Source organism: Oryzias latipes, chromosome 2 (genome assembly GCF_053564925.1).
Source record: "Oryzias latipes strain Hd-rR chromosome 2, Olatipes_Hd-rR_3.1".
In the NCBI taxonomy this organism is placed as follows: Eukaryota; Metazoa; Chordata; class Actinopteri; order Beloniformes; family Adrianichthyidae; genus Oryzias; species Oryzias latipes.
This window is the reverse complement of record NC_136238.1, coordinates 44,646,555-44,890,347: the sequence shown is the minus strand read 5'-3', so window position 1 is coordinate 44,890,347 and position 243,793 is coordinate 44,646,555. Positions and strand designations below refer to the sequence as shown.

At 42.1% G+C, this 243,793-nt stretch overlaps 6 protein-coding genes and 4 long non-coding RNA genes across 17 annotated transcripts; 3 read left to right on the top strand and 7 right to left on the bottom strand.

Annotated features, from left to right (window-relative positions):
• Positions 1–610: 610 nt before the first annotated feature.
• LOC144989280 (uncharacterized) lies at positions 611–161,591 on the bottom strand. 2 transcript variants are annotated; one of them, XM_078941432.1, is made up of 14 exons: positions 161,158–161,591; positions 144,087–144,638; positions 140,215–140,673; positions 15,665–15,794; positions 15,101–15,256; positions 14,627–14,917; positions 14,272–14,347; positions 13,826–14,173; positions 13,610–13,732; positions 12,035–12,152; positions 11,555–11,949; positions 2,383–11,473; positions 1,303–1,612; positions 611–1,163 (listed from the first exon to the last, which is right to left on the bottom strand). In XM_078941432.1, exons 1-4 carry the CDS (start codon positions 161,327–161,329, stop codon positions 15,745–15,747), a joined length of 1,233 nt encoding a protein of 410 aa, XP_078797558.1. In that variant the 5' UTR covers positions 161,330–161,591; the 3' UTR covers positions 611–1,163; positions 1,303–1,612; positions 2,383–11,473; positions 11,555–11,949; positions 12,035–12,152; positions 13,610–13,732; positions 13,826–14,173; positions 14,272–14,347; positions 14,627–14,917; positions 15,101–15,256; positions 15,665–15,744. The 2 variants fall into 2 exon arrangements, with proteins under 2 accessions (XP_078797558.1, XP_078797567.1); XM_078941441.1 differs by lacking the exons at positions 611–1,163; positions 1,303–1,612; positions 2,383–11,473; ... (6 more) ...; positions 15,101–15,256; positions 15,665–15,794 and adding an exon at positions 131,943–134,576.
• LOC144989024 (NACHT, LRR and PYD domains-containing protein 12-like) lies at positions 25,100–191,886 on the top strand. Of its 6 annotated transcripts, none has more exons than XM_078940688.1 (14): positions 25,100–25,237; positions 69,985–70,170; positions 72,121–72,262; positions 76,337–76,470; positions 76,553–76,669; positions 77,206–77,325; positions 77,761–77,816; positions 77,907–79,737; positions 83,010–83,183; positions 95,553–95,729; positions 99,450–99,626; positions 101,674–101,847; positions 102,890–103,063; positions 103,380–106,355. In XM_078940688.1, the coding sequence occupies exons 4-14, from the start codon at positions 76,382–76,384 to the stop codon at positions 103,390–103,392; spliced, it is 3,102 nt and encodes a 1,033-aa protein (XP_078796814.1). In that variant the 5' UTR covers positions 25,100–25,237; positions 69,985–70,170; positions 72,121–72,262; positions 76,337–76,381; the 3' UTR covers positions 103,393–106,355. The 6 variants fall into 6 exon arrangements, with proteins under 6 accessions (XP_078796814.1, XP_078796811.1, XP_078796816.1 ...); XM_078940685.1 differs by having other exon boundaries at positions 77,904–79,737; XM_078940690.1 differs by lacking the exons at positions 25,100–25,237; positions 69,985–70,170; positions 72,121–72,262; ... (1 more) ...; positions 102,890–103,063; positions 103,380–106,355 and adding exons at positions 190,435–190,608; positions 190,925–191,886 and having other exon boundaries at positions 76,323–76,470; positions 77,904–79,737.
• On the bottom strand, positions 35,546–46,363 carry LOC110013576 (uncharacterized). Its single transcript, XM_078941132.1, has 9 exons — positions 46,298–46,363; positions 45,563–45,608; positions 44,291–44,331; positions 42,272–42,421; positions 39,953–41,885; positions 39,293–39,364; positions 39,057–39,113; positions 38,733–38,786; positions 35,546–36,717 (listed from the first exon to the last, which is right to left on the bottom strand). The coding sequence occupies exons 1-9, from the start codon at positions 46,298–46,300 to the stop codon at positions 36,506–36,508; spliced, it is 2,568 nt and encodes an 855-aa protein (XP_078797258.1). The 5' UTR covers positions 46,301–46,363; the 3' UTR covers positions 35,546–36,505.
• Positions 55,062–65,079, top strand: LOC144989172 (uncharacterized). The gene is made up of 2 exons (XM_078941331.1): positions 55,062–60,997; positions 61,176–65,079. The coding sequence occupies exons 1-2, from the start codon at positions 60,784–60,786 to the stop codon at positions 62,402–62,404; spliced, it is 1,443 nt and encodes a 480-aa protein (XP_078797457.1). The 5' UTR covers positions 55,062–60,783; the 3' UTR covers positions 62,405–65,079.
• LOC144989594 (uncharacterized) lies at positions 71,737–72,517 on the bottom strand. Its single transcript, XR_013653857.1, has 2 exons — positions 72,387–72,517; positions 71,737–72,310 (listed from the first exon to the last, which is right to left on the bottom strand). It is a non-coding gene; the product is annotated as an uncharacterized LOC144989594 (long non-coding RNA).
• Positions 125,706–127,703, bottom strand: LOC144989587 (uncharacterized). Its single transcript, XR_013653849.1, has 2 exons — positions 127,066–127,703; positions 125,706–126,118 (listed from the first exon to the last, which is right to left on the bottom strand). It is a non-coding gene; the product is annotated as an uncharacterized LOC144989587 (long non-coding RNA).
• Positions 151,908–158,889, bottom strand: LOC144989519 (uncharacterized). The gene is made up of 3 exons (XR_013653763.1): positions 152,609–158,889; positions 152,383–152,479; positions 151,908–152,223 (listed from the first exon to the last, which is right to left on the bottom strand). It is a non-coding gene; the product is annotated as an uncharacterized LOC144989519 (long non-coding RNA).
• Positions 163,563–165,863, bottom strand: LOC144989335 (uncharacterized). 2 transcript variants are annotated; one of them, XM_078941583.1, is made up of 8 exons: positions 165,163–165,863; positions 164,678–164,748; positions 164,379–164,555; positions 164,204–164,262; positions 164,081–164,128; positions 163,914–163,994; positions 163,693–163,824; positions 163,563–163,610 (listed from the first exon to the last, which is right to left on the bottom strand). In XM_078941583.1, exons 1-8 carry the CDS (start codon positions 165,363–165,365, stop codon positions 163,590–163,592), a joined length of 792 nt encoding a protein of 263 aa, XP_078797709.1. In that variant the 5' UTR covers positions 165,366–165,863; the 3' UTR covers positions 163,563–163,589. The 2 variants fall into 2 exon arrangements, with proteins under 2 accessions (XP_078797709.1, XP_078797703.1); XM_078941577.1 differs by lacking the exon at positions 163,563–163,610 and having other exon boundaries at positions 163,639–163,824; positions 165,163–165,562.
• Positions 168,588–182,078, bottom strand: LOC144989186 (uncharacterized). Its single transcript, XM_078941367.1, has 3 exons — positions 181,937–182,078; positions 177,970–178,201; positions 168,588–172,558 (listed from the first exon to the last, which is right to left on the bottom strand). The coding sequence occupies exons 2-3, from the start codon at positions 178,139–178,141 to the stop codon at positions 171,327–171,329; spliced, it is 1,404 nt and encodes a 467-aa protein (XP_078797493.1). The 5' UTR covers positions 178,142–178,201; positions 181,937–182,078; the 3' UTR covers positions 168,588–171,326.
• A 24,851-nt stretch (positions 191,887–216,737) lies between the features above and the next one.
• Positions 216,738–218,708, top strand: LOC144989502 (uncharacterized). The gene is made up of 3 exons (XR_013653738.1): positions 216,738–217,193; positions 218,444–218,511; positions 218,594–218,708. It is a non-coding gene; the product is annotated as an uncharacterized LOC144989502 (long non-coding RNA).
• The last annotated feature ends 25,085 nt before the right edge of the window (positions 218,709–243,793 follow it).

The window sequence follows — 243,793 nt, the reverse complement described above, 5'->3', positions numbered from 1 at the left end:
TGGGTGGGAGATTATCTTTGATGTGTTTTGCTATCAGTCTTTCAAAACACTTCATGACTACAGGCGTGAGGGCGACTGGCCTGTAGTCGTTGAGGCTGTCTGCTGCTGGCTTTTTGAGAACCGGAATTATGGTGGAGGTTTTGAGGCAGGCTGGGATGCTGCACTGTTGTAGGGACTGATTAAAGATTCTGGTGAAAACGTCTGCTAACTGGTCGGCGCATGCGCTGAGTACTTTGCCTGGTACTCCATCTGGTCCCGTTGCCTTCCTGGGGTTGGCTGATTTAAGCACCCGTCGTACTTCCTGCTCCTGGAGTACTAGGGTACTGTTGGTGTGGGGTGGTGATGATTGTGGCGTGTCTGCTGGGGGCCTCTGAGTGTCAAACCTGGCAAAGAAATGGTTTGCAATGCAGTTGGTGTTGTTGCAGCAGCTGCATCAAAGTGATTCTCTGCATCCAAAGGCTGTCATTCCTCACTAAGATCCACTCTGTTCATTCATGTCCTCTGGAGAAAACAGGCTTTATGCTCAGAAAGTTTCTACTAGTTTAGACATTCTAGAAAATGAGGAGATTCTACTGGATTTAGATGAAACTTCTTTAAAACTGCAGCTGAAAATGCTGTCAGCATGAAAAAGAACAGAGTTTTACCCACAAAACACCAAAGAAAAAGGAAGTTCAGTCAGAAAACTGTGGAAAACATCAATCAAAGCAAAACTCAGTCTTTCAAACTGCATGAGTCAATATTTGATCATCAACAGAACAGAGATGATAGAAAAATGATTCAACTGATGATCTAGAAAAGAATCTGTTTGTCTGCAGGTCTGTTTTTCTCCAGACCCTGGAGCTGCTGAACATCTGAATCCAACCCATGTTTCAGATCAACACTCCAAGTTAGAATGAGAAGAGGAAGTGCAGTTCTCCATCAGTCCACCGGGGGAGCTGCAGCACAATAACTGTCCACTTGATGCTGAGAGAGACAGTGGAGCTGATCTCAGATCAGTTCCTGCTGCAGCTCTGACACTCATCTCCACTTCCTCTGATTCCTCCATCACTCTGCTCTCCACCTCCCAGGAACACCGTCCAGTCACAACATCTCTGCAGACCAGCTGCTGCTGCTGCTCCTCTCTGCTCCTCCAGGAGGAACATCAGATTGACCAGTCCTCCCACCTGCAGAGAGAAAGTGTAGAGACAGAGATGAAGGAGTGTCTCCTGGTCCTGGTCTGTCAGTCAGTGATGCAGCACAGCAGCAGAAAGAGCAGCAGGAGCTTCAGTCCTGTTCAGAGCAGCAGCTTCCTGTCATCTTCACCTGTTGGAGCTTCTGCTGCTCTGATTGGCTGACTGTTGTCCTGAAGCCTGTCATCATTCTCCTCAGAGCTTCACTGAGAAGCTGCAGCTTCACAGGAAACTCTGCATCTTTGCTCGTGGATGAAAAGGTGAGGATGTTTGTTGAGGATGTGTCTGTCAGAGCAGCATCCAGCTGCAGCAGGACTCTGTCACTGTCTGCTCACAAACATCAGCCGCTGGACTCTCAGCTGAATCTGCTGAGGCACAGCAGCAGGACTCAGAGTGCATGTGAGCGTGCACGGCTGCTTCTTCTGCACGCGCTTTAAAGGAGTCTGTTGGAGCAAAGACACAAAGAAGAGCTGATGGCTGCAAGCAGAACTTTGTGGAGCACAAATGTCAGCAGAAAGTTTTGAAACAAGAAAAGAAGAAGTTCTTCTGCAGATCTTTGAACACTGAAAAAGTGTCATTTATAAAAAAACTGGCAGAACGCACTAACTTTAAACTTAGGGCCACAAAATATCATCTTGGGGGCTGCAAAGAGCCTGCAGGCCGCAAAAGCGTCTGCCAGTCCAAAGACAAAGCTAGTCTAGAGGGAGGTTACGATAAACCGCGGTGCTTCCAAGTGATGGATGTGAAAATAAAAATGCAATCCCCTCTTTGCATTTTCGCTTTAATTACGACATAGAATAAGCGTTTTTTAAGTAGAAAATGAAAAATGCATATTGAGGTATTGAAGTTTCATTTTCATTTCGAGTCCTTTGATGCAGCTACATTTTGAGCTACGTGTTGTAGTTATAGCTTTAACATCAAAGGATGGTCATTTTTTTCTGATGCTAGCTACCAAACGCAGCTGTTTTAATCGTTGCATGAAGAGAAGCAGAAGGTGAACAGAAGGTGAGGCAGCAGCAGAAAGTGTTATTACTCAAGCAGACTCTGGTTTGTTTGTTTGTGGGATTATTTTGCCAGCTCTTCGTCCCTGACTTCCCGCCTCGTCTCACTACAGACATTTCTTCAATAAGACTTCAACAGGATGGCGGTGGATGTAGATTATCGTCTGTGGGAATGGTTCACAAACTTGCACTCTGCTGCAGGTATTAAGTACCTGTCTGTTGCTGAGCACTTCAACTTGGACGACTTGTCGCTGTGGGCCCGCGATGGGGTTGGTTGATGGTTCTGGTTGTTTTGATGCAGACAGCTTTTCTCAGTACGATAAGTACAACCATATCTATATAAGCAAATCTTGGGGGGGGAGGTCTCTCAAGTCCACCTGAGTGACGATGGAGGGATGGTCCTTCTGGCTTCCCTGCTGTGGAACTACTCTGCTCTGCAGCTGGTGGAGCCAGAGGTCCAGGCGCCTCCTCCTGCGTCGCCCCGCCTGCCGTGCGGTGAGTCGCTCCTAAGGTGGTTGTGAGGGAGCACCCTGTGTCCCCTCCTCCAACCAACCCTTTTGAGTGGGCTTGCAAGGTAGGGAAGGCAAAGGTAAGCGTCAGCTCATTTCATACAAATGAAATTATTTTTCCTCTTTTAAACTTGTCCATGTGTTCAAGGTGAATCCAGCTTCCTGAAAGCCAGACCAGAAGTGGCGTGTGCAGAGCAGGTCTGTGGTCCATGGAAGGGACTACATCAAGTGTCTACATAGTTCTCTTTTTTTCTTCTTATCCATAGAAAGCAGGTCAGTTTTAGGAAAAATAAAACTGCAGTGTGTGTGTGTTGTGTCCACATGATAACATTTCTGTGTTTTCTATTCCACAGGCTGCTCCTCTCCCGGTGTCGCCCGTGCGCTTCAGCCCTGCTATTCTGGATCTGATGGACAAATTCTACCCGTCAGATCTGGACTGTGCTGGAGCTGCTGCGCCTGTTCCCGCTGGGAACAAGGTAACTGTTTTGTCTTGATGCTCAGAGTTCAGAATAGCTTTATAACTGCTCCTAAATACTTTTTTCTGGTGTTTGTCATTATTCCTCAGACGTCTCATGCTAGGCATTGCCGGAGGGCTGTGGCTGCATCCCAGAGGGCTGCCCCCAGGCGCCAAGTAAGAAGAGGACACATTACAGTGTAGATTGTTGTAGAAACAGATTTATAAATTAGATGTTTTTCATAAACATTTAATGCTGTGTATTTCTGTGTTCTTTTGTTTTTCACTAAGGCGGAGGTCCCCGAGCACGTGGAGGTGAAACCCCGGCCTTCACCTGGCAGGCGTGCCAGGAAGGAGAGGGTGCCGGCCCAGGTATAATGACTTTGTAGTTTTTTTCTGTCAGAATGCTGCAGCACCTAGTTCATGGTAAAAGTCTGACATTAAATACATTACATGTTTGTATGCAGGACCGCGTGGGGGTGACACCTAGGTCTCCTACCAAGGACGTGACGGTGGAGCGGCCTGTGGACCAGGTGAGAGGAGAAAAGGGAAAAGCTCAATATTGATGATGGTTTTTATTTATGGTCATTTTAAGTTTGACATGTTTGTTTGTGTTCCTACTTAAGCTTTTGTTGTGTGCTCCTTTATTAACAGACATGATTCTTGGGCAAATATGATCAAATTTATGAATTTGATTTTAGGTGTTCAGGTTCGATTTATGATTTAACACAGAAAAAGAACATTTATGTTTTTTTCCTTGAAAGTAATGTTTTTTTTTCCTATTTTCCTAAAGGACCAGCAGCAGCGTGGACGGCCTGCTGCAGGAGGTAAGAAGAGCAGCAAAGGTAAGAGCTGTTCTCCTTCCTGCATCTGCTGTGTGGTTCAGCCACGTTCAGACCCTGTAATCTTGTTTGGTTCCTCTGAAAACTTAAGTGAAGTGGTTCCTGCTCCTGCCAGTTCTAGTGTTGAGGCTGTGTCAGACTCTAGTTCAGTTGACATGGAGGTTGGTGTGACGTTTGGCTCCTCAGATGATGAGCTGGTAACCTCTGAGGTCCAGGAGCCTGGTCCTGTTCCTGCTGCTGGTACGTTAAAGTTCCCCAGCATCAGAGGATCGTTCCACCAGGGCAGTGAGCTGTTTGGGAGCAACAGTGGGCGGCAGTGCATGGCCATCTCTTTGGTGGCTGCTGCCAAGCACACTGTTAAAAGTGTGTTTCAGTGGGACAGTTGTGAGTTGGATTCTGTGCTGCTTGCTGGAGATCAGGTTTACTCGGACCTGCAGAGACAGAACAAAATCACTGAATCTGCAGGTTTTCTGAGAGTGACTGATCTTCCAGGTCAAGTAGTGGTAGATGGGGTTGAACTGTCCTGTGTTTTTGGGGAAGTTGTTAGTGGGGATGCTAGGATAGATTCAGGCGAGTTCATTGATGTTGGTGTGTTGGTTCCCCTGAAGGAGGGGTTGGCTAGGATGACGGCACAGTACAACACGTGTCTGCTGACGATGTGTGAGAACGCGTGTGCCGTCATTGCTGAGAATGGATGCTGGGCTATTGTAGACTCCCATTCTCGCAGTCCTGAGTGAACAGGTGTATTATTTTGACTCTGTGGGTGAAGTTCATGACTACCTGCAGAGGTCATTCGAGGGCATTGTGTTGACTCAGTCTGAAATAGTTGGTGTGGTTCTCTTTTCTGCTTCAGAAACATTTGACCCTTTCTTAGGAAGTCCTGCAGAAAGTAACTCCCTGAACCTCTGCAAAGAGAGCCTCTTCCATGACACTTCATTAGATGTCACAGTAGAAGCTAAACAGACAGCAACAAAACGAAAAATTGAATTAAAAAGTGATAATGCAGACCCTTCAGGTGAAAGCCTGAAGAAAGTCAAATTGGATGATGTTGCTGTGGAGGATCAGGATGTCATTTTTAGTGAGCCTGAGCAGGAAATTTTCTATTTTAACCCTTTAAATCTGGATGTCTGCCAGGCTCTGTGCTCAATGTTAAATATTGAGTTCCAAAATTTTAATGCCCCACCTGCTCCTCCCATTGGTTTGTTAGGGCCCCCCTGTACCAACGAAAGAATCATAGGAGATGGAAATTGTTACTTTAGGGCCATCTCTCAGGCTGTGAGCGGATCCCAAAACAGCCACAGAAAAATTCAGTTAGCCGTCGTGAAACAATTAGAAGCAAACCCACATCTGTACAGCTGGGTAATTGGGCGAGAGTTCTCCTCTGTGGCTGAGTACATCATTAAATCTAGAATGTGTTTCATTAGAGTTTGGGCCACAGACGTAGAAATTCAAGCCACGGCTGATTTATTACAGTAGGAGGAAACGTTTTTGTATTGTTTGATGGCAGGTGGCTTCAGCACCAGAGCAGCGGTCGACAATTATGTAAAAACGCAATTTATATAGAAAATTGTGGTGGAACACATTTAGACTGTTGTGTGCGTTAAAGATCCACAACAGGACCGCTGTGCTGGTTGTTGTGCCTCTGCCAACAAACAACCAAAAACATATCACACGCGTTCACATGAAAAAGATGACATTTGTTCTACAGACATAAAGACAACTTCCAGAATTGACAACCAGAGCAAATGCATAAAAGTTGCTTCTAAATACTTGGTATACCAAAAATAAACAGCAAAAGAAGTTTAAAGGAAAAATCTACAGAGAAAATGAGAGGGAACGGTTAAAGCACGTTATTCGGAAAAAATACATGAAAGATGCAAGTTACAGATGGAAAGTCAAGTTAATAAAAAGGAGGCAACTAAAAGTATCATATTTAAAAAATGAGGATTACAGAGAAATGTTTAAGTCAAAAGAGAAAACAAAATATAGACGATTCCGCTCACAGGACCAAGGTGAAAGCTCAGAGCATTGGCAAATATAAAAAAGATAAAACACAAAAACTTAAATTAAAGACTCCAAACAAAAAGCGACACAGGGAGAATCCTGCATTCAGAAAGAGTGTCATAAGTAATGTTCAACAGAAGAGGCAGTTGTTAAGAAAGAAGGCAGAGAGTTTTCAGGAAGTCATGCAGGACTTTCTAAAAAAGGTGGAAAAAGGTCCAGAGTTTGTTTGCTGTGTGTGCAACAGACATCTGCTTCATCACCAGGTTTTGCTGTGCGTCAGGGAGACGTACAGCAAATCTGCAAAGATGGCAGAGATTGCAGATGTGTGCATTAGTGAGGACTACCTGCACCGCTGCAACATGGACTGTGAGAGCCCGTGTTTGTTTTTAGAGACGGCGAGGAGCGCTCTGTGGATTTGCCACTGCTGTGACTCTAAGTTAAAAAGAGGTCTGACCCCGCCCGAGTGGGTCGGTAACAATTTGGAGGTGTGTCCTGTCCCACCTGAGTTGGCTTGTTTAAATAGCTTGGAGCAGCATCTGATTGCACTGCATATACCTTTCATGAAGATGCTTGCTCTGCCTAAAGGTGGGCAGAATGGTGTTCACGGCCCAATCACGTGTGTTCCTGCCAACGTGGTGCAAACGACCAATGTGCTGCCTCGGTCTGACATGGAAGGGTCTCTGCTGCGCGTCAAATTAAAGCGTAAACTGACTTACAAAGGTCATTATGAGTATCAGTTTGTGGATACCATGCACATTAGGCGAGCCTTGCAATATTTGAAACGCAACAATAAATATTACAAAGACAGACTTTAATGAAGCTTGGCTCAATGACTTTTGTAAAGAAGAATTGGAAGAAGAAAATCGAAACGAACCAGAAAATCAGGCGGACAAAAAAAAGAGGATGAGGCCGATGATGGAGAAGATGAGCTTCTCCATGACAGACAGAATCACTGCATGTTCCAAGATTCTGCTCTGTTCCCAGTGGACATCGGCCAAGAAGTCCTGGATCAGTATTTTGAAGACATTTTGAATTTGGCCCCGGCGGAAGGAAATAATCCGGTCCGATTATTGACTAATCGAGAAAATGAAGCTAAATGTTTTCCTGTCATCTTTCCCGATGGTAAAAACGTTTACCACGAAAACAGAAAGTTCAAATTAACTCTCTCGCGTTAACAACAGGATCCTCCATGCTGACGGCAGGTTTGCACAGAACGTCGAGTACATCTTCTTTGCACAGTACATGTCAGAGGTGGAGAAGGTTGTTTCTAGTGTATCTGTGGCTCTCAGAAAAGAAAAATCAGGAAGTGCATCTGAAGGTGTAAGTGCCGATGCACGTTCTGAGAAAACCCTGAAGAAGCTGCTGGAAGCAGATCAGGGCTTTTGTTTCCTCCGGCCTATTCGAGGCACTCCGGCATTCTGGCAGGCAACACAGAAGGACCTGTTGGCCTGTGTTCGTCAGCTGGGTATTCCAACGTGGTTCTGTTCGTTCTCTGCAGCCGACATGCGTTGGAAAAATCTCCTCGACACTGTGTTAAGACAGGAGGGGAGAACCCAGACAGCTGACCAGTTGGATTGGGCTGAACTTTTGAAGGAAATTGTTCTGGCTGTCCAGCAGCACTCTAGGAACCACACAAAGTCGTGTAAGAAGGGGGGGACCAAATGTCACTTCAACTTTCTTAAAACAGCATCCGGCCGAACATTTGTTATCAATGACAAAAAGATTCAGAAATGCCCCAAATGTACAACCCCAAGGTCAAGGCTGGCCAAGAATCCAAATTACAATTCATCCGCGGCATAGTCACCCACATTGAATTCTGTAAAGAGGGGGTTCAAATACATTTAAGTGAAATTTGATGATGAGGAAATTGGAAAAATAGCTCGGAGAAGGTATGCCAAAGCTGACCAGCCCTGTTCCCCTGCTATAGAGTCAGAGGAAGAGCGGGTGAGCCAAAAGGGGGGCATGAGGAGACAGTTCCCACTCAAGCTGGCATGGGCTTGTACCGTCCACAAGGTACAAGGCCTGACCGTGGACAAGGCTGTGGTCTCCTTCAATAAGATCTTTGCTGCTGGACAGGTGTATGTTGCTGTGAGTCGGGTCAGGACCATTGAGGGGTTAATCATTTGGGATTTTAAGGAAAAGGCGATTTACTGCAATAAACATGCGAAGGCTGCTCTGGAGAAGATGCCCCCCCTCCTGAGTGATGAAAGAAGATGTGACCCGTCTTCTTTCAGAGTTTTCCTGCTAAATGTTCAGGGATTGTGCAGACATGTCTCCTATCTGGCCCACTGTACACAGCAGCTGCAGCCTAACTGCATTGCCGTGACAGAGACATGGCTGACCCCTAGCTCTGCCTTAGAAGCTGTCCAAATGGACGGCTTCAGCTTTCCTACAGTGGAACCAACCCAGCATTAGTTGGCCTGAAGAGCCAGCAACATGGTGGGGTTGGGATCTACTGTACGGACGGAGGGAGACTACCAGATTCTGGAGAAGCCAGACCTTAATTTGGAATGTGTTGTTTACAGGAGTCTGGCTCTAAATTAAGTGTTAGCTGTAGTGTATCGCCCCCCAAGCATGTGACACAAAAACATGTTATATGCAATAGTTTTTAGAGATAATAGATTAACAATTAGTTTGATCGGCTTGGAGAAGCTTACAGGGGAAGCTTTCTACTTTCGTTTAGCGGTGTCATCTTTCCATCCATGTTCAGCGGATTACAATGAAAAGCTGTTCATCTTCCGCTCATACAGCAGTAAAAAGATCGCAGACAAACACCTCCAGCCCAGCTGAATCACCAACATGGACAAAGTGCTGCTCACTTCTAACCTCCTGGTGAGTCTCAATGTGGAGAACGGGAGCAGCGCGGTAGGATACGTACAAAGGGCCAGGAAGAGTCTGATTGGTATTGTTATGGAAGGCAGCGCAGGGCGAGTTACGCCACAGTTAGTGAGCAGCAGCAGCAACGACACAGACTGACTGATGAAAGGGAACCTGATGTGTTTGTTAGAAATGTAGTCCGGCTGTTCATTTCAGATACAGAAGATGAGGACTTTGAAGAATTTTTATGTTAGTTTTAAGTTTTATGACTATTTAAGTTTTATGACTTTTATGACTTATGAAGTAAAAATAAATTTTTAAAACCAACTCAGATTTGCTTGCGCTGTTTTTTTTTAAACAGAGTGTTTGTTTGTGTGTGTTTGCTTAAGCCAGGGTTTTCACTAGTGCATATGTAGGAAAGTAGAGACACACGGCGCAAGCCTGTGTGTGTGTGTTTGTTTGTGCTAAAGGCAGCGCTGTCTTTGCCAGCACGTGTGCAAAAAGAAGGAAGGGAGACGCCACACTGGCTCATCTGACTGGTGGGGGCTGCCACCACCTTCCACCATTCCTGGGGGTACCTCATGACAGTGCACCCCCCATGATTCAAGTGACTTAGTGATGTTTAGGTTTACCACTGGATAATTGTAACTTTATACAAATGGGGCTAAAATAGCAAATCAGCATCATGCACCATCTCAGAACATATTGCCAAACATGCCAACAATGGTAGTTATGCTAATCTGGCTAAAAGTGCTAGCATTGCAATCAGCATCAACAAGTGACTCAGAAAAACACAATTTAAGACGATCATAATGGTAAGAGAATGTGATAAGTCGATAGAAAATCCATTTTTCTGTTGATTTTATCCAATTTTATCAAAGCAACAAAGCAACGATTTCATCTTTTGGTCACCTATGGATAATAAATTGACGTCAGCTTCAGACAAATGGGAACAAGTTTTTTCTATCTATGTCAACGATTTAGCTCAAGAAATTAAGAAAACTAACTTGGGTATTGATATCAATAATTGGAACTTGAGCATATTACTTTATGCTGATGATATTGTTTTGATAGCGGATGAGGAAATAAAATTACAAGGAATGTTAAATACAATGAATGACTGGTGTAACAAATGGAGACTCACTATCAATAGTGATAAAACACAAATCGTTCATTTTAGAAAGCCTTTAGTACCTCAAAGTAATTTTCTGTTTTATTTTGGTAAAACTACTCTTATGTATACTGATACCTATAAATATCTTGCTCTTGTTTTTCATAAAAATATGATGTTCTCAGAAGGGAAGCAGCGGTTATCAGATTCTGCTGGGAGGGCACTTGGTGCAGTGATAAATAAGATGAAGGTTTGTCCTGAGTTGAGTTTTGACACGTTTGGTAAATTGTACGATGCCATGGTGGGATCTGTGTTATTTTATTCTGCAGGAGTCTGGGGTTATGAAGATGCTCCTGAGTGTGATAAGGTTCAATACAGGGCAATGAGATATTTTCTGGGTGTACACAGGTTCACCACTAAAGCCGCCATAGAGGGGGACATGGGGTGGGAACCTTGTGTGATCAGACAAAGAGCAGAAGTTCTCAGATTATGGAACCGGCTGGTGACTTTACCTGCAGAGAGACTTGCACATAAAGTATTTGATTGGGATAGAGCTCATATTTATCCCTGGTGTAATGATGTATTTAACATTCTGTCCTCTGTGAACCTACAATCATTATTTTTCAATTGTTTGAAATGTAAGATAGATAATGTTAAGGAAACTTTAGTTGGTTATTATGAAAAAGACTGGAAAATGAAACTGCTTCAAAAACCAAAATTATGAACTTATTTGCAAATTAAGGACACATTTTCTGCTGAACCATATGTTATATATAACTTAAAAAGAGGACAAAGATCCTTGTGTGCTCAACTGAGAGCAGGAGTGCTCCCCCTACAGGTGGAAGTAGGGCGCTTTAAAGGTATTCCTGAGGAGGAAAGACTCTGTGAGGTCTGTGAGCTGCGAGTGGTGGAGGATGAATTTCATTTTTTGTTTTATTGTCCTTTGTATGAGAAACAGAGACTTTGTATGTATGACGTTATAGAAAAGAAATGTCCTGATTTGTTTTGGTTATCTGAAGACAAAATTTTACGTTGGCTTTTTGAAAATGAAATCTTTTGTTAGGCAAATTTTGTGTCAAAAGCATGGACAATAAGAATGGACACTATGCATTCTGTTAGACTCTGAGTAGGGGGGTTATTGGTTATGGGATTCTTTTTTTCTTTTTGTGATGGGGATGTATCTTTATGTATTGTGTATTTTGTTTTGTTTTTTAGTGTCATATAAGCCCGTGTGGGCTGGGCACATTAGTGCATGATACTTAAATAAATAAATCAAATCAAATCAAAAGTAGACTTTTTGATCTTGGAGCAACGGAGGTTTTTCTGCTAACCACGCCCACATTCCCTACATGTTCATATCCAATGTGAAGAGGATCCACTCCATGGGTCATGGAGTGAACCCACACACAAAGGAAAAGAAGATGGCACTTCCCTCAATGCGTCGTTCCGGATTAGTTCTGGACCGGACCGTTTTCTCCTCCTGTCAGCTACGGACGCATGCAGAAGAAGATCCTCCAATGTGGGCCTGGTCCCTGGGAAAGGAGCCAAACACTTTTCCATGAGGTCCTGTGTAGAAGAAGAGAAAAAGGATGAAGCTGACAGATGCAGGGATCCATCCAGTCATCCAAGTGAAGAAGGTTTTCTTACCTCCAGAGAGCTCACAAAAACAAAAACAGCTCCAATCAAATGGGCTTGTTCGGAAAGGACGTCCTTGGAGAAGTTCCGCTTGGCGTAGGGAGGCCAAACTCCCCAAACTGCACCAAAAGGAGAAGCTAAGCAAAGATACCGTCATACCGGACCTATACAGGCCATCGGCCGGTGCCCCCACAAAACCTCCCCACCAGGTATGAAGTCCACATACAGAAGATTTCTTCTTTAGATCTTCTTTTTTTTCTATAAATATTTGAATTTTTTTCTTCATGGCTCCAGTTTTCAAGGATGGATGGTGTCATCCTTGCAGCCATGGATGGAGAAGAAGCTCCTCCACTGTGGCCCTGACATGGGGGTGCAAACTCAGCATTTTCCCAGGAATTCTTGGCAATCTGTGAAGAAGAGGAGAAAAAGGATGAAGCTGACAGATGCAGGGATCCTTGCTCTCAGTTAAGTCGAGACGGTTTTCTTTTTTACCTCTAGACAGGTCCTGGTTAATTTGCAATGTCCCCAAAAAAACCCATTAGTATGGAATGGATCGTGATGGAGGTCAAATGGTCACATATCGTGGGACGCCATAAACGAGGGAACAAACCTAACGGGGGAAACTGGAGAAGTAAATAAGTAAAACAAGTTCAATAAGGCTGGTGTGTAAAAGAACGCTTCTGATCTTTTTCCATTTTCTTCTCTACTAGGTGTTATTTATGTATCAACACCAAAGAAAATCCCCAATTCTTTGAAACGGAGGTGAAAGTAAGCTGGTTATTCTGTCCTATTTTTATAATAATGTAGGACATATAGAAAGAAAATTAAGCTTAAAAGGACATTTCTCACTATTTCTTTATTTTAATCGTTGTGAATCAGGAGCAGACAAGAAAACAGTTTCACCAAGTCCTATAAAGTGATTGGTGTTTGATTTAGGCTCAAAATGGCACGATTCCAATTAAAAGACCACTTGGAATGCTCTTAAAATGGATCAGAAGATGATCTGATTGGGTCTTAAACTCTACTCATTTTTGGTGTCTACGGTGATCTTTTAAACCTAGTAAACTGTTCTGTGCTACAGTTTCATTTGATCCTAGTTTTTATTTTTCCCCGTAAGAGAGAACTGGCCTACCTTTTTTTGACTTTCGTGATGGAGAAGTACGGACAGTAGAGCCCTGCGCACAACTTTTTTCTAAAGCCCGCTCCCGCCCGCAGAATTTCTGACCAATCCCCCCCCGCTCCCGCAACGAATGCATTACATACCCGCCCGCACCCGCAAAACTCCCAGAGATGCATTGATTTTGTATCGTCTTCAGTCCCGCAGGGAAAAAAAAAACACGTATTTGTGTTGATATTAAAGAGATTCATGTCCCTCCTCCAGCCTCATCTTTTCATGCATTCCTCTTATGTGTAATGTGCAACTTAATTATTAAATCTATTTTCACAAATCCTGTTGTTCACTGAAGCTCACACGTTCCCAGATGTTTTTGCCATGGGGAAAGTGGGTGGTCCTCGGCTCAGGGAAGTTCTGATAGAGTGATGTTTAGCTTCTCTGGTTCTGAAGGTTTTGGAGGAGGTTCTGCCTTCGGTTAAAAGTTTGCTTGTGTCCGTGCGCAGACAGACGGCCTGAAGCGCGCTGAACCAGCTGGTAAAGACGCAGGTCAAACAGGTTAGATGACAGTGGCGTTCACGGAGCTTCAGTACATAACACTCCAACAGCCTTAAACAGCCTAACGTAGTCCGGTATTATATATTCATGAGATATTCATGGCAACACTGATCCCGCGGGGGGGGGGGGGGGGGGGGGGGGTGGTTGCTGCCCGCAGCACAATTCAAACAACCCAATCCCGCGAGATTTGCGTTCAATCCCAATGCAGGCCTCACGGACAGTGTTCTTGAGTAATGGACTACATGCCGACCTGGCACGCTAATGCAAGTCAAACTTCTTTACCTCCATTTCATTAGGAAGAATACATTATTTGCCCCACTGTCAGGTATTGGTTCAATTCTTCATTCTTCCTTTTTTTTAATACTCCTGAAGAACAGAGCTGCCAGGTCCCGACAAACCTGCTGTTTGCTGCGGTTCTGGGCTGGATTGTACATCTGTAGGACCAGGGCTGAGCACTTCTGCTGTAAAAGGGCTTTAAAGTCCCACTCTGATCATCTGTTGATCTATTTTAAAAGCCTTCTCTGTGGAGGAGCAGAAAAAACAAATGGGCGAACTTGAGACAGAGACGAACGAGTTGGTACCCAAGAATGGAAATCTGCAGTTTGCAAACGGACCTCTTGATGAAGTCCTTTGCACAAATTCTTAAGACAACGATGAATAAAAACTGCAATAAAAGTGGTCTATATTTCGGTTTAGATTATGTTAGGAAAACCAGGAGCTCAAGAAAAAAGTGGAAGAGCTTGAAGAAGAAAAGCAAACACTGTCAACTCCGGTAAAACTGCATCTCAAAATTTTAAAAGCATATCAAGCCATCTTTCATCTGAATCCTTTAGGAAACTTCTGGGTCCTCCTTTGATTCCCCGGCTGCTCAGACCAGCACTGCCAGGGACTGTTCTCTAAGGTCCGGACATCACGGACATCTGCAGGGTTACGGGGAACTTCATCGACGGGCTGGAGAGATCCTGCAAACCAACCATCAATGAATAAAACCTTAATAATTGTAAATCAAACTAATGAGCTTCCAGACATTTGGAACGTTATCAAGAAACATTCAGCTCACCTGTTCAACAAGGTTCAGTCGGTCTGCTCTGCTGCGTTCACTTGCTGCTGCACTGTATGCTCACTTCCACTTTAACCTTGTAAATTTACAAGGTTTTTTAGTGTAAATTTAAGAGACTTTTTCTTGTAAATTTACGACTTAAAATCGCATATTTTTTTATTTTATTTTTTGTGGCCCTAAAACGACGTCGTAGTTAAAGACTTACTTCCATTATATTCATTTATTATTTGTTCCCCACCAGCTTTTTGGGTAACATGGATTCCATCAACTAAACACACAGATGTAATACCCATCCCATGTCACTAGAGGACTATCCACACACACAGTTAAGCGTCGGGAAAAAAAAGTTCCTTACAGTGAAGAAAAGGGTTTAGTCTTTTTTTTTCCAGGCCTGATCGATGCTCGGCTGCGTTGTGGCAAAAAACCAAAGAGGGCCTTTTCACCTGTTAAGCAAGCAAGAAAGAAACCGTGCACGTCCTCACGTAGCTGATGGTTAGAAACTGTTGGCGGGAGAAAATCTCTGCAGGCAAACTCAGCGGTATCCGACTGCAGCGGGACAGAGGAGGCGGGAATCTCTGAGGCCTGGGGGTTGGAATCAGCTCAGCTCAGGTGTGCTCGGTCTCCCACAGGGTCCAGATAGACTAGTCTATGGTCAAATGCAGAAAAGTCCCCTTTAGAACTTTGGACATTTGCTTTGGGTCGTTTTTACCTAGCATAGACTAACCAACACGTTACAGCATGCTAACGCTAGTCGCAGTTAGCATTTTTAGCTGCATATTGTAATGAATAAAACGAGCGGTTAAACACATTTAAGAAAATTATTACTTACATAACAACAGTTTCCACATTTCTAAACAGAAAGTTGACTCTGAAAAACATCGTAGCTCCAAGAATTAAGCTCCGCTCCTCACCAACGTCTGACTCTCTCTGCCCGGCAGTGAAACGATTTTTCAGATCGTTCTCCTTAGGACACACCCACTTATCTCTGATTGGATGGATCATTATACAGACAGATTACACAGCAAATCACATCTCGGAATGACAAAAAATACATACATGTTAGGTTGTGGGGCAAACTAAAACTTTTACAACATACTAGACCAACAAACTTGATTTCCAATGAAACTTTAAACAAAAAACAACTTGTTAACCAAACCAACAAGTGGCCATTGAACATTTTTAATAAATAATACATTTTTATCTTTTAATAGTAGCTTAGTCTGTTTTATTTTTTTATTTTGACTGGGCTACACAGAGAAAAGAACTTAAGCAAATTAAAAAGGGAATCAACTAAACAAGGATTGGACAATAGACTAATTTCAGCAATTTAAGCAATATTTATTTTACAGGTTCATATCCTTAAAAATAATTATTTGATTATAATAATTCTTACGTGCTTGGCCTCTGAGTCCAGCCTTAGCCGTTTACTGGATGGACTCTGAATAGACGACGATGTCTTGAGAATCAGATGAATCAAGGGATGATTGATGATTGCTCAGAAGATTGTAGCATAGGAACAGAATCTGAAAGAAGACATCAAACAAGTTCTTTTATCAAAAAAATTAAAAATGTGATTCACACAAACCAGTGGCATATTTGGTGGTTAACACTCCGACAGAAGGATCCTTAACTACATCCTGAAACACATGATCATCTAACTCAGACCCAAAGCTGTCAACAAGCTTTCCACCTTTGGTCACAGCAAGGACAACACATTTTGCAAATGGTGCAAGGAAAAAAACAATATTATGTAAACCAGATTCATGAAATAATATTCTTCAAACACCAACATATCTAAGAAGTCAAGGACAAAAAAACATCCATAAAGCAATGTGTGGATTAGAAATAAGGAAAAAAATACTATCAATTATAGTTAGGACTCAAAGCTTTCAATTAAAGGCTAATTTGTAATATCAATCTGTTTCCTGCAATCCTAAACTCTTTTAGATCAAGCTCCGTTGTTCTCACATCACCAGTCTGGTCTTCATCAACATGGTTCCTGCAGCTCATCAGTTCTCAAAATCTTAAAAAGGTTCAATGTTACGGCAATGACACAAAGAGCAAACATGTCCTTTACAATAGAGCATATCAGATGTTCATTATATATATATTCATTCATTTTCTTGACCGTTTTTCCCTTTCGGGGTCACGGGGCTGCTGGAGCCTATCCCGGCCACTTATGGGCGAAGTCAGGGGACAACTATTATATATATATAATTGAAGACCAGTTTGAGGGAGTTGGTGGTATTTTAAGCTAGGTTTTCACTCGACCATGTTAGCCGTCTAGTGATTGAAATACTGAAGATAAAATACTGCAGGGAACAACCAACAACCCTGTTTATTTGACATAATATATTTTTGAAATAGGAATATAAAAAAGTTATTACACAATAAATATTCCTCGCCGTAGTTTTGGGTGGTAAATGACATTTTGACCAAAATCTCCAGGAATGGTTTGATTCAAATGTGAAGAGGTGGGCGGAGCTTCGTCTCCCCAGCATGTCCTGGGTTTTCACCGGGGGCCTCCACCCTGAGGGGACATGCCAGAGCCCCTCCCAATGGATGTGTCCAGGAGAAATCTGAACCATTCATCTTTCTGTCCGTTTGCTTTGAGGCCCAGATCCTCACCTGCTGCTGGCTTTGGTTCAGCAGCTGCTGACTGGAACGCTGAAGCTCAGAGCGTCCGGCGCTTTCATCTTCTGCACATTCAAGTGTGGAACAGATGCAGAGAAAAGCTCCAAAGTTCTCAGAGGAGCATTGATTCAGCAGATCTTTAGTTTCTGGAGACCACTTCAATGGAAGAATGAAAACCACATGGATTCAAGCTGAAACTCTGTCAGAGTCAATAAAGGTTTTTCAAAGACAAAGCTCTCCTTCACTGTCAACACACACAGATGATCAGAACAGTTCTACATGTGTCTGCATGTTCTGGGAAGTTCTCCGGTTCCTCTGATCACGGCTCCAGCAGCGTGTTTCAGGAACACGGATGATCCAGAACATGGGATCAGACTGAAGTCAGCAGCTTTCAGCTCCTTTTGGGCTTCAAGCCCAGAGAGAAGACAGAAATGTGAGGAAGGCAGAGAACATGAAGGCTTCCTGACAGCAAAGAGAAGTTGGAGCCAGAAAGACTGGAACCGGATCAGGACCGACTCTGGACAGTCCTTTTAGTGGTGGATCCAGACAGAAGCAGCAGAGACGTGAGCTTTGAGGAGCCACTCTGCAGCTTGACCCTCTCAGATGTCAGCAGCTGTTTGTGTCCTCAGATCCAGTCAGACACCAACATGTTCCTCAGAGAACAGCATGTCAGCACACACTGCACACGCTTGGATCCATGCAGACGTGTTGGAAGCCAGAGCTTCAGGCCTTCAGGCCTTCAGTGGATCTGTCCGTTCATGCTGAATGGGAGCAGAAGAACGTCTGTTTCAGCTCTGCTGCTTCAGCTCCACTCAAACTGCTGGGAACTCCAAACTCTCTCAGAGGAGAAAAACAGCAGAAAGCTTTCTGCAGCTGCTCTCACAGTGGATCTTCCTCTGTCTTCTTCAGCAGCAGATGATGAAGAGTCACTTTCTTCAGGTTCCTCTCAGTCCTGACCTTCATTCCTGATGGACCAAAGCAGACTGACAGCAGCTCTTTAGCTCCACAAAGAAAACTCTGCAGTTTCCCAGAAACCTTCTGAAGCAGAAAAACCAGGAGACTTCCTGTCTGTCTGTCTGTCAGTGTTGGAGTCTTCCTCCATCTTCAAAGGATGAAGCTTTCTGCTTTGGAACCTTCCAGAAAGCCTTTTGAAAGCCTCCTGATGATGCTGGAGGACAGGGAGGAGTCAGGAGGATGCAGGAGCTCCCAGAGGAGGAGAGGCAGGAGGAGCAGAGGGAGCGGCTGCTGGAGCAGAAGCGGCTGCAGACGCACTTTTGGCTCTGGGCTTCAAACTTTGATCAGGAGGAAGAGGAGGAGCTAAAGAGGAGCAGGAATGCTGGGAGTGGGACTGGAATTCACACTGAATCCAACATTTAGGGACAAAAATGGCGTCTTCCAGAAATAAATCAGAATCCTTTATTGTCATTGAACGTTGACGTTATAGAATAACTGTATTTACATCTCTAACAAAAAATGAACAATATGTGCAGAAACTGCATAGCATAGTAGATATTGTGTTGTTGCACAGAAGTCAAGATATTGCACACATGTGTAGTCAGAGATTTAGCATTTGTATAAAGTCAGAGTGGGTGTGGTTGGTGGAAGTGTGTGTATTCCGTGTGGTGATTTCCTGTGGAAAAAAGCTGTTTCTTAGTCTGTTTGTCCTGGTTCTGATGGACCTGAACCTCCTTCCAGAGGGCAGCAGTTCAAACAGAGAGAAAGCAGGATGGGTGGAGTTAGTGATGATGTCAGTCACTCTGCTGAGGCAGCGAGACTGGTAAATGTCCTTCAGTGAGGGGAGGGGGCAGACGATGATCCTCTGTGCTGTCTTTACCACTCTCTGGAGACTCTGCCGTTCTGCTTCAGTGCAGTGAGAGAACCACACTGTGATGCAGGAGGACAGGATGCCATATTTACAACACCCCTTGTGGGCCCTCTTTTTTCCCCGGGGTTCCCCCCTTCTGGGCGGGGGCGGCGGGCCCCTGCCTCGCTCCTCCCTGGACCAACCGTTGGCCGGGCGGATGGCTGCCTGGAGTGCGGAGTGGGTCTCCCTTGGGGGGTCCTGGCCCGTACCTGGGGTTGGGGCGGGGGGATGCCCGGAACTCCTGGGTGGTGGTGGGGTGCTCGTCTGGGGCTGTGGGCGTCCTTCTCCGGTGGGGCCCTGCGTTGGGTTCTCCCGGCGCGGCGGGGGGGCTGCTCTCCTGGTTGGGCTGGGGCGGCGCCCTCTTTCCCTCCGTGCCTCCCTGCTCTCTGGCTCTGGGGGCCTTGCGGCGGCCCTGCTGGCCCTGGCCTGGGTGGCGGGCTTGGTCGCCCGGGCGGCGGTTGTTCCCTGCCGGTTCCCGTGTGGTGTTGGGGGGAATCCGGCTGCCGCTGCTGGTGCGGTGGGGGTCTTGGGGTGGGGATGGCTGGGCACTCTCCCTCCTTCTTTTCACGTTCCACCATCCATTTTAGAAGAACATAAACACTCACCTGAGCACAGGTGTCAGCTCAACAGACTGAATGACTGAAATATTTCACACTAGTTGGTTTTAAGGCATAAGTATGCGTGTGAACACTATCTGTTTTGTGTACATGTCGACAGGTGGACATTTTTGCAACTAACAGGTGTGTTTATAACATTTGAGTGTGTGTGTGGACAGGCTCCGCCCTTTTTTTTTTTTTTTTTTTTTTACATTTGAACCTTACCATAATGATTAACAACCAGTAAACTTGTTGCTTTATGCTGCTTCATGGTCTTATCCCCCTTCCCCTCCTATTATCACCCCCTACCCCCCCCTCTCTCTATCGTCCCTCTCTCTTCTTCCCCTCTTTCCTTTTCCGTCCGGTCCAACACCAAAGATTTTCAGACATGTTTGAAATTAATAAAGTTTGGCCTCAATTACAAAAGGGGTTTATTCAGACATACCTTTGGTTTGTCTGAAGATTAATAACCCCTCTTGTTAAAGTAAAATATGTCCAACCCAAGAGGCCCTCAGCTCTCATCTGTCTGCCTAGCTGTTGGACAGGACAAGTTAAAAAAAAAAAAAAAAAAAAAAAAAAAAAAAAAAGAAGAGCCTGCCTCTTCCAAACATAGAATGTTCAACAACTAGAGCTAAAAATGTCTGTTGGTAGATTTCTGGATGTTGGCCGTATCCCAGCGAGCAAGGCCAAGTCAGCCCCAGATGGTTTCAAAGTGGACAGAAAAGGTTTTTAGGAGTTTCTAGAATGTTCAACAACTAGAGCTAAATGAAACTAGTGCATGAAATGACAAAGAACTTCCTGTTTGAAAGGAATCTCATGATGGCTTCCACCTGTCTCTTTGCTTTTCCTTTCTTTTTTGGGTTTCTCCTCTTTGGGAGGTTACACAAAACTGCACTTTAACCCAGAAGGAAACAACAACCGCTCCACAATCCCTGAATCCCCTACAGCCTTTATCGAAACATTTACATTGACCATTATCACACATTTGATTGACTTTTCTCAGAGAAACAAGCACAACTTCCCGTTTGTTTGTGTGTGAAATGATTCCAAAAAGCCATGTGTCATCCTGGAGGGACTGGTTTCTCATCAATGCAGACCACCAAGTTTCTCTGCTTTCTGACCATTTGGTGGCTGGTCGGCCTTTTGGGGTTTTTGTCAGGGGAAGAAGTGAACCTGGGCTCCAAATATTGGAAGACACTGATCTAAAAGTACTAGGACATCTGGAGAAAGCTCTAGTTCTGCTCCAACTCAGTCCAAAGCCCTGAAGATAGAGCTCATTCAGATGAAGAAAGAACAAGTCAACAGATGAAGAAGATTTCAGGAAGTTTCCATTCAACAAGTTCAAGTTTCCACAGAGCTAGCTTAGCATCCGTGTTCTGGACCAAACCACTGTCCCTCTGAAGGTCCAGACACAGAAAGGCCCAGAGTGACCCCCATTTCTCCAGTGGCTGACTCCGCCCCTTAGGACGTCCCCCTGTGTGGATCAGTGGAACCTGCTGCAAATGCAGGCTCTGGTTCTAACTGCTGGATCAGAAGTGGAATGGGAGCTGTAGTGGTGTGTCTGCAGCTGGATGTGGAACACATGAGGGAGGGGTCAAAGGTCAATGTTGTCAGTCTATTCTCCAACAATGCTCCAACATCTTCAAAGGTTTCTGGTCCCAAATCCAGAGTGGAGCTGGTAGGACGTGATCATTTCAGCCTCAGATTTGGGATCTGTCATCTCTCTGCCACCGTGACACCGAGTGATGAGTTCAGGCTCCAAAGCGGCCCCATCGCTGGCTTTAGGGACTATTCCAAAAGCTTTCAATGATGGCGGGGAATGAACATTAGGAACAGATGACGGCTTGAAATGTCTGCTGTTGGTTTCTGATCCAGACAGAAATTCAATCAAATGTCTGTGAATCCAGGATTTCCTTAGAATCTTTGACTCTAGATTCAGATCCATCTGCTTCAAAGGATGAAACTGCAGCTAAAAGTCTTTCAAAAGTCCAAATCCTCAAAGATGAAACAGAAAGTTCCTAGAAAGTCAAATGAAAAACAATCAGATTGTCTTAGATAAACCCGTTTGGAAGTTAAAGCATAGAAACAAAGAAAGTTCCAGAAGCTAAAAGCCTGAAATCAAGAAAAGTCCAAAGAAAAACAGAAATCCCACATTTGGATCAGTAAAGACATGAATTCTCCAGAAAGATCCAGAAACAGCTCTGAGCAGCAGCCATGAAGGGACTGAGAACAGACGGACATCAAAGCAGAATCCAAGCAGCACCTTCATCCTGATGAAGCTCCGCCCTCTGACCTTCAGCAGTCATCTCCAGGCTCCGCCCCCAGTCTGTGACGGCTGGATGATGCTGTCCTCCACCTGCAGCTGGACCTGGATGTTCTCTCAGACCATGTGGCCTCATGGATCAGAAGGTTGAGGGTTCAAGTCCCTTCATGGTTGAAGTCAGACAGAAAGTGAAGAAGAGGGAACATTCAGAGCAGTTTCTGTGCTGTTTGCTTCCTCATGAGTCCCGTCTAGATCAGGTCTGGATCCCAGTCAGAAAGGGATCAGGAAATCTGCAGATCAAACCTTCATTTACTGAAATGGAAAACATCAACTGACTTTCTACACATTCTACTTCCATTCATCAAACTCCAACAGGAAGAAGATTTACAATCAATCAAATCTGTTGATTTCCTGACAAACCTTGTTTTCTCTTCCTGTTTGAATGTTTGATTGTTTCCAAACATGAAGAGAGTTTTTTTTTCCTGTTTTTAGCTTGAAATTTCTGTTGAAATGTAAAGGTTCATTCAGAATTCCCCAGTGGCCTCATGTGGGAGGAGGGGCTTCATGAGATGGGGGCGGAGCTTGAACATACACCGCTTCCTGGAAGCCAAACTCAGGCTAAGTGGAGGAAAAGTTGGGATTTGTGGTGTTTGTAAAGATCTGGAATGGTTTCCTCCCACAAAAAGGCCTTTTTCTAGTTTCCTGCAGATGAATTCTTTTCCTGCTGGGAGTTCTCATCTGGGTTTGCAGATTCTTAGTTGGAGGAAAACTTGGAGCAAATTCTTCCCAGAAAAAGGATTTTCTCTGGAGTGAATTGACATGAACAGAGTGAGTTTGGACTGAAAGCAGCAACAGGGAGGAGATGTTAGAGCTTCATCAGAAAACAGCTTTCTGGAGGAGTTGGAAGACGTCAACAGTCACAGTGATGGTGAGGAGGAGGAGCTAAAGATGGAGGAGCAGCAGGAGGAGGTTCTTCACTGAAGGACAGCACAAGTCCAGCTTGTCAGTGCTTTGCTGATTGGCTAGTTGGATGTGTTCTTTGATGAGCTTTTCAATCTGACGTCTGCTTGGAGGACTGTTTTCATCCTTTTGGATGATTCCACTATTTGAACCAGACCTGGAACTAGAAGAGACTCAATGAGAACAGAAAGACAAGAAAGGATCCAAACCAAACTCTTCTTCTGTCTGACTTCAACCATGAAGGGACTTGAACCCTCAACCTTCTGATCCATGAGGCCACATGGTCTGAGAGAACATCCAGGTCCAGCTGCAGGTGGAGGACAGCATCATCCAGCTGAAGAAGAGGAGGAGCTTCTGCTGCCTCCCTCAAAGAGGAATGATAATAAGTCAACAATAAGTCCAAAAGTCAAAACAGACCCCACTGATTCATGTGAGTGATCAATTAGTGTAACACAGATGTTATGGTGTCGGGTTTCAAGCAAACAGTCTGGCCTCTTATCAAAATCTGTTTCCACAAATTCTTTTGAACATAGTCAGACTGTATTGCTAGTTGGTACCACAGTGATCCATCTGGGTTAGCTCTTTTTATTGCTAGGGTCCACTTTTTCCTGAAGTCTGAGTCCATTGGAAACCTGCAAGAAAAGTTCAGTCACTGAGTCAGAAATGTATAAATCTATATTACTATATTAGCCTAGTCGTAGTATAGTGTATATAGGTCTAACTAAATAAAGTTTACATTCATGTCGACAGCAAATTATACATACATCATGCAGCATGTTGATAATAGCCCTGCAGCATCATGCATGGAAACATGTGTTCTATTAATAAAGCTCCTGCAGCAGTAAGAGAAAAAATTATAGTTCTTACCTGTGAAATGTTCTGCCTTCCTCCTTTTTAGACTGATTTTGGCAGTGGAAACTTGCACAATGAACTGGCATTTTGCAAAAAATGAGTTCACATGCATGCACTGCACACTCAAAAAACGTTCACTTTGAATGAACATAAAAAAATTATGGAAAGGATTTCCACATGATTAGATTGCGTTACTTGAACAAAAATGAATCATGTTGGTCCTACTTAATTTATTTACGTTGGCTCAACTTAATATATTTAGGTTGGATCAACTTAATGTATTTAGGTTCAAACTAATAAATTTAAGTTGATTCAATTTAAATAGAGCAGTTGCACCCAACTTTAAATTGATATTGTTGCTCACTCTAAAAAGAAAAAAGTTGATCCAATTTAATTGAATCACTTCAATTGGTCACACATAAGAAAATTAAGTTTATTTAACTTAAATTTCTATTTTTTTCTTTAATTTTATTTACACATCTGTAATTGGTATGTTGTTCCAAAGTTACAACCAATGGGTCTTTTAATTTTCACATCAATGACATGAATTACCCAGCAAAGTCCCACATCACAAGCCAGGAGCTCAATTACCACGAACTTTGTGTTAAGTATTGGAACATTAACATTTTACCACACAAGGGGGTTGGTCATCATCCTCTACCAAACTTTAACTCATGGTGCAAAAAAAAAATAAACATAACAGTTTAAATCACTAGTTAAAACAGAGTAAAACAGCTAGACAATAAAACCCATGGACAAAAACTCACACTTAAACCCCAATCTGCCCAGATAGACAAAGAAAGTGGTATCCCACAATTCCTTGCGATTATTAATGCATCCAATTTAATGGTATCACGTTGGATCAACATGATTGAAATTAGTAACTTTTAAATGGATTATTTTTATGTACAATCGACATGATTCATTCACGTAAGATTTACAAACATAAAATTTTCTGGTTGAAATGACAAGTTACTTTTTCGTTAACTTAATTGGCTGGTAATTTCCTTTTTTTGAGTGCAGCAGTAACTTGACCTCACCAAGATGGCGGTGCTCTTTTCCCATGAGGAACCACGTGATGTCTCCTCTAGTGAAATAACTCATTGGCCGGAACCGGAAGTCTCGCCCCGTTCACCCTTCTCCAGTTTGGTTGCTCTTTTTCTGGTCGAAAAAGATTAGTCACACCATAATTTTGTTAATGAAAACTGTCACTTTCTCTTTTATTTAACAGTAAAGTTGAAAAAAGCGATTTTATGCCGCCATCGACATCCTTATGTGAGCGACAGACAACACTCCACACCAGCTGGTGGCGCTAAAGCACCATGACGCTGTTAGCCAAACAAAGAAGAAGAACAGCACGAGGCGCTAGCAGCGTTAGCTTGTTAGCAGGCTAGCAGCGTTAGCTTGTGTTCAGAGGTCGGTGGTGTTTTGTTGGGACGTTTGTGAGGTTTTTGGACAGAAAGGACGATACGTGGTTCGTGTGGGAACTCTCAGCATTTTCCAAAGTGTCGTAAATGAGTGAAGAAGTGTTGAACGGAAAGACAACGTGGATTGCTGTGATTGTGAGACTAGCAGATGATCGATCGGAGCTGCAGTGAAGAGGACGGCGGTGTTTGTGGGAGTTGGAGCTGAAGATCGGAGCAGGAACCATGTCTTCAGAACCTCAGGAAGGTTCTGTCAGAGAACAACTTTCTGCTGCTGAAGGAACCATCGTCCAGAACCAGGAGGAGCTCTGTCGTCAGCGCAGACTGCTGGATTATAGCAGCTGGAACCCGCAGCTGCAGCTCCACCGCGTAGGTATGTCACCTTCATCACACAGAGAAGACCTTTGAGCTTCATGCTTTTCTTGTGTTTGGGGAACCGTCTGTCACTCAGTGGCGGTTCTACACTAACATACTTTGGGGGGGGGGGGGGGGGGGGGTGTATTCTATGTGGGTGAAAACCAGTGCTAGCTCGATGCGGGTGGGTTGAGGTTGTGTGTGTACTGAAACCGCTTTGTCTTATATATATTGTGGCGTTTCAAAGAATGCAGACGCTGGTTTCACCATAAACCCCTCATTTATTTCGAACATTCGGTTACTGTCGGCCGTAACCACGCCGTATAAAACAGGGTCAGCCTTCCCAACTAAAAAAACGAGCTTCCCTCCTAGTCTCGCGGCTTTTTCTCCCGTCTCCCGCCACGCTCACTGTTCTCCGTAATCAACAGAGCAATTTAGCATCTATGGCGGGCGGGCGGGGGGGGGGGGGGGGGGGGGGGGGATCGGTGGTGTGGGCTCTGTCTGCCAGGTGAATCGGGGCACGCGGACCACTGCTACCGCTGCCTGTTGCCCAACACCAGGATCACCACGTGCCTTTAGATTCCTCAGCTCATGCTAATAATGTCATTCTTTATGAACTGTTGTAGACATTTTGATGACGTGTCTTTATTTTCCATCAATGTTTTCTTTGTCTGCCTGTGGTTTAGTTGGTGTCAGACAGACAGAAAGACAGCAGTAATTCAGGAAAACAGCTGCACTTTATGAGATCAGAAATAAACAATCCATCATTTAGAGAAAAAAAATCAGCACGTTTTTACCTATTTCTTCAGACTAATAACATTAAATCTATTGGTGCTGCTGTGTTAATGTTTCAGATCAATTTAGATTTAATATTATTTATTGATTGAAATATTTTTTTCAGCATCAAATGGTTCAATTGGTCAAAATGTTGCTAGTTTAAAGAAGGAATGACAGATTTTTTTTTATTTCAGGCACTTTCAGCTTCTTTTCTGTTTTAGACTAGAACAGGGTTTCTGTGGCTAAATAAAGATAATATTTGTTAAAGTGGATTTATTTTGCTTTTTTCTTTTGTGAATGTTAAAAGATACAATTTTAGGCATACGTACACAAATTTTATAGATACTAACCTAATATATTGTGACCGTGCGAGTGTGTGTGTGTGGGGGGGGGGTCAGGGGAGGTGCGAAACATTTTCTTTTTCCTGGGGGGGGCTGCGGTTAACCGCGACACCGCGCCCCCTGGTGGTTCATCACCGCGGTGATCGAAAATTTGACACCATCACAACTTTAGTGGAACGATACACTAAAATCTCATTTCGGTTCGATACAGAGTTTCTTAGGGCTCGGTTCGATACGTTTTGGTTCGGTACGGCTGTTTAACAAACCTGCCTGATATGAACTGCTATTTTATAAACCTATATCTTATTGTTATTTATTGTGTGTGTTTTGCTGTCGGACGCCTGAATTTCTCCCTTGGCAGATTAATAAAGCTTTAATCTATCTATTTTCTGTATTTTTTCTGTACAAAAAGCCAGAAAATAATTACTTGCAAAATGCATGTATTGGTTTTATATAAAAATAAATAAAATTGACCTCTGTAGGTGATCTGCTTAGTAAAAAAAGAAAAACTATTAGCTGCCAGGAACTAAAAACTTTGGATGATTAACACTGGCCTGAAAATTTAACTTGCACATTTATTTTCTTGTAGACCCGATTGTTCCAGTCGGGTCATGCCGTTTTAAGAGCTTTAACAGATCTTTTCTGTGGCATACACTATTTTTGTGTAACGATGTCAACACAACAGCATTCCCCACACAGGAGAGCGTAAGCTAAGCATTAGCCATGCTGGTCCTGTGGACATGCGCGCTGTCACCTCCATCACGTGACAGCTGTTGAAGCTGAACTGCAATGATGTTTCTGACCGTGGAAGATGGATCTTTCTTCGGGGTTCACTTCCCTGTTTGGAGTTATTGCCGTTCTCCATAACTGAGCTACACAAACTGAACACGCGCTCACACACACATACACACACACACGCTCCCCCCCCCCCTTCCTACAGGCACGTGAGTGCAGAAACCGGTGAGTCTCAGCGGAATACAGCGAGTAACATTAGTTCCGCCTCGACGCAAAGTTAATACATTTGCGGGGGGAAAATAAACGAACCGAAAACCGAAACGGTACCAGGGCTCCAGACTGCGAGCAATTGGTCGCATTTTGCGACCAAAATTTGAGAGTGTGCGACTGAATTTTACATCCAGTCGCACATGCGCGACCAGTAAATTTGCTTCCCCCACCCTTCGTATTTTTTATACATTAAACGTGGAAGGGGCACGTCAATGATCAATGAAATAATTAATGAGACGCAAGTCCACACGGACGCAGGCAGACACACACACTCGCGCACATACTCATGAAACGCGAGCACGTACACTCGCGTGATGCCTGTGTGCGAGGCGGCCACTGCGTGTGAGAAGAATAGGGAATGCCACTGTGAGTGGCTAAAATGCGTGTAGGGGGAGGGGCCTAGAGATAATCGAGTGCGCGTAAACATCTGTGGGAAGGAAACTGAGACAAATATCAAAACCTGATATGTGCGTCTGAACTATGAGCAAGCGAACTATTGATTCGTTCTTCCGACCTGCAGCTAGTGTACCAGTGCCAGAGTGTACAGCAGGGGTCTCAAACTCGCGGCCCGCAGGCTATTTGCGGCCCCCAAGATGATATTTAGCGGTCCCCGCCTTAATATGAAGGTTTAATGTTACTGCAGCCCGCCAGTTTGTATGAATGACACTTTTTCATTGTCGTGCGCGAAGCTGACCAACCAATCACAGTGGGGTAAATGACTCTTGGGGGCGGGACAATGACAGGGCTTGAAAGCAGGAAACCTGACAGCCCCCTCCCCGGACCACATTAAGGAGTTCCTTACTTTCCTTTGTAACGTATTTATTCGCTCGTAATTTTCTAAATACATGCAGTCCGTGCTGAACTTTTCTCTGGGCCGCACAGAACCGGAGGAAGGTTTAGGTTTTGGTTACGGTTACGGCGGCGCAGAAAACGGTCCTGCGCGGTTGTTACGGCAGCTCACCGCTCCCGCGGGAGTCGGGTCAGCTGAGGAGCATAAATGTCCCACACCTACATGCGTGACAGCAAACGGGGCTTGAACTTTAAACACGCTCGATCAAAAACAACATTAGTTTTAGACACACTGAAAATACGTGGGGAAAATGCAACGATAGACGTGCTTGACATGAACCAGCGGCTCGCCTAGATCGTTGGGGAGACCGGGGGGGGGGGGTGGGGGGGGGGCTGTGAGATGAAAGCGAATCTGCAGCAAGACTGAAGGAGGACAGGAAATTGGAATTGTCCTTAACATTCAATTTAGTTTTAATATTCTTCTCCCCCTTAGTATGATCTGTGTTATTATATATGTTATGATTATTTTAATGTTTTGTGATGTATGTAGCCTTTTTTTAATGAATTGGTATTTTAAATTATTTTAATTAATCACTCCACTACAAAAACCATCAGGACACATGTCCCATAATGCATTGTTTTGTAGTCTGTAGAGCAGCTTTCAGTCAGTTCAGTTTCCAGCTGTGTCCGGGTAGGTTTGCCCCTTGCTCCCACCCCTTTCTCGATTGACAGTTGATGTTGGAGCAAAAACAAAAATATATGTCACACACCAGGGGCCTGTTTCACAAAGGAGGTTCAACCAACTCTGAGGTCAAACCTGAACTCTGAGTTGGTCAATCGAGAGATTGACAACTCTGAGTTTTCAGTTTCAGAGCAGCTGATCCGCGTTAGATCAATCAACTCTGAGTGGACTGATTCGGAGGTGAGCGTGCGCACCGCGTCTATAAGAAGCCATTATCAATGGAGCGCAGATATCACGAGTCACCATGGCAACCGTGAAAACAAAGAGGTCTGCATATTTTTCGCCAGCTGAACTTGACGTGCTGCTGCAGAGTTGCAGTGAATATGAGCACATATTCCAGAAGAAAAGCAACACCGCTGCATCTACAAAACAGAGACAGTTAGCGTGGAAAACATAGCTGCTCAGGTTAATGCCTAAGTTTGCATTTAAATCATTGTTATAAATATTGACTGTAATAACTTTTTAAATAGCGTAAGGTGTGAAATAAAAAATGGTGATATTTAGGTGTACTTTTGAAGTGTTATTCCTGGTGTAATTGCATGAAATGCTGCATAGTGTACAGAACCAATCTGGGGGGGGGGATGCATTTAACGTCGGTAATGTTTAGAGGACTTTTTTGTTAACCTTCCCCTCTAGCAAACGTTGGTCATTTTAATATTAATACATGCAATTGTGTTTTTAAAAGTGAACTTTTGTCTACTGTTGAACCTTTCGCTGCGCAAAGACTTCCTTCTTTTCTCTCGTCTTTCCGACCGTGCGTGGTCAAAAGCGCAGGGGAGATTTCCTTCAGGGCTGAAGGGAATTCTCCTTCGGGGTTCACTTCCCGTTGGAAACCCTCAACCTCCAGAGCGGAATAAGAATGACTCCAAAACAGTTATTCTGGGAATGACACCTTCTCCGTCCTCCTCATCCGTGCTCACCCCACCCCCCCCATCTGCACCTGCAATCGCCCCTCCCCTTGTCTCTCGTGGATTGCACCCCGCTCAGCACACACACACTGCAACACTACCCCTGTATTGATCAAGTGGTATAGGTTTATATGGGATTAAGAAAGTAAGCAGTGCTAGAAAATTGTGTTTCCAAAAAGTAATTGTTACATTAATCTAATTCAATGTCCCTGATTTCATTTTCATGTAGATGCAATCCTGCAGGAATTAAAAGAAACATGGCAGCAGCTAAAAATGAAGTATAAATATATTTGACATATGAAACATCTACATAGCAAGACCTAATGTTGTTTTCATTTTATATATGTGATTGACTGCAACGAAAAACGGTGACGCTCAAACAAAAACGTATGGGGAAATGACAAAACATCGAGTCGAGGTCTCAAAATCCTCGTACGACGTAAATGTAATTCTCTACGAATTAATGCAGCCTCCTCGTCTACTGGGTCCTCCAAAAAAGGACAAGCCATTCTTGTCACTTAGATCGCGTGACGGAAATGTGGGCAATGAAGGTTGAAGCGAAATATAGTGCTTCGTCTTTAAAAAGGGGAGGGGACCGGCAAAAACTTCGAGTTTGGAGAATAAAACCTGCTCCCGACCAGGTTAGGTTCACAGCATAAGTAACCATGGACACTGACTCCGAGTAAAAGTTAACTCTCCTTCAGAAACGGGTTTGACTTACTCTGCTTTCTCTGGTTTGACAAACCTCCGATTCTGAAACGGAAAACCCAGGGTTTCCCTGATTTCCGGGTTTATGAACTCAGAGTTTACACTTAACCTCCTTTGTGAAACAGGCCCCAGGTGATCTGCGCAGCGTTGAGTTCACCTGGGTGATCTCAAACACGCTTATTGTGCATCTTGGCTGCACCTATTTGGTGTCACAAAGATAAATTTGTACTGTCATGACAGCGATGCTTTTGTTTTGTTGCATCTTCAAAAGTGCAGAATAAAATGTGACACTGAATTTGAAACAGCTCATTGTAATTTCTGCATCTATTATTAAAGCACTTATTAGTAATACAGTGGAAATTAGTAGATTTGGTTAGAATGTTGATTTACGGTATGCGCCCCTAAATTTTCTGGTTGCGCCCCTAAAATTTTCAGTTAGGGGCCACTGTGCTCCTAGTGAAAAAAGTTAGTCTGGAGCCCTGGGTACGAACGTGAGCCGAACCGAAAGTGCTGTACCGAAACGGTTCGGTCCAACTACGTGTACCGTTACACCCCTAATCATTACCATGCAGAACTCTTGAAAATAATAAACCTGATCTCACAACAATCTCTGTGTATTCCATGCACTGTATGTGAGATGTACACTGACACCGCTCCATGTAGCGATGAAACAATGACTTTAACTGGTAGCTCCTCCCACACATGGCTGCAGTGTTGAGCTTTAAAGAACACAATTTCCAATAGGTGGGGCGTCACACCTCTAACTACAGGTTATATGACAGATCACTTCTGTATCGTTTTGGTACATAACCTGAAGTGTATTTTTACTGCTATCCTTTCATACACATTTATTTAACTGGACAAATCAACTATAACGTCACCCATAGACCTCTACAGACTGTTACCTAAATTGTCAGCTAACATTTAACTCCGCCATACTGGATTAAGTAGTTTTTTACCCTCTTGTTTTTGTTAACACCCGTGGTTTAGTAAATGTTAATAAATAAACGAGTAAAAAGTTTTATTGTCTAATGTTAATGAAGCTGTTAGCCTATCATCACATATAATGTTGTGATTACATTGTTAGAGCTTTTCTGTTTTTCCCTGTCACCCGCAAACTTAAGGATGTTCTTAGGTCCATGCATGGCATTACCATTGCAACAACACATCATCAGTAGGGTAAAGCTAACCGGTCTCATGACGGTCTAATCCCAGCTCACGTTCCCTATTAGTGGGTGAACAATCCAACGCTTGGTGAATTCTGCTTCACAATGATAGGAAGAGCCGACATCGAAGGATCAATGGGTTTGCAGTTTTGATTGATGATAGAGAGAAAGGGGCTCAACACAGCCCTGTGGCAGGCCAGTGCTGAAGATGATGATGGGGTTAGAAGATGCTGGGCAGAGGGAGCTGGTGTTGAGTTAGCCTTGGCTTAGCTCTGACACCTCACACCATCTTCACCCACTTCCTCCCAACCAGGTGGAGTTATCAGCCTCAGTTATTCTAGTTTTTTTCAGGGACTGTTCGAATACTTTCAATAAAACCTTTAAAGATGAAAAAAAAGAAATTGTTGAAGATATTGGGTCTGGGTCAATGTCTACATCCATTGTTGTGTATTTTTTCATTTTTGGTAAGGATGTGTGCGCGGCTGACTTAAATATTATTTTCTATTAAAATTTGTGCAGTTCTTCACTTTCTTTGATTGTGATGACTTTTGCCGGTTCAGGTGGGACGTTTGATTTAATGAAGACTTTGCAGTGTGTTGTCCACATCAATTTTCTTTTTTTTTCTTTTCTGAGAAACTGTGCTTTCTGTGCGATTTCCATTCAGGTAGACTTGATGCTGGCTCTATTAGGCTGACTTTCTGTTTTGTTTCTTTTCTGTTAAAGCTGCTGTGTACATTCGATAGTTTAACCAGCGTTTGGATTGGTTCTTTGTAGGACCTGTCTCTCATCTATGGACGTTTTACTTGTCATTTTTATGCAGCATCTTTGGCTCCTTTTCTCATTTTGATTCGCCGGTCCAAAAACGGCGATCCTCGTGTCGTCTCCACCGCATGCTGAGCTGTCTGGTTCTGCTCCACCCTTCCTCCCTTGGTGCCAGCTGGTGTTTGGACGGCCATCCCCCTCTGTGTTCCCCAGAGAGTCCAGCCCTAAGCTTCGGGGAACTAACATCAGCACCCTTGTGTATGTGTCGGCTTCGTACGCGGCCTCGTCTTTTTTGGTTTTGGTTTGGTTTGGTTGGTTTGGGGGTTTATGGCTTGTTTGTGGGGACTTGGTGGTGGGCTATTTCCAGGGCACCATTTTTTTTTTTTTACGTTTCCGAGTGGTCACTCGGACGTTTTCATGTTTGACGCAGTTGCATTTGGACAAAATTGTTGGTAACCCTCAGTTAAAGAAAGAAAGTCCACGATGCTCACTGAAATGACTTGAAGCGTTCAAAAGTAACAATAAATTAAAATGTATTGAAAATTTAATCTTCAAAATCAGCCATTACTTTTGAGTTGTTGATTAACAGAATTATATAAAAAAACTAAATGAATAGGGCTGGACAAAAATGATGGTACCAATAACTTAATATTTTGTTGCACAACCTTTTGAGGCAATCACTGCAGTGAAACACTTTCTGTATTTGTCAATGAGCCTTCTGCACCTGTCCACAGGTATTTTGGCCCACTTCTCATGAGCAAACTGCTCCACTTGTTTCAGCTCCTTCCACAGATGTTCAATGGGATTCAGACCTGGGCTCATAGAATCCACTTCAGAATAGTCCAACGCTTTTCTCTTAGCCATTCTTGGGGTTTTTTGGCTGTGTGTATTGGATCCTTGTCCTGTTGGAAGACCCATGACCTGCGACTGAGACCAAGCTTTCTGACACTAGGCAGCACATTTCTATCCAGAATGCCTTGATAATCTGGAGATTTCATTTGAGCTTCACAACTTCAAGACACAGTGTGGCAGATGCAGCAAAGCAGCCCCAAAACAGAACTGAGCCTCCTCCATGTTTCACAGTAGGGACAGTGTTCTTTTGGTTGGATGTTTCATTTTTGAGTCTACCAACATAGAGCTGATGTGCCTTACCAAAAAGCTCCAGTTTGGTCTCATCTGTCCAAAGAACATTTTCCCAGAAGCTTTGTGGCTTGTCAACATGCATTTTTGCAAATTCCAGTCTGGCTTTTGTATGATTTCCTTTCAACAGTGGTGTCCTCTCCTTGGTCGTCTCCCATGAAGTCCACTCTGGCTCAAACAACCACGAATGGTGCAACTGACACTGATGTACCTTGATCTAGGAGTTCACCTTTAATGTCTTTGGAGGTTGTTCTGGTTTCTTTGGATACAGTTCCAACTATCCGTCTCCTCAATTTGTCATCAATGTTCCTCTTCCATCGTCCAGGGAGGTTGACTACTGTCCCGTGGGTCTTAAACCTCTGAATAATATGTGCCACTGTGGTCACAGGAATTTCAAGCTGCTTAGAGATGGTTTTCTAGCCTTTACCTTTACCATGTTTGTCTATAATTTTGTTTCTAATTTCCTGGAACAATTTGCTCCTCTTTCTGTTGTCCATGTTCAGTGTTGGTCACACCTTTTCACCAAACAGCTACGTGACTATTTGTCTCCCTTCAAATCGGCAGACTGACTGATTATGGGTTTGAAAACGGCTGTGATGTCAATTAAAGGACATACCCTAGTTCATCATGAAGTTTTGCATATGGTGCGTGATTGGAACTATAATAAACACCAGCCAATGTCTTCTTGGGCTTATTTAACCGAAAGAAAGCAAAGAGTAATATATTTCCCGGACAACTATAATAAACACATTATTCAAATTCAAATTAATTTTATTTATATAGCACCTTTCATGACAGCAAGGACAGCTCAAGGTGCTGTACATAAAAACAAAATCAAATGCAATAAAATACAATAAGATACATTAAATTAGCCCCACACAATAAAATACACAAAGACAAACACCAGTGGAAAAAAAATAAATAAAGATAAACCAGAGAAACCAGAAGGCGCCGTCTGCCCTGTCCTCCTATTGGCAGGGGTGTCAGTATAGACCCAAACACCCCAGCCAAGGGTGAGAAAACACTCGTAAACAGTCTAATAAAATAAATATGTGTTAAAATATCATAAAAAGTATACAAGTAAAATTCTAGATATGTAGATGATAAAATGTCAAAAATACAAGAATAAAAATTCTAGATTAAGCAAATAAAATGATAAAATGATGTGATAAAACAGAAAAAGATTGAAGAATAAATATTTATAATAAAATATCATAAAATATAAAAGTAATATATATATATATATATATATATATATATATATATATATATATATATATATATATATATATATAAAAATTAAACAAGTAAAATGTTAAAATTATGTATTAAAACATCATAAAACATAAAAAGACATAAAATCTAATTAAAAGCTAATTTAAAAAGGTGTGTCTTTAATTTCTTTTTAAAAACCCTCACATCCTCAGGCAGACTATTCCACAGACGAGGCCCGTAGTATCTAAATGAGGCCTCGCCGTGGTTTTTTGTTCTGACCATGGGGACCTTCAGCAAGCCTGCACCTGAGGACCTAAGGACTCTAGGTGGTTCATACGGTAAAAGCAAGTCTGATATAAAAGAAGGACTAAGACCATGGACACTCTTAAAAACTATTAAAAGAATTTTCAAATCAACCCTGAAGCTGACGGGGAGCCAGTGCAAAGATTTTAAGATTGGTGTAATGTGCTCCCTCTTCCTGGTTCTCGTTAAAAGGCGAGCAGCAGAGTTCTGGACTAGCTGCACGCGATTGATAGTGGTTTTCTTTACCCCAGAAAGGAGGGCATTACAGTAATCTAATCTTGATGAAATAAATGCATGAATTAAGATTTCAGCACTGGCTCTAGAGAGAAAGGGTCTCACTCGGGCGATATTTCTGAGATGGTAAAATGCAGTCTTAGTTACTTGATTGACGTGTTATTCAAGGCTAAGATCTGCATCTAAAATCACACCGAGGTTCCTTACTGTATCACATATTTTCATAAAGTGGGTTGACGGATAAAATTGGACCCTATCTCTCTCAGCTTCAGAACCGATAACCAATACATCAGTCTTGTCCTGATTGAGCCGCAAAAAGTTCTCTCCCATCCACATTTTAATATCTAAAATACAGTTTAAAAGGTTATCCAGGGGTCCAGTGTCATCACGTTCATCTTTGCTGATAATTTCCTTTTTCTGCTAGTCCTGTGTTCAGACTTTCCTTCTTTCTTTCAGACTGTTCTCTCCTTCTCTCCCACCGCGCCTGTCACCGTCTCTCCTGGGCGGGCTCGCACTGCCTCTGCTGCACGTGGCTCCCTTTACACACACACACACACACACACACACACACACACACACACACCTACTTGTTTTTACAGACCCATGATACATGGTGACTGAGTGGGGAAAGGTGGGGACACCATTTTCTAAATGAAATAAAATTATTGTTTTTAGTTTAACACATTCTGTGGAATTAATTGTTGATTATTGACAAATAAAATATAAAAATATATTAAATTTTCATTGTTCAAATTTTGTCTCAATTTCCTAACCTGCTGAGGACATTGCTATTTTGTAATATCACAAATCACCACAAGGGGTTGCTCTTACTGAATTGTGTTTGAGAGAGAAAAACTAATAAAAATCATCCCCAGATTAGAAACAATATTTAGACATTGCATGCAATTTCTAATAATATTTAAAAATATATTCACAGAGTCAAAATTGCTTTTAGCCAGGCCAATAACTTCTTTATTTTTGCTGTTAAACATGAAAAATCCATCAGCCTTAATATGTCTGCTCATCTCAAAGCAAGGAACAAAACAGAAAACATGCAACTTTAAAAGGTTTTTAACAGCATGACTGCTAAAATTTAAATAAAAAAGCGCTGATGCATAATTTGGTCAAATAAAAACAAAAAAACAACAGCAAATTTAAACAACAGCCTGTCATTTAATTCTTTCAGATAAGTCCAGCTTACCTTTCCTTTCTTTTCAAGGCATCAATTCTATTTTTGACATAATATTTGATACCTTCCCATGTTCTGTTGCTTAATGCTGTAGGTGAGGTCTGGATACAGAACTGACACTGTTTTTTTCCAGGGACTTTCCTCATTGTGATGAACTCCATTAAAGTTTTTTCCACAGCTTCCACTTCCTCGTCACTCCATTTCCGTTTCCTGGATAAACCTGAATAAAAAACAATATTCACATAAACTTTTTCAAATAAACGATAGATAAGGAGAGACAGGTATATATATAGTGCAGTGCTATTGTTATGATAATGTAAAATTAAAAGGAAGCAACAGGAACATGAAACTGTTTTTTTTAAATGGAGCCTGGCAAAAGGAAAAAAACAAAAACAAAAAATTGAGTCTGGCAGGTCACAAACCCCAGGAGAGCATTTCAAACCATAGTGATGGCAATGTAATGTGTCCACAAAGAGGGACAATGTTTTCATGTGCAGACACCAAAATCAGATAAATACAGAAAGTTGTGTCAGTAACTGATCACCAGATCAGTGATCATCCACAGAGTGGGTTGTTCACTGATTACTACTTTGAATGTACTGACTTAAACAGTGAAAAATAGAGTTGACTATCATGATGGAAAGAAGAATAGTGGATATCCTGTGGGCTTTTAGACAAGGTAGCTGTTGTGGAGCAGAAAATAAGAGTAAGGATAAAGTGAGGAAAAAGTTGAAAGGCAGCTGGTCCTGTTAACAGAGTTTCTGATTGGACTGTTGAACAGAATCCTAAAGAGAAGGAAGATGTTTGAAGAATGGAGGAGAAACGTTCTGGTTACATTTTTAAGAAGAGGGTAGATGTGCACAGTTGCGGAAAATACAGAGGAATAAATCTGGTGAGTTACAAAGAAATTAAGAAAAGAGTAGTGGAAGCTAGACTGAGGTCAGAGGTGAAAATGTATGAGCAACAGTATGCTCTCCTCTACAGAGGACAGCATCTGCTGTCATGTTTCAGGAGAACAGAGAATGTCAGAAGGAGCTGCTTTGTGTCTTTGTATATCCAGACAAAGTCTATGACAGGATCCAGCTGTGGTTTGGAGGAGGAAGTCTGGAGCAGCTTAGAATAACATTTGAGATGTTCAGGACATGTATGAGGGCTGGAAGACAGTAGAAAGATGATCTGTAGGTAGGACAAATAAGTTCAAGGTTGGGGTGGGACTGCACCAAGGATAAGCATTGAGGTTCTTCTGGTTTCTGTGATGATGGACAGACTGACAGATGAGGTTAGACAGGAATCTCTGTGGATCAATAAGTTTGCAGATGGCGCTGATCTGTAGTGAGCAGGGAGCAGGTGGAGGAACATCTAGAGAGGTGGAGATGTGCTCTGGAAAGGAAAAGGAATAAAGGACAGCTGCAAACAGCCAGAGTATCAGTGTGTAAACGAGAGGAACTCAAGAGGAGCAATGAGGATACAGGGAGCTAAGGTGGAGACGGTGGATGACTAAGTGCTTTGGGTCAACAGTCCAGAGAACAAAGTCTGAGAAAGTAATGGAGAGGCAAGCAGGTTGGATTGGGTGGAGGAAGGTTTCAGGTGTGGTATGTGACAAAAGAATGAAAGGAACTGTGAAGAAGACTGTGGTGAGAGCAGCCATGTTGTTGGCCAACCCTGCTCCTCAAGATCCACAATTCTGCCTGGTTTCCAGCTCTCCTTCACCATATTTCTGCTGATTGGCTGAATCAAGTGATTATACAACCTGATAGACTGAGCACACCTGGTTTAGGTTGTCAGCACTTATGCAGGGAGAGCTGGATACCAGGCAGGGTTGAGGGTCTTGAGGACCAGGGTTGGCCCCTGGTTTAGAGTCTCTGAGAAAGGGACAGAAGGCAGAGCTGGAGGTGTTATTTGATGATAGTATTTCCAGCGTCTAATTATCTTAAGGTATATTCTATAGAATTAGTCTGACCTCCATGAAGAAGGAAGACGATAAGGATGACAAAACTTCCTTTTAACAGGAAAACATTTATTAAACCCAAAAAGCTTTCAGTAGCAGCAAAGGTTTTGTAAGAGAGACAAAGAGTTAGAAAGTGGAAAAAAGAGAAATGGGGGGTAAAATGAATGTCTTGAGTAATCATCTGGATGATGACTGAGCAGATTCTACTTTTTGATCTAAACTAAATTTGGCTTCTAGCAAAAAGGACTAGGGGGGACACAGTTTAATAAAGAAACATAGGAACATACCATGTCCAAGAGGTGATATTCCTGAGGGCTCCACTGGCACTGGCATCTCTTCATCTGACACATAAAAACAAGACAATTGACAATTCAGTCAAATTTGAGAATTCCACTAAATTCATTTTGATCAACTACTGCATATGGAAACCAAGGCAGTGTTTCCTTGTTGGCATGGAGTTAGGAATTGTGACATCTCATAAAAATGGCAGTAAGGTAAAAAATAAAAAAATAAAAATTGGTGCTTCACAGTGTGAACCCTTAACAATATTTGATCAAGTCTGGATTATTGGTAAATATTGTTTATTTACACACAGGAAATACTACCAATACCTTTTTCCAGCACAGTGCATTCTTGAGGGTCTGTTGAAATTTTTTCTTTCCCTGAACCTGAAGAAAAAACACATTTCTTAGAAAAGGTTGTTTTGTTGTGACATACATTTATCTACAGTGGTTACAAGAACATCAACATCACTGCTTTGTGAAAATTACTAGCAATAAAAATCCCCCACTGTAGGTCTTAGATAATCCTATTCTTTCTACAGGCTATCAGAAACCAACAGCAGTACCTGGTGGTGTACTTTGCTGGACAGTTATGTTGGCTTCGTCTTCACTGTCAGAGGGGTCCAGAGTTATTTCCTCTGAAAAAGATACAACATTTAATAGCTGGAGTTCCATGTGTAAAATGTCTTTGTTTAGATCAATGATCGGATTAGAATTGAACTGTGTTCATGGGCCCCGAAAAACGTTATAAAGTTATATGACACACTTATTACTCTCTTAAGTACATGAAACAGCCGTAGAAGAAGAAATAGCGACTTCTGTTGTAAACAAAGCTGCAGCATAGAGCAAGATGATCATCTAAATATGCTTTTATTATTGTTATGGTTTTTATTATGGCCTGTTTGCTCATAATTTTCTAAATATGTGCGGTCAGTGCTTTATTCTTGGCTGAACAGACACAGAAGGAGGGTTATGGTCAGGCTAATACATTCTAACAACATTGAGCTGTGGATTAATTTAAAATCCATGCGATCAATGCCGCAATCTGCATCTTGACTGAACGTAATTCCAAACGGTGTGTTTACATGAAATATTTTTAGTCTGATCAGGGGTTTAATCCGATTTCTTCTGTCAACGTAACCGCAGCTAATGAAAGTAAAAATTACACAAATAGAAGAAGAAAAGTATGACTGCTTGTACAGGCAGATTTAAAAACAGTCATTTACCTTCAGGATCAATTTGAATCTCATCCAGATTTTTTCCTTTAAAGTCTGACAGATTTCCTTGCTCCAGTGCCAGCAGGACCTTACTTATCTTTGCCATTTGTAATGTCCCTTCTGGCAACCTGTAATACTGGCGGTGGACTCTGATGTCATGGCCCAAGAAGTCAGCAAGGTCGTCCATTTCATTATCTTTCAGGTTCAGGACCTTAGACATGGTTGCAACATGTTTCCTCAATTTTGTAGAAGAAAGTGCCTCTGGGTGTTTGGCTCCACAGCTTCGGGCAGTGTGACGAATGACATCTGACCCCCTGAAATAAGTGACTGCATCTGGTCTCCCAAAAAATAAAGGGTTGTCATCAGGCACTCCACACTTGAATCGAGTCTTTACAAGAATCTCCATTGATGTCACTACTTCAGGTGTGAGGAGGATGGGTACTTTTCGCCCTCGCTTGCCCCTGATTTCAATCCGCTGGAAATGGTTGCAGAGCTTTTTTTCCAGGTCTGTTAAAGCAAGCTCCAAATCCGGGTGACTCTGGGAAGTATCCCGAAGTGTAAAGCTATGGAGGTACATTTTGGAAACCTCTCCTTCTCTTCTGCGATTGAAAATGATCACTTCACACAAAGTGATTTTGGCAAGATCTGCCCAGTGCTTCTTACTTGGTTCAGCTTCCAGGTTTGCCTGGCACTCCTTCCTTTGTTTGGCAATATAATCATGCATTTGTTTAACATCTTCTGCAAAGGGAAGCAGATGAGGAGCATTCCATTTAGCCTCACTCATATTCCTGAGGGCTTGTGAAGATACAAGTTCACTCCATTTTGTCTCACAGATTTGCTTAAACATGTGAATGTTGTTAATAGTTTCTTCATCTCCTGCAACCATGGCTTCATATTCGACTATATTTGCCATTTTCTTCAAGTTGTGTCCTAACTTAAGTGCCAAAGATGGTTTTTTGAAAGTGCTGGTTTCCTGATTGAAGCCCGCCACCATGTGAACTGCTTTAATGACATGAGGAAAATTAGATGGTAGAAAGAAGTCTGACATCCTCTTCAGCTTGCCACATCTCTTTGCCTGTAGAACAAGGCGTCCTGTCTCACGAAGTTTTTGTCTGATGTATTCATGTTTTGTTGTGTCGTGTCCATGTTTACCATAGAGGTGTTCCCCAAACTTCAATATCACAGGCTCTTTCCGGACAGCTTCAGATACTTCATCGCTATGCATTTCAAGTACCATCTTCCAAAACTGTGCACTGACATTGTCAGGAACAGGCTGAGCATAACCACAAAGGGCCTGAACTCGTGTTTTTCCAGGCTTTAAGCCTTTGACTTCCTTACTGAGATGACATCTCTTCATGTGCTTCCATAAGGACTTTCTCTTCAGATAGGCTTCACAGTTCACACAGTGCATGTAATCGCTGGTTTTTACTGGTCCACTGGTTTGCTGACGAGGGATCACCATTCCTTTTCCTTCCTTAAGGACCTTGTTGTTGTGAATACGGTTTCCCTTGTTTCTCAGTAAACTCAGCTGAATTTTTCTTTCTTTTGAACCTTTTGGACACAGGAAGGCCTTTGAAACTTCTGGCTTATCTTTATGCTTTGATTGTAAATGGCGAGAGATTTTTTTGAAAGGTTTAGAACAAAAAACACAGTAGAAGGTCTTGTCATAGAGACGTCTGCCATCTTCTTTTTTCTTCAGTGTCATGACCACAACAGAGGCATCATCTGAGGAGGCTTCCTGCTCTTTTTCAGCCAGTGGCCCAGACTGGGACATACCTCTTTTCTCTGTTTCTTTCCTTTTCTTTCTTTGTGGCTGTCTGGTGGGCTGTACAGCCGTTTCTTCATCTGTGGATCCTTCACTCTCTGTTCGAGGGATATATTCTTCCCCACTGCCAGAGGAGGATGGAGACTCCTCTGACAGACCCGGCATTTCTCTGGTAACCTAAATTAAAAAAATGTAAGATATTAGCATTTTTCTCAAACATTTAAATGAGGCTACACCAGGGGTCGGGAACCTATGGCTCACGAGCCATATATGGCTCTTTTGATGGTCACATGTGGCTCGCAGACAAATCTTTAATTATACTTTTTTTTTCCATTAGACCAGTCCTTCTCGGGCGCGATGCGATGCCAGAGGCACGCGGTAGTAGCGGTGCTTGGAGAGAAAAATCTGTGCAAGCATTATCAGTTTACTATTATCTATTATTTCGCAGAGTTTCTACCAGCCTTAAGTATTACAATTTTTCTCTGATAACAAGAACATTTGCAAATAAATAATCAAAAATCTGGGCTCTGTGTGAGTCTGTAAAAATGGGAGGTGAAACTTACTGGTTTAGGGCAACTCTGAAGACACAAAGTCCTTTCCCTTTCTCTGTCTGCCAGCTTCATCTGGGCTTTATTGTACTGTTTCTCACACTTTCTGTGATGTCTTTTTAGCTTCTGGAGCCGCTTCCTGAGCCTCTTTTGTTGACTTAAAGTCTGTAATGTAAAGGTTTAAAACAACTTAGAAGTTCTTAAATCATGAACAAATTTAAATATGTAAAGTACTGATGAAGCCATTAGTTTTACAATGTATAAATCTATAAATATCTGTTCATTTTACATAAGTAATGAAGGTAATAAAACCCTCTAATCCCCCGCCAGTAAAAGACCAGCGTTGGTCGAATGACTGGTCTTTTCTGCTAACAGCAAGCAACTTTCTTTTATAGCATATATAGATTATTTAAAACGGAGAAGAACCAACTTGAAAAAAAAATCGTGTTTTGGGCTTTTTCAATGCATACTTCATCAAATAAGGGGGTGCATTACTTTCACCCCCCCCCCCCATGACAACAGCTGTAAGCATGGTCCTTAGCTACTTTGATTTGTTGTTTCTCTTTCATCACTTAGCTCCACCATCAGAACCAATATCACAGAGTTGTGAAGTGCAGAGAATCAAGTAAAGAGAAAGAGAATAGCAGCAGAAGATCCAGATATTACCGTATTTTCAAGACTATAAGGCGCACCTAAAAGTCTTACATTTTCTCCAAACTGTGGGGGGGGGGCGCCCTATGAGGCAGTGCGCCTAATGTGTTGTTGTGGGGCGTAGAAGAAGACGGCATGAAAACAGGGCATGAACATTATTTACAACATGGCTGAAGCACAGTTTTAACTGCAGCAATATGGAGGAACATGGGAGCAACTGCAGAAAATTCATGATGAATGAATCCATGGTTCACAAGCGAAGGAAGCTGCAAAATGAACTCCGACAGTCATGATGACGCAGCTGAGTTTCTGTGGAAAAATGGTGACTGACCGATGGATTAACAATCAGCTTGGAGAAGGTTCTCTGCAGTCAGACTGAGGGCAGTAACACTTACAGGAAGCTTTTTGCTTTAGTTTTATGAAACGGCGTCATCTTTCCATCTGGGGGAGGATTATGGTGCAGCAGTAACTTCAAGTGGATTACAATGAAAAGCTGTTTATCTTCCACTCATACTGCACTAAAAATTGCAGACAAACACATCCTGCCCAGCTGAATCACCGACATGGACGATGCGCCGCTAACTTCAGACATCCCGGTTAGCCTCAATGTCGAGAAGAACGGGAGCAGCGCAGTAGCAATACGTACAACGGGGCAGCTAAAGTCTGCTTTTATTGTTTTGGGAGGCAGTGCCAGGCGAGTTACGCCACAGTTTGTGAATGGATTGTAGAAGCTTCGGGTAACGTGTCTGCTTGAACCACTTTCAAAGTGCCAAAAAGCCGGCATTATTCAAGAGGAGCCGCACGGACACGAGACGGAGTCTGACAATGACGAAAGAGAAGCTGGCGTGTTTGATAGAAATTTAGCTGGGCTGTGCATTTCAAATATCGAAGATGAGGACTTTGATGGATTTTTGGATGCTGTTTTATGACTGAAAAAAATAAATTACAACCATCTCAGTTTTGCTCCCATTTCCTTTTTTAAACACACACTAGCATGCAAGTTTTACCTGTATGTGTTCACGTGCCCGCGCCTTCAAACCTAGTGTGCCTTTTTTATGTGTTAAATACAGAAAAATCACCCATAACTGAGACCGCGCCCGATAAAATATGGTTTTAAAGAACTAGAAACTACTGTATTTCAAAACAAGCTTTGTACATTTTCTTTAGAAACCAGAACTGCAGTAATTTGATACCTAAACCTTTAGTTGATATCCATAAAACAGAGAGTTGTCTGAGCTGCTGGTGTAGAAAGTTTCTGCATGAAAAATACAGATTTAATTCAACTAAACTTAAATTATTGAACAATTTCCAACATTTCAAATGTGAAGACCTGCTTTTGAGTTGTAAGAATAGATCTTTTACAAATTATATAAAGCTACCTACCTCTTTCTTCTTTTTGGCGATGGGTCTGCCAGTCACCTCAGCTGGACAAAAATAGAGCATCAGTGTTAATTAGACCAAACATTAGCAGAATCGTGAATTTATGGTTTTCTCTAACATTATTAAAAGACCACTGTATAAAGAAATGTCAAAGGTGTATGTGTTTACATCCCTCAGATCATGACATATAGTATGTTGTCCTTAGTAAATTCAAGACAGCTCTGCACCATAACTTTTTATGTATGTGTTTGACCTCTACCTAATATCAAATTATGGAGGAGTAAATGCTACGTTACAATCAAAAAGTATGACTGACCAGTGAATGATGGACATACATTGTAACAGTCTGGAAAAGCACAGAAAAAATCAAACCTGTCATCATCCTTAGCATTATTATTACCACTAAATGCGGGCTCAGGAGAAACTGGTTATGTCCGAACTCCTTCCCTAGTCATTATGTAGTGCACTTTATAGAGCGTTCGCCATTTTGTAGTGCTGTCTGAATTTACAATTCCAAAATCAACTGCCCTAGAAATTTCACAGACGTCTATTCGAAAAGCCAGTGTGCATCAATGCTCTCTAAGGTTGCGTTTCTACATTTTCTATGAAATTAAAATAAAAAAATTATACTTTTTAATTAATACAAATTTGTTTACATGTATTTATAAATCCTAGTTTGTATCATCAGAACAAAGTAGATTCATAAAAAGCTTTAGTAAAATGCTCGTATTTATTGGGTTTTTTACTTTATGAAATCTGTGACAGCATATTGCTGTTTAGCAAAAAATGTATTGAGCATTGTATTAGACATACTTTTAAAATTCAGGTCACCAGATAGTCCTGCACTAGTTAGGGGATAGGGAGGCAATTCTGACATAGCCTTTGTCAAACGTTTCGAACAGTTGAGCTGGGGGCCACTGGGCACCACATGCTTTTATTGAGGCATCTAATTGTTCCATTTCTATTTTGAATCATTTGAAGGACAGGAAAAATATCATGAAACAAGTGTTAACCCATGTTTAAAAAGAGGCATCAGAGCAAGAATAGTCTGACTGCACCTTATCTTATTTTGACTTTGGTATTTTAGCAGATTAAAATGCTGAATAAAATAAAATAAACAGCCTGGTGTGAAGGGCATTAAGTTTACTATGGATGTATTTTCACTCATTACTGACTGAAGCAACAGATCATTGTACCTGCAGTCTGTGCATTCCAATACAAATGGTCAGCTATAAGAATAATTGAATAATGGACAGCGTTTTTTAATGTACTCACCCCTCCTGTCAGGACTATTTCCTCTCAAAGGTTCATCTGGTTCATCCTGTGGGCAAAAGTCATTTACGTTTTGTAAATAAATCAATAAAAATACAGCATTCATCAGTGCTCAATGAACAACGAAATGACGTGTAAAATTAAGCATTTTAATAGAGAAAAACCTTTGAGAGTAGCAACCCCTCCCCCACATTAACCCATCTGCATTATAACACAATAAGTAAAATGGCTGCCGAGTCAGTAAAAAATTAGGAAAAGCAACTGAAGCTTTTCTTGACTCCCAGAACAGCTTTAGGTATTTTCCGTCTCTAAGTTCTGGAAATTTGATACAAAATTATATTTCTTTACTACACAGTATTGGGCGTTTTTTATATTTTGCTATATTACAGCGGGACCGTGGGGACCTGCAGCCTAGCTAAGCTAGCCCAGGCTTCATCATGCAGCCTCAGCCTGGGCTATTTCATTAACAAAACCCCAGTTTTGATGGGGGGGAAAAAATCTGTTCTACCTCTACATTAAAAAAAATATTTTTTTTATCATAAGATTCCACCCTTCAAAGTACCTGGACTCCTCCAAGCTACTGTAATGCTAACCATGCATGCATTTCCAGACTGTTGCTAACACCACATGTGCCTGCTAGCCATCATGGAGGAAATTGCTAACAGTCTTCGGTTTTTAAACTGAAAAATCTACTCTTACCTCCACATCTTTAATATATTAAAATAAATAACAACTTACCATTATCTTTTGGTTAAAGTGAGGATTCTGCTTCACATGTGACGGAGAAAAATGTGGTGTGCTCAGTCAGAGTTCTGCTGAAAAAGAAACTGTTTTCTAGGGTACGTTTGATTTATTCTACAGGTCACACAGGTGATCACCACCTTTGTCTGAGTGACACGAAAAGACAGACTATAATTAAGAGGTAGAGAGAAGACAAATAATTAAGAGGTAGAGAGAAGAAACACAGCTGTTGAACATAAATAAAGACTCTTAAACTGTTAAGTAAGGAGTAAAAAAAACATGAATATTTGGGGTACGTTTGATTTAGTCTACAGCTCACACAGGTGAGCACTGTCTTGGATGTTCAGAAAGAACTGTTAAATAGTAAACAAACTGCAAAAAAGAGATAAACAAAACAAACTAACAAATTGGTGGTACAGAGAAGTAATCCAGCTGTTAAACATATGCAAAAATGATTAACCAATTAGTTAAGAAACGTTTTTTTAAAACAGAATAAAGTGGCGGTCCGCTACACCCAAATGTGTCTCTGAGCCCCTTATTTTACACATGGAACCCTGCATTACGAACACCGAAATCTGGAAATCTGGCTACACTAATGATAATTTGGTTTTGAGTCGCTAAAAGGTTCAGCATTTCACTGTTTGTGAAATCCATCCTGAATTAAAGCTTAACAAAACGCTCCACATCTGTCATCTTCAAGCATGGCTCAGATAAACAGACAACCTAGGTATTTTTTCTTATTAATGTATGACTTTTTCGTCGTCAATTTAAGTCAGGGGTGTCAAACTCAAATGCACAGTGGGCCAAAAACTCAAAACACACATAGGTTGTGGGCCGAACAGGATAAACATTTATTGAACCAACTAAAACAAAACTTTTTTTGAACGTGAACATGAATCCAAACAGACAGTATACAATAGAGGCCTATCATTCAAAAAATAATTAAACTTAAAATATCTTGCTCTCCATTCAAATAGCCTCTCCTGTCATTAAAACTGAACATTTGAACATGCTGGAGAGAAATCTGAAAATAAAAATGGTTCTTTAAGTAAAAATTAAAATCTTAACAAATCAAAACATTCCATTTTTTTGCACTTATGCCAGTTTGTTAGAGGTTGATGCTTGGCCTCTTTTCTTGGCAACAAGTTCATTTATGTTTGGGCTTAGGTTCTGTGCTGTGGAGATTCTCAGGATGGACTTCAGGTCTTCATCTGTGAGACGACTCCTGTGTGACGTTTTGTTCATTTTCATCACAGAGAACAGCTGCTCACACATATATGTGCTGCCAAACATGCACAGGGTTCGAGCTACATGTTGACGGAGCTCGGTCATTGCCTCAGGAATGAAGTGAATAAACTGTGCGGGCCCCACAGTGTCGTACTTTGCCTTTAACGTCGCGTTACATTGCAGCTCTATCAGCTCCATCTGCATCTCTACAGGTGCAGTTTCCACGTCGACAGTGAACGAGTTCCGAAGCAAATCGAAATTACTTTTCTGTGCGTCAAAGTCGCCAAAGCGCCGGACGAACTCAGTGCGAAGTGCGCTCAATTTATCAGCAAAGTGGTCATTTGGGAACACCGTAGTAGCGCTAAGCTGCTTCAAGATTACTTGGCAACAGGGAAAGTGAGGCAAGTTGCATTGCTGCATTTGCGCACCAGACAATTGCCCGGCCGCTCCCGCGGTAGTCAGAGTTGCCGTGGCAGCTGCTGTCTCTCTATTGGCGCTTCATATCGCCGGGCCATTAAAAAAGACATATAAAATGATCTCGTGGGCCGGATATAATTGTTGGCCGGGCCGGATGTTGCCCGCGGGCCACCAGTCTGACACATGTGATTTAAGTGTTTTAAAGTAATACATTTACTACTTTAAAATGTGTACATTTATGAGATAAAAGTAAAAAAATTCAGCCGATGAGTTTTTATTGTAGTGAGGAAGTAGGGAGACAATTCAGACACAGCTAGCGAGTGTGGGTGGGGGAGGGTATAGTCCTAATGGGGACATAAAATATCAGGGTCTGTGTGTGAAGTAAAAGTGACAATAGAAAAAGGGAGGGAAACGATCCATCGGTATATTGCTTAAGCTAGTAACATTAAAACTTTTTTTGTATATTCCAGAAATACATTTATAATGCAGTTTAGTCGTTTTTTACTAAAAGAATTCTTAGTCTACTTGACAATTACTGAGATATTTGAGATAAAGTAAAAACTATAGCCTCAATGGGGACTCAAAGTGGTAGGATCTGTGCACTAACTTCAGCCTGTAGAAAAGCGGGGACAATAAGGAGTGTCTTTGTTGCACAATCTATAGACAGAAAAAAATATCTAAACAAAGTTAAACAATTGTCAATATGATAAAATCAAATGTGTCAAAAACCAAGGTAGAATTGCGCAAATCTTAGGACAGTTTTAACTGAAAGAGTAAAATATTCATGATATAAACACACAAAAATAGAAACTATCAACACTCTTAACCCTGACTTCTTTAACCTAGTCACATTTCCTCGCTACCATACTCAAAAATTAACCTACTGGATTCACTAAATTCCCTACCATACTTTTACTATAATGTGGTAGTTGATTGGGCCAAATCTAATTCTTTAAGATAAAACCAAAAATTCTGTGGCCACTTACTTGAGATATTGCCCATCATCAAACTCTATAAGCTCTTATATTGACGGTCATTAAAGAACAGGAGTGGAGACCAAGGGTCACATTACTGCCTGTATTCCAATTAACACTGCTCTAACTGGCTGGACACACATGATCTAGGTGTCAGAATCAGAATCTTTATTGTCATTGTACATGGGGATACAATGAAATTGCAGCAGCCTTGAAGTGGTGAAATTAAATAAAATAAAATAAAAATAGAAATAGAAATATTGTATTTACATCTCTACCAAAAAATAAACAATATGTACAGAAACTGTTAAATATTAAATATGTATGGACAAAATAGAATGGAATGAGATGAGTTGGGTAGTGGTGAGTGATTTAGTATTTGTAAAAAATCAGAGTACGGTGTGGTTGGTGGAGGTATATGTATTCCGTATGGTAATTGCCTGTGGATAAAAGCTGTTCCTTAGTCTATTTGTCCTGGTTCGGATGGACCTGTACCTCCTTCCAGAGGGCAGGAGGTTGAATAGAGGGAAAGCAGGATGGGTGGAGTCAATGATGATGCTAGTCACCCTGCTAAGGCAGCGTGACTCTGGAGGGTGACTGCCATTCTGCTTCAGTGCAGTGGGAGAACCACACTGTGATGCCATAGGACAGAATGCTCTCGATGGTTGAGCGGTAGAAGGTTACCAGCAGCTCCTGGCTCTTCTTCCTAAGTATTCTCAGGAAGTGCAGGCGCTGCTGAGCCTTCCTGCTCACGGCCATGGTGTTGTCAGACCATGTGAGGTCGGCCGAGATGGTGGTGCCCAGGAGGGTGAAGCTGTGGACCCTCTCCACACAGTTTCCATTGATGTAGAGTGGGGGTGGATCTGCTCTGTTCTTCCTGAAGTCCAGGTTGATCTCCTTGGTCTTGGTGGTGTTCAGGATGAGGTTATTAGCCTGACACCACCTTGACAGTTTCAGGACTTCATCTCTGTAGGCCGTCCCGTCGTCTCCAGAGATCAGCCCCACCACAGTAGTGTCGTCTGCAAACTTCACTATGGTGTTGGTGGTGTGGGGTTTGTCTGCAGTCTGCTGTGTACAGTGTGTACAACAGAGGACTCAGCACACATCCCTGTGGGGAGCCTGTGCTCAGCATCCGGTTGGAGGAGAAGTGGGGACCAAGTTTGACTGTCTGTGGTCTGTTTGTGAGGAAGTCCTTGATCCAGGAGCAGGTGAGTGGGTGGAGTCCTAGGTCAGACAGTTTGCTGACCAGAATGTCAGGAATGATTGTGTTGAAGGCTGAGCTATAGTCCACAAAGAGCACCCTGGCGTAGGTGTCTCTGTGTTCCAGGTGGCTCAGCGCAGTGTGGATGGTGATGGATAAAGTATCGTCCGTTGATCTGTTTGCTTTCTAAGCAAACTGGTGGGGGTCGAAGGTTGGAGGAAGGGAGTCTTTGATGTGTCCCAGGAGCAGCCGTTCCAGACACTTGGTGATGAATAATAACTGTTAGTAGGCAAGGATATCTGAAAAACGCAGCGTTCCCCATTCACAGATTCATCCTTTTACACCAGGGCTTTAGCTCCAAACAGTTTATATTTTTTTGACTACCGTAACTCTTCAACCGTTGACGCAGTTAGTGTAATTCTAGTGGGTTCTGGAGTGGGAAAAAGAAGTCTTGCGCTGATATGCAGCTCTTCACAGTAGTGAAGTGCTTATGGGATCTAGGTAAATTAGCTGATTCAGTTGTAGAGAAAAGCACCTTTGCGCTGTGACAAAACACTTTACAAATGGTGCAAAGCTGGTATGAAAAGCCGATTTTCCCCACACCAGATTCAGTTGATTCATGGTGATCGCATAAACAATAAAATATTACAGTATGTCAAAAGAAATTTTATTGAGGTGTGACCAACGACATCTCTGGTGTTAAGGGGTTGAAGCAACCTGTGTTGAAGAAGAGTCATATTGAAAACATGCAGGACTGACTACCCTACAGACTAGGGCTGGAACTAGTGTCAACCTTCATCCATCCAGTTGTAGCTGCACTTGATATTCTAACATTTGCTTTATTCAATTTATCTCTGCACACTTTTGTTTTTAGTCTGGCTACATAAATAATAGAGACAGTACATCAAAACTGTTCTACTCTGAAACTTATTACAAATGTGCTGCACAACTGCACAACGCTGTTCTGTTTCCAGCAATCCAGCATTTTTAAAGTATTGAAAAAATAACCTGTATTGAATTAAATTGCATGAAAGCATATTAAGTTGCTTATAAAGAGCCCTTCTTTAAAGTAACACACAATTAAACATCACAGTACAAACAATAAAACAGAACCATATCTTAAAGGTTGACATGGTAGTTTGAGTTCGAGAAGTAGACACAAAATGCTAGGGTCTGTGTATTCACCATGTGTAGCTATTTAGAAAAGGAGGGAAAAACTGATTAGCTACAGCGCTTAAAATAGACAGATTAAGGCTTTATCAAATTCATGAAATCTGAATGTAACTCATATTTAAGCAAGTTATTTAAAGTTCCATTTTTGGAAAGATGTCTATGTGGGGCAAAAACTTGGATTGGTGCACAAAATTAAAAGTGGTATAGTCTTAGTGGGGACACTAAATGTCAGGGTCTGTGTATGCACCAGAACTGACTACTGAGAAAAGGAGGGAAAAATGGATTAGCCACAATGCTTAAATTAGCCAGATTATTGCTTGTAAATTAGCTAAATCTGGATGCAACACATATTTAGGTAGGTTATTGAAGTTCCACTCATGAAAAAACAATATGTGGGACAAAAACTACAATAGGTCTGCAAAGTTAAAAGTGGTATAGTCTTAGTGGGGACACAAAATGTCAGGGTCTGTGTATGCATCCGAACTGACTCCTCAGAAAAGGAGGGAAAACCCTATTAGCTACAATGCTTAAGATGGCCAAGTTAATGTGGATGTAATAAAGATGTAAGTAAGTTATATGATGTGTGGGACAAAAACTCAAATAGGTTTTGGATGTGGTTATGTCCAAGTGGGGACATAGAATGTCAGGGTTTGGGTGTGCATCAGGAATGAATCTTGAAAAAGGAGGGAAAAAAACAATAAGCTAAAGGTAGCCAAATAAACCAACTAATTTAAATTTAAAAAATGTAAACAAAGCAAACCTTATTCTGCTTACTTAATGAGAAAACAAGGACACAATTTGGAGGGGTGCTAAAAAACGTGGGGACATGCAAAGCTCAACTGAGATGGATAGTGCCGTGTGAAGGGAAAAAAATCTAATGTAATTGTAAAAATAATATAAGATTCAATGTGGTTTAACAGTTTATCAGACATAATTTTTAAATATTGCAGAAAGCAATGAAGTTCAACAAATGACTAGTTCTGACATCAATGTCACTAAGGTCCTTCAACTTAAATCCCAAGTGCACGGAGAAGACTCGGAGGCTAATTAGGCAAGGCAAGGCAAGTTTATTTGTATAGCACAATTCGTACACAAAGTAATTCAAGGTGCTTCACAAAACAGAAAAATGCATTAAAATCACAATACATCATAGAAATAATCAACGTAAAATTTACTTTAAAAGAAAAAAAAAAATATTGAAAATTGATTTAAAAATAAAGGAAGGAAAGGAAAGAAAAGTGCAGGTAGGACCTTTCAGTCATATACGGCTAAACAGAAATGTTTTAAGTCTAGATTTGAACATGAACACAGAAGAGGCCTGTCTTACGACTTCAGGGAGGCTGTTCCAGATTTTAGCTGCAGAATATTGAAACGCTGATTCCCCTTGTTTAGTTCTGACTCTGGGAATCAACAGGAGGCCGGCCCCTGAGGTCCTCAGAGTACGAGATGGTTCATATGGCACTAACATGTCAGAGATGTACTTTGGTGCTCGGCCATGGAGAGACTTGTACACAAGCAGAGCTGCTTTGAAGTCTATTCTTTGAGGTACAGGGAGCCAGTGCAGAGACCTGAGCACAGGACTAATGTGATCATACTTCCTGGTTCTGGTCAGGACTCGAGCAGCAGCATTCTGGATGTACTGAAGCTGTTTTACAGCTCGTTTGGAGAGGCCGGTGAGCAGGCCGTTACAGTAGTCTAACCTACTGGAGACAAATGCATGAATAAGTATCTCCAGGTCTGGCTTTGACACTATGTTTTTGATTTTGGCAATGTTTTTCAGATGATAAAATGCCGCTGATGTTACTGACTTGATATGGCTGCTAAAGTTCAGGTCAGAGTCCATGATTACCCCTAGATTTCTGACTTGATTTGAGGGTTTAAGAGACAGAGAATGAAGGTAGCTGCTGACACTTTCTCTTTGTTTCTGTGGGCCAAAAATAATAACTTCGGTCTTGTTTGAGTTTAGCTGGAGAAAGTTGTTCTGCATCCACGCACTGATCTGTTGGAGGCAGTGGCTGAGTGAATCCACCGGCCCATATTCACCTGTTGTCAGTGACACATAGATCTGAGTATCATCTGCATAGTTGTGATAAGATATGTTATTGCTGCGTATTAACTGCCCTAGTGGCAGCATGTAAAGGTTGAACAGAAGGGGTCCCAGGATCGATCCCTGGGGCACACCACAAGTCAAGGCCATGTAGTCTGAGACACAACTCTCAATTTCAACAAAGTATTTCCTGTCTTCCAGATAAGACTTGAGCCAACTTAGGGCAGATCCAGAGATGCCAACCCAGTCTTGGAGTCTGTGCAAAAGGATCCCATGATCAACAGTATCAAAGGCAGCGCTCAGGTCTAGCAGGATTAAGACAGTGACTTTGCCATCATCAGTGTTCAGGCGGATGTCGTTGGTTACCTTGATAAGAGCAGTTTCTGTGCTATGATGGGGTCTAAAACCTGACTGGAAAACATCAAATGTTAATTAAACATCTTGAAAATCTGTTGAAGAAGCTGTTGAATGAAATTGGCAATCAGCCTGCTGGTTCCTGCCTGGAGAATACAATCTTTTCAGGTTAGACAGATGCTACAGATTTCCTCAAGAGAAAAGAGATGGATATCAGTTGTGTTTCCATCTGGTCTCACAATGTGTTCAACAGTGTTGCTGTAGTCTCTGTTACCACACCACAGTAATGAACCTCTCAGAATGACCTTGATGCTTCATCTGCAGAAAATGTATATGATGTGTTCTACAATTCTGCCTCAGCTCAATTTTTTCTGCTTGTATTCTGGACCTAAAATTTTTGGTCATGACTCAGAACTAGTGACTATAGGTGGGTACTGGAATGAAGATTTGAAGATTGACTGCTAAAATGAGAGCTTTGCTTTCTGGCTCAGCTCTCTCTTCACCACAACAAACCACATAGCTGACCTACTGCCAGCTATGTGAACAAAGCTCCTGCTCTGGTTATACTGAGGCCGGACAGCCCTCAGGAAGGTTCCCTGGACCCCATAATTACAGAGTAACCTCCACAGAACACCACTGAGGATGCAGTCAGGCGCCTTCTCCAAATCCACCAAGCATGCATGAGTGAACTCCCACAAAACCTCCAGCACTTTATGGAGGAACGAACAGGAAAGAAACCACTATCGACCAAACTATCCTATCCAGTGACCTGGCATAGGCTTTCCCAGGGAGGCTGAGGCATATAATTCCCCGGTAGTTTGAACTATCCTTTTTAGAAGGGAGAATCTTTACCCCTTATTTTTTCACTCCAGTGGTACTGTGGTGCCTGCAGAACACTGCTTTCCTCTCCTGAGGCGCCGGATGGTTTGCCAGAAACTCATTGAGGCATTCTCCATGGCCTCACCAAACTCTTACAAGGATTGGTTTTTGCTTCCACAACAGCCCGGGCCGCAGCTCACTTAGACTGCCGGCACCTGTCAGCTGCTTTTGGACTTCCACAAGCCAGCCAGGCTTGGTAGGACTCATTCTTCAGATTCACGGCATCCCTTACTTCCAGTGTCCACCAACTGGTTCAGGGATTGGTGCCACAACAGACACCAGAGACATTGTGACCACAGCTCTAAACAACAGCAGAGACAACAGAGGTGGAGAAAATGATTCAAGTAGACTTTATGTTCCCACCTCCATTGGTATTTGTTTAAAGGTCACCCACAAGTGAGAGTTACAGACCTCCCTGATGGCTTATGAGGCCTAACGCAATCAAATAGTATACAGACCTAATAAAGATGTTGAAGCTATGAAACAATGTGGAGTTATAGGTCAGCTTGATCAAAAGTCCATAGCCCACTTAGTTGCTTTGACCCCATGTTTGTGTCATGACTGTACTGGATATGTTGCTGCTAAACCATACTTTCCATGTCTTGAAAATTAGTCATGGCATCTTGTCTCGCGTCTTCTATTTTAAAAGTTTCACATCTCTTACAAACTGCTTAATGCATTTAATGAAGCCACTTCAGATGGGGTCACAGGGATGCTTCAGCCTATTCCAGCGGGATGTGCAAGATTTAGCTTACACAACGCTATGGCTAACAAACCGTGCCCTGTGATGTTTTTACAGGACAATTCACCACCTTTAACCCTCCAACACTTGAGTTGTTGCCGGCAAAATCTAAAAAATCAAACGCTTTTTGACATGCAGTAAATCTTTGAACGTTCATGTGAGCTGATGCGGAGAAATGCAGCTTTGCACACACTTCATAATTTGCTAGAATTATGTTATTTGCGTCATCGGTTGAAGAGTTATGGTAGTCAAAAGAATGTAAAAGCTTGAGGTAAAGCTCTGGTGTTAGAGGGTTATAAGCAATTTATCTTTCAAAAACCCCAAGGTCAAAGTTGTTAGCAGATCAACCTTGTGAAGTTGTCAAAAATTTAAAGGTTACAGCAACTTTTGTGAAAGGTTTTGTAGGTCACTCAATCCTATCTGTGAATTTACAAGATGGCAGAACTTTAACAAATGTCAACATTAAAGAAAAGTAAGTTTCCTTAGACCTCATAAGAATATTTTATGCAAGATATTCTGTGTTGGTAGAGGCCATTTTGAATTTTTATATAACATTTGAAAACCTGTGATGTCATACTTTGCCACAAGTTGCTCCATTCCTGGAGGTCACTGATAAACTCCACAAAAAGATTAAATCTTTTTTAGGATATGCCTGGCATCGTTCTGTGGATTTTACAATAAGTTTTTAAAAAATGGAGGCCAAAAGAAGATAACATTACAGATTTGACATTTGGTAGTGCTGTACAGTCATCATTAACAGTATGCTGTTTTCTTTTAGATAAAACACTGTACTTTTCAATTGGCCAAAGCTTTAAAAGCATTTTCAGTAAATAAGGAAATGGTCAAATAAAAGGCTGTGCCAGGAAGGGCGTAATAACTATAAATATTGGTCTAAATTTAGTCTATATTTTGTCCAACCTTTGAAGCAATATTATTTCAAATGAAGAGTTTGAGACTTTAAATTTTCAACTGACTCTAAAATATAAGCTTTACTGTATGATTTTGTAGTATTAATGAATGCATATACATCGCATTACAAAGAAACAAGATTTGTATTTATGTGATATCACAGATGATCTATGCAACATCTATGCACCTGAGTCATTACAAAGATGCAATTAAGGGAGCAACAAATCACAAAATGATGATCATTTTTTGATCAGTAAAAAGGGGGAAAAAACACGACAAAATAAGATGAAAACGTATGATTTAGTTTTTGAAGAGCAATCTGCAGCCAAACCGTGGCTCGTGATCCATGCAGATCACTGACCTAATGCACCTGTAGATACAATTCCATTCATTTTCCTCAAATTAGTTTTTAAAGCTTGTTTTAAATGAATACAAAATAAATATGTTGATGTAAATTGAGGGTTTTGCAATACCACTTTTGACCACTAGTGGGGGTTAGTGATGGAGCGATAAGTGATACACGCTTCCCGCGCATAAGTCTTCTAAGGGACTGCAGTACCACAGTGTATCCTGAAGGGGCGCATGAAAACACACAAACACAGATTTAGTCCCAAAAAGTCTCTCCCTGGGGACATAAGAGAAAATGATAGGGGAGGGGTTGTGGGTCATTCTGAAGCTAGTGGTAAGATCCTCCCCGTGGGGACCTACATTTTTGTCCCCACGGTAAACTTGGTCCCCATAAGTCTGTGTGTATTCAAGTTCAGGTCCTCATCGGAATAGAAGTACAAACACACACACACACACACACACACACACACACACACACACACACACACAGGCTTTCAGAAATACACATCCTCCTTCTAAAACAGAAGTTTCTGTCTCGCGAGGAAATGCGACAAATTTACTGCCTACTAATTATACATTTCCATTACAAGCTGCATGTGTTCTTGAGTGCGCGACATGCTGCCCGCCGGAGGATTTTGATTTGATTTTGTGTCGCCTGGTGCCACTGCTGTCCGGAAAGGCGTTGGAGGCCTACGCACGGCAATTGATGAGCAGCAAGCCCACATCTACAAAGACCTGAAACACGCACTCCTGGTGAAATTTACATCTCGCCAAAGACTTATCGCCAGCAGTTCCGGTCCGTTGTGGTGCCATATGGGGAGAATCCAAATCCAACTCAGACGTACCACAGACTGAAGGGCCTCTACCGTCGCTGGATCCACCCAGAGCAACACACGAAGGAGCAGATCGGGGAGATCGTCATCCTGGAGCAGCTGCTGCGTGTGCTTCCAGCTGACATGAGGACGTGGGTGAAGGAGCACAAACCAGAGGATGGGCTCACTGCTGCCCGGCTTGCGCTGCAGTACGTTAATGCTCGACGAGGGGCATCTATAAGGCTGTCGGGTGGGGTTCAGCCTCATCCCATTCAAAATGCTCCATCGAGACCTGCACGGAGAGACTTCAATCATCCAACGCAAGGTACCAACCCAGCACCTGACCAGCGAGCAGTGGGTAAGGGCCTTGTGTGTTACTATTGCTAGCAAATTGGTCACAAAGCCTCCGTATGCCCAATCCGCAAGACTAAATTCACAGGTGCTTGCTATGCACCCAGGCCAGAGACTATCGAAGGAGCAGGGCCTGTTCACACGGACAAAGGCATTTTCCAGCCACTTAAATCGGCGACTGTTCATAGACAGCAGGTTACTGCTATGTTGGACACTGGTAGTTTTGTTTCTTTGGTCAGAGTTTAATCCCTTTTGGTGGACTTGATTATGGCAGGCAAACAAATGTTGTGTGTGTACATGGGGACAAAAATTTGTACACAAAAGCGGATGTATCTGTGACCATAAATGAACAATCATGTCTTTTGACTGCTGGAGTGGTAGAGAACCGGCCTTGTTGATTTGATTTTGGGGTGTGATTTACCTATGTTGATGTTGAGGGACTTATTAAATGAGGCTACTGAAACAGCTAAAGCTAAGCTGAGCTAGCAGTTAGTGTGTTTACTAGAGCTCAGGCTAAAGCTGGGATGCAAAGTCTGCCACATATGGATGACAGTTTCTTTGATGGGAGCAAAGAAATGCCAAAAAAGTCCAGAGACGGTTTGAAAAACAAATTGAGTTGCCGGATCCTGAGACCCCAACCACAGCAGAAATGTTTGAAATACCAGCTGACATTTAGCTTTACAAAATGAAGGCCAAACTTTAAATCCTTTGTTGGCCAAAGTGATGACGGAAAGTGACAAATGTTTGGAAAATGTGCCGTTTTTTGTTGTTGATGATGTTCTGTGTGCAGCTAAAGGTGAACACCTATGGTTAGTTGTTCCAACCACCTGCAGGCCACTCATCATGCACTTAGCACACACACTCCCATGGGCGGGTCACCTCGATCGTCACAAAACATATCTTTGTGTTAGTTCACGGGGGGGCAGAGAGTGCAGCTCAAGCTCAACCAGGAGAGCAGCCCCCCACCACGCAGCGAGGGCCCAACGCAGGGTCCCGCCCCAGAAGAGTGCCGACAGCCCCAGAAGGGCACGTCATGATCACCCCAAGAGTTCTGGGCATCCCCCCGCCCGAACTCCAGGTACGAGCCAGGGCCCCGTTTTAGGAAGCAGCCGTTAGTTTGTTGCGGGTCTGGAACATAAGCGGTGGGTCTGACAGCGCAACATACGTAGCAGCAAGGTGAGAGGATGGTAGGGGCTCCTTGACGCAAACTTCATTAATTTTACATGGAAATGGGTGTTCTTAGAGTATAGGGGGATAAAAGGATTTTTTTCGGGGGCACTCATGTGTCCCCTACAAAACCACCACTGACTGTGTGTGCGCTGCCTTGCCTTGTGTGCGTGCGCGCGCGGCACGTACTGTCTGAACAGCCCCGCCCCCCGTGCACACACATAGGCAGACAGACCTCTCCTGTTCAGCAAAAGCAAATTGACATTATCATTATTTAAAGGAAAATTGACTGACTCGATGAGTTAAATATGCCAGATAACGTTTTTATTTTGTGGGACACAAAAAATAAAGCGACTTCTCCAGTACCGATAGCAGAACCGTTTAGGTCAGATCTTAACGATACTGCGGTCTTGAAGAATCTGGCCCCGGGGCTCGTATAAAACCGCGGCTCGGTACCCATCCCTCCTATGCGTGTGTGTTTATGTTGGAATGTATATTTGGGGGTGTATATATGGGGATGTAGTTAAAATTGGCGGGTAGGGCACTGAGGGTACATCTCCTGATTACTCACAGTGATGTCCCATCACTCTCCCCATCAACGACTGGGCTGGGCGATATTTCCTAAAAATAATCCCCCTCCCCCCCACCCTACTTAAGGAAAGCAATAAGTACAAACGGCAGACAACTTAAAAGCAAATTTTGTTTTATTTAATCAAACACAAGACAAATGTAACCCCCATTTCTGGGATGAATAATAAATAAATGAACACATTCTTGGAATCAAAGTTAAGCATAAGATTTTTCTTCTTCTCACTCCCTTTTGGACTTGTGTTGTTTATATAATTTTGTTTTATATAATCTTCTCGTTTTACATACATTTTTTTCTTGTTTTTGTCTTATTTCGTTATTCTACACTTCACTTGTCCAAAATAAAAAGGTTACTTACTTACTTAAAGTCCCAGCTGTGTTTTAAGTCCCACTTTGTAGTCTAGACTAAAAGGAGACAAACATTCACCTTGACAGTAGCACCATTTTCTAAAGGATTAACAAAACAGCTCATATCTGGGGTCTAAGGTTTTAATTAAATCAATAAACCCCGTTTTCTCCACGGAGGGGATTATGAAGCAGCAGGAGTCGCGGTCAAACCCCCCCCAAAATCCCGCACACCTCCGGATCGCAAACTAATACGGATAGAGGTAATAATTACAACGCAGTATTCTTTATTAAGAAATAACAGTAACAACTAACTATCTAACTAATGAACTAACCCTATAGGCCTTGTAGAATGGGTATGTGTGCGTGTGTGTGTGTGTGTGTGTTCGGGCGCTGTCTATGTAAGACGGGACTGAGCGCAAGCCACGCTAGCGAGTGAAAGCTTCGACTCTGTGATGCGCTTTAGGCAAAAGTTGCAGCGTGGGGTCTCTTCCTCCATGTCTGTGGCAATAAACCCATACCAGCTCAAAAGATGATATGATTCCTTTCTTGGGAACACACTCTCACCGGTAGCCATGCTGTCGCTTGCTGTTTCCTGTGTGCTATGATGTTGTTTGTTGCTTGCCATACCGCCGTGTGAAACTAGCGCTATGGAAGCGGGAGCCAAAAATGCGCCATTACACCAAAACTCGATATAGTTATTTTTGAAATCGCCTGGAACAAAAAATTTGAATTAATTCATTTAATCTATTTATCCCCCCGGCATAAGTGTAGCCCAGGGGCCCCAGCCCAGGGGCCCAATCCCACGAGGCGCCGCCACCACCCACCCCACACAGAGAGAGAGAAGTCAGAAAGCGCCGCCCCCTGGAGCAAGTCCAGGTCCCCGAACTCTGGTCAGGCCTCTACGGGACCTAGGCAGCCACAACCAGCCGGGGCGACCGCCGATTGCATGAGTGGAAACCCCGACCCGTCAAACCTCAAAGGTCCCGTACCGATAGTGGGCCCTCCCCCTCCTCCAGACAGCCCCCTTACAGGACAGGGCCAACAAAGCCCCCCACCCCTGACCCCGCAGACCTGGTGGATGTCAGCCAAAGTGACCGTGGGCCCCAAGAGGGTTGCCCCGCCCCGTCCCAGAGCCAGGGAAGGAGTGATCCCAGCCCCAGGTGCGGATGGGCAGCCCATCTAGCGCCACTGGAATAAACAGTTTTTCATATTTTACATTTAAAAATGTCAACTATAAGATTCCTGACTGAGCAGATTTTGACTTTTATTGGTGTTTGTCAATACACAAACCCATTTAAAAGTATAAAAGAGTTTTTTCTTGTGTTTGTATTCCTGCAGTTCTCCCCCAGCATTGGATGACTGAAGAGGAAGACCTCTGCAACCAGCAGAGAAACTTCAGAGTGGAACAAAAGGAACCAGATACTTCACTGATCAAAGAGGAACCAGGGGAACTCTGCATCAGTCAGGATGAAGATCAACTTGATCTGAAGCAGGAGACTGATACCTTGATGGAGATTCCTACTTATGAGGAAGATGAGAACAGTGAAGCAGATCTAAACAATCAGCAGAGCTTAAATGTAACTGATAGTCAGGATGAAGAAGGAAACCAACATGAAGAATCAACATCAACTACAGATGGAGAGACAGACCCACAGAACAGAGATCAGAGGAAGAGGAGGGACAGAAGTCATGTCCAAAATGGGTCTGATAAAAAATATTGTGCATCTAAAAAATGTGGTAAAAGGTTTAGTGGGCAGCCTCAGTTGAAATTTCACATGAAAACTCATACAGGAAAGAAGACATGTTCTTGTAAAAACTGTGAAAAATGTTTTAGTTATAAATCTAATCTAAAAAAACACATGACAACTCATACAGGGGAGAAGCCCTTTACGTGTAAAGAATGTGATTCAAGTTTTAGTCGCAGATCTTATCTCAAAACACACATGAGAATTCACACAGGAGAAAAAACTTTCATTTGTAAAGAATGTGATAAAAGTTTTAGTTTTAAATCAAAACTCAAAACACACATGAGAATTCACACAGGAGAAAAGCCTTTTACTTGTAAAGAATGTGATTCAAGTTTTAGTCGAATATCTACCCTCAAAATACACATGAGAACTCACACAGGAGAAAAGCCTTTTTCTTGTAAAGAATGTAAAAAAAATTTTAATCAAAAATCAAAACTCAAATTACACATGAGAACTCACACAGGAGAAAAACCTTTTACTTGTAAAGAATGTGATACAAGTTTTAGTGATTCATCTACTCTCAAAAATCACATGAGAATTCACACAGGAGAAAAGCCTTTTTCTTGTAAAGAATGTGATAAAAGTTTTAATCAAATAAATAATCTCAAAACACACATGACAATTCACACAGGAGAAAAGCCTTTCCCTTGCAATAAATGTGATGCCAGTTTTAGTCAAATATCTATTCTAAAAAATCACATGAGAACTCACACAGGAGAAGAGCCTTTTTCTTGTAAAGAATGTGGAAAAGGTTTTTTTGACGTATCTAGTCTCAAAAGACATGAGAACTCACACAGGAGAAAAGCCTTTTTCTTGTAAAGAATGTGATAAAAGTTTTAGTCAAATAAATAATCTCAAAACGCACATGAGAATTCACACAGGAGAAAAGCCTTTCCCTTGTAATAAATGTGATGCCAGTTTTAGTCGAAAAACTATTCTAAATAATCACATGAGAACTCACACAGGAGAAAAGCCTTTTTTTTGTAAAGAATGTGATAAAAGTTTTCGTCATAAATCAAATCTCGAAGTACATATGAGAACTCACACAGGAGAAAAGCCTTTCCCTTGCAATAAATGTGATGCCAGTTTTAGTCGAAAATCTATTCTGAAAAATCACATGAAGACTCATACAGGTGAGAGATAGTTTTTATGGCTTATAAATGGCTCAGTGATAAATGTAATTTAGTGAAATACATTAGAACACACACAGGTGAGAAGCTTTTCTTTTGAATCGAAAACATTTTTTTAATAAAGGATTTAGAGAAAAATCTCAACTTCGAAAAGAAAAACTTAGTGCAGAAAACTTGTACAGTATATGGGAAAATATTGTGAAAATGCCATTTAGTCGTTTTTTTTCTTTGGTTTTTAAAAGAGAACTTTTTTTTGTATACAAAAAAGGAAATTGTTGGAATATTTCAAGCCTTAGTTTAATTTAGTAAATTTATTGTATAGGTATAAATAAAACGATGTTCTTTGTCCAGGAAAAAAAAAGAACATTCTAACAAATGTTTATGTCAAAAACATTTAGTGATCATGTTTAACCCGTGTGCTATCCTAGGCACATCAACATTGGGAGTTGGGTCATCTAGACCCACTAGACAGTGCTCTGAACCTTTTTCCTTCAATGATTTTGTGATCTTCACTGGTGTCCATGGATTACATGAAATCTTTCCACTTTTGTCATGGTAGGGAGAACACGTCAATGGAAGGGTGGGGTCATCTATGATAGCACAAGGGTTACAAAGTGTGTTGTGTCCTTCCTGCCAGAGACTGCTTTGGTATTGGAGGGGTAAATTATCTCAGTCAGACTGGTGGACTGGTTGTATTTTGCACCATCCCACATTGCTAAAATTGCCTAAATCTTTTTCAATGACTATGATGTTACTGTTTGATCAACCAGTAAAGTTCCCTGAGCTGAATCCAATAAATAAAATCTATGATCTGTTAACAAGAGTGAAATGAAACACCAGGCCTAATGATAAAGATGACTTGAAGTCTGCTGTTTAATCAGCCTGAGCTTTCATTACATGTGCACCCTCCCCCCAATCTGGTGGCCTCAATGACACAGAGCCTTGATGTAGTAATTCAGTTCAAAGGACGCATTAACTACATTTTGTCCTGCCATTATTTTTATTATTTTAGAAAAAACGTATTTAGTTGACCATTGTTGTAGTTTATGTTGTCAAAGTGTGCACATTATTATGATGTTTTATAAACACCTTTGATTTTTTTTGTCATAATTTCCTTATTGTTTTAGATTAAAGGAGGGACTGCAGTTTTTTTCACCATGAATCAGCAAATTCTGCAGTGCAGCAAAGCGGTTCCCTGTTTGAAGCCGGTTTAGCTCGTGCTGGTTTGCGGCGCCTTCCGTCCGTGAAACCAGGGTTCGAAGGCTGCTCCCGCTTCCCTTCTCTACTTCTGTGCCGGTCCCAAGCCCGGTTGCTTTGAGAGGGTTGCGTCAGGAAGGGCATCCGGTGTAAAACAATGCCAAGTTTACCATGTGACTTGTTCGCTGTGGCGACTTGTTTGCTGTGGCGACCCCCTGATGGGTAAAAGCCGAAAGAGAAAGAAGAAGCAAAGCGGCTTCAATATGCAATGTTTTAAAACAAAGTGTTGCAGAACTTTGAGGATGGAAAAACTGTGGAGAACATTTTCATGTGATTCCTCTTCTAAGCTGTTTGTTCCCTTTTGGGGTCATGAAGGCAGGGGACATCCTGCATCCAATTTGTCACAGGGTCCACGCACTCTCACATTCACATCTAGGGACAATTAGACCGACCAATCGATCTATGAAGCATGTTTTGGGATGGAAGCTGGAGTCCCCAGAGGAAACCCACACATGCACAGGGACAACATGCAAACTCTACTGTTTTCAGATCCTCCAACCAGGACTTGAACTGAGGGCCTTAAGCCAAGAGTGCTAACCACTGCACCACCGTGCAACCCGCCAACACTGAGGTTTATGTTTTTGTTGTTTATGTCACTGCTGAACTTAACCAGAATGTTGACGGAAACTTGTTTAAAGTAACAAACCCCATTTCTTTCTTTCTATATAACTCTTTGTGTTTGTATCACTTTTGTTGATTTTGATCTTTGGTTCTAAATTATGCTAATTTAATTCATATAATGTAAACTTTTTTTATACATCCAGTAAAAATACATACCTATAGCAACTGTACAAACATTCTGTTAAAAAGCAAGAATCGTGGTTCAATCTGTGAGCCATTGAGCTTGATTCATGAATTGAATCGGATCGCCACCTAAGGAACGATCCATAGTCTTAGTAGAACCGCATTCCTACCATTTAGTGAGGAAAAGATTTTCCTAAAAATGTATTCAGGAAGAGGCGGATAAAGAACCAGACTGGTGTTTGTGTCTGGTGTTCTTGTGATTCCTGTTTTCTAGTAGACATTAGAACTGTTCCTCTGTTCTTTTTGGTTCTCAGTGTTCTGTTCCAATCCTTACTGTGAAGAATAAAGTGGGCGTGAACATCAGTCAGAAGTGTGGAGTCTTTCCCACAGTCTGGGTTTCTGCTCTTTGTTGCTTCTCTGCAAGTTCCAAAGCTGGGGGGTATTCCAGAAAGCAGGTTATGCTAGCTCCCACGGTAAGTTTGAGGCTAAGGAAGTTGATAACCTCAGCTTTCGGTTCCAAAAATGGAGGTATGTTTCAGGGTAGGTCAAGTTACCATGGCAACTCTTGCTCTGAACATAACCTGGTCTGGAGCAGGTTTAGTTGAAGGTTAGTTTTTTTTACAGAGAGGTGAAGCAGCATGGCGTGTCCATTTGAAGATGATTTAGTGGATGAAAAAGCTCAGATAATACTTTTTCCACCATGAGAGGGTGATAAGACCACATATGGATGTTGGAAAGAGAAACTTTTTACTTTGATCTAACTTAATTATTTGCTTCAGTTAAGATAAATTATTTTCTTTGTTAGGTCAGCTTAAAAATAAAACGTAGTTTTCAGACAGTTATTTTACTTTCATTCAAATTAATTCAATTAAGTAGGTGGAACTTTGGTGCTGCTGTTAGATCGGCACCGCGAGGGATTGTGGGATATCATTCCCTTTGCCTGTCTGGACGGATTTGGGTTTAAGTGTGGGTTTTTGACCAAATGTGTTTAGTTGTATAACTGTTTTAGCTGTTTTACTGTGTTTTGCGGAGTTATTTTGTCCTACTATGCTTACGTCTCTGCACCATGAGTGAGAGTGAGAGGATGATGAGTTTATATAGCACCCCCTACCTCTTTAATGTAATGACAATGATGGAAAATTCTTTAATGAATTATTGCACTCCGTGCATTTCTTTCCGTCCTTTTTATTATAAAAATAAGAATATCTGCCGGCTCAAACTTAGACATAAAAGTTCAAGAAATATAATTAATTAAAATAGAAAAAAGATTAATGGAGTAATGTGACATTTAGTTAAATAAATATGTAAATTTGAGTTGTATAAACAATTACTGAGTTTTATAGACGTAAGAAATTAGGTTGAATAAATCTAACTCAACTACTTGTTACCAATAGAAGTAATTAATTTACGGTAAATTGGCAAAATTGGAAAAGTTATAAATATATATGCGTCACAAGGAAAATGCAGCCGTATTACTTTTTTGATGGACGTATAATCTTCATACGCCGTCATTAAAATCTCCGTCTCACTGAAGTATAGCGCTCTCTTTTTTTCTCTCCACGCGTTTCCATGGTGACTCCGGAAATCGGCGATCCATTGAGAATGTGTTCATGTCCATAGATGATCAGATTTCAGAAGATTTGAAGGATCAAAGACAAAGATGTGAGAAGAAAGTCCAGAATGAATCCACTCTGACTTGTCCTCATGTCTCTGAAGCTTGTGTCTTCATGTCTTCACCTCAGAGTTTCTTCTGGATTCCATGTGGATCAATAATATTGATCATGTTCTGTTGTCATCAGAACTTCAGGCTTTTCTCTGCTGATGATCTCTGAGCTGAACTTCTTGGAGGAATTCCTGAATCTGGGATTTGGAGCAAACAGTCAGAACAAAGGAGGTTTCCATTTCTTCTAAGCTCTGCCAGAAGAAAAGAGCTGAAGCTTGAAGCTGAAGCAGCATTTGCTCCCAGAATCTGTCCTCCAGACCAACAAGTCCCACCACAGCCTTGAAGACGTTTCCAGAAGCAGCAGCAGACTGTGTTCCCATGACGACGCTGAAGTCAGCTGCTGCTCTGCAGGAGAAAGTCTGCAGCTCCTCAGTCAGGAAGCTCTTTCAAGCTCGTGCACATCTGTCAGTGCAGCAGCAGAAAGCCTGTTTCCCTGCAGGAAGTCTGAGACTTTTCAAAGTAAGAGCCTCATGTTGGCAGAGATGGGTTGGATTCTTTGATGCTCCAGTGTCTTTTGGATTCAGGATGAGTTCATGCAGATCTAGAAATCCCACCATGATGATCATCCTTGAGGAATTTCAAAATAAAAGACTTACAATCACTGCTGGATGAGAAATACATTTACTCTTTATTTTCTGTCAATAAATCCTATTTATCAATAAATCCTTGATTGTAAATGATGGATCCAAAGTAGAAAAGAAGTCAAAGTGCTGACTCAGCACAGATCAAAGGAGACACAGATGATTTCCTGGAATGAAGAAAACATCAAACATCATGATGTGATCTGGAACTGAGCTGTTCTTCAGAAGATCCTCCCAAACATGGAAACTGTTGCTGCAACACGTGAAGCTTTGCTTCTGTTGCTAGGTAGATCTGATGGATCAGAAGCAGACTTCTGTCAGCTGGAACTGGGGCTTCTTCCAGACCATGTGACCTCATGGACAAAGTTCCAACATGGTTTCAATGAAATGTGGAGGTTTTCCAGGAAACGTTGCTGCAGTTCCTCCGTCTCATCAAATGAGAGATTTCTCTGCACTAAAGAAGAAAATCAGCTTCAAGCTGCAGAAAAACTGTTTCCATCATTCTGAGGACATTTCTTTAGGCTTCATTTGAAGAAAACAAACTGTTGGAAAAGATGAAAACAGAAACAAAGACGTTTCTTTTTTTTTTTTTTTTTTTTTTTCTAACTTGTCCTGTCCAACAGCTAGGCAGACAGATGAGAGCTGAGGGCCTCTTGGGTTGGACATATTTTACTTTAACAAGAGGGGTTATTCATCTTCAGACAAACCAAAGGTATGTCTGAATAAACCCCTTTTGTAATTGAGGCCAAACTTTATTAATTTCAAACATGTCTGAAAATCTTTGGTGTTGGATCGGACGGAAAAGGAAAGAGGGGAAGAAGAGAGAGGGACGTTAGAGAGAGGGGGGGTAGTGGGTGATAATAGGAGGGGAAGGGGGATAAGACCATGAAGCAGCATAAAGCAACAAGTTTACTGGTTGTTAATCATTATGGTAAGGTTCAAATGTAAAAAAAAAACAAAAAAAAAGGGCGGAGCCTGTCCACACACACACTCAAATGTTATAAACACACCTGTTAGTTGCAAAAATGTCCACCTGTCGACATGTACACAAAACAGATAGTGTTCACACGCATACTTATTCCTTAAAACCAACTAGTGTGAAATATTTCAGTCATTCAGTCTGTTGAGCTAACACCTGTGCACAGGTGAGTGTTTATGTTCTTCTAAAATGGATGGTGGAACGTGAAAAGAACGAGGGAGAGTGCCCAGCCATCCCCAACCCCAAGACCCCCACCGCACCAGCAGCGGCAGCCGGAATCCCCCCAACGCCACACGGGAACCGGCAGGGAACAACCGCCGCCCGGGCGACCAAGCCCGCCACCCAGGCCAGGGCCAGCAGGGCCGCCGCAAGGCCCCCAGAGCCAGAGAGCAGGGAGGCACGGAGGGAAAGAGGGCGCCGCCCCAGCCCAACCAGGAGAGCAGCCCCCCCGCCGCGCCGGGAGAACCCAACGCAGGGCCCCACCGGAGAAGGACGCCCACAGCCCCAGACGAGCACCCCACCACCACCCAGGAGTTCCGGGCATCCCCCCGCCCCAACCCCAGGTACGAGCCAGGACCCCCCAAGGGAGACCCACTCCGCACTCCAGGCAGCCATCCGCCCGGCCCACGGTTGGTCCAGGGAGGAGCGAGGCAGGGGCCCGCCGCCCCCGCCCAGAAGGGGGGAACCCCGGGGAAAAAAGAGGGCCCACAAGGGGTGTTGTAAATATGGCCCGACCAGGCTCGGCCACAGTTGGAAATTTGGCGGGGCCCAGCACTCAGGAGCAAGGACCAGAACCCACCCCCCAGGGACACGAACACCCCCGGCTCAGATGTAATGTGAACCCCCCCACCGCGCGGAGAGAGCACCGCCGGGCCCAGGAAGCCGGCACCCCGGGGACACAGCCGCCGTTGCAAAGGGGCCCGTACCCCCCACCAGGGAAGAGGCAGGGGACAGATGGTCCTAGGTCCCACCTTCCTTGTAAAATGTGTGTGCGTGTATGTGTGTTTGAGAGAGTGTGTGTGTGCATGTGTGTGTGTTTATGTTGGGATGTATATATTGAGGGGGGAGGGGTGTGTGTACTAAGGGGGGTGCGGTTAAAATTGGCGGGTAGGGCACTAAGGGGACGTCTCCTGACTACTCACAGTGACGTCCCCTCACCCTCCCCACCAAGGGGCCCTAAATGTCTAAGGTGCGGTTAAAATTGGCGGGTAGGGTGCTAGGAGGACATCCGCTGCTTGCTGGCAGTGATGTCCAAGCACCCCCCCTACCAAGGGCCCTACATGTCTAAGGTGCAAATAAAACCGAAAGGCTTCATGTGAAGAAAACAAACTGTTGGAAAAGATGAAAACAGAAACAAAGACGTTTCTAGAAGCTGCAGTTACAAAGAACAGCCAGCAGGTGTCTCAGTGTGGGAGTCTATGGAGGTAAAAAATGACTTTTCTTTGGTGAAATTCAGTATTTGGATGAAAGACAAACAGGAAGACAAATCCTTGTTCTTCTAATATTGGATCCAAATGTTGGTAGAAAGTAAAGCAGCAACAATCAAATGAGCAGCAGCTCTTTTTAGTTCATCTCTCACTAGAATGAGATCCAGACTGAAGCTTCTGGAAACTTGGATCATTCCAGCTGAAACTCACTTGGATCACATTAATAATAATAATAATAATAATAATAATAATAATAATTTTACACGCCCATATTTTCAGGGGTTTTTTGTTAAAAAAGTTTGAATATACAATAAATTTCATTCCACTTCATGATTGTGTTCCACTTGTTGATTATTCTTCACAGATTTTACAGTTTTTTATCTATTCTTGCTTGTTTTTATGTACAGCACCTTGAGCTGTTTTCTTTACATCAAAGGTGCTGTAGAAATAAATTTGAATGTGAATCTTTATGTTTGCAGCCTGAAATGTGGCAAAAGGCTGAAAAGTTGGAAAGGAACTTCCAGAAATATTACTGTCTTATCGTTCTACTCCACACAGAGCGTCAGGAGAATCACCAGCCGTGTTCATGTTTGGAACAGACATCTGCACTAAATGTCCAAATCCTGAAAAGAAGATGGAGCTCTGACAGAAAAGGAGAAAACCACAGATGTGAGAAAGCATCAGGAGGAAACCAAACCAGAATGAAACAGATGCTGAGCAGACCAGCAGAAGGAACATCTGAAAGTAAGTGACATAGTTTCCATTGGGAGTCTGGATTTAGTTTGAGAACAATATGAGGAAAATATTTTTGGAAGAAAGGTTTTGTTCTGAACAAGGATGGAAAATGTAGAATAGTCAATGTCCCTGAATGATCACCAGAGAGAGAGAGAGCGGGAAAGATCAGGAGACGAGCTGCTGGAAGATTGAAGGATATGTGTGTCAATCAAAGCAAGATGAACTAAAGGTCTGTTTATTTGAACGAGAAAACCTTTAAGATTTCTGTCTGAACTAATATTTAATTTTCATCAATAACTGATGAAATATGAGGAGAAAATAAAAGGAAAGGAAATCCAATTTTTTTTTCTGATTCTTCTGAAACTGACGTCCATCTGTTCGTTATCCCCAGGCGATAAAAAGATAAAATGGTTGCTATATAGATAAAAATGAATAGAAAAACTGCCAATTTGAAAAAAAAAAAGTATTTTCCATCAATGTATCTCTTGTAGTTCTTAACAATACGATCATCTGAATCAGTGTGTGTTTCTGAGTCAGCTGTTGATGCTGATCGCTCACACAGAGCAGGACTGCGGTCCAAAGTCTCAGCTCAGAGACACGGTTCTCTGTGGAGCAGCAGCGTCATTCTAACAGCCACTGATCTTTTTACAAAGTAGGTTGTAGTAAAATCTCTCTATAAACATTAGAATAATTTCAGACACAACTTATGAGGAAAAGAACTTTATGTTACAAAAGGAAACATGAAATGAAAACACATAGAGCCCCAGCAGATCTCCACAGATCTGTCCAAGTGGGGTTAGTGCACAATTGAGTATCAGTACAAACACAATTGATCAGTCAGTGTGCATGGTTCATCAGATTTTTTTAACCACTGGTACCTGGGGGCTCCGTATATTTCTGAAACTCTTACTCTTTAGGACCCAGCAGCATATTGGCTGCTGCAGCTGCAGTCACGTGATTTCTTGTAACTGCAGAGAAGTGAGTCACACCTATGCAAATACACACACACACGCCCCACAAATACACACACACACCATCCTGATCCTCTGACTGTGGTGCAGTGGCTGTTCACTTGGAGGACAACAGGCAGGTTGAGGGTTTGATTCCAGGAAGGCTCACAGCCTGAATCTGACATCAAATTTATAAAAATGTTGTAAAAATGATCTTTGATTTTGAAAGTCTTGCTGATGACTTGTGGGGTGAAATGAGTGTCTGTGGATGGAACGTGAGCTCGCTGTGTGCATGAGAGGACAACTGGATTTTTCTAAAACTCTTGTTCAATCACCTTGTCATGAACGCTTGGAGGAAATGCAGAACCACAGCTGACATGTAGATTGTCCAGAACTGTTTGAAGGCTCTTCCTTCTTCGTTTCAGCTTTCCGTGCTAAAAATAGTCCAACCATAAAGGTTCATTGTTCACTGATGCTGCTGCTGTTCTAGAAACAAATGAGCAGCTCAGGTTACTTTTGCATAAAAACTGACAAACAAATGTGAAGGCAAAAGCAGAATTTTCAGAATCAGCACCATATTTAGAAAAACCAAACATCATAACAACAAAAGAACTGATACCAACTGTTGAACAAGGGAGAGGGGGGACCATGGTATGGGGTCCTTTTTAACTCAATTTTCACAGAGTTAACAAAAAAAACTCGTCTTTTTGTGATTCAGAACTTCTTTTGTCCACTTTCACTCAGTGAACTAGAACATTTCAGTACATGAACATCTTTGTCTGGATTTTTTTAGACCTGATTTGGTTTTCCCTCAGGTGAACCACAAGGTCTTTCAGAATGATCCAAATTCAGAAATGTTGAAATCAATGTTTTATAATAAAGGATGAAGTCCATGTTGTCCTGGGGAGACAGGTTATCTGTAGAGAAAGTCTCTTTCTGTTTAATGTTTGGCCTCACTTCAGTCTGTAAAGTTTTAATTTCCTGTGGAGTGAAACAGAGTCTCTCTCAGGTTTCAGGGAGGAGCCTAACACAAACAGACACATAAGGGGGCGGAGCTCTTCTCAGGTGTTCCTGAATCAGGAAATGAGGAAGTAGAGAGTTTTCCTCCGTGTCAGAGCAGACAGAGCAGGACTTTCTCCTTCTTCTTGACGGTGAGTCTTTGTGTTTCTGTTGTCTTCTCCACTCATGATGAAGGCCATCTGTGAGGAAGAGGAGCAGCAGAGGAAGAGCTCAGACTGAAGTTTGTCTTCTTCCAAAAAGGTCACTGCAGGTCACCTTTCTGCCAGAAACAGAGCAGAATGCAGCTGAAGGCCAAACTCTGAGTTCTGCTGCTTCTTCCAAACAGTTGGTGACTCTGCTCCAGCCTTCCTCTCAGCTCACATTCTAATGACATTCCAGAGAGGCTGTGGAAGCTCCTCAGTGCTCTGATCTCTGCTGAAGAAGGTTGGGAGGCTCTCAGGTCCTCAGTGCTGAACAACTGCATGTTTCCAATCCTCTCAGTACTGACATCTCCTTCATTTCTGAACTTCTGACAGGATTCTGATGGAACACAGCTGGGAGCTCCTCTCTGATTGGTTCATTTCTTCATCATCTGCTCTGATGATTTGTTTATGTGTTCAACATTTAACAGCAGCAAAGTCAGAGTTGGTAACATTTACGGACAGTTTCACCTCTTTCTCTGAGTTGATGTTGTGGAGGTCAAAGGTCAGACGGAGCAGCTTTCTGCCCTAGAAACTAAGAGGAAGGTTTCAATGCTGAAGAACTCAACCAGACTGTAGGAGCCCTATGGAGCAACATGTCCTGTGGGCGTTGCTGTTTTCATGTTTAGCTGTCCATTATAAATTGATGATGACCTGACTTCAGACAGGTGAGCATGAGCCAAAGGGAGAAATGGTTTTGACGGGAAATGAAGCAAAAGAGTAGTCCAATCCGTTCAGTAGTGTAAATAATAAAAGAAACAAAGTAATGCGGAGTCCATCGGAGTGAAACACTCATTTTTCTTCGTCGTATAGGGAAACGACAGCCATCTTGGCGCGTCAGTCAACTCTGGCGTCGCACATGTCAGAGTATCAAAGGAGCTAGAACTTAGCTTAACAGTTCAGAGGCCTTTAGCTCCTACAGAGACAGCAGCAGGAGAACAATCAGAACAATCTAAAATATCCATCAGAGGTTGAAAGTGTTCCTCAGTACTCGAGTACTTTAGTTCAGCAGCTCCTCTTTTCCTCTCCAATAATATGCTGGACTTGATGCTCTCTTCTGAGCATGTGCAGATGCCAGTGCAATGGTGACTCCTCCATGTGTTTCACAGCTTTTCTTCGTCATGGTTTTTTTCCAGACTCTATGATAGCTGTAATGTTAGAACCAGTGATTAAAAACAAAGCTGGAAAAGTTTGTTTCTCTGAAAACTACAGACTGATCGCTCTGGACAGGATTCTGTGAAAACTGGGAGAATCCTGCTAGACAGGTTTACAGAGTTTGTCAGAATGACTCACACTCAGTCTGGGTTTAAAGAAAATCTTGGTCCTGACGTGTAAATATGCTCCTAAAGGAATGATTTATAAATATAGGAGCTTTAATTCATTTGTTTTTCTGTGTTTTCTAGATGCTTTTAACAGAGAAAATCAACAAATGATTGATGAAACTTTAAAGAGAGGTGTACCTAAATGTGTTGTGTGTATTCTGCATAGTGGAATGCTCAACAGACAATGCAGGTTAAATGGGGAAACCAGCTGTCAGGACCTTTAAATCCACCAATATTCTGTTTGATTTCTATCTGCATGAATTGTCTCTCACACTTAAAGCCTGTCACTCTGGTTGTGTGGCTGGAGATCTCATCATCAACTATTTGACGACACAGTTGTGTTGAGTCCCAGAACTGCTGCTTAACATCTGTTCAACTTATGGTCTGATTAGGATTTCTCAGACAAAAACCAAAAATGTCATTTGCACCTATCAATGCTGTGCTGGTGTGTAATCAGATCAAGTTTGTTGGGCGTGTCATTTCAGCAGACGTGTCAGATGACTCAGACATCTACAGACAGTGTGGAATGTGGCCAAGCCAACACTCTTTCTCAGAAGCTAGAATGTGTGCAGAAGGAGTCATGGTGGTGTTATTTAAAGCAATGGTTTCAACCGGTACCATGACAGATGGTCAGGTGCACTGTGGGAAATTAATTTAACTGATCTAAAAACATTTTCATCTCCAGGATTTCAGCTCTGTGTTCATCCAAACATCCTGATAAAACACTGAGTAGTTATGAATATGAAAGATCATAAAATACTTTTTCTTTGTGTTTATTTGATTCTATTAAAGACATTTTGATAAGATTGACGGTACCGTGATTTAGCCGTAGCTTCAGATCTGTTTTAGGAAAAGTCCCGCCCCTTTAACTGTCTCCACCAATCATTCTTGGAGGCTTAATCACATGTCATCAGTCTGACCAATCAGAAGTGCTTAAAGTCTTCACTTCCTTGTTCTGTTCTGATTCTGCTCATAAAGTCTCTCAGTTCCAACAGAAATACCAGCTAAAGCTCGTCTTTAGCGGTGGAGCTTTCCACAGAATCCGGTGTCAGACCGTGGAACAAGAGAACAAAACAATGAAGCTCAGAGAAGAGAGTCTGTCTGCCATCACTACATCTCCCAGGATGCATTGGGTGACAGCATCTCTGCAAGACAGTGCCTCTTTAGCAGAGAGCAGAACGTTGATCTGATCTGTTGGAAGCCACTCCATCCTGAAGCTGCACTGCTGAGTTCCTGTCCACCAGGGGGCAGCACTCCTTCCATCCAGCTGCAGGAAACCTTGATGTTCTGCAGAATCAGACACGCCCTGTTACTGGGGAACACAGACTCATTCAGGAATGTGGTTCACCGTTGGCTTTGGGATCAAATCTCTGCTTGTTCTGACTTGTTCCCACTCTGACTTCAATCTGCTCCTTTCTCAGCTTCTGCTTCACTTTTAGGATCTTGTGGATTTGAAAGGTTGTGATTCTAACAGACATGGAAAGAAAAGCTTCTCAGCTTGACTGTCAGCCATTTTCCTGAGCTGCATGTGAACAAACTCTCTGTTCCTCTGAGTCTGACTGATGATCAGAAGGAGCTGTTTCCAGGAAATAGTCAGGCCCCTCCCTTCAGCTCCATCAGAGTTTCTGCTTCAGTGTCAGTAGATGAAAGATGAGGGGGGGTCATGCACGTCTGGAAGCAGAAGGTCACATGACCTCACCTTTCTCAGTCACTGAGATCAACAACCTGTCAATCAGCTTGAAGCTCCGCCCCTCCTCTCAGCTGCTGTCAGGTGGTGTCAGGTTTCTTCTTGAACCTGTTCTCTGTGTTCATGAGAGTCAAATAAAAAGACAGAAGATCTTCTTCTTTCTCTGCAAACTCTCATCATTCTGCTGTTTCCAAAGCTTCTTCATTGTTGGATCAACAACATGGAGGACTTTTTTTTTTTTTTTATACACTGTATTTATCCCACGAAGGGAAATTCTTTCTCCACATTTGACCCATCCCCTGGGGGAGCGGTGAGCTGCAGCCGAAACTGCGCTCGGGAGGCGGTAGTGTTAAGGGTCTTGCCTAAGGACCCTCACTGGGTGATGTTAAGTGCTCGCCATTGATATGGTAATTGCCCACAGTACCATTGTTCATTCCCCTCCGGGAATCGAACCCTGGTTTCCTGCATGGTAACCTTACCAACCGAGCTACCCAGCCGCGACTCTTCTTCATCACCTCAACAACAATCAGATGATGCTTGTTGGCTTTTGTTCGAAACATTTCCTGGAATCAAACTGTGGTCTTCAGCATCAAAGTGGTTCAGATCAGCTGACTGCTGCTTCCTGTCAGAACTTTCCAGAACCAGACAGAAGAAAGAGTTTCTGTCAGAAACACAAACCATCATGAAGCTCTGGAGGTCAAAGGTTTCAGTTCTGACTCCAAACCTTCCTGTTCTCCTGTGTGGAGGTCAAAGGTCATGAGAAAGTCTCTGTTGGAGCTTTGAGAGGAAGAATTCATGTCTTTCTTTCTTTTCTCCTCATTCTTTGATTTCTGTCTGTTTTTCTTGATGCTTCTTTTTTCCTGAAGTGTAGAAACAGGAAGTTTGTTGTTTCTGTGTCAAAGTGACTGAATGGAAATGTTGCTGCTGCAGCTCCATGTCTCCCCCTGGTGGAGGAAGAGCAGAAGTGCAGCAGCTGATGGCAGCTTCCTCTGATGATGAGGAGGGTTTCCTCTGCAGGTGAAGGTGTGTGTGAGCTGATGTGGATCCAGTCAATCCAGCAGCATGGATCAGTGGGAGGAACCACAGGAGGAAGCCCCTCCCCCTAAAAGAAGGAGAGATGGTAACCATGACAACCAGAGCAAAGCTCAGAGGTGAGATGAACATCTCCAACTGTCCATGATCTTCTCCATGTCAGAGCTCAGGACTCACACCAGCAACCTTCATTCTTCACAGGAACCAACCTGGACCAGGACCTGGATCTGGATCTGGATCCGGCTTGGGGTCCTTCAGGAGTGACAGATCAAAGAATTATAATCCTAACTTCAAGAACATCCATTCAGGAGTGGACCAGTGAGTGTTTGTCAGAGTTTTTGGAGGCTGGATTCTAGTTCAGATGATCAACAGTTTTCAGATGAAGGACTTGAGGTCTGGTTCAGTTCTGGATCTCTCTGATCAGACTCACTTGGAGCATCATGTGTGTGATGAGATCTTTTCAGTTGAGTCTTCTGAGAGTCTCTGAGAGACATCAGAGATGTTGGAGAAGAAAACATGTTGACTGCTGACTCTGACTGACAGCAGCTCCAGTCTAATGAGAAGAATCACTGCAGACTCCTAGGATTCCGATTTTCATGCTTTCCAAACATCACATTGTTCTAGTTGGACTTTCTGCTCTCAGAATTTCTCCATTTCTACATGGAGAATTGGAATCAGCTTTTCTAGAAAAAAGTCTGGATTGACTGACAGAAAATGCTGAAAGCTGGAAACTGTTGATCCAAACATGTCATGTTATTCCAGACTAAACAGCTCAGTCTGTGTTCATGTCAAAGTCCATCAGCTGTTCATGAAGAAGCAGATCCTCCAACACTCTGATGCTTTGGTGTTTGCAGAGGTCAACAGGTCACACAGAGAGTCCAGTCTGCAGCCTCCAGCTGTGGATCCATGAAGAGTGACCGGTCCAAAGGTGAACCTCCAGACTTCAGAAGTGAACCAGGACCTTCAGACTCACAGTAAGAAGCAGTTTCTAGTGAACAAAGCAGAGTTCAGCTCTCAGCAGGAACAACAATGTTCTCATCAAGAACATCAGCTGATCCATCCAGGAAGGTCAACCATCTGCTGTGAGCGCTTTAGGTCTGAGAGGAAAGAAAAGAGTTGGACAACTCTGGAGGACACAAAGCTCAGTCTGTGAGGATGAAGCAAACAGCTGAACTTTTCTCTGAGCTCAGTCCAGACATGAGCTCCAAACACAGCTAAGGCATCATTTAGACCTTCAGATGGACTAGATCTGCTCTGGTTTCACCTGGAAACACATTTGCTCACATTCAGCACAGTCTGGATCCCAATATCTGAGTCTGAAGATCAGAGAGGATCTGCTCCATGATCAGAGTCAGTCTGGAACTTCCCACTGACTGCTTTGATTGTTGTTCACTAACGTTTCTCCTTAGTGTCCACAGAGAGAAGAAGAGGAGCGGACCCCAGTCTGCAGAAAGAGCCAGAGCTGGTGAGTCAGAGCCTGATCATCTGCTGATGGATTCTTCTGGAAACATGTGGAACACTCATGAAGGAGCTTTCTTCTCTGCTCTGTCAGCAGATGTTGGTCTGCAGGAGATGTTTGGAGAACATCAGATCAGTCTGAGGAGCAGAAGTCAACATGTGGCTGAAGGAACTGAAGAAGCAGGAAGAGAAACGCTCCTCAACAGGGTCTACACTGAGCTCTACATCACAGAGGGACTGAGACCAGAGGCTCACACCCAACATGAGGTGATGCAGCTGGAGACCACCACCAAGACCAACCAGCTCCATGACACTGCAATCAAGAACCCAGACATCTTCAAAGTCCTCCCTGACCAACACAGATCCATCAGAGTGGTTCTGACCAGCGGAGTTGCTGGAGCTGGAAAAAGCTTCTCAGTGCAGAAGTTCACTCTGGACTGGGCCGAGGGCTTGGGAAACCAAGACATCAGTGCTGTGGTTCCTCTGTCCTTCAGGGAGATGAACTTGATCAGAGATGAGCAGCACAGTCTTCTCACTCTGATCCAGCTGTTCCATCCAACACTCCAGAAGATCCCAGCAGAACAGCTGTCTGTCTGCAAACTTCTGTTCATCTTTGATGGTCTGGATGAAAGCAGACTTTCTCTGGACTTCAACAACAGTCCGGTGGTGTCTAAAGTCACACACAAGTCCTCAGTCAACGTGCTGCTCACTAACCTCATCCAGGGACGTCTGCTGCCCTCAGCTCTGGTCTGGATCACTTCCAGACCTGCAGCAGCCAATCAGATCCCTCCTTCATGTGTGGACAGACTGACAGAAGTCCGAGGCTTCAATGATGCTCAGAAGGAGGAGTACTTCAGGAGGAGGTTCCCAGATGGAGAGCTGTCCAGCAGAATCATCTCCCACATCAAGGGCTCCATGTCCCTCTACATCATGTGTGAAGTTCCAGTCTTCTGCTGGATCACTGCTGTGGTTCTGGAGAACCTGCTGACCACAGAGCAGAGAGGAGAGCTGCCCACCACCCTGACTGACATGTACTCCCACTTCCTGATGGTCCAGACCAAGAGGAAGAAGAACAAGTACCAGCAGGAACATCAGACAAGTCCACAAGAGCTGACAGAGACTGACAGGGAAGTTCTTCTGAAGCTGGGGAGGCTGGCATTTGAACATCTGGAGAAAGGAAACATCATGTTCTACCAAGAAGACCTGCAGCAGTGTGGTCTGGATGTCACAGAGGCCTCAGTGTACTCTGGAGTTTGTACTGAGATCTTCAGAAGAGAGTGTGAGATCTTCCAGAAAGCGGTCTACAGCTTTGTTCATCTGAGCGTTCAGGAGTTTCTGGCTGCAGTCTACGTGTTCCACTGTTACTCCAACAGGAAGGTAAAGGTCATTAAGGACTTCCTGAAGGACAACATGGAGAACCTATCCCTAGATGAGTTTCTGAGTAGAGTCATGAAGAAATCCCTGAAGAGTAGAACTGGACACCTGGACCTGCTGGTTCGCTTCCTTCATGGTCTCTCTGTGGAGTCCAACCAGAGACTCTTAGGAGGCCTGCTGGGTCAGACAGAGAAGAATCCAGAAACCATTCAGAGAGCCATCAACAACCTGAAGGAGATCAACAGTGAAGGAGTTTCTCCTGACAGAAGCATCAACATTAAAGGAGTTTCTCCTGACAGAAGCATCAACATCTATCACTGTCTGATGGAGATGAAGGACCTCTCAGTTCATCAGGAGATCCAAGAGTTCCTGAAGTCAAAGAACAAATCAGAGAAGAAACTCTCAGAGATCCACTGCTCAGCTCTGGCCTACACTCTGCAGATGTCAGAGGAGGTTCTGGATGAGCTGAACCTGAACCAGTACAAGTACAACACATCATCAGATGAGGGTAAACGGAGACTGATCCCAGCTGTGAGGAACTGCAGAAAGTTCAGGTGAGTCCAGAAGTGACTGTGATGATAAATCAGATAGGTGTTCAGATCGTCTGTTGGGTTGAATGGGTCTTGACCCAGAAGCAGGGCAGAAGCTGAAAGTGGATGAAATTATAGTATTTTATTTCGTCCCAGTGGTGGTGGAGGGTTCTGGCTTGGAAGATTTGTGGCTTGGACGGATGACTGAATGGAGACCTGCCAGTCTGGTGGGAGTAGTGACGACTGATGAATGGAGCTTTGCTTGGTGTCCTGATGTATGGCAATCAGTGACCAATGGTGGAGGTGAAGCTCGTAGCAATTCCTGAAGAGGCAAAACATAGAATGGATAAGCTTGCAGGTAGAATGTGGCACTTTGCAAAGAGCTTGGCTTAAGGCTTGGCTTAGAGCTTAGCATGAGTCTGTACTCTACCGCATGAAGCAGAGGGACTGACGTCGGCTGAAGGGTGAGGAACCCAGATGATTCCCAGGTAGGAGTGGAAATAGACCAGGATCCTAACATCTTCAACATTCATGTAGCATTGTGGTCACACATTTCATTCAAACACCACCATTAGAAGAATCAACACATACCAGCATTTAGGTTTGATTTCTAGAATTCCGTCAAACTCTCCAGACCTTCCTGCTGTAATAATAATAATCTATAGCTGCAACTATGATCACAGATTCTGTTTAGTTTTCCATTTAGACTTCCTTCTAATCAGATTACAAATAATGAAATGTTTGTAAATGATTAGAAGAAAAAAACATGAAAGAAAATCACTTTGTTTTAACACACATACGTTCTTTTTAGCTAAAGAGCAAAGAAGGATTACATTTCAGAATCAGGTTTACTGTCACATGCACAGCTTTTTCACTTGCATACAAAATGCTGTTCCAGTTCAGCCTGAACAAGATCAGACGTACAACAGAAATACACACAAACAGTTCAAAGTTGGATGAGGCGCAGCCATGTTAGGCGCGCCTTGCTTAGCATGGGCATGGATGGATTACCACATGGGGTGGGGGCATCGGTGACCAGAAAAAAGTCGTATCTTAATACTGCTTAACACTGTGGAGCCCTCTAGTTGCCAGTGGTAAAAAAAATCTGATAATCCGTGTGCACAGTCTACTAATCTGTGCGCACGGATTAATCAATTGTGGTTGTACTGTTGCGCAATCGTGCATGCACAGATTGCATAATAATTGAATAAATTCCTGGTCTTTTAACAGAGACGTATTAAACCACCAGGTTGTACTTGAGGATGAGGATGTTCCCATAGAAATATTTATAGAAACTGGTGCATGATCACTGATAATAATTGGATGGATATTGGAGCTTTGAATATTTTTTAAAAGGGAGTTACTGATTAATAAATAGTCTAAATGGGAGTGTGAATGATGAACTGGAGAGAAAAAGGTGAACCCCTTAGTGTTTGGATGACATGAGCGCCAAGCGTCGCAGAGACCCAGATCATTCATGTACTGCTGTAGGATACATGCAGACCGCCATGTACGCTGGTTTGCTGCTGTGCTGAGTCTGTCAAGTTCAGGGTCCAAAACAAGGTTGACGTCTCCTCCTATAATGATTGTGACACCAGATCACCAGATCATTCATGTACTGCTGTAGGATATTAACACTTGAGTTAACACTGTCATTCTCTTTGGCCCAGAGCAGAGTCCACGCACATTCCAGGTAACGATGTTAAGACTGTTCATAGCTGTTCTAACCGGGAGAGTGCAAGGCTAAATAGTGCGTGTGCCCGTCCGTGTGCGCGTGCCCGCTGTGCGTTCCTGCTACACTGACAAGCGCTGTGCGTTGTGGGTGAACGTGTCTTGGCTGTGGGCTGCATGTTACGTGCGTCCTGTGTGAGCCTAAGTGAGGTTTTTGCAGTTTATCAACGTGTGTGTGCGGGATCGCGTGTGCATGCTCTTATGCGCGCTAGTATGCGCGCGCGCCCGTTCCGTGCATAAATAAATACTCACCGTGGTTGCGTTGACTTTACCTGATTCACATATGAGAACATGGGAAGGGGGGGGGGACAAGAGAAAAGAGAGAGGGAAAGAGAAAAAACAAAAACAACAAAACAACAAAACAACAACAGAAACATGAATGTGAGAGAAAGAAAAAACAGTTTTCCTGAGAGGTGTGGATGATTGATGATCCGATTATTTCCTATTCAATTAAATAAGTTTGCGGGTTTCTTCTGGGCGGCGCAGATGTCAGTGCGCCTCTGAAAGCCTTCAGCACAGCCAGGGTGTTACCTCTGGGTCCCGGAACAGCTTGCCGTTCACAAAAAGTTTATCAACGGCAACCACCGCGCGGGCTCCAGCAGACAGGTGCTTCCTCCTCAGCGGGAAGAGGATTTTCCGCCGGCGGAGGATCTCGACCGGAAACTGGTCATTCACGCTCAAGTTCGTTCCCTTCAGCTCCTGGTCTCGGCCCTTCACCAGCTCCTTTTGTTTATAATGCTCAAATTTGGCAACAATTGGACACATGTTAGTCAGTGACTGCGCTCATGTTCACAGCCATGCTCCAGCTGGTCCTGAAGGAGACGTTGTCATGGCAACAGGTTTCTCATAGCTGGAAGAAGCTCGTCTTCAGGATCAGACAGGAAAAGATGCAGATGTTGTTCTGGAAAATGCAGAGAACAACAATGCTGAGTCGTGGTTCCACAGAGTTCAGAGGAGCAGAACCCAGAATGTGCTGTTTCCATGACAACATCAACAGCTTCCAGAAAGGATCAAGTCCAGATTTAGAAAAGCTCTTTGAGAACAGAAACAGTCACTTTAGCCTCTTTCTACCAAGAAGAGCTTCTGGAAAGTTCTGCCTGAAGGTTGGTGCTGCTGTGGTTCTGTTCATGACGGGAGACGTGGACCTGAGGAGGAAACTGGATCAAAGTTCTGCAACAGAACAGGAAGATGAACTGTTGTTGTTTACAGCTTCAGAGCTGAAAATATCAGTTTGGAAATGGAAACCAACATTTGAAAACATTCAATTATCCTCATCATCATGGTCAGAGTGACAGCTGTCAGTCTCTGTGATCCAGATGTTCTACTGGTAACTTTGGGGTTCAGACCTCAGATCACTGACAGACTGAGGGCAGCATGAAGCTCCATGGAGCTCCACCTTCTCTCCTCCAGCTGCAGATGAAAGAAAGATCTGAGAGAGACTGATGAGGAGGACTGTTTCATGATGAAGATGAAGCTCTGATGAAGAGAGAAATGTCCAACTGGAACTTCATCACAGCCTGAATTCATCATAGATCACCTGTTTCTGTCTTTCTTTCTCTTCACAGACTTCCATATTGTGAACTCTCAGAGACTGACTGGGAAATTGTGGCCTCAGCTCTGAAGTCCAACCCGTCCCACCTGACAGAACTGGACCTGAGCGACAACAGCCTGGAGGATTCATCCATGAAGGTTCTGTGTTCTGGACTGGAGAGTCCAAACTGCAGACTGCAGACTCTGAGGTCAGAACATTGAAGCTGCTGGTTGGTTCATTTCTACATTTGTTGTTCTTCACTGAAGCGGAAAGGTTTGGATTCAAAGATTTTCTGGATTTTCCACAAATTGAACATCTTTGGTTCTTTGAAGAGTCTGCAGTGGAAGAAAACAGCTGCTTAGATTTTCTGTAGAACAAAGATGTTTCCATGGCAACAGAAGGTTCAGCTGTTGGAACTTTTGACAGATTTCTGAGTTTAAAGAATCAGAAAACAAACAAGAACTGAAACAGAAATCAAAGCTGCCTGAAAGCTGACCGAGGTCAAAGTTCAGATCAGACACAGCAGAGCACGTGAGCGTGCACGTGCACAAACACACACAGACACACACAAGTGTCAGTCAGACTAGAGAGGAAAATCAGAGAAAGGAGAGTTCTGGTGCAGAAATGAAAGAATTGAGTAAACCTGCAGAGGCAGATCTGTAGCTGCACATCAGTTTAATGTCAGACAATATTTTCAAGGACCAGAGTCTACCAGGTTCAAGTTATAAGATTAACAATATTTGATAAAGGATTAAATGAGTTAGCGTCAGCACGCTGCACCACAGCAGCACTTCTGTCAGAGATCAGTGGTCCAGAGTGTCAGAATCTCTCAGTCTTCTGTTCTCTCCAATGGTTAACTAGACTCCTTCTGAGGGGGTTCCTCTGTGTGGATCAGTTTCCATGGAAACCAGAGTCTGGGAGTCAGAAACTGGACTTTATTGTTGAAATGAAACATTTATTGTTCACATTTAGATTTGATATTTACATTTAGATCAACAGATGATGTTCATTTGTCATTGTCACTGGTACAGAACATTATAGAAACTGATCTTTGGTCAGAGCTTCATTTACTGGGTTCTGGGAATCTGGGTAGTAATCTGATACTAAATATTTACAGGGTTAATATCACAAATATTGACACTTTTTTCTTGAAATTTGAATCTAGAATAATGTTAGAAATACAAATTTGTGTAAATTAATTGTATAATGAAACAGGACAGAGACTTTGACCAAATAACCATGTTTATTAAGTAGTTACAATAATCTGAACTGAACAACCATCACATATAAAACATGTATATTAATAATGGCAGAATAAGAAGAAAACAGTAACTATAGTGTAAAATGTAAAAGAGCAGAAATGTAACAGAAATGTGAGAACAGCAACACAAACGTAGATTAGTAAACATAAAGGCAGTGATAAAATAGAAAAGTCATTAGTGGAAAAGTAAACCAAAGTAACACTGTCATAAATATGATCTATGATAGGTTTGGTGCAAATATGTGGCTCTTTAGTGACTCTGTCCACTCTCCCATGAATCAGGGAGGGGAGGGGCAAGGTGTGGGCAGTGGGGGGGGGGGGCAAGGTGGGGGCAGTGGGGGTTAATGGTCTGGTGGAAGTGTTGATATCTTCCACCACAATAAACTCAGTTTGACAGCAGCTTCACTGTCAGGAAACATTCCAGCTACGGTCACAGAGAAAACTGTGTGATGGGGGGGCATCAGCATCATGAGGGTTTCAGACCAGGAAGCCTAAAGTTCTGGACTTTTCATTGGAAGTGGCCGCTTGAAACGTAAGTCGACTCAGCTGGTGTGCAGTGCAGGGGGAGGGGAAGGGGCTTGGTCACAGTGGTCTTTGTGTGCATGCATAGACACATGGAATATTAGAGGGAACATTCCTGCCACCAGAGTGCCACTGAGCAACCTCCAAATGTGCCAGGGTGGTGGCTGACCAATGGCAAACAACTGTCCATCACTGTTGAATTCTAACTTTATTTAAACTTTAGCAGACGGGTGTAAAATAGTGACTGCTGCCGCCCCATTCCAAGTTCCACTGGGTGACCAAACTGTCCTTTAGGTCTCTGCTCGGTGGCATTTTGGTAAATGTGACCATAGCTTCACTCAGACTTTCATTGGTGGCATTTTGGTAAATGTGACCATAGCTTCACTCAGACTCTCATTGGTGGCATTTTGGTAAATGTGACCATAGCTTCACTCAGACTCTAGTTGGGGGCATTTTGGTAAATGTGACCATAGCTTCACTCAGACTCTAGTTGGGGGCATTTTGGTAAATGTGACCATAGCTTCACTCAGACTCTCATTGGTGGCATTTTGGTAAATGTGACCATAGCTTCACTCAGACTCTCATTGGTGGCATTTTGGTAAATGTGACCATAGCTTCACTCAGACTCTAGTTGGGGGCATTTTGGTAAATGTGACCATAGCTTCACTCAGACTCTAGTTGGTGGCATTTTGGTAAATGTGACCATAGCTTCACTCAGACTCTCATTGGTGGCATTTTGGTAAATGTGACCATAGCTTCACTCAGACTCTAGTTGGTGGCATTTTGGTAAATGTGACCATAGCTTCACTCAGACTCTAGTTGGTAGCATTTTGGTAAATGTGACCATAGCTTCACTCAGACTCTAGTTGGTGGCATTTTGGTAAATGTGACCATAGCTTCACTCAGACTCTCATTGGTGGCATTTTGGTAAATGTGACCATAGCTTCACTCAGACTCTAGTTGGTGGCATTTTGGTAAATGTGACCATAGCTTCACTCAGACTCTAGTTGGTAGCATTTTGGTAAATGTGACCATAGCTTCACTCAGACTCTAGTTGGTAGCATTTTGGTAAATGTGACCATAGCTTCACTCAGACTCTAGTTGGTGGCATTTTGGTAAATGTGACCATAGCTTCACTCAGACTCTCATTGGTTTTTAGAGACTGTTTCCAGAATCCACTGTTCTCTTCAGCACCATGAGGACTAGCTCCACAGTAACCTGCAGCATCATCAGCTAGACTTGATTGAAACTGTTCAGTAAAACAGCTGAACTGCTGCATTATGGGATCTGTAGTTACTTTGTTACCAGCGCTCCTTTAATAACAATAATATAAAATGATCTCACAGACCAGATGTGGTGGACCGAGCAGTAGAAGACAAGGACAGCAAACAGTTTTATCAAAAGTTTTCACATTTATTGTTCAAAATGTTTAAAACTAAATACTAAATGCTGATGGTCTAGTCTGGTTGATCTGTGGTGAGTTTCAGCTTCATGCAGGCGCTGAGACTTCCATCCGTTAACGTGATGGTAGGTCTGAATGTTCTGTAGATGTGAGACAGACTGCTCACATGCAGACGTGAAGACAAACATGGTCAGTACAGCAATCCTCACGCTGCAGTGTGGTATGTGACGGGCAGTGTGTTCTCATCAGAGCGCTTTTCACCTTGCTGCCTGAGCCCACTACCCCTCCCCTTTTCAAAGATGGGGGGGCGCATCTGCTGGGACGGCCAATCACAGGTTTCAGGCCGTTACAGATTTGGGGTTTTGATGCACAATACATTAGGCGCTGAATTAACACCATACTTTACAAACTGGCATGGCATCGTGCCTGAGAAAGACTGGTCTAATGAAACTTTTTGTTTTTTAAATAAAGATTTGTCTGTGAGCCAGATGTGGTCGTCAACAGAGCCAGATATAGCTGGCGATCCATAGGTTCCCGACCCCTGATGTAGGGTGTGGTGCAGTAGGTTACTGCCCTGATGGGGTGGCAGCATAGGCAGCCATCACACCAGATTAGCCTGGACAATATGACCAAGACATGAACCAGAATGGTTCATTTTAGCCACACTGACATGACAACATGACAAAAATCCAAGAATCCTCACAAATGAGTACCGTATTTTCACGACCAGAAGGCGCTTAAAAGGCTTCAATTTTCTCCAAAAGGTACAGAATGATCAGTTATTGAAAATATATGCAGATTATGTTACTTAGAAAAGTCATTGATATGATTAAAAAAATACTATATCAGTAAAATAGACAACACTGTTTCAGACATTTTCATAGAAAAATTTGATCAAGTATCCAAAGTTAAAAATATGTGCAAAATTATGTTACATTAGAAAATCATCAATCAATTTATCAATTTTTGGAGCAAGTGAAGTATTCATTCATCTTCTTGACCGTTTATTCCCTTTCAGGGTCACGGGGTTGCCGGTGTAGGTACCGGATGTTCTCGGGTTGCCGGATGTTCTCGGGGTCCTTCAGGGTCCTTCCAATGAGTTATATCACTAGAGGAGACATCACGTGGTTCCTCATAGGAGGAGAGCACCGCCATCTTGGTGAGGTCAAGTTTTGAAGACCAAACCACTTTTATAAAATTTAAAAAAGAGCTCTGTTTTTGCTTTCAATTACTTCATTATATGAAAAAGAAGAATGGCTTGAAATTACTTAGTTTTTTTCAGAAATACAAACTTCACGAGTACCCCTAACTTAACTAGTATTAGACTACTTAGATTTTTTCTATGTTCCTTTATTTTATTTTACTTATGTTTTTATTTATTTGTGTGTTATGTTCATTGTTTTTTTTTTCCCCTCTATTCTTTATTTGCTATGTCAATATGTTATATTTGGCGATGGTGACTGATCTTCGAGGCAATATTGATTACATCGTTATTGTTCGTTGTTAACGTTAACGTCATTGTTAATGTATGATACCGCAATTGTCAAAGTTTTTAAAAAAACTTAGCGACGTTAACTCATTGGTCGTGGCAACTTACAGCCAATCAAATAGTGTGACGTCATCATTGGTCCAAGGACCCCGAGAACATCCGGTACCCACACCGGAGCCTATCCTGGCCACTTGGGCGTAGGCAAGGGATGCCCTGGACTGGTCGCCAGTCTGTCGCAGGGTAGTGAAGTAATATAATTGAAAGTCAATCAATGTAACCATTTTCAATAATTGATTAATCATTTGTTTTATTATTTTTTTTTGTATTTTTATTTTTTAATTTTATAATAAGGTAATGCTGTGAAATAAAATTAAACATAAGGGTCCATAATCTGTCGATTGTAAAGGTTGGCATTTCTTCTTCTGCTGATTAACAGCCGATCTTCTGGGTTTAAACAGAGTTTCTAGTTCTCTTTCATGTTATGTCTGCAGACATTAGATTCAGGTCCATATCCTTCTTCAGCTGATATCAGCGGCGCTGAAAGTTGAGGTCAAGTTGTCTGCAGGTCAGAACTCTGCTGAGAATCAGGTTATGTTAGACTTTTGGAGAAAGTGATGAATCCAGGCGTCATATTTCTAGAAATGATTTGGCTCTTTGATTTATTACTGCATGTTGGTTCAGACGACCGTGATCAAACACTTCTCAAAGTCCTTCATGGTGTTCACAACCAGAACCTTCAAAGTCCAGTCAAAGTCAAAGTCAGCTTTATTGTCAAACATGCTGCATCCACGAGACATACAGCACAGATGACGTTGATTTTCTCTCACCCCACCACAGTGCAAGCAGCTTATAAAATAATAAATAAACAACATAAATGAAATAGATAAAATGACGGTAATAATGAGAATAACGATGACCAGGCCCCCCCACCCCCTAAGTTATGGAGTTAGCTATGGGAGACCAGAGAGACTGAATTCTTTCAAAGTTACTTGAACTTTGGGCTGACATTTTTTCCAAGCTAATATGATCAAGCAGCAGATTTCTGTGTTGACTTATATTTATATTTTTCTTGTTTTTCCAATTTATTAAAATAGTTTTTTTAGCAATGCAAAGAGTTATGAAAATGATAGAGCCTAATCCTCCTTCTACATCGATGGCACCCATGTCACCAAGCACACAAAGTGACGGTGAGGCCGTGATTGAAACCTTAAGCCAGACTGATAAATTGGCACATACCTGCTGCCAGAGAGCCTGGACAGGCGTGCAGAACCATAGTGCATGCATGTAATTATCGGGTAGATTACTGTCACAGTGCTGACAAATGTCTGAGTTGCTGAGACCCATCTTGAACATCCTCTGTCCAGTGTAGTAAATTCTGTGAAGAGTTTTAAAATGGATTAGCTGCAGATTTGGACTTTTTGTCAGTTTAAAGGTGTTTAGACAAAGTTCTGACCAATAGTTTTCATCTGTGCTGATGCTCAAATCTGCATCCCATTTTGTTGTCGGAAGTGAAATATTGTTATCTAAATTACATAAAAGTTTGTATATTTTGGAGAGAGTTTTATGTGACATCTGGTAGCTTTAAATCGTTGTCTCTGTATTTAAACTTTTTAGTAATAATTGATTTAAGTTGCTGATATTCCAAGAAGTTATTTATTCCATTTCTAATTAGTTATTAGTTATTTCTAATTAGTTATTTATTCTACATTTCTAATGGGTTTTATTTTGAAATTCCACATCAGATCCATCTGAAACTTATTTTGTGACATCACCAGATGGAATACTATCAGTGAGAAGTGAAATGAGTCTGTGGAAACTAGCAGTTTTTTTCTAAACATAAGTGAACATTATAGTAAATCCTCTTCAACATATGAATTTAATTTGGTCTTTAATTGATAATTCACCTGAAACATATAATTAAATATAAATATATAGTTATATACGGGGAGGGGGGCGTATGTGTAAATAGTATATACATATGAGAATAATGACAGTTCTTACTCTTTGCATTTACCTGAATGAAGGCCTTCTTGCTGTTACTACAATGTATGTAAAAAAGCAGCACACCGTATTAGAGAGAGGGCTCACTTGACAGCCGTTCGACGAGAGAGGCCTGGCTTGACACCAGTGAAACTATGCTGGACAAAAAGTCAGTGGATACATTCAAACTGTGCCTCTGTCTAATGACACCGTTTGCCTCAGAATAGATCCCATGGGCACAGACATTATGGAACAAGTTGTGGGGAAACTTGGCGACTCATTTTCACTGCAGCTGGATGAATCCAGATGTGAGTGGACATGCGCAACTTGTTGCATTTGTGAGATACATTGACACGGACAACATCTGTGAACACATTCTATTCTGCAAAGAAATGGAGGGGCGAACAACTGGAGAGGAGATTTTTAATGTGGTTAACGTTAATTATTATTTGTGAGCAAGTCTTTATTTATGAAGTTAATTTATTTATTTATAATGAAGTTATAGATTTATTTCTGTGATCAGATTTTTGTTATTCATATATATTTTTATTTTATCTATTATTAGCAGCATTTAGCACATTTGAGTTTTGACTGGTTTTCTGCCTTCTGGTGGTCAACGTCTTCTGTTTGTCTTTTTTGTTTGTCCATGCAATGTTTGCCATATGAATGTTTTTGTCAGCTTCACTGTTGTTTGGCTTGAATTAATCTGACTTTACAGCACTGTACCTCTTTTTTCTTCCAAAAATGTTTTGCCCGTGTCAGGGGTACTTGACTAAAAATGGATTTCTAAGGGGGGACATGACTGAAGAAAGTTAGAGAACCACTGCTATAGAGGACAAAATAGCTGGTCTGAACAACAAGATGGAAGCTGTTTATCTGGAGGACAACATTTCCTGATAAAGGGAGTTTACATGGAGGAATGAAAGCAGATCAAGACAATCCTGTTTAGACTTTAGTCTTCTTTCAAAGGATGTAGACAAAGAGAATGTTTGTGCAGACATTTGAACAACACACTAACTGAACACAAAGCTTTAACCATCAACATAGGATTATTTCCTGGTGATAATGAAATATCTGTTACTGGAAACTGAACAGCACATTATTAAACATGAATGTGTTCAATCAGTGATTCAGAGACTCATTCAACTTTACTGGATAAAGATCAACAGGAAAAGGCTGACAGCTCCAACTGGGAAGTCTGAAAATGGGAAGTTTCTGCATATTTGTGAAGATATGGCAGCATCCAGGCTAAATCTAGACGTAGATTAGAAGAAGAAATGATCTCTGACATCACTGAACTCTCTAGTTTCACTTTCATCAGCAGGTTTTCCTGACGTGGACTCTGATCTACAAACATCATTTTTCTCCTCAGAGCTACTAGATTTGGAATAATGCAGATATTCTACACAGAAACCAGAGTAGTATTCTAGAAAGTGTTTCTCTAGAGACACAACTGATGGATCCACAAGGTAACCTGATGTCATCCGTTGAGTTTCTGTCCACCTATAGTCTGCATGTCTCACCTGCAGAGTTTGCATTGGTTACTGGAGCATCCCAATGCTGTTAGACTTCTGTGGAGCAGTTCTCCTTCAAATCCTCCATGTTCTCCTCCAAAGGAACAGAATTGTGGTGGAAACAGATGTTTTTCAGCTGACAGGAAGAACCCAACTATCCGTTCTCTGTTTCAGAATGAGACAGCCACTAAAGCCCACGTTATCTCTGACTGGAACAGGTTTGATGGAAAAGGTTTGGTTCCTGCCCCAAAAGTATTTCATCACCAAGAAATTTAAAGACATTTCTTTCAGAATTCTACATACATTTTACCCTCAGAAACACTTTTTTACCAAATGTAAACAGATCTGGACAGAAACTGTTCATTTTTTTCGTTCCTCACCAGAAACTGAGCCTCATCTTTTCTGGTTTTGCTCTTTCACTCCAACATTTTGGAAAGATTTGACTCATTTTACTTATTTCACTGGTGTCCATGTAATCCATGGACACCAGTGAAGATCACAAATCATTGAAGAGAAAAGGATTAGAGCTCTGTCTAGTGGGTCTAGATGACCCAACTCCCAATGTTAAAGTGCCTAGGATAGAACAAGGGTCAATCCAGAGAACATTTATGTTGTTAAATTAATAATAGTTATGGCTAAATATTTCATTCATAAGTGTAAAAATACGGACAAAAACAGTTCTTGATGTTCTTCGGAAAGAAATGATTCTGTATTTAAATAGTCTTAAATCCTGCACTAACAGAAAACTGTTAGAACAGCGGAAACTATGGAGCCCTATTCTGTTAATGATTAAATAAATATGACCGAGTGAAATCACACAATCAACCAATAAATCTCTCATAAATATATAAAAAGATCATGAAACTGTGAAAAACCTGCACACAGATTTTAAATTAGCCATTATATAATATATATATATATATAATGTTATATCATATATATATAATATATATATGATATATGTAAAAACCATCCCAATATGTGCAATACCATCTCATCATGTGCAATACATTAAGTGCAATATATCTCTGCATTCATGGACACAGCAGGTTTCTTCTGTGTCTGTCATAACTACCTCTCTGCAGAAATTTCTATTGTAAATTTTGTTCTTTTGTAGTTTGTAATTTGTAAATTTTGCCCTTCATTTTGAGAAATTATTTTATTTTATTATTATATTATTCTGCGAGTTCTTTTTCTCTTGCATGTTTGCACTGAATAGTGAGCGGCTTTAATTTCACTGCATGTGTGTGTGATGTGAATTGTACATGTGTACAGTCACAATAAAGGCATTCTATTCTATTCTATATTATTGAATATATTTCATTTTGCTCTAAAAACTTGTTCATTATTTAAAACAGCATTTTAAAATATTCATTTTTAATCATGTTGAATGTTATTATAATTCTATTGTTTTTTTCAGAAGCTCAGATTTCTAAATCAATATTTTCCAAAGTGTTTTTATTTCATGTTGCTGTTTTTCAGAATGACTTATTTATTTCATGAAGAGCTTTTCCAGCAGAATGAGTCTGTCTGTCAATCAAACCAGACCAGGCGGAGTTACTTTTCTGATTGGCTCCTCCTTTACTCAGACATGAGGAGCAGCACCCTGACTACATCCATCAGAATGTTGAGAAAGCAGGTTTATTTATTTTGAAGAGTTCTACATGGTAACAATGTTTCCATGTTTGAGTTCACAACATCATCCCAGCTTCAGCTCCCTGGATGACAGTCGCTGTAGCATCAAGTTAATGCTTGCTGTCCTGCGTTGATACGTTAGGGACAAATAAAACCAGAGAACCTGTCTCCATCAAGATCAAACCTCTCATCAGGTTCAGGAGTCCCTAGCAGGCTGGTTCCGCTCTCTGCAGCGGGTCTTTCTGGCCGGCAGCTTGCCTTCCTGGAGCCTCCACAGTGATGGCGTGTGAGGGAAACAGACTGGATCTGTGAGCACAGACAAACAGAGCAGAGAAGAGCTCTGGGAGAAGGGTCAGGCATCTTTTTGTTGGGTCTGACACTTTTCAGATGAAAAATGGGACACTATCTAGCAATCCTGCACAGAGAAAGAGAGTCTGGAGTATTTCAACAGGAACTTCAAGACGTGGACGACCGGCGCTAAAAGGAAGCTCCTCTGTGGTCCACAGGAACCCTCTAACTACAAAAACAGAGTCGTCCATGTTTGCATTTTCGGCAGCAGACAGATTGTTTGTCTCCATTTGATCCTCTAATGTCAGCAGAAATATGTTGTCTCTCTGACTGAAACACCACAGAGCAGGTATCCAGGAACACGAGTGGATCTCCAGGAATCAGCCAATGAGCGTTTAGATCCCACCCACTTTCCCTGATTGACAGACAGACTCATTCTGCTGGAAAAGCTCTTCATGAAATAAATGTCATTCTAAAAAAAAGCAACATGAAATAAAAACAAAGATACTTTGGAAAATATTAATCCAGAAATCCAAGGTTCTGAAAATAAGACATATAATTATAATATTCAACATGATTAAAAATGAATATTTAAAAATTCTGTTTTACAATAATGAACAGGCTTTTAAAGCAAAATGAAATGCATTTGATAATATAATGGCTAATTTAAAATCTGTGTGCAGGTTTTTCACCATTTCATGATCTTTTGATATATTTATGAGTTGATTTATTGGTTGATCGTGTGATTGCACACGGTCATATTTATTTATTTAATTATGAACGGTATAGGACTCCATATATTAGTGATTGAGTTTGTTTCATTTTGTTAAATAGGACAAGAAAAAAAAGAGGGGGGGTGATGTAATTTAGTTTATTACTTTCTCTGATTCTATTTATTGGTTCATTTGTAAGTCCCTCTATCTAAAACATTGTGATTGGTTCCTGATCTATATAAGGGGGGAACAGGTGAGGAAGAAAGGAGAGATGGACAGTTGGAGACAGAGCACATGGGGACTTTTCCCTCCAGAGAGACAGACGGCTTCCAGTGTGTTTGTAGAGACATTTGGACACATTTGGATCAGAACATTGGTTGGTGAGTGGAGGAACTGTTTTCTGGATGGGAGTGAGAGTGGAGGCTGTGGTGTAACGTCCATCACGCTGGTCACATGGAAGCGGAGTCGTGGTCTTTCTGTTCTCTCTGGATCTGACTGGATTATTGCAACAAACTCCATGTTTTCCTAGAGCAACAACAGGCCTGCAAGGCTTTTTCTTGGCTTTAAGGTGCCGGTACCGGGACTAAACTGGACTGTGTGTGTGAGAAAAGCTCTGAAACGGTTTGAATGTTCTACGGTTTGGACTTCTGTGCTTTACTTTGTTAGAAACTAAAGGTGGTGATACGTGGGAAACTTTGATGGAGACATTGATTTGTCATTTGGATGGAAACCAGAGTTTTCTTTAGTTTAGATAGAGACTAAAAGGAGACATTTATGTTTTAGGAGAACTGCTGTCATTTATGATACATTTACACTAAATTGGAGGGTTTTATATTATTGGTTGTGGAATTATTCACATTTTAGCCAAAAAAATAAGTATTTAAATGTATTTTTACATAAACCATCCATGTTTTTACCTTCTGAACTCAGTGAATTCATAAATGATCATCACTAAACACTCTGATCAATTAGATTTTCACTTTGTGAAATCGATGACGTCATATTCACCGTTTAAATAAAAAGTAGTGATCATGATGTTAGAATTACTTCTAGAATCCAGGACACTAGATATTCCTGCACTAAAGCAGATTGAATTCTATTTAGCATATTATAGGAGTTTATGTTCATAATGACAGACTCAGTTTTATTGTTTTATGGACTTTATTTGATTGACAGCAGGTCAGTTTGTGCTGTTTGTGTAGTGATGAGAGGATCTTTAGTTGTTTGCAGACTGACTTGGAATATGAATCAGCAACAGAATAAATGTGGAACATCTGCCAAGTGGAGTCACATCTCTGTCTCCTCCTCCCTGTGTCCTGACCGACCCCCCCCCCCCCCCATCCTGTTTCCAGTTAAACTCCTCCCCCGAATCAGAGACAAAGTCCTCCATCCTCACAGTCCTCCATCCTCACAGTCCTCCCTAACAAGAAGTTAGGGAGCCTGTGTGTCTTTATTTAGTTTTTGAAATCAGACATTTTAGAAATGGAAGCTTTAAATCTATTGGATTGTAAATATTTAGTCATGAATAATTCCTGATAATCAATGACATTTCAATTCCTCGTCTGTTTAAACTTCATTTCAAGTCATTTCTAATCTATGTCATTTTCATTCCTGATCATGTTTTTGGGTCCAAATCCAACAGAAATGAGCAAACAGTGAAAATGTCATCTGTCAGTCTGTCATCTGGGCGGGTCCCACCTGACTGAATGGACCAAGTTCCTGGACCTCCAGCTGCATCACTGCTCCTGAACACACTTTTCTGTCTGATTGCAGGTTGAGGAACTGCAGTTTGTCAAAGATCAACTGTGAAGTTCTGGTCTCAGCTCTGAAGAAAAACCCGTCTAATCTGACAGAACTGGACCTGAGCCTGAACCAGAACCTGCAGGATCCAGGAGTTCTTCATCTGTGTGGTTTTCTGGAGAGTCCAGACTGCAGACTGCAGACTCTGAGGTCAGTAAAGAAGCTGAACTCCCTGAAGGATGAGAAGAACGGATCAGGTGAAGAACTTTCTGATGTTTCACTGGAAGATTTTCTGTCTACAGCCGTGTTTGAAACAAACTGATGATTGGTTCAGATTTTCTTCATCCATTGAATTGATTGTTCTGATGATTGATGGAAACTGATCTGTTTCAATCAGGATCTTGTAGATCAGGATCTCCAACCTATTTTAGAACACGGATCCATTTCATGTCAGAAAAATGTTCACAGATCGGCCTGTAGAAAGTTCAAGTTGGCGTCCAAATTAGTTTCAGCTTCCAGTTTTCAGAAAACCATTCAAAGGATTCTACATCAAATCTATTTGAGGAAAATAGTTTGAAAAGATCTTTAAATATTGAATCTAGAACAGACACTTCCTTTGAATGTCACTAGAACAACAAAAACACACAAAGTGTTCTTTGGTCAGAGCATCATTCAGTCACTGAAACCAGAAATGACTGCAGATTCATTTACCACTAGAAATGAAAAACTGTCACTTAGTTATTAAAAACAATTAATTATATGTGTTTAATTTACAGCTAAACAAAAATGCTTTAGTCATGAAGAAAAAAACTCTTCAAAGGGTTCAGACCAGAATAAATCCCAACAAATATGCCAAAAAAACATGTCAGAACCACAATCCAGCCAGTCTTCAAAGCACTGAACAGAACCAGCAGCTGCAGATGATATTCTGTTGGACTAAAATCAGGAGGGACTCTAGACTTTCTCAGTCCGTCTGTGGTAGAGGGAAGATCTTAAGCCCGAGTCAGAACCCCACCCGACCCGAATTTCTCTGACTTTTTTAACAAATATATTGTAATGTCTGCAAAGAAGCTCCTTAAGTGGACGGTTATCAAACAGCTCTTTATTAATCCTGGATGTCAGAACGGTTACCGCAGGAACCCAAAGTCACAGCCAGCTTCTGCTTACTCAGAGGGAGAACGTTCACCGAACACACACACACACACACACACACACGTAGACCCCGCCCCCTCCCACCACTCACCAGCCCACCGTTGATTGACAGACAATGTGGTCCAGCAACTGGCAGAAAGAGGGGGGCGCCGGCCACCTGCAGCTCTGCACACGTGTCATGAATGTAATCTTCCCTCCATAAGTCTGCATCTATTTTGTTTAGGTATCCCTGATATGGAGCAGCTAGAAGTCGAGGATAAACTCCAGACAGGGGAACTGAAAAGGCAAACATGCACCACAGCTGCAGTATTTCTCTGTGTAATGAAGCGAGTGCTTATCATCAAGATCTGTCTTTCACTCTCTGTGTCTGGCCTCTTATTCTGTGTTCCAGTGTTATTTTGTTGTGCAAATGCATTTATCATGATCATAGAAATATGTAGATTATTTTAACCTTAAGAAATCTGGTGTTTTTTTCTGCCAAAAATACTATGGGATACATTAAAATGCCTGATACTCAGTCAAGGAGTTTTTCAAAATCTCAAATGACACGTGAAGACCGTCTTTTTTCCCCATTTATGCTCCACGCGATGGCATGAGCGTCTGAGCGCACGAGTGTGTTCGTTGATCCAAGGCTCAGAGTTTACAGCGTTTAACCTTAAAGGAACAGTAACGTCTGAAATGCCCACAAACATGGTTCAAATCCTGCAGGACCTCATCAACGTTTCCACACTGGACGTCCACGGAGGAAACCTCAGAAGCTGAGAAAGCCGCTGAGAACTGCAGCGCCGTCTGCGCAGGAGTCAGGCGGCAGCGGTAAAAGATCAAATTCAAATGGAAAAGGAATGCTGAAATCTCCAAACACGCCAGGCTTCTCAGGAAGCGTTAGCAGATTGAGAACTCTTGGGTTAAAGGCTGCAGGATCTACGTCAAACCACTCGGTCCACCGGTTAAAGTTAACAATAATGTTGGGGGAAGAATTAGGGAAAAAATAAGAGTTTAGGGTAACAGGTTAAGCTAAGGGTAAAGTTAAAGGGTGGAGTTAAGGTTAATTTTAAGGGTAATGTCAATGTAAAAAAAAGGTTTAGGTAAATATGTATAGCTAAGGGTAAAAGTAAGGGGTAAAGTTAAGGGTAATGCTAAGTTTAAAAAAAGAATGGGTAAATATGCTGAGGCTAAGGGTAAAGTTAAGGAAGATTAAGTTAATGTTAACTTAAGGGTAAAATTAAGGGCTTAGGTTAAGGTGAATTGATTTTTTTTCAATGAACATTCATAAAACTTCACAGTGATGATTTAATTTTGAAATTATTTTATTTTAGTAAACACATTATATAAATAAATGTTTTGTTAATCTTCCAATTATTTTATTAGAAACTTTAGTTCCACACTGTTACCTGTTGCACAGGGAAGGTAATTAGTGCGACACCTGCCTTCACCACGTGGTCACTGCCCCTCCCTGTTCAGGTGGAGTGAGCAGTCTGTTTTCTGCAGTCTCCTCAATATTGTAAGTTAGCTGTTGAAAAACGGGTATTAGCTTCTTAAATATGTTTAAATAACTGACATGAAACTGCTGTAGAATCATGTACATTTATTTTTAACTATCTTTTTATGTTTTTGGAGCCACTTTTGATCACGCTTCTTTTTGCCTTTGCATGTAGGGAGCTGCACTTGTGCTTTCCACTAATGCCGTGTTCTTTTGTGCTGTTTTAAAGGCATTAAAGATGCAGTGACCAGAGTAGTCTCGTCCTCCTTATTGTGCATCGGCGACCAAACTGAATCCGTTATAAAGGGTAATGTTAAGGGAAAAAAGGAGGGGGTAATTATAGATAGATAGATGGACAGCAGTGGCCATTTCTAGACAGCAATGTCACAAAATGAATGGTCAAATATCTACTATTGTATTAACATTTTATTGTCTAAAAATGCGTTAAAACGTCCATCTTCAATGGGGCTGCTTGGAACGTTTTTTTTCAGCGCTTTGAAACTAGACGGTCATTGGATAAACGCTGCGATTATGTCCCGCCCACGGACGCTCAGCGTCTCTGGGGTGAATGGGGAGTGGGCTGTCTTTCTGTTCCTGTTGATGTCTGAGGACTAGACGACAGTGACGATGGATGGATTTACGCAGATCAATAAGCAAAAAATAGTCCTGCAGAATTTACTTTCAAATAAATAGACAATTTTATGAAAATGAGCTTCCCCTCTCTGACAGACCAGTAGCTGCCACTGATAGGCAGGCTGAGAGCTGAGAAATAAAATCCAGATTTTCCCAAAAATGATCTTCTAAACAACAAATTGAACTGAATCAATAAAACAGAAATTGATCTATTGACCGGCCCTATATCCAGATATGATCACACAACAGGCCAGATGTGGCCCCCCAGCCTTGAGCTTGACCCAAATGTCCTGAAGGATTTCTGGGTGATAAAAATGATTTTCACATTTTAGGATTCAAGATGAAGAAATACAATTTAATCTGACATTTTTGAAATGGAAGCTTTAAATCTAATGGATTGTAAATCTGTAGTCATGAATAATTCCTGATGATCAATGACATTTCAATTCCTCGTCTGTTTTAACTTCATTTCAAGTCATTTCTAGTCTATGTCATTTTCATTCCTGATCATGTTTTTGGGTCCAAATCCAAAAGAAATGAGCAAACAGTGAAAATGTCATCTGTCAGTCTGTCATCTGGGCGGGTCCCACCTGACTGAATGGACCAAGTTCCTGGACCTCCAGCTGCATCACTGCTCCTGAACACACTTTTCTGTCTCATTGCAGGTTGTGGAACTGCAGTTTGTCAGAGATCAACTGTGAAGTTCTGGTCTCAGCTCTGAAGAAAAACCCGTCTAATCTGACAGAACTGGACCTGAGCGGGAACCAGAACCTGCAGGATCCAGGAGTTGTTCATCTGTGTGGTTTTCTGGAGAGTCCAGACTGCAGACTGCAGACTCTGAGGTCAGTAAAGAAGCTGAACTCCCTGAAGGATGAGAAGAACGGATCAGGTGAAGAACGTTCTGATGTTTCACTGGAAGATTTTCTGTCTACAGCCGTGTTTGAAACAAACTGATGATTGGTTCAGATTTTCTTCATCAATTGAATTGATTGTTCTGATGATTGATAGAAACTGATCTGTTTCAATCAGGATCTTGTAGATCAGGATCTCCAACCTATTTTAGAACACGGATCCATTTCATGTCAGAAAAATGTTCACAGATCGGCCTGTAGAAAGTTCAAGTTGGCGTCCAAATTAGTTTCAGCTTCCAGTTTTCAGAAAACCATTCAAAGGATTCTACATCAAATCTATTTGAGGAAAATAGTTTGAAAAGATCTTTAAATATTGAATCTAGAACAGACACTTCCTTTGAATGTCACTAGAACAACAAAAACACACAAAGTGTTCTTTGGTCAGAGCATCATTCAGTCACTGAAACCAGAAATGACTGCAGATTCATTTACCACTAGAAATGAAAAACTGTCACTTAGTTATTAAAAACAATTAATTATATGTGTTTAATTTACAGCTAAACAAAAATGCTTTAGTCATGAAGAAAAAAACGGTTAAAAGGGTTCAGACCAGAATAAATCCCAACAAATATTCCTAGAAAACATGTCAGAACCACAATCCAGCCAGTCTTCAAAGCACTGAACAGAACCAGCAGCTGCAGATGATATTTTGTTGGACTGAAATCAGGAGGGACTCTAGACTTTCTCAGTCTGTCTGTGGTAGAGGTAAGATCTTCAGCCCGAGTCAGAACCTGACCCGACCAAAATTTCGCTGACTTTTTTATTAAATATATTGTAATGTCTGCAAAGAAGCTCCTTAAGTGGACGGTTATCAAACAGCTCTTTATTAATCCTGGATGTCAGAACGGTTACCGCAGGAACCCAAAGGCACAGCCAGCTTCTGCTTACTCAGAGGGAGAACGTTCACCGAACGCACACACACACACACACACACACACGCACACACACACACACGTAGACCCCGCCCCCTCCCACCACTCACCAGCTCACCGTTGATTGACAGACACTGTGGTCCAGCAACTGGCAGAAAGAGGGGGGCGCCGGCCACCCGCAGCTCTGCACACGTGTCGTGAATGTAATCTTCTTTCCATAAGTCAGCATCTATTTTGTTTAGGAAACCCTGATAGACGTCCATTGACTTCAATGGGGCTGCTTGGAACGTTTTTTTTCAGCGCTTTGAAACTAGACGGTCATTGGATAAACGCTGCCATTATGTCCCGCCCACGGACGCTCGGCGACTCTGGGGTGAATGGGGAGTGGGCTGTCTTTCTGTTCCTGTTGATGTCTGAGGACTAGACGACAGTGACGACGGATGGATTTACGCAGATCAATAAGAAAAAAATAGTCCTGCAGAATTTACTTTCAAATAAATAGACAATTTTATGAAAATGAGCTTCCCCTCTCTGACAGACCAGTAGCTGCCACTGATAGGCAGGCTGAGAGCTGAGAAATAAAATCCAGATTTTCCCAAAAATGATCTTCTAAACAACAAATTGAACTGAATCAATAAAACAGAAATTGATCTATTGACCGGCCCTATATCCAGATATGATCACACAACAGGCCAGATGTGGCCCCCCAGCCTTGAGCTTCACCCAAATGTCCTGAAGGATTTCTGGGTGATAAAAATGATTTTCACATCTTAGGATTCAAGATGAAGAAATACAATTTAATCTGACATTTTTGAAATGGAAGCTTTAAATCTATTGGATTGTAAATATGTAGTCCTGAATAATTCCTGATGATCAATGACATTTCAATTCCTCGTCTGTTTGAACTTTATTTCAAGTCATTTCTAATCTATGTCATTTTCATTCCTGATCATGTTTTTGGGTCCAAATCCAAAAGAAATGAGCAAAAGTGAAAATGTCATCTGTCAGTCTGTCATCAGGGCGGGTCCCACCTGACTGAATGGACCAAGTTCCTGGACCTCCAGCTGCATCACTGCTCCTGAACACACTTTTCTGTCTCATTGCAGGTTGATGTACTGCAGTTTGTCAGAGATCAGCTGTGAAGTTCTGGGCTCAGCTCTGAAGAAAAACCCGTCTAATCTGATAGAACTGGACCTGACCTGGAACGACCTGCAGGATTCAGGAGTTCTTAATCTGTGTGGTTTTCTGGAGAGTCCAGACTGCAGACTGCAGACTCTGAGGTCAGACTCCATGTTTCAGTTGTGTTCAGATCAATATGATGACAAAGTTGTGTTGACCCACAGTGAGCAGAAATGTCCAGATTCTGATCTGCAGCAGCATCTTCCTGCAGCTGCTTGTTCTCTTCAAAGATCTGCAGAAGAACTTCTTCTTTTCTTCCTGCAGCTGCTTGTTTCAAAGCTGTCTGCTGACATTTGTGCTCCACAAAGTTCTGCTTGCAGCCATCAGCTCTTCTTTGTGTCTTTGCTCCAACAGACTCCTTTAAAGCGTGTGCAGAAGCAGCAGCCGTGCACGCTCACATGCACTCTGAGTCCTGCTGCTGTGTTTCAGCAGATGCAGCTGAGAGTCCAGCGGCTGATGTTTGTGAGCAGACAGTGACAGAGTCCTGCTGCAGCTGGATGCTGCTCTGACAGACACATCCTCCACAAACATCCTCACCTTTTCATCCACAAACATCATCACATCATCCATCAAAGCTCCCAGCAGCTTCTGACTCTTCATTCAGAGCTGAAGTCATGCTTGATCAGGGATCAATGTCCAACATTTGCTGCTGACTCTTCCTCATCACTTCCTTCTTCTCTCTGCTTTGATCTGTTGGAGCTGAAAGTCTCTGCTTGAAGGGCTGCAGCAGAGAAGGACTGGAAGATCATCTCCTGAAAACTGGGAGGAAGACTTTCCAGCATCCTGCTGCTGAAATTCTCCCATGATTCAGTGCTGTTTGGAGAAGAGCTGAGCAGAAAGAGGAAGTGGACTTTTTCTGCTGTTGCTGCAGAAACATCAGTTGGTTTGGATGCAGCCACAGGCTGATGTTTGACTTTCACACATCTGGACTTCTTTCCTGAAGCAGCTGCATGTTGTCCTGAATGTTCCTGAATGTTCTTCTTCTCTGCTTCTGCTGGACTCTTCTGATCTGCTGCTGTTGCTTCACATCTTTGGACTTTTTCTAAACTTTCTGATCTTCTTCAGCTCTGAACTCTTTAGAAGACGTGAAGGATGAAAAACATGAACTTTGTCTTTAAACTCAACTCTTTCTTCTGGATTCAGGTTGTTTAACTGCAGATTGTCAAAGACCAGCTGTGCTGCTCTGGTCTCAGCTCTGAAGTCCAACCCGTCCCACCTGACAGAACTGGACCTGATGTTCAACTACCTTCAGTCTTCAGATGTTCAGAAGCTCCAGGATCTGGTGGAGAGTCCAAACTCCAAACTGCAGACTCTGAGGTCAGTAGAGGGTTGGAGTCAGTCCAGCTGCTTCCAGATGTTTGGTCCTAAAGTTAGTCTGAGAGCAAAGATGCAGAGTTTCCTGTGAAGCTGCAGCTTCTCAGTGAAGCTCTGAGGAGAATGATGACAGGCTTCAGGACAACAGTCAGCCAATCAGAGCAGCAGAAGCTCCAACAGGTGAAGATGACAGGAAGCTGCTGCTCTGAACAGGACTGAAGCTCCTGCTGCTCTTTCTGCTGCTGTGCTGCATCACTGACTGACAGACCAGGATCAGGAGACACTCCTTCATCTCTGGCTCTACACTTTCTCTCTGCAGGTGGTGGCCCTAAAGAGTCTGATGTTCCTCCTGGAGGAGCAGAGAGGAGCAGCAGCAGCAGCTGGTCTGCAGAGATGTTGTGACTGGACGGTGTTCCTGGGAGGTGGGGAGCAGAGTGATGGAGGAATCAGAGGAAGTGGAGATGAGTGTCAGAGCTGCAGCAGGAACTGATCTGAGATCAGCTCCACTGTCTCTCAGCATCAAGTGGACAGTTATTGTGCTGCAGCTCCCCCGGTGGACTGATGGAGAACTGCACTTCCTCTTCTCATTCTAACTTGGAGTTGAGAAATCTGATTCTCTTCTGTCTTGTGTTGCCATAGTAACTGATTTCAATCTTCCTGTCAGCTGACGTCTGTGTTTCCCTGTTCATGAAGCTGTGTTACATTATTATGACATTGTCTCCTGCTTGTTCTAATAGTTTGAATATTCTTTTTTGTTCAGTTTGTAAAAGTCTTTCCTCTGAAAGAGTTCATGTAGGATTCAGCCTCTAGGCTCACATTTTTCAATGTGAAATCCATCATTTCCACTTTGATACTCTTTGAAATTAGGATTGAAACATCTGATGCTGACTCAGCAGTAACTTTTCTGCTGCACTAAACAGTCAGTTAATGAATTGAATTTTCTTGAAAAATAATGGAGTACAGAGAAAAGAAAAAAAATGGAAAAAATAGCGGAAACGTCACATGTCACCAAAGTGTTTAACAAACTTTTTTATAAAGTGAAAAGGTCAAATGTTTGTGTGTTGGAAGTCCCAACCTGACAGATGAGCAGAATAATAAGGCAGGCAAAGCCGTAACACTGCCCCCTGGTGGACAGGAACTCAGCAGTGCAGCTTCAGGATGGAGTGGCTTCCAACAGATCAGATCAACGTTCTGCTCTCTGCTAAAGAGGCAGAACGTCTCCTTCTAAGAAGAATCCAGAGTTCCTGATCACAAACATCAACTGAAGCCCAAATCAGAGCTGATCAGACTGCATGGAGCCCAAGCTCCAGAAAAGAGGAGAGAAGAAGAAGAAGTCCACATGAAGCTTCACCTTAGAGGAAAAGAGGAGCTGCTGAATTCAATTCAATTCAATTCAATTTTATTTGTATAGCCCAAAATCACAACAACAGTCGTCTCGATGGGCTTCGAAGTAAAACATGAACTCAAAAGGATCACGAATACAAAGAGTTCAATAGGAAAATACTAAAATGAACTAACAAACTGACTAAGCTATACTGGCATCCCTGCCCTTAGACCCCCCTTCGCGGTAAGGAAAAACTCCCAAAAAAAACGGATTCCGGAAAAAACGAAGAAACCTCAGGGGTGTCCACATGGAGGGATCCTCCCCCAGGACGGACAGGCGATTTACCAGAACTCTTAGAGAAGAATTAACTTATCTAATGCTACAACTACATATATAAAAGTCCAGCAGACGAGCTTCATCCAGCCGTGGTTGTGGGGACAGTCAAAGGCGCGAGTCGAGCCGGAGACAGGATCCACAGCCAGGTGTAGGAGCAGGAGCAAAGGCGAGGTAAACGGTCAGGAACTGGAGCACGGATGAGCCAACTGGAGTCTGGAAGCACTCCCACTCCCCAGGAGGGGAGAGGAAAAGAGGGACAATACATGAATCGCACTGCACCAAACAGAGGCATGGAGAACTAAATGATAAATTATGATCAAGAATAGGGGAGAGGAAGGGTAGAAGTAGAAAAGAAAAGAGGACAGAACCCCAGTGCACCATAGTTATCCCAGCTTCAACTTCTAGCAGCCTTTTAAAAGAAATAGTTATTATTAAGTTTAATTTAAACAAACTAACATTAAGTTAAATAATCCCTGAATACTAACTAGTCTGACAATAAGCCTGTCCAAAGAGGAATGTTTTCAGTCTAACTTTGAATGTAGAAACTGAGTCGGCCTCTCTTACATGAGCTGGGAGTTTATTCCATAAAACAGGGGCTTGGTGGCTAAACGCTCTACCTCCAACCGTACTTTTACTAATTCTAGGAACCACAAGCAGTCCGAACTAAAGTACTCGAGTACTGAGGAAGACTTTCAAGCTCTGATGGATTCTGTAGAACATCTGGAACTAGAATGTAGAAAGTGCTTCAGTTCCATCAGCTGTCAGTCTGCAGCAGCTTCATCTGCTGCCTCCATCCTCTCTCTGTGAGTCTCTGCAGAGTTTTTCTGCAGCTGCTGGTTTTTCTGCAGCAGCAGCAGCAGCATCAGAGCCAGAGAGCCAAAGAAAGTGGAAAGTCTGAGAAGGAAGCAGCTCTGAAGCTCTGCAGCTGACGGTGCAGCTTCAGGACTCATGAGGAGGAGCACATGCACGGCTCTGATGCTGCTGAACGTCTGACTGAGATGATCCACATTCAGAAGAGAGTTTCAGAGTGAAAGACGTGTGGAAGAAGAGAATCCTGAAGGTTTCTGTGCAGACATGAACTCAGTCAGAGAGCGTCTGAATGTTGGAGGATCCAGAAGAAACCAGGAGCTCATGAAGGTGGTTCTGTTGGAGCAGAGAGCAGAACTCTGATCCCAGTTTCAGGAACAATGCAGGCTCATGTTCTGGACTGAAGAGTTCTCCTGAAATGTTCTGTTCAGACTTCTTCAGGATCACATCTGTGTGTGAATGTGGAGCTTTGTCTGAACCAAGCTGCAGCTAGTTCACTTTGAAGCTCCTTCAGGCTCACACAGCAACAATGACAAAGACTGAAGCTGCTGTGCTGCCCTCTAGTGGCAGACATGGCATCTGCAGCACACATTTCTGCATTTCTCAACATTTTTGAAGCTCATCCAGAGAATGCCAAAAGTCTGCAAGCAGTAATCAAAGCTAAAGGTGGCTACTATGAAGAACCTACAATATGACATATTCTCAGTTGTTTCACACTTTTTTGTTATGGATAGAATTCCACATGTGTTCATTCATAGTTTTGATGCCTTCAGTGTGAATCTACAATTTTCATAGTCATGAAAATAAAGAAAACTCTTTGAATGAGAACGTGTGTCCAAACTTTTGGTCTGTACTGTAAATAAACATGTTAAGTGTTTTTTTGTCTTAACCTGAAAAAAAATTGTGAATTTATTTAAATCTTTCAGAAACAGGAAACAACTTTAAAATCTTTGCAGATTGTCGGTGAAAAATGTTTGCATTCCAAAGATCTTTAATACTTTAACTTTTCTTTTATTATGTTACATCTCAGGTATAATCTATACCTTGAGAGGTATAAATTTGTTAATCTAATTTTAATTAAATTAAGTAAATTTCTCTATTGTTTTTTTCACTCTTATAATAAATTCAAAACTATTGCTTGTCTTTGTTATTAACTATACAGTTTAATGTTTATTTATAGTCGTAATTATTCTCTTTAGAAACAGATTTTTAGCATCTTTTTACTTGAAATTTTCTTTTTTTAATTTTTTTTCTTTGTTTACTTAATAAATGTCTTTATTCACGACTTCTTCTTCTTTCTCTTTCGGCTTTTCCCATCAGGGGTCGCCACAGCGAATCATCCTTTTCCACCTCACTCTATCATGAACATCTTCTACCCTAACGTTAGCCAACTTCATGTCCTCTGTTAAGACATCCATATATCTCCTCTTTGGCCGTCCTCTTGCCCTCCTGCCAGGCAGCTCCATCTCCAACATCCTTCAGATTCAAGTTTTATTGCCGTTTGCACATGCGGTACATCGGAATTTTTCTTTGGCATCTCTCATGTCAGGATAAGTTAAAAAAGGACAATAGAAAAATTTGAAGAAGAAATAATAAAGAAAATAAAAATAAATAGAATAAAGTTAAAAGTCAAAATTAGACAACAAATTTACATGGTGTATAAAAAAATATAAATATCAGTAAAATATGATAATGAATATTGCAGAGACCCAATCTGTACAGTAGCATTATTGCACATAGAATTATTGCACATATTATTGTTTATTGCACTTAGTAATTTAGTCCAGTCTTCCCTCTCTGATGTCCTTTGCTAGCATTCTGATTGCTGTTGGGAAGAAGCTGTTGTGGAAGCGTGTGGTGTGTGCTCGGATGCTTTCAGGCCTGCGACGCCTGAGGTTGTGGCCTGAGTCCACACATTGGATCAGTCCATGAGCAGGGTGGTGTCTGTCTCTGATGATCTTAGTCACTCTCCTCCTGCAGCGCTGTTTGTAGATGGTGTCCATGGATGGTAGGTTGCAACCTATAATTTTTCCAGCTGTATTAATGACCCTCTGCAGCATCTTCTTCTCTTTTAAGGTGGTGTTACCGAACCAGGCTGTTAGTCCGCTTGTGAGGATGCTTTCCACAAGCCCCCTGTAGGCTTGGGTGAGGGTCCGGCGCTTGAGACCGGCCTTCTTCAGCAGCCTGATGAAGTACAGCCTCTGCTGGGCTTTCTTCACTGTGGCAGCAGTGTTTTTGTCCCAGCTGAGGCTGTTTGTGATCTGCAGACCAAGGAACCGGTGGCAGTCGGTCCGCTCCACCACAGTCCCGTTGATGATGAGCGGTTGATGTGGCGGTGCTTTCCTTCTGTAGTCCACGATTATCTCTTTTGTTTTCTCTATGTTGAGAACAAGGTCGTTGTCCTCTCCGTAGATGGTGATCCTGTGCACGAGGTCTCTGTATGCAGACTCGTCCCCTACTCTGATGAGGCCGAGGACGGTTGTGTCGTCTGCATACTTAATGATGATGTTGTTGGAGTGGGGGGAGGTGCAGTCGTAGGTGTAAAGTTAGGAGAGCTTTGGACTGAGGCAGCACCCCTGTGGTGTACCAGTGCTAACTGTCAGCTCAGCAGAAACCTTCTTTCCCATCCTCACCACCTGTGGTCGGTCAGTGAGAAAGTCAAGGATCCAGTTTCTGGTGGGTGTTGTTGGTATTCCCAGTTCTGCGAGTTTATCAGTCAACTTCAGGGGCCTGATGGTGTTGAAGGCAGAGCTGTAGTCCAGGAACAGAATCCGGGCGTACGTGTTCTTGGTGTCCAGATGTTGCAGGGTGGAGTGAAGTGCCAGTGCCACCGCATCTTCTGCTGATCTGTTGGGGCGGTAGGCGAACTGGTGGGGGTCTACTGATTCGTCGACCAGGGAGTTGATGTGGGACAGAACCAGCTTTTCCAGACATTTCATTGCTGCAGGGGTGAGAGCCACAGGTCTAAGGTCGTTCATCGCTGCGACGTGTGTTTTCATCGGGACCGGCACGATCACAGAGGACTTGAAGATACGGGGCACTGTTTCCTGCGATAGCGAGAGGTTGAAGATGTCTGTATACACCTCTGCTAGCTGCTCCGCACAGGCTTTCAGAATCCTTGGAGAAACGTGGTCCGGTCCCGTCGCCTTGTGTGGGTTCACCTGCTTCAGGGCCCTGAGGACCTGTGTGTGAGTCACCTGCAGCGCAGCCTCTTCTGGGGCCCAGGAGGTCTTTTGGGGGACCTCTTTGTTGTTCTGGTCGAACCTTGCGTAGAAGCTGTTAAGGCTGTCTGGTAGGATGTTACTCTGGAACTCTGATCTGCTGGTGTTTGTCTTGTAGTTGGTGATGGATATGATCCCCTGCCACAGGCCTCTTGTGTTGGTTTCCCTGTGGCAGCTCTCAATTTTCTGACTGTAGTTCCTTTTGGCAGCTTTGATGGACTTCTGGAGGTCATAGCGGGCGTGTTTATATGCTGTGCTGTCTCCAGATTTGAAGGCTGAACGCCGTTTGTATATTTTTGTTCGCACATCTATGTTGAACCAGGGTTTTTGGTTAGGGAAGATGCGGATGGTCCGAGTTGGAATGCAAATGGAGGTGCACCAGTCTATGTAGCTGCTGACTGTGTCCGTGTATTCATCAATGTTTGGTGAAGCTGCTTTGAAGATGCTCATGTCTGTGGCCTCCAAGCAGCCTTTCAGTTGTTCCACAGCTTTGTCAGTCCAAGTCATTACAGTCCTGGTTGTGACTGGATCTGCTTTAAGCCTCCTTGTGTATGTGGGCTTCAGCAGGATGGCTAAGTGATCGCTCTTTCCGAGGTGAGGCTCGGCGGTGGCAGCATATGCATTTTTGATGTTGCTGTAACATTTATCCAGAATGTTTTTTCCCCTGGTGGGGAAATCAATAAATTGGTGGAATTTTGGAAGACTTTTGTCATGATTTGAACTTGTCTTGTTTTTGGTCCTTGTTCTGTCTTGTTTCTGTTTCCTGTTTTATTTTGAAAGTCTCCTGTCTTGTCTGTTTTCTTGAGTTTTACTTCCTTTGGTCCCCATCAGCCCTGATCGTGTTCACCTGTGTCTTGTCTGCCCTGTCTGTATATAAGTCTGGTCTCTGCCTTCCTCCAGTGTTGGTCCATTAGTTATTCCTGTCCTGGTTGTCCTTGTCATGCCATGTTCCTCGTTTCTTGTTCCACGCCACAGTGAGTTTTGTTTAGTTTTGTTTAGTTTTGTCATCCTGCTCTGCAGCGCCTTTTGTTTGTTCATTAAACCCTCTAGACTCTGATCCTCATGCCTCCACCTCTGCGTCTGGGTCCAACCGGCTCTCGAGCCACCCTGCACCATGACAACTTTTCCGGAGATCACAGTGATTGAAATCTCCTAGGATCACAAATGCAGCATCAGGGTAGTTGTTCTCATGCCTGCTGATCATGTTGTGCAGCTCCTGGAGTGCAGCTGCCTCGTTAGCTGAGGGGGGAATGTAAACAGTGCTCACAATGATGCACTGCAGCTCCCTCGGTAGGTAGAATGGCCTACACTTAACAGTCAGATATTCCACGTTTTCAGAGCAAGACTGAGAGATCACGGTGTTGTCGGAGCTCCAGGACTGTTTGATAAAAATCGCGGCCCCCCCGCCGCGCGTTTTGCCGCATTCAGCGGCGCCGCGATCGGCTCTGTAAACACTGAACCCGGCCGGTGTTATGGCCTCGTCGGGGGTCCCTTGTCCGAGCCACGTCTCACAGAGACAAAAGATGGAGCAGTCCTGGATGTGTCGCTGTGTAGCCAACCTGCTGATGAGATCGTCCATCTTGTTCGCCAGAGATTGTACGTTGGCGAGGAGAATGATCGGGAGTGTTAGCCTCCCGCGGCTAGCCAGCCGGCGCAGCCTACGTGCAGTCCCTCCCCGTCTTCCGCGCTTGCGAGGCGGCAGCTCGATTCTGGGAGACGATCCTGCTGCGGCCTGTTGTGGTGAGATTCCAGCGTGGGGGTGAAGCTCCGGGTGGAGGTTCAGGATATTTGTGTCGAAATATCCTCTCTGATTAGTTTGTTCTAGTCTTAATAGGGCTTCCCCTTCTACCAATATATCCACTGTCCCTCCTCTGAACATGTCCAAACCATCTCAGTCTGGCTTCTCTGACTTTGTCGCTAACACAGGCAACATGAGCCGTCCCTCTGATGTACTCGTTCCTTATCCTGTCTAACCTGGTCACTCCTAAGGAGAACCTCAACATCTTCATCTCCGCTACCTCCATCTCAGCCTCTTGTCTCTGTCTCACTGCTACCGTCTCTAACCCATAGAGCAGAGCTGGTCTCACCACTGTCTTGTACACCTTTCCTTTGAGTCTTGCTGGCACTCTTCTGTCACACAACACTCCTGACACTTTCCTCCACCCGCTCCAACCTGCCTGCACTCGCCTCTTCACCTCTTTTCCACACTCTCCATCACACTGAACTGTTGACCCCAAGTACTTAAACTCCTGCACCTTCTTCACCTCAGCCCCCTGTAACCTAACGCTTCTACCTTGATCCCTCTTGTTCAGACACATGTATTCTGTCTTACTACGACTGACCTTCATGCCTCTTCTTTCCGGAGCAAACCTCCACCTCTCTAGCTGTTCCTCCACCTGCTCTCTACTCTCACTGCAAATTACGATGTCATCCGCAAACATCATTGTCCAGGGAGATTCCTGTCTTACCTCGTCTGTCAGCCTGTCCATCAGCATAGCAAACAAAAAAGGACTCAAAGCTGATCCTTGGTGTAGTCCCACCTCCACCTTGAACTCCTCTGTCTGACCTACAGCACGGTGGCGGTCGTTGTTAACCCGGGCCTCGACCGATCCGGTATGTCTAAAGTGTTGTGGATGATTCGCATGGTTATTTTGGCAATTTTTACGCCGGATGCCCTTCCTGACGCAACCCTCTCTATTTATCCGGGCTTGGGACCGGCACAGAAGTAACTGGCTTGCAACCCCTGTGGCTAGATTGTCTTTATTCATGACTGTAGTTTAGAAATACAATAAACGAATGTGATCAGGTTTAGTTAGTCTCTCTCTCTCTCTCTCTTTTTTTTTTGCAACCATCGACATCATATGAGCGACAGGCAACACTCCCGACCAGCTGGTGGCGCTAAAGCACCATGACGCTGTTAGCCAAACAAAGAAGAAGAACAGCACGAGGCGCTAGCAGCGTTAGCTTGTTAGCAGGCTAGCAGCGTTAGCTTGTGTTGAGAGGACAGTGGTGTTTTGTTGGGACGTTTGTGAGGTTTTTGGACAGAAAGGACGATACGTGGTTCGTGTGGGAACTCTCAGCATTTTCCAAAGTGTCGTAAATGAGTGAAGAAGTGTTGAACGGAAAGACAACGTGGATTGCTGTGATTGTGAGACTAGCAGATGATCGATCGGAGCTGCAGTGAAGAGGACGGCGGTGTTTGTGGGAGTTGGAGCTGAAGATCGGAGCAGGAACCATGTCTTCAGAACCTCAGGAAGGTTCTGTCAGAGAACAACTTTCTGCTGCTGTAGGAACCATCGTCCAGAACGAGGAGGAGGAGCTCTGTCGTCAGCGCAGACTGCTGGATAGCAGCTGGAACCCGCAGCTTCAGCTCCACATAGTTGGTATGTGACTAAACATTTAAATTCTTTTGGTTGCCTATGGGATTACATCTCTGCCATAAAGTAAATAGGGCGTAAAGTCAACTAAGCGAGCATATTTAGGAACTGAGTGAGTGAACCAATTCTAACCAAGCGTCCCCGTATTTTACAACTGAACGGCTACAATCCTAACTGAGCAGTGATCTTGCTCGGTCAGTTCTCTTTTGCGCCCTCACCTGGATTTACGCTCAGTGTTAAGGGGGCATTTCTGTCACTTGCGGGCGGGAACCTTTCTGGTTGATCTGATTGGCTAAAGTTTGCATGTCAAGCAGTGGGGTGGGACTCTCATTTTGGGGCTTTAATAGAAAAGGAACGGCGGCTGTAACGCTGATTAAAAGCATTAAAACGGTAACAAATGCAGTGAATTTCACATGAGAAAAACTTACAGCACAAAAAAACCTTCCATGTGTGGAAGGGTGTGTCCGGCTGCTAACAGACACAGACACACCAGTAGCAGCTTTGTGTTGGCTGCAGGGGAGAGAGTTTTGTGACGTTTGTGCTCCCCTGATGCTTTTACACAGCTTCTCAGGACTACGTAGCAGTATTTCCGCCTTATGCGGTCTGGAGTTTTGGTCCACAGCCTCCTTTGGAAGCCCCACTGGCTGGGGTAGGGCCCAACAGCCCCTTGAGTAAGCGATAAAACGGGATAAGAACATAACAACATAAAAGACCTTTTGCTGCCGTACACTCTAGGGTTGTGCCGATGGACGAAACCATCGTCCATCGTGATGGTTGACTGAGATCACGATGGAAAGACACCATCGTGATGCCACGCCCCCGCCACACTGCGAGTAGACACCATAAGCCGCGGTTACATGAACAAAATATCTTGATCGGATCAATGGTCGAATTAGAATTCAACCGTGTACATGAGCCCAGAAAAATGTTTTCAGATTATAACAAATGTTCACATGGGTCACACTTTCAGTTGGAATAAATCGTTTGCACATGCGCAGTAGGGTTTGAAAAACCGGAAGAGGATATGTGTTCTGCTGAGCGGCTACATACATAGATATGTCAGCTCTGTAATATACGAGACGATCTTCTAAACGTGCTTTTTTTAATGTTACGGTTATTATGAAGCATCTGTTCGCTTATCATTTTAATTGTAATCCGTGTGGTCAGTGCTTCTTCTGTTGAAAAACGGAGCCGGAAAGAAGCCATGATTAGCAGTATGCTAACACGCTAACAACATTAGGTTTGGATGGACATATAATCCATGCGGGAAATTCTGCAATCTGCATCCTGCCTGCACGTTAAATATGTGGGAATAACATCAGCCTTTATTTTGTCGAGACACGACTGGAAAGTCGTGTCTCGACAAAATAAAGGCTGATGTTATTCTGTAGCTCGTTCCCCTAGAGGTGTGAGACGGATCGCAGTCCTAAGTCTCCCACACATATCACACACGTAACAAAGCATCCCCCCTTCCCCTCAAACACAAAGCTGTAAGAACGCGCTCCACCGGTCCACTTGAGTATTTAAGTGCGAGAGCGGACTACTTCTTTTCTATTTTGTTTATCTTCTTTTTCTCCGTTTTTTTTAAAAAGCAGCTAAAAACCTATCTTTTTTGAATCGCTTTTTCTTTATCCTTTTATATTCTATGTTTTACTGTGTATTACCTTGTATTAGCGTAAAGCACTTTCTGATTTTTATCTTGAAATGTGTTATACAAAGAAAGTTTATTTAAGTTTATTATGGTGTTTTGTTCCAGAGAAGGCTTCAGACCGCAAACAGGACCGACCGGCTTCTCCATGCGACTTAACCATGTCTCTGAGCAGACTTATAGCTTTGTGTTTGCGAATGTGGCAACACGAGCGGTCCAGGCACACACTACTAAAAATAGGGACTTAACCAAATGGAGACGTGGTTCCAAATTTAAAAGAAAGAACAAATAAAACACAGGATAAAACCACAGGGGGCCTCAAGCCCATCTGCAGACAGAGCTGGTTAATTAGTAAAACAAAAACATAACAAAAACACCCCAATCACATGCATATACACACTGTGACAACAAAAGCATTTTATTTTTTTTTTTAAACACAAGTTAACCTCCACTTGAGTACCAGTCAGACACTGTTGCAGGTATCTAGGAAAGGGTAGACGTTCACAAGTCCCACAAGGCCTTTAAGTCACAGGAGCGTTGAGGTTTCCTAATAGGGTTTTGTCAAAAGTTTCTGGCGTCCTGGTGTGGCCACAGTAGCTGGGCGCAGGAAGTGCACCCATTGACCCGGAACTTACATGCACATTTCACTATATGGGCGGGGCCAGGTGTTGACACTTAGTCTGATTGCATGGGGTAACATGGTGCACCTAAGAATTAAAGTTAGGTGCACCGGATCAAAGACTTAGTCTAGTTTCCTGGCCTGAGGGACCAGCACCACTGACTCTGACTCCCCTTAAAGAGATAGGCTAGGAAACAGAAGATCAATGACCACCAGCTTATTACTGTAAAACATTAGTGTGTTTAGTGTGCATAAACTTCAAGGACTTCCTAAAATGGCAAATTTGCGATGGGTTTTTAATTGTTCAATACTGTACCGTAGAACTATACCAAAATACTATAAGTGTCATGTTCATTAAAGTATTATATTTTAATGCTTTGTTATTTTTTTGGGCAGACCAACAAGCAATATTAGCCAACATCTGAGCTACTCTTTGTACACAGCACCTGTGTACAAAGAGTAGCTGCTCTGATGCTTGGTCTCATAGTGCCGACGAGCTTATACTCTTTCATTACGGCAACATCGTCAGTGCAAATCAAGCAGACACACTTTCCGTTGATTTCCTTAAAGAAATATTTATTTTCCCACCGTGTTTGAAATCTTCTCACTTGCTATCTTGCGTTTCTTCTGTGCTGCCATTTCAGGGGCCTGTTGCACAAAAGTAGGATAAGGCATTAAGCCAGGATATCTTGGTGATCCTGGCTCAATTGATCCCCAATCCGGTTGCACTAAAGCTGGATAGGGGGCAGGAGGATATGTTATGGTATAAGTTACCATGGAGATTTATTCTGTGGAGCTAGCCTGCTCCAGACCAGGCTAAATTCTAGGATCTATTTAATCTCATCCCTAATGTCAGTCAGCAGTCGCCACAAATGGAAACCAATAGTTATTTCACTGCTCACTGTACATTGTTATCACATATAACTAGACCCACTGTCATTATTTAAACGTTTGTGATCATTAATGTCAATCATTTTGGATAACTAATGAGTTTTAGATGATGTTGCTATCATTAGATAATTTACAGTTTCCCATAGACTATAATGCTATATGTAAAATGATAGAATATTAGGGCCTCAGAGGGAAAAAAAGACAGTCTTAATATTGTAACCAGTTGTTTTAAAGGAGGACCGTTGTTAAAATGACAGATGTGGGGCATTTCGTGAAATTGTCCTTCAGTATGGTTTCATAAACGAAGACATGCTGATGTGCCAGAATATGAAGTATCACATTGTCATAACTATCAAAACTGTAAAAAGAATATGTTGCTTTTCTGCAGAAAGAACCAGCCTCATAAATTTATGACTTTATCCTTTTTCCTCAGTGGGGGCCTAGTACTCTGTCATATAAAATAATACACATTCCATATGAATATAAAAACACAATATGTAACATTATGTTCCTTTGTTGAATAAGGACAAAACAAAGCAGGTAAACTTCATCACTGTGGCGGTGTTGCCTTTCTTCTTAATTAGATCTTTTACCTCCTCGTATGCGGTCCAAATGCTGCCCCTGGCCGAGTGAAGGCTTCTTTGCCTTTTATAGCGCCCCATGAGGCCACTGCTAGTAATCATCTGCCCTACAGCACCTGAGCCAATTAATCCTGCCACAATCCTCCCCCACAAAATGCACCGTCGACCCGACGATGATTCACCAAAGTAAACTACAGCCATGGTCTAAAAGCAACAGCAGATGATATGCTTACTGAGGAGTAGCTTTGCTCCTCCCCTACGGCCCGAGGAAGCCGGTGGGGGTTGGAGTGCTGTCCAGCAGTGGGCCGTGACGTCCGGCGCACTGGTACGCTACTCCTATCCCGGTCAGCTTGTAAAGTGACTCCGGAAGCAGAGGGTACAGCAGCTGCCGCGGCATCAGCCTCAGAGAAGACTGGTGTCACCTGTCCAAGAGGCAGTTCAGGTTGGTTGTCCTCTACCGCCTCACTAGTGCGGTCCTCCCTTAGAACAAACCAGTCCCCGTTCTCTATTGGGTCCTCTTGGGAGAGAGGAGAACTTTGTGGGGGTTGGCTCGGAGGGCAACCAGCCAACTCTTTGTCTGGTCCTCGCCTGAACACGGCCTTCAGTAAGGACCGATAGACTTGTCGGGGTCTACAGGGTCATCCCTGGGGGAAATGGTGTACACTGAGCCCCCCTCTCTGGGTGCCTTTAATACTCCGTGCACGCTGTGATCCCACAAATCCCTGATTTTCTGTCGTCCTCTAAACCCCAGGTGACGCACTAAGACCAACTGCCCCTCACTCAAAGGAGGGTCCCTTACCCCCTCATCATGACCTCTCTTCCTGCGATCAGCAGCTGCAAGCAGCTTCTCTCTGGTACCCTCAAAAGCCAGTTTTAGCCGAGCTTTGTGTTCCTGGACCCACTCCTGCACAGTGCCCTCCACTGGCTCTTGCACTCTTCCTAACAGGAAGTCAACCGGAAGCCTTGGCTCCTGTCCAAACATCAGAAAAAATGGTGACTCACCCGTTGACTGATGGGGAGTCGTGTTATAAGAATACAAGAGCTGCGGCAGGCACACGTTCCAGTCTCGCTTCCGGGACACTGGTAGAGTTCTGAGAAAGTCGTGGAGGGTTCTGTTGAAGCGTTCACACTGCCCATTACCCTCTGGGTGTGTGCGAGACTTCTCTACTGCATAGAGGTAACAGAGTTGTTGAATGAGGGCGCTCTCAAAGCTCCGACCTTGATCGGAATGTATCCGAGCTGGAACGCCAAATTTTGAAAACCATTCTGTGACCAAGACCTGGGCCACTGTTGCAGCACGCTGATCCCGAGTCGCAACCGCCATGGTGTATTTACACACACCTCCATGAGGATTTGTGCTTCAGACGGGGAAAAGTATGTGGCTCTAGTTGCCATGGTAAATCAGTTAATCTGTGATCTGTGGCGGGGTCTATTTGAGTGAGCCGTGAGCGCGCAGCTATCCAGGATTGGTTACACCTGGCTTAATGAATCCGTGTCTGCTCATCCTGGCTTGGTCTTTGTGCAACCAATTAAGCCTGGACGCACATGTTTTGGCTTCATTGAGCTCAGCTTAGTCATTTATCCCGGATGTCTTAATTCTACTTTTGTGCAACAGGCCTCAGGTGACTCGTGGTAAACTTTTAAACTGCTGTTCAACAGATAGGAGGAATTGCTGGTTTCAAAGCTGCAGCTCTGATCCATGGACATTTATGAGGTGTCTCATTAGAGTCTTCATCACTGTTTCAAATTTCATCGCATAGTTAAAGAAGAAAAAAGGAATTTAGAAAAGAGCAGCACTTTAATTTTTCAATGTTTTTACACAGTTACAATCAAAAGGATCACAAGAATTTGGAAGCTCTGCACAACATGATATAATCTTGTCCTCACTGTCCTCCGGTAGACTGGCAACCTGTCCAGGCTGTGCCCTGCTTTTGCCCAACAGTAGCTTGTAAATCATTGAGGATCCCCATGACTCTGAAAAGGATTCAGTGAGTTCAGAGAATGGAGGGGGGGAGTATTGAATTAAAAAAATTAAACTGAAATACTTTTGAGGTGGTTTAGATTTTTCTTGGTGCATAACAATGCTAAATTTTTATAAAGTATAAAAGGATTCCTTCTTGTGTTGCTGCAGTCCTCCCCCAGCATTGGATGACTGAAGAGGATCTCTGCAACCAACAGAAGAACTTCAGAGTGGAACATGAGAAACAAGAACCTCCACATTATAAAAAAGAGCAGGAGGATCAAGAACCTCCACAGATTAAAGAGGAGCAGGAGGAACAAGAATCTCCACAGATTAAAGAGGAACCAGGGGAACTCTGCATCAGTCAGGATGAAGATCATCTTGATCTGAAGCAGGAGACTGATACCTTGATGGAGATTCCTACTTATGAGGAAGATGAGAACAGTGAAGCAGATCTAAACAATCAGCAGAGCTTTAATGTAACTGATAGTCAGGATGAAGAAGGAAACCAACATGAAGAATCAACATCAACTACAGATGAAGAGACAGAATCATCATCAACTACAGATGAAGAGACAGAATCATCATCAACTACAGATGAAGAGACAGACCAACAGAAAACGGATTTTGAAAGAGTCTGTAAAAAATATGGTATAAGCTTTCATCAATTGTCTCAAGTTAAAATTCTCATGAGAACTCACACAGAAAACAAACCTTATTCTTGTAAAGAATGTGATAAAGGTTTTAGTCGAATATCTAATCTCAAAAGACACATGAAAACTCACACAGGAGAAAAGCCTTTTTCTTGTAAAGAATGTGAGAAAAGTTTTAATCAAATATCTCATCTCAAAATACACATGAGAACTCACACAGGAGAAGGGCCCTTTTCTTGTAAATATTGTGATAAATGTTTTAGAGATGTACTTCATCTCAACACACACATGAGAACTCACACAGGAGAAAAGCCTTTTTCTTGTAAAAAATGTAAAAAAAAGTTTTCATGATGGTTCTAATCTCAAATCACACATGATAATTCATACAGGAGAAAAGCCTTTTTCTTGTAAAGAATGTGATAAAAGTTTTAGTTTTTTATCTAATTTCAAAAGACACATGAAATCTCATATATAAGTGAAACCTTTTTCTAATAAAAAATGTATCTAATGAAAATTCTCAACTTAAGAAAAAATGTAAAATTATTGGGTCAAATATGAATCAGCTTTAAAAAAATAAAAGAACAGATTTTTTATTTGAGAAATGCGTATCATAACTGAAAGATAAATTAAACTAGTTCCAAAGTCGAGAGTACATATTGTAAATTTGAAGCATTAATTTAAAATATTAACTGTACATTTGAAACTTGGATTTAAAAACTACAGTTTTTCACGACTATAAGGCGCACTTAAAAGTTATACATTTTTTTCCGCCATCAGGGGGAAACCCATGAGCCGGTGCGCCTATTGTGTAGTTGTGGGTCGTAGAAGAAGATGGAGTGAGGAAGGGAGAGAGACGTAAAGGCCAAGTGGAACCTAACTGCATTGCAACTATCTACATTTTAAAGCCTTCAATGCTCCTTCTACCTCATAACCCTCAACCATTTCAGTACAGAAGGAGTAAGCAGAAAAGCAGCTTGCCCACTGCTTTAAGCTGCTGCTTTCGTTGGCGCAAAGGAGAAATGCAGAGACAGACTGGGGCAAGTCTCTGTGTGTGCTGAAAGGTGCAGGTCTTTGCTAGCACACATGAAGAAAGGAGACGTACAGCGCAAGTCTGTGTGTCTGTGTGTGTGTATGTGCTGAAAGGAGTAGCGTTTTCTAGCACATATAGAAAGTAAGAAAGGAGAAGTGGGCACGGCGGCGTCTGTGTGTGTGCTGTGTGTTTAGTTCTTGTGTAGGATAAGGAGGAAGGGGGACAAGAGCGCGCAAGTGAGCGACCATTCAGTTTGTGTTCAGTTAGGGAGGGAGAACAGTAACAAAAAGTGTCCTCTAAAAAAATCAGAGTCTGGATTTTTTTATTAACCCACTCTAGAAACTCTGAGGGCCCGAACAGGGCATTAACGTGCCCGCGCCTTAACACCCAGTGCACCTCTTGTATGTGTTAAAGACGGGAAAATCCCCCATGACTGAGACCGCGCCCTACCATCCGGTGCGCCCTATGGTCGTGAAACCACAGTACTGTATTTTCATGACCATAAGGCTACTGGGTTATAGGACACAGTCTCAGTTATGGTTAGTTTTTTCTGTATTTAATACATACAAAAGGTGCACCGGGTTTTAAGGCACGGGTAAGTTGACACATACCAGTAAAACACGCCTGCTAGTGTTGAACCGTTACTGCGTTGTTTCTGACTGCGGTCGAAAAACCCAAGGGAGATCCTCTCCAGGGACCATGGGGGTTCACTTCCCTGTTTGGACTCTCAGAGCCTCCAGAGCGGGTTAATAGAAGAACCAGTCTCCGTTCTTTTAGAGGAAATGTTAATTATTTCTGTTCTCTGTAACCGAGTAACACAAACAGAATGCACGCTCACGCACTCGCTTGCACTGAGCCCCCCCCCCCCTCCTTCCTGCACACGCGTGGGCGCCAACACAGCGGCTTCAGCACACACACACTCAGTGTGTGTTTAAAAAGGCAGCGGGAGTTGGTTATGATTTACTTTTCATTTTTTCAGTCATAAAAGAGGATCCAAACCTCCATCAAAGTCCTAATCCTCTTTATCTGACATGAACAGCTGGGCTAAAGTTCTATCAAACACGCCAGGTTCCCTTTCGTCATTGTCAGAGTCTTTCTGGTGGCCGTCTGGCTCCTCAAGCCCAAGCTTTTACAATCCGTTCACAAAGTGTGGCATAACTCGCCCGGCGCTGCCTCCCAAAACAACAAAAGTTGACGTTTCCTGCCCTGTTGGACATATCCTACCGCCCTGCTCCCGTTCTTCTGGACGTTATGACTCACCAGGATGTTAAAAGTCAGCGGCGCTTCGTCCATGTTGGTGATGTGGCTGGGCTGGAGGTCAACGATCTTTCTACTGCACTAGGAGTGGAAGATGAACAGCTTTTCATTGTAGTCCGCTGGAAGTCGCTGCAGCATTGCAATCCTAGCCTGGATGGAAAGATGATGGCGTTTCATAAGGTGAAGGTGAATATTGTCTCTGTTAATAGCGTTACTGCCCTCAGTCGAATGGTGACTGCAGAGAAGTGTCTCCAAACAGTTCGCTGATCGTAAATCAATCGAGTCGCCTTGTTTTCACAGAAATTTAGCTGCGTCATCTTGACTTTTGGAGTTCGTTTTCTAGCTTCCTCCACTTGTGAATCATGGATTAATTCATCTTGAATTTTCTGCAGCTGCTCCCATGATCCACCTTGTAGATGATAGCTTGCAGTTTAAATCGTGTAACAGGGTTAGATAACTGCCTGAATAAAATGTATGCTGATAAAGTACATTTTGAATGCTTCAAAAAGAAATAATAAAACAGAACATTTAGTTTTTAGTATAAAATTACTATTTTGAATATTACTTTTCTTTCTTTTGACTATGATTTTGAACAAGAAAGTTGTCTTGTTGGATTACTTCAAAATACGTTGCAGTTTCAGGGCATTGATATCGAGTCACTCGATTGAAAACAAAAATGTGTATGCATAGTTTCTACAACTAAAGATAGAATGTCAGGAAAAGAAGATGCCTGCACAATGGAAGCAATCAAACACTGATGAAGTTTACATGCTATTAATTTTTTGTGGCATTAATTTATTCATGTAATGTAAATATAGAACATTGATCAAATGTTTAGATATAATCACTACCATCCTTAATGTCACAGCAGTGATGTCCTTAACAAGAGGCAGTGTGGTTTATGAACAACAATGCAATAGAAAAAATCCATTCCACCACATTTTGGGGTGTGTAGATAAAGCTGTAACAGAGCAGCTCCTGCAGAAAATTTCAGAAAAACCAAGTTGGGTTTTCTGATCCTAATAACCTTATGACCTTTTTCTAATTTTAACAGTCAGATGCCAGTTAGCCTACTTTGGCTCTTAATTAGCTCAATTGTTTTTGTCAGTTTGTTTTATCATTCTCTCATTATAATCTCTTTTTTTGACAAACATGGACTTGCACACAGTGAGAGGCATGCCTGATACTATTTTTGTGGACTGCTTCCCAAAACTTCTGGGCCCGAAACAATCCGCTAATGTATTGTCTACACAACCAGCTGTTGTCCCCTGGCAACACAAATGTGGTCAGAGATTGCTGGGTTTTTTTTATTGTTTGTTTTTTTATTTGTTTGTTGTTTTTGATGATCCAATTTCGATCCGATTTGATGCAGTCATTTACAGTTAGATTTACAGGCAGAAGTGAACATTGAATGGAAATAAATGAAGAGTTTTCTAACATCTGATGTGTCCTGAGAACATCTTTCTCATACACCTTTTTGGGGTTGTCATCTATAAGCTGCAACCATCAGAATCCAACTAAATCTGCTATACTTCAATTTGCTTTTTTTAATAGATGGACCTGTAAATACAAATGTGTTGTTTTTGATGATCCTGGTTTAATCTTCATCTCTTGAACAGCTTAATTGTGGTTGTAGTTTATGCTGATACAATGTGTATGTTGTCTTTGTCTGTGTTACCATGACAACACTGGAAATATTTGGTTCAATTCAAACACTTTTTATGTGATCGGTGATAGTTTTAAAAAGTAGTGACTACAGTTTATATTTTTTGGGTCATATGAGCAAAGAATTTCTTTAGGAAAGGATTTTCTCCTAAATGTATGAAGAAAGAGGCTGGTGTTCTTGTGATTCCTGTTTTCTAGTAGACATTAGAACTGTTCCTCTGTTCTTTTTGGTTCTCAGTGTTCTGTTCCAGTCTTTACTGTGAAGAATAAAGTGGACGTGAACATCAGTCAGAAGTGTGGAGTCTTTCCCACAGTCTGGGTTTCTGCTGTTTGCTGCTTCTCTGCTGGTTCCAAAGCTGGACTCTACAGGTCCAGTTCTGACTGCTGAACTCAGGACTGAGGTCAGATCACAGAGCTCCATCAGAAGCTGTGAAGAAGACTGAAGCAAACAAACAGCTTCTCTGTAGTTTTATCATCAGTCTGAGTGCAGCAGTGAGGTTCTGCTCCACAGACATCTGTCAACTTCAGTCTGGCTTAGAGTCTCTTTGAAATCCAGATTTGGTCTTGGAAGATGAATTCAGCATTTATGATGTGTTTTTAAGATAAGATAAGATATTCCTTTATTAGTCCCACGAAAGGGAAATTTCCTTGTTGCGGCAGCAGTACAGGTAAATGAGCAGTATATAAAAAAATATATAAATATTTTTACTTTGATCTGTTTTATCTTTTGAACAGGTTAGTCTTTTCAAAGTAAACCTGCAAAAATGTTTCCAGAATGTTGGGATACTAAAGAGATTGATAAAGTTAATCAAATATTGTTTTCCTAAATAAAATGTGTTTAGTGTTGTAGATTAACCATTTTTAAGTTAAATCTATTGTTACTTATTTGATGCATTTCTATTTTCAATTGGTCATTGATGCAATTACAGTAAAGAGGAAGGACTTTTATTTTGAAGTCTCATTATGTATCTTTTCAGCTCTTCCTCTAGACATGGTTTTAGTTTTGGAGGAGACGACCTTGAGATGAAGGAAGATGGTAAGAACAGAGCAGGAACAATCTGTCCAGACAGGCAAAGGGAATGGTATCCCACAATCCCTTGCTGTGCTGATCTAACAGCAGCACCAAAGTTACACCTTAGGTTAGGTGCCACTAAATCCTATTCAAATGGACACGCCATGCTGCTTCATAGTGGAAGATAAAAAGTCACACAAACATATAATAGTCACACAATAACAATATAATAATAGTTTATAAAATAGAAGTTCAGATCAGGCAGATTTGTTGAACAGCTAAATCAAGCCCTAAGAAAGTCTGAATGGAACCAAACTGTGATTAATAAATAAATCTGATGGAGAAATCAATAGAATCTGCAGTTTGGATCAGTTTCTATTGAAAAAGGCTGCATAAATATGACAGACAGCTTTCAGGTTCAGATTCTGAAAAACAGCAGAAACATGATCTGATGGAGGCTCTCATTTCTCCTCATTATTCTTCCAAACAGCCCAATCAAGTTGGCCCAAAGGCACATTGGCAGAGCAACATGTTGTCTATGAAGAACCTACTCAGCTGTGCTACAAATAACAACAAACATCCAAACCACAACGCTAAACAATCAAGACCAACACAACTGTCAACATCCAGAATCCAGCAAATATCCCAAAGAGAACATCATTACCCACAATGCACCTGTACAGGTCCTGCAGCAGACAGGGTCTTTCCAATAACTTTATTAGTCTCATCTTGTTGAAACTGGAAAGATTTTTCTTCAACGTTTAAAACAGAAAACAGGAAATGAAAATATTTGACAATCCAGTTGATGAGAAGCTGCAGAAAGACTGAAATCCATCAGATTGTAAAAACGTAGAGGTGATGATGATGATGATGATGAAGATCAGACGCTGATGTCACTGATGTTCTGGCTGTTGATGGGCTGGATGTGGGTCCTGGTGGTGCTGAAGAATGAAAGATCCTTCTACCTGCAGTCATTCCTGAAGGAAGCTGATTGCAGCTGTTCTCTCCTGACAGATGGAATTATGGGAAATGAAGTTCATGTTGAAGTGTGCTCCAAGCAGAACAGAAAGGTCTCAGGACTTGGATCAGCTGCTGCTCTCTGGGAGCGTGCACGTGCTGCTGCATGTGCTTCTGTCATGGCGTTCTGGATGAGCTGCTGAGGTCTGTTTGCATCCAGACTCTCAGCTGCTTTAGTCAAACTGCTGAGCCATGGAACAATGGAGCCGTTTCTGAAGGAAGAGGATCAAACATGATGCTCTGCAGGAAGTGGAGGTTTTTTAGAGTCTCCAGACTGTTTCTGAACGGCCAAAGAAAAGCAGCTGATGTGCTTCTGTCTCCTACCAGCAGGGAGCGCTCTCAGCCGGACAGAACAGATCCTCAATGCTGCTCTGAGAAGGAATCTTCTGTTCCAGAAGCAGAGACTGTTCACATCCAGGAGAATCTGGACTCCAAGGAATCCCAGAGAATCTCCTCTCTGCTGTTTGGACACTTTGACCAGCAGAGGGCAGCAGAACTTTCAGCAACTCTGGATCTGATCCCACAAAAACAATCCATGGATGATCAGATTTCAGAAGATTTGAAGGATCAAAGACAAAGATGTGAGAAGAAAGTCCAGAATGAATCCACTCTGACTTGTCCTCATGTCTCTGAAGCTTGTGTCTTCATGTCTTCACCTCAGAGTTTCTTCTGGATTCCATGTGGATCAATAATATTGATCATGTTCTGTTGTCATCAGAACTTCAGGCTTTTCTCTGCTGATGATCTCTGAGCTGAACTTCTTGGAGGAATTCCCGAATCTGGGATTTGGAGCAAACAGTCAGAACAAAGGAGGTTTCCATTTCTTCTAAGCTCTGCCAGAAGAAAAGAGCTGAAGCTTGAAGCTGAAGCAGCATTTGCTCCCAGAATCTGTCCTCCAGACCAACAAGTCCCACCACAGCCTTGAAGACGTTTCCAGAAGCAGCAGCAGACTGTGTTCCCATGACGACGCTGAAGTCAGCTGCTGCTCTGCAGGAGAAAGTCTGCAGCTCCTCAGTCAGGAAGCTCTTTCAAGCTCGTGCACATCTGTCAGTGCAGCAGCAGAAAGCCTGTTTCCCTGCAGGAAGTCTGAGACTTTTCAAAGTAAGAGCCTCATGTTGGCAGAGATGGGTTGGATTCTTTGATGCTCCAGTGTCTTTTGGATTCAGGATGAGTTCATGCAGATCTAGAAATCCCACCATGATGATCATCCTTGAGGAATTTCAAAATAAAAGACTTACAATCACTGCTGGATGAGAAATACATTTACTCTTTATTTTCTGTCAATAAATCATATTTATCAATAAATCCTTGATTGTAAATGATGGATCTAAAGTTGAAAAGAAGTCAAAGTGCTGACTCAGCACAGATCAAAGGAGACACAGATGATTTCCTGGAATGAAGAAAACATCAAACATCATGATGTGATCTGGAACTGAGCTGTTCTTCAGAAGATCCTCCCAAACATGGAAACTGTTGCTGCAACACGTGAAGCTTTGCTTCTGTTGCTAGGTAGATCTGATGGATCAGAAGCAGACTTCTGTCAGCTGGAACTGGGGCTTCTTCCAGACCATGACATGTTGTTCAATAAAGTTCATTCCAAAGCGTGACTGATTCATGAAGTGGTTCCTTGAGCCGTGAGTTTTGCCAGCAGCAGGAATCCCTGAGAGTTAGGAGACAGTTTGTGGAGAGAGTTTGTAGATTTAGGAGAAACCAACGTTTGAAATGAAACCAAAGTGTCCTAAAGCAAAATCACTGAGCACATCTCAATGTTCCACAAACAGTCATTTTCCACAGTGGACCGTCACCACACACTTTACAAGACAGTTTCTCACAACTTTATGACAACAAATCCTGAAATTGTTCCATTCAAGGAAACATTGACTAATATTTGGATTGATGCTGTTTTCCATCTGTGTTTTCAAACCTGCATCAAGAATTAGCTCATGTTTATTGATTCACTTTCTGTGGAAGTTTGGCTTCTCTGATGAACCACCAGAGGGCGACAGAGAACTGTTGAGATTATGAACACAACAGTCAAATATTTCTATTGTATCTATTTTACACATAAATACCTTTGGTGTTTTACTTTTTGAACTGTTTTCTGATTTATTTTAAAGAAAATAGCATCAAAGTAATTTCTTGGTGTGAACTCGTCTTTCTTGTCGTCTAACTGTAAACTCCAATTCAAACATGCTGACTAAACAAGGACAGATTTCCTAGAGATTTCCTAATTCTGCTTCCATGTGATCACGTGAAAACAGTCCAATGTTTTGGATTCTTCTTCTTCTTTCTCATTGACATTAAAGCTGCAGCTCTGTCACCAGGAAACAACATGTGACAGGTCCCAGTTTTTGGTGGAACAGCGTCTCTGTGATGCTGCAGACGCTGCTAAAACACAGTGGATTTCATTCTGTTCTATGGAGAAAAGACTGTTTGATTCATGTCTGATGAATTCATCTTGGAGGATTTATCCTCCACGTCTAGAAGTCCGCTCCGTGAAAATCCTGTCCCACTTTAAAGTGTTTCCATGGTGACAGAGGGAACAGCTGGTTAGCATCTTTCTAACTTGACTGAACTGAGGGTTGGGGCTTCCAGCACAGAACCAACCTGAGAGCAAATGAACATTCAAATCCTCCACAAGCTAAACCCCATCAGCGTTGGATTGCTGCTGACAGACAGACTTCATTGATGGCATCTTCCGTTCTGGACCTGACGTTTAGCACACCGTAGCTGGATTCCAGAGCGCTTTACCAAAGCGCCTTCAGCCCGTTTGGACTCTGGCGCTCCACGCGCTGATGAATAGTGGCGTTTGGGGGAAGTGCGGCTGCGCAGTCCGTCACTGAACACCGTCACTGCCTGGATCTCTGTCTGGGTCCTAGTGCCCTAAAGGTTACAGCTCCTGGTTCCACAAGAAAAAAGTCCATTCTAGAGGCCACTCTGACGTCATCATCATCAATGACAGCGTTACCTAGCAACCATAGCAAGACCATAGCAGCTATAGAGGGAAACACAACAAACCATCAACGGCGGTTAAAGCAGTCAGACGTTTGTTCTGCAGCTCAGCAAAAATCTCTGCTTTAGGTTTTGGGGAGAAAAACAAAGGAAAACACACGGAGAAGGATTCTGCAAAGGAAATCCCAAGTTCTATTGGTAAGTCAGCGTCCTGGAAACATGCTTTGTTGGTTCTGAAGTGGCATGAATGCAGACTTAGATTGGTTTGTTTCCTTGGATTCTTCAGATGGATTCAAGCTGGAAATGTTGTCAGCATAAAGCAAGTTTGGACTAAACTAAAGCAGAAAGTGGCTTTGAAGATGGTCAGGAGAAATGAGGGCTTTTTTCAGGAATTCTGGGAAGAGGAGGACTTCTCCAAACAACCAGAATCTAGGAGGAGGTTTTTTCAGCATTCAGATCAGGATTTAGCATGAGCTTCAATCCCATTTTGGTTCAATCCAAATGTTTACCGTCATATTCAGGAGTTCAACTCTGAAAGCCACCATGACATCAGAAACATTAAAGACCCTGTTACCTAGCAACCAAACACAACACACTGTAGACTATTCAAACTGGACATTTTGGGCCAACAATTCTGTTCTAACTCAAGTTTTTATGAAAAATCCAAATGATGGAAACAGATTGTGTAAAGGAAATGAGGATCTATTGGTGAGTCACAGTCCTGGAAACATGAGTTGTGCTCTGATGAAGACGCCTGATCCAAATGTGGATTTTTGAAATGTTCTTCATGAGATTCAAACTGATTGAAGCTTTGAATTAAAGGTGTCAACACATTTCTGCATTGGATTCATTCTGTTTCAGTGTCTAAGGTTGGTTTGTGGCAGAAACCAAGTTTTTGTTGAACAGTAGCGTTTGAAAAAGCAGAAAGTGGCTTTGAAGATGGTCAGGAGAACTTCTTTGAAGAGGAGGACTTCTCCAAACAACCACAACCTTAGAGGAAGTTTTCTGAGCATTCAGAGAATGCTTTTCCAATGACTCATCATTTTCCACATGAAGCTAAGGAGTTTTTCCAAATGCATGCTGGGTATTCTTAGTTCTAGCTTGGAAAGCACTTTGTGGGATTTCCCTGGAAAACCTGCTTTATCAATCATTTTGGTCTCTTTTTCTTCTTCTAAGTTCCAGCTTGGTGAGTGTGCAGGTCGCCATGGCAACCACTGTCCAGGTCAAAGGGAGGACCACGGCCATCCAGTCTCCAGGCTTTTGGATTGATTTGGATTTGAGAAACATTTGTTTCCCACATTTTAATAGTAGAATTCAACACGGGACATATAGTGGATTGTAAGAATAGGAACAAAAACAGCAACAACCAAATAATCCTCCTCCCCTTAAAACATGCATTTGACTCTGAACAAGTCTAAACCAAATCCAAGCAAAGACCAGCGCTGGGGCTCCTGCTAGTTTCTTTTAGAAGAGCCTGCCTCTTCCAAACATAGAATGTTCAACAACTAGAGCTAAAAATGTCTGTTGGTAGATTTCTGGATGTTGGCCGTATCCCAGCGAGCAAGGCCAAGTCAGCCCCAGATGGTTTCAAAGTGGACAGAAAATGTTTTTAGGAGTTTCTAGAATGTTCAACAACTAGAGCTAAATGAAACTAGTGCATGAAATGACAAAGAACTTCCTGTTTGAAAGGAATCTCATGATGGCTTCCACCTGTCTCTGTGCTTTTCCTTTCTTTTTTGGGTTTCTCCTCTTTGGGAGGTTACACAAAACTGCACTTTAACCCAGAAGGAAACAACAACCGAAGAATAGGAACAAAAACAGCAACAACCAAATAATCCTCCTCCCCTTAAAACCTGCATTTGACTCTGAACAAGTCTAAACCAAATCCAAGCAAAGACCAGCGCTGGGGCTCCTCTGAAGGTCCAGACACAGAGAGGCCCAGAGTGACCCCCATTTCTCCAGTGGCTGACTCCGCCCCTTAGGACGTCCCCCTGTGTGGATCAGTGGAACCTGCTGCAAATGCAGGCTCTGGTTCTAACTGCTGGATCAGAAGTGGAATGGGAGCTGTAGTGGTGTGTCTGCAGCTGGATGTGGAACACATGAGGGAGGGGTCAAAGGTCAATGTTGTCAGTCTATTCTCCAACAATGCTCCAACATCTTCAAAGGTTTCTGGTCCCAAATCCAGAGTGGAGCTGGTAGGACGTGATCATTTCAGCCTCAGATTTGGGATCTGTCATCTCTCTGCCACCGTGACACCGAGTGATGAGTTCATGCTCCAAAGCGGCCCCATCGCTGGCTTTAGGGACTATTCCAAAAGCTTTCAATGATGGCGGGGAATGAACATTAGGAACAGATGACGGCTTGAAATGTCTGCTGTTGGTTTCTGATCCAGACAGAAATTCAATCAAATGTCTGTGAATCCAGGATTTCCTTAGAATCTTTGACTCTAGATTCAGATCCATCTGGTTCAAAGGATGAAACTGCAGCTAAAAGTCTTTCAAAAGTCCAAATCCTCAAAGATGAAACAGAAAGTTCCTAGAAAGTCAAATGAAAAACAATCAGATTGTCTTAGATAAACCTGTTTGGAAGTTAAAGCATAGAAACAAAGAAAGTTCCAGAAGCTAAAAGCCTGAAATCAAGAAAAGTCCAAAGAAAAACAGAAATCCCACATTTGGATCAGTAAAGACATGAATTCTCCAGAAAGATCCAGAAACAGCTCTGAGCAGCAGCCATGAAGGGACTGAGAACAGACGGACATCAAAGCAGAATCCAAGCAGCACCTTCATCCTGATGAAGCTCCGCCCTCTGACCTTCAGCAGTCATCTCCAGGCTCCGCCCCCAGTCTGTGACGGCTGGATGATGCTGTCCTCCACCTGCAGCTGGACCTGGATGTTCTCTCAGACCATGTGGCCTCATGGATCAGAAGGTTGAGGGTTCAAGTCCCTTCATGGTTGAAGTCAGACAGAAAGTGAAGAAGAGGGAACATTCAGAGCAGTTTCTGTGCTGTTTGCTTCCTCATGAGTCCCGTCTAGATCAGGTCTGGATCCCAGTCAGAAAGGGATCAGGAAATCTGCAGATCAAACCTTCATTTACTGAAATGGAAAACATCAACTGACTTTCTACACATTCTACTTCCATTCATCAAACTCCAACAGGAAGAAGATTTCCAATCAATCAAATCTGTTGATTTCCTGACAAACCTTGTTTTCTCTTCCTGTTTGAATGTTTGATTGTTTTCAAACATGAAGAGAGTTTTTTTTCCTGTTTTTAGCTTGAAATTTCTGTTGAAATGTAAAGGTTCATTCAGAATTCCCCAGTGGCCTCATGTTGGAGGAGGGGCTTCATGAGATGGGGGCGGAGCTTGAACACACACCGCTTCCTGGAACCCAAACTCAGGCTAAGTGGAGGAAAAGTTGGGATTTCTGGTGTTTGTAAAGATCTGGAATGGTTTCCTCCCACAAAAAGGCCTTTTTCTAGTTTCCTGCAGATGAATTCTTTTCCTGCTGGGAGTTCTCATCTGGGTTTGCAGATTCTTAGTTGGAGGAAAACTTGGAGCAAATTCTTCCCAGAAAAAGGATTTTCTCTGGAGTGAATTGACATGAACAGAGTGAGTTTGGACTGAAAGCAGCAACAGGGAGGAGATGTTAGAGCTTCATCAGAAAACAGCTTTCTGGAGGAGTTGGAAGACGTCAACAGTCACAGTGATGGTGAGGAGGAGGAGCTAAAGATGGAGGAGCAGCAGGAGGAGGTTCTTCACTGAAGGAGAGCACAAGTCCAGCTTGTCAGTGCTTTGCTGATTGGCTAGTTGGATGTGTTCTTTGATGAGCTTTTCAATCTGACGTCTGCTTGGAGGACTGTTTTCATCCTTTTGGATGATTCCACTATTTGAACCAGACCTGGAACTAGAAGAGACTCAATGAGAACAGAAAGACAAGAAAGGATCCAAACCAAACTCTTCTTCTGTCTGACTTCAACCATGAAGGGACTTGAACCCTCAACCTTCTGATCCATGAGGCCACATGGTCTGAGAGAACATCTAGTTGGCTTCAGATTTCAGAGTTTCCCAAACAAGCAGTAGCACAACTCCACTTTTCTCTCCAAGCCCATCCTCTGAAATCTGATCTTCTGAGGGACGAGAACACATGGAGACTGAGACTACCGGAGCATCACTAGAAGGACAGTTGGACTCCCCTCTGGAGAAAGAAGGCTGGAGCATGTTGACGTGACAAACTCCACATTTCTTCTCTTTGTCAGGAGTTGGGATCCTAAAATTGGTGTCATTCATTTTCTTTTCCAGCTCATATGGAGCAGAAAACTGTGCCTGTAGGCTGGAAGCAGGCAAAGGCAACAACAGCAACACTTCCTCACCTGCAGCTGTTGTTGTTTGTGTGTTGATCCACAAACACATGCTGTGAAGAGGAAGCTGCAGTGAAGGCAGCCATGTTGGAGCCTCACACATGTTCTCATTAGGATCAAATGAACCAGTGTGTTTGAGACTGAAAGAAAGACTGAAGGACAAAGAAATATGAAGATTCATTCAGGATCAAATCCAGACTTTATTCATGTCTGCAGACAAAAAAGCTGCAGACATTTTACAGACACAATTGAGGTTTTTCAACACTTTTCTGAGCAGAAGATGCAGTTCTGGATACAGCCAGAAGGTGTCGCCCTTCTCATTTCTAATCCAAGTTCAAACTACAGACCTGACTGATTTGGTTTGGTTTTTGTTCTTTTATCCATCATGTATGAAGACATCAGACCTAGAATTACAGAAAAAACATCAAAAATGTTTCACAAACTTATTTTAATAAACTGAAATGTATAATTTCTGTCTATTGGAAGTCATTTGAAGTGAAGCTGTGAAAGTGACCACATTTGTTCAACAACCTCATAGCAACAAGAAACAAAGCAGATTTCTCTCCAAAGAAGTTTTTTTCCTCCGTTTTCCATCCAAACAAAGACAAACAGATGTTCTGTTTGGCAGAAATGTGTTTCCACCCAGAGGAACCTGCAGCAGCTGCTGATCCATCAGAAGATTCTGGACCTGCAGAGACTTCCCACACAGCTGCCTCTGCCTCCAAAGAAGCTGCTGATCTGCATGGAGAGAGAGAGAGAGAGAGAGAGAGAGAGAGAGCTCCAAGTCTCTGCAACCAGAGAACAGAAGCACAGAGCTGAAGCAAACATCCCAGAACCTTTGCTTTGGGAGTCTGATCCGCTTCAAGACAAAGTCCCACATGGAAGAGATCAAAGTGAGCTAACCAAGCGCTTCATCCAAGAGAAGCAGCTCCAAAGCACAAAGACTCCGTCTGGTTGCAGGAACTCTGGGAAAGAAGGAGCAGGAGGAAACATCAGCTAACATGTCAGCAGTCTGTGGCTGAGACCAAGACAACACTCCTGCAGAGAGAGAGAGAGAGAGAGAGAGAGAGAGAGAGAGAGCTGGAAGCTGCTGTCAGTACAGAGAAAAGCAGGACAGCTGAAGCTCCCAGACTCTCAGCCCAACAGCTGAAGGAGTCCTCTGGACTCCAAGCTGATCTGCTCCCAATCCAAGAACATGTCCAGAAGGACAAAGACTCCTCCCTCCCTCCCACCTCCTGACTGACTGACACCACAGAGGGAGGCAACAGTCCCATGGAGACCAGCTCTGATGGAGAACCACAAGAACCTGGAAGGAGAACGGCAGCAGTGAACGGCAGCAAGAACAGTCCTCCCTTTTGGGGGAGATCTCCTCACTCACAGAGACCCTCAAGAAGAAGGAGGAGGAGGAGAAAATGATGCTTTCAAAGACCTTGATGGACACATTCAATCAGATCAAAGAGGAGATTGAAAACCTGCAGAAATCTGGGATGCAGAGATTCCTTCAGTTTTTCCAAAGATCTGAAAGACAAAATTGATCCAAACTGGATTGATTTTGGTACTTTGAGTTTTTCTACATTTGACAGAAACCAAAGTGGGAGGAGTCATCTTTATGAGGTCCATCAGAATCAGAATTCATCAGAATTTTTTATGGTCTTATAATCTTCATACGCCATCATTAAAATCTCAGACTCCGTCTCACTGAAGTGTAGCGCCTTCTCTCTTTTTTTCTCGTTTCCATGGTGACTCAGGAAATCGGCGATCCATTGAGAATGTCTTGGATCTTCCCTCAACGTTGGAGTCTGGTCCTGCATTTGGGTCATCCTGATATACCGTAACAAATCCTCTTTTCTGTGCTGCAGAAGCAGCTGATTCAAGGTGATTACGTAATCACCTCCCTACTGTGCAGCACTGCATCTCAGTGTGAGGCTGCTTTCTCCACATAAGAATCCACTGGGATTGTGTCAACTCTTGAATAGTTACTGGAATAAAAAGAATGGAAACACTGGAGATAAAGCCCCTATGTCAAAGCACATGTGTGTGTTTTATTTCAGAACTTATGTCAGTAAGCTTTAGACTTTATTTGGTTAGAAAACTTAAAATCCAACATTATTCTGCATTTCAGAGCAATACAACATTGCTCCCAAGTGCATTTTTACTACACTCTGCTATATTTATAAAGATTGTGAGTCAGCCATCTTAGACGTTGCAAATAAAAAAGGAGAGAAAATGAACAGGACTACCAGCACTGTAAAACACAATGATCATATCATATCAATAGACTGAAAGATCATATTTCGCCTCAATAATAAATTACACAACACAAAGTGTAAAATTCATTAAAATACAACATTGTGCATTTTTATTTCCACTGTTCTTGTTATTTGCAGTGAGGAGGCCATTTGATATATTTGGTTCTTTACTGCACTGATTATCTAAGTTATTACATTGGAGTAAATTATTATAATTATTATTAATTATTATTATCAAATTGAAATTTTCCTTAAAGTAAATACAGAAACAAGTTAAAGTAATTACAGAAACATATAAGCAACCTTTCTCCTCTTGACTTCATCATGCGCTAGCATGCTAGCTCGTTAGCTTGCTAACTCGTCCAACTTGTGGTTAGCTTATTAAAAAAACTGAAGAACAATCTTCAACTCACCAGGATCTCTCTTTTAAACACAACTCTGTTTGAAGATCTTTAGAATACTTCTTCAGTGTCGATTCGTGCCAAGTTCCTATTTCTGTATGTTTTCCAGAAGCACACTGATGTCCTCTCATCTCACCGTGTCGTCACAGATGGAAAAAACCTTGAGAAATATGGAGTGATATTTCTGCCACCACGTTGCACACAAAACTTTCTAAGTTGCAAGAGAAAATATTAAATATTTGCTTTTTAATAATTTTTTATTGTGCTTTACTTTTTTTGCTTTCAAAAGTTTTTTTTTTTTTTTGCATTTGCAAAATGCATGTTTTTGCATGCGTTGTGTCAAATCTTGCTTTTGTCCTATCTTTGATTTTGCTGACCACTTTGAGCGCAACTTAGCGTGATATGACAGCCACTGCCAGCGCCAAAAAAGTTTTCGCTTGCGTTGTGTGTCATCTCACTTTTTTCTATCTTTGATTTTGCTGAGTTAAGTTTCAGTGTAGTATTCAGTTTTCAGATTAGTTTGTAAACATTTTCAGGAACGAGGAGAGATCTTTTAGCGGTAACGATGTCCCCACATTAGAAAAAAGCTCTCTCACTCAGGACAGAGGTTGCAGAAATGGAGAGATACCTCTTTGCCAATTTTGCAATGTGCTTATAGCTGGTCCCATTGGTTCTTCCCAATTCAATAGGGATACATCCTGTTGCTCTGTATTTGGTAATCTTTACCTTTATCTCCTCCAAAATAGCAGACTTATTTTCCACCGGCAACTGAAAGACTTTGCCAAACAGTTCAGTCATTACTAATTACAGACAATCCGGTGATGCCGTTTTAAATGGATTAGCAGATTAGATGTTTTACCGCGGCATACGCGATCTCCGTGAAACAATGTCGGCACACGGTGTTCGACTTATCCAACAGTATTTTCCCTTCATGGATGAATACAACAAATCAAAAGTGTTCCCACACAGGAGAGCGTAAGGAGATGGGTGGGTCCTCAAGTTCTGGTATTGCGTCTGCATTAGCCATAGTGCTATAGTTGACATGCTAACTGTCCGTCACCTAATGGCGTCTTGGCGAAAACTCGCAGTTAACATTAGTTCCGTCTCGGCGCAAAGTTAAAACATTGGGGGGAACAAAAACAAAAAAATGTATAAAATTTAAAAACTAAAACGGTACAAAGGTGAACCGAACCGAAAGTGCCATACCGAAACGTTCTGGTACAACTACGTGTACTGTTACACCCCTATTACTTGACCTAACAAAGTATATACTGCAGTCATTATTTTTGTTTAAATGTTTATTCAATGTTCACTGATCACATTAAAAGTATTCAAGTTTGCTGTATTTTTTAACGACAAGGTTCATGGCATTAAAAAGGCCATCAACTCCACAACACATAACTATCCAACGGCCACCTACTCACTCTAAGCTGACTCACTTTGTACCTGTCACTGACCAAACTGTCCAAGAGACTAGGGCTGCACGATATGAGGAAAACTCGCGATATGCGATATTAGAGATTAATATTGCGATAACGGTATAATTTGCGGTATATAAACAAATGAAAAAATAAACCAAAACATCATTCCCATTTCATTGCAACAGTTCAAAAATTATACTCCAAATGACCCTCGTCGAGATAGGTGACAGTCTAACATAATGCGATTGGTCAAATGCATAAAGAGATCTATTTTATTCGTTAAATGCTTCAACCTGCCATAAGGTTGTATTAAGGTTGTATTTACGATTTATTGCGATTTTTGCTGTCTTTTGCGATATGCATATTGCAGAGCTGGATATTGCGATAACGATAAATTTGCGGTATATTGTGCAGGCCTACAAGAGACCATCACCCGTCTGAGCTTGTCTACATGCCTTGATGTGTTACCCACTAGATTTCTAAAGTCTCTCCTGAACAGTGTGTTGCCACCAATTACTCAAGTAGTTAACGTGTCTCTTCAATCTGGAATATTTCCCGAGGCCTTAAAAACTGCAGTCATTAAACCTCTCCTGAAGAAGGGCAGTCTTGATCCCACTGTACCGAATAATTACAGACCTATCTCTAATCTGCCATTTTTAGGAAAAGTCCTTGAAAAAGTTGTCTACCAACAGCTCACTGACTTTCTCTTATTAATAGGGATGGGTACCGTGCCCCGGTATTGAACCAGCCCCGGGGCCGCATTCTTCAAGACCGCAGTATTGTTAAGATCTGACCTGAACGGTTCTGCTATCAGTACTGGAGAAGTTACTTTTTCTTTTCTTTTTTTTGTGTCCCACAAAATATAAGCGTTATCTGCCATATTTAACTCACCAAGTCAGTCAATTTTCCGTTAATTAATGATGATATTAATTTTGGTATTCTCGTTGAAGCGGAGAGCTCTGTCTGTCTATTTGTGTGCACGGGGGGCGGGGCTGTTGTCTTGTGTGCGTGCGCGACGCACAAGACAAGGCAGCGCACACACAGTCAGTGGTGATCTTGTAGGGGACACGTGAGCGCCCTAGACTAAGAACTAACGTTTCTGCGTAAAAATTACCAAGTTTGCCTACCATGCTGTCACCTTGCTACTACGATGACCGTATGTTGCGCTGTTTGTGCAGAACAGGCTGGGGCAGCGGGAGGGGGGGTGGGGGGGGGGGGGTTGCACGCGGAGCATACAACAAACAGGTAGAGAGGCGGGGCTTAGACTCACCGCATATGATTCCAGACCCGCGACAAACTATCAGCTGCTTCCTAATACTTAATAATAATTAATAACTAATGATAGTTGTCATCCGTAAAATTAATATCATTTATTGGGTTTACTGGATTCAAAGAAAAATAAATGGAGTTGGCAAAATAGAAAGGAGTCTGCATCAAAGTGAATTTGTTTCCATCATTGAACTTAACTTAACTCTGGTGTTTGACAGACAGAAAAGTCTATTCAAGGTTGTGGAAAATGGACAAAAGATCAAATGAAACATCACACTCATAAATAATAAAAACAATTAGATTAAATAATTAAATAAATATCCTGTCTGGAACATTCTCATGTATAAAGTAAAATGTTTTGTTAAAAAGACAATGTTGTTGCATAGTGAGGAAATAAAACACTTTATGTTCTTAATTTGTTATTTATTTTATTTTTTTCGTCCTCAAAAGTATCGATAAGAGTACCGGATCGATAAGCAGTATCGATAAGAGTAGTAACGATACCCATCCCTACTTATTAAACAATTCATTTGATGTTTGCCAGTCAGGCTATAGACCCCATCATAGCACAGAAACTGCTCTTATCAAGGTAACCAACGACATCCGCCTGAACACTGATGATGGCAAAGTCACTGTCTTAATCCTGCTAGACCTGAGCGCTGCCTTTGATACTGTTGATCATGGGATCCTTTTGCACAGACTCCAAGACTGGGTTGGCATCTCTGGATCTGCCCTAAATTGGCTCAAGTCTTATCTAGAAGACAGGAAATATTTTGTTGAAATTGGGAGTTGTGTCTCAGACTACATGGGCTTGACTAGTGGTGTGCCCCAGGGATCGATCCTGGGACCCCTTCTATTCAACCTCTACATGCTGCCACTAGGACAGTTAATGCGCAGTAATAACATTTCTTATCACAACTATGCAGATGATACTCAGATCTATGTGTCACTGACAACAGGTGAATATGGGCTGGTGGATTCACTCAGCCAAGCCTCCAACAGATCAGTGCGTGGATGCAGAACAACTCCAGCTAATCTCAGACAAGACCGAAATTATTGTTTTTGGCCCACTGAAACAAAGAGAAAGAGTCAGTAGCTACCTTCATTCTCTGTCTCTTAAACCCTCAAATCAAGTCAGAAATCTAGGGGTAATCATGGACTCCGACCTAAACTTTAACAGCCATATCAAGTCAGTAACATCAGCGGCATTTTACCATCTGAAAAACATTGCCAAAATCAAAAACATAGTGTCAAAGCCAGACCTGGAGATACTTATTCATGCATTTGTCTCCAGTAGGTTAGACTACTGTAACGGTCTGCTCACCGGCCTCTCCAAACCAGCTGTAAAACAGCTTCAGTACATCCAGAACTCTGCTGCTCGAGTCGTGACCAGAACCAGGAAGTATGATCACATTAGTCCTGTGCTCAGGTCTCTGCTCTGGCTCCCTGTACCTCAAAGAATAGACTTCAAAGCAGCTCTGCTTGTGTACAAGTCTCTCCATGGCCGAGCACCAAAGTACATCTCTGACATGTTAGTGCCATATGAACCATCTCGTACTCTGAGGACCTCAGGGGCCGGCCTCCTGTTGATACCCAGAGTCAGAACTAAACAAGGGGAATCAGCGTTTCAATATTCTGCAGCTAAAATCTGGAACAGCCTCCCTGAAGGCGTAAGACAGGCCTCTTCTGTGTTCATGTTCAAATCTAGACTTAAAACATTTCTGTTTAGCCGTGTATATGACTGAAAGGTCCTATCGGCACTTTTCTTTCCTTTCCTTCCTTTATTTTTAAATCAATTTTCTAATTTTATCTTTTCTTTTGAAGAAAATTTTACGTTGATTATTTCTATGATGTATTGTGATTTGAATGCATTTTTCTGTTTTGTGGAGCACCTTGAATTACTTTGTGTACGAATTGTGCTATACAAATAAACTTGCCTTGCCTTGCCTAAAATTAAAGATGTATAAAAAACATTTCAACCATAATGAAGACATTCAAGAATTAGCTCTAATGACTCAAAACAAACAACTCATTTCTATTTGCAGGTACATCTAAAACAATTCATTTTATAAAAAGGTTGTACATATTTTGTCAGCAGTAAAACTCTTTGTCTGATATCATTACACAAATATTCAAATGTATTGATCCATTACTTTTTTTGCTTTTTATGTAGAGAAAATGAAAACCTAAAAAAAACTAATAAAAAGTAAGAGTATCATATTATTGCAATACATTTGTAGAAAACTTCATTTCGACACATTAAATACTCACTTGTGCCTCCCTCTAATGAAGTTACTTCATCAATATGGTATGGAGGCCATCAGATTTTTCCTTCCTGCAAAATAAAGTCTTCGACTGTGGTGCAGAGGTTGAGGTGTCGACTTCTTATCAGAAAAGTTTAGAATTTAGAGTTTACACTAATTCCTTTATTACATTGTAAAGAGAAAGTCTTGTGAGTTCTCATGTGTGTCTGAAGACTAGATCTGCAACTAAAACTTGAATCACGTTCTTTACAAGAAAAAGGCTTTACTCCTGTATGAGTTCTCATGTGTCTTTTGAGATTAGATGTGGAATTAAAACGTTTTTTACATTCTTCACAAGAAAAAGGCTTTTCTCCTGTGTGAGTTCTCATGTGTGTTTTAAGATGATATATACGACTAAAGCTTTTATTACATTCTTTACAAGAAAAAGGCTTTTCTCCTGTGTGAGTTCTCATGTGTCTTTTGAGATCAGATAAATAATTAAACCCTTTTTTACATTCTTTACAAGAAAAAGGCTTTTCTCCTGTGTGAGTTCTCATGTGTCTTTTGAGACTAGATCTGCGACTAATTCTTTTCTCACTTTCTTTACAAGTAAATCGCTTATCTTCTGCATGGATTCTTGTGTGAATTCTGAACTGAGATCTGTTACAAAAGCTTTTACTACATTCTTTACAGATATAACATCTTTCATCAGACCCAGTTTCCATGTAGTCAGACGGGTTACAATTTATTGTTGAGTTTTTACCAGACCTGATAGAGTAAAGTTTCTCTTCTTTTTGAGATCGTTTGTTTTTCTTACCAAGATTTGTCTTCTTGGGATTTTTTCTAACATCAGAGTCACACTGACCTGCTGACATGTGAGAGCCGTCCACACTTTGGACATGACTTCTATCTCTTCTATTCCTCTGATCTCTGTTCTGTGGGTCTGTCTCTTCATCTGTAGTTGATGTTGGTTCTTCATGTTGGTTTCCTTCTTCATCCTGACTATCAGTTACATTAAAGCTCTGCTGATTGTTTAGATCTGCTTCACTGTTCTCATCTTCCTCATGAGTAGGAATCTCCATCAAGGTATCAGTCTCCTGCTTCAGATCAAGCTGGTCTTCATCCTGACAGATGCAGAGTTCCTCTGGTTCCTCTTTCATCTGTGGAGGTTCTGGTTCCTCCTGTTCCTCTTTAATCCGTGGTGGTTCTGGTTCTTCCTGTTCCTCTTCAATGTGTGGAGCTTCCGGTTCCTCCTGTTCCGCTCTGAAGTTCCTCTGCTGGATGCAGAAATCTTCATCTTCATTCATCAAACACTGGGGGAGGCCTGCAGAAACACAAGTAGAGGCCCTTTTATATGTCACCAAAAAGTGCAGCTTTTCCAGCCACTCAGCATCTTCCAGTTGCGGGAAGTTCAACAAAGGTCTTTGCTTTTTAGGAATATTTTCACGTGTTCTAAACAGACGACAAAGTGACGCAAATCGTCCCCCCTGGACAGCCATCAGACTGTGTGGTAGCAGGAGATCAGAATATTCACTTTCAACTTCATCAAGCTGTAATGGTTGCCACTACAGATCAGTTTCAGCGCATGACGTAAAGATTGAAAACTTGGTTATTTATTCAAAAGTTTTATTGTAATAAAACTTTGTCGTCATGTGTTGTATTTGTCGTCACCCCATTGGTTGAACGGTACCAGCTGACAGGTGACAGCCAGGTGACAGGGCAACACACCTTTTATTTGTAAGAAGACGCGGGAGCGCGGGGGGGGGGATGCACAGCTGACAGAGATGCAGAAGCGCGGAGGAGCAAGCGATCTCCCATACGGATTACCTTTCCCAACTCGGATTATTTGCCTACTGAATATATTTTCCCAAAGAGCTCGGATCGTCCGGTACGAGGATCTGTGCAGCTTCTTTGATGGGTGGAATGCGTTCCCGCGAGGGAGGCGGAGCGGCCTCCCATGAGACTGTCGAACACTCATTTATCCTCCAGAACATTTCTTTTTTTTTGCTAGCAAAACTGCGGGACTTGGGTTTGAACTGTGGTTTTTTGTATATATTGTGTATATGAGGAAATTGGGTTTTTGATGTTTGAGTGTTGGGTGAATGTTTAATGTACACAACACACGGCTGCACAAACAAACTTTTGAGATTTTTTCTTGGTCATATTAGAGAGCAGATTGTCTTGATATTTAATGCCCCAGCCGTAGAACGGCGTTCTGACGTTCCCCTCGCTGAGTGGAGGGTGAATTGTTACAAAGCAATGCACGGAACTGACGGTGGTTCGATTTCCATCAGCCACCTGCTTAGCGGTCCGCCGCCCTGCTGGTAGAGACGGGTGTCGCAGACTATGACGCAAATCTTCCATGACAGAAATGTTGAAATGTAATAATTATTCTAATCATTCTTACAGCGTTGGAAAACGTTATGAATGTTTGTGTCTTGTTTTTCCTCCTACATAAACCATATTAAAACAAAAAATATATTTCTCTCCCCCATCTTTTTACATTTTCAAACATTTTTGAAAATGCTCCAGGGAGCCACTAGGGCAGCGCTAAAGAGCCGCATGCGGCTCCTGAGCCGCGGGTTGCCGACCTCCGACCTAACTTGTAATCTGAACCAGTTAAAAATGGAAAATAATATTTTTAATTGATTGATTTTTTATTTTATTCAAGCATTCTAGTCAAAGCAATAAAGAATTTACACATTACAGAAATGTTGAAATGCATAGTTTAAAAAGACAGAAAATAAAACAAAACAAAAAAGTCACTTAAATCACATTTGTTTAATTAAATACAGTGATTTTCTTTATTTTTTAAAGAAATGAAATTGCAGATAAATCATTCATAAATGGTACAAACAGGTCTTTAATGTTATAAAACTGTATACTCAAATTAAATCATGCTGAGATAAAAAGGACAGATTTACTAGAAAGGGGGCAGTGGCATTGACAGAAAATGTACTTTTAACCTGATTCTGTCTCTAGGTAATTAGTTTTTATATGAAATTACAAATAGGAAAACAGTCTGAAAACAAATAGAATGTTTTAGATTCTTGCCAATATTGACAGTAAAGATGCAGGCATCTATAGTAAATGTTTGACACAGTCTCTGAGGCTTATTTTAGCCCAACAGCAGCTGTGTAATGTTAGGAATATGCTGCTAATAAAGTTACATTACATGTCTGTTATTGTATTTACTTTATTTAGAAATCACCTCCAGGACCGAGGTCTGGGACCATCAATGGGGGTCAGAAAGTTGCCTGTGGTGGTGTTGGTGGGTGTGTTTATGTGTGTGTTAGCCTGGAGGTGATGCTGGCAGCGCAGACGGTAAAAATGTGTCAAAATGGACGAGCTTGAAGATTTGATGTGAGAACTTGTAAAATAGAATGTGGCAAACCAAAAGTCTGCATCTGTGTAAAAATCTTCTGCTGTCAAGTTTGACAAATAAAATCACAACTGATTAATTACCATTTTCATGTGTTCATTAGAGTTACAACCTCAAATCAGTGATTTCAACTGCTTGAATCTGCTGCTGTCAATCACAGCACACTACAACTGAGTGAACTACAAATACATTTCAAAAGACTTTTAATGAAAAGTGATCTCTTGAGGTGTAAATGGAGACGGCTGCCAGGAGACCATGCAGTTCTACATGACCATCATAGAAGAGTCCATCCTCACCTCCTCTATCACTGTGTGGTACGCTGGAACCACAAACAGGGACATTAACAGGCTGCAGCATATTGTGCGCTCAGCAGAGAAGGTGATCGGCTGCAGCCTCCCATCTGTCCAGGAACTATATGTCTCCAGAACCCGGGGACGTGCAGGCCGGATAGCTGCCGCCCCTTCCCACCCTGGACATGACCTACTGGAACTACTCCCTTCAGGCAGGAGGCTAAGGTCCATCAGGACCAGAACCTCAAGACACAAGAACAGTTTCTTTCCCTCTGCAGTCAGACTCTTGAACACCCTGTAACCCCCCCCCCCCCCCCCCCCCTTAAACTACACTTCAATGTCTAGTCAGTCACCAGCCCACTACCTGCACCTTCATCATCCTCAGTTTGCACTGTTTTTGGCATAATCCCCTTTCAAATAATTTTCAAAGTCTTGTATTGACTTATTTTATTTTATGTAATTTTTGTTTTGATTTGAAATAAACAATTGAATTGAATTGATTTGAAGATGAAGCTGCACTGGAGGAAAGATGGAGAACAATTCTGACACTAAGCAGTTTTTCACTGATGTGTTCAGGTTGGAATCTTTTCTGTCTGCAGATCCATGAGCAGGACCCTGTCTTTGGGTTTTAGCTTGAAATGTCGTTTTGGAAATAGAATCTGTCTGAATGTCTGGAATTGGAGACATGGAGACATCAAAGAGGTTTAGATGGATTTTGGGTTTGACAGAGAAATCTGCTGAAAAGAACTGAACTACAAACTTAGAACCACAGACGACAAAACAGATTGGACTTTTTTATCTGCTAACAATTTTCTCTTTGATCTGTTAAGGTTTCCTGTTTGTCGTTAGCTGGAGGGACTAACTAAGATCATCTGATTTGAAGAATGTTGTGGGCTGCACTGACCAACAATGTCTTCTGTCTTTTCAACTGGAAGGGACAGAAGAGACTCTTCCAGGACACGCTGTTGATGGACTGCATGTTTGGAGAGCTTGAAGCTCAAGATAGAACCGTTGTTGAAGTGAACATACCGATAGTGTGGAGATGAAGATCAGAGTCACACTGACCTGCTGACATGTGAGAGCTGTCCACACTTTGGACATGACTTCTGTCCCTCCTCTTCCTCTGATCTCTGTTCTGTGGGTCTGTCTCTTCATCTGTAGTTGATGTTGATTCTGTCTCTTCATCTGTAGTTGATGTTGGTTCTTCATGTTGGTTTCCTTCTTCATCCTGACTATCAGTTACATTAAAGCTCTGCTGATTCTTTAGATCTGTTTCACTGTTCTCATCTTCCTCATAAGTAGGAATCTCCATCAAGGTATCAGTCTCCTGCTTCAGATGAAGATGATCTTCATCCTGACTGATGCAGAGTTCCCCTGGTTCCTCTTTAATCTGTGGAAGAACTAGTTCATCCTGTTCCTCTTTAATCTGTGGAGGTTCTGGTTCCTCCTGTTCCTCTTTAATCTGAGGAGGTTCTGGTTCCTCTTTAATCTGTGGAGGTTCTAGTTCCTCCTGTTCCTCTTGAATCTGTGGAGGTTCTGGTTCCTCCTGTTCCACTCTGAAGTTCCTCTGCTGGTTGCATTGATCTTCCTCTTCAGTCATCCAATGCTGGGGGAGGACTGCAGGGAACACAAACACAACAAGGAGAATTTTATTCGTTTACAGGGCTTTTGGATAGAGCTGTGATGGTGTGGGATTTTTTATCACCACAGTGATGAACCAGCAGCGGGCGCGGTGTCACGGTTAACCGCAGGCCCCCCTCAAAAGAAAACAAAATCCCCTGGTGGCCGCTTTACACATGAATACAATTAAAACAAAGTATCTTTTATTAACAGATAACAGTAACTACTAACTATCTACATAATGAACTAACTATATAGGTGTTGTAGAATGACTATGCGTGTGTGTGTGTGTGTGTCCGTGCGCTGCGTGTGTAGGAGGAAGGAGCGCACACACGTGTGTTGGGGGGGGGGGTGTTGATTCCTCTGCAGTGGACAGCTCTGTAGCTGCACGTGAGGCTTTTCAGAATATTCTATATTGTCCAGTAATAAACAGACTGCAGACACTTTGTCACCTTTCTGGTAGCCATGAGCCTGACACCCATGAAGAAAGTGGGCTGAAGGCTCCACCTTTGCCTGCCTGCCTGCCTATATGTACATATATATACCCAGGCTGTGTCCCACCAAAGTGCGGTAGCCTACACAGGGCACACATTCTTACCTCCCTCCTTCTCTTCCCCCAAACCTTCCTCCTTCAGTGTGTGTGTGTGTATGTGTGTCTGGTCTAAGGCCTGGTCTAAACCACACCACACTGCACCAGGGTCAGCTGCACAGCCCAGTGTGGGCACCTCCACAGCAGGGCCTCAGCCAAGGCTATAAATGCATAAATTGAGAAACAAAAGCTATAATTTGCCACCAAAAGCTATAACCCAAAGCCAGTGGCGGTTCTACCCTGAATTACTCCCCGGGCGAGACCCTCCTCCGCCCCCCCCCCCCCCCCCCCCCGCCCCCCCCTCAATAGAGTCACTTTGTCCATTTACTGTAACTGAAACTAAGAAATTGATATAAAAAAAGATGTTTATCAGAATTCTGCACTGCATTATAACAGTTATCGGAACATAAAAATTAAAAGACTATCACCATGGCAAAAATACAGTTAGGAAATATTTAATCAAACACAAATAAATAATCTAAAATAAATCTTATAAACTACAAATCACACTAATAACACACTAGAATAAATGTAACTGCAGCACTAAGAACAGAAAACACTAACTAAAACCTAACCTTTGTGGCCTTCCTTGATGCAAGCTTGTCAATAACGTCATCATATGAAATCTGCTCCCCCCTCTGAATGATTGATACTAACAACAGCAGGTTAGTGAGTTGCTCCTGAGACTTTGGTGACCTCAGGTATGACTTGATCAACTGGAGTTTTGAAAAGGTAACAGCAACAGCAGCAGCAGCAGCAGCAGCAGTAAAACACAACAAAAACTTTGTGATACAGCAGAGCAGACACACACGAATCATAACTAATGTTACAAGTTAAGGCAGAGCAAACGTTTAAGAAGAAAATCTTAAAAATGACGTTATTTACAATATTTGGGCCTACTTCAGTTTTGGTCATGATAGACCAAACAAGAGATTTTTCCTCTGCAACGTTGTTGTTGTTGTAGGGCAGGTAGCATTCGAATTTAGAAAACATGCATCTAGCTATGCGATAATACATTTTTCTTTGTCTCTTTTCTCCTCTTCTTCTTTTCTTTTCTTTCTAAATTGGGCACCAGCTTTGACCTTTTTTCTCCATATTTCAGATGTTTTTGCATTTAGCATAAATGTCCTCACAAAGGCATCAAGTCTGTCGACTAAACCAACTGTCACCTTAGTGAAAACATTGTTTTGTTTTCCCATTTTTTATTTGGGCATTTCACACAAAAATAACCCAAAAAGCATGATTTTTTATACCTTTTTTATACCCGGAGCCCCCCCCCTCCCCCCTTCGTCACACATTTCCAGCAGGAGCGCGTGCAGCTGCACCCAGGGGCGCCAATTCGCTACATGGCGGCGCAGTTTTTATTTTTTTCATCAAGCACTGAGCCCTGGCCTGTGACCGTCGCCCCCCTGGAAGAAGATCCAGCCAGGTTTTGCGCATGCGTTTTGCGCTCCGTGCTCACCTCTCAACCTGCACCCTTCACCCCGCGCCCCCTCCCTTCTCCTTCTTCACCCCGCGCCCCCTCCCTTCTCCTTCTCAAACACATTTGCGTCTACTTCTCAAAGACAGGAGGGAGCGCAGCTGCGGGGCGGGTGCGCCGCCAGGTTTCAGGCTGTTACAAACTCCGTGATATAAAAAAAAACCAATAGTGGTGCATAAAGTATTTTACAAGGGCTGAGCCGCTGGCGCCGCCCCTCCGTCATTTTTCCGCCCCGGGCGATCGCCCGTATGGCCCGTGCCTAAAACCGCTACTGCCCAAAGCACAATCATATTTCTCAGTTGGCGATTTGTTTTCTGGCCATTCTGAAATCCTGTTTTTGAGTTGCAGTTTATTTTGAAATCGTCTTTTTGAGTTGCACCTTCATTTTTTGCTGTTTTGATTCTAAAACCTTTCTACATGAAAAAAACAGTGACATGTCAGTCAAGGGGAGGAGAGGCGGGACAGCCCCGACATCCAGAAGCTCATTGGCTACCGAATAACACAGAGTCTTATATCAACATACCACTTTCAAAGGGTGAGTCTCTCATGTATTTCAAATATTTTGCTACATTAAATGATCAAACGTGTACTTTATGTAGGACGCCAGCACAGTCAGATGAGGAGCTCCACCAGTAGCTGCTAGTGAAAAAAGATGTTATAAATTAAGATGTTGCTTGACAAACTATCACCATTGTTCTCCTGTGTTAGCATGCTAGCTAGCTCAATGCTAGCAGGGTTTTCGGCTCTTTTCATGACTTTAATGCAGGGGTGTCCAAAATGCGGCCCGCGGCTCTGTTTTTATTGGCCAGCAGCAAATTTTGAAAAAATAATTGAATATGGCCCGCACATGCACTTCTCAGTTTCAACACTAGATGGAGTCGGTCACATAAAGGTGTTTGTCCACCAAACAAAATTAAGCAAAGAAGAATATTTACCACGAGTCACCAGAAATGGCAGCACCGAAGAAACGCAAGATAGCAAGTGAGTGTGGAAGTCATGTCACTGTTACCCATCATCAAATAACATGGACTGTGCTCTGAAATAAATGAGTTATTGCAAGCCCTATATTGTTATTTGATGTACAAATGTATTCATTTAGATTAGGCGATGTCCCCTAAATTGGCCGTTGACGATGTTTGCTGTCAACCATCGGGATGGACGATGACATCGTCGTGGGGGGGGGGGGGGTGTTGGGGGGGCATATTTACATTTTTCGTTCTTATATAACTGCTATTCGTTATTTTGCTTTTTTCATTTTATTTCCCAACTAATGGTTAATTCGCGATGATCCAGTATAAACTGAGAGAAGTGACTTTAACAAAAAAAGTAACAAACAAAATAGAAAAGAAGTGGTCCGCTCCCGCACTTAACTAGCGAAGTGGACCGGCGGAGCGCGGACTTACAGCTTTGTGTTTGATGGGAGGGGGGGGGGGGGGGTACATGAGCGGTATGTGTGGGAGATTTAAGACTGCGATCCGTCACGCATCTCTAGGGGTACAAGCAACCGAACTCAGAACCGGGTCTAAACGTGTGTCTGAGCACAGCTCGGATCGTCAGCAGACACAACGGTTTGAGCTTCAAAGCAGAAATGTCGCTCAGTCCTTAGAAAACATTCAAACAATCACGTGGATTTGTGTTTCCAGTCGTGTCCCGACTAAATAAAGGCTGATGTTATTCACAGGATGCAGCGCCACCCAAAGCTAATGTTGTTAGCCCGTGTTAGCATACTGCTAATCCTGGCTTCGTTCAGAAAAAGCACTGACCACACGGATTAAAATTCAAATGATGAGCGAACAGGTGTTTCATAATAACCGTAACATTATTAAAAGCACGTTTAGAAGATCGTCTCGTATTTTACCGAGCTGACATGTCAATATATATAGCCGCTCGGCGCTGTTTAACATAGTTTTGTATTGAATTGTTACATTCAATAAAGTTTGGAAAAAAAAGCCGCTCTGCGGAATTTATATCCTTCCGGTTTTCAAACCCTACTGCGCATGTGCGAATGATTTATTCCGACGGAAAGTGTGACCTTAGTGAACGTTTTTATATTCTGAAAACATTTTTCTGGGCCCATGTACACGCTTGGATTCTAATCCGACCATTGATCCCATCAAGATATTTTTTACATGTAACCGCGCCTTATGGGGTCGACGCGCAACGTGGCGGGGGCGTGGCATCACGATGGTGGTCTCTCCATCGGGATGTCAGTCACCCATAACGATGGACGATATCATCGTCCATCGGCACAACCCTAATTTAGATTGCATGTCTGTTCATTCCATAATAAACTACCAGAAATAACATGTTTTGTCTGAAATATAATCAATCAGACAGATTCTACAAGTGAGATTTAACATTGAAATATTGATGATCATGAACATCAATACCAACCATAATCCAGTGAAAGTTTAGCGTCACCTTTGAAAAAAGTAGCATTTTGTAAGGTTTACATAATACACTCTGTCTGTGAATGAGGAGGCCTGACTTGACCTCTGACAACATGCCTAAGATTCATCATGAGACCAAAGCGTTGATTATCAAGAGGCTGAAGACCAGATCCACTGCTGAGGTGGCTGACACCTTCAATGTGTCGTGTGTCAAGTACATATAAGAAAAAGATTTGAAGAGTCTGGAGATGTTTTTGACAAGCCCACAACTGCTGGGGAGGACCGTTTGTTGGTTGGAAAATCCAAGGCCAGCCCCTTTTCCACTGCAGCAGAGCTCCACCAGGCCTGGTCACCTCAAGTCCCTGTGTCAACCAGAACAGTTTCTAGAATTCTGTCTCAAAATGGCCTCCATGGTCCAATCAGTGCCCAGAAACCAGCACTAAACAAAAGGCAATTGAACAAATGTGTGGCATTTGCCAAGGCCCACAGCCTGCTAAAAGGATGGACGCTGGAAAAGTGGCAGAAGGTGGATTTCTCAGATGAGTCTTCAGCTGAATTACATCACAGGAGACCAACTGGAGCCCGCATGGACCCAAGATTCACCCAGAAAACAGTTAAGTTTGGTGGTCTGGGGTTCCATCCAGTACGGGGGGGGGGGGTGCAAAACATTTGCAGGGTGGAAGGCAATATCAATAGCCTAAAATATCAAGAAGAATTAGCTACCTCTTCCATTCCCAACCATAAAAGGGGTCCAATTCTGCAGCAGGATGGGGCTCCATGGCATACTTCCATCTCTACATCAAAGTTCCTCAAGGTCAAGAAGATCAAGTCAGCAGACATGAACATCATTGAGCATGTCTGGGGTAGAATGAAAGAGGAAGCATGGAAGACCAAACCAAAGAATCTGGATGAACTCTGGGAGGCATGGAAGACTGCTTTCTTTGCTATTCCTGATGACTTCATCCATAAATTGTAGGAATCATTGTCAAACCGCATGGATGCTGTCCTTCAAGCTCATGGAAGTCATACAAGATATTAAATATGGATCTCACAGTAGCACTACTTCATTCACTGATGTTATGCAACATATTTTTGTTTTTGGAGTAAATTATTTGTTAAATTTTCTCTATACTCTCTGTAGACAACAAAACTTTTGTCTTGCCAAAATGTGACCTTTCTGTGTTCATTAAATGATCAATCTTTCTTCAGTGAAGCAATTTTATTTTACTATATTGAACATAATTTGGGAGGGATTTAGACAATTCCAAAACCAACGGATTCATTAAAAGTGAGGTTATATGCTTTTGTTTCTACAAAATGGATAAGCGACAAGACTTTTGTCAGGGACTGTAAAATCTGTTTCAGTTTCAAGAGAGAGCTCCTGATGAGGAGCCTTTTCTGCTCTCTCCCATAAATACTCCTGAGGGGGAAATATGTCTGTCCAGTTATCCCTGGAAAAACAATAAACCCACAAGGACATTCTTTCAAATGAACATTGTCTCGCTACCTCTGAGCAGGTCTTATAGACCTTTTTCACACTTCCGCATTTTTCGACCGGAAATACGTCAATGACGTGTAAAACAACTTCCTGTTAGCATAGCGGCACATATGAAGAATGGCAGAGTCGAAGAGTTGCGGTTTCTGTTGTGTTCCAGGCTGTTCGTCTTCCAACCAAAAACATTTCATTATTTTCCTATGGATCCAAACCTGAAACCCAAATGGATATAGGCGATCCGAAGAGAGGAAGGGCATAGTTTTAATGTAAACACAGGTAGCACCCTCTGCTGCCGGCACTACTTACTAAAACTTCACTCCGGATTGTGGTGCGGCTGCGTCGTTCGTCGCCTGAAGAGTGGTGTCGTCCCGAGTATTTTCCCTTGGAAAAACTTTACTGCTCCTTTTAGAAGGGAGTCAGTATATGACAGAACCTCAAACATCAGTCTATGCAGCTGTGCTGTGAAGATAGCGACATGGTGGCTAAGCTAAGGCAGTAAAGATGGATCACGACTACTTGACACACCCACCTGCAGGTAAGGTTGTTCATGTGTACTCATGTGTACCGTTATTGGATAAATGCATTTCTACCTGAACAAATTATTATTTATAATAAAAGCTGTTCATGCTCTCACCTATTTTAATTACATGTATTTAATTAATTTTGAGTATTTTTGTGTCATTAACAAAAATAAATGAAATGTATTTGTAATTAAATAATTAACATACTTTTCCAAACATGATTACTGTGTTGTGTTGAAAGGTAGCAAAAATATGTTAAGACTGATTTTTAATTTCTTTATCTTCACAGGTGCTCTGGATGAGGCTTTGATTACATCCATGACTTAGAAGCCAAGTTCCCTTGCTGGAGCCAGGAGACAATGTCTTTGCGGACAAAGAGTTCATCGTTCAAGACCTCCTTACTGACATTGGATCTAAGCTCATCATTCCACCTTTTAAGTGTTCAGCTCCATCAGCAAGGATGAAACGGAAAAAACCCGTCCATTGCCCGCCTCAGAATTATATATAGTGGAAAGAGTGATCAGTAGGATAAAGTCCTTTTCACACTGATGGGCAGTGTGAATCAGATCTGGCTAAACTGCCGTGTTTTGGCAAATGATCATGGACTTTTGTTTTGAAGAGTGAATTAATGTTTGGTATGTATATAATGTATAATGTGCAAATAGTATGGAAAAATTTAGTGTTCCCACATATTCTTAAAATCTAATTAAATAAAATTGTTGTATTCGTAATATTTTTCTGTTGAAATGTGACTTTGACTTCACAAAAAATTAAATGAACAAATAAAACAATTTTGGTCAAAATTGTGCCTCATTTAATTTTTTGGTATGCGTAACATCAACTGATTAATCACAACTCGAATAACATCAAAGATTTACAATAAAAAATAACATCACAGATCATCAACAGTAAGGCAGAAGGCTGAACTGTTTGTTAAAGACAAGATAAGTGTAATTTAAGGTAAGCATTCATGTATTTGCCATAATATATATCCAAGTTCTCTTTCATTCCATCTCAGAAACCCATCCAACACAGCCATGAGAGGTTGGGGCTGCACCTGGCATAATCTGCTTCCAGATGCCATCATATATGGATCTGGCAGTGGTCCTACACAAAAGAAACAAAACACAAAAGTTAGACATAAGTGCATAACTAAATTTAAATTGAATTCATTATATCTGCTGTAACCATAATTTGGTTAGTCATAACATCAAGAAAAACAACTTAACTTGCTCTCAAAAAGCAACAAAAAGTTAAATTAATCACCTGTATATGCCTTGTACAGTGTGGACCTCTGACCATCCCTGCCAACTGTTTTGGGCTTTTGCACCACCAGCTCACTAACCGGTTCAGGATGGATTCCCTTAGAAGTAAAAGGCAAAAAGCAATTACAGTCTGTAGTAACTACTTGGGGTGTTTTTATAATAAATTACAGTTGTTATGGATACACATCCGTTCTTAAATCATAATGATAATTTGATCACAAACCCACCTGGGCTCTTGGTCTGTGCCATCTTTGCAAGCCACTCGTGCAGGCCGGGGGGGTGGAGCAGCCTGCAGACCCAGCTGTGAATAATGTGCGGTCTGGAACAGGATGGCAACTATGTGATTGCAGAATCCTTTAGCAGCCACACAACTGCAGGAGAAAGCTTTCAGGTTGGCACTTTCTTGCATCCAGTCGGTCATCGTGGACCAAGCCAGTCGCTCCCTGTCACAGACTCTTCCATGGTCTGGAGGAAAGCCCGCTGAGGCGGACGCTCATTCCACCTGCTCCGACAGCAATATTGTTCAGCTCCGTGGCGTGACAGACGGATTGGAGCCGACCGATGAGATCCGAGGCCCAGGCAACCCCAACTCTGGAGAGTCAGGTCGGTTTCCAGCTGACCTCGAGCAGGAGAAGGCCGATGCGGGTCTCAGGGACCCGGCTCTCAGCTCTACACCCAAGCTGTCATGGGCAGAGGTGACACGCCGCAGCCGGAGGAGCCACGGGCCGAAAACCGATCCTTCCTGCTCGGCTAAATTGGCGCTCTCCAACCGCTATGCCCCGCTGGCTGAAGATCCGGGACCCACTGTTTCACCAACAAACCAACAGGATCCACCGGGTTTGGGGTTGTGTCAGCGTCGTCCTCCTGCACTCCCATCTCCCACGGCTGGTGCCGGATGTGTTCGGAAGGAGCCTCCTGTCTCTCATCCCTCGGCTACGACCAGGGTTCGGAATCGGGGAGCGAAGTCCACTGCGGCCTCCGGGCCCGCTTCGAATGAGTCTGACCGGTCCACTGCCTCCGGGCACGCCTCGCGGGAGCCACGCCAGAGCACATTCTCTCCAGGAGCTGCAGCACCGGTCCCGGCGCCTGACGCCGCCGCTATCCCTTCCTTCTCCGCCGCAGGAGTGAAGCGCCGCCGTCTGCTACGTGACGCGGTAACCCGGCGCTCGGGCGAGCCCTTCCAGGGTTTGGAGAACATCCTGCCCGATCAGCCTCTGCCAGATCTTCCTCCTAAGCTTTACCCGGGATCGCTGTCTGTCGGGCATTCTGCGGCCTCGCAAAACCCGGCTGTCAGTGATGGGAGCCCCGCACCGGATCCGGGATCAGCGCCCCGTCCAGTTCTCATCCTGGGAGACTCTATGATCCGGCAAGTCGGCATCAAGAGGTGCCACACACACTCCATCTCAGGGGCATCAGTAAAGGACATCCACAATCATCTCACCAGTAAACCCCCCTCGGCCTCAACCATCATAATCCACGCAGGTACCAATGACATTAAATTCCAGCAATCTGAGACTTTGAAAGCGGACTTCATCCACCTTATTCATCACATCCAGCAGTTAAATTTACAATGCATTATATCTGGACCACTACCTTCACCCCGTTACAGAGACACAAAATTGTCTCGAATCCGTCAGCTCCATATCTGGTTAAAAAGTTACTGTCACTCCCTAAATATCCTTTACGTTGACAATTTCACCACATTTTACAATAGACCAAACCTTTTCAAACCAGACGGCTTACACCCAAACCATAAAGGCTCCCATCTTCTGGGGATGAACATAGAAATCACCCTCCTCTCCTGCACTGCTCCTTCCAGCTGACGGTTCGATCAAACCACACACATTCCCTCCATATCCTTTATTCCAGTACACATCACGAGCAGAGATCACAAACGTTCACATTCAAAGTCAACCATTCCTTCCGTCAGATGTCTCTGTCCTGTTCACATAGCACCAAATACAGAATCAAAATTAACTGCAAAATCACTGGTTTCAACTGCCACACTGAATATGGCTGTTTTTAACATCAGATCTCTTTCCAACAAGTCTTTTATAATTAATGATCTGATTGTTGACCATGATTTAAAATGCTTGCTTTTAACTGAAACCTGGCTTGGTACTGATGCTCCAGCTACTCTCACTGAGGCCTCTCCACCTAATTTTAATTTTTTATTTTCTGTAAGGGAAGGTAAAAGAGGTGGTGGAACAGCATCAATTGCTCAACAAGGTTTAAAAATGGAAACCATTATTTTAACTGATTATCCTTCATTTGAGCATCATTACTTCCTGTTCAGCAATCCACCTATTTTAGCAGTGACTGTTTACAGACCACCAAGCCCTCCCTCTGGTTTTTTACAAGATTTTTCTGAACTTTTATCTGTCATTCTTCTGAGGCACAATAGGATTTTAATAACTGGAGATTTTAACATTCATATTGACAACACGAATGATCCTTTTGCCTCTGAATTTTTAAATCTTTTAAATAGTATGGATTTTACCCAGCATGTGGCACAGCCGACTCACAATAGAGGACACACCCTGGACTTGGTCATCACCTACGGCCTGTCTGCTGGTGTGTCCTCTATTGTTGACTTGGCTGTGTCAGATCATTATTGTGTGTTTTTTAAGGTGACTGGTTTTATCCAGCAAGAGGCCTCGGTGAGAACTGTGACGAAGCGATATATAACTCCTGAAGTGGCAGAACATTTTATTGACATTTTAAAACAAACTCCTGCTCAGATTTTACCTTTGTCCTGCGATTCTCTGACTGATGATTTTAACGACAGACTTAAGTCTGCCATTGATTCAGCCGCTCCAATGAAAACAAAAATCTTGACACATAAACCGAAGATGCCTTGGAGAAACGGTGATATTTTAAATCTGAAGAGAATTTGTAGGAGAGCAGAGAGAAAATTTAGAAAAACTAATTTAACAGTCGACTATGACTTTTTAAAAGATCAACTAAAAACCTACAACCACGCTGTTAAACAGGCAAGGACACTTTATTTTTCAAATCTCATCTCAAACAATAAACACAACCCCCGGTTTCTTTTTAAGACTATTGATTTTTTATTAAACAAAGATTTTAATAAATCTATCATGCCTCACTCACAAACTGCATGTGAGGACTTTGCTGACCACTTCAGGAGTAAAGTCAATGCTATTAGATCTAACCTTCAACCGGTACATGACAGTAATCCTAGCAGGTCAGTGGCATTGTCTTTACCTGAGGAAACACTGGAGAGTTTTGTCCTGGTTGATGCAGAGATGCTTGGTCGAGTTTTTTCCCAAGCAAACACTACAACCTGCCTTTTAGACCCTATTCCTACTTCTCTTTTTAAAGCATTTTATAAATTCTTTGAGTCAGAGATTTTAAACATAGCTAACTGCTCTCTTCAGACGGGGGTCTTCCCCTCTGCATGTAAGACGGCCGTGGTGAGGCCCCTTCTGAAGAAGAGTAACTTGGACCCAAAGATCATGGACAATTACAGACCTGTATCCAACTTACCATTTTTAGGAAAACTTATTGAAAAACTTGTTTTTATTCAATTACATGATTTTTTAAGTGAACATAATGTTCTTGAAAAGTGTCAATCTGGTTTTAGGACAAATCACAGTACTGAGACGGCCCTTTTAAAAATTTTAAATGATCTCAGACATAATTATGACTCGCAGAAACTTTCTGTTCTGGTGCTGCTGGATCTGAGTGCCGCCTTTGATACAGTGGATCACCAGATTTTAATTGACAGACTTAGGAGTCGGGTCGGCCTCTCAGGAACTGCTCTTAACTGGTTTCGCTCCTATCTCACAGATAGACACTTTTTTGTAAGTATGGATACTCGTTCCTCAGGAGTCCATGAAATAGGTTGTGGGGTTCCCCAGGGTTCAATCTTGGGTCCAATACTTTTTAACTTGTATATGTTGCCTCTTGGGGATGTCATCAGGAGACACGGCGTTGACTTTCACAGCTATGCTGATGATACACAGCTTTACATCGCCGTGTCTCCTGATGACCTTGAACCTGTCAACACTCTTTTAAACTGCATTTTAGATATAAAGCTGTGGATGGCAGAAAACTTCTTGCAGCTCAACCAGGACAAAACTGAAGTTTTAATCATTGGTCCTGAAGACAAGAGAGAGATGATTTTACCCAAACTTAGGAATTTTAAATCTTCTCAGTGTGTGAGAAACCTGGGCGTTCTTTTTGACTCTGAGCTGAATTTTACTCCTCACATCAGAAACATTGTGAAAATAGGATTTTATCATCTCAAAAACATTGCCAGAGTCCGCCCATTCCTCTCTCTTGCCAGCACAGAAGTGCTAATGCATGCTTTTATTTTTAGTCGTTTAGATTACTGTAATGCCCTGCTCTCTGGTTTACCCAAAAAGTCGATCTCAAATCTACAACTTCTACAGAACTCAGCGGCACGAGTTCTGACGAGGACCAGGGGGCGGGAACACATTACACCGGTTTTAAAATCGCTGCATTGGCTCCCTGTGCGTTTCAGGATTGATTTTAAAGTTCTTTTAATGGTTTATAAATGTTTTTATGGTCTTGGGCCCTCTTATTTAAATGATATTATTTTAAAATACGAACCCTCGCGGACCCTGAGGTCCTCTGGCACTGGCCTCTTAGTTGTCCCTAAGGTAAGGACCAAGACACATGGTGAGGCTTCATTCTGCCATTATGGTCCTCGCCTGTGGAACAGCCTGCCGGAGAGCCTCAGGGCCGCAGAGACTGTAGAGGTTTTTAAGAAGAGGCTCAAGACCCACCTTTTTAGTCTGGCTTTTATATGACTTTGATCATTCCTTATGTCTTTTATTATTCATCTATTTATTAATTGAGGTATTTATTTACATATTTAATTATTTATTTTCTTGTAAGGACTATTATTATCTTTGTTTCTAATATGCAATTCTTTTTATTGTTATTTTACCAATGATTCTTAGGTTATGTTTTAATCACTGACGTTTTTATTTTTTTTATTTTTTAATTACTAACATTCTTATATCTTATTTTATTTTTTATCTTTTTCTATTTTTATTGTTGTTATTCTATGATCATTTTTATTTTTTATTCTGATGTTTTTTTACTCCAGTGTTTCCTCTGGGGGATCCATCGTTCTTGGGCACCACCAGCTTGACCTGTAGGGCATGCCGTTGCTGTGGTGCCCGTTCTGGTTGGGCGGGCTGGGGTCCCACTCTGTGGTCTAATAGCCATGGATGGGGCCCTGGGCTGCCCTGTGTTGGGCGGGCGCTGCGGTAATGGCCCCTGTGGTCCGGCTGGGCCTTGGAATGAATGGATCCCCATGATATCGTTTCCTCGCAGCAGTACCAAGCCAGACCTTCTTCAACTTCAGTTCTTTTTCTGTTCACGGTTCTACTGGGGTAACTGGGTGGGTGGGGATGGGGGCGGGGGGTGGTGAGGGAGGGGTACCTTCTTTGTGTGATTGTCCTTTGTTTTCTGTTTTTAATAACTTTCACTTTTTATGACTGTTTTATCTGTTTTTATGTTAAGCGCTTTGTGTTTTTAACCAAAATGAAAGGCGCTATATAAATAAATAAAGTTTGAGTTTGAGTTTGAGTGATATCTAGACACAATAAATTAAATAGGTTGAAATTAAGACATACTTATGTTGCTACATCAATATAACATGAAACTATAACTGTCAGTAGGGTGACCAGATTTGAGTTTGTAAAAAAGAGGAGTGAAGTGAGTTTGTGAGATATTTCATCGAGAGTAATTGGTGTTCAGAGCTGCGTACATAAAGCAAATATGATTACATTTCATCTATGTTCAATGTTATTTTATTATATAAGTATCAAAAAAGAGGACATGTCCAGGAAAAGAGGACGTCTGGTCACCTTAGTTTCAGAAAAATAATACTAATAGTAAGTGAAGAAAGTGCCGCAACCGCAGCAGCAAAAAGAATGAAGACGCATCCGGGCACCTTAACATTTCTTAGTTACAGCTTCACCAAATTTTTGGGTGTTATGTTAATCTCATGCCTTTTCACTTAAACATACACACAACATATTCACTGCGATGTGTTATGCCTTATATTACAAATTAATAACGCCAGGATTTACAGTTGACGTAAACAAAAAGCTACCGGTGATGCGGCTATGGCTAAGCTAGCTGAAGCTTACCTTGGTAATGGTGGATAAACTCTTCGTGGAGGAAATTATATCCCTTGTCCAATTTGTTTCTTTTAGTGGACGAATGCATCTTCACACTCTTCATCACATCTGCGCTGGTGAACTTCGGAACACAACTCAGGCTCCTCAAAAACACTGTAGGCTCTACCATTCCTCCCCAGCGAAGCACAAACCGGAACTAGGTTTACACGTTGATGACGTATTTCCGGTTTTTGCGAAAAAGGTCTATTGCAGTGCTTCTCAAATAGTGGGGCGTGCCCGATGCGATGCCAAGGGGGGGCGCGCAGTGTTGTAGTGGCTTTGGGCACAGCTGATACTGGCTATTTAACGGGGGGGGGGGGGGGGGGGGGGGGGGGGGGACAGAGGCTCAGTGCTTGGAAAACATCTGCACCTCTATTGGTTTACTATTATCCATTATGTCACAGAGTTTGTAACAGAATGAAATCTGTGATTTGCCGTCCCTGCAGCTGCTCCCGTCTCCTGTCCCACATGTGAGAATAAAAGGGGAGGGGTAGTGGGCTCAGGCTGAGAGGTGGAACGGGGGGCGTGGCAAGCTGCAAGCGCTGCCTGGATTGTGCAACACCAGGATCATCGTGTGCATTCAGATCCCTCAGTTCATGCTAATAATGTCATTCTTATTAATTAATGTAGACGTTTTGATGACGTGTCTTTATTTTCCATATTCTTTGTCTGTCTGTGGTTTTGTTGGTGTCAGTATTTGACATAAAGACAGCAGTAATGCAGGAAAACAGCTGCACTTTATGACATCATAGATAAACAATCCATCATGTAGAAAAAAAATCAACCCAATGTTTTTTATCTGTTTCTTCAGACTAAAAACATTAAATATGTTGGTGCTGCTGTGTTAATTTTTCAGATCAATTTACATCAAATGGTTCAGTTGGTCAAAATGTTTCCAGTTTAAATAATGACAGATTATTTTATTTCAGGTACTTTAAGCTTCTTTTCTGTTTTAGACTAGAACAGGGTTTCTGTGGCTAAATAAAGATAATATTTGTTGAAAGTGGATTTATATTGATTTTTTTATTTTTTATTGTTAAAGGTTTAAGTAAACTTACTTAACTTATTATAGATACTAACCTAATATACTGTCACCGCATGGCTATGTGTGGGGGGCGGGGGGACATTCTCTTTTTTGTAGGGGGGGCCTGGCAAAATATCATTGAGAAGGAGTGTCTTATTGGAACATGTTTGTTGAAGATATTGCGTGGAAGGAGGTTTGGCTAATTCATAATCTGTAATAAATTCTTGATCATCTATAGAGTAAAAAGTTCATTTTAAGATTATCCACATAATGTACCAAGCTAAAACTTTTATTCAAATTAGATTTAGATTAAACATTGATACACTCTGTAGTAGTGATGCAACATTATGACTTTCTACAACCGATACTGATACCAATAGTCAACTGATATTTTTAAAATACTTCTCAAATGCCCAGAAACTTTCCTTTTTTTTCTTTGCATGAGTGCTAACGCTTAAAATGGAGTTTTAGGGCAGTTGATAGACTTTTTTTTAATCACGACTTCTGAGTCAAATTTACAAGAACAAAGTCATAGATTAACGAGGAAAAAAAACCCAAAGTTTTCCGTTTATTGGAGCCTAGCTTAAAGAGGAAATATGTGGATCCTTTTGTGAAGCTTTATTTCCAGATAGGTTTGAAAAACAAAGAAATTCAGAACCTTTTGGCGACTCAAAATCAAATTATTGTCAGTGTTGGTAAAGCAGAGTTTCATAAAATAAGGAGCTCAAAGACACATTTGGGTGTAGAGGACCGCAGCTTTATTTTTTTTCATTCACATACCCAGAAACCCCTTTGTCACCTGACGTCATTAGCTGCTCTGTATGCTCACCTCCACTTTAATCTCTAAAGTTTACGAGTTTTTTTTCTCGTAAATCTACAACTAGCTTGTGAGATTGTGGTGTTAAAGCTTGACCTTTGACCCTCTTTGTGACACTTCTGTCGAAGACATTTTTCAAACAGCGAGTGAGTCGTTGGTCTCAGACACGGTAAAATAAGCCCACATGTTGCAGACGGAGGTCTTTAGGGCAGACGCTGAGAGATGTCAAATACCATTTTCTTTATCATTTTAGTTCAGTGACAGAATAATCAATGTTGAAGTAGAAAATGAAAAAGCATTTTGGTGGAATTCTTTTTCTTTTAATTTTGAGTCAAAAATGCAGCTTCATTTTGAAAATGAAGAAGCATTTATGATTTTGACTTTTATTTTTAATTCTGCTACAGAATCGCTTCCATAGAAAATGACAACAGGTTAAGCTTTTAGTCATCTGTCAATTTAATCAGGGAATTCTTTCCTTATGGGAATCATGGTCAGGATGTTGTACTGTCCAACATCTGCCTACAATTATCTGTATCTGATGCTATCATGCTGTCAACTACTCTGTAGTTTTTGCTGCATAATTCCACTGAAACAGTGATCCATCTATTCTGATATTGTCCTGAAGTTAAAGAAGATTTATGCTAAATGACTCTGATTTGCTGAAATTTCTTGCACATTTCGGCCACATTTCATACTGTCGCGTGCGTGTGTTGTTCAATTGTGTTCTCTGTCTGTGTGATGAAGGTGACATACCTATGTGGTGGAGCTGCAGCTGTGGTTTCCAGATGACATCCAGCAGTCTGCGCTGACGACAGAGCTCCTCCTCGTACTGGACGATGGTTCCTTCACAGAGTCTGCAGATTTCTTCAGCAGCAGCAGCTAGTCGCTCGCTGATCAACTCTCTCAGAGACTGAAGGGAAGACATGGTTCCTGCTCCGATCTTCAGCTCCAACTCCCACAAACACCTTCTTTACGCTGCTTTTTCACTCGAAGCTGACAGTTCGTATCCTCCTTTCGGTCCAAAAACGTCACGAACGTCCGGACAAAACCGCCGCTGGTCTCTGAACACAAGCTAGCTACAAGCTACTAGCGTCGCGCGCTGCTGTTTACTTCCGGGTCACGCTGATGACTTCATTCTGAAAAAAGCCTTTTACATTTCGATAATCCGACTATTTATTTTTACAAAAATAATTTACAACATTTTAAGTCACGAAATATATTTTAATAAAAAAATCTAAAAAAAACAAAAATATTTTTTGTCAAAAATGCTTGGTAAGCGGATATGACGTCACCAGAATTTACGATGTACTTTTTTTTTAAACGATTTACAGGAATTAACCACAAAACCAAACTGTAATCAAAGATGTGAGCATAAAATGACTGTTTAGGAGATGAAGAAATGTTTAGAGTTGAGACTTAATAGAGACTGAAGCTTTTTTGTTTTTAATATTTAAGAGAATTTTTACATCCAACCTCAGTTTATCTGGGGCCTGTTTCACAAAGGAGGTTAAGTGTAAACTCTGAGTTCATAAACCCGGAAATCAGGGAAACCCTGGGTTTTCCGTTTCAGAATGGGAGGTTTGTCAAACCAGAGAAAGCAGAGTAAGTCAAACCCGTTTCTGAAAGAGAGTTAACTTTTACTCGGAGTCAGTATCCATGGTTACTTATGCTGTGAACCTAACCTGGTCGGGAGCAGGTTTTATTCTCCAAACTCGAAGTTCTTGCCGGTCCCCTCCCCTTTTTAAAGACGAAGCACTATATTTCGCTTCAACCTTCATTGCCCACATTTCCGTCACGCGATCTAAGTGACAAGAATGGCTTGTCCTTTTTTGGAGGACCCGATAGACGAGGAGGCTGCATTAATTCGTAGAGAATTACATTTACGTCGTGCGAGGATTTTGAGACCTAGACTCGATGTTTTGTCATTTCCCCATACGTTTTTGTTTGAGCGTTACCGTTTTTCGTTGCAGTCAATTACATACATACACAATCTCATCCAGCCTTTCATTTCTAACATCAGCCATCATGGACGTGCTCTTACATCCGAGCAGATACTTTGTGCAGCTTTACGTTTTTTTGCCAATGGAAGCTTTCTGTACAATATCGGGGATGCGGAGCATATTAGTAAAGCCACTGTATGCAGAGCTGTTCGGAAAGTGTGCCTCGCTCTCAAGCGCTTTCTGCACATTTTTATTGTGTTTCCTGGGCACAAACCCCTGAGAGCCATCAAAGAAGAGTTTCACAGGATTGCTGGTTTGTAGTGTTCGAATCAGTTCAAATGTGTCTATGCTGAACAATTATGTTTAGATAATGTCTTACTGCATCCTCTGCAAATGACCTATTAAATTTACCTTCAGGTTTTCCAAATGTGGTAGGATGCATTGATGGCACACATATACCCATCATTGCACCAAATGAAAATGAGGCGGACTATGTCAACAGAAAGTCAATCCACAGTATTAATGTGCAGGTAAATAGAGTTACATGCAGGTAATGGTGGATCAACCTAGCAATGCCATATTTGAAATGTCTTATTTTTTCCTCTTTAAAGATAATATGTGATGCTGCACATATCACCAATGTTGAAGCCAAGTGGCCCGGCTCTGTTCATGACTCACGAATATTTCGTGAGTCCACCCTAAGCAACAGACTGGAATGTGGTAAGTAAAGGTATGCACTACATTTACACATGCACTTAAATGTACCACATAAGCAATATGGTTTGTTTTTTTATACAGGAGAGATTGATGGCTTTCTGCTAGGGGATAGAGGTTACCCGTGCCAACCAAAACTTCTAACCCCTTACCCAGAACCTGAACAAGGCCCACAGCAGCGCTTTAATTGGGCACACAGCAGGACTAGAGCCAGGGTGGAGATGACCATAGGCCTGTTGAAAGCACGTTTCCAGTGCCTACGTCACCTCAGGGTCACCCCTGAGAGGGCCTGCGACATCATTGTGGCATGTGTAGTTCTCCACAATATTGCCATATTGAGAGGGGAACAACACCCTGCCCTACACATACAAGACCCAGAGGAGGACCCCAACCACCCTCCAGATCTCCATGATGGAAGGGTGGTCCGAGACCTTATATGCCACCATTCATTCTCAGAGTGAATCAACCACCACAACAAGACAAAAGATGAACAAAAAAAGAATCCCACTATGAATAAATTCAAGTGACAATTTATTTGGTCTTCCTTATTTCCTACGAAATGAAAAGCAACAGTAAGAATTCAATATTCATCCAAAACCTTTATAGAATTCACCAATCTCAATACACACCATACCTGTAGCTTGTGTTTCAGTATTTCAATTTCCAGATCTGACTTTAGGATCTGTCGATCCAAGTAACACATCTCTTTCTTGGTCTTCTCAATCTTTTTTATGAGATGCAGTCTATACAACTCCTTAACTGGTAACTGAAAATACAGTAGTGTGGGGTTAAATCCTGTTCATCAACATGAATTCCATAGAATAACACTCTGGCATTTACTGTACGTCACTGAACTGTGTTCATCCGTGCAGAGGAGTTTGATGGACCTTCCACCTCCTGCTCCTCCTCCTCCTGCGGCGGTTGTTCCTCCACACTCTGAAGGGTGGGGAGGGCCAGAATAGGTTAATTGACACAATAATGTGAATGTGAAGATTGTTTGACATGTACAAACATAAGATTACCTCTATAGGTCTGTCTGTGTCAGCAGACAGTGTGTCATTCTCTACATCCTGAGAAGATGAGCGTTTGGTTGAGCACACTTTATAATACTACCTGTGCTAAATTCTGGTGTGTAGGCTACTTACAACTGCCTGGGGCTCAGTTGTGACGGGATGTTCTAAAAGGACGATATTGCCTTCAGCATCTGTTGAGACCAATGCAATGATATAGATATAGATATAGATATATATAAAAACAGGCTGGCATGTTGCACATTTGAAGTGACACTATATATAGTGTGTGTGGAGGGAAGCCTCTTACATCTTATGAAGGCACTTGTGTCCTGGGGAGTGACTGGCTCTGATGAACTCCCTGCAGGAATTCCCTCAGCCACCGGCCTTCCAGTGTTGAGACTCAGGGCCATCTCCTCAGCAGTTGTCAGAGGTGGTGGTGCAGGGCCTCCCCCTGTTTTGCGAGCCTCTGCCTTCTTTCTGTTGGCTGACGACAAATCAAATGACAGTGAACAATGGAAACAACAATAGATATGTATTGCTATGTAGATGTTTCATATGTCAAATATTGTCAACAAAGCCTACAACCATGACATGCTCCGATTTTACCTGATTGAATTATGTTTTTGTACTTCATTTTTAGCTGCTGCCATGTTCTTTTTATTCCTGCAGGATTGCATCTACATGGAAATGAAATCAGGGACATTGAATTAGATTAATGTAACAATTACTTTTTGGAAACACAATTTGCTAGCACTGCTTACTTTCTTAATTCCATATAAACCTATTCCACTTGATCAATACAAGGGTAGACAAAAGTTCACTTTAAAGACACAATTGCATGTATTAATATTAAACTGACCAACGTTTGCAAGAGGGGAAGGTTAACAAAAAAGTCCTCTAAACATTATCAACATTAATTGCATTTTTCCCCCAGATTGGTTCTGTACACTATGCAGCATTTCATGCAATTACACTAGGAATGACACTTCAAAAGGACAACTAAGTATCGCCAGTTTTTATTTCACTCCTTACGCTATTTAAAAAGTTATTACAGCCAATATTTTATAACAATGATTTAAATGCAAACTTACGCATTAACTTGAGCAGCTATGTTTTCCCACGCTAACTGTCTCTGTCTTGCAGATGCAGCGGTGTTGCTTTTCTTCTGGAATATGTGCTCATATTCACTGTAACTCTGCAGCAGCACGTCAAGTTCAGCTGGCGAAAAATACGCAGACCTCTTTTTTTCCTCTGTTGCCATGGTGACTCGTGATATCTGCGCTCCATTGATCATGGCTTCTTATAGTAGCGGTGCGCACGCTCACCTCCGAATCAGTCCACTCAGAGTTGATTGATCTAACGCGGATCAGCTGCTCTGAAACTGAAAACTCAGAGTTGTCAATCTCTCGATTGACCAACTCAGAGTTCAGGTTTGACCTCAGAGTTGGTTGAACCTCCTTTGTGAAACAGGCCCCTGGTCTTCAGCAAACTGAATCTCTGTTTCTGTTTTTGTTGTGTGCATTTATTTTAACTGGTCTATTTTTATTTGTTTTACATTGGTACCTCCGTCTTCTGCCTTTGTGTGCATCCACCAAAATTTTCCTCTGGACCACCTTTAGATAAAGGCAGTAGGGCAGTGGTCCCCAACCTTTTTAGCGCCACAGCTAAAGTTTTCACAGACCAGCCTTTTTTTTTCTTCAATAAACTTTATTGCACGACTTTCTATTGAACAAACCGGTCTTTAAGATGTTGGCGGAGGATTACTGTAGCAACGCCATGCAGAAGGAGGAACAGATATGTGACAACACAAACCCAGAGCTTAAATTTTGACACGCATGGATACACATCGCACAGGTGTCTTCATCCTCTCCCCAACCCACACTCAAGGTGCAAAAAAGAGGTACTGTCTATTAAATCTAGCTTTCTTTTTTTGGAAGTGGAAGGCCACTCTTCTGTGTCCTGGCTGGGCCTTTTCCCCTTGGCAAAGAATCTTTCCAAAGACGTTTGTTTTTTACTCATTTTAATAGCTCCTGGGTTTTATCTTACCAGTAACCTATCACGTGACCGAGAAGAGCGCCTTGGCCTGCGTTAATGGTGACATAGACGGATGTGACAGAGAATCGGGCCATTTTTCAAAATAAAACATCTTTAGAATTCCGATATAAATAAACCAGAAGTAAAGTAAGTTATTTTTATTTCTGTGCGGCCAAAGAAACTAGCAGGAGCCCCAGCGCTGGTCTTTGCTTGGATTTGGTTTAGACTTGTTCAGAGTCAAATGCAGGTTTTAAGGGGAGGAGGATTATTTGGTTGTTGCTGTTTTTGTTCCTATTCTTACAATCCACTATATGTCCCGTGTTGAATTCTACTATTAGAATGTGGGAAACAAATGTTTCTCAAATCCAAATCAATCCAAAAGCCTGGAGACTGGATGGCCGTGGTCCTCCCTTTGACCTGGACACTGGTTGCCATGGCGACCTGCACACTCACCAAGCTGGAACTCAGAAGAAGAAAAAGAGACCAAAATGATTGATAAAGCAGGTTTTCCAGGGAAATCCCACAAAGTGCTTTCCAAGCTAGAACTAAGAATACCCAGCATGCATTTGGAAAAACTCCTTAGCTTCTGGTGGAAAATGATGAGTCATTGGAAAAGCATTCTCTGAATGCTCAGAAAACTTCCTCTAAGGTTGTGGTTGTTTGGAGAAGTCCTCCTCTTCAAAGAAGTTCTCCTGACCATCTTCAAAGCCACTTTCTGCTTTTTCAAACGCTACTGTTCAACAAAAACTTGGTTTCTGCCACAAACCAACCTTAGACACAGACTCATGGTCTGGAAGAAGCCCCAGTTCCAGCTGACAGAAGTCTGCTTCTGATCCATCAGATCTACCTAGCAACAGAAGCAAAGCTTCACGTGTTGCAGCAACAGTTTCCATGTTTGGGAGGATCTTCTGAAGAACAGCTCAGTTCCAGATCACATCATGATGTTTGATGTTTTCTTCATTCCAGGAAATCATCTGTGTCTCCTTTGATCTGTGCTGAGTCAGCACTTTGACTTCTTTTCAACTTTAGATCCATCATTTACAATCAAGGATTTATTGATAAATAGGATTTATTGACAGAAAATAAAGAGTAAATGTATTTCTCATCCAGCAGTGATTGTAAGTCTTTTATTTTGAAATTCCTCAAGGATGATCATCATGGTGGGATTTCTAGATCTGCATGAACTCCTCCTGAATCCAAAAGACACTGGAGCATCAAAGAATCCAACCCATCTCTGCCAACATGAGGCTCTTACTTTGAAAAGTCTCAGACTTCGTGCAGGGAAACAGGCTTTCTGCTGCTGCACTGACAGATGTGCACGAGCTTGAAAGAGCTTCCTGACTGAGGAGCTGCAGACTTTCTCCTGCAGAGCAGCAGCTGACTTCAGCGTCGTCATGGGAACACAGTCTGCTGCTGCTTCTGGAAACGTCTTCAAGGCTGTGGTGGGACTTGTTGGTCTGGAGGACAGATTCTGGGAGCAAATGCTGCTTCAGCTTCAAGCTTCAGCTCTTTTCTTCTGGCAGAGCTTAGAAGAAATGGAAACCTCCTTTGTTCTGACTGTTTGCTCCAAATCCCAGATTCAGGAATTCCTCCAAGAAGTTCAGCTCAGAGATCATCAGCAGAGAAAAGCCTGGAGTTCTGATGACAACAGAACATGATCAATATTATTGATCCACATGGAATCCAGAAGAAACTCTGAGGTGAAGACATGAAGACACAAGCTTCAGAGACATGAGGACAAGTCAGGGTGGATTCATTCTGGACTTTCTTCTCACATCTTCTCTTCACAACATCTTTGTCTTTGATCCTTCAAATCTTCTGAAATCTGATCATCCATGGATTGTTTTTGTGGGATCAGATCCAGAGTTGCTGAAAGTTCTGCTGCCCTCTGCTGGTCAAAGTGTCCAAACAGCAGAGGTGTTTCTCTCATTCTATCTTTCAGTCACAAACACACTGGTTATATTTTATACTATTAAACCTGTTATACGATATATAAGGCTTTATAACGGCTGTCTTTACTGCACACAAATTGTGTTTTATGAACACAAGTGAAAAAAAGTAAACAGTTCAGCTCAACATTAGATATTTCTGCTCAGCAGATGAACATTAGTCCAATAAAAACAGGAAAAACAGTTGTTCTGGAGTCTGATTCTGATTTTTAGATAAATGTGATATTTTTCACAGATATTAAAAAAGAAAAATGCTTCAGTCTCCATCTAGTCTAAAAGTTTAAACATTTATTCTCCTTATAACTCATTTTATGCTCACGTCTTCGAATAAATACGTGTTTCACAGTGAATGCAGTCCTTTGTATTTAAAGTTCCATGCAGATTTGGAACCAAAAGTATAGAACATTAATTAACCTACACTACCCGGGTATGGCACATGCTCTGCTTTTTTGGAACAGAGTCCAGCTTGGAACCTGCAGAGAAGCAACAAAGAGCAGAAACCCACACTGTGGGAAAGACTCCACACTTCTGACTGATGTTCACATCCACTTTATTTTTCACAGATAAGATTGGAACAGAACACTGAGAACCAAAAAGAACAGAGGAACAGTTCTAATGTCTACTAGAAAACATGAATCACAAGAACACCAGACACAAACACCAGTCTGGTTCTTTATCCGCCTCTTCCTGAATATATATTTTTGGGAAAGTCCTTTCCTCACTAAATGGTAGGGATGCGGTTCTACTAAGACTGTGGATCGTTCCTTAGGTGGCGATCCGATTCAATTCATGAATCAAGCTCAATGGCTCACAGATCAAACCACCATTCTTGCTTTTTAACAGAATGTTTGTACAGTTACTATAGGTATGTATTTTTACTGGATGTATAAAAAAGTTTAAATTATATGAATTAAATCAGCATCATTTAGAACCGAAGATCAAAATCAACAAAAGTGATACAAACACAAAGAGTTATATAGAAAGAAAGAAATGGGGTTTGTTACTTTAAACAAGTTTCCATCAACATTCTGGTTACGTTCAGCAGTGACATGACAACAAAAACATAATTGTTTTTGGGTTGCACGGTGGTGCAGTGGTTAGCGCTCTTGCCTCAAAGCAAGAAGGCTCTCAGTTCAAGTCCTGGTTGGAGGATCTGAAAACAGTAGAGTTTGCATGATGTCCCTGTGCATGTGTGGGTTTCCTCTGGGGACTCCAGCTTCCATCCAAAACATGCTTCATAGATCGATTGGTCGGTCTAATTGTCCCTAGATGTGAATGTGAGAGTGCATGGGCCCTGTGACAGACTGGGTACAGGATGCCCCCTGCCTTCATGACCCCAAAAGGGAACAAACAGCTTAGAAGAGGATTCACATGAAAATGTTCTCCACAGCTTTTCCATCCTTAAAATTCTGCAACACTTTGTATTAAATCATTGCATATTGAAGTTGCTTTTCTGCGCTGCAGAATCTGCTGATTCATGGTGATTCCATCAGTGAGTGGATTTAAAAGAATGTGAGAAAAATTTTTTTCACTCAATGGTTACTGGCTCACATGCCTTGACAACTTAAAAACTGAAGTCCCTCCTTTAATCTAAAACAGCGTTTTTCCACCAGTGTGCCGCGGCACACTAGTGTGCCGTGGGAGATTGTCAAGTGTGCCGTGGGAAATTACCCTCATTGTTTCTCTTTCGGCTTTTCCCATCAACATTTCCCATCTCCAGGATTTCAGCTCTGTGTTCATCCAAACAGGCCCTGATAAAACACTGAGGAGTTAGGAATATAAAAGATCGTAAAATACTTTTTCTTTGTGTTTATTTAATTCTATTAAAGACATTTTGATAAGAATGACGGCACCGCAATTCAGCTGCAGCTCCGGCTGTATTTTGGAAAAGTCCCGTCTCCACCAATCATTCTTGGAGGCTTAATCACATGTCATCAGTCTGACCAATCAGAAGTGGTTAAAGTATTCACTTCCTTGTTCTGATTCTGCTCATAAAGTCGCTCAGTTCTAACAAAAATACCAGCTAAAGCTCGTCTTTAGCGGTGTAGCTTTCCACAGAATCCGGTATCAGACCGTGGAACAAGAGAACAAAACCATGAAGTTCAGAGACGCGATCTCCGCCGGCCGTTTAATGCACTACTTCTCCCATGATGCATTGGGTTGTGAGAGTGACAACGCACAAGGAGATCTGTTGTTAAACGTCTTGAAACCAACGAACACACTTCAAACTGTTTTTAAATCTTCTAACTTAACTTTTATTGCATCTTTTAGAAAAACAGCTGCAGTTTCCAGCTTTTTCTGCAACAATTATCTCTTTGAAATGCATGTGAGATTGTGCAGGGGCTGTAGATAAATACAGACTATGAGTTTCTCCTTTTTTTTTCATTTTTGGATGCTGGTGTGCCGCGGGATTTTTTTTAAGGTTAAAGTGTGCCGTGGCTCAGAAAAGGTTGAAAAACCCTGATCTAAAACAATAATGAAATTATGACAAAAAAAATCAAAGGTGTTTATAAAACGTTTCTCATAATAATGTACACACTTTGACAACATAAACCTTGTCTTAGCAGAAACTACAACATAGTCATTGAAAACGATTTAGGCAATTTTAGCAATGTGGAATGGTGCAAAATAAAATCAGTCAACCAGTCTGACTGAGATAATTTACCCCTCCAATACCAAAGCGGTCGCTGGCAGGAAGGACACAACACACTTTGTAATAGGGGTGTGTATTGGCAAGAGTCTGGCGATACGATACGTATCCCGATATTTTACCGAAACAAGTTTTCTGTTTTTTTAAATATGACTTTGAAAAAACTCAACCTAAATTTTAATGTCTTCCACTGTAATAAAATGGTCAAATTCGGTTTAATGATCACAATGTTAAGCACTGCAATTGTATCTCATATATAAGTTGCGTTTACCAAAGCAAATTCATAGTGCTTTTATTTTGGTAAGTTAAAATACAGAAAGGGAACGGTCAACATTGTGAAGATCACAAATCATTGGAAAGAAAAGGTTCAGAGCACTGTCTAGTGGGTCTAGATGACCCAACTCCCAACAGTAACGTGCCTAAAATAACACAAGGGTTAAACATGATCACTAAATGTTTTTGACATAAACATTTGTTAGAATTTTCTTTTTTTCCTGGACAAAGAACGTCGTTTTATTTAAACCTATACAATAAATTCACTAAATTAAAGTAAGGCTTGAAATATTGTTCTAATGTATTTCACTAAATTATTTATCACTGAGCCATTTATCAGCCATAAAAACTATCTCTCACCTGTATGAGTCTTCATGTGTATTTTTAGAATATATATTCGACTAAAACTGGCATCACATTTATTGCAAGGGAAAGGCTTCTCTCCTGTGTGAATTCTCATGTGTGTTTCGAGATTTGATTTATGACGAAAACTTTTATCACATTCTTTACAAGAAAAAGGCTTCTCTCCTGTGTGAATTCTCATGTGTGTTTTGAGTTTTGATTTTTCACTAAAACTTTTTTCACATTCTTTGCAAGTAAAAGGCTTTTCTCCTGTGTGAGTTCTCATGTGTGTTTTGAGAGTAGATATGTGACTAAAACTTTGATCACATTGTTTACAAGAAAAAGGCTTTTCTCCTGTGTGAGTTCTCATGTGTATTTTGAGATTATATAATTCACTAAAACTTTTATCACATTCTTTACAAATAAAAGGCTTTTCTCCTGTGTGAGTTCTCATATGTTTGTTGAGAATAGATATTTGATTAAAACTTTTTTTACATTCTTTACAAGAATAAGGCTTTTCTCCTGTGTGAGTTCTCATGTGTGTTTTGAGATTTGATTTAAAACTAAAACTTTTATCACATTCTTTACAAGTAAAAGGCTTTTCTCCTGTGTGAGTTCTCATGTGTGTTTTGAGATTTGATTTAAAACTAAAACTTTTATCACATTCTTTACAAGTTAAAGGCTTTTCTCCTGTATGAGTTTTCATGAGAAATTTCAACTGAGGCCGCCCACTGAACTTATTACCACATTTTTTAGATGCACAATATCTTTCATCAGACCCATTTTGGACATAACTTCTGTCCCTCGTCTTCCTCTGATCTCTGTTCTGTGGGTCTGTCTCTTTATCTGTAGTTGATGTTGATTCTGTCTCTTCATCTGTAGTTGATGTTGATTCTGTCTCTTCATCTGTAGTTGATGTTGATTCTTCATGTTGGTTTCCTTCTTCATCCTGACTATCAGTTACATTAAAGCTCTGCTGATTGTTTAGATCTGCTTCACTGTTCTCATCTTCCTCATAGGTAGGAATCTCCATCAAGGTATCAGTCTCCTGCTTCAGATCAAGCTGATCTTCATCCTGACTGATGAAGATTTCCCCTGGTTCCTCTTTAATCTGTGGAGGTTCTGGTTCCTCCTGTGCCTCTTTAATCAGTGAAGGATCTGGTTCCTTCTGTTGCACTCTTAAGTTCCTCTGCTGGTTGCAGAGATCTTCCTCTTCAGTCATCCAATCCTGGGGGAGAACTGCAGGAATACAAACACAAGAAAAAGCCCTTTTATACTTTAAAATGAGTTTGTGTATTGACAAACACCAATAAAAGTCAAAATCTGCTCAGTCAGGAACCTTATAGTTGAAATTTTTAAATGTAAAATATGAAAAACTGTTCATTCCAGCGGCACTTGATGGAATGCCCATCCGCACATGGGGCTGGGATCACTCCTTCCCTGGCTCTGGGACAGGGCGGGGCAACCCTCTTGGGGCCCACGGTCACTCTGGGTGACATCCACCAGGTCTGCGGGGTCTGGGGGGGGGTGCTTTGTTGGCCCTGTCCTGTGGGGGGGGGGCTGTCTGGAGGAGCGGGAGGGCCCACTATCGGTGCGGGACCTTGAAAGTTTGACGGGTCGGGGTCTCCACTGACGCAATCGGCTGTCGCCCCGGCTGGCTGCCTCACTCCCGTCGAAGCCTGACCAGAGTTCTCCCAGGGGCGCGGACCTGGACTTGCTCCGGGGGGCGACGCTTTCTGGCTTCTCTCTCTCTCTGTGTGGGATGGGTGGTGGCGGCGCCTCATGGGATGGGCCCCATTTACAGAACACAATTTCCAAGAGGTGGGGCGGCACACCTCCAACTACAGGGCTCCTGACTGACTTTTTTCACTAGGAGCACTGTGGCCCCCAACTGAAAATTTTAGGGGCACAACCAGCATAGGGACCTGGGCCCTATGCTGGGGGGGGGGGGGGGGGTAATTAGGGTGAAGGGGGGGGGGGGGGGGGGTCAGCCTGCGTTGCACCTTGGGGGGAGGAGCTACTTGGCAGTGGTCCCCCTTCAGTGGTTGCCGTATGTAATAGTCCACCCCCTCTCGGTTTTATTTACACCGTAGACATGTAGGGCCCTTGGTAAGGGGGGTGCTTGGACATCACAGCAGATGTCCTTTAGCGCCCTACCTGCCAATTTTACCTGCACTGTAGACATTTAGGGCCCCTTGGTGGGGAGGGTGATGGGACATGACTGAGTAATCAGGAGATGTCCCCTCAGTTCCCTTTCCGCCAATTTTAACTGCACCCTCAAATATACATTCCAACATAGACACACACACATGCACACACTCTCACAAACACACACGCACGCATTTGGTTTGGTTTGATTTGGTTTGAAATGGTTTCACAAGGAAGGCGAGACCTTGGACCATCTGTCCCCTACCCCATCCCTGGTAGGGGGTACTGGGCCCTTGGCGACGGTGTCCGTGTTCCCTGGATGCTGGTTTCCTGGGCCCGGCGGTCCTCTCTCCACGCAGGGAGAGGGATCCCTGAGCTTTCTGGCAAGGTCAAGACCCGGGGATCACATCACAGTTGAGCCGGGGGGTGTCCGAGTCCCTGTGTTGTGGGTTCTGGTCTTGCCCCCGAGCATTGGGCCTCGCCAAATTTCCAAATGTGGACGACCCTGCTCGGGGCCATGTTTACAACACCCCTTGTGTGGACCCCCTCTTCTCCTGGATGTCTTCCTCCTGGGCAGGAGCGGCTGGCCCCTTGCCTTGCTCTTTCATGGACCTTTGCTCTTTCGGGGCCCCGTGGGCGGTCCTGCTGGCTCTGGCCTGGGTGGTGGATGCATCGCCTGGGGGGCGGCTGCTGCCGTGCAGGCTCTTGGGGGCTCTGGCTGCCGCAGCTGCTAAGGCAGGGGTCTTGGTGTAGGGATAGCTGGGCGTTCCCCCTCCTACTTTTCACCTTCCATCATGCATTTTTTAGAGGAACATAAACACTCACTTGATCACAGGTGTTAGTTAGTGAACTAATATTTTGCATGGTTTAATGAAATATTTCACACTAGTTCAGGGGTGGGCAAACTACGGCCCGCGGGCTTGATCCGGCTCGCCCCCATGTTTGGTCAGGCCCGCTGAACAATATCAGAGACCTGTGTTTTTTTTTTTTTTTTAATCTGCCCACATGATCAAGAAGTGACATTTTCTTCCCCCCTTCTGCAGTCTGTGCTCCAACCTGAATTCCTCTAAAATTCCTGTCAAACAGAACAGAAGACAGTCTTCCCTTTTGCGTCGCAGTTCATCTTTACCGGTTTGTCTCATTCTTTTAGAGTGTTTATGCTGCGTTTTTTAAACAGCACCCTGTTACGTGTCCTGATTGGCAGGAGACCCTGTCAATCAATCTCCTCAGTCCGTGCCGTGTCTCCTGTACGCGGAGCTCTTCATATCTACAGAAATCTTTGATCCATCAGATCTTTGTTTTCAATCTAAGATCCTGGACTTAATTTCCATGAAAGTTTGAGACTTCAAACAAGAGAAAAGGATGAAAATGTTCATGTCTGTCTGAGAAAAGTGTATGTAGGCAGTAGGGGTGTAAGAAAAAATGGATTCTGAAAAATATCGCGATAGTTCATTTGGCAATACTTGTATCGATTAAAAATGCTGCCAGATCGATATTTATTTAATTATTTGTGAGCGTCCTTCAGCGCCTGACTCTTCTTGTCCACTTCACCCTCCAACCGCTAGTTGGCATCAGAGAACACGGAGCCTCTTTGAGCAGCTCTACTCTGCACAAGACAACAGGAAGCCTGCAGCCAGAGGCAGCTTGTTCTGTTGTTATGAGACATGAAATACTTAGTTTTTACTTGGAATGGACACCAAAAAGAAACTCTGAGCCATGTTGCTGCCAGTAAGATATGAAAACGTGGATTGCTATGCTTTTTAGCGGCTCAGATAATATGAGGGAAGCACGGCTGATGCGATTGTCAGCTCCACGCACAACACTAAAAAAAATGTCATTCATACAGACTGGCGGGCCGCATAAACATTAAACTTTCATATTAAGGCAGGGGCCGCAAAATATTATCTTGGGGGCCGCAAATAGACCGCGGGCCGAGAGTTTGAGACCCCTGCTGCAGACTCTGGCACTGGTACACTAGCTGCAGGTCGGAAGAATGAATCAATAGTTCACTTGCTCATAGCTCAGACGCACATATCAGGTTGTGATGATATTTGTCTCCGTTTCCTTCCCACAGATGTTTGCGTGCACTCGATTATCTCTAGGCCCCTCCCCCTCCACACATTTCAGCCACTGACAGGGCTCCAGACTGCGACCATTGGTCGCATTTTGCCACCAAAATTTGAGAGTGTGCGACTGAATCTTACATCCAGTCCACATGTGCGACCAGTAAATTTGCCTCCCCCACCCTCCGTATTTTCTATACATTAAACGTGGAAGGGGCACGTCAATGATCAATGAAATAATCAATGAGACGCGATCGCACACGCGTTTCACAGTGATGCCTGTCTGTGAGGCGGCCACTGCATGTGAGAAGAATAGGGAAAGCCGCTGTAAGTGGCTAAATGCGTGGAGGGGGAGGGGCCTAGAGTGCGCATAAACATGAACATAAACTGCGCGTAAACATCTGTGGGAAGGAAACAGAGACAAATATCATCACAACCTGATATGTGCGTATGAGCTATGGGTAAGCAAACTATTGATTCGTTCTTCCGACCTGCGGCTAGTGTACCAGTGCCAGAGTGTACAGCAGGGGTCTCAAACTCGCGGCCTGCGGTATGTATGAATGACGTTTTTTTTAGTGTTGTGTGCGGAGCTGACAAACCAACCAATCACAGTGGGGTAAATGAGTCTTGGGGGCGGGACATTGACCAGGCTTGAAGCAGGGGAACATTTAAGGCAGGACACCTGACAGCCCCCTCCCCGGACCACATTAAGGAGTTCCTTACTTTCCTTTTTAGAACGTGTTTATTCGCTCGTAATTTTCTAAATACAGGCAGTCAGTGCTGAACTTTTCTCTGGGTCACACCAACCTGGAGGAGGGTTACGGTGAGGCACGCGTCGGCGTATCAACCCCGACCAAACGGTTCTCGTCTGCGGCTGTCAGTGCCGCACACCGCTCCCGCAGGAGATGGTCCGCTGAGGAGAATGAATCTAACGGGGTTTTAACTTTAAACACGTGCGAGAAACGACAAGATTTAGTCTTAGAAACACTTAAAACACGTGGGGAAAATGCAACGTTAGACGACAGACGTGTTTAAGATGAACCAGCACTTCGCCAGGATCGTTGGGGAGACCAGGCGGGGGGGGGGACTGAAGGAAAACAGGAAGTTGGAGATGTCCTTACCATTCAATTTAGTTTTAATGTGCCTCTCCCCCTTTGTGTAATCTCTGTTATTATATATTTTATATTTATTTGAATGTTTTGTAATGTATGTAGCCTTTTTTTAATCATTTGGTATTTTAAATGATTTTAATTACCGTATTTTCCGGACTATAAGTCGCACTTTTTTTCATAGTTTGGCAAGGGGTGCGACTTATATTAGAAATAAATTGAAATAAATACATTGTTAACCCTCCTGTTATGTTCATTTGTGAGGAACAGAGATGATGTTCCTGGGTCAATTTGATGTATGAGGTATGTTAAGTGTTAAGAGGATGTTAAGTGACTCAGAGAATCAGCAAACTTTTTTTTACAGTAAGATCTTGAAGGCTAACAACATAATATTCTATTTTCCAATGATTTCATAGATTCAGAAATGCAATAAAAGTGAAAACTGTTTCTACAAATACAGGATGAAAACAGAGTATTAGTTGGCCAATGATGCTTCATGAAAGGAATAAATAAATAAGTTTGAGAAAAAATTACTGTGAAATTATTAGATAAACAGTCTGCTATGATTGTGTCATATAAGGTTGTGAAAGTTAAAATGCGACTTATAGTCCAGTGCGACTTATCTGTGTTTTTTTCTACTTTATAATGCATTTTTGGGCTGGTGCGACTTATACTCCGGTGCGACTTATAGTCCGGAAAATACGGTAATCACTCAACTACAAAAACCCATCAGGACACATGTCCCATAATGCATTGTTTTGTAGTCTGTAGGGCAGCATGGAATACACGAAGAATGTTGTGAGATCAGGATTATTATTTTGAAGAGTTCTGTATGGTAATCATGTTCAGAAAAGAAAACACAGGGAGCCGCATCACCCTCTGCAATTATAAGGGGTAGGGGTGAGTTAAAGCCTCTCCCCCACCTCTTTACCTGTTCAGATCCTGCAGCAGAGAGTTGTTTTCCCCCGTTCCCCTTCAGTGTATTCTACACAGAGAGCGCAAAACACGGTCATCATAGCAGCAGGTTGACGCCATAGTCGGAGCGCCCCACCGCAGATTTCATCAGTTTGACGTGGAAATCTTACAAAATATAATAGTTTTTTATAAAAAAACACAGACAACCGCGGCACAAGGGTGAGAGAGCCGCATGCGCCTCACGCTGATTGGCAACCCTGGTCTAGGCTAGCACCGGTTTCAGCACCCACTTAGTACACACCCCCGCACGGACAGTAAGTTAGTGTAGAACCGCCACTGAGTGACAGACGGGTACCCAAAAAGAAGAGCATGAAGCTCTAAGGTCTTCTCTGTTTGTGTGATGAAGGTGACATACCTATGTGGTGGAGCTGCAGCTGTGGTTTCCAGATGACATCCAGCAGTCTGCGCTGACGACAGAGCTCCTCCTCGTACTGGACGATGGTTCCTTCACAGAGTCTGCAGATTTCTTCAGCAGCAGCAGCTAGTCGCTCGCTGATCAACTCTCTCAGAGACTGAAGGGAAGACATGGTTCCTGCTCCGATCTTCAGCTCCAACTCCCACAAACACCGCCGTCCTCTTCACTGCAGCTGAAGTTAGTTTTAGGTTAGATATTCGACAGACATTCAGCGCGGATCTCCAGTAGGGTCTCTTAGGGACTGTCAACAAATTAACAAGCGCATGAGATGGATAAGATTTTAGATCAAACCCAAGACTAAATGCTTTGCAAAGATAAATTAATTACTATAAAACATTTTCTCATGTTTATGTCTAAATAATCTATTTCTTTTGCAACGTTTTAATGGGAAAAGTTTTTCAATCATAGATGCTCAATATTTTATATTTTATAATCTAATCGTTTCTTCTATAGCTCCAGAACCACCTGACCCAAAGATATAAAACTTATGCCGAATTGTGGTACTGACACCCCAACATCAGACACACCTCTTTGTTTTGTAATCAAATATGTTATATATTTTATATGAATTTTTATATCAAAATTCCAGAGGTTTGCGTATAAAAGTTGGTCATTTTCTTCAACAGCTCCCAAACCGTACAATCCAAAGAGATGAAACCTAAGCCAAATTGTTGTACTGACATCCCAACATCAGACACACCTCTTTCTTTTGTAATCAAGGGTGTGAAAACTTTTATATGAATTATTATATCAATATTCTGGAGGTTTGTATATGAAAGTTGGTCATCTCGTCATTAACATGACGAGGACATCGAGGGGATGACGCACTGCATCACAGACTATCTCAACTTCTGTGCAGATGTGGTCGCCCCCACCAAGACTGTTCGGTGTTACCCAAATAACAAACCATGGGTAACACAGGAAGTCAAGGCTGTCCTTAACTGGAAGAAGAAGGCCTTCAGGACTAAGGACAAGGAGGAGATGAAAGCAGCACAGAGGGAGGTGAAACGCTGCCTGAGGGAAGCAAAGGACTGCTACAGGAAGAAAGTGGAGCAGAAGCTGAGGGAGAACAACATGAGGGACGTCTGGGAAGGTGTCAGAACCATCACTGGACACAAAGCCAGGACCAGCACAGAGGGGGGGAGTGTAGAGAGAGCCAACGACCTGAACATGTTTTTCAATAGGTTCAGTGAGAACACTCCACTCCCCACCGTCACTGTAGCCTGCCCTCCCCCCGACATATCTTCATCCACAGTCACCAGCAGCCCACCCTCCTCTCCCCCCCACCAGCTGCCGCAGCCACCACTTCTTCACACCCTCCCACTCTCACCTCTCCTGCACTACACCCCCCAACCGGCACCTTCTCCTCCTCCACGGGAGCTGAACAGCCCCCCAACCCATCTACCCTCCTCACAGCCCTTCCCCTGTTTCACGGCTGACCAAGTGAGGGGGGAGCTGAGGAAGCTCCGGCCCAGGAAGGCAGCAGGACCCGATATGGTGTGTCCACGGCTTCTGAAGACCTGCGCTGCTGAACTCGGGGAGCCGCTACAACGCATCTTCAACCTGAGCCTGCAACTTGGGAGAGTGCCCACCCTATGGAAGACTTCATGCATCGTTCCGGTCCCCAAGAAGAACCGGCCCAGCGAGCTGAATGACTTCCGACCGGTGGCACTCACATCAAATCTGATGAAGACGTTGGAGCGGCTCTTCCTCAAGCTCCTCAGACCCCAGGTGCTGCACGCTGAGGACCCCCTACAGTTCGCCTACCGGGCAGAGGTTGGAGTAGAGGATGCCATCCTCTTCCTCCTACACAGAGCACACTCGCATCTGGACAAGGGAAAAGGCACTGTGAGGATTACTTTCCTGGACATTTCCAGTGCCTTCAACACCATCCAGCCCCTTGTACTCCAGGAAAAACTCTCCAGTATGTGAGTGGACCCGTGCCTGGTTGCTTGGATTTCCAGCTACCTCACCGACAGACCACAGTACGTCAGGCTGAAGGACATCACGTCTGACACTGTGGTCAGCAACGTGGGAGCTCCACAGGGGACTGTACTTTCCCCTTTCCTCTTCACCCTGTACACCGCGGACTTCTGCTACAACTCGGACACGTGTCACATCCAGAAGTTCGCAGATGACACAGCCATCGTGGGGTGTATCAGTGGCGACGAGGAGGAGGAGTACAGGAGCCTGGTGGATGATTTTGTTGTCTGGAGCCACAAAAACAACTTACAGCTCAACACCTCCAAGACTAAGGAACTGGTCGTCGACTTTGGGAGGGACAGACCCAACCCCAGACCAGTTCTGATAGGAGTGGAGGAGGTGGAGGTCGTGCAGACCTATAAATATCTTGGGCTGTGGCTGGACAACAAGCTGGACTGGACGAGCAACACGGGGCAGCTGTACAAGAAGGCCCAGAGCAGGATGTACTTCTTGAGGAGGTTAAGATCCTTCAACATCTGCAAGAAGCTCCTGGGGATCTTCTATCAGTCTGTGGTCGCCAGTGTAATAACCTACGCTGTGGTGTGCTGGGGGGGGAGCACCTCAAAGACAGACTTCTCCAGGCTGGAGAAGCTGATCAGGCGGGCTGGCTCTGTGGTTGGCACAAGGCTGGACCCTCTGGCTACTGTGGCAGAGAGAAGGACACTAAAAAAACTAACGTGTATCCTGGACAATACCACCCACCCTCTGCACACGATTATCAGTAGCCAGAGAAGCACCTTCAGCAAGAGGCTGCTCCTCCCAAGGTGCAGCACTAATAGACTGAGGAACTCCTTTGTCCCCCGTGCCATCAAACTCTTCAACCTCCACTTAGGAGGGGGGAGGAAGACGGAAAAGGAAAGGGAAAGGGCCTGAATGACCCTTTTTTTTTGTATATACTGTCTGAAGATATTTAAATTGTTTCTTACTGTTCTAATCTTCCTATTTTTTTCTAGTCACTGTGCTGCTTTTCCCTTTTTCCTATATGTATGCCAACCAGTGCTGTATGCGATGGAGATGTCAATTTCCATGCGGGAACCTCCCAAATGGATGAATAAAGCTGTCTGTCTGTCTGTCTGTCTGTCTGTCTCTCTGTCTGTCTCTCTGTATCTTTTTCAATAACTCCCAAACCATACGGCCCAAAGAGATGAAACCTATGCCTAATTGTTGTTCTTACATCCCAACATCAGACACATTTCTTTGTTTCGTAATAGAAGATGTTATATATTTTAAATGAATTTTAAATAATCAAAAAAAATCAATAATATTCACTTCTTTCATTGTAAATCTGAGTCAGTGCCACACCAGCCATTGACCTCACCGCACGTCACTGGTGTGTGTGTAAGTGTGTGTGTGTGTGTAAGTGTGTGTGTGTGTAAGTGTGTGTGTGTGTGTGTGCGCGTGCACAAAGAGCTGTGAAATAAAAAAAATAGGAACTGTAAATAACTATTCCATCTTCAGTTTGTAGCCCGGCGCCCCTACGACGCAATTACTGCAAACCCACTTTTAGCGCCCCTGGTCGGTGTGAAATGAACAAAACAGATATTATTTCGAAGTAAAACACATAATTTCATTATTATTAAATTCGTATTTCCTTGTATATAATAAGCTGTTGGAATATATAGCTTTCTGAGCAATTATGTTCAATAATTAGTGCCATTTTTGTGGAATTGCCTCATATGCTGCTGCTCTGTGGGGAAACACGTCTCCACGCCGCCATCATGGTGTCTAACAGGCCCCCCCTCATTCTAAAAACACATCTGGAGCCTGAAAGAACATCCACGGATCAAACTGAATCAACAGTTTCTGGAAGAAGTCGCCATGTTTTTAGGAAGCCCTGTTGTGTTTCTCTGCTGCTCTTTTCCTCACAGATCATCACAACAGCTTCATGATGAGAACAGAAAACAACTTTAACACAAAGACTCACCAAAGAAGAAGAAAATGGAGAAACTCCAACGTCTGTGTCTGCTGGACAAACTGCTGACTCACTTTGAGAACAGAACTCCTGTGTGTGTGCGCGTGTGTGTGCACATGCATGGCTGTGACTCTCCACTGCAGTTACAACAAATCACGTGACTGCAGCTGCAGCAGTCAATACGCTGCTGGGTCCTAAAGAGTAAGACATTCAGCCCTAAGATGCTGAAAAATACAGAGCCCCCCAGGTGACAGTGGTTAAAAAAATCTGATAAACCACGCGCACGGACAGATCTGTGCCCGTGGATTAATCAATTGTGCTCGTACTGATGCTCAATCGTGCACTAACCCCACTTGGACAGATCTGTGGAGATCCGCCCAGCGCCACATATTTTCATTTCATGTTTAGAATGAACCTGCTGCTCCACACAAGTGAACGTGTCTCTGAACAGAGCAGCTGGGGGGTATTCCAGAAAGCAGGTTATGCTAGCTCTCACGGTAAGTTTGAGGCTTAGGAAGTAGATAACCTCAGCTTTTGGTTCCAGAAATGGAGGTATGTTTCAGGGTATGTCAAGTTGCCATAGCAACTTAACCTGGTCTGGAGCAGGTTTAGTTGAAGGTTAGTTTGTTTTCAGAGAGGTGAAGCAGCATGGCGTGTCCATTTGAAGATGATTTAGTGGATGAAGAAGCTCAGATAATACTTTTTCCACCATGAGAGGGTGATGAGACCACATATGGATGTTGGAAAATTAAACTTTTACTTTGATCTAACTTAATAATTTGCTTCAGTTAAGATAAATCTATTTTTTTTGTAAGTCAGTTTAAAAATAACACAGTTTTCAGACAGTTATTTTACTTTCATTCAAATTAATTCAATTAAGTAGGTGTAACTTTGGTGCTGCTGTTAGATCGGCACCGCAAGGGATTCTGGGATATCATTCCCTTTGCCTGTCTGGATGGATTTGGGTTTAAGTGTGGGTTTTTGACCAAATGTGTTTAGTTGTTTAGCTGTTTTAATGTGTTTTGCCATGTTTCGCCGAGTTATTTTGCCCTACTGAGCTTACATCTCTGCACCATGAGTGAGAGTGAAAGAGAGGATGATTATTTTATATAGCACCCCTACTGTATTAATCTTTTATGTCAATGACCGGAAATTCTTTAACTAGTTTAAACGTGCTTCCTGGAATACCACCCAGGTCTACCTGATCTAGACTCTAAGAAGTCATCAATTCTTTGAGCATTTCTTTCCTCTCTTCTTCTACATTCTTCTTCCATCTTTCCTGCTCTAAGAAGGTATTTCTCCTTCTTGATGGATCAGATTCATTCCTGCCTTCCCTGAATCTCCTTTGCCTTTCTGCTGCTGGTGCCATCTTATTCCAAACTTTTACATGGAACTGAAATCTATTCAGCATGCAGTATGATATTTTTGATTGAATTATATGGTTATTATTGAAATAATTGTATATTTCTAACAACACAAAAATTACAATCTCATAACATTAAAACATGTTACGGGGTTGGATGAGACGGGACAGAAAATTTGGATCAAAATGGCCGCTGTTTCATGTGCTAAATGCCAAGAAGATGGAACATAACATCCATGAAGTTCAGAATTATATTGATTATTTAAATAACAAAAAAACATTTTAGCAAGTTATAATGTTGAGTCGCTGCGTTTGACCACATCAAATGCCTCAGCATCTCCTGTGTTCCTCTCTGTTCTTCTCCCTCTTCATCATCAGCTGATCGTCTCTCTTTCTCTCTATCATCATCATCATCATCTGATCATCTCTCCTCGTTCTTCTCTGTTGGGACTGACTTGTCATGTATGTCTGCTCTTGTTTTCCTAAAATAAGTGAACAGGTGTTCAGCAGAAGTTTAAACCAGAATGAGCATCTAGGTTTCTGTGACTTTAATAGTTGAATGATTCCTCCCTGAAGTCATCTCTGCTCTCTTTGATATCAGATGATCACCAAACTCATGTCTGTCTGCTTCACCTCTTGTCTGTTTTTTTCTCCACTAAATCCTATGGCAAATATGATAAATATTAAATAAGATATAATATTAAATCCTACGGCCAAGCAAGGATTATTAACTGTTTTAAATAATTAAACATCTTTCTAATGCGTGTTTTTTTTTAAATTAAGAATAATATTTAAAATGACTGCCTTGGTCTTAACTGTCTTTGTCCTGAATGTCCACAATAAGACCAACCTGTTTCTGTCCTCCATCTGTCCTGATTCTTTCTCTCTTTCTCTCCATCCTCACAGCTGTTTGATAGAAACTTTGTGTTGGGAAGATTTTCAAAAGAATACAGACTAAACTCTATGTAAAAATAGAGACATTTTTTATTTTAAGCATATTTTTATTTATTGTTGTCAAACGTCTCCAAATGTTCAACTAAGACCCAAAATGTCGTTCAGCCAAAGTGATATTAAAAGCAAAAGGCTGTAAACTAAATAATCACTCACAAAAATAATAATTATCCAAACGTTTAACATAGAAAGAAACGAAATCACCATCTAACCACCATCACACATTCTTCTCTCTTCTAGAAGCAGCTTTGATCATCATTGAGTGCTTTTTCAGTCAAAGGATAAAAACATTTTCAGTGTTTTGGTACATCTAGTTCAAGAACTAATTTAAAACAAAATCATAACAAACAAGCTCCTTTATTTTCTCCATGATTATTGACAACCCGGTCTCATCCTAAAATGTGTAGTAGCTACATTTGTCCACATGGAAATGCGTGAGAGTTTTACAAAAACGCCCCCTAAACTGTGAGGGGGATACGTTTCATTTTCCTATTCATTTTCTACGAGCCTTCTCAGGATCACGTGACTTTGGAGGTTTTGCCTGCCGTGAACAAAAAACATGGCGGATGCTCGTTCATTTTTCGGTGGAATATCCCATAAAACAAGATATTTTGAGAATTTTTATTTTGACAACATTTCTAGTGAGAAAAATACAATTTTCTTTTAAAATATGCTTTCATTTTGGACATACAGTTTGTAGTTTGCTTGTTTCGTTCAAATATTTCTCCCAAAGGCTCTGTTACGTTGGAGAAACACGTTAACTTTCATTCATATCTGCAGAAGTGCGCGTGGGTCACGTGACTATGTTTCCCTTTTCTTCGCAGAAAATGCCATAAAATAGGAGTGATTGTCGACTAATTTATTTTTGAAAAAATTTCTAGCAGTATTTATCCCCTTTATTTTCATAATATCCATTTATTGCAGACATGCAGTTCGTAGTTTGTTTGTTACGTTCAACTTTTCCTCAAAGGATCTGAACGCGTTTGATCTTTTCCATAAATATATGCGGGCTGACGTGGGTCACGTGACGTGACGTGAGTTTCTCTTTTTTCGTATAGAAGATCTCGTAAAAAGGTACGTTGCTATTTGTTAACTATTTTCATTTACATTTCAACGGACCCGTGTATAGGTTTCATGCTGTGTCGTTGTGACTTTGAAGGACATTTAAAACAAACCGGAAGAATGTTGACATTAGGAACGGACTGAAGACTTCTCTAAATTTACTCAGCAATTTGTATTATTCAATATTCTTTTACATGTTGTCAGATAAATGCATCTAGACATTAAAGAAAAACACAATTAGAAACAATAGACCACAACAAGAATCAAGTTTCTCATGCACGAGGGAGAGGAGCAAGAGTGACAGAAAACGTCTACCACGCTTGTCTTCTCAAAGGTCTGCCTCTCCTCATGCTGTTTTTATTAAGAACTCAAGAAGGAGGAAACAATTTCAAGACAAAGAGAAAAGTTCATTAGGGGGTGTCGTGTAATGACCCTTTTGGTTGGATTCTAACTTCAAACAGTATCCCTTATCAGCTCGTAAAACCCCCTCTCGTCCTTGCTGGGATGAAAAGCAGATGAACAAACACACAACTGTTTTCAGAAAAGGTAAAAAGGTCAATCTGAGTTAACATACATTTAACCAAATACATTTAGGCAATGATAATAATACAACAATTTCCCTCACATAGTCCCTCCTTTTTATCATTGATAAATGTCAAAATCTCACATCCAATAACACATCTCTTTCAGTTTTCGGTGACATCTTCATTTTCATAACACTTTCAATTTACACTCAGATGAGAAGTTCTTTTTTTTTTTTCAAGTCATTTCAATTTCAAAATCATTACAGTCATCTTGTTCTCCCTTTAATAACAAGTTGTATTCTTGACTCAGAAGAACACTCTGTACTCAACCATTCACTTCTCTGGAAATCATTGATTGAATACAAGGAAAAATGCACATAGTGAACACACAACATATGATCAGTACCATAAGAATAGGTGTCACTATTTTTAACAAAAGTTGCCACCAGGAACTAAAAGCAAACCAGGAGAAGAAATCCCAAGATTGGGGTTTCCTATCATCCTGCATTGCCTGTTGAACCTTTTCAAGTTGATGTAATGCTTCTGTGATGCTGTGACCTTCATTGGTGTTGTCAGGAATAAATGTACAACAGGTATCATTTAACATTTTACAAACACCTCCCTCCTGAGCAACCAATAAGTCCAAAACCAATCTGTTCTGTAGAACCATAAGTCTCATGCTTGACATTTCTTCATTATAGCCTTTAAATGCTTAAATTGTAGAGTTCAAAAATAAACCTAATCGATAATCAATGGTCTCAATTCTGAGAGCGTTTTTAGCAGTTCCCACCTAGGGAAACAATGCCATAGTTACCTTTTCCCCAGTATTCCAGTGTTTATGGTCTTCAGGTACATCTGATCCCCACATGGAATCATGTGGCTTGACATCAATAAGGTTACGTCTGTGGTTCAGGTGAGGCTCATGGACTGCAGAAACTATGAAAGTGTGACCTGTGACCTTTACAGAAGCACAAATCCCACTCCAGTCTCTAGGCAGACTGAGGTAGAGGGCCTGCCCACATAACCAAAACATTTGATCAACCACATAAGTACCATTGTTACCTGGAATTAAATCTGGATTAGATCCAACACAACGTCCTCTGGGGCAGGGAACTGCATAACCATGGGAAACTCTGTCATTGATTATCTGGACTGTGAAGGGAACAAGAAGTTCATGACACATCTTTGTCGGCAAAGTTCCTAAAAACTCTGTGCCATTGTTAGTTACGCAATGTGGAAACACAGTTCCTGGTTCCACACTAGCATATGGAGCTAATGATTTTTTCAATTTCAGTTTTTTAAACTGATATAAACTCTTGCAACTCGGTCTTACAAGAGTACCATTTGAAGTGGTGACGGCTCCAGTACTAATTATAATAATCGAAGTTTCAACTCTCAGGGCTATAAGTGCAGTAAGACTAAACTCCAGCTGGCCCAAACTCAGGTTAAATTTTTTGGGACATTTAGTTTCTGTTTCTAGCAAAATTACTTCTCTCCCTGGACCTCACCACCTTATCTGATCAGCCCCCCACCTTCACTCACTCGCTGTAAGCTGAAGCTGAAGCTGCTTGCGCGGCTGATAGTGGAAACAATGTCACCTGATATTCTCTTGTGCGAATTCTCCAGAATCACATACAGTATGCTCCACTCCCTTCCGTCCAAGCATTACCATTTGTGCTGCTGTTAAAATGAGACGCAGTTCTTGTCTGTTTCACTTTCAATGTGTTTTTTTATTACAATTTTTATTTTTTATTTTATTTATTTATTTATTTTTCCTGATTTTTTCTACTCTCATGCCTGAAACTGGATTTTCTAGAAAGGACTGTATTGTATTAGTTCGTAACCCCGTCAGTTTCTTGCACACAGAAATGAATGAATAACGACTCAGAGACAGTTACTTATCTTTTGTGGAGGTTTTACTTCGCACAAACACGAAGGGGACAGACACGAACATGGTACATTCAAAGTCCGAACCAACTAGCTCAGGGATGGGCTTTGGTATAAAAACCCTGCATTTGCATATTCAGAAGATCGTCCGATGGACCTCGTGTGAAAATCACGCCCACAGGTTACTGCTGGAGGGAAACTCCAAGGCTAAAGTGAAGATAAGTCTGAGGCCTGCTCAGCAGAAAACACATGCACAGAAAAAGGGAGGATGAGAAGAAACTGTTAGAACAATAGTTTGGCTGTGCTGTCTTCAAATGTGATATAATTTTGAGATGACAATACATGCTCAGTGAATTAAGTTTAAACCATTAGTGTAATAAAAGTTAAAGGCAGTTTCTAACTGTTCTTCACAGAACACAAGAAGGAGGTAACAATTCAAGACAAAGAGAAAAAGTTCATTAGGGGTGTCATCAAATGACCCATTTGGTAGATTCTAACTTCAGACAGTATTCCTTATCAGCTAAGGACAGTGTGTCGTAAACCCCCCTCTCTTCCTTGCTGGGATGAGAAGCAGATGAACAAACACACAACTGTTTTCAGAAGAGGTAAAAAGGTCAATCTGAGTTAATGTTTAAACATACATTTAACCAAATACATTTAGGCAATGATAATAATAAAACAAATTCCTTCACAAGCTGTTAGCACCAAGATGGCTGTTCTTGAACATCAAGTAGACTCCTTGGAGATGCCTGTTAAACTTCTACAAAGAAGAGTGGATGAGTTTGAATCTGACACAAGAAGATGGAATCTGAAGCTTGTGGGAGTTCCTGAGACAGAATGAAAACCCCCGCCTTGTGCTGGTAAAGATCTGTCAGATGGTCCTCCCTTCCATGAAGGAAAAGTTGGTGGATGTTCTAGACGCTGTACATGGACCAGAGCTATTATTCCACAGTTCATCTCTTGGCTGGGCAGGGATGCAGTCTGGAAGGGGGAGAAGGATTCTCCTTACATGAAGGAGATTCAGAAGGCTGGAGCTGCAGGAAAAGTGGTCTACTATGCTGGTGCCAGGAGAAGGGAAATCATCACTGGACTAAACGCTGATAGACGGCCTCCAGGTCAGCCTCCAAAGTCTACATCAAAGCTGAGGCTGTTGGTGAAAAGTTGGATTGATCTGAAATCTGTAAAAATATCTTAAAAATAAATAAATCATTATTTAGAAAAGAATATATATATATTTTTTTTTTGTGAGGTTACATAAAATTACATGTTAATAAACTGTAGGAAGGTTTTTGAATTGCTTCTAGAACCCAGGACACTAGATATTCCTGCACTAAAGCAGATTGAATTCTATTTAGCATATTATAAAGAGTCTATGTTCATAATGACAAACTCAGTTTTCTTGTTTTATGGACTTTATTTGATTGACAGCAGGTCAGTTTGTGCTGTTTGTGTAGTGATGAGAGGATCTTTAGTTGTTTACAGACTGACTTGGAATATGAATCAACAGAATAAATGTGGAACATCTGCCAAGTAGAGTCACATCTCTGTCTCCTCCTCCCTGGGTCCTGACCGACCCCCCCCCCCCCCCCCCCCCATCTTGTTTCTTGTTAAGCTCCTCCCCCGAATCAGAGACACAGTCCTCCGTCCTCATAGTCCTCCGTCCTCACAGGGCTGGAATTTGGACACAGCATGTGTCTCTTTAGTTTTTGGAATCAGACATTTTTTACATGGAAGCTTTAAATCTATTGGATTGTAAATATTTAGTCCTGAATAATTCCTGAATATCAATGACATTTCAATTCCTCATCTGTTTGAACTTCATTTCAAGTCATTTCTAGTGTATGTCATTTTCATTCCTGATCATGTTTTTGGGTCCAAATCCAAAAGAAATGAGCAAACAGTGAAAATGTCATCTGTCAGTCTGTCATCAGGGCGGGTCCCGCCTGACTGAATGGACCAAGTTCCTGGACCTCCAGCTGCATCACTGCTCCTGAACACACTTTTCTGTCTCATTGCAGGTTGGAGGACTGCAGTTTGTCAGAGATCAGCTGTGAAGTTCTGGTATCAGCTCTGAAGAAAAACCCGTCTAATCTGACAGAACTGAACCTGAGCAGGAACCAGAACCTGCAGGATTCAGGAGTTCTTCATCTGTGTGGTTTTCTGGAGAGTCCAGACTGCAGACTGCAGACTCTGAGGTCAGACTCCGTGTTTCAGTTGTGTTCAGATCAATATGATGACAAAGTTGTGTTGACCTACAGTGAGCAGAAATGTCCAGATTCTGATCTGCAGCAGCATTTTCCTGCAGCTGCTTGTTCTTTTCAAAGATCTGCAGAAGAACTTCTTATTTTCTTCCTGCAGCTGCTTGTTTCAAAGCTGTCTGCTGACATTTGTGCTCCACAAAGTTCTGTTTGCAGCCATCAGCTCTTCTTTGTGTCTTTGCTCCAACAGACTCCTTTAAAGCGCATGCAGAAGAAGCAGCCGTGCACGCTCACATGCACTCTGAGTCCTGCTGCTGTGTTTCAGCAGATGCAGCTGAGAGTCCAGCGGCTGATGTTTGGGAGCAGACAGTTCTTCTTCTCTGCTTCTGATCTGCTGCTGTTGCTTCACATCTTTGGACTTTTTCTAAACTTTCTGATCTTCTTCAGCTCTGAACTATTTAGAAGAAGTGAAGGATGAAAAACATGAACTTTGTCTTTAAACTCAACTCTTTCTTCTGGATTCAGGTTGATTGACTGCAGTTTGTCAAAGACCAGCTGTGCTGCTCTGGTCTCAGCTCTGAAGTCCAACCCGTCCCACCTGACAGAACTGGACCTGAGAGGGAACAACCTTCAGTCTTCAGATGTTCAGCAGCTCCAGGATCTGGTGGAGAGTCCAAACTCCAAACTGCAGACTCTGAGGTCAGTAGAGGGTTGGAGTCAGTCCAGCTGCTTCCAGATGTTTGGTCCTAAAGTTAGTCTGAGAGCAAAGATGCAGAGTTTCCTGTGAAGCTGCAGCTTCTCAGTGAAGCTCTGAGGAGAATGATGACAGGCTTCAGGACAACAGTCAGCCAATCAGAGCAGCAGAAGCTCCAACAGGTGAAGATGACAGGAAGCTGCTGCTCTGAACAGGACTGAAGCTCCTGCTGCTCTTTCTGCTGCTGTGCTGCATCACTGACTGACAGACCAGGATCAGGAGACACTCCTTCATCTCTGGCTCTACACTTTCTCTCTGCAGGTGGGAGGACTGGTCAATCTGATGTTCCTCCTGGAGGAGCAGAGAGGAGCAGCAGCAGCAGCTGGTCTGCAGAGATGTTGTGACTGGACGGTGTTCCTGGGAGGTGGAGAGCAGAGTGATGGAGGAATCAGAGGAAGTGGAGATGAGTGTCAGAGCTGCAGCAGGAACTGATCTGAGATCAGCTCCACTGTCTCTCTCAGCATCAAGTGGACAGTTATTGTGCTGCAGCTCCCCCAGTGGACTGATGGAGAACTGCACTTCCTCTTCTCATTCTAACTTGGAGTGTTGGGAACTCTTCAGCTTCTTGTCTCTTATGTTGCCATAGTAACTGATGTCATTCTTGCTGTCAGCCGATGTCTGTTTCTCTGTTCATGAAGCTGTTTGTGTAGATTATTGTGACATTTTCTCCTGATGGTTGTAATAGTTAGATTATTTTTTTCTTCAGTTTGAAACCTCTTTCCTCTGAAATAGTTCATGCAGGATTCAGCCTCTATGCTCACATTTTTCAATGTTATTTCATCATTTCCACTTTGATACACCTTGAAATGAGGATTGAAACATTTAATGCAGAGTCAGCAGTTTAAAGAACTTTACTGCTGCACTGACAACACTGTCTGTAGAGAACAGAGGGGTAAAAACAGAGAAAACTCCGGAGACGTCCACATGTGGATCCCAGGACTTACTCTACTGTGGAAACGTTTTTACAAACTCAACTTTAAGATTCAGTTTTTATCAACCTGTTTTCTTTATTAATAATTTAGTTGCATAGTAATGTTTTATTTCTGCCTTTTATTGTTTTCTTTGGCCCATATAAAACCAACTGCATTGAAGCAGGGGGGAGAAGGGAGACACCTGCTGGCTGTTTGCAGAACTGCATCTTAGTGTCAAAAGGCTTCAAACTGAAAGCTGTCTGTAAAATTCCTGCAGCCTGTTTGGATCTAATAAATGATCTTTTGAATCAACTCTGTGTTTTCTATTGATTTCTGTCTTTGACTCACAAACAGACTTGAATCTTTAGCCTTCTCCCTCATCCTGTTCCAGCTGTTCTAATCTTCATGTCTTTGGTTCCTTCTCAGTAGAAATGGGTTGGAAAAGAGCTTTGGAATGTTCAGGTGGTGCTGATGTCTTTCTAGATGGGGGTGGGCAGAACAGATGAGAGCCCCTCCCTCCTGATTCAGAGGGGAACAGTGGGCAGCAGCTGAAAGGAGGGAGTGGAAATGGGAAAAGTTCTCTGCAGGTTTCTCCTTTCCAAGAACAGAGGGACACGACTCCATGAACAGCAGAAGCTAAAGAGTTGGAAAACATGCCCAAAGCTGCAGCACCACCTGCAGAAAGATGCTTCCTCTTCAGGCTCCGCCCCTCCACATCAAGACAGATCAGAGTTTCTGCTGAGCTGCTATTGGAGCTTTTAGGGGGTCAGATCTTTAGGAATATGTGCTGTCAATCAAACCAGGAAGTAAAATGTTTTGAAAGTAACCTGAAATTAAAGTAAGTCTGAGATGAGATTGAAAACAGTTTTTTGTGGGCGACCATCACTTAAATGGGATAATCCTCTTTTGAGTCTAATGCATTTAGATCAAATCATCTTCAGGTCCAAATTCTTCTTCCTGGACTTTCCATCCTAGAATGAAAGAAAAAGAGATTTACTTCTAAAGTTTATCATTGTCTTTTCCCAGATTGAAGTTTGCTGGAGAAACTAGACCAGCTTGTTCCTCAAGGAGGAGTTCTCCTCAACTCCATGCATGAATGGAGCTCTACATCCCTGAGCTGTCCTGAATACTTTTCTACATTTGACCAAACCCAAAGTGGGAGGAGTCATCTTTCTGCAGTTCCTCTGAATCATGGACAGAAGTTGTAGATGTTCCACTAGAACAGTGTTTTCTTCTTCTGTGGATGTTCTAGTGTTCTCAGCACATTGGTAAAGTCTGCTGCATTATCTGTCAGCTTCCATTTTCAGCATTTGGATCCTCAAAGTTCAGGAAGAAACCGGAATCCAAACTGCTTCCAGTTTCCATGTTTGGGATCTTCTGGACCTGTTGAAGGACACAGATTCTTTCCACATCATGAAGCTGTTCTTCTGAACCCAAAGGGCCCACAGTTCTATGCTGATGATGCTCTTCTTCACCAACAGCCTCTCAGATCACAGATGCTGCAGTTTGCTTGGTTTGCTGGAAAGCAGCAGCGCTGAAAGAGCCTCAGAGCTTCTCCAGCTGATGTCTTCAACACTGGGACTCCATCCCTTCTTCCATTCATCTTTCTGTCCGTTTGCTTTGAGGCCCAGATCCTCACCTGCTGCTGGCTTTGGTTCAGCAGCTGCTGACTGGAACGCTGAAGCTCAGAGCGTCCGGCGCTTTGATCTTCTGCACATTCAAGTGTGGAACAGATGCAGAGAAAAGCTCCAAAGTTCTCAGAGGAGCATTGATTCAGCAGATCTTTAGTTTCTGGAGACCACTTCAATGGAAGAATGAAAACCACATGGATTCAAGATGAAACTCTGTCAGAGTCAATAAAGGTTTTTCAAAGACAAAGCTCTCCTTCACTGTCAACACACACAGATGATCAGAACAGTTCCACATGTGTCTGCATGTTCTGGGAAGTTCTCCGGTTCCTCTGATCACGGCTCCAGCAGCGTGTTTCAGGAACACGGATGATCCAGAACATGGGATCAGACTGAAGTCAGCAGCTTTCAGCTCCTTTTGGGCTTCAAGCCCAGAGAGAAGACAGAAATGTGAGGAAGGCAGAGAACATGAAGGCTTCCTGACAGCAAAGAGAAGTTGGAGCCAGAAAGACTGGAACCGGATCAGGACCGACTCTGGACAGTCCTTTTAGTGGTGGATCCAGACAGAAGCAGCAGAGACGTGAGCTTTGAGGAGCCACTCTGCAGCTTGACCCTCTCAGATGTCAGCAGCTGTTTGTGTCCTCAGATCCAGTCAGACACCAACATGTTCCTCAGAGAACAGCATGTCAGCACACACTGCACACGCTTGGATCCATGCAGACGTGTTGGAAGCCAGAGCTTCAGGCCTTCAGGCCTTCAGTGGATCTGTCCGTTCATGCTGAATGGGAGCAGAAGAACGTCTGTTTCAGCTCTGCTGCTTCAGCTCCACTCAAACTGCTGGGAATTCCAAACTCTCTCAGAGGAGAAAAACAGCAGAAAGCTTTCTGCAGCTGCTCTCACAGTGGATCTTCCTCTGTCTTCTTCAGCAGCAGATGATGAAGAGTCACTTTCTTCAGGTTCCTCTCAGTCCTGACCTTCATTCCTGATGGACCAAAGCAGACTGACAGCAGCTCTTTAGCTCCACAAAGAAAACTCTGCAGTTTCCCAGAAACCTTCTGAAGCAGAAAAACCAGGAGACTTCCTGTCTGTCTGTCAGTCTGTCAGTGTTGGAGTCTTCCTCCATCTTCAAATGATGAAGCTTTCTGCTTTGGAACCTTCCAGAAAGCCTTTTGAAAGCCTCCTGATGATGCTGGAGGACAGGGAGGAGTCAGGAGGATGCAGGAGCTCCCAGAGGAGGAGAGGCAGGAGGAGCAGAGGGAGCGGCTGCTGGAGCAGAAGCAGCTGCAGACGCACTTTTGGCTCTGGGCTTCAAACTTTGATCAGGAGGAAGAGGAGGAGCTAAAGAGGAGCAGGAATGCTGGGAGTGGGACTGGAATTCAGACTGAATCCAACATTTAGGGACAAAAATGGCGTCTTCCAGAAAGAAATCCATGTTTCAGAAACGGGAACATTCTTGAAAGTCTACCCGGCAACAACTGGGGTTTGGATGAGGAGAAGAAGAAATGTTAAACTAATTTTTGTCCATTAAAAATAAAAACATTTGAAAAGAATCAAATGATCAAATTTAAATAAAAATCAAACATCAAAGTCAGAGACATAAAGGGCTGAAATCTTCACCAATCCTTCCAGAAACATGGAGGATGTGACGTCACTTTTCCTACCACTGCTTCATGTTGGAGCAGGAGCTGAACATTGTCGCCCCCTGCTGGTGGAAACAGCTCATTACAAGCGTGGAGACGCAGAAAAGCTCTGATTGGTTCTTCTTGATCAATGATGTCAAATGTTCTGGATGACAAAAATCCCATTCAGTTGATGTAAAAACCCTCATCAGACATAAAAACAACCGCTATTCCTGCTGTTTCTGACCGTTTTCATGGTCTGCAGGTCTGACAGCAACAATCTCAAATGTTGGACTGAACCATTTGAATCCTAGAGAAAAGACCACTGAACATTTCATATTTGTCTGTGATTCTTCCATCATAATTGAATAAAAACTGTTTCTGAAACAAGATTCAAATCTATTTAGTCTTTGAGTTTCATGGATTTTAGCTTCATCTGTTCTGGTTCCAGAATTCTGACTTTTTTATCATCAGCTGAGCGAACCGATCAGAGCTGAGGCCCTCTAGTGGTGGACAGATGTTACTGTTCCAACAGGAGGTGGATGACCAGGAGGGGGCAGGACAGGCCTGGGGTCAGAGGGCGGGGCCATCCAGGAATCAGACTCCCGGGGAAAGGCACTACCACGTGGTTTCATTTCCTGTCATGAATAATTGCTGAAAATGGACTTTAGGACTTTGCTGAAACAGGAATGACATCAATTCAATGATTTCAGCAAATTCAGCACTTAGGCTCCGCCTCTCCTCTCTGCTGTTTATGATCGTCCACCGCTGAGGGGGGGGGGGGGGTGTTAGGGTTAGGGTTAATCACACACACACACACCTAGGGGCATTCAGAGGAACCATCAACGTATGAAGCATGTTTTTGGCGTGTGGGAGGAAACACGGGTGGAATGAACAGACAAACTCCACACAGAAAGGTCACAGCTGGGATTTGAACCTTCTCCCTGAGAGCGCTAACCACTGCTCCACCGTGCACGGAGTCTGACCTTCATGAAGGCTTGGTGAGGCTTCTTCTTCTGGGCAAACAGTGAAGCTTTTCCCGCTTAGCGCCCTCTACTGGTTGCAGATTGGAAGCAGATTGAAGTTGTAATGTGAAACAGCTGAAGGTCAAATCTGCTGTGAAGAAGTTTGGTTTAGTCCAGACGTGTTGGACTTCAAACTGTCATTTCCACCAACAACACCACCAAGAGCTTGTTCAGCTGGACCACAACAACACATGACAACAACACACATGTCTACATGGAAGTGACAGTGTGGCGGCGCTGCTCAGATCACGACTGACCTTTGACCTCACCCTGAAAGTGGCCTCTGCCGCCACAGCGACTGAGTGGAGCGGCTCCACGGCTGCTGGTGGTGTTCCAGGTGATGGAGGATGTTTTCCAGGTGTCTGCTCCTGCAGAGGTCTGGATGGATCTGATCTGAATGTGCTGACAGGCCTCTGAGGAGAAAAGACTGACAGAGGAACCATGAGCTGAAGGAGGCTAAAGGCCCAGGATCCAGAAGCAGCTGCAGAGAGACCACCAGCATCAGGATTCCAGAGGGGCGGGGCTCCAAGTGGGAACAGACTTTTTGCTCCTTGAAAGCAGACGAGCAGAGATGAAGTCACCTGGAGACAATGACTCCTTTCTGATCCCTGGAGCTGAAAGTCATCTAATTGTCATTTGGATGTCAGCAAACTCTAGTCAACATGAGTTTGTTCACTTGATCCCAGACTTGGAAGAATCAAACCCTGGAGGCTCTTGATGTCGATGTTCACAATGTGCTGCAGGCAGAATCAACAGGAATCCAGTTGAATCCAGATGTTGGAAACACAGACGTCCTACAGCAGGGCTGCTCCTTCCTGCTCCTGGAGATCTACCACCTGCCTGTTCTCCAGCTCTCCCTGCACTCCTTCCTGCTGATCACCTGGACCATGTGTGGTCATCCAGTCACAATCTGGAGACATCTGATGGAGACAATCAGCAGCTAGCAGGGCTTGGAGATCTGGAAAACAGGCAGGTTGGTAGATCTCTAGGACCAGGATGGAGCAGCCCTGTCTTCCAGCTTTCCTTCCCAGAATGCAACAGTTTGACTGAGAATGAATGTTCTCCTGCTGATGCTGTGAGGATTCTGCAGGTCCGTTCTTCAGTGGTTCTGGTACCATTTGAGCGGTGGGCGTGGCCACTTTCAAAGTTAAGTCAATGGTACAAACGCCATCTGAGGTCCTGCGGCGCCATTTAAGCGGTGGGCGGCGTGAAGGCGAGAAGATGACTGAACGGAGAGAATCTGAAGGATCCAGACATGGAGACGTGATTCCCCATGATTCTGGAGAACTCTTCATCATCCAGAAACCTGACCTCTCAGCATCATCCGTGTCTTCATGCAGTGGAAATGACAGAAACACAGACACCGCTCCATGTCGCCATCAGGCTGAAAACATTAGCTGGAAGCTCCGCCCACAGGCGGCGTCCAGCTCAGGAACACATTTGTGGACAGACGGCGAACAGAGAATTATCCGCGCGGTGAAAGAGAGGCGGTCAGTGTGGACGCAGCTGAACAGAAATGTATTCATGTTCATTCAAAACAAAGAGGACACTTTTGAATAGGAGGCAGAAAGGGCAGGTGTTCAAACCCCCCTAGGGTCCTGTGTGTGCACGTCTGACCAACATGTTGATTTAATGTCAGCAGATAAACTTTACAGTTTCAGGAGATCCTCAGCAATAAATTCACAAATCTTACTTAAAAATTAACCAATGCTAAAAAAAGAAAAAGTATGATAATATTATTAAATATTAAATAATATTAAACAATATTATTAAAAAATTTAAACGTCTTCAACCAAAAAGACAAAATTGAGGGTAAGAAGAACTGGTTCAGTTTTGGAGCCTCGGTAGCAGACCCCATGTTAGATAAATACGGCAATTTGATTGGTTCGATTCTGGACCAATCAGCAGCTGTTTGATGGCAGCTTTGTCACGTCAAGCTGAACGTTAACTCAGTAAAATCAAAGATAGGAAAAAAGGGAGATTTGACACAACGCATGCAAAAACATGCATTTTGCAAACCCAAGAAAAGTTTTTGAAAGCAAAAGAAAATTATTGAAAAGCAGCAAATATTTCATATTTTCACTTGCAACTTAAAAAGTTTTGTGTGCAACGTGGTGGCAGAAATATCACTCTAGAGAATACCTACACCTTTTTGTGTGTTGTGAGATGTGAGTGTGTGCGTGCGCAAGCGCGCTAAAAACAGACCTCACACGCTGCAGGAAGGGGGGAGCGGCGTGTGATGTAAGGCGCTTACACGTGGAGTCAGTCACCGTTTTAAGAGTAAAAAACTTGTGAGGAAAAAATTAATACAGAAATTAAAAGTTAATCTTAAAGATCTGAGACTGGTGGTTTTTAATTTGTTTACATTTTATAAAGGATTACTCACTTTGTACATTTCTTCCCTTCCAGGATTCTTTCTCAAATATTTCCCAGACAACAGAGCTCAATACGACTGACCGACAGATCCATCTAATGCAGCAGCAGCTGCTGGTTTGAGATCTGCTGAGGAGGATCAGTTTATTGAAATCACGTCAGACTCAGCCTTGAGGATGAGGTTTACAGCACACACACTCCCTGAATTCTGCTGGGTGTGGAGAGGGGGCATCCACTCATGGGGCAGAAGGCTGGGGGCATTCTGCTTCCAATCTATATCCCATCTTTGTCAGATTTTCTGCTGTTGCCGCTTTGAAAACAAAGAAACAGAGCCAGGCTCAGTACGGAGCAGGACTTGAGAGTAACAAACCTGCAACCTGGTTTTGAACAGATGTGCAGCACATTGCAGCCATGAACACAACTTTTTGTTTGTTTTGCACACAGGTTCAATGTTGTCGTTCTTACAAAGTTAACCATCATTTATTTGATGTTTTCCAGTCTCCAGCAGCAGGAATGTTGAAGATTTTGATATGGTATTAAAGTTGAATCGCTTTGGCTTATTTGTCACAGTTTTTCGCAGTGTGTGTTTGTGTGTCGGGGGGTAAACATTTTACCTTCTCCAAGAATTTGTGAACCACTTCCTGAAAGTGTGTAAAAATATTACAAAGACAAATTGGGAATTAATGATAATTTTATTTTAGTGTTGTAAATGACGCTACATTAATACATTATGTTTTAAATGGTTCTAAAATAGAAGGTTTTCATGCGAAAAGTATGTTTTTTGTCTTCTACATCCCTGTTTTTACAGAGAAAAGTATCAATAAGAACACAGATAAGAATACCGGATTGAAAAGCAGCAGATCGATAAGAACAGTAGTATGGATAAAATCTTAACAATACCCATCTCTACTAAATGGTTACTTGACCTAACAAAGCATACACTGCAGTTGCTACTTTTTGCTAAAATAATGAATAGTGAAATGTTCACTGATCACGTAAAAGTGTTAGAATTAAAGATGCAAACAAAATATTTCAAATGTCGTGGAAACACACACAATGTGTACATCATATTAGCATAAACTACAAAACAATGAAGACATTCAAGTTTTATCTCTCATTATTGAAAATTTTTTTATTTACAGGTACATCTAAAATAATTCATTTTGTGAAAAGGCTGTACATATTTTGTCAGCAGTAAAACTCATTGTCTAGTATCAGTATACAAAGATTGAAATGGATTGATTCTTTACTTTTTACTTTTAATAATAATTGTGTTTTAGAGAAGATAAGAACAAAAAAACTGTCCTAGGCAGTTAGAATATCACATCAAAACAATGAAAGTATGTAGAAAATGTAAATTCTACATATTCAATATTCACTTGTGCCTCCCTCTAATGAAGTTACTCCATCAATATGGTATGGAGGCCATCAGCCTGAGGCTCTGTAGCCTGTGGCTATGGAGTTCATTAGAACATTGAGGTTTCACCCCAGAAGTTTTAAGCACTAAAAACTTATTTTAAAATATTTAATTTTTCTGAGATATAGAACTTTCCCCCTGTAAAATAAAGTCTTCTGCTGATTCTGATTCTGGTACAGAGGTTGAGAGGTCGACCTCTTATTAGAAAAGTTTTGAATTTAGAGTTTACACTAAATCCTTACATTGTCAAGAAAAAGTCTTACAAGTTCTCATGTGTGTTTTGAGATGAGATAGTTGATTAAAACTTTTTTTACATTCTTTACAAGAAAAAGGCTTTTCTCCTGTGTGAGTTCTCATGTGTGTTTTGAGATGAGATATTTGATTAAAACTTTTTTTACATTCTTTACAAGAAAAAGGCTTTTCTCCTGAGTGAGTTCTCATGTGTCTTTTGAGAATAGATATTTGATTAAAACTTTTTTTACATTCTTTACAAGAAAAAGGCTTTTCTCCTGAGTGAGTTCTCATGTGTGTTTTGAGATGAGATAGTTGATTAAAACTTTTTTTACATTCTTTACAAGAAAAAGGCTTTTCTCCTGTATGAGTTCTCATGTGTGTTTTGAGATTAGATAAATCACTAAAACTTTTCTTACATTCTTTACAAGAAAAAGGCTTTTCTCCTGTGTGAGTTCTCATGTGTGTTTGGAGAGCAGATATTTGATTAAAACTTTTTTTACATTCTTTACAAGAAAAAGGCTTTTCTCCTGTGTGAGTTCTCATGTGTGTTTGGAGAGCAGATATTTGATTAAAACTTTTTTTACATTCTTTACAAGAAAAAGGCTTTTCTCCTGTGTGAGTTCTCATGTGTCTATTGAGATGAGATCTGTGAAAAAATCTTTTCTCACATTCTTTACAAGAAAATCTCTTATCTTCTGCATGGATTCTTGTGTGAATTCTGAACAGAGATGTGTTGCAAAAGCTTTTACCACATTCTTTACAGATATAACATCTTTCATCAGACCCAGTTTCCATGTAGTCAGACGGGTTAGTGATTATTCTTGAGTTTTTACCAGAATTGATAGAGGAAAATCTCTCTTCTTTTTGAGATTGTTTGTATTTCTTACCAAGGTTTGTTTTCTTGGGATTTTTTCCAACATCAAAGTCACACTGACCTGCTGACATGTGAGAGCTGTCCACACTTTGGACATGTCTTCTGTCCCTCCTCTTCCTCTTATCTCTGTTCTGTGGGTCTTTCTCTTCATCTGTAGTTGATGTTGATTCTGTCTCTTCATATGTAGTTGATGTTGATTCTGTCTCTTCATCTGTAGTTGATGTTGATTCTGTCTCTTCATCTGTAGTTGATGTTGATTCTGTCTCTTCATCTGTTGTTGATGTTGATTCTTCATGTTGGTTTCCTTCTTCATCCTGACTATCAGTTACATTAAAGCTCTGCTGATTGTTTAGATCTGCTTCACTGTTCTCATCTTCCTCATAAGTAGGAATCTCCATCAAGGTATCAGTCTCCTGCTTCAGATCAAGCTGATCTTCATCCTGACTGATGCAGAGTTCCCCTGGTTCCTCCTTAATCTGTGAAGGTTCTGGTTCCTCCTGCTCCTCTTTGGTCTGTAGACGTTCTGGTTCCTCCTGTTCCACTCTGAAGTTCCTCTGCTGGATGCAGAGATCTTCCTCTTTAGTCATCCAACACTGGGGGAGAGCTGCAGAAACACAAGTAGAGGCCCTTTTATATGTTGTGGTGACTTTGTTTATTGTTAAGCACTAATAAGAAATATTGTAGTATCATTCAGAATATGCACAATAAAAAACGATTAATTTTTTTAAATAATTTTTTTTGTTTTCTTTAGCAAAACAGTATAAAACTGCACTGAAAAAGCCCCCCCCATGAGGACAGCTGTTTCAGTCAATAAATAGTCTGAACCAGTTAAAGATAGAAAATAATATTTTCTTTGTTTTTTTAAGGAAATGAAAATGCAGATAAGTAATTCACAAATGGTACGAACAGGTCTTTAATGTTATATAACTGAATACTCAAATTAAATCATGCTGAAATAAATAGGACAGATGTACTAGAAAGGGGAAAGAGGGACTGACACAAAATGTTCTTTTAACCTGATTCTGTCTCTAATTATTTTCATATGAAATTATAAAAAGGAAAAAAGTCTGAAAACAAATAAAATGTTTTGGATTCTTGCCATTATTGACAGTAAAGATGCAGGCATCTATAGTAAATGTTTGACACAGTCTCTGAGGCTTATTTCAGCACAACACCAGCTGTGATATGCTGCTAATAAAGTTACGGTTCCGGGTTACACGGCAGGACGCGTGGCGTGCCTCTCTGCGAATACAACTATCTTCAAATTACTTAAAAGGTTGATTTTTCTCCAAAAAAGAGAGCTGACCATGCCCCCGAAGAAACCCCAGGAATATGAAGACCTCAAAAAAACTCTTGACATTATTCAAGAAACGCTGAAAAGTTTTATGGAACAAGTGTCGGCTAAACTAACGCCACTTTGGGAAATGATGGAAGAGTTCCTAAGATTTCGGGCTCAAAACGAGCAGCGAGAAAACCAGGTCGAGATTCTGGAGAAAAGACTGGACGATGTGGAACAGCAAGTAAGGATGAATAATGTCATTCTCACTGGAGTACCAATCAAGCCTCGAGCTAGCACTGCTAATGCTAGCGCTAGCGTAGCTAGCAGTGCCAATACGGAGATCGGTGCTGTGTCTTTGGAGCAGCAAATACATTCATTTCTCACATCTAAAGGGATTTCCCTGGATCTCAATACCATCGAGACCTGCCACCTGCTCCCCAGGAGAAAGGAGACGGATAAACCAGCGATCCTCATCAGGTTTGTGAATCACAAACACAAGCTAGCTCTGATGAATCTACGCAAAAATCTCAGAGGTTCTGCTGTTTATCTGAACGACCATCTGACCAGGAGGAATGCTGAAATCTCAAAACATGCACGGCTTCTCAGGAAGCGTAAGCAGATTGAGAACACTTGGGTTAAAGGCTGCAGGATTTATGTCAAACCGCTCGGTCCAGAGGACCGGACCAAGGTTCTGGTGGTCAACACCATGAAGGACTTTGAGAAGTGTTTGATCACGGTCGTCTGAAACAACATGGAGTAATAAACCAATGAGCCAAATAATTTCAAGAAATATGACACGTGGATTCCTCACTTTCTCTGTATGTCTGACGTAACCTGAATAACAGCAGAGTTCTGACCTGCAGACAACTTGACCTCAACTTTCACCGCAGCTGATATCAGCTGAAGAAGGATATGGACCTGAATCTAATGTCTGCAGACATAACATCGAAGAGAACTATAAACTGTTTTGAACCCAGGAGATCAGCTGTTATCAGTAAAAGAAGAAATACCAACCTTGGACAATCGACAGTTATGGACCCTTTTTACTCTTCCCCCTAGAGCATTTCTTTATTATAAAAAAAAAAAAAAAAAAAAAAAAAAAAAAAAAAAATTTAAAAACTTATTGAAAATTGTTAAATCGATTGAATTTTAATATTACTTCACTTTCTCCAAAACTTGATAAATTGATTCAAAAATCTTTCCTAATGTAGCATAATTTTGCACATGTTTTTAACTTTTGATACTTGATGAAATTTTTGCTATGAAAATTCCTGAAACAGTGTTGTCTGCTTTACTGATATAGTATTATGTTTTATTCATATGAATGGCTTTGCTAGCGTAGCTATAAGTAACATAATCTGCATATATTTCAGATGATTGATCTGCATTTGCCATGTTGATTTCTAAAATAGTTATTTTTGACGTAATACTTAAGTAATTCATCTTTGTCATGTGCTTTATCGATATCTTATGATTTTTAATTCTGTCTGATTAAAAACTGGGAACCGGATATTGATAAATCATGTAATAAAATGGTTACAGTATAATCGGGGTGGGATTATATAAGTTCGCTTCCTCCCACTCCCTTTCAAGCAATATTTATTAATGTCTAATTATCCTAAGTTTGATTAGTTACTGTATGAATGTATAACTGATGCTTATATTGCTGTTGTGTATTATTTCTACTTAATTGCTTGAAATAAACCATTTCAAATCAAATCAAAAATCAAAACATTCACATGTCTGTTATTGTATTTATTTTATTTAGAATCATCTCCAGGACCGAGGTCTGGGGCCCCATCAATCAGGGTCAAAAACTTGCCTGTGGTGGTGTTGGTGGGTGTGTTTATGTGTGCGTGTTAGCCTGGAGGTGATGCTGGCAGCTCATATCTCACCCTCCGTTCTTTCAAAACCATATCCAGTTGACGGTTGAACCAGGACACCCACACCCCTGACTCATCATTCTCTGCCATACAGCATCACATACCAGTCCGCATCACCAATAGACATTCAAATCATTTGTATTCATATCCACGTGCCTCGCATGTTACATGTCTCCGGCCAATTCACACATCAGTCACAAAACCCATGACATGCACACATAAGATTGTACCCACAACCATGAAGATGACTCTTTTAAATGTCAGATCCCTTTTAAATAAGTCTTTTATCATTAATGATCTGATTTTAGACCATGATTTAACCTGTTTGTTTTTAACTGAAACCTGGCTTGGCTCTGATGCACCAGCTATTCTCACTGAGGCTTCTCCACCTAATTTTAACTTTTTATTTTCAATCAGGGGAGGAAAGAAAGTTGGAGGTACAGCATCGATTGCTCACAAAAGAATTTTATCTGAAAATATTTTACTTGGTAAATATTGTTCATTCGAGCATCATGCTTTTGTCTTTGGAGACCCTCCTGTTTTAACTGTCACAGTATACAGACCACCAACCCCTCCTTCCTGTTTTATCGAAGAATTTTCAGAACTTTTATCATCTCTTCATATTAGGTACAATAGGATTTTAATTACTGGTGATTTTAATTTGCATGTTGATAATTATGATGATATCTATGCCTGTGAGTTTTTAAATCTTCTAAACAGCATGGATTTTCAGCAGCATGTCACACAGCCAACTCACAACAGGGGACACACCCTGGACCTGGTCATTACCTATGGTCTGTCCACTGGGGTGTCCTCTGTTGTTGACATAGCCACCTCAGACCATTACTGTGTGTTTTTTACTGTCACCAGTGAAATCCAGCAGGAAGCGTCAGTGAGAACTGTGAGGAAGCGGTATTTAACTCCTGAAGTGGCTGCAAGTTTTATTGATGTTTTTAAGCAAACTCCTGCTCAGATTTTACCTGCACCCTGTGATTTTATTGTTGATCATTTTAATAACAGACTTCAGTCTTCCATAGATGCAGTGGCTCCATTCAAAGCGAAAACAATAAGAGCCACTCCTAAAATGCCATGGAAGACTGACGACATTAAGGGTCTGAAGCAGAACTTCAGGAGAGCAGAGAGGAAATACCGGAAGACGAAATTAATAATTCACAAAGACATTTTTAAAGAACAACTCAAAATCTACAATAACTCAGTTAAACGGGCCAGAACCTCTTATTTTTCAAAAATCATTTCAGAAAATAAAAACAACCCCAAATTTCTTTTTAAAACAATTGATATTTTAATAAACAAAGACTTCAACAAGTCCTCCATGCCATCATCTAATGCTGCATGTGAGGACTTTGCAGACCACTTCATGGGTAAAATCAATGCCATAAGATCAAACATTTCATCCATGCAGTACACTGATCTTAACAGACCACCAGCATTGTTTTTACCAGAAGAAACACTGGGGAGTTTTGTCCTGGTTGATGCAGAGATGATTGGTCGAGTTGTATCCCAGGTAAACACTACAACCTGCCTTTTAGATCCCATTCCCACTTCACTTTTTAAAACATTTTATGGATTCTTTGAGTCAGAGCTTTTAAATATAGTAAATTGCTCTCTTCAGACGGGGGTCTTCCCCTCTGCCTGTAAGACGGCGGTGGTGAGGCCCCTTCTGAAGAAGAGTCAATTAGATCCAAAAAATCTGGATAACTATAGACCCGTATCCAACTTACCATTTTTAAGTAAAATAATAGAAAAAAGTGTCGCTACTCAACTGCATGAGTTTTTAAATGCCCAAAAAATTTTAGAAAAATATCAGTCTGGTTTTAGGAAAAGCCATAGTACAGAGACGGCTCTTTTAAAGATCGTTAATGATCTTAGATTAAACTACGACTCACAGAAACTTTCTGTTCTGGTGCTGCTGGATCTTAGTGCCGCTTTTGATACAGTAGATCACCAGATTTTATTAGACAGACTTAGTAGTCTAGTGGGCCTTTCTGGAAATGTTCTTAAGTGGTTTTACTCTTACCTGACAGATCGACACTTTTATGTAAGTATGGATACGTGCTCTTCAAGAATCCACGAAATAAGTTGTGGGGTTCCCCAGGGGTCGATTTTAGGGCCAATACTTTTTAATTTGTATATGTTGCCTCTTGGGGAGGTCATCAGGAGACATGGCGTTGACTTTCACAGCTATGCTGATGATACACAGCTTTACATCGCCGTGTCTCCTGATGACCTTGAACCGGTTAACACTCTTTTAAACTGCATTTTAGATATAAAGTTGTGGATGGCAGAAAATTTCTTACAGCTCAACCAGGACAAAACTGAAGTATTAATCATCGGTCCTGAAGACAAGAGAGAGATGATTTTACCACATCTTCATAATTTTAAACCTTCTCAATGTGTGAGAAACCTGGGCGTACTTTTTGACTCTGAGCTAAATTTTATCCCACACATTAAAAATGTCGTTAAGACAGGATTTTATCATCTTAAAAACATTGCCAGAGTCCGCCCATTCCTCTCTCTTGCCAGCACAGAGGTGCTGATGCATGCTTTTATTTTCAGTCGTTTAGATTATTGTAATGCCCTGCTCTCTGGTTTACCCAAAAAGTCTCTTTCAAACTTACAACTTCTACAGAACTCAGCGGCACGAGTTCTGACGAGGACCAGAGGGCGGGAACACATTACACCGGTTTTAAAATCGCTGCATTGGCTCCCTGTGCGTTTCAGGATTGATTTTAAAATGATTTTAAAATTCTTTTAATGGTTTATAAATGTTTTTATGGTCTTGGGCCTTCTTATTTAAATGATATTCTTTTAAAATATGAGCCCTCGCGGACCTTGAGGTCTTCCGGTACTGGCCTCTTAGTTGTTCCCAAGGTGAGGACCAAAACTTATGGTGAGGCTTTGTTCTGCCATCACGGTCCTCGCCTGTGGAACGGCCTGCCGGAGAGCCTCAGGGCTGCAGAGACTGTAGAGGTTTTTAAGAAGAGGCTCAAGACCCACCTTTTTAATTTAGCTTTTAGTTGATTTTAACTGCTAATTTATTCTATTAGTTTTAGTATAGGCTATTTTATGTATTTATTTTAATTTTATGGATCTTATTTTCAATTTTATGTTTTTTTTTTTTTTTTTTTTTGTTTTTTCTTTTTTATGTTTTTAATTTTTAGCATCTTATGATTTTAGCCCCAGTGTTTCTTGAGGGGATCTTTTCCTCCAGGGATTGCCGGCTTGGTCAGCGGTTGTTGCTGCAGTTGTTGCCCTTGCTGGGGCGGCAGGGGTCTAATTTTACAGCTTTTGGCTGTGAAGGGGACCCTGGTGTTGTCCCGGTCTGGGTGGGCACTGTGGCGATGTTCCGGTGGCCGGGCTGGCTCCTGGTATGAAAGGATTCCCAGATACTGTTTCCTCACAGCAGAGCTAAGCCATACTTGTTTATTTATTTATTTATTTATTTATTTATTTATTTATTCATTCATTCTTTTACAGTTACATAGTCATATTTCATTGTACGTGGGAGCCATGGGTCATGTGGTTTAATGGAGGGGAGTGGGAAGGGTGAAGGGTGGGTTGGGGTTTTTATTGTAATGTTGTGTGTTTACTGTTTTTAGTGTTAAAGCGCTTCGAGCTGCACAAAGTGCATGAGAAGCGCTATTTTATAAATAAAGTTTGATTTGATTTGATTTGATATGGTAAAAATGTGTCAACATGGACAAAAAAAAAATGGCTAAATTTAAATTAGCCATTTTATAACATATTTCCTTTTGCTTCAAGAATCAGTTAATTATTTTAAAACAGAATTTTAAAATATTCATTTTAATCATGTTGAATGTTATTATAATTGTATGTCTTTTTTTCAGAAACTCTGATTTTTAAATCAATATTTTCCAAAGTAGCTTTGTTTTTATTTCACTTTGCTGTTTTTCACAATGACTTATTTATGTCATGAAGAGTTTTTCCAGCAGAATGAGTGTCTGTCAATCAGTGAAAGTGGGTGGGATCTAAACATTGGCTGATCCCTGGTAATCGACTCGTGTTCCTAGATACCCGCTCTGTGGTGTTCCAGTCAGAGAGATGACATATTTCAGCGATGTCTGCACAGCTTTGCTGACATTACAGGATCACATAGAGACAAAAAATCTGTCTGCTGCAGAAGATGCAAACATGGACCACTATGTTTTTTTAATTTGCAATTTGCAATCATTGGTCTTGTTGTTACACTTCAGTTACAGGGACACCGTGACTGGTCGAGATGCATCTTGGGTATGCGTGATGCATGACGGGATATTGTTCACAGCCAGTCCGGTAGGTGAAGCAGCCAGCCTAATCTTATGATATTTTTTCTGATTTTCATCGAGACAATAATAGATTGATCATTCTTGCTTTTATTTTTACCCCTATTAAATGCTCACAGAGACACGGAAGTAGCGGCAGAAAGCAGCTTTTGCAGCAAGATGGTCGGAGAGCCTACCAGGATGTGAATGTGAAGATATCTGCTGTAAATCCAACTATTACTCACATCCGTGTCTATGAATAACAGGAAAAATGATCCGCTAGGAGTTAGCATGTAGCCCAATAGCCTTCGAATGTAAAGCGACTGCTAAAGAGTATGTTAATAAAAGACAAGTCCTGAGTATTATTATTCGTATTCGACCCTAAACTACAATATCAGCTGGCTGTCTGTCTACTGGCCAGCCAGCAGCCCGAATGCCGGCATGACAAGCAAAAGAGCTCTGCGGTGGAGCTATGTCTGGTGAGTCATATGGCAAAGCAGCAAGCCGAGGTATCAGAAATCTTATATTCAATAATAAATTGATCATTCTTGTTTTTCTTTTTCCTTTCTTGAATGAATGTGGGTCACAGAGACATGGAAGTTACCGCTGAAAGCGTCTTTTGCGGTCGGACGGAGAGCATATTTATGTTTATGAATGACTTATGACGTGAATAAATATTCCGTTCACACGACTTAAATATTTCGTTCGTACAAATGAATCATTTCGAGGGAACAGAATATTATCTCGTGGGAACAGAATATTATCTTGTGGGAAAAAGATAATCTGTGGGAACGAGATGTATTTTAGTTTTTTTATGTCAGGACATGGGCTCCGTATATTTGAAATTTCATTTTCAAAAAGTTCTTTAGTTAATGTGTAGCAAAATTCAGTTAGAAATGTCTAATTTGAAAATTATAATGGATTAACAGAAATGCTTTTTCATTTTCACAATGTAACTGCATCAAATGACTCAAAATTAAATTAAAAAAAACAATCCTTCAAAATACTTTTTCATTTTCTACTTAAAAACCGCTTATTCTGTGTCATAAATAAAACCAAAAGGCAAAGAGGGGATTTATGTTGTCACATCCACCCTGCGAATAGTGTTGCAAAACTCAATTCCAGTTAGCATTTCAAGAGGGGATGAGGGGGGATGATGTCAGTGTGTGTTAGTCCAACCAGCAAACGCCAAAAGTTTAGCATGGTGAAATCTGTTAGTGCTGTTCATGGGGCTGTAGCTGTCCTGGAACAGCAAAATCAGCAGGAACCTGCAGGAGACGATCTTCTAAATGTGCTTTTATTACTGTTATGATTATTATTATTAAGGGTAGAGCTGTGACGATAACTGCATCACCGCATCACCACCGCGGAGATGAGGTCATCACTGCATCACCGCACTTTTATTTTGAAAGTTTATTTTATTTTTTTTACGTTTTGCATATGGTGCATGATTGGAACTAGGCCTGCACAATATTCCGCAAATTTATCGTTATTGCAATATCAAGCAGTGCAATTTCCGTATCGCAAAAGTCAGCAAAAAATCGCAATAAATGGTTACCTTAAATCTGCTACAACAATCTTATGGCAGCTTGAAGCATTTAACGAATCAAATAAATTCATTTAGGAATTTGACCAATTGGATGGACCCTTTCACGTTGTTGACCAATCAAATGAGCCTTTTTATGTTAGAGATTTGCCTCCTACGTCAACGAGGGTCATTTGGAGTATAATTTTTAAACGGTTGCAATGAAATGGTAATGATGTTTTTGGTTGTTTTGCTATTTGTTTATATACCACAAATAATATCGTTATCGCAACATTGATCACTCATATCGCATATCGCAAGTTTAGCTCATATCGCGCAGCCCTAATTGGAACTATAATAAACACATTAAACACATTCATCTTTGCTGATAATTTACTTTCTCTGCTAGTCCTGTGTTCAGACTTCAAGGGTTTCTATGGGAAACCTTTTATCAGTCTTCTCCTTCTCTCCTCGTCCCACCGCCTGCGCGCGCGGGGCTGTCGTAGAAGCACACACACATCCTGATTCTACAAAAGAAGTTTCTGTCTTGCGAGGAAGTACGACAAATTTACTGCGTTCTAATTGTTTATTTCCATTAAGCTGCGTGCGTTCTTAAGTGCGCGACACGGCCGCCCGGGAGGATTTGTGTTGGGGGGGGTTTTATATCAGTCTCTCGAACATGAACGCGGGCTGTTAGATTTCCATGAATATCACTACATGTTTTGTTAACGCGGAGCCTCCTGCCCCGCGTTCTTCATGGGTGTCAGGCATCATGGCTGCCAGGAAGGTGACAAAGTGTCTGCAGTCTGTTTATTACTGGGCAATAGATAATATTCTGAGAAGATGTCTGTACCAGAGAGCACAGGTGAAGCCTCACATGTGGTGAAGAATCAACACGCACCCCTAACACACGTCGAGTGTGCGCGCTTCTTCCTTCTAGTCCTACACAGTCAATCTACAACATAGTTGGTTCATTAGTTCAATAGGTAGTAGTTAGTTGTTACTGTTATTTGTTAATAAAGAATACTTCGTTGTTGTTGTTGTTGTTTCTCTTTTGGCTTTTTCCATCAGGGGTCGCCACAGCGAACGAGTCGCATGGTAAACTTGGCAACGTTTTACGCCGGATGCCCTTCGTGACGCAACCCTCTCAAAGCAACCGGGCTTGGGACCGCCAAAGAAGTAGAGAAGGGAACAGGGAGCAGCCCGGAGTCGAACCCTGGTTTCACGGACGGAAGGCGCCGCAATCCAGCATGAGCTAAACCGGCTCCCAATAAAGAATACTTTGTTGTAATTGTATGTATTTCTGATGCAGCCGCTGGGGGATTTTGTGTTTTTTTTTTTTTTTTTTGGGGGGGGGGGGGGGGGGGGGGAGTTGGCGGCTGTGGTTAACCGCGACACAGCGCCCCCTGGTGGTGCATCACAGCAGTGATCAAAAATCCGGCACCGTCACAGCTCTAATTAAGGGCCTGCTCGCTCGTGATTTTTAAATCCGTGCGGCCAGTGCTTCTTTCTTGGCTGCAAGAAGGGTTAGCATTAGGCCAATATGTGCTAAAAACATTAGCCGTGGCGGAACACATCTTCGATTCAAATCCACAAATGCTGACAATGAGCACTGCGCGAAAAGAGACAGAATCGGTAAATATCTGTTGGCGATACTTTCTTAAATATATAAAGAATCTGGAGCATTTCTGATGCATATCCAGACATGAAGCATATCTGAAGATATCCGGGCAGAAGATACTGGTTGTATCTTATTTTGCTCATATCCAAGTTCCGAATATGACCTGAAGTCAAATCTGGAAATATCTGGAGTTAAGATACTGAAGAAGATAAATATCATGTAGTATCTGTAGTGTATACTTATCTAAGTGTTGAAGCATCTCTGATGCATATCCAGACATGAAGCATATCTGAAGATATCCGGGCAGAAGATACTGGTTGTATCTTATTTTGCTCATATCCAAGTTCCGAATATGACCTGAAGTCAAATCTGGAAATATCTGGAGTTAAGATACTGAAGAAGATAAATATCATGTAGTATCTGTAGTGTATACTTATCTAAGTGTTGAAGCATCTCTGGTGCATATCCAAACATGCAGCATATCTGAAGATATCCGGGCAGAAGATACTGGTTGTGTCTTATTTTGGTCATGTCCAAGTTCCGAATATGACCTGAAGTCAAATCTGGAAATATCTGGAGTAAAGATACTGAAAAAGGTAAATATCCTGTAGTATCTGTAGTGTATTCTTATCTTAGTGTTGAAGCATTTCTGGTGCATATCCAGACATGCAGCATATCTGAAGATATCCGGGCAGAAGATACTGGTTGTGTCTTATTTTGGTCATATCCAAGTTCCGAATATGACCTGAAGTCAAATCTGGAAATATCTGGAGTAAAGATACTGAAGAAGGTAAATATCCTGTAGTATCTGTACTTATCTAAGTGTTGAAGCATTTCTGGTGCATATCCTCCGTAATTACCATTGCCGCTGTAGGTACCATAACCGTTCGGCCTGGAACTTCCGTTCGGGGTCCTTTGACTAGTGCTGACGTCACATTATGTGATTGGCTGTATGTTGGTCTGATGACGTGTCAAACAGTGATTGGTCTGGACAATTTTATACTACCATAGAAGAAAATATTATGACGTCTGTTGTAAACGAACAGAGCTGCGAGATAGAGCGAGATTGTATTCGAAACGTGCCTTTATTATTGTTATGATTATTATTGAATTCATGTTCTCTTATAGTTTTTTTAATCTGTGAACCCATTGCTTTATTATTGACAGAACGGACCCGGAAGTGCAACATTTAGCCGTGCAGACAAAATTGTCAGCCACAGCTGAACTTAAACTGGAATAATGAGCGGATTGTGACAACATGTCTTTATAAAAATGACAAAGAACATTGTCAGACACAATTTATGAGGGAAAACTCCTTTAGGTTACAATAGGGAACGTGAAATGAAAATACGTAGAGCCCAGGCAGATGTCGTAGTGTGACGTCATACTCAATCGAAAGGACCCCGAATGGAAGTTCCAGGCCGAACGGTTTTGGTACCTACACCGTATTTTGTGATGTGTGCAAAGGCGATACTGCATTAGGACATGTATTGTCTCTGGATATTAAATGTATCACTTGTTTGATAAGTGCCATGCCTAGCAATTTATGTGCACAAGATACTTCAAAAGCACATATATTTTCCAGACATATATTGTTTGTGACAAATTTGAATTACACATTGTGACACACATGAATTACTGATCTGTAATGCTGAGTTTGCTCTGCACTTATATTTTCCCACAATTGTTTAAAAACAGGTGTGAAAAGTATCGACAAGGCAACCCAAGTTTGATTAATACAGTGGCACTTCGGGCATACAACAACTTTTGACATTTTCAACAGCCAATTTCTCCCTGAGCATGTATCAAGTGGCAGAAAAGTCTTTTGTGATGTTTTGTAAAACAGTATCACATATTAAAAGACATAAGAAACCTTTTAAAAAACTTTAGGATCATTTTTAGTAAGAAATCAATGATAACTGCTGCTCTGTTTAGTGGCTTAAATGTTTTCAGGGAGTGGGTGAAGACAGTTTTTTTACTTTATTGTACAAAATGTAAGTACAGCCTGGAGAGCAAACATCTTACATGCATTTTACACAAAAACATTCAGGTTTCCACAACTTTCATACAAACAGCTTTCTTAAGGCTTTTAGAGATGTTGCGGAGATACATTTCAATTTGTTTGATTAACAAGGGGGGGGGGGGGTAGAAGATGAATAAAATTAGCATTTATGAATATACTATTTGCCAAATATAATAATAAGATTAATTATTAGTTTTTATTTGAGTCAAAGTTTTTATTATACAAGCCAACAATTATATATTCAAATTTCAGAGTGAAGTAGGGGTGAATATAATTTCTGATAAATTGTAAACAGAAAAAATTCTAATTTCAGTACAATTCCAAAAAAGATGGTTAATTGCTTTTGGATGCTCTTTGCAAAAAGGACAGTTAGGATCAATTTTTTTATGTATCTTAGCATGAATTGGTTAGTGGGGGAAAATTTTGTGAATGATTTTAAAAGAAACTTCTTTCATTTTTTTATTTATCATAGATTGTTGGGTCACACTCCAGCCTCTTCCCAAAATACTGCCGGGATCAAAACGTCTTCAGTAGTTTCGAAGCCGCAATATATATATATATATATATATATATATATATATATATATATATATATATATATATATATATATATATATATATATATATATATATATATATATATATATATATATTTTTTTTTTATTGAACAAATGCAACATACAAAACAAAAAAATGCTCGAAGCAGCAATATACCACGAGGAGAACGAACAACCGTGACGTGTTACCCAGACTCCAGTAAAGTGAAATTTGATTGGTCACATTCTGCAACGCGACCAATCAGCTGTTGAGTTACAGCACTCCACACCGCCATGACGTAATCTGTTTGAAAACAATGGCAGTGGTAGGTCCGAAGATGAAGACGGAAAAAAAGAATAAAAGTTGACCGTAGGACCATGGAGGACTGTGTTGCGCGCACACCTTCTAGTAAGCGAGGCCGACCGCGTCCTCACAGCAACCAGACCTCAGAGGATCCGGGATTCTGCGGCAGTGACCCGGCCGAGCCGATAAGTTCAGGGGCCTGTTGCACAAAAGTAGAATTAAGACATCCTGGATAAATGACTAAACTGAGCTCAATGAAGCCAAAACATGTGCGCCCAGGCTTAATTGGTTGCACAAAGACCAAGCCAGGATGAGCAGACACGGATTCATTAAGCCAGGTGAAACCAATCCTTGATAGGTGCGCGCTCACGGTTCACTCAAATAGACCCCGCCACAGATCACAGTTGCGAATTCGCCATGCGCACGCCGTTCAAATTCTACAATTTCTAATTCCAACATTTTGTCCACAGTAGCTTGCCATTGATGCCCGAGTTTCAAGAAGATCGATAAAAATCCCTAGGACGAGTTTTCAGTTGTATCCGTTACTAAAGGTGCTTTTTTTGTAAAATTCAAGATGGGCGCTCCTTGCCAAGGTCAAAGGTCAACGAAACTTCTTTGGTTATTGTAGAATCATGGTCTAGGCATGTGTGTGCGATTTCATGAAAATCACTCGAACGTGTCGTTTTCCCATATTGTCAAAAAACACGAAAATTGCCATTTATCTGAGTTCGCCACAGAACGGCCGCCAAGCCGTAGATCGTGTGGCCGTCCCATAATGATTTCAAAACATCTTTGGGATATCCCCGACAAGTGTGTTTTGGTTTCGTGACTGTATTTTGAAGTACATTTTGTTCGGCCCCATACGCGATTTTCGGCCCATTCATTTTTTTGACGGGATCGCTGGCCGTGATGTCATCGTCTTCGGGGGGGTGACGTTGACTTTGTGGAAAATTCATTTACAATTTATCCCAGGTGTGTGCACGTTTTGGTGACTTTTCGAGCATGCGGCGGGGGTGACATTCTCGCTGAAAGGCGGCGAAGTCGTTCCAACTGCGAAAACAATATGGTCCTTGTAGTCAGTGACTGCTGCTGCGGGCCATAATTACCAGCCAATTAATTTTAAGAAAATGTAACTTGTCATTTCAACCAGAAAATGTTATGTTTGTAAATCATACGTGAATAATCATGTCGATCGTACATCAAAATAATCCATTTAAAAGTTACTAATTTCAATCATGTTGATCCAACATGATACCATTTAATTAGATACATTAGTAATCGCAAGGAATTGTGGGATACCATTTTCTTTGTCTATCTGGGCAGATTAGGGTCTAAGTGTGAGTTTTTGTCCATGGGTTTTATTGTCTAGCTGTTTTATTATGTTTTAACTAGTGATTTAAGCTGTTATGTTTATTTATTTTTCTGCACCACGAGTTAAGAGTGGGGGAGAGGATGATGACCAACCCCTTTGTGCGGCAAAGTGTTAATGTTACAAAACTTAAGACAGAATTCACATTATTTGAGCTCCTGTCTTGTGATGTGGGACTTTGCTGCATAATTCATGTCTTAGCTGTGAAAATTAAAAGACCCATTGGTTGTAACTTTGGAAAACATTATCAATGTCAGATGTATATGTAGTTATATCAACATAAACTGTGTTGGGTAGTCATACAAATTTAAGTTGAATAAACTTAATTTAATGAGGTGTGACCAATTGAAGGGATTCAATTAAGTTAGATCAACTTCTTTCTTTTGAGAGTGAGCAACAATATTAATTTAAAGTTGGGTCCAACTGTAGTATTTAGATTGAATCAACTTAAATTTATTAGTTTGAACCTAAGTACATTAAGTTGGATCAATATGATTCATTTTTGTTCAAGTAACGCTATCTAATCATGTGGAAATCATTTCCATATTTTTTTTTATGTTTATTCAAAGTGAACGTTTCTTGAGTGTAGTTTACCTGCTTTGTTTTGTCCTTATTTAATAAAGGAACATAATGTTACACATTGTGTTTCTATATTCATATTGAATGTGTATTATTTTATATGACAGAGTACTAGGGCCCCACTGAGGAAAAAGGATAAAGTCATAAATTTAAGAGGCTGGTTCTTTCTGCAGAAAAGCAACATATTCTTTTTACAGTTTTGATAGTTATGACAATGTGATACTTCATATTCTGGCACATCAGCATGTCTTCGTTTATGAAACCATACTGAAGGACAATTTCAGGAAATGCCCCACATCTGTCATTTTAACAACTGTCCTCCTTTAAAACAACTGGTTACAATATTATGACTTGTCTTTTTTTCCCTCTGTGACCCTAATGTTCTATCATTTTACATATAGCCTTATAGTTTATGGGAAACTGTAAATTATCTAATGATAGCAACATCATCTAAAACTCATTATTTATCCAAAATGATTGAAATTAATGATCACAAACGTTTAAATAATGACAGTGGGTCTAGTTATATGTGATAACAATGTACAGTGAGCAGTGAAATATCTATTGGTTTCCATTTGTGGCAACTGCTGACTGACATTAGGGATGAGATTAAATAGATCCTGGAATTTAGCCTGGTCTGGAGCAGGCTAGCTCCACAGAATAAATCTCCATGGTAACTTATACCATAACATATCCTCCTGCCCCCTATCCAGCTTTAGTGCAACCGGATTGGGGATCAATTGAGCCAGGATCACCAAGATATCCTGGCTTAATCCCTTATCCTACTTTTGTGCAACAGGCCCCAGGTAAAACTTTTGATCTAATGGGCATGTTTATATTCGGGGCTTGGATGCTACGGGGTTATATTTAAGCAATTCCGGGGGCCATTTTAAATAGCAAAAATAACCCACATCCTTCCCTTTTTTCAGGAAAGGAGCATTCATCTGAAGCAATATAAACAGAATCACAGAGGCTGGACGACGTGGGAAAAACCAAGAAGAAGCTACAAGGAAACCGGATACGACCCCCCCCCCCCTCGAAGTTTCTGTACGTATCTTCAGTGTGTATAACTATTTTGTGCTGAAAAACTTCGCTTTTGTATAAAACTTCAAGTAACCCAGAAACGTCATCACGTCGAGCAGCGACTTTAACGGGGTAAACAGCAGAGGACGTGACCGTACAGATTCAATGAAGTGTGTGGAGGGGGGGGGGGGGGGTCCGCTGCACACGTAGAACCGGGGCCTGTGATCCGTATGGATCATGGATCATCCGCGCAGCCTAGTAGCTTCTCCTGGGATTCGGTGTCAGACCGTAAAACCGCATCATCACCCACGGGACGTCATCACCGCTGACCCACACTTTGATTTATTTATTTGAAGTTACAGGACTGCATATGGTGATTTGAACTATAAACATATTCCTCTTTGCTAATTATTGCGTATTCTCGTGCGGTTATGGACTAATGTTGGACACCCTGTGCACCATGTCAATTAGGTTTCTTTTAGGTGTTGGGGGCGGCCGTGGCGTCACTCCCTCCCGATTCCCCCGCTGCAGCGACCGCCGTGGGCCTGTGTATCTCCATGGGAGCAGGAATTCAGTGCGGCAGGAAACATCGTCCCCCGTTAAGATCCTCACTGAAAGCTGACAAGGTAAACGTGTGGTGTTCCGGTCACGCAACACGAAGACGGACAAATAAAAGCAGCAGCACGAGTCACTAAAGCAGCCAAACAGACAAACACGTGTTCACTTTTTTTGCACTTTAAAAAAGGTTGTTCATGTTTAGCCTATGTTGAACCTTTCCTGCGATGACTTTTCTCTTTCTGACAGTCGTCGGAAAACGTTGGCGGATCTTCCTTTGGGGTTCACCTCCCCGTTCTGACCCTCAGCGTGGGTTAATAAAGAACCAATCAGCCTTCTTCTGGGGTAAACGTTCTATTATTACTGTTCTCCTTCACTCCATCCATAACATGAACCGCACCCCCAACACTCTTTCGCTGCACGCGCTCCCTCCTTCTTATACACCCCCCTGCTGACACACCAGGGTTTCAGCACATACACATATTCACTCTACAACAACTATTTAGTTAGTTAGTTGTTCTTTGTTTATGTGTTTAATAAAAAATACTGTGTGCTGATTATTAATTTCCATTTTATTCATTTCCATTATAAGCTACGTGCGTTCTTGAGTTTGCCACTCGGCTGCTGGGGGGTTTTGTGTTGGGCCGGTGCCTGTATTCTAGAACATTGGCCAGAACAGCAATGTTACTGTAACCTAACAGACTTCTTCTTTCTTTCAGATTCTTGTCCATCACATACACAAGAACCTCAGAGAGCAGCTCCAGTGGAAGGTCCGGGCAGATGACAAGTATGTTTGTTTCTCACTGTTGTTTTAGGAAACTTGACAAGAACTCCAGTCAGTTATAAAATATTGTCTTTTTTTTTTTTAGCTTCAGAACACCGCACAATGAGGAGATGACGGCAGCAGTGAAAGATGTGGAACCAAATTGGAGTTTCCACCAAGTTAGAAGTAAGCACCAACATGAAGTTGGATTTACAAAACTCGCCATAAGTTAGAGATAATGCGAGAGACTCAATGTCAAGTATTCAGTGTTACTATCTTTTCAGAGATTTTTGGGATAGGATGGCAATTGTATTAGTGTGATGGACAGCTCATTTAGTGTTTCCATGTCTTAAGATCAAACACTAAGTTACAATAACGATGTAGCATTGACAATGGATAATTAAGATAAGCCACTGTGACACTGCATGGCACATTTTGAATATTCCTCTAATTAAAATAATATTTTCCTTTCCTGTTGGTCCACAGCTCTTCAAAAAGAGGCTCAAAATTTATGAGAAGATTCTCAATCTAGAGGATCTGTCATATATAAAAGGAGCCAATGCAAACTATGTCAGCGACGAGGAAAGTGACGAGGACAAACCATCTTATTATCAAGCCTCGCCAAAGTGGCGCTTCACTAGGCTAACCAGGGTGATGCTGAAATGCCAAAAAGCCTGGGATGAAAACCGGAAGAGTGGAATTGAGCCAAAATTACGCATTAGACACTCAGCTGGCTTTACTGAAAGAAACCTACCACCAGTCAAGAGCTGCTATCTGGCAGAAGAAAAAAAAAGGATACATGTTTGTCTGTGGTTTTTGACTTATTTATTTATTTTGTAATAAAATATTTTTGAGTAATACCGGTTTTCTGTCACCTTTAATTTTTATATATATTTTTGAGATGACTGGTATCTTGAAATATCCTGACCTCGGATATCACTGGTGTTTGTTCTTCAGATATGTCTGCTGGCCATATGTTCCAAATCCTAACATCAGATATGACTGATATACAAACATCAGATATCAACAGATTTGACATGGATAGAATCTGGAAATATCCTGACCTTGCATATCACTAGTGACGCATCTCATATCTAGAATCTCATCTCCAGATTCTATCAGAAGAAAAGTGTCCCATACTCGGAGTTGATATGGAGCATATGAACATAGACATGAACTTAGAAACAGTCATGTCCGGAGAGTATCCACCGTAGATATCACAAGGTATGGGGTAATTCTGAGGATATCCAGACAAATATATCTCCTGGTTCTGGGGGCTTTTGCGCTGTGAAGTCTCTGTCCCAATATTTATGGACCTGACTTGCATTATGGGACAAGTGTGATGCATGATGGGATACATAGCATGTAGCCCTCAGATAAATAGCTCATTTGCTTGGTTTCTGGAATGAAATAGAAAGACCTGAATCCATTTTCTCAACTGCAAGACACGTCAATGAACCGAAAACACCGGAGTGAAATCTCAATCATTTCATTCATTAGATGCAAAATGACTGACATGACCAAAGAAACAGCTGTGCAGTCATAAACATGTGCAACACTCGTGTGCACTCGCTCACGTTTCATCCACAGATGGGCCCACATCTCTGCGCCTGTCATCTCACCGGCAACAGTTTATGGAGGTTAAGAAAATACTCATTGTTGGTGTAAACATAGAGGTTGGAAGTCTAATATGATAAGAACAATTTTAAAAAGCTGCTTTAGTTGTAACTTGATCTTTTCCTTCACCAAAATGTCACAGATTTCAATAAATATACCTCAAAATCAGGCTTTTTTCAGCAATTATTAGGGTTATATTAAAATAGATTCATTAAATTACTTAATAACAGGTGATGATTGATTAATCACACAAAGATTTCATCTCATGACAGTTCTAATAAAACTGTCATAATTCCTTATTTTTACATTTTTGAAAGCTACATTTGATAAATGATGGTCTTAACAGTCAGAAAAACAGAAATAAAAAGAATTTGTTAAACAGTGAAGTGGAACTTTGTGGCTCTTGTTGGGTTTTGGTCTGGAAGAAACTGGATCAAATGGTTCTTTTAGTGTTAAAGGTTCCAGACTCTTGATCTCCACTGAAGCTATGAGTATGAAATGTCATTCCACAGACAAACCATCAACAAAATGATCCTGATGCTGCTGAGGTTCTTATGGAAGTGAAGCAAATCTCCGCAGAACTGAAATCACTGAGATTAAACAGCCTGAACATTCATGGAGCTGAACTGGACACAGAAAAACCTCCCTGTTGTGTTTCCACCCACCAATGAGGAGCAGTTTGATGAAGATGAAGCTGCACTGGAGGAAGAATCAGTCCAGAAAAGATGGAGAACAATTCTGACACTAAGCAGTTTTTCACTGATGTGTTCAGGTTGGAATCTTTTCTGTCTGCAGATCCATGAGCAGGACCCTGTCTTTGGGTTTTAGCTTGAAATGTAGTTTTGGAAATAGAATCTGTCTGAATGTCTGGAATTGGAGACATGGAGACATCAAAGAGGTTTAGATGGATTTTGGGTTTGACAGAGAAATCTGCTGAAAAGAACTGAACTACAAACTTAGAACCACAGACGACAAAACAGATTGGACTTTTTTATCTGCTAACAATTTTCTCTTTGATCTGTTAAGGTTTCCTGTTTGTCGTTAGCTGGAGGGACTAACTAAGATCATATGATTTGAAGAATGTTGTGGGCTGCACTGACCAACAATGTCTTCTGTCTTTTCAACTGGAAGGGACAGAAGAGACTCTTCCAGGACACGCTGTTGATGGACTGCATGTTTGGAGAGCTTGAAGCTCAAGATAGAACCGTTGTTGAAGTGAACATACCGATAGTGTGGAGATGAAGATCAGAGTCACACTGACCTGCTGACATGTGAGAGCTGTCCACACTTTGGACATGACTTCTGTCCCTCCTCTTCCTCTGATCTCTGTTCTGTGGGTCTGTCTCTTCATCTGTAGTTGATGTTGATTCTGTCTCTTCATCTGTAGTTGATGTTGATTCTTCATGTTGGTTTCCTTCTTCATCCTGACTATCAGTTACATTAAAGCTCTGCTGATTGTTTAGATCTGCTTCACTGTTCTCATCTTCCTCATAAGTAGGAATCTCCATCAAGGTATCAGTCTCCTGCTTCAGATCAAGCTGCTCTTCATCCTGACTGATGCAGAGTTCCTCTGGTTCCTCTTTAATCTGTGGAGGTTCTGGTTCCTCCTGTTCCTCTTGAATCTGTGGAGGTTCTGGTTCCTCCTGTTCCACTCTGAAGTTCCTCTGCTGGTTGCAGAGATCTTCCTCTTCAGTCATCCAATGCTGGGGGAGAACTGCAGAGACACAAACATAACAAAGAGAATTTTATACGTTTACAGGACTTTGGGTTTTTTTCAAGCATCAATAAACTCTGTGATCATTGGAGAAAATGTCTAAGGAGTCTGGAGGACCAGAAGAGATTAATGGAAATAAATATAAATGCAGAGGTGGTGTTGAGGTGAACAGGGGTTCCATAATATTTTCCATTATCTTTTCATTATGCATGACAGGGGTTCTATTATATTTTCTATGTTCTTGTTATTCTGCATTTAATGGATTCTATATATTCATGTATATTGTATTGCAGAAATCTGCTTGATTCCTGCCTTCAGTAACAGATAATAGGTACCAAGGTCACCAGTAGGCCTGTTTTGGACTTTAGTCTCTGTTTTCTTTCTGTACTGGAGTGTTTATGGAGCCACAACACCTGCAATGCAGACTAGACAAAAACACACCATTCTAATGACGTATCTAGTATGTTTACATCTTCCCTTACTGGATAATAAAAAAGCTCTTTAGCCTTGAGGACAGAGAGAGGACAGCCACAGAGCCTAACAGGTCGTGTTTCTCCACCTCTCCCCTTTTGGAAAAGGTTTGAAAATTCATGCAGACTCTTGTGTGTCTTTTCATTTCTGCACATTTTGTCATGTAATAATGATGCAGCTCAGAATTGTTTGTGCACGACACTGTGCGACAGTGTGATTTACGACAGTGTGATCTACGGCAGTCGAGTTTGACATGCGTGTCTGGAGAGTGTTAATAAAGTGTCTGCTGTTAACCACCGAACTATTGCCACTCGTCATTCCACATGGTGTCAGAAGTGACCTGGACAGAACCAACGTCGAATACGGAGTAAGAAGACAAAGAACTGAGCGAAATGGCTAAGTTTAATCCGCCCGCCAACTTTCCCTTTGATAAGCCGACTGAATGGCCGAACTGGAGACAGCGCTTCGAGCGATACAGAATCGCCACAAAACTCAACAAGGATGAGGGGACGGTGCAGGTGAGCTGCCTCATCTACGCAATGGGCGCTGAAGCGGAGAATATTTTTAAGTCTTTTACATTTAACGAGGAGAGCGACAGAGACAAAATCGAGGTTGTCCTAGCAAAGTTCGACGACTTTTTTTTCCCGCGGAGGAATGTGATCCACGAAAGAGCGTGTTTTCACCAGCGCGTGCAGCGGACAGGGGAGAAAGCAGAGAGTTTTATCCGAGCACTCTATGAACTGTCAGACCACTGTGACTTCGGAGCGGCCAGAGAGGAGCACATCCGTGACCACGTGGTGGGGATCCAGGATAAAGAGCTCTCACGCAGGCTACAGTTGATGTCGGATTTAACTTTGGCGCTCACAGTTCAGACTGTACGGCAAGCAGAAGAGGTCGCAGCACAAGTGAGTCTGCAAGGGGACGCGGCGGCGGTTCAAGAGGTACGGCACAGAAATAAAAACACAAACTGGGGACAACAGCATAAACCAGGCAAGTCAAACGCACACAGTGAATGGGGGGAACCTGTGAAGAAATGCGGAAGATGTGGAAGGTTGCCACACAGAGGGGAGGAGAAATGTCCAGCTTCAAAAGCCAAGTGCCATAACTGCCACAAGAGGGGCATTGGGCCAGAGCATGTCGCAGCAGCAGGTCAGTGAACGAGGTCACAAGCAGAGGAAGGGGAGCAGACTTCCTACTTTCTCGGCTCCATATGCGATGCAAAAGGAAAAAAGTCTGAAGCATGGACGGTGTTGCTCCAAGTTAAATCTGTTCCTGTCCAATTTAAGATTGACACAGGGGCTGATGTCAATATTATAAACGAGGACACATTTCAAGCCCTCGACACAGGAAAGGTGTTACATCCACCTGACCTCCCACTAGACAGTCCCGGAGGAGAACTGTCCTGCCTTGGTTGCATTGATGAACCTCGTGAAAAGAGTAGATGAGATCGCAAACTATACAAATGAACAAACTGCTGGCAGTCAGCCCTTTGGGGAGAACGGTATTTTAAAAACGGCTCCAGTTAAAATTGAATTAAAAGAAGGTGCTGTGCCACACGCAGTTCACACAGCAAGGCGTGTACCATTCCCCATGCTACAGAAAGTGAAAGAGGAGCTGTTAAGGATGGAGCAAAATGACATTATTAAACGCGTAATAAAACCGACAGAATGGTGCGCTCCAATGGTGCCAGTCTTAAAGAAACATACAGGCAAAGCCAGGATCTGTGTTGACCTAACTAAACTCAACAGGTCGGTGAAAAGAGAGCGGTACATTCTTCCAACATCAGATGAAATAACCTCTAAGTTGAGTGGTGCCACGGTGTTTTCATCTCTAGATGCTGCAAGCGGGTTCTGGCAGATTCCCCTGCACCCAGATAGCTGCGAGTTGACAACCTTTAAAACACCATTTGGCAGGTACTGCTTTAAAAGGCTGCCATTTGGCATCACCAGTGCGCCAGAAATTTTCCAACGTAAAATGCTGGAAACTCTGGGAGGTTTGGAGGGTATCGAAGTCTTTATGGATGACATCTTGGTGCATGGAGCCACCATGGAAGAACATGACGCACGTTTGGAAAAGGTCCTACGTCAAATCGATTCAGCAGGCCTTAAACTCAACAAAGAGAAATGCTCCTTGAGGCAGAGCCAGTTAAAGTTTCTGGGTTACCTGATCGATAAGTCAGGAGTAAGGCCAGACCCTGAGAAAGTGGAGGCAATTAACCAGCTAACCCCACCTCAAAACATTGAGGAACTAAAACAGGTGTTAGGCATGGTTAATTACTTGGGCAAGTACATCCCTTCACTAGCAACGGTCGGACAACCCCTTTTCGATCTCCTTAGAACAAAGAATGCATGGACCTGGGGTCCTTCACAACAGACAGCATTCAAAAACATCAAGGTCATGTTAACAACAGCCCCGGTTCTCACCTTCTATGATGTAACAAAGCAGACGGCGGTTTCCGCAGACGCCAGCAGCTATGGGCTAGGCGCTGTACTACTCCAGCTTCATGGAGAGGAGTGGAGGCCAGTTGCCTACTGCTCCCGTCACCTATCAGAGGCTGAGACTAGATATGCTCAAATCGAGAAGGAATGTCTAGCCAGCGTGTGGGCCTGTGAGAAGTTTGATAAGTATTTGCGCGGTTTGGATCGATTCAGGCTGGAGACGATCACAGACCCTTAGTGCCCCTGGTGAACAGCCGTAGCTTAGATGACGTTCCTCTGAGATGTCAACACCTTCTCATGCGGCTCATGAGGTACAACCCAGAGGCTGTCTACGTACCAGGCAAGACCCTCGTCGTTGCAGACACCCTGTCACGTTGTCCTCAGGCTTGTACCAGAGAGCCCACAGATATGCACAGCGAGGTTGAATGTTATGTAGCCACGGTAGTTCAAAGCATTCCTGCCTCTCCGAGTCGTATAGATGGCATCAGAGCAGCCACAGCCAAAGACAGTGAACTTCAAACCGTCATCGAGCTGGTAAGAAAAGGCTGGCCAGAATACAAAGAAAAGGTTCCAACACACGTCCGAGCTTACATGAAAGTTAAAAACGAGCTGGCAGAGACCAACGGCCTTCTCATCCGTGGCTGTAGAATTGTCATTCCTAAGTCTGAAAGGGGAGAGATCCTGAAGAAAATTCATGCAGGACACCAAGGGCTCACAAAATGCAGAGAGAGAGCTAACTCATCTGTTTGGTGGCCTGGGGCCTCATTTATAAAACTTTGCGTAGGATTTGCGTCAGAAGTGGCGTACGGATGAAACATAGGACGTGCGTACGCACAGAAGTATTCAGATTTATAAAACCGTGCGCACGCACATCCTACGCATCTTTCCCTTAATAAATCACAACCGATTCTAAATACAGCGCAGCTTTTGTGGCTTCATGACACGCCCATAGTTGCCCATAAATAGTCCGGGAAACGCCCACAAATGAATATTAAGGCGGGGGCCGCAAAATATCATCTTGGAGACCGCAAATAGCCCACGGGCCGCGAGTTTGAGACCCCTGCTGTACACTCTGGCACTGGTACACTGTCACTAGCCGCAGGTCGGAAGAACGAATCAATAGTTCTTTTACTCATAGCTCAGACGCACATATCAGGTTGTGATGATATTTGTCTCCGTTTCCTTCCCACAGATGTTTACGCGCACTCGATTATCTCTAGGCCCCTCCCCCTCCACATATTTTAGCCACTCACAGTGGCTTTCCCTATTCTTCTCACACGCAGTGGCCGCCTCACAGACGGGCATCACGCGAGTGTGTGCTCGCGTTTCATGAGTATGTGCGCGAGTGTGTGTCTGCGTGTGTGTGCGCTCGCATCTTATTGATTACTTCATTGATCATTGACGTGTCCCTTCCACGTTTAATGTATAAAAAATACGGAGGGTGGGGGAGGCAAATTTACTGGTAGCACATGTGCGACTGGATGTAAAATTCAGTCGCACACTCAAAAATTTCGGTCGCAAATTTAGTTTGCATTTTGCGACCAAATGGTCGCAGTCTGGAGCCCTGGTGCGTACGCAACATTTATAAATGAGGCCCCAGGTCTTTGGTGGAGGAAGAAAGGATTCAAGTGGACATCTGCAGGGACACCAACGGCTTCATCAACGGCTGCAGAGATCCTGCAAACCATCCATCAATAAATAAAACATTAAGAAATCCTAAACAAAGGAGCTTCCAAGCATTTGAAATGTTATCAATAAACATTCAACTCACCTGTAAGTTTAGTCCGTCTGCTCTGCTGCTGCGTGGCGTTCACTTGCTGCTCTGTATGCTCACCTCCACTTTAATTTCTTAAGTTTACGACTTTTTTTTGTAAATCAACAACTTTAAATCTTGTAATTTTTTCTGGTGGCCCCTAAAACTGTGGTAAGCACCAGCAATGACAGCAGCTTCATATTCTTTCCACACATCCTGGTGGTGAATTTTCAACTAGCTTGTGAGATTGTGGTGTTAAAGCTTGACCTTTGACCCTCTTTGTGACACTTCCGTTGAACACATTTTGCAAAGAGCGAGTGAGTCGTTGGTCTCAGACACGGTAAAATAAGCCCACATGTTGCAGACGGAGGTCTTTAGGGCAGACGCTGAGAGACGTCAAATACCATTTTCTTTATCATTTTAGTTCAGTTACAGAATAATCAATGTTGGAGTAGAAAATGAAAAAGCATGTTGGTGGATTGTTTTCTCATTTTAATTTTGTGTCAAAAAATGCAGCTTCATTTTGAAAATGAAAAAGCATTTCTGGTTTTGACTTTTATTTTTAATTATCCTACAGAATCGCTTCCATAGAAAGCGACAACAGGTTAAGCTTTAAGTCATCTCTCAATTTAATCAGGGATTTCTTTTCTTATCAGAATCATCAGCAGGACGTTGTACTGTCCAACATCTGCCTACAATTATCTGTATCTGATGCTATCATGCTGTCAACTACTCTGTAGTTTTTGCTGCAAAATTCCACTGAAACAGTGATCCATCTATTCTGATATTGTCCTGAAGTTAAAGAAGATTTATGCTAAATGACTCTGACTTGCTGAAATTTCTTGCACATTTTGGCCAAATCTGTCATATTGTCGCGTGCGTGTGTTGTTCAATTGTGTTCTTCTCTGTGTGATGAAGGTGACATACCTATGTGGTGGAGCTGCAGCTGTGGTTTCCAGATGACATCCAGCAGTCTGCGCTGACGACAGAGCTCCTCCTCGTACTGGACGATGGTTCCTTCACAGAGTCTGCAGATTTCTTCAGCAGCAGCAGCTAGTCGCTCGCTGATCAACTCTCTCAGAGACTGAAGGGAAGACATGGTTCCTGCTCCCATCTTCAGCTCCAACTCCCACAAACTCCTTCTTTACGCTGCTTTTTCACTCGATGCTGACAGTTCGTATCCTCCTTTGGGTCCAAAAACGTCACGAACGTCCAGACGAAATCGCCGCCGGTCTCTGAACACAAACTAGCTACAAGCTGCTAGCTCCACGCGCTGCTGTTTACTTCCGGGTCACGCTGATGACTTCATTCTGAAAAAGCCTTTTACATTTCAATAATCCGAATATTTATTTTTTTTATGAAAAGAATTTAAAACTTTTTAAAGTCACGAAATATATTATAATAAAAAGTCTAAAAAACAAAAACCGTTTTGTCAAAAATGCTTGGTAAGCGGATATGACGTCAATAGAATTTACGATGTACTTTTTTTTAAAACGATGTACTGGAATTAATCCCAAAACCAAACTGTAATCAAATATGTCAGCATAAAATGACTGTTTAGGAGGTGAAGAACTGTTTAGAGTAGAGACTTAATAGAGACTGAAGCTTTTTTGTTTTTACTATTTAAGAGAATTTTTACATCCAACCTCAGTTTATCTGAAGTCTCACATTAGAACAACAATTATTTCTGGTTTTGTTTGACCCTTTGTCATTGTCTGCAGGTCTGCAAAGCAGAAATACCTGATGTTAAACTGAATAAATTCACTGTAAAAATGTTTGTATTGTTTTCTTCTCGTGTAAAAATGACAATGATGATGGAGCTGCGGCAGGATTACTTGGCTCGGGTTTTTTTTTAACTTATATTTAAAAATGATACAAAACTCTCGCAGACACAACCACCCAATGATTCTAGGCACATCTCTTCACAAAAAACAAAGAACAAAACAAAAAAATCTATACACATAAAAATATTTAAAAAAATTCAGTATAAATAATAATAAATAATACAGTTTGACTTCATTCTTAAAACACATTAATTGGCTCAGGTACAGTGGGGGGGGGGGATAATTGTCATGGGCAGCATTTGGCTGTTGGATCCGCCCACTTCCTGTTGGACACTTCTGGTTAGCCCTACAGGTACCGTTTTTTTCTATTTTTTTATTGAACATCAAAAGATGACATACACATTAACATAACTACAACAGTAGAGTTGTAGTTCACAATACAATATACAGCTTCTAGAAACCTCTTTGTTTCTGTTTTCATCTTTTCCAACAGTTTGTTTCTTCACATGAAGCCTAAAGTCCTCAGATTGATGGAAACAGTTTTTCTGCAGCTTGAAGCTGTTCTGGAAGATTTTCTTCTTTAGTGCAGAGAAATCTCTCATTTGATGAGACGGAGGAACTGCAGCAACGTTTCCTGGAAAACCTCCACATTTCACTGAAACCATGTTGGAACTTTGTCCATGAGGTCACATGGTCTGGAAGAAGCCCCAGTTCCAGCTGACAGAAGTCTGCTTCTGATCCATCAGATCTACCTAGCAACAGAAGCAAAGCTTCACGTGTTGCAGCAACAGTTTCCATGTTTGGGAGGATCTTCTGAAGAACAGCTCAGTTCCAGATCACATCATGATGTTTGATGTTTTCTTCATTCCAGGAAATCATCTGTGTCTCCTTTGATCTGTGCTGAGTCAGCACTTTGACTTCTTTTCAACTTTAGATCCATCATTTACAATCAAGGATTTATTGATAAATGTTATTTATTGACAGAAAATAAAGAGTAAATGTATTTCTCATCCAGCAGTGATTGTAAGTCTTTTATTTTGAAATTCCTCAAGGATGATCATCATGGTGGGATTTCTAGATCTGCATGAACTCATCTTGAATCCAAAAGACACTGGAGCATCAAAGAATCCAACCCATCTCTGCCAACATGAGGCTCTTACTTTGAAAAGTCTCAGACTTCCTGCAGGGAAACAGGCTTTCTGCTGCTGCACTGACAGATGTGCACGAGCTTGAAAGAGCTTCCTGACTGAGGAGCTGCAGACTTTCTCCTGCAGAGCAGCAGCTGACTTCAGCGTCGTCATGGGAACACAGTCTGCTGCTGCTTCTGGAAACGTCTTCAAGGCTGTGGTGGGACTTGTTGGTCTGGAGGACAGATTCTGGGAGCAAATGCTGCTTCAGCTTCAAGCTTCAGCTCTTTTCTTCTGGCAGAGCTTAGAAGAAATGGAAACCTCCTTTGTTCTGACTGTTTGCTCCAAATCCCAGATTCAGGAATTCCTCCAAGAAGTTCAGCTCAGAGATCATCAGCAGAGAAAAGCCTGAAGTTCTGATGACAACAGGACATGATCAATATTATTGATCCACATGGAATCCAGAAGAAACTCTGAGGTGAAGACATGAAGACACAAGCTTCAGAGACATGAGGACAAGTCAGAGTGGATTCATTCTGGACTTTCTTCTCACATCTTTGTCTTTGATCCTTCAAATCTTCTGAAATCTGATCATCCATGGATTGTTTTTGTGGGATCAGATCCAGAGTTGCTGAAAGTTCTGCTGCCCTCTGCTGGTCAAAGTGTCCAAACAGCAGAGAGGAGATTCTCTGGGATTCCTTGGAGTCCAGATTCTCCTGGATGTGAACAGTCTCTGCTTCTGGAACAGAAGAGTCCTTCTCAGAGCAGCATTGAGGATCTGTTCTGTCCGGCTGAGAGCGCTCCCTGCTGGTAGGAGACAGAAGCACATCAGCTGCTTTTCTTTGGCCGTTCAGAAACAGTCTGGAGACTCTAAAAAACCTCCACTTCCTGCAGAGCATCATGTTTGATCCTCTTCCTTCAGAAACGGCTCCATTGTTCCATGGCTCAGCAGTTTGACTAAAGCAGCTGAGAGTCTGGATGCAAACAGACCTCAGCAGCTCATCCAGAACGCCATGACAGAAGCACATGCAGCAGCACGTGCACGCTCCCAGAGAGCAGCAGCTGATCCAAGTCCTGAGACCTTTCTGTTCTGCTTGGAGCACACTTCAACAGGAACTTCATTTCCCATCATTCCATCTGTCAGGAGAGAACAGCTGCAATCAGCTTCCTTCAGGAATGACTGCAGGTAGAAGGATCTTTCATTCTTCAGCACCACCAGGACCCACATCCAGCCCATCAACAGCCAGAACATCAGTGACATCAGCGTCTGATCTTCATCACATCATCATCATCACCTCTACGTTTTTACAATCTGATGGATTTCAGTCTTTCTGCAGCTTCTCATCAACTGGATTGTCAAACATTTCCATTTCCTGTTTTATGTTTTAAACGTTGAAGAAAAATATTTTCAGTTTCAAAAAGATGAGACTAATAAAGTTCTTGGAAAGACCCTGTCTGCTGCAGGACCTGCGCAGGTGCATTGTGGGTAATAATGTTCTGTTTGGGATATTTGCTGGATTCTGGATGTTGACAGTTGTGTTGGTCTTGATTGTTTAGCGTTGTGGTTTGGATGTTTGTTGTTATTTGTAGCACAGCTGAGTAGGTTCTTCATAGACAACATGTTGCTCTGCCAATGTGCCTTTGGGCCAACTTGATTGGGCTGTTTGGAAGAATAATGAGGAGAAATGAGAGCCTCCATCAGATCATGTTTCTGCTGTTTTTCAGAATCTGAACCTGAAAGCTGTCTGTCATATTTATGCAGCCTTTTTCAATAGAAACTGATCCAAACTGCAGATTCTATTGATTTCTCCATCAGATTTATTTATTAATCACAGTTTGGTTCCATTCAGACTTTCTTAGGGCTTGATTTAGCTGTTCAACAAATCTGCCTGATCTGAACTTCTATTTTATAAACTATTATTATATTGTTATTGTGTGACTATTATATGTTTGTGTGACTTTTTATCTTCCACTATGAAGCAGCATGGCGTGTCCATTTGAATAGGATTTAGTGGCACCTAACCTAAGGTGTAACTTTGGTGCTGCTGTTAGATCAGCACAGCAAGGGATTGTGGGATACCATTCCCTTTGCCTGTCTAGACGGATTGTTCCTGCTCTGTTCTTACCATCTTCCTTCATCTCACGGTCGTCTCCTCCAAAACTAAAACCATGTCTAGAGGAAGAGCTGAAAAGATACATGATGAGACTTCAAAATAAAAGTCCTTCATTTTTACTGTATTTGCATCAATGACCAATTGAAATATAAATGCATCAAATGAGTAACAATAGATTTAACTTAAAAATGGTTAATCTACAACACTAAACACATTTTATTTAGGAAAACAATATTTGATTAACTTTATCAATCTCTTTAGTATCCCAACATTCTGGAAACATTTTTGCAGGTTTACTGTGAAAAGACTAACCTGTTCAAAAGATAAAACAGATCAAAATAAAAAAAGATTTTTTTTTATATACTGCTCTCTTACCTGTACTGCTGCCGCAACAAGGAAATTTCCCCTTCGTGGGACTAATAAAGGAATATCTTATCTTATCTTAAAAACACATCATAAATGCTGAATTCATCTTCTAAGACCAAATCTGGATTTCAAAGAGACTCTAAGTCAGACTGAAGTTTACAGATGTCTGTGGAGCAGAACCTCACTGCTGCACTCAGACTGATGATAAAACTACAGAGAAGCCGTTTGTTTGCTTCAGTCTTCTTCACATCTTCTGATGGAGCTCTGTGATCTGACCTCAGTCCTGAGTTCAGCAGTCAGAACTGGACCTGTAGAGTCCAGCTTTGGAACCAGCAGAGAAGCAGCAAACAGCAGAAACCCACACTGTGGGAAAGACTCCACACTTCTGACTGATGTTCACGTCCACTTTATTCTTCACAGTAAAGACTGGAACAGAACACTGAGAACCAAAAAGAACAGAGGAACAGTTCTAATGTCTACTAGAAAACAGGAATCACAAGAACACCAGCCTCTTCCTTCATACATTTAGGAGAAAACCCTTTCCTAAAGAAATTCTTTGCTCATATGACCCCAAAAAAATATAAACTGTAGTCACTACTTTTTAAAACTATCACCGATCACATGATAAGTGTTTGAATTGAACCAAATATTTCCAGTGTTGTCATGGTAACACAGGCAAAGACAACATACACATTGTATCAGCATAAACTACAACCACAATTAAGCTGTTCAAGAGATGAAGATTAAACCAGGATCATCAAAAACAACACATTTGTATTTACAGGTCCATCTATTAAAAAAAGCAAATTGAAGTTTAGCAGATTTAGTTGGATTCTTATGATTGTTTTATTGATCGTATAGCAGGGAAATTGTTGTTACCAAAGCGCTATAAAAAAAAACAGCAATCTCTGACCACATTTGTGTTGCCAGGGGACAACAGCTGATTGTGTAGACCAGGGGTCGGCAACCTTTTTTACTCAAAGAGCCATTTGGGACCGCCCCTAATAAAAAAGAAAGCACTCGGAGCCACAACCCGTTTTGACATCATTATATATATTATGCATGTATATATTATTCAAAGGTGCTCATTACGTCGATCGCGATCTACCGGTCGACCTTCAATGACATGAGTGTAGAGCGCGGGCCAGAAAAGATTAAAAAATAAAAATAATTCTTTAAAATCCACCAGCCAATCAAAATCCTCACTGAGAAGTAAGGGACTTGATTGACATGTAGATTGGCCAATCGGACATCGTCTGAAGCATACGTCGCTGCAAATGCACATTATGTTCTTTAAAGGATGATACCGCGTGTGGGAGGAGCTACTGGTTCTGGTCTGATCGCTGCATGGAGCGATGTGTTTATCAATGCATGGTAGACACTGAGAATGTGGAGAGATCAGGGTTATTATTTTGAAGAGTTCTACTTGGTAATCATGTTTCCATGTTTGAGTTCATAAAATCATCCCAGAGAAAGTCTCTGCTTCAACTCCCGCAGGAAAAGCTGCGTCTCAATCTGACGCCCGTGTTTCCATCTCTGACAGAGTTTGAAGCCAAAGCCCCTCCTCCGCCTGTTTACCTGCTTTTCCTCTGTTCACCTGTTCACATCCTCTGCAGCTGAGATTTGTTTCCCCCGCGCTCCTCAGTGTGTCCGACACAGAGAGCGCAAAATACGATGGTCGGGGCGCTCCAGCGCCGCACAAGGATGAAAAAGCCGGTCGCAGGTTATAGCGGGGATAGAGCGGGTTAAGTAAATGAATGAAAGAAGGCGGCCCGCTGAAGAAATATTCAACATTGTACACATTTTATTATTAGTCTGAACTATCTTTTATTTAGAACTTTTTTTCATTTTATCAGTCCAGTACGGGAAAAAAAACATAATCAAAACTTGTGTTGGGAGGTTTTTGGCTGGGTCTGGCGGTTTTCAGATGACTTTTCGGCTGGAAAACTGTGACTCTATCTGGCAACACTGGCGCGAACTCTCAGTCTGTCATCAGCGAGTTGCTCTCTGCCCCACGGCACGTCAAGTTCCCGGCAGAAGATCGGAGTGTTTATTGAAGCCGCCCCGCGTGCCTCCTCAGCTCTGCAGGTCACGCCCGATAAATACGAGCTCATTACGAAGCTGTTTTTTACGTGGCTCGCGCTTCGTACGGAGCCATCAGCGCCTTTGAAATGCCATGAAAATGAAAAAACTAAAATAAAATTTAATTATTATAAAATACTCATTATTTTCCAAAGTCACAGGGAGCCACAACAGATGGATGAAAGAGCCACATGTGGCTCCGAAACGATGGGTTGCCGACCCCTGGTGTAGACAATACATTAGCAGATTGTTTTAGGCCCAGAAGTTTTGGGAAGTAGTCCACAAAAATAGTATCAGGCATGCCTCTCACTGGGTGCAAGTCCATGTTTGTCAAAAAGAGATTATAATGAGAGAATGATAAAACAAACTGACAAAAACAAGTGAGCTAATTAAGAGCCAAAGTAGGCTAACTGGCATCTGACTGTTAAAATTAGAAAAAGGTCATAAGGTCATTAGGATCAGAAAACCCAACTTGGTTTTTCTGAAATTTTCTGCAGGAGCTGCTCTGTTACAGCTTTATCTACACACCCCAAAATGTGGTGGAATGGATTTTTTCTATTGCATTGTTGTTCATAAACCACACTGCCTCTTGTTAAGGACATCACTGCTGTGACATTAAGGATGGTAGTGATTATATCTAAACATTTGATCAATGTTCTATATTTACATTACATGAATAAATTAATGCCACAAAAAATTAATAGCATGTAAACTTCATCAGTGTTTGATTGCTTCCATTGTGCAGGCATCTTCTTTTCCTGACATTCTATCTTTAGTTGTAGAAACTATGCATACACACTTTTGTTTTCAATCGAGGGACTCGATATCAATGCCCTGAAACTGCAACGTATCTTGAAGTAATCCAACAAGACAAATTTCTTGTTCAAAATCATAGTAAAAAGAAAGAAAAGTAATATTCAAAATAGTAATTTTATACTAAAAACTAAATGTTCTGTTTTAATATTTCTTTTTAAAGCATTCAAAATGTACTTTATCAGCATACATTTTATTCAGGCAGTTATCTAACCCTGTTACACGATTTAAACTGCAAGCTATCATCTACAAGGTGGATCATGGGAGCAGCTGCAGAAAATTCAAGATGAATTAATCCATGATTCACAAGTGGAGGAAGCTAGAAAACAAACTCCAAAAGTCAAGATGACGCAGCTAAATTTCTGTGAAAACAAGGCGACTCGATTGATTAACGATCAGCGAACTGTTTGAAGACGCTTCTCTGAGGCAGTAACGCTATTAACAGAGACAATATTCACCTTCACCTTATGAAACGCCATCATCTCTCCATCCAGGCTAGGATTGCAATGCTGCAGCGACTTCCAGCAGACTACAATGAAAAGCTGTTCATCTTCCACTCCTAGTGCAGTAGAAAGATCGTTGACAAACACCTCCAGCCCAGCCACATCACCAACATGGACGAAGCGCCGCTGACTTTTAACATCCTGGTGAGTCATAATGTCCAGAAGAACGGGAGCAGGGTGGTAGGATATGTCCAACAGGGCAGGAAACGTCAACTTTTGTTGTTTTGGGAGGCAGCGTCGGGCGAGTTATGCCACACTTTGTGAACGGATTGTAAAAGCTTGGGCTTGAGGAGCCAGACGGCCACCAGAAAGACTCTGACAATGACGAAAGGGAACCTGGCGTGTTTGATAGAACTTTAGCCCAGCTGTTCATGTCAGATAAAGAGGATTAGGACTTTGATGGAGGTTTGGATCCTCTTTTATGACTGAAAAAATGAAAAGTAAATCATAACCAACTCCCGCTGCCTTTTTAAACACACACTGAGTGTGTGTGTGCTGAAACCGCTGTGTTGGCGCCCACGCGTGTGCAGGAAGCAGGGGGGGAGCCCTCAGTGCAAGCGAGTGCGTGAGCGTGCATTCTGTTTGTGTTACTCGGTTACAGAGAACAGAAATAATTAACATTTCCTCTAAAAGAACGGAGACTGGTTCATTTCCTCTAAAAGAACGGAGACTGGTTCTTTTATTAACCCGCTCTGGAGGCTCTGAGAGTCCAAACAGGGAAGTGAACCCTGAAGGAAGATCCCCCATGGTCCCTGGAGAGGATCTCCCTTGGGTCTTTCGACCGCAGTCAGAAACAACGCAGTAATTGTTCAACAATAGCAGGCGTGTTTTACTGGTATGTGTTAACTTACCCGAGCCTTAAAACCTGGTGCACCTTTTGTATGTATTAAATACAGAAAAAACTAACCATAACTGAGACTGTGTCCTATAACTCAGTGCGCCTTATGGTCATGAAAATACAGTACTGTGGTTTCACGACCATAGGGCGCACCGGATGGTAGGGCGCGGTCTCAGTCATGGGGGATTTTCCCGTCTTTAACACATACAAGAGGTGCACTGGGTGTTAAGGCGCGGGCACGTTAATGCCCTGTTCGGGCCTTCAGAGTTTCTAGAGTGGGTTAATAAAAAAATCCTGACTCTGATTTTTTTAGAGGACACTTTTTGTTACTGTTCTCCCTCCCTAACTGAACACAAACTGAATGGTCGCTCACTTGCGCGCTCTTGTATCCCTTCCTCCTTATCCTACACAAGAACTAAACACACAGCACACACACAGACGCCGCCGTGCCCACTTCTCCTTTCTTACTTTCTATATGTGCTAGAAAACGCTACTCCTTTCAGCACATACACACACACAGAGACACACAGACTTGCGCTGTACGTCTCCTTTCTTCATGTGTGCTAGCCAAAACCTGCACCTTTCAGCACACACAGAGACTTGCCCCAGTCTGTCTCTGCATTTCTCCTCCAACGAAAGCAGCAGCTTAAAGCAGTGGGCAAGCTGCTTTTCTGCTTACTCCTTCTGCACTGAAATGGTTGAGGGTTATGAGGTAGAAGGAGCATTGAAGGCTTTAAAATGTAGATAGTTGCAATGCAGGTAGGTTCCACTTGGCCTTTACGTCTCTCTCCCTTCCTCACTCCATCTTCTTCTACGACCCACAACTACACAATAGGCGCACCGGCTCATGGGTTTCCCCCCGATGGGGAAAAAAATGTATAACTTTTAAGTGCGCCTTATAGTCGTGAAAAACTGTAGTTTTTAAATCCAAGTTTCAAATGTACAGTTAATATTTTAAATTAATGCTTCAAATTTATAATATGTACTCTCGACTCTGGAACTAGTTTAATTTATCTTTCAGTTATGATACGCATTTCTCAAATTAAAAATCTGTTCTTTTATTTATTTTTTAAAGCTGACTCATATTTGACCCAATAATTTTACATTTTTTCTTAAGTTGAGAATTTTCATTAGATACATTTTTTATTAGAAAAAGGTTTCACTTATATATGAGATTTCATGTGTCTTTTGAAATTAGATAAAAAACTAAAACTTTTATCACATTCTTTACAAGAAAAAGGCTTTTCTCCTGTATGAATTATCATGTGTGATTTGAGATTAGAACCATCATGAAAACTTTTTTTACATTTTTTACAAGAAAAAGGCTTTTCTCCTGTGTGAGTTCTCATGTGTGTTTTGAGATGAGATGAATAACTATAACATTTATCACAATATTTACAAGTAAAAGGCTTTTCTCCTGTGTGAGTTCTCATGTGTATTTTGAGATGAGATAAAAAACTAAAATATTTTTTACATTCTTTACAAGAAAAAGGCTTTTCTTCTGTATGAATTCTCATGTGTGTGTTGAGATGAAGTACATCTCTAAAACTTTTCTCACATTCTTTACAAGAAAAAGGCTTTTCTCCTGTGTGAATTCTCATGTGTCTTTTGAGATTAGATATTCGACTAAAACCTTTATCACATTCTTTACAAGAATAAGGTTTGTTTTCTGTGTGAGTTCTCATGAGAATTTTAACTTGAGACAATTGATGAAAGCTTATACCATATTTTTTACAGACTCTTTCAGAATCCGTTTTCTGTTGGTCTGTCTCTTCATCTGTAGTTGATGTTGATTCTGTCTCTTCATCTGTAGTTGATGTTGATTCTGTCTCTTCATCTGTAGTTGATGTTGATTCTGTCTCTTCATCTGTAGTTGATGATGATTCTGTCTCTTCATCTGTAGTTGATGTTGATTCTGTCTCTTCATCTGTAGTTGATGTTGATTCTGTCTCTTCATCTGTTGTTGATGTTGATTCTTCATGTTGGTTTCCTTCTTCATCCTGACTATCAGTTACATTAAAGCTCTGCTGATTGTTTAGATCTTCTTCACTGTTCTCATCTTCCTCATAAGTAGGAATCTCCATCAAGGTATCAGTCTCCTGCTTCAGATCAAGCTGATCTTCATCCTGACTGATGCAGAGTTCCCCTGGTTCCTCTTTAATCTGTGGAAGAACTAGTTCATCCTGTTCTTCTTTAAAGTGTGGAGATTCTTGTTCCTCATGCTCCTCTTTAATCTGTGGAGGTTCTTGTTCCTCGTGCTCCTCTTTAATCTGTGCAGGTTCTTGATCCTCCTGCTCTTTTTTATAATGTGGAGGTTCTTGATCCTCCTGCTCTTTTTTATAATGTGGAGGTTCTTGATCCTCCTGCTCTTATTTATAATGTGGAGGTTCTTGATCCTCCTGCTCTTTTTTATAATGTGGAGGTTCTTGTTTCTCATGTTCCACTCTGAAGTTCTTCTGTTGGTTGCAGAGATCCTCTTCAGTCATCCAATGCTGGGGGAGGACTGCAGAAACACAAGAAGGAATCCTTTTATACTTAAAAAAAATTTAGCATTGTTATGCACCAAGAAAAATCTAAACCACCTCAAAAGTATTTCAGTTTAATTTTTTTAATTCAAACCCCCCCCCCCCCCCCTCCATTCTCTGAACTCACTGAATCCTTTTCAGGGTCATGGGGATCCTCAATGATTTACAAGCTACTGTTGGGCAAAAGCAGGGCACGGCCTGGACAGGTTGCCAGTCTACCGGAGGACAGTGAGGACAAGATTATATCATGTTGTGCAGAGCTTCAGAATTCTTGTGATCCTTTTGATTGTAACTGTGTAAAAACATTGAAAAATTAAAGTGCTGCTCTTTTCTAAATTCCTTTTTTCTTCTTTAACTATGCGATGAAATTTGAAGCAGTGATGAAGACTCTAATGAGACACCTCATAAATGTCCATGGATCAGAGTTGCAGCTTTGAAACCAGCAATTCGTCCTATCTGTTGAACAGCAGTTTAAAAGGAAGAAACGCTGAAGTCTAGCCAAATCATTCCTGCTCATGAAGTCCACACAGATGCTGAGGGACACTGACCAGTGGTGGTAAATGAGCATCAACGCTGGAAATGTTCACAATCGGTGGGCATACTTAAATGTGGAGAATACATTCATCTGCCCACACAAAATCATCCACTGCTTCACTGCATTTCACTATTAGACTGAACCAATGCAAACTTTCTGCATTGAAAGGACAAATACACTGAGTTGTGTGTTTATAGCAGGGGTGTCCAAACTACAGCCTGCGGATCTGTTTTTATTGGCCTACAGCAAATTTTGAAATAAAATGAATATGGCCCGCATATGGCCCATGAGCTCAACTCTGTTGCACTTCTCAGTTTCAACACTAAATGGAGTCGATCACAGAAAGGTGTTTCTCTTCTAAACAAAATTAAGCAAAGAAGAATATTTACCACGAGTCACCTGAGGCCTGTTGCACAAAAGTAGAATTAAGACATCCGGGATAAATGACTAAGCTGAGCTCAATGAAGCCAAAACATGTGCTTCCAGGCTTAATTGGTTGCACAAAGACCAAGCCAGGATGAGCAGACACGGATTCATTAAGCCAGGTGAAACCAATCCTGGATAGGTGCGCGCTCACGGCTCACTCAAATAGACCCCGCCACAGATCACAGATTAACTGATTTACCATGGCAACTAGAGCCACATACTTTTCCCCGTCTGAAGCACAAATCCTCATGGAGGTGTGTGTAAATACACCATGGCGGTTGCGACTCGGGATCAGCGTGCTGCAACAGTGGCCCAGGTCTTGGTCACAGAATGGTTTTCAAAATTTGGCGTTCCAGCTCGGATACATTCCGATCAAGGTCGGAGCTTTGAGAGCGCCCTCATTCAACAACTCTGTGACCTCTATGCAGTAGAGAAGTCTCGCACACACCCAGAGGGTAATGGGCAGTGTGAACGCTTCAACAGAACCCTCCACGACTTTCTCAGAACTCTACCAGTGTCCCGGAAGCGAGACTGGAACGTGTGCCTGCCGCAGCTCTTGTATTCTTATAACACGACTCCCCATCAGTCAACGGGTGAGTCACCATTTTTTCTGATGTTTGGACAGGAGCCAAGGCTTCCGGTTGACTTCCTGTTAGGAAGAGTGCAAGAGCCAGTGGGGGGCACTGTGCAGGAGTGGGTCCAGGAACACAAAGCTCGGCTAAAACTGGCTTTTGAGGGTACCAGAGAGAAGCTGCTTGCAGCTGCTGATCGCAGGAAGAGAGGTCATGATGAGGGGGTAAGGGACCCTCCTTTGAGTGAGGGGCAGTTGGTCTTAGTGCGTCACCTGGGGTTTAGAGGACGACAGAAAATCAGGGATTTGTGGGATCACAGCGTGCACAGAGTATTAAAGGCACCCAGAGAGGGGGGCTCAGTGTACACCATTTCCCCCAGGGATGAACCCTGTAGACCCCGACAACTCCAACGGTCCTTACTGAAGGCCGTGTTCAGGCGAGGACCAGACAAAGGGTTGGCTGGTTGCCCTCCGAGCCAACCCCCACAGAGTTCTCCTCTCTCCCAAGAGGACCCAATAGAGAACGGGGACTGGTTTGTTCTAAGGGAGGACCGCACTAGTGAGGCGGTAGAGGACAACCAACCTGAACTGCATCTTGGACAGGTGACACCAGTCTTCTCTGAGGCTGATGCCGCGGCAGCTGCTGTACCCTCTGCTTCCGGAGTCACTTTACAAGCTGACCGGGATAGGAGTAGCGTACCAGTGCGCCGGACGTCACGGCCCACTGCTGGACAGCACTCCAACCCCCACCGGCTTCCTCGGGCCGTAGGGGAGGAGCAAAGCTACTCCTCAGTAAGCATATCATCTGCTGTTGCTTTTAGACCATGGCTGTAGTTTACTTTGGTGAATCATCGTCGGGTCGACGGTGCATTTTGTGGGGGAGGATTGTGGCAGGATTAATTGGCTCAGGTGCTGTAGGGCAGATGATTACTAGCAGTGGCCTCATGGGGCGCTATAAAAGGCAAAGAAGCCTTCACTCGGCCAGGGGCAGCATTTGGACCGCATACGAGGAGGTAAAAGATATAATTAAGAAGAAAGGCAACACCGCCACAGTGATAAAGTTTACCTGCTTTGTTTTGTCCTTATTCAACAAAGGAACATAATGTTACACATTGTGTTTTTATATTCATATGGAATGTGTATTCTTTTATATGACAGAGTACTAGGGCCCCACTGAGGAAAAAGGATAAAGTCGTAAATTTATGAGGCTGGTTCTTTCTGCAGAAAAGCAACATATTCTTTTGACAGTTTTGATAGTTATGACAATGTGATACTTCATATTCTGGCACATCAGCATGTCTTCGTTTATGAAACCATACTGAAGGACAATTTCACGAAATGCCCCACATCTGTCATTTTAACAACTGTCCTCCTTTAAAACAACTGGTTACAATATTAATACTCTCTTTTTTTCCCTCTGAGGCCCTAATATTCTATCATTTTACATATAGCCTTATAGTCTATGGGAAACTGTAAATTATCTAATGATAGCAACATCATCTAAAACTCATTAGTTATCCAAAATGATTGACATTAATGATCACAAACATTTAAATAATGACAGTGGGTCTAGTTATATGTGATAACAATGTACAGTGAGCAGTGAAATAACTATTGGTTTCCATTTGTGGCGACTGCTGCCTGACATTAGGGATGAGATGAAATAGATCCTGGAATTTAGCCTGGTCTGGAGCAGGCTAGCTCCACAGAATAAATCTCCATGGTAACTTATACCATAACATATCCTCCTGCCCCCTATCCAGCTTTAGTGCAACCGGATTGGGGATCAATTGAGCCAGGATCACCAAGATATCCTGGCTTAATGCCTTATCCTACTTTTGTGCAACAGGCCCCTGAAATGGCAGCACTGAAGAAACGCAAGATAGCAAGTGAGAAGATTTCAAACACGGTGGGAAAATAAATATTTCTTTAAGGAAATCAACGGAAAGTGTGTCTGCTTGATTTGCACTGACGATGTTGCCGTAATGAAAGAGTATAAGCTCGTCGGCACTATGAGACCAAGCATCAGAGCAGCTACGCTTCGTACACAGGTGCTGTGTACAAAGAGTAGCTCAGATGTTGGCTAATATTGCTTGTTGGTCTGCCCAAAAAAATAACAAAGCATTAAAATATAATACTTTAATGAACATGACACTTATAGTATTTTGGTATAGTTCTACCGTACAGTATTGAACAATTAAAGACCCATCGCAAATTTGCCATTTTAGGAAGTCCTTGAAAAAGTTTATGCACACTAAACACACTAATGTTTTACAGTTATAAGCTGGTGGTCATTGATCTTCTGTTTCCTACCTATCTCTTTAAGGGAAGTCAGAGTCAGTGGTGCTGGTCCCTCAGGCCAGGAAACTAGACTAAGTCTTTGATCCGGTGCACCTAACTTTAATTCTTAGGTGCACCATGTTACCCCATGCAATCAGACTAAGTGTGAACACCTGGCCCCGCCCATAAAGTGAAATGTGCATGTAAGTTCCGGGTCAATGGGTGCACTTCCTGCGCCCAGCTACTGTGGCCACACCAGGACGCCAGAAACTTTTGACAAAACCCTATTAGGAAACCTCAACGCTCCTGTGACTTAAAGGCCTTGTGGGACTTGTGAACGTCTACCCTTTCCTAGATACCTGCAACAGTGTCTGACTGGTACTCAAGTGGAGTTTAACTTGTGTTTAAAAAAAAAAAATTGCTTTTGTTGTCACAGTGTGTATATGCATGTGATTGGGGTGTTTTTGTTTTATTAATTAACCAGCTCTGTCTGCAGATGGGCTTGAGGCCCCCCGTGGTTTTATTCTATATTTTATTTGTTCTTTCTTTTAAATTTGGAACCACATCTCCATTTGGTTAAGTCCCTATTTTCATTAGTGTGTGCCTGGACCGCTCGTGTTGCCACATTCGCAAACACAAAGCTATAAGTCTGCTCAGAGACATGGTTAAGTCTCATGGAGAAGCCGGTCGGTCCTGTTTGCGGTCCGAAGCCTTCTCTGGAACAAAACACCATAATAAACTTTAATAAACTTTCTTTGTATAACACATTTCAAGATAAAAATCAGAAAGTGCTTTACGCTAATACAAGGTAATACACAGTAAAACATAGAATATAAAAGGATAAAGAAAAAGCGATTAAAAAAAGATAGGTTTTTAGCTGCTTTTTAAAAAAAACGGAGAAAAAGAAAATAACAAACAAAATAGAAAAGAAGTAGTCCGCTCTCGCACTTAAATAGTCAAGTGGACCGGTGGAGCGCGTTCTTACAGCTTTGTGTTTGAGGGGAAGGGGGGATGCTTTGTTACGTGTGTGATATGTGTGGGAGACTTAGGACTGCGATCCGTCTCACACCTCTAGGGGAACGAGCTACAGAACTCAGAAGAACCGGGTCTAAAAGTGTGTGTCCGGGCAGAGCTCGGACCGCCAACACACACACAGCGGCTTTGTTTGGGGCGGTGTGAGCTTTTCAAGCAGAAATGTCACTCATTCTTAAGAAACCGTTCAAACAATCACGTGGATTTGTGTTTCCAGTCGTGTCTCAACAAAATAAAGACTGATGTTATTCCCACATATTTAACGTGCAGGCAGGATGCAGATTGCAGAATTTCCCGCATGGATTCTATGTCCATCC

Bases quoted from the DNA above. Each gene is read 5' to 3' on its own strand.
- LOC144989024 (XM_078940685.1), top strand. From the start codon at position 76,382: ATGGATCAGTGGGAGGAACCACAGGAGGAAGCCCCTCCCCCTAAAAGA. The intron at 83,184-95,552 runs GTCAGAACATTG...GTCTGATTGCAG, and splicing joins TGCAGACTGCAGACTCTGAG to GTTGAGGAACTGCAGTTTGT. The intron at 95,730-99,449 runs GTCAGTAAAGAA...GTCTCATTGCAG, and splicing joins TGCAGACTGCAGACTCTGAG to GTTGTGGAACTGCAGTTTGT.
- LOC144989280 (XM_078941432.1), bottom strand. From the start codon at position 161,329: ATGTCTTCCCTTCAGTCTCTGAGAGAGTTGATCAGCGAGCGACTAGCT. The intron at 144,639-161,157 runs GTATGTCACCTT...TGTTCCCTGCAG, and splicing joins GCTGCAGCTCCACCACATAG to TCCTCCCCCAGCATTGGATG. The intron at 15,795-140,214 runs GTCAGTGTGACT...GTCTTCTTTCAG, and splicing joins CGGCTCTCACATGTCAGCAG to ATTCTGTTCCTATGCTACAA.
- LOC144989335 (XM_078941577.1), bottom strand. From the start codon at position 165,365: ATGATCAATGGAGCGCAGATATCACGAGTCACCATGGCAACAGAGGAA. The intron at 164,263-164,378 runs GTAAGAGGCTTC...TGGTCTCAACAG, and splicing joins CACAAGTGCCTTCATAAGAT to ATGCTGAAGGCAATATCGTC. The intron at 164,129-164,203 runs GTAAGTAGCCTA...TCATCTTCTCAG, and splicing joins CAACTGAGCCCCAGGCAGTT to GATGTAGAGAATGACACACT.
- LOC144989186 (XM_078941367.1), bottom strand. From the start codon at position 178,141: ATGTCTTCCCTTCAGTCTCTGAGAGAGTTGATCAGCGAGCGACTAGCT. The intron at 172,559-177,969 runs GTATGTCACCTT...GTATTCCTGCAG, and splicing joins GCTGCAGCTCCACCACATAG to TTCTCCCCCAGGATTGGATG.
- LOC144989172 (XM_078941331.1), top strand. From the start codon at position 60,784: ATGAGTGGAAACCCCGACCCGTCAAACCTCAAAGGTCCCGTACCGATA. The intron at 60,998-61,175 runs GTGCGGATGGGC...GTATTCCTGCAG, and splicing joins AGGAGTGATCCCAGCCCCAG to TTCTCCCCCAGCATTGGATG.
- LOC110013576 (XM_078941132.1), bottom strand. The intron at 39,365-39,952 runs GTAAATGACTGT...TATCTTTTTCAG, and splicing joins GATTCAAATTGATCCTGAAG to AGGAAATAACTCTGGACCCC. The intron at 39,114-39,292 runs GTACTGCTGTTG...TTTTTTCTTCAG, and splicing joins CCAGCAAAGTACACCACCAG to GTTCAGGGAAAGAAAAAATT.